General features: G+C 38.1%; 2 protein-coding genes across 2 annotated transcripts; one reads left to right on the forward strand and one right to left on the reverse strand.

Annotated features, from left to right (window-relative positions):
- The first annotated feature begins 122,661 nt into the window (after positions 1-122,661).
- Positions 122,662-125,087, forward strand: LOC131086807 (beta-1,3-galactosyltransferase 2-like). The gene has a single exon (XM_058030028.1). It carries the CDS (start codon positions 122,662-122,664, stop codon positions 123,772-123,774), a length of 1,113 nt encoding a protein of 370 aa, XP_057886011.1. The 3' UTR covers positions 123,775-125,087.
- Positions 125,088-125,099: 12 nt separating this feature from the next.
- KCNT2 (potassium sodium-activated channel subfamily T member 2) lies at positions 125,100-242,561 on the reverse strand. Its single transcript, XM_058030027.1, has 30 exons — positions 242,399-242,561; positions 214,535-214,614; positions 209,514-209,613; positions 206,697-206,753; positions 205,976-206,024; positions 204,614-204,673; positions 201,309-201,383; positions 200,724-200,807; positions 200,052-200,146; positions 180,085-180,265; positions 177,871-178,035; positions 176,212-176,348; positions 174,314-174,377; positions 169,562-169,670; positions 164,208-164,316; positions 161,910-161,966; positions 160,683-160,832; positions 159,336-159,565; positions 158,409-158,625; positions 157,045-157,150; positions 156,639-156,811; positions 154,939-155,010; positions 152,070-152,204; positions 147,808-147,919; positions 144,000-144,101; positions 141,201-141,284; positions 139,894-140,022; positions 133,294-133,594; positions 131,358-131,442; positions 125,100-131,033 (listed from the first exon to the last, which is right to left on the reverse strand). Exons 1-30 carry the CDS (start codon positions 242,491-242,493, stop codon positions 130,922-130,924), a joined length of 3,525 nt encoding a protein of 1,174 aa, XP_057886010.1. The 5' UTR covers positions 242,494-242,561; the 3' UTR covers positions 125,100-130,921.
- Positions 242,562-249,305: the final 6,744 nt, after the last annotated feature.

Here is a 249,305-nt window from a genome sequence, read left to right on the forward strand (position 1 = left end):
AATGGCTGCACTCCTGGGCAATGCAAGGGAATTGTCCTCTGCAGAGGAATGTCTGAGCAATTTAACCAAGGGGAATGACCACTGTGCAGGCCAGTGAGAGAAAAGCTGGGGCTGAGATCTCTCACTGAATTTCTCACTGTAACCCCTGGCTGGGACCCAGGTTTCCCCAAATTCCCAATTCCATCTACATTCCTCACATTTCCTGTGAGGAATGGCTGGCAGGGCTGCCTCTGTGTGCTGTAGTGGATAAAGGTCCAGCGCTGCATTATTCTGGGAAGAGATGTCTGTGACAATGGCAGTGATTAGTCAAGGTTCTGTCGTACTTTTCTCTCCAAACCCCAGGCAGATTCCTGGCAGCCAGTGGCTGATTTCAGGGCTGTAGGGAACGCACAACTCTGTCTGTCAGACACCTGGGTCTGTCTCTGCCTCTGTCTTTAGATGCACCAGTTCCATCACATAATGCACCATTTCTGGGCAGAGCCTCCCTGTTGTCGTCTTTGGAAAGGACGTTGTCTCCAGCTATGTTATCAGGTCCTTTAAGGTGTGCTCTACAGATTTTTCACCATATCAGATACAAATTAACAGACTGCCTCATTTTTCAAGATTTCATTTACTAGATCAGAATGAATAGCATTGAGCTGGGTAAGTGCAGAAGACACAAAAGTAAGAGGAAGCTCCCCCCAGTATCACTATATGTGTATAATTTTAGTAGTGCTTGCCAAGAAATAGTCATTCAGAAGCTTGCTTTCTATAATTCATATAGTTTATAGGGAAAAGTATTGGGGTAGTAGAAGAATGTGTACACTTATTTTAGTAAATATTGATTCATCTAAAGATAGAATTACAACACAACCTGATTCATGACTGGAAATAAACTAAAAATAGTAAATATCCAAGTATATTAATATACTTGTCCTTTTCTATTTTAGAACAACAGCTCTATTTATTCTGTGACCTCCCATTCCCCTATTTCCTTTTCTGTTTCCTTTGAAGTTTTTGAAAGTATTCCCACTGGACTAAATTAAATATTACTATTTAAGAATCCTCTGAACCGAATTAAGCATTTACTCATCTAGATTTTTAAATTAGAGAGGAGTCACTCCTTTGAAATGCACCCATGTGAAATGGCATGGGATTATTGATATGGAGAGCTCTGTAGAATTCCCTTGTTTTCCTCCAGGGAAAAAATGATAAAATTATAGCTCTTATACGAATATATCCATTTCAGTAAATTTCACAGGCAGCTTGGAGAGAAAGTGCAGTGGGACTGCAGAAGTTGTTTAGGTGCTTCTGTGTCACTGACACAATTACTCTTTGGAGTTTCACCTCCTCTCTGAGGGGTTAAATTCTTGTTTTATGGATGCACTGGGACAGGGGCCTGCACTGCCTTTGTTCCACTGTTAGGAATGGAAAATCCAGTGATCTAGATTTAACTCTCTATTTTCCTGATAGAATGTGTTGGCTCAAATCTGCTGGCTGTTAACTGGTGGAAAAGATACATCATTCTTGCCTGTTGGTATAGGAATAAAAATTAACAATAGCCTCCATGTCCTCCATTTGTCTGCAAATGAACATTTCTGGTCCACACTTGTTATTTTTATAGAGCAAACTGCATTCTCCAGTAGGATATGAGGTAGAAAAGAGTCCTTGCTTTTCATGCTGGTATCATATATAAATTAATTTAGACTGAAATTATATATAAATAAATAATAGTAGGATAACTGTGCACTTTGTATATCTTTTCATCAGTCCTAGCACTTTAGGCATTGAAGAGGCTACAGAATTCAATGGACATACCTGGCCCAGGGGTGCAGCATGTGATAGTGATCCCTGAATCTCTGTTCATAAAAACCACAGCATTCAGAAGTGTCTGTATTACAAATGAGAACATGTTGTACAAGTGTAGTTGAATTGACCCAGTGAGATATCCTGGCTAATTAATAGTGCAGTAATTAATTTCTGTGACTGATTTGCCTCTGGTTCAGTGGAATTGTGCATCCAGGCTGTTGGAGTGCAGGCAGCCCCAGGAGCTGAGCTGGGCAGCGCTGCAGACCTTTGGGCCCTGGGGAAGATAAACCCAAGGTGAACAGAAGTGAGGACACCTTGTCTGGTCACTCTGACAAGGGGAGAGCTAGCAGGACTTGGCTGGTCAAAGAGATAACAAGGGCATCACCAGTGAAAGGAGAATAATCAGGAGGTTGTGTTTCTAAAGGGGACCAGGACAAAGGGGCTGGAGTGGGAAATCTTGCACCAGCACAGTGACCCATAAATACTGCCAAAATGGTGCAGTAAACTGGCTTTTCCTTGCTGGCACAGCAGAGTCTGTGTCAGTCAATCCTACAACAGCCCTGCTAGCTTCTGGCTGAAAGCAGGAAACCCAGCCTGATCTTATAACCTAGATAAGGCATTTGAAAGCTTCATCACTGTTAATTATCTACTAACCCTTTGTTCTAAGAGATAAGGAAATATTATTTTCCTTGCAGACATATGATTAAGTGAGATATAAAAAAATATTGTTATTCTTGTGGGGTCATGTAATAGATCAGGTACAGGCCAGAAACTTGAAAATGGGTTTCAAATTTATTAGCAAAAAATATTATATTTGTATCAGTTAATCTGAAAAGACTGTGTCCTGAAATGCAGCTTGCCTTTGAAATTACAGACCTGTCAAATTTAAACTTTTATTAACTACAACAGAATGGCTGGAAGGCAGGGAAACACAAATCTGCTGTGTAATGTGCTGGATAAACAAGATACCAAAAGAGCCTTTAAATTTAGGTTGGCTACAAAGATCCACAAAAGAACTGGATTTCTGACTTGCATATCAGCTCCTGTTAAATCGGCAGTCAATGAAAAGCTGACTTCATCACAAATCAACTTTTTTGTTGTTTTTTTTCTTCTTCTCAAAAAGAAAGCAATCTTTAGTGAGTTTTAGTGTTTTGGTTTGCTGTTTTGTTGGGTTTTTTTCCCATTTCCCCTAAAGACAAGAGAAATACAAGTTGTTACCTCTCACATGCACAGAACATGTGTGACTGCAGAAAAGGAGTGCTAGAGAAACTGTTAAAATGAAAGCTTGACTGCAAATGTTTTTATTGGTATTCCCTAATTTTTTTCTGTATCATTACTCTGTGGTTAAAAATAAATTAATTGTGGCTTTCTCCATTCTTAAAAAGCTACTATCTTTGTATTTGAGTTAATAATTATTTATGCTCACAGAATGCCTTTTAGTAAACAAAATTTCATACAGTACTTTTAAAGCTTTACTTCAGTATGTTTATAGAAAAGCTGTCCCTTGGTATATTATCAAAGTCTGATGTTTCTGAATGATGATGTAAGAAGTTCATGTATTGTGTAAAATTTCCTGAATTAACTGGTAATTTTGAGTTCATTCCAGTAAAAGTGTGTTTTTATTTTCCTGACTTTCAGGTGTCAGGCTATAAAAGGGATATAAATTTAGAAATAACTGTTGACTTCTAGTAGAGAACAGCAGGCTTTAATTAGGTGCTGCTGAGGATAATTGGGACATAAATGGTTCTGAAATATGAGATACCATGAGGGGTGTTTACAACTGTTGCTCTGAGCAGATAATCAAAATTGTGAGCAGAGCAAATCTTTGCTTCCATTTGTTTATGATTCCCTAAGCTATTACCTTCATAGAAGATGTTACACTCAAAATCTAGTTTAGAGGCCAAGGGAAATGTGCGTTATCTATGATATAATATAGATAGAAAGAGAAGTATGAGCAAAATTGGTGATAAACACTCAACTGGAGAAACTGCTGTTACAGCTGCAGCAAATGGAGCTCAGGCAGGGCACACCTGAGAAGCAGATGTTGGGAGGCCTTGCAAGTCCCCACACTGAGCTTGCAGAAATGCTGGGGGCTGCACCTGGCAGCAGCCTGGGCTTCACGGGAGGCACTGAGCAGGAGCACTGAGAGGATCACATCAACAAAGCAGTGCTGTGGTGCCCATGAACAGGACTGGGATTTGAGCCATGATTTGATGTTGCATTCACAAGTTTAATGGAAAGTGAATTCATTTTGGTATTTTTGCATAGATTTCTTCACTTAAATTAAGGGTAGGATTTTTGTTGTTGGTGGGGTTTTTTTTTTGTTTTGTTTTTTGGTTTTGTTTTTTTTCTTTTTTGTTGGGTCTTTTAAGGATATGGTTGGTTGTTTCTTCTTTCATTTGCTTTGCATACAGTTTTAGTGTCCTAGGGGTATATCAGTGGGATTTTGCTGTCAGTGACTGCTCTCCCTCTTTTGGCTAAGAACACCTGTGATCTCTGCAGAGGAGAAATACAGCCATGTTCAGAGGCACGAGATCTGATCCCCCAGACCCATTTCTGTTGCAGCCTGCCTTTGTTTCTCCCCCAGGAGCTCTTAGCACTTGGTCACTAATGGGGATCTTGGGCAGACCCAAGCACCATGATCCTCCAGGGCCGCTTTGTGGTGGAGTTTATTCCCTGCCACAGGTGCAAGAGTTGCTGTCAGAGCCAGAATTGTGACCCTCCTTGAGCTTTGCCTTTTCACTCTGCCCTGGTTCTTTTGCTAAACTCTAAACTGAGCACTCACCTAAGTGCTCCATGGGTTTGTATGATGGCATTATTGCATTTCATCTCCTGGCTCTGCTTCTCTGTAAGCAGTGACAATGAATAGTGTTTGCTCTCTGAACATCACTGAGATCACTCTTTTTTCCCCAGTTAGGACTATGTATTTCAACTCCTCAGTCCCTTTTTGGAATGTTCATGTTCAGGCTTCATTGTGCTCAGGCATAAATTGCAGCTATCTTTTTCTTGCATGCATCACCTTAAAATGTTCAATTATGGTAAATTTTGATTACTGTTTTTATCACCAAATGATTTGTTATTGTGAAGACTCTGGTGGTTTTTACAAACTTTTGCATGTCCATTGTGTTCCAAATCAAGAAACTGAGCCAGGAACAAAACACAGGGATATGAGCAAATAGCATTATCTCTTCTTGCCTTGAAGTTTCCATGTGTAAAGTGAGCCAGTCATGATTTGCCTTCCAGCATAACCTGCTCTGTATCTCAGTGAACTCCCCTCAGTCCTGTTACAGCAGGGGTAGCTACAGCTTGCCAAGGGGAATACTTGCATGAGCTTGCAGGGTGCACTTCTGAGCAGAGTGTCTTCCATCTCTCACCTAAAATGCCCAAAATCCAGAAGTACAATGTTTGTTACCGCATTGTACATTGCCCTTTTATTGCAAATCAGATTCTCAGATGTTGTAGTTTGCCCTAATAGCCAAATGCTAGCTGAATAAAAGTTGTGAGACAGTCTGAGATACGAAATTCTTCCCACTTGGCCATTAGTTTCATCATTTTTATTTTCATTTTATTCAGAATTGGTGCAAAATATCCATGTAAACAGAGATATCTTCAAGTATGGCTCTATCAGCATTCTGTAAATCCTGGAAATTTATAATAGGAAACATCAGCATGGGTAACTGTGTAAAGCACTTGACATCTGTCCATATTTATAAACACACTTTTCATTTGCTGCAGTTTATTTACTCTTGGCACACACAAATGAAATGTGACAGACACCCTGTGGCTTCTATTGATGAGAGGATTAATAAAGCTTGTACTTTGATTATGACATCCTAAGCCATCAAGCGTGAAGACTTCAGCAGTCATTATTGAACATTGACACATATTGCATCAGTAATCAGAAATGACAGAAGACAAGGAGCTGGCAGAAACAGGGCTTTCAGCTCTCTCTCAGGAATAGGATTTAATATGACTTTCATGTATAGCCATGCACTATTTCAGACTCATTTATAGCTATATATGTTGTTCTTTAAAGGCATGTTACAAAAAAAAAAAAATCTCTGCATACTCATTTTATTGAGAGGAAAGCAGTGCATAACACAATGTTGTTAGGTGGTAATGCAAACAATCATGGCATTGCATGCTGGGGGGTCTTCCGTGGGTTTATTCCAGTGTGGAGACTTCATTAAATACCCTTGGCAGGCCTGTATCTTTTCCTGGATATTAGCAAGGAAAAATATGGGAACTTCAGGCAAAGTCCTGTAGAGTCCCATTTGTCACTGTGGGAAAGAGCTCCCTGATTTCAGATGTGGAGGAGAGTGATGTAAAGCTGATGTGTCTCATATGGGGTCTGTGGAATAATTGAAATTATCTCTCTAGGTCATGTGGAGGGAAGGAGTGACCTGAAGCTGCAGAAGTGTTTTGGCATTGAGCCCAGGCATTGAATTTTCCTTGTCTGTTCTGCAGACCAAAGGGTTGGGCAGTATGCAGAGAGCTAAAATCCAGCTTTTTCCAGAGTACTCATCATGGTAGTATCAATAGACCTCCATCATGACTTTGGTGGCAGATATTACATCCCTTTGCAAGGGATATGTTGAGCAATTTTGAACTTTGGAAACAGGAATAGAGTTCTCGAAACTTCTGTTTTAAACTGCTCTACATTGTATTTCTCATCTACTGCTAGGTTAGTAGTTCATCCTGTCCAAACCAGTTCACCTCTCTGAGCAGCAAATCCATTCTGTTTTGAATAAACCTCTAAATTAACAGTTTTAAAGCAAATAAGCAAATCAATTAAAAAACTAAATAAAGTTTCAAGGGTCAGCTTTATTAGGAAAAAAAAGGCAGTCCTGACTCTGTTTAATTCTGTAGAACTTTTGCTGCTTTTGTCTATGATTTCTCCTAAAAGTTTTAGATAAAATCTTAATGAAATTGATATTATATCAGGGCTTCCTAATGGCTGTGCAGGGTATTATTTCCTACAACTGTTAAAAATGTCAAAAAGTTACTTTTAATTAATTTCTTCCTTTACACAAATTGATGTAGCTGTTCTGAAGTGCTGGCTTTTCATCTTGCAGCTATTTTTTCAGTTTCAAACCTGAGCAGGTTCTATTGCAAATAACTTTTGTTCTTGAACTTTTCTTTGTGCTGTGTCTTCTTGCCATAGAGAAACAGGCACAGGAATAAAATACCTTCAGCCTATCTTTGGTTTTTACACTTAGGTTTCTGTGGGCTTTTTTCCCCTTTGATTGGCATTTTTTTCCCTTGGAATATTGACTTTACACCTGAGAACAATGTCCATTCAGTTGTACTGCTTTGTTGGCATGGTAAGGTTCTCCACAGGAGTGGGAAGTAAAGCAGGCAGAGCAATCTCTCCTTGGTAGATACAGCTTAGATAAGGAAGTGTTGGAAAAGAATCACCTACAAATTCCAGCCACAATTTAACCTGGATTGAGAGTAGGAAAATGATGTGAGCCAGAGCAAGCTGACAGCCTTTTTCTGCCCTGTGAACCTGCAAACAGGTTGCAAAAGCTGGACACAGGTATGCACCTTCAAGTGATGGCCAAATACTGATCACAACAGACTAACACAATGAAGTGTTCTGCTGGAAAACTGGGGCTGCTTGCTCTGAGTGTTTGCTGAGAGATGAGCTGCCAAATTAGGGCTGGGTGAAATAGTCTGAGCCCTGGGCCCAACAGTGCTGTATTTATGCATGTCAGAGGTTTTTCTTTCTGAACTGAGGCCTCTTTCCTATGTGTAACTGCTCTGTTTACAAATGTTTAGTCCCTATGTGTCTAAGTTTTCTGAAGCAAATCCACAAGTGCTATTTTAAGAATAAATGTCTTTGTGCTGAATAGAGGGAGATGAGATTCACCTCCTCAGCAGGGAAGGAGGAAAAATAGTACAAGGAAGCTTTCTCTATCCCAAACACACACACACCAAAAAAAAAAAAAAAAAAAAAAAGCCAACAGCCAAAATGACTAAAATCTCTACTAAATTCTTGCTCAAAATTCATTGTATCCAAGTTCTTCACACTACCAGATGCTGAAATTTGTTGATTACCTACTTGCTAAGATAATAGATGCTTTCCATTTAGGTACAACCCACTTTTATAGGTGCTACACATCCCTGCAATGTGATAGTAGCCTCATTTCCTCCTAAATATCATTACAGAATGCTTCATAATCTGGAAGTTCCTCTGTGTGGGGTGAAGGATGTTCCAGTGAGGCTTTATCTAAGTTATCCCTTTGTTAGTGTTACATGTGTGACTCTCAGGATCTTTATGCAAGGTGCTGTCCCTTGTGTCTGTCTCTGCGATGATTTGCTCAGTGAAATAAATACAGATGTATGTGCACTCTAATCCTATTAATCTGGGTGCTTTTATTAAATATAATAAACATAATGAATTAAAAATATGGCCCTTTTTATTGACAATGTACAGTAAAATTTAGGAACCTCTCTGTTTCTCAACCCCTTCTTTCCCACCACACCTTTGGCCCTAGATTTTGAAAGACCTGACAGTATTTGTGTGAAGGGAAAGGAAGGCAAATGGGCTGAGAGACCAAGGGGTTGAGGAGGCTCCTTCTCTGCCTTCTGAGTAAACAGCACAGCTGGCATGGCTCTTGCCTGCTGTTACACAAATGTCTGTAGTATGGAAAACAAGAATTAAGCCTGTGTAAGGTAGCAGCTCTGAATCCCAGCTCAATTTCTAATCCTTGTTTAAATTCATGAATATCACTGATGTGCTAGGATAAAAAAGCTACTGTTTTGTATCAAGCTCTGGATGTTGGATAACTATGGATATGTCATCTTTCTTCAAATTGAGCTGAGCATCTGGGCTTGAGGAATAAAAGGAGCTGCTTGTGATACCTTAATATGTTAAAGTAACTAATTTCTATTGTTCTATTTCTCTTTTCTACATGTTTAGTGGTTTACATATTTATTTAATAGATAAATGTTATGAAAATTTATTCCTATTGTATCATTTGTTACCTCAGTCTGAAATTGGTTTTCAGTTTGTCAGTAGTGTCATGTTTTCCAAAAAATGTGTCCATGCACACAATTACAAATGTAGCTGTACTGAATTTTCCTTTTAATCACATGAACATGGCTTTTCTTCTCATCAATGACTGATCAAAGTGAGGTTTCTTTGTAGCTGGGTCAAGTTATCCTTCAGTATCTCATAAGTGTGTAAGGAGTTTTTTGTTGCAGTAATGTACCACAGAGAGTGAAGCCCCTTGCTTCCCTGCAGTTTAAAGTTATCAGAATTTTCCTTGAAGTTCAGTGGAATTTATATGCAGGGCTCTGATGAATGGCATATCTGGAAGATCTCCTTTTCTGCAGATTATGTTCATAAATCTCTATCTGTTCCTCATTTTCATGATTGTTTATTCAATATCTTCTGCAGGCTGTTGTCAGACAAGCACTGAACTTGACAAATGACACGAGGAGTCCCCACAGGGATCAGAGAGATTATTCCAGCATTCAAAACTGAATTAAGACCAAAATTCATATGAAAGGATAATACAGGGTGCTATCAGATGCACTTGTCTTTATCTCATTCTTCTTAATTAAGGCTGAATCAATTGAAAATGGGCAGATTTATTTGCTCTTGCCCTGGTTAATCTCTTCTTGAAGAGTGGAATAAATGCTCAGCTGATGTCAGTCATGGCCATTCTTGTTTAGGTTCACTGAAATCCTCTGGACTCTTGTCAGTGCTTTTGTTTTGCCTTCCTGAGCTGGGGTTGCAGAAGGTCAGCAGTAGGTCAAGTGATACCATTTATATATTTTTGTTGTCTTTTGTCCTCTTGCTTGGGCAAAAATGATTGTATTATCAAGCTTTACTTACAAATGTTGAAAATGAGGCAAACATCAGATGAAAATGGATGATCTGCATTTGTGGGTGCTTGCCTTGCACTCTGACACAAGGGAGAGAGGAAAAAAATATTTATTTGTTGGCGTGTACTGTTATTGTAGAGAATAAATTGCTTTGGTATATTGTAGCAAGAGATAAGCAAAGGTGTTTGATCATATAAGAGAATTGGGTTTTAAAGATCCTGCCCATTCCTAACTGCATCTCAGATTAGAATTCCAGAAACCGATCAGGCTGAGATTTTTTTTTTTTTTTCAATTTATCTTTTCTAATAGAACTATTTTCTGAAATAACAATAATTTGAAATGGAACCAAGGGAAATGTCATAAGATTTCAAAGTTGATGTGAAGGTACTTATATTACACTCAGGCCAGGTGTCTTCAAACAGAGCAAATCTGTTTACCCTTATGGGTAGGTTACTTACCAAGCAGTAAAAGTCTTGTTTGCAGGACAAAGTATCCCTGACAATGACTGGGGCAAAGGCTGTGACTGATCATATTCAGACACTGTTTATTAAATAAGGTTTAGGAGGTAAACTTGGGCTTCTGAGCTCAATCAAAGCTTTGCTGGGGTTCTTTTTTTGTTGTTTATGAAGCATTGATATGACCAATCTTGATCTTTTAGCAGTTGCCACTCTTGAAACAGTAATTTAGCACAAGTGTGATGGACTTTGTGTAGGAGAGTTGCATATGAAATAAACTATTCTGAGTTACAGTAATGTGACTGGCCTTACCAAGTATTGAAAGACTCTCTCTCTTGATCATAGCAGACTAACCCAGGCAAGCTATAGCTGGGCCAGAGTGTGACAGTGCCTTCCAGGGAGAGCAAGAGTGAAGCTGGCTGGTGGAACCTTGTGAAGCTGGCTGTTTCCTTGTGGAGGTAATTCCCAAAGAGAGTCTCAGACAGCTCTTGGCAATGTTTGTGTTTGTCTTGTGTTATTTCAGTGATATTATCAAATTATTTGGGTGGACATAGGTTGTTCAGAGGAGCACTAGAACTTTCAAGCTTCTTTTGTAAACAGTGGTCCTGCTGAACTTTTTTTTTTCCGAAATATACTTGTAAATAGAATCAACAATAAATAATATAAATGAATATTTCTTTACAATGTGGGTAGCTAAAGTGTTAGTCTGTGCCTTGGGGAAAAAGTTTAGGGTGTGGCAATTGCCACAGTTAGCCCTTAAACATTTGCCTTTAGCTTACCTGTTGAAATCAAATGTGCAGAACAAAAGTTGTCAGCTGCACAGTCAATATATACATTCTACATTAGAACCATTAATTTCTGTTTATTTTTAGCCAAAAAAGAACACTTTAGTTATAGCCTGTGACATCTGTGGCTCACTTTTATTTTTCAAAGATGTTCCATATTCTGTAGCCCTCTGTATTCCTTAGCCTTTGCTTCTTCAGGGTTCAGATTTTTGAAATACCAACCTGATATGAATGAGATCAGTTGTCCCCTAATATAGTTCTGTTTTGAATAGAAGTGGATGATGATGATACAGGTTATCAATATTTGATAAACAGTGCTATCCTGATATGTCAACAAATGAGTGTTTTGGCAAACACTCACTGAATGATCCTGAGAATAACCTTTAGACTTGAATGACTTGAATTGATTTTATGCTGCTGCAATGCAATCTTTCCAGAATCACCTGCTGAATTATTCTGAGTTCTCTTGTCTCTAGTTCTTGTTCACTTGGATTGTTATGGTCTTTGGATTAGTGTTTCAGTAGTGCTCAAAATTTTGGTCGAACATTTAAGTGTGTAGGGGTAGCTGAGGTCATAAATGCTTGCAGAACAGTCTGTGACCTACTCTCTAATCTGAGAGAAGCATCTCCTCAGCTAATGGCAAGTGCAACTCTGAATGGGGCCATTTCATTTCATGAGGAGCCTGGATGGTCCCTTTTCTGTGCAGCTGTCCATGAAGGATGTGACACAAGTGCCACAGCCAGCCCTGAATTAGCAATGCAGTGCTTTGCCAGCCTTAATGAACCCGAGATGTTCACAGCAGCACCACTCGAGTCCCAAGGCTGCATTTACGGTGCTTAGGCAGTACAGATTGTTAAAGAGGAAGGTTTTGCTTCAGTCCATTGCCAATCCTCCTGTTGCAGAAGGACTGCACTGCAGCAGGGCCTTCTTGCTGACAGGGGAGGAAATTCAGTTTTCAGTCATGCTCTGTGTATGTTTCATACAATATGTGGGGTATTTAAAAACAACCTTTAATGAGGTGACATCAAATGACAGGTCTAGAGATTAGAAATAGCTTTATTGCTGACTGTCTGCTTGGAATTGTGGTGCTAAAACAGAGACCCTGGGTTGCAGTGAGCATTAAAAATGGGATAATTCAAAGGCCTTGCCTGCTGCTCCCATAGGGTTACTGCTGTGACAGCAGAGCCAAGTAAAATGTCTGCATCTGAGCTTCCCTGAACTCACTGGCATTGGTGGCACTTATAGGGAAATATAATGTCATCTACAGCTGTAGAATAAGGAAAAAACGAGTCCTAATGTGTATATTTGATAATACAATAAAGAGGGATCAAGAATACCTTACAAAGTATGTTTAGGTCTGTGAATGCAAGGGGGCTGCAGAAGTTTTGTTGCTATAGAAAACAAAATGGCAAAAAACCGAGGAATTTGATAGATGTCTGAGCATCATTGCAAGAAAAGAAGATGAATACTGGAGAACAGTACAGGCATGAAAAAGATTGAGCTTAGGGGACAAAAATGTGCACTAGCTGAGTGAAGAAAATAGTTCAAATTAGAGGAAGAGGGATTGGTAAATCATTACATGAAGATAGCGCTGAAGTGAGTAGTTATAATTTCTCAGTACACAGACAAGTAGTGACCTTTACAATAATTTTAATTTTCATGTTAAGCATCAAAACAAATTCCTAAAGATTTAATAATATTTCATAAATGCACAATAGATATCTAGCATCTTAATTAGGAAACCAGTTATTTGCCCAGTTTCCTTTTAAAACTCAAGTTCTTGTCTCTTCCAAAATACAATCCAAAAATATCTGAAGGCTGAGAGACAATACCATTTTGGGGGGGACTTGTAAGGTGATGAAACCCCTGAGGGTGTGATCTCTGATGGAAGTTAAATGCCTTGAAGTACTTTTTCAGCCAGTAGTGTGCTAAATACAGAATTATATCTTTGGAAGGCACAGTAAATTTATCTGAAATGCCAACCCCCCCAAAATCTTCTGGGAGTATATTGTTGGGCTTGCATATATATTTGTGTTCTCCACTCTGGGTGGAGAGAGTAATGAATACATGATTCTCTTTTTACCTTATTAACATCTGCATTCAGTGAAAATATATGTTAGCTTGAACTATGTTTCAAACCCCCCAAAAGTAATACAAATAATAGCACTTGTCTTTTGAAAGGTATAATTTCAGTGTCTGTAGGACTGAGGCTCACCTTTACATTGTGCCAGTGAGACACAGAAGTGAAAGCTGGGACTGAATAAGAAAGTAGATGAGTAGAGGACTAAAAGGAAAATCTGATGTACAGTATGAAAAATGACCAGTTGAAAAAGATGGCTTAAAAAAATCTGTACTGTTTAGTCTGTCTTTTACAAATACACATAGGAAACAGTGATACAGCAAAGAAATTAAGACATCTGAACACTTATAGACTGAAAATGCATAGAAAGGTAGAAAAAGGTAGTTTTAGTTTTAAATTATTTCAAACTCAAGCAGAAAACTCTATAATCTGAACAATTTTTTTTTATTATGAAATTTGTAAAAGCACCATAAAAATAGCAGAACAGGCTGCAGAGTAAGAGTAGACAGCTGCAGTTTTTCAGTTACCAGACTTCCCCTCAAACTTGTCTGCCTGTTGTGCACAGTCTACATGCTGCACAAATTCATTTTTGTCTCTTAATTTATTCTAACTTTCCTATTATCTAGCCTGTCCTTGCAACACTTTTGAGAAATTGCTAAACCCTGTGAAGCACAGACTAGACTCCTAGATCAGGTTATTTTATATCTTTATTAGACAATCCCATTAGAAGCTCACCAGTGGCAAAGGAGGGAAGTATAATGCCATCAGCACCAATATAGTGCTGCACTCTCCCAAAGTCACTGGCATTCCTAAACTCATCTTACTGTCAAAACCTTTTAAAACAGTCTGCAAGCTAATTTCATTGACTTATAAAACTATTTGTACTGAGCAATTCATTTTATGTTCTGCACTGAGGAACAACCTTAGGTTTGAGTTGACTGTGTTGCTGAGATACCACCCTGAGCTAACTTTGTATTTTTATGCCCCTGAGGGATTTCATTAAGGTAGTAGAGCAATCTCTATCAAATATTCATAACCTCTAGTAAATGAAGTAATATCTTTCTTTTCATTGCAGTTTGACACAGACATGTTCGTAGCTGACAGTACTTGCACAAATTGAGTTTTTGCCAGTTGGAGCTCTGCTTCATGATATTTTACATGTTGCTATTGTTTTCTAAATTTTTGAAAAATGCAAAGATTCTGCCTTGTTAAAAGGTCTGCATCCTTCCAGACCAGAAGCATCTGATAATTCATATTCATGTATAATTTTTGCATTTAACTGGTTTGGGGGCTTTTTCTCATGCCAAGATCATTGTGGGAATGTAAGATTAGACCACCTCTAACTCAGGCTGACTCATTACTCAAGTGGGAGCCTATGATCTTCTGAGAGGTCCAGAACTGTGCAAATGAAGTGGTTATAAGAAATAATACTAAATAACCTTGCCTGGAGATGAAGTATGAGGCAGTAACTTCCTAGGATTTCACATGGCCATACAGTGTGTGTAATTCTGTTCTGAACCCAGCTGGTTTCAGAGTACACTTTCAGGAGAGGCTCTTTGAAGTAGATGTATCTGATTCTCATTTGCATTTTTATATAAAGGTGCCATAATGTAAATAAATTGAGCTGGCCTACTTAGATGTTTGAAGTTAGGCATGTATTCCTGCATCTTGCTGAATAAGATCCTGACTCTGCACTTCATTGACTTCAAAGCCTTTTATTTTTTGAATCATTGAGTTTTTCAGCTTTTGCACTGTTTTCAGCCAGAGCTGTCAGATACTCTTTTTTAACTGACCACCAGTTGTGAATAACAATAGGCTTTTGGCTTTTGTTTTCTCTTACGTGTGAGATATTGTCTGTAATGTTACTTCATTGCCATTTTATGTCTTTAATTTATCTCTGTTACACCAAATGCACAAAGTGGGAAAAACGGAATTTTCTGGCTCTTACAGGAGGTGGAACAGAACTTTCTACAGAGTTAGACCTTTTGTGCTATTGCACCACGGCAGCGATCCCATAAAACAGTGAAAGGGATGGTTGAAAATGGCCTGAAATGAAAAAAAATGCAATGTAGCATTGTCTCCTCAGGTGTGTTGGTTATGCTGTACAAGTGGGTGAAATAGGCAAGAAAAGAAATATTTGAGAATTATGCAGCTGTGAGAGAACACAGCCTCTTTAAATATCTTGTGAGCAACATGGGAGTGAACAATTATTTTGAACAAATAATACTGAACCCGTTAAGCTTTAGTTGTGTGAATCCATGTAAGACATCCACTGCATCTTGCTGTGTCCTACTGGAATGGCAGGCACTGGGTATTGCCCTTGGGCTCAGGATGCTGGGATGGACACATGTCACCAGCCATGGGAACTGCTGCCTGAGGGGCTTACAAGGAGGACTGGCTCATGAGCAGTGATTCCAAAATTCCTGATGGACCATCACATCCAGACAGACCTGACCTGGTATTTATGGAGAGAGGTCAGCCCTCAGGGGCCTCCAGTTGTAAGCACACAGTGTGTGGTGACTGGGAGTGGGGCTGGCCCAGCCCCATCCCCAGTGGGTGCAGCTGTGGCAGCAGGTGAGCAGCACTGACAGCAATGAGCCAGGGAGTGCCCAGGGGCACTGAGCAGCCACCAAAGGGAACAGAGGGCACACAGGGGCAGGGCATCGACAGGAGGGGATAAAAGGCTGGGCTGGAGAACAAGAAGGGCAGAGTTTGCAGCCTTCTGGAGTGCCAGGCTGTTACTCTGTGTGGGTGAATGCTTGAAGCCCTCTGATATTGTATGATGATACTTTGTGCATTGTGGCTGTCTCAACTGTGCCATGTGCTGTGACATCCAGTGGACATAAAATCCATTCTCACTGGACCCTGAGGAGCAGGTCTGGCTGGTGATGGATACTCACAGCAGTGGTGTGATGGCAGCTGCAGGCTCCTTCTGAATTGGGGCTCTTCAGGTGCCTGGGGCCGGGCTGAACTTCTGTGTGATGGTGAGGAGTTCTGGGGACACGCAGCTCTGCAAACTCTGGGTAAGTTACAATGAGTAACTTCATGTTTTAGTTTCACAGTTCTTCAGTTTATCTTTGCATACGTTATATATTGTGATTTTTGGCTGTTGGATGGTGTTTCAGTTAATTCATGTAAATGCAAACCCCTAAGGCAGTTGTAGAATCTGGTGCTGTTTCCAGAAGACTTCCAGTGAAACCATAACAGGTCTTAAAGCAGCATGCTGGCCTCACAGTTGCATGCAGACATTTATCTTAGGTAACTATGAAACCACTGCCAAGCACCTTTCAGAGAAATAAACCATGCTGCCCTCTGTGATGCTGAGGTCCTCCCTGGGGGCTGATTTAAGAGCAGACCTAGTGCAAAAGAGCTGCTAATCCCACTTATAGGAGAAAATCCCTTATGGAAGGAGTTGGGAGGGCAGTGGCCGGGGTGGCTGTGAGCTTTTGCTGGTGTATGCCACACATTTCAGTTTAACTTCCTCCTGATTGAGTGTTTTCTTTCAAATCTTTCCATTGATGTCTTCCTTGTGCACTTTCAGCAGCATAAGTCACACAGGGTGTTTCATCACCACATTTCCAGGCTAGGTGTAATACCTGTACAGAGGTTTTTTTTTTACAAATATGTTAAATAGGTGTATGAGAATTCCTTGACTGCTGTCTTGAGACATGTTTTACTCTGGGGAGTAATGCCAGAAATTAATCTTGTAATGAGTAAACTTAATAAGATTATGGCTCTTGTCCTGTTCTGTGGAGGGATAGAATGTAAGAGAATAGTGCAGAAGGCAATCTCACCCCTGAGGAGTTGCAGCTGCACGAATCACCAAAGATCAGGAACAGCCCTGCCCTTAACAGGCCACAGCTGTGTCCAATAAGGATGAGTGCTGTAAAAGAGTGGCTTAGCTGGGTAAGAGTTGGTTGTGCTGAGAAGAAGAAGTCAGTGCTGTGAGATGTCCGTGAGACATCACCAAGAAGGTATGGAAGCTTTGCAATAAGATGACAACACTGTTCTAACTTCAAAGCAGCTACACGTGTATCAGTTAGTCGATGTGAGTGTAGGGAAAAATCTATTCAACTGTTACAAGATTGGCACAGATAACTTCTCTGAAAATGCATAGGGTGTTGCAGGATTGGACATTTTCTGAGCTACAGAAAATTTAATTTCATTCTGTGAGAGGCAGGAGAGGGAGATGGATCCATTTGATGTGATTTTGAAGCACTAGAAATTACTTACAAATGTGTGACCAGCTGAACAAACAACTGTTGTATTTGAAAAACGCATTCACATTCTGATTTCAATTACTGTGATGTGAACTCACAAAAATTGCAGTGAGTGTGTTAGAATTGCTCAGGATTAAAAAAGTAGTAGGAAAATAATTATCTGGCTTGCTGTGTATTTGTGGGGTGTCCTTTTTAAAGGTAAATGTTATTTTGAAAACTTCTGGAGAAAACCCAATTTGTTTGTCAGCTGGATGTTATGTGCATCAAAATACTTTACTCAGTGGCTAATAGTTCTATTATAAATAATAAGTAGTTGTTAGCTTATAGATGGAGAATGCTTCTGGAGGGAAAGGTGAATTCAACTAACCATCAACAAGCAAACAAAATGTAATTTAGTTCATAATTTCTAAGAATACAAAATCCTATTCTCTTTATGTGGCTAATAAATGCAGTCAGAAAGTCTTTCAAAAACTGACAGTACTGCAAATGCCACTGTCCTTATGTTGCCATATTCCTAAATTAGAATGAATACATTTTTCTGATTTGAATACAAATTATATTTGCCAGATATAGTCTGAATTGTTGTTATATTCTATCAGGCTGATGTTGTGACTGAGCTGAACTCCAAATCATGCGAGCACAAGAGGTTGAATGAGAAGGATGAGTGTAGACTATAGATTGTATAGAGAGCTGCTCTGAAATTTTTCAGTGTTTTCTATACCATAACATGCATATCAGAAATTTATGATATTGCAGTTCATATGCACTGATATTTCCTAATAGCCTTTGGGCTTTTCAAAATTAAGAGTAATGGTTTCTTAAATGAGAACCGTGTTGCACCTCAGGCCAGAATCTCAGCTTGGTTTTCTTTGTTGAAGAGATTTTTGTAGGTGAATGATAGGATAACTAGCACCAAGAGAATTTTTTTTCCAAAGGATTAATGAAGTATTTTTTGTTGTTAATAATTCTTAGGTCTCTCTATAACTAATTTACTATATCTGTTCAAAGCCCTGGAGTTGAAAAGTAACTCCGGAAACAATCCAGTTGCCTCCTTCAAGTTGCCCAGGAGACCAGTTGTAAAACGGAAAAAAATTCACGGAGGAGGAAGGATTCCATTCATCCTAAATCATACCAAGCACTGCAGTATCCAAAAACCCTTGGTGCCTTCTAATAGAGGTGTACTTTCAAGTTGTGCTTGTCTTGAGGCCAAGCTGTCAGCATGGAGACTAAATGCAGGGGATGTTAGAACACTCTAATGTCAGGCACAACAAATGAAATAACTTCCCTGCTGTGCAAGAGAGGTGATGTGCTCTGGGAGGAAGGTCCAGTGGGTCAGCACAGTGGTTCCAGCTGTGCTGCACAGAGAAGGATGCTCCAGGGCTGTGGGGTTCATTCTGTTCCTGCTCAGGGTCTCTCCCAGTTACTCCTGACCACACTTGTTGTAGGATTAGAATTTAATTGATTAGAATTGAATTTGAATTGAATTAGAATTGAATTTTGACTTCTTCATTCTGAAACTCCCCAAATCTGACTCAAAACCTTTGGCTTGGAGACCTGAGACATCACTGATGGAGATGGAGATAGCATTGATTGGTTAGGTGTCTGACACATCTCTGCTAGAAAAAACCCCTCAAACCAACCAATAAACCCCCAAAACTGAGGCAGCATAAGTGAATTGATCTGGGTGATTTCTTGCTCTCACAGGGTCTGTTTCCTTATTTCCTGCCTTGTCCTACACATTTGCCCAAATCCAAACCACTTTAAACCAGCACAGAATTCATAGTTCTGAGTAAACAGTGGAGCTGTTTTCAGAGTGCAGTTTTCTGTTTTATGCTGAATTATGAGGTGCTTACCTGAGAAAATGTCTTTTATTTCTCTCAGAAATCAATACTTGGGGATCTTTGCAGAGGACAATGCTGTCCCTGTTGGGAGGCACAGCAGTCAGGCAATGACAGCTGGCACAGTGCTTTGGTGGGTTCTGTCCATTCATCAGCAAACTTCCCATCATATAGTTCTTTTCACAAGCTAAAGTAGCTAAATAGCTATTTTTCCTACTAGCTGTCATGTATTTCAAAATGTATTTTTATTATTATTATTAGAATATTTTTCCTCATTTCCACCTTTTTTCCTCCTACTTGATTTATATGCTCTGATCTTGATTTATATACTTTGTTGCATAGCTCTCCCTGTGCTCCACAGGTTTTGTTCCATGTATTTCTATTCCATCATTTCACTTCCCCGGATGAATATTTTTCCCTTTTCACTTAAGTTCATTACTCTCAATTCTGTTTACTTTTGTTTTCCTCAGGAGCTCATCTGTCTTTATTACTTTTTGGGGAGGAATTCACAGTTTGTGTTGCTGAAATACTTGTAAATGTACTGAAATGATTTTTTTTTTTTAAAGGATTATGTAGTATATTTGCAAGAGGGAGTTATGCTACTAAAAATATGAATACATTAGGCCAGGGAGATCTTTTTTTCTTGGAACTCGCTTTGAGTGGTCTCTGTCACCACTGGTTTTTAGAGCCACAAAATGGAATTAGCAAGGTCTTCTGAGTCTGAGCACTGCTAGGAGCTCATTAGATGGTTTAAACACCAAGCCCATATGTTATATTTGAAATTTAGCATACAATTTCCTCAAGTATCCTCATAATTTTCTCCTTTTAAAATCACGGTTATTTGGAATATCTCTTGCCTTAATTGTGGTCATTATGATGTCTCCTGATGTTTATTAAACACATTGTGTGTGTAAACACGACCTAACTGCCCAGGAAATTAGAAAATGCTCTGTGGCTTGGCAGCACAGCTTTATCTGAAGGTGGAAGATGTACTCTGGTCTTCAGACTCCCTACATTAACAATAAATCACATTATATATGTAGGGGGATAGAATATAAGAAAATAAAGATAGTGTAGAGAGTAATCTCACCCCTAAGGAGTTGCAGCTGGGCCAATTATCAAAGATTAGGAGCAGGCCTGACTTTAACAGGCCACAGCTGTAACCAGTGAGAAGATGATGCTGTAAAAGAGTGGGGTGGCTGGGTGAGAGGGAAACTGGGGTCAGTGGCTGATTTGTGAAGAAGAGAGTCAGTGCTCTGCTCTGAGGAGCTGCCCACGAGAAACACCAAGGTATGGAGCTTTTGTGATAAGGAGACAGCAGTATGGAACCCCTGCAATAAGATGACAACAATATGTACATTTATGTATGAAATACAGAGCAGCTTAGTAGGCCTTCCATAATATCTTCATTTCACACTGGCATGGGGAGAATGAGAAGCACGTAGCAGTAGCAGTGGATTTCTTCAGTCAAGAGGTTTACTGGTTTAAGTTATATTGCTATACTGTATAAATCAAATAAGCAGGCTCACCGTCTCCCCATATATTAAATATTTTATGTAATTTCCTTCTCTAGATCAACTAAGCAAGAATAGGAAGCCCATTATTAAGTGACTTAAATACTCATAGAAGTTTAATTAGAATACTCAGAGTTTCGTATTAGAAACTTCTTTCCGAAAGAAGTTCTTATTACTTTCCACCTCTATTATTCCTTAACATTTCTTCCTGTTTGAGACAGGAATAAGGTTACTGCTGCATTGTTACACACATTGCTTGCTCAGGTTCTTTTATACTTAAGAGGATTCTTTTTGCCAAATATTGTTTATAGGGAAATTTCAGATCCATTCTAATGCCTTACAAATGAAAACAGTTTTTTCTGTAACACTTCCCCATTTAATTGCTTTTAAGAGATTGCTAAATCCATTAGTGAGGGTACTAATGGAGAGGAATTGCAGGAGGAATGGCAGGATTTTTTTTTAAGTACAGTTCAAATTAAAACAATATTTTTTATTTAATAGTTGGATTGGGGAAGCATAAATATAAATTCTCATGTTTTGCCATATTTGTAAGGTAAGAAGATTAATATAACAATTATTTTTCATGTCTAGTATACACATTACTGCACTACTGTTTATGAAGCTACAAATTTAGCTCTCTGTTAATCAACATATTGAAAAAAATGCAGGTAAATAAATTATTACTGGTATGAATCATGAAATTTCAATAAGGATATTATATTGAGTGTTATAAAGGTTTTTACATTTAGAATATTTCTAAATTGGCTGCATCTATGACATTTAATAATGTTTAGAAACAGGAGAGTTTTATTAGAGTGCTGTGGGAAAAAAATTAAACCATAAAATCATACATTTTAACATTGAAATTACTAAGTAGTAGGAATTAAATATGAGAAGATAATTGTTGCTGTCTCTAATAAAATTATAAATACGACTATTCTAGTAAATATTCTCCTATTCGAGTAAATGTGAGTATTCCATTCCAGTAGATTTGTCCAGTTCTAATAAATGTTGTAGCCCCAGAAAGCCCTGAGCTGGTGGAGCTGCTGCCTCACCCCTGTGTCTGACCTCTAGACTGGAATGGTGAATAAGGGAATTCACGTGTTAGACCAGTCTGGACCAAACTCTGAGCCCCAGAGTGTCAGATTTGTTTGTTGTATTCATTAAAAACCTTTAAATCACAGACTACATTGTCATGTGAATCTGAGATATGCAAATGGACCGTGACAGCTTTTCCTGGAAAACAAACAAAAAAAGGGTACTTTTTGGCAGGTTGTCCTTATTGTCAGATTTATAAGAAGGCATAATTAAACTCAGTAGGATTCACATTCTAATTAAAATAAGGCATTAATTTATTCTGTTATGCCATGACACTTTCATGAAATTACCTTCTGGTTTCATAAAATTTTTCATTAAAAAAAACAAACCAAGAAAAAAAAGGCAACTGAAGGAAATGTAAAGATGCCAAAATTTGAGAGCCTCAGATGAGATGGGGACATGGGATTGTACCCTTGCAAGGGGTTATGGAATGAGTTGTTCTGACCCACCTTGGTTTTTGGTTTTCTTTATACTGAAGAGAGGACAAAAAAGGCAGCTTGTAATGTAGGAATGAATATAGGTGTGGTATCAGCAGCCAGGAGCTCTTTGTCATATTTTGTACCAAACAAGTTTGGAGAGACTTAGAGTTTGAATAAAACCTGGTCTCCAGGATAAGGATGCAAAAGGTAATGCAGAAAATTAAGAGATAAGAAGCTAAATCTATGGCACATTTATTTGTTTATGCCATGCTTTGTCTGATTTTCACAGGCTTGAACTTTGTTTATGAAACATTCCCATCTATCTATGACATGAAAGGCTCTGAATCTTGGATTCAGGCAAGAAGTGAGAAGGGAGTAAACATGCATTTTCCTTGCTATATAAAAATTCAGGTATAGAAATAGGTGTTGGTTGAGGATAGCATTGTGCAATGCTGCACACACATCTCCTCCCCAAACTCAGCATGCATAGAGTGACTCAGAAGAGAGTTTAGAGTTTACCTGCATTTCCTAGCTGCATTGAGTAAAGCAGACTGGGGGGGTAGAGCAGGAGTTTGTAATTCCTGTATAAAGGAGAAGGAATTGAGCAGCACAGCTGAACTGCTCTGCTGTGGGAGGCAGGCACTGGTTTGTAGGCAATGAAAAACAAGAAGGGTGTAAGGAGGGCACACTTCCTTTTTTTTTTTCTCTTTTGCATTTCCTCTCTTCTGTCACAGGCTTCCTAAGGAAGAATAAGGAATAATATCTCAATCTTTCTGTAGGAAAAGGACTGTGGTGGAAAGGCTGCCATCATTAGCACATGGCAGAAGATACCTATGATTGCCTGGAGAAACTGTTTAATTATGGTCAAGTTTCTTTCCTGCTCAGTTGAGAGGGCAATCACGTCTTCTCTCAGCAATTTTACATACCTAGAACTGTATGTATTTAAATTTCTGGAAGATGGGCAAAAAATGAGTGGACTTGGTAATCTTAAAAGTCTTTTCCAGCCAAAATGCTTCTCTCCTTTGGTAACTAATTGTTGTTCAGTGAGCTGTAAGATTGCACACAGGGGCTGAAATGCAGAGGAAGAAGTCCAGTTCTGGTGTGAGTGAAGCAGCAAGAGCAGAGCTGTGTACTCACCTTGGGACTTATGTTACTGATAGGTGTCCTCTCTATCCCCATGTACCTCAGCAATATAACAGCTTTGAGTGTTGTGTGTGAGAGGTGACAGCAGTGACACAGATGTGACTTGAGCAGGACTGAGTGGCTACCAGAAATAACACATCCTTTGGAAATGAAGGCAATAAAGGTGTCTGTCTGTATTTCAGAAGGTGTAAGTCGGTCAGGAGATAAAGCAGTGCAGGCTGAACTCTCCAGAGTTTCAGCACATTAAACACTCACCTGCTTATGCACAGCAGTGCTAGTGGGAGAAGGAAGGGTGCCTTCATTGCATCTTGATAATTGCTTTTGCATTCATTAATTCAATTTAAATTTTTCCCTGGTGTCTTCTGTGTCTGTTCCTGCAGCACCAAATAACACTGACACTATAGTTACTTTTAAGACCATCTTGGAAATCAGATTTGTGAAAGCAATTTCATAAAAACATGAGTCACTTTTGCAAGAAAATTCCTTCCAGATTAGTTTTCAAGAGCTGCTGGAGCAATTTGGCAGTTCCCAAACAAGAATTGTACTTCCCATTCTCTTTGCCCCTATCTTCCCTGCCATATCTCCCAGGGGCTCTTTGGGTTCTTTGGGAAGGTGGAGTAGGAGCTCTACATATTCTGTTTCCAGTGCAGACTCTTATTACTGATTCAATTTCACTGCAAGGAGCTGTAAAACCAACAGCTTATTATTTCTCCTCTCCATCAGCATCCTCCTGTGGAAAAATGAGACAGGAAGGGAGCAAAGGCAGCAGCATGAGACCATGTGTCAGTTGTACTTAACAAGTTCCACACGTGAAAGCCACCAGCTGGGAGGGGGGCTTGAGGTCTCTGGTGCTTTTTCCCCCATGTTTTAACAGCACTTTTCCATTCATAGCTACAAGTTTACCCAAATGTTGTTTCAAAAGGCTGTTACTGGTTATGTAGACTGAGTATGAGCATTTGGGTTTAAAAATGCTAGAAATATCTTTTTCCATTCAGAACTTTGTGTTATGAATTTCAAAATTATCCAGGACAGCCACAGTGTATTCCTTTTGAGTAGATTGGCTTCAGCACAATCCTATGGAGCCTCCAGAAACCCTGGCTTGCCCCAGATCAGCTTTAGCATCTGCGGTGCTCAGGTGTTAACCCCAGTGGTGAGATGCAGCTGTTGTTTTGTTAGCAAACCTCCTGCCCCATACCTTGAGGAACCACAGCTCCCAAGCACAGGAAGCCCTGTGCAGCCTCATGGAAGAGCTCATCAAAATTAAGTGATGCAGCTCTTGCAATTGCTTTCGTCTTAACCCTGTTTCAGGAAAGTGCAAGCAGATTTGTTGCCTGTGAGGAAAAGAGACAAGCAGATTGTTAATATGCTGTGCTGCCACCTAAAGACCCCAGGAGGTTGTAAAGTATGTTGGCACCTTAGAGATTGCCTCTGGAAAGTCGAAATCTATAATTTGATAATTCCTATTCTATAGCATGCTCTGATCCCTTCAGGAGCAATCACCAGCATATGAATTCCTATGGCTTAAAGAAAGAAAGAAGTACAAACCCCTCAATTCTCTTCGTCTTTTACAAGGTGCTCAGGACTTAATTTAGCAAATTGTTCTTCCTGGACCTGCAAGTCTCCCAAAACTATCATCAGCTCTAGTTATTGCCATGTATTTTCCCCATATTTTCATTAAAATGGCCTTTTCTACAGCTGTTATGGTTGCAGCATACATAGCTGCAGGATTATGGTACTTCTCCCTGTCCCTGGACCAGGCAATTGTCCCTTGAGCAGGTCCCAGGGACACCTGGGAGTGCCCCAGCCACCCACAGGGTCCTGGGGCTTTGTCCTTGGGAGCTCAGGGCTGATCTGCAGTGGGGATTCACTCTGTAATTCACCTCATTATTGCATGTATGCTCTTATCCATGCACAAAGACTTCAATATTGTTTTTCTCGTGTACTAGTCACAGAATACCCAGGTGTTTTATAGGGATACACACAAGGTAATGACAATGATAACATTAGTGGTAATCCCTTTAATTAGAGTGTTCTGTCAGTGTGCTGGCTCTGTTCTGAAGGGGTGGGACAGTCCTCTAGGAAAGACTTGCCAAGTTCTCTGTGTGTGCAGAAACATCATAGGCGACTCAGAAAAAAAATTAAAAACTTATTATTTTCCTTTATGCATAACCTCTGGCTTCTGACTCACAGGATTTTAGTGTACTTTTTTCCAATTTTTTGGGAAAACTCAAAAAGGGAACAAAAATCCTCAACATAAATAATTCATGGGAGTGTATATTATGGTATAGTTGGTTAAAAATAAAACCAATTTTATTTTTAGTTTATGGGCAGGAATGCTATGTCAGGAAAGTGAAATGTTGAAGAGATTCAGTCAACTCAAATTTGGCTTGGCTGCTTTAAAATTATATGTGCATTTGTTTATTAAAGGATGGTTTCTCAGGCAAGCTATTCAAGCCTTTATTCTAGTTTATAGTATTTTTTCCTACTATGAAATACAATTTTATAGTGATTTACATGCTGTTTTCTGAGGAACATTTGAATACCTGCAAGAGAGCCCTTATTAAATTGGTAAAATAAATGTCATTAAATACACAGCTTGTTGCCTGACATGCCCAAAGTGTTTCACATTAATGGATTAGAGCTATATTTATAGGAGCATTAAAATATGTCACTTTTATAAAATTAAAGTTTATTTAAAATCTCACAATTTTTTTCCTCAAACCACGGGCAGACTCATTGGATATTTTATTTTAATAGGTCTTCCATGGGCTCGGGAAATAAAGTTCTGTTCTTTCTTTTACTTTAAAATCTAAATGTGGATGTAGTTAAAAGCTTGATACATTCAAAAGCATCGGAGAATTTTCATGTGTGGGAGATGGCTGGAAGTACAAGGATAAATATTAGAGATAAATACAATGCAAGTTCTAATTTGGGTAAATTATTCTTAAATGAGACTTTAGCTAAAACAACTCAGATGCATGTAAATATACAATGTACTAGAGAGATTAATCAAAGAGAGGGCCAAGATTTATAGATTGTGTCTTGACTATTGTGCCTTTATGCTGTATTTATAGCCAGCCCTCTGCTTTACTTGCCAAAATCATTGCAGGAGATTGTCACAATATTTCATTTTAAGATATACAGGCATGACTTGTGATGTTTTCAAAAATACACTCCCTACAGTTCAAGCAGGGTTCTTTCATTTTTTCATCTCAGTCTGATTGTGCTTTCAGTTTGTTGGACACGTTTGAGCTGGTCTGTTTTCACATGGGGCATTGCAGAACAAAACCAGAAAAAAGCATAGAGTTTTGTGAACATTCCCTGTCTATTTAATTTGCAAACCCCACTATGGAAGTTTTTACAAACCTTTTTCAGAAGTGGTCTGATTTCCCCCCTTTTAAGAAAGCTGGGAGGTGCAGAAGCTGTGCTATTGAGCATGTCACAGTATTCTGCAGCAGCACAGAAACAATCTGTCATACACACTGTCCATATTCCCAGCTCTGAAGGAGCTGATTATACATTCCCTGTTTGTGACTTTATTGATCTTTTGTCATTCCCACCGAGTGAAACTGATATTTTCTAACAAAATGTAATTTGCTGGAACAAACAAGCAGTCAAGTACTGATGAAAAGGATTCAAGGCAGTGGCCACTGTGCCACTCCACAGGAGTTATGGGGGCCAGCTCTGCTCTGTTCATGTCTGCTTTGCATGCACTTTGTGATGCTCGTGGTCCTTATTAGCACTGTGCCTTTTAATTAAAAATAACTGCATTTTCACTTATTAGCCTCCATGTTCCCAAGCTCATTAATTGGAATTTTCCAGAGTTCTGATAGGAATTAGTCATCTAACTGCTGCTGAATTTTAATGCCATTTTGATGCATGCTTGCAGCAATTAAATATTTCCTGAAAGAGCCTGTTGGCTGAGGCAGCTCTGTGTGTGCAAGTTTGGTGCTGTGTTAAGGAATTTCACAACTGAGAGTGAGCTCTTAGTCCCAAGAATTTGTGGATTCCTGGGTAGTAGAAAAATTGAGATATTTATTCTAATAACTGAGACTCAGCCTCTTCCTAAGAGCCTTGTGAGAGACACAAAACCCACAGTGGTTGTTTTGGGTGAAAAAGCTGGCACAGAGGATGCAAAATATTTTGTTTGCATCCTTCTTTTTGCTTTCTTCTTTTTCCTTCTGAGAACACAACTCTGAGAGAAGGAGGGAATGTCCAGGCCAAGTTTTAGACAAAGCTTTTTTTTTTTCCTCTAATTCATACATATTTCATAAACAAAATTCAAATTACATCTCATACAAACTACCCTGAGCGAGCCTCTATTCCTCAAAATTTACTACTTGCTTCTTCAGAGTGGTCAATAGGAGTATTGCTGCTGTAGTAAAAATGCTTTGCCTGACATGTGGAAAGGTTTAGTTATATTTGATCCTCCTTAGGAACAAGGTTTAGTTATGTTTGATGCTGGTTAGGAACAAAATTGTTCCTGAAAAACTTCTTCTGCTGAAGGGATGTTAAGGAAACAAGAAATAAGAAAACAGTAAGGAGTGAGTTACTTGTTTCTTCTCCTGAAATAAGAAGAAATGGAAGATGGCTTGTATTTCTTGGCAGTGGTACAACTACAATAGTATTTTAAAACTGAAAAAAAAAGAAGTAAAAGTAATTAAAATGTTTATTCATTGCATAGCTGTAATTTGATGACTCAGGTGCTGAAGAATTCTCTAAGAACTAGAGAAAAAAATACTTTGATTCATTAACCATTGAGAATTGAGTTAAATGAAAAAAAAATGGAAATAATTCCACAGCTTTCTGTAAAGCACTAGAGTGTGTTAATTCCTCTTCATTTATGTGCAGAATAGTGTCCACATTTTTTCATTTGCCCTCAAGACAAAACCTAAACAAATACAAGAGAAGAACATTAATATTATTTTTGGTCCTTTGAGGTGTTTCAGTTAATCATATTACTGTGTTTTATTTCACCATTACTTCTTCAGTCTTTTTGAGGCATCTTTGGCATTACTGGTTTTGTTTGCGGTGACTCTTGCTTTACATTATGTTCATATTGCATTTTTGGTATTTAGTAGGAAACAACTGGAATTTTTTGAAATGGCAACGGAGTGGTTCCTCTACTATGTTTTTGGTTTTCTTTTGTTCTCTTTCAAATCTAACAATGTTCTTGTCACTCTTAAAGAAGTTGAATGTCTGACAGCAGAAATAAGGCCATTAAGCCTGCTCTGTTTGTAACTGCTAGGAAGCTGCTGCCATTGATTGCAAGCCTTGACTTCATGTTAGTTACTCATTAATCTAAGATTAAAGAAACCATTTAGCACAGGCAAATTCGAGGCTCAGTCTACTCAGTGAATTCACAACCTACTGCTGTCTTCATTTATCTCTCTAAGAACTATCTGCACTGTTAGAAGCAATCTTACCATCATCTTTTCCTTGGGACATCTCAGGGAGGTCATTTAGGCTCTTGTTTAAGCCTGGTCTGTACCCATTTCTTCCTTCCTGTAGCCATTGCTCCTAACTCTGTAAGGGTATGGAGCTAATTAAGACCAATTTCTAGGATTTCTCTGTCTGATGTCTTTGACCCAAGTCCTCCACTGTGGTGCTTTGTGTTTACAAAACAATGCAAAACACAGACCTGTTGCTTGCACCACCCTAAACTGGAAATTCATATGATGGTATTATCCCACATGAAATAAAAACTAAACAGAAAAGTCTGTATTTTTCTATTATCTCCCTTCTTCAGTAAATATTTATATTTATGTACTTACCCAAGTACTCCAGCAAATAAGGATACAGGGTGTGTGGGAAGGGCAATGGAATGAGCTTGTGTTCTTTTCTTATAAATAAATGCACCAGTTTAGAAGTAGGAGACAAACTCCTGACAAAAACCACCTTACTATTTTGTGAGAACAAGGGCTATGAAACACTTTTTTACCTGATCTTAAGTATTTAGATGCTTTCTTACTTCACTGCATGTACATGTACCATTTCATCTCATGCAGTCTGGGAATGTGGGCATCATTTAGGCTTCTCTGGGACTCCAGATATCAATGGGGACATTAAGAAAATGAAGTAATGAAAATGAAATGAAGCTCATTTGTCTTAGGTAATGTCTTCCCAAATTTCCTTAGTTAATATGTGAATATTGTTCCAAAGCAGATTGTGAGTTTTATTGTATATTCTGGTAAATTTCTGCAGATTTCTGTATTTGACATGTGAGTTAAGCACTACCACTTCCAATAAACAAACATGCAGTCAGGCAAACTGCAGCAAGGAAATTGTCAGCTATGACTTGATTAGTTTTTGGTTTAAGCTACAAGCTGAAATTTGATTGGCTCACAGCAGAGCCAACTCAAATCACACATGTAAGGAAAATGTAAAGATTTGGTCAGGCTTTTAAATGTTATTCATGCAGAAGTGATTTTAATAATCCTCCTTCTCAGAGGTTAAAAGAGTTTTCATTATGCACACACCAAGTGCTCAGAAATAATCTATGAATGTTTACTGTAAAACCTAATTACGTTCTGTGTGTCAAGGGTGGCTTGTCCAGCCACAAATATTGTCCTCAGTGGATTCTGCATTAAAGGTGTAGTGATGTCACCATGGCATCCTGTCCCTTTCTAAATTTTCTATCTTGTCTTTGCTTCTTAGTGGTGTTTTTTGTAGAATCCAGCCCTATTGTAGTCTGAACTAACATATAGTATTGTTGCATTTACTTTGCATTTACTCAGAACTGAATTTCAGAATAGTAATAATTAAAAAACAAAACCAAAAAACCAAACCAAACATCTCGACAATTAAATCTAAATCCAGTTTAGGATTTCTATCTGTGTTATAATTAAGAATTTCAGGAAACAGGACAACACTTTGGTCTGATTTAACAAACAAAGGCAGCAATTTGCCATAGTGATTGCATTGTGAAATTAAGTAAAACTGAAGAATAACACCCAAGAATATTGCCAAAACACGGATATGCAGGTTTTTGGTGTAAATCAGAGGAAATCAACCACAGTGCCTGCTTAATTGCATTTTTAGTGGTGTTTTCGGTTAGGATTGTGATTCTGATTTTGAAATAATTGAAAGATGAGTAACAGATGAAAAATAATCCAAACCCACCAAACAGAAAACCCCAAAGTACCACAGACTTTCAGTAAAGCCAGACTTGAGGAAACTGATTCAGTTGGAGTTTCCTTTAGATTTCTGTGAAGCCATCAGTGCATCTTTAACCTCTTTCTAGGGAGAACTCTGCAAATGTTCTCAAGTAAACTCTCTGCCTGGGTTTGTCTCTTGTCCCTAGCTGAGGTGTGGAGAAGTCTGAAGAAAGCAGAGTGAGGGCACACAGAATGGCTCAGGGACCTGAGGAAGTGTTCAACAGAAGCCGTCTGAGTTTTCTGTTGTTGCAGCTTTCCTTGCCCAGAGAGGTTGTTGATCCAGTGAAGGACTTTCTGATAGTATGCTACAAGCCCATTACATTCTTTGCAGGAATTATATCTGTGTATTAGATAGGGAGCTCTGTAGTCAGTTTTGTTTGTTTGGTGGGGGGTTTTTTGTTTGTTTTTTTTTTAAGGGTTTGTTTGTTTTCTTTTGGAGGTTTTTTGTGATAACTCCAGGTTCAAGCTTAGTTTTGTACAACGTCACTTTATTAGGCTCTTCAGCCATCTGCTGTAGGACAGTAATGTCTAAAAACTGTCAGCAGAAAGAGCAGGATATTGAGTTTGGCATGTTTATGAATTGCAAACACGTGTTCAAAGTGGTCAGAAGTCATCTTTTGCAAAGTTAATTAAAAAAAAAAAAGCATGCTCCCTAATGAATCTGACACAAACCATTAAAGCATTAAATTAAATTTGCATACTTTGTCACAGCTGGCATTCTCCAGACAAGAAGGTGAAGACCAGCATGTGTCTGGAAAGATCCTGAAGGATCTGTCAGCCTGAGCAGGAGCAGTTTGTGCACTGCAGCTTCTGCTGTTCCTGTGTGCAGCAGCAGCAAACACAGAGAAATGAAGCTGTTTGCATCCAGAGTAGCTGGAATTAAATCCAGGGTAGTCAGCTCAGCTCTCCTCTTGAGGAAGGACACAGGGCACCCTTGGAGCACAGTCCCTGCTGGAACTGTGATAGCCTGGAGACACTGGAAAGGTCATCAAAATAGGATTTTCCCTCTTGCCCTGAGAGAAGGAGCACCCTTGCTAAAAGCCTACACTGCTAATGTGAAAAGAAAAGAACAAAGTTTTATTCAAATGTAGTAAACAACAGGATCAAAACAGGACTTTTGTGGGGGAAAAAATCATTATGCATTACTTTACCATCAACCTCCAGTACAGATCTGATTAGCTGCATAATAATACAGCTTTGAATGCAATAGGTATTAATTTTAGGAAATATCTCCAAGTCTGACCCTCTGCATCATTCTGCATATCGCTTTTTATTGATGGTCTTTTTTGCAGGGCAATATTGTGTCTAATATTTTTTGGTAGAATAATTTTTTCAACAGTTCAGCACTTACTGTATGAACCATTATCTGTTCAGAGCTTAATCTATTTCACTTGGAATACAAAAAAATATTTTTTAAAAGACTGAAAATTCAGGCTTGTCTTATCAGTACAGTTTTACAGCCAGAGGAAGGACTAAATCTCCTTAATAAAAATTCTGGTAGTTAATGCTTGAAATGGTTCCTTTTATAAAGGCTGTAGGTAATTTGATTGTATGAGAATGCTTTCTGTTTGTACACGTATACTCAGTGATATTTAACAAAAAAAAAAAAAAAAAAAAAAGAGAAAAGCAACATAGAAGAAGACAAGGTAAACAGAAGAAATTTGTGAGCAGGTTTGCCTTAATGTGCATCAAGTTTGCCCCCTATGGAAGTGTTGGATACAGCTGAATAGAAAAGGTTTTGAATACTGAGGATTCTGATCCAAGAGGTGTTTCTGTGTTTTGTGTTGGAACTCGCAGCAGCAGCACAGGGGTCTCTTTGGAAGAGGCTGGATGGTTTCAAATGCTGCAAAGAACACAGAAGTGCAGGGATGGTGTTGCTGTTGGCAATGTCAGATGAGCAGGAGCAGTGCCCTGTTTGCAGCACCTTGCTCTCCAGGGTGTGCCCACATCGCTCAGGACAGTACAGAGTCCTTCAGCAGAACTTTGCAAAGTCTGAGCAGTCCCAGTGAAGGTTTATTTTGATTAAAAAGAGGTTATTGTTCCATGTAATACATTTAAACCTATGTTTAAACAATACAAACTATAGTTTCTACTTAAATATAATATAGGGTATTGTCTATAGTTTAAAACTTGTAACTTTGTACCCCATAGACAGGGGTCACTCATTTGCAAAAGTTAATTGTCTATTGTTGACTTTTTTGCTGAAGTTGGAATTCTATTTGCTTCTTTAAAAAATGCTAATTTTTAGCATTCTTAATGTTGATTTGTCAGATGGCATTTTTACTGGGGCTGGATTTTAAAGCACATGTCAGTGTATTTGTCAGCTTAATCACTGATCCTTTGATATTCTTCATTGAGGTGTAAGACATTGAATATCCTTCTCAGAATTTGAATTATAGTAATGATATTAGAAATCTGAGTCTAGGTGTCTTAATTATCAAGGCGTGTCATTTACATTCTATTTGTGACTGCAAAAACTCCACTCCAAGAGCTTGCAGAATAATTTTCTTCACATTGTAGAAAGAGCTTCTAATGATTGGGCACCTTACAATGAGAGATTTAATTACAAAAACCTGATGAAATAATACACTTTTACAGTTTTTATAAAAAGGATGCCATAAAAAGAACCCTTTCTTTGAATAGGAAAGATTTAGGTAAACCTTTTAATCATCTATTGTCAAGCCTTTAATATTCCCTTTTGTTATCTGACTGGAAGAAATTTTCCATTTTTCTTTTCTCTTTGTGAGATGCATGAGCCTTACTAAATGTTGGGTCACCCAGGGCAGAACCTTTTTCTGCACTTTGAAACAAGAATATGAATGGTTTTTTCACTTGTAATCTAGGTAATGATAAAGAGAGGGATGAACACCCACACCTGCAACCCTGTCTTCATAAAAGAAGTATACATTTATTACAAAGCTGTGACTTTGAGCAAGTTCCTGAGTTGAAACCCATAAAAATGTTCTACTGTTCCAGGGATTTTCAATCAACAAGAAAGTGCTGTCCTGTAAAAGGTTTCAATTCATGACATTAATGCAAAGAGTGTCATAATGGTGTACACTGTATTTTTTTTCTAGAAAAAAACCCTAGGCTGTATAAAAATAAGTATTTGTATTTATTGACTACAAAATAATGAAAAAAGCCTCAGTGTTTGTAAGAAATCCCCACTGACCTTTGCATGACTGTTGTGGTACATCACATGAATGCACATGAAGTGACACTCAGGGCAATTGGATAATGGAGCTGTGGAAGTTACTTAGCAAATCCATAGCAATTATATTTGATTTACATATTGTGCTTGGTATATCAAGATATTAGGGTGTGGATTCATTTGTAACTTAAGCAGGAAGGGTTTTGGTCCTAAAAAATAAGAAATATTGTGACTTTGACATTATTTTGACATCTGAAAATGAAATTTCAGTATTGAAATACCATTTTAAAGGGAAATTTTCAGCAACAGTGAAACAATATTCTGAATTCATAGGTGAAAATGCCCCAAGGCCTCTAATTTCTATGGCACAAGTAAATAGAAAGCCATAGTTTAAATTTACTCTTTCCTCATTAGTTCTAACAGAAATTATTAAAGACTCTAGGCTTCTTTTTGGTTTAGCATTTCATTAAGCACAGGAGTAAGTTCATTGCAGGATGAGCTTCAGAGCCAGCAACCCATCCTTTAGCCTGCTCTTGATACTTTTCATTTGAGGAGGGCTAAAATCTATTGGTTATCCTACAGACTTTAAAGGGTCTGGAAACACAGATGTCATCTAAAAAATTTGGCTTTGCAGCAGAATTTTAAACACATGTGTAGCTCTTTATGCAATGGGTTTGACTGTATTAGTATTATTAAAGTAATTAATATTATGAGTAATTATTATGAAAAAAGGCTATTATTAATCTGATGTAGTGGAACTATGTTACATTAAACTAAAAGCGTTAATTAATTTCTGCTTTTAAATTATTACCTGAGTTATACATTTGTTATCATTTTATTCAGTGATTCAGTCCTCTCAAAAAATGGCTTTAATTTGTTTTTCCATTGATGACTTGGGTTTCAAATCATCAGTCTCGTTTAAGATTTTTCTTATGCCATCAGCTCAGCTTCTGAGATCCTTTCAAACACTTATGAGGAAATATTAACTTAGTTCTCTTTCCATTTTAGTAGGAGCTTTGATTGACCAGTACAGAGTGTTTATTAGTATGCCCATACAGCTTCTCAAGGGAAAGCCAAGCTCAAGAAATGCCTTGTCTGCATTTGATGATTTCTGTAGTCACTCCTATGGCTTATGAAACTAGGACCGTGTTAGTTTTGTCTATTTTTAATCTCTTTGTGTTTCCTATGATTATTCCATCAAAAAGAAGCAGTTTGATAAGACCCATGGGGTTACCAACACCTACCAGGATCTCCTGCTCACACAAAGAGGGAGTATGTAGTCCTGCTTAACCCTTTCTAGGAATCTACTTGAGAAGGAGATTTGGACAGAATGACCTTTAGAGGTTCCTTCCAACCTCAACTCTTCTGATTTTGTCGTTTTCTATAGAATCCTATAATGGTTTGGGTTGGAAGGGACCTTTAAAAGTCTTGAAGTTCAACCCCCATGCAGTCAACAGGGACATCCTCAACCAGATCAGGTTGCTCAGAGCCCAGTGTCTGCCCTGACCTTTAATATTCTCAGGGGTGAGACATCTACCACCTCTCTGGGAAATCTCTCAATGTTTCACCCCTCTATGTGTAAAAAATGTCCTTTTTCCATCCAGTCTGAATCTACCCCGTGTCCTATTGCCACAGGCCCTACTAAATAGCCTGTCCCACCCCTGTTGCAAGCCCCGTTTGAGCATGGAAAGGGTTAAGGTCTCTCCAGAGGCACTCATCTCCAGGCTGGACAAGCCCAGCTCTTTCAGCGTGTCCTCACAGCAGAGATGCTGCAGCCTTTGGGCACCTTCGTGGTCCTGCTCTGCATCCCCCTGACAGATCCACATCTGTCCCACACCAAGGGCTCCAGAGCTGGGCTCCAGACGGGCTCTCACCAGAGTGGAGGGAGGGGAGTAGCTGAAGAGGCTTTGGGACAATTTCTGGGGTTTCCTCTCCATCAGACAGAGCCCACACTGGAGAAGGAGCAGCCCAGTGCTTCTCCAGGGTGCTTGGCTGCCTGATGTGTCGTGATGAAACAAATGGCTGCAGTGGAAGAGCTGAGATAAGCAGCCCCATCCTTCTGTGAGCACAAAGATTATGTTCTTCTGGTAATGGGGCTTGCACAGGGATTATAGTGAGAGCTCTCTTTAGCCCAGCTTCTCAGCATAGAAAATGCTCTGTCCCCACAATCTATTCCTGTGTTTCATGGCTTTGTTTACCCCAATAAGACCAGGAAGCTTTGAGAGTGTGCACCATCTGTTTCACACTGTGGAACACATTGGTGCCAGCAGAAGACAGTATGGATATAGCCAGAGATAATTATCCCTCCCTGAAGGATAACCAGTTCTTTCCAAGCCATTTGGTACAGATTGTTGACTTCCCCTCATTTTTAAATCTCCCTTCCTAAATCTCCTTTTCGAAATCATAGGATAGGATGTGAAGATTTACAGCACATGCCTTCTTAGCAATGATTTACTATCTTTCTCTTTAATGATGATCCTTGTTGTCTAAAGAGAAAAGCAGTTAAATACCTGTTTCATAGTCTGTTTCCTTTACTTCTTGTATCATTGTCAGCTGAGTGTGCTTCACTTGTCTTTTGTCAATTTGTCTTCAGGGGAAAAAAAAGAGAAAAAGCTTAGCTCTGTTCCATTAAAAGGATTTTTTTCCTCTATGTGCCATTTATAAACTATGGCTTTCATTGATAAAATCACAAAGCAAATTACCAGGTATCAAATAACAGATTTGAAATAGCAAAAGACCAAAGTATAGATAAGTGATGCTTATCTAGTGCATAAATTTATGAAAGCCTTGTTTATCTGTTGTATTAATGGATCTTTTCAAAACCACAATCATTGTTTTTAGAACACTGGGGGGGGGGGGGGGCAGAGAGAGGTTCTTCCCCTGATGTCCAACTCATAATGCTCTTACCAAATAACTTTTCATGGTTTTGGATAGTGTTTTGTGACACACTGAAATTACACAATGCAAGTTGTTTGTTTTTGTTTAACTGTCTCAGGAAAAATCCTGAATAACCCCCTCTCACAGTAAAGGAGTCACTTTCTGCTCCATTCTACTATTCAGCCTGCTCCTGTCTTACTAACTCTCCCTGTTTTACATCTTAGTAGGAGGCTCAAATGAGCTGCTTTTCTTCCTTAGACACTGGAATAACAAAGTCTCTCATTCAATAATCGTGCTTAGATTCTGATTCACTTTACAGTTACTCTTTTTTTTCCTGACATGCTTCTGCAGTGAGGCACACATTTTATTTGAAGAAAATCAAATATGAATATTTTTAAAAAATTAAGCTGTACTTACAACTTCAAGTTTGGAACTTACAGTTTTTACAACAGTTTACTTACAAGTTACAGTTGTAAGTAAAAATGCAATACATTACAATGCATTTTTTTGATCCTTATAATAATGTGAGTTCAATAGTATTTATGTGTTCTTAGCTTTTAATGTCTGGAGTAAAAGGTTGTGTGGGGGCTACCAAGAGTTGAGCTAGTTGAGAGTAAAGTTAGATCATGAATCTTGTTTATTTTGAGTAAGGTCAGCACTAAAGAAAACATGGAGAATTGCAATTTTCCATTTCTGTGTTTTGACTTTTGGGAGACTGTGGGATATTTTCTATACAGAAATTATACAAAGTCACAGCTATTACTGTCTCCAGAATGGAATACCTGAATGAGAGTTAGGCCATGAGTATTTTGGAAGTGGCAGACAAAATCCTCAGCTGCCCAAGTGCTGTGTGCAGTGCACAGCTTGCTCACTAAATAACTGTAAGCAGTGGAAAAGGAGCAGAGCCCTGAAGCCTGGAAAGCAAACAATTTGGAATATAAATGGTTTTGGATTTTGCAAGTAGGAATATGCTTTTTGGTTTTTTTTTTTTTTTTTTGGTTGTGTTTGTTTGTTTTTTGTTTTGAGTATGAGGTTAATTGGACAATTGAGATTTATCAGGTAGTCTAAAAACTATAGAACTCTCTAAGTCTTCCCTCCCAATTATACCTAATGACTATAACTGATGTCATTAAGGGAGTGCTCTCAAAAATACTGACAATCACCATTTAAAATTCTGATCTTTGAACGTGGATTGCACTAGTGAAAAACAGAAGATACTGAATTTTGAGCCATGAAAGAAAATTCGATTTTTCTAGTTTGTCTTATTTTTGGCAGTCAGGTTTTACAGTTTTTTTTTTCCTACAGGCTTTATTAATACTAATTGAACTTGATGAATGTTTATGAAGATCCCCACTCCTAAATATTTGGTGCTTACATAACTTCAATTAAAGAACATACCCTCCCACCCACTAAACAGGCACTATCATAACATAGCTTTGAAGTCTAAACATTTGTGAAATGAAAAACAAGGTGTAAACTGTCCCCCACTTCTCCTCCTCCTCTTCTCCAAACCATTATATCTCAAAACTTTTGCAGTGTAAAATACTTGCAGGCACTTTTCAAGCATCACAGAGAATATTACTTTGAAAAGAGAATCCTTCTCTCACCTTAGTCTATAATAGTTTCTGCTTTTGCAATTCACCTTGAAATAAATATAATGGGTTTTTCTTTGTTTAATTTTGTTTTTATAGACCTGTCCCCAGCTTTTGTAGGCTTATGTCCATATCACAATGTCACAGCTTAACTTACTCTTTCTTGGTTTTATTAGAGAGGCTGGCATTGACTTTGGGCTGGAAACCAACCATTTTCTGCTTCTCAAGTGTTTGTTCCCATGGCATGGTGTAATGCTCTTGTGCACCCTGTTTTTCTCACCTTCAGGCTTCCACCCTCCAGCTTTATATAGCATCAGCTTTAAATAACTCTATCTTGTTAGTAAAACCTATGAAAACTGTATCCTATAGTTGTCCAGAAAGTTCTCTCAACTAACTCATTTTGTTCCACTGTGAATAATTACTTTTCAGACTCCCATATACATTGACATACCTAGATTTTTGTGCATAATAACAAATTATGTGTTTGTATTGTGTATTTTATCCAATTCTCCATCAAGGAATTGAATCATTTAGTGAGGAATAAGTCACCTGATGTTTACAACTAACTTGGGCCAAAAAAATATAAAAGAGTTTCAAGATTCTCAGGAGAACCTGAAACTTCTCAAGGGGTGATTGTATTGAACTCACAGAGTGGGAACTCATTAAAATGAGAAGCTTATTTAGATAATCTTATGATCCTGGCATGGTGACTTGATGGACTGAGCCAAGACTCCCTGGACAGTTTTGCTGTTCTGCTGAATTCTTGTATCCAGCTGGCCTGGGGTTCTGCCTGATGGCTCCAATTTATGTGTGATGTTTCCTTCAATTATTTGAAGTTCTGTGCAAAACATCACCAGGAGAGAGCCATCTGGGACAATTCTTTCATCTGTAGGAGGTCTCTTCTCACAAAGTGTCTTCTCTACTGAAAAAGGGTAGAATTTGCTCCTAAACCAGGAGCTACCTGGGGAAGCTGCTGAGACACCCCTGTGCCTCTCTCCATGTTATTGAAGCATTGGGGGATCAGGAGTGCCTGTCAGGTTGCAAATGCTTGGCACAGGCTGCCTGGGGGAATCTCTGGGACTGGCTGAAGGTCTCACCTGAGAATTCCTGTAGCAGTCGTGCTGTGCTAAGTCAATTAGGGTTTCAGCTAATCACCTCCTCCCAAGCTGCTCCATTTCCTCCCATGGAGGGGGGCTGCTAAACTTCCTAGGTAATATCCTTAATTCCCATGTGTTTCCTGGCAGCATTCTCTGGTGCTAGCTCCAGTATTACCTAGTATTTTCTGGAGCTTTCAAAAACAAACCCCAAACTAGAAAGAGTAATTTGTTTAGTGTGTTGGGATTGCATGTTTCTCTGTGCTTGGACCCCATTCTTCTCGCACATACATGCAATGTTGCCATCTGTCACTGTATTTTAAGGGGTGATTGATGTCCTCTAAATGAAACAGCTTTTTATTCCTCAGCTCACAAAATTGCAGGAAAAAGTAGTAATATTTAATAGCATGCTACTCTATTCATTTCTGCTTAGCTGTCCTAAATGAGAAAAAGGTGGTGTAGAATACAAATTCTGAGGTTTGCCTGCCTATAGGATTTGGATTTGCTTAATGTGAAAACTGACATTTTGTACTCCATAATCTGTTTTTCATCTAACGTGAACTAAAAAACCCCTACATAATTATGTATTCCAGGTAAAAATTGTTTTTAATAATGCATTGAAAGTTTCAGAAGAATCAAACAAAAGTGAGCTGAAAGGAATTGCACTAGCAGAAAAACCTTCAAAGCAAACCCAACAAGGAGATAAAAAATATTCTCAGAAATCTAAGTCGCAGTGTTTTGGGTTTTTTCTATTAGCAATTGACTTAAGATTTAATGCTTAAAAAAATTAGCTGAATCATGTGAAGAGAAAATGAAACTTTGCATGTAGTCAAAACAAAAATTTTCATATGAATTCAAGACTTATCAGCGTAAGAGATGTTTCAGAACAGACTGTTTAGGTAAACAGCTGTCATGTTTATGATCAATATCTGTAAGGAGCCATGATGTCATGGTGTATTCTAAACTGTTTCCAGTAAATGTTTCTGTTTAAGTAAATTTCATTAGTAGATATTTATCAGGCTGCTGTGCCAAGCACTTGAGCTGTGCAGTGCAGCCCTTCCAGCACAGCCCCCAGGCAGGGTGTGCAGTGTGTTTCACAGCTCCCAGCAGGATGCAGTGTGTTTCACAGCTCCCAGCAGGATGCAGTGTGTTTCACAGCTCCCAGGCAGGGAGTGCAGTGTGTTTCACAGCTCCCAGGCAGGATGCAGTGTGTTTCACAGCTCCCAGCAGGATGCAGTGTGTTTCACAGCCCCCAGGCAGGATGCAGTGTGTTTCACAGCTCCCAGGCAGGATGCAGTGTGTTTCACAGCTCCCAGCAGGATGCAGTGTGTTTCACAGCCCCCAGGCAGGGTGTGCAGTGTGTTTCACAGCTCCCAGGCAGGGTGTGCAGTGTGTTTCACAGCTCCCAGGCAGGATGTGCAGTGTGTTTCACAGCTCCCAGGCAGGATGCAGTGTGTTTCACGGCTCCCAGGCAGGGTGTGCAGTGTGTTTCACAGCTCCCAGGCAGGGTGTGCAGTGTGTTTCACAGCTCCCAGGCAGGATGCAGTGTGTTTCACAGCTCCCAGGCAGGGTGTGCAGTGTGTTTCACAGCTCCCAGGCAGGGTGTGCAGTGTGTTTCACAGCTCCCCAGGCAGGGTGTGCAGTGTGTTTCACGGCCCCCAGGCAGGGAGTGCAGTGTGTTTCACAGCTCCCAGGCAGGGTGTGCAGTGTGTTTCACGGCTCCCAGCAGGATGCAGTGTGTTTCACCGCCCCACAGAGTGCTGGAGAGTCACTTTTGGAACTGCTTGCCTGTGCATTTCCTCTGTATGGGGAGGATGCCTGCAAGAGCAGGCCAATGGAACGTATTTCCTTCTCACAGCTGTGTTTGGAGTTGTTTAGATGTGAATCAGAGCATGCCAAGTTGCTGGGATTTTAGTTTTAATTTTTCCAGCTCTGATTGTAAGTTCATGATTTTAATTAACTACTTCTCTTTTCCTCGTAATTAATTCTTTCTTTTGCTTTTATGATCCCTCAGTCTCATCCTCTATTTTTGGGTTGCTGTAATGCATGTATCATTGTATTTTCAGCCTGCATACGCAGTTTGTAATTTTGGTGCTGGTCCAAACCCTCAATTAGGTAAGCCATATGTTCAGAAAGCAGTTTCAGAGCACAACACATTGAGAAATCAGAGCCCTGAACTAACGTTCAGCTGACGCAGTGGTTGCTGCCCACCTCCCTGATTTGAGTTTGGTCACGTGCAGAGCATTTGGGGTGCCTGATAAAGTTTTTGGGCTGCAAAGAGCAGTTTAACCTCTCACGCCAGTAAAACTGGTCACTGAGCCAATAAGGATTTGTTGTTATGCGAATTGTTGTGTTTCTGTTGCAATCCTGAGCCACTGCTGCTTGCAGCCCCCCACTTTTCCATGATGCTTTAATATGAAACCAGGAGAGTGAATAGAGACCTGGCTTTAGCCCATAAGAAAGCCAAATGTCTCTGGCAGGGATGTGCAGCTGTGGGAGGTAATGCAGGTCTTGATTCTAGGAAGAATTTAATGCTTTGTTCCTGGTTGGTAGGGTGGGCTGAAGGCAACTCATACTACCTAAAGAAAAGGTATTTTTTTATTTTCCCACTGACCTCCAGATCTGAAAAGTGAAATTAATCCATTGCTGCTTCTGTGTGAATGAAGTACAATAATGATCAACTGCACATATGCTAAAAGCTGTTTGGTGGCTACACCTACTTGAGCAACATTGCTAAAATCAGGTTCAGTCTCTCTTTAAAAAAATCAGTAAAGAAAAATTGGGTTCCTCAATGAAAATCTAGATAATGGGAGATTTGTTAAATCTCAGTTATATAATTGCAGTTCTGGCATAAAGGCACAGAGAAGTGCAAGAATCAGCTCTCTGGGGATAACAGTGGAGTAATTTTTAAACTAAAGGGTACTTGATTAGCATTCTTAAGTAGACAAAGGGGATCAATAAAGGCCATACGAAATATTACAGGACATTTAATTAATAAGGAAATTAAGAGATCATTAAAGGATCTTTCTTTGATGAATTGAAGTAGAGCAGAAAACCTCAGGAAAAGGAACAGAAGTGGACTCCCTCAAGAGGCAATACTTAATTTGCTCCCTGGAGTATTGTGGCTGATGATTGCTCTGGGAAATTTCTGAATTATGACAAGAACAAGAAATTAATTTCATTGCAAATATTTTTCTTTTATAAATTTTTTCCAGCTTTGTAATAAAGGACTCCAGCTACTCTTGGCTAGAATATGGTTAATTTGTGAGAGATTAAGATGATTGTGCAGTGTTTGCTATGGTTATGTATCTGCTTCTCTAGAAAATGTGACTAAAGGAAAACTTGGGCAGTCTAAAGCCCGTGCGTGGCACTCTTGGAAATCTTATGGAGGCAAAAATGAGTGAAAAAGGACAATATTTATCTGCAAAGATTATTTTGGGAAGTAGTGTCATGAAGTGCCCTGACATAGAAGTATTCTGGTATTATTTGTCAGTTTTATATCGGGTATTAGGAGAAATATCTTCACCAGAAGGGTGATGTAGCACTGGAGCAGGTTTTCCCAGAAAGAGGTTGAGTCACCACTCCTAGAGGCTTTTCCACGAGGTTCAGGTGTGGCAGTTAGGGACAGGGCTCAGTGGTAGCTTGGCTGTGTGTTACGAAGGGTGGAATGGATAAGTCCTTGCCTTTTGCCAGGGCTCTGGCAGCAGGCAGGGGCTTTATTGAGGCAGCCAGTGCCCCAAAACCTCCTCTCTTTCCCAAGTTCTGCAATAATGGCTGATTCAGTCTATTATAGAGTGAATTATTTATTTAATAGGCACAAAATTAACAGACATGAGACTTATGCTACACAGGAATAAGGAAAAAAGAATCTACTAGTCAACAAATACAGCGCTAGGTTAAAGGTGCCTGTTGATGTTACAGCTAGCAAAGAAATAATGTAATTTAGCATTTAATGTACCTTACCTTCCAGTGATTGGTGGGGCACACACCAAGATCCTCACCCTCAATCCCCAGGGAGAAGTCTCAAACCCTTGTTAGGGTGTAAGAGGCCTCTGTGATAACTCGTGTGTCTTTTCTAGTTTGTGAAACAGCATCTCTCAGTCAAGAATACTTCTTGTATCTCTTCCCACATCTGCTACCCAGACTAAGATGTTGATTCTGAGCCCTTTTGGGGCCAGAGCTGCCCCCTTGCTGGGCCTTTGAGCCCAGGTTGTCTCCTTATGGACCAGCTGTCTGTGGTAGGATTGGGGTAGTGGATGTGCTGCCTTACCACTTGGAGGTTGAGCTCAATGATCATAAGGGGTTTTACAAGCCAAATTTGTGATTCCGTGATTTCCTTCTGCAGGGTCACAATCACTGAGCCAGCCCAGGATTTGTATTACTTGTTGTAATTTGACTTCTGGAGAATATCCTGCACTTAGCTTGCAATCTGCGTGAATATAACATTTATGATTGAAGATTCAAGAAAGAGATTTGAGGTTTTTCCCAGTACAACTGGATAGGGGAGGTTATAAATGATCTTCTTTGTCCAAACATATAAGTTTTATTTTCCCAGGGAGAGTGGGGAAAAAAGGTTAAAAAGAAGAAATTTTCTCAAAGTTCAGTTCATATAAGCAAGCCAGAAAAGCTGGAAAGGCAGGAGGTTAACTCCTTTATCACATAGAACATTTCATATTAACATCCTTTAAATCTCTATAAATTAGGAGCCATAAATGATCTATCAAATGATTTATTTTCAGAAACAATATTTTATATGTCTGTTATAATTTGTACCTCTTTTAACCTCATTAAAATCCAAGGAGATCTATTTTTTATGGCCAAGGGAATAGTGAAGGACAAAGTAGTGTCTGTCATTTTAATATAGGAAAGCAAAAGGGTTCTGCAAGTCATTTCTACTGAGAGACATAATTGGTGTGCTGTAAGTCTCATGAATTATCATTGTTATGAGAACTAAAGGATGCTGGATCAGCTAATTAGGACTTTATAAAAGTCTCACATATAGCAACCCCAAAAATTAATTGGAAAAATATCTATGTGATAATGTTATGCCAGTATATTCACAGTATATTCCAATTACTTCCTTCATTTCATTGGTTTCACTTTTTCTATTTGCTTTCTCAGCAAAACTGCCAATTTCCATTTGTTCACACACATACTGTTGTAGGCATGTGTGCTGTATTCAAGAAGGGTATATTTTATTGTTGAATTTACCAAATGTTAACTTTTATTGTGAAATTATATCCGTTGTTAGAGAGGGATTATCATTAAGTCACCTGAAGTTCCTTCTGTTCTGGTTCCTGTAAAAATGTTTTTTAGTGAGCAATATATTTAAATTAATGCAGAAGAAAGATAAAAAGAAAGGATTTACTTTATCTGTAGGAAATAGCCAAGTTTTGGAGGGAACATATTTTAAATCTTAGTTTTAGAAATCAGTTTGGTTTGACATCATGATAAATGCTTGATGTGTTATCATCTTAAAACCCTCTAATGACAAAGTTGCTGCATGCAGAACTTAGTGGTTTTGTCCACTAAGATTAGAATTTTGAAGACATTTGGAAATAGGGAGCAGAGCTCATAATGTTTAAAGGATCCTTTGAAAACTCAGTGCTTAATATATACCCAGAGTAAAAGTGAGTATTTTGAGGGTTGGGTTTTTTCTAAACTTTTGATGTTGATCTGATGGTCCTTAGGGGACAGGTAAGGACCATCAGGTTTTCCCTGATGGTCCTTACCTGTCTCCAGTCTCAAATCTATTTTCCTGCTGTTGTCCCCAAAGGTATCAAGTAATCCCTGGTGTGCACTGTAGGTTTGAAGAAATCTGTGAGCAAGTTAAACTCAGGCATTTTACAGCCTCCAAGAAAAGCTTTGGGGTAAGGCAGATAGTGCAGCAGTGATGGCAGCAGTTGTTGACACTGAGACAGGAACTCTTGAAATAAATGGGAGCAGCTGATGGGAGCAATAAAATGCAAGTGTGTGCAGTGTGCTCTGCTCTGACTTGCTGTCATCACCACGTTCCTGAAGCAGCTCTAGCTTATTCACTTCTATGTCAATGGCAACAGGGAGTTCTTGGTTTGATTTGTTTCCAGGGGTTTTTCCACTCTGCTCTCCAAGCCCATGGCTGGCTGGTCTGCAGGCTGGGAGGTACTGCAGGATTGTCCTCCCTGGGTGACCCTGGACACTGTGGAGCTGCTGGAAGGCCCAGAGGGATGGGTGAGTGAGGGCAGGGGAGAGGGGAGCTCTGTGTGAGGGGCAGCATCTGTCAGAAGGGCAGAGAAACCCCGGGACATCTCAGATGTGGCTAAACAAGGACTGTCCCAGGTCCTTGGACATGCTGCAGGCTTGGGTCAGAGCAGAAATCTGAAGGGAAGGTTCTGTTCTGTGCTTGCAGCAGGCTGGGGATAAGTGTTCCCCTTCCCACTTTTGTTTCAAGTCATTTCTCTAGTTCATGGTTCGTGCCTCTTGTCTGTCATGATGAAACTTAAGCTTTAGATTTTCAGCTTTGGAGGTCTGATGTCCGTAAAGAAAAAAAGTAAGGCACAGGTACATCAAAGCTCAGGGTTGCTGAAAGGAGCATCAGAGAGAATTTCTTCCACGTTTGAAGTAGCCTGTGTGACAATCCGGCAGATAGGGAGGACTGGAAGCTCTTTCTTTGCATAGCTCTGCATATCAGCAAACTGAAATGTTTGAAAATTGATTGTGTCCACATGGAAAATATTTGAATTCACTTAAAACTTCCAGTAGCTTTATTTGGTAGATATAAGGTAATTGAGGTTTAGTTTTTCTGGAATATTTGTTCAGTATCAAACCCAGATTCCAATTCTTTATAGAGCTATAACTGGAGAAAATATCTGGAGTCCTGAACAGGAACTGAACTGTAGTCAAGTTTTGTCCATATGACAGACAAGTAAATGACTTCTGCCATTCCCTTCAGTATCTGTGGCAAATTAAATGAGCTGCAATGTAACTTTGTCCATCTGTGAGAAGGAAAATAGGTCTACAGCTATTTTTAAAAGTTTGTGTGAGTACTAAGGTAAATGGACTAAATTAGTTTTAGGATATAAATGAATTCTAAGCATTTGCACAACAGATTAAAATGCACTTTTGCTGTCAAGCATTCTGGTGATAACTGATAAGGAAATAAATGTCAGTATGACTGATTCAGAATAAGCTGTTTGCAAGACAATAAAGAAGCGAGAATTGCTTTTTAAAGGTAAGTTGCTCAGTTTCCTGCTACATTATTCTCATGTTAATGCCAAAGCAAAGTTACTGGGTATTGCCACACAAACTTTTACCTTGTCAAACTGTTTGTTGGGTCACCTTGTAAAATCAACTATTATTCTATCAGTTGCACCTGCCTACTCCAAAATGAGTCACCTTTCAGGGGCCTTATCAGTGCTTTCAGCAGCTCCTTTTCTGCCACCAGGCAGGTTCTGTGTTACAGCATGCGGATGCAGTCTGTGGAGAAAGGTTGTGTTTAGAATTAAGGACACTTTTTTTCTCCACTTTGCAACTTCTATAATTTCATTGAAAAATCTCTATTTGTTCTAGAATGACATTTTCATAGTGTTTGAAAAGATGGAGAATTCATGGTTCAGTTTTGACTGGAAACAAAGACCATTAGTAAATCACTATTTTCACCTCTCCATCTACCAGAACTATTTTCCTGGAATACTCATAAGACTTGTATTAGGGTGAGTAGCAGCATAGAGGAGGAACATGTGGTTTTGATTATGCAACAAATAAGAATTTCTGTTGTTATTAGTGCATATGAAAGGTCTTATGAGCTGCTATATTAAATAAATTAACTTTCTTTTGATGTAGTCCCAGCAGGCTTTATTATGATTCCAGAACAGTCCTTGTCACTTGCCACTTGCCAGTTGCTCTACCGTTATTTTTAAAGAATATTTTCAGGTGATTAAGCTTTCTCCTAATTAGTGATCTGCTTGCTCATACATTTAATTATTATTTTATAACTGGGTTAATCTTCCTGCAAAGTTACCCAGAGTTGGTTTTTTTCTTCCTTCCCTTGAAGAAAGGTTTCATTTGGTACTGTTTTCAATGTGTAGATTTACAGAATCAATCTTAGGGTGTTGAACTGTGACCTCAGTCCAAAAGTGGAGTCATGCATTTAATTGTAACTGTGTAAGTACATTTTTAGACTTCAGGGCAATGAATAGCTGTTTAAAGCCTGCAACAGGGAATAATTGATATGGTGTGGTATGGGGTTTAAATCTGAGTCAGAAGCACATAAATATTATGGGTCTTGAATAAGCAGAAGTTAATTTAACAAAAAGTCGTAGCAGGGAAATTGATTTTGGGGCGTGCTTTATTGACATGTTAAGGTTGATATCAGGGAACCTTACAAATTATAAGGACTTATATAGTCCAGAAACATGGAGTGAATGAGTTTGGGAAGTAGGAGAAAGAAGAGAAAAAAACAGAAAAATACACTCTTGGTATTAAATACATTAAGCAGACTTAATGCCTGCACCTTTCTCACTGGCTCCTTTATTCCAGTTTATTTATTTACTTACTTACTATTGATCTCCCAGCCTGTGCTATGGGATTAGTGTCTCTTTCAAAAAAAAGTTTACAGGCCAGTCTCTGTCCTGTCTCTTTGAACGTTCCCTGCACTTGGATCTTTCATTCCAAGCTGTTGGTTTGTATTCCAGAGAACACTTTTTCCTTTAGATGCACAGCTTTGTTTTGAACATTCTCACTAAACATTGGTCTGTCCCTTTGCACCAGGCATCTGTCCCAGCCCTTTGCCAGGTCTTGCTGCAGCCATGGTGTCCCCCTCTTTGTGACAGTGTGGCCCTGAGTCAAGCTGCAAGCCTGTCCTTGTCCCAACACTGCTGTCTTGAGCAGCAGTGACACCCCAAATTTTCTTTGGGTATTGTTTATCTGTCCTTATCGGGCTGTTTGTTCTAACATTGCTTCCTGTTGTTTTAAAAATTAAAATAATTTAAGGAATTTCTTGGAGTCCAGCATTCCTGCCTTCCCTTTGAGAGGCAGTTATTCACTAAGAATCATGCAGGGATTTGATTTTGCACAGGACAAAAGGAGTCAATGGTCATCTTGTTTAATGGTTGAAGAAATACGGAGCACGACAGCCTCTGAGACCTGGACAAGCCCCGTATCAGAGAAGGAACAGCAGGTTTTTCAGTTGCTGTTTTTCAGTTGTTAGGTTGCAGGCATAAAACTTGTTTTGTTTGCTGTTTTTTACATGCCCATGTGTTTGGTTGGCTTCTGCTGGAGAAGCCACTGGTGTGTTCTGAAGGGCACAGCAGCTCATGCAAGGCACTACAATGCCATGGATGGGGTGTTTGCTGTATCATGCATAAAAGGATTCCGGGATGTTCTGCGCAGTGCGTGCGGGCTGCCCGTGTTCACAGAATGCTCTGAGCAATCCCAACATCTGCTCTCCTGGGAGTACCCTGCTCTGTCACTTGCTGTGAGCTCAGGAGCCACGTTGGGCACTTTGTGACAATTCCATCTGCAATGCCTGGCTCGGCAGGAAGCCTTGCTGGGCCACGCTGATTCCCTCGTGTGTCACCTTGTCATCTCACAGCCCCACATCATAATGTAGATAGTTCTCTATGTGCTTTTCCCCTGACAGCAGCTGAAAGTGCCTTTCATCTGGAACACGACTTCTGCAGCACAAAGGGCCATCTTAGTAAACAAAACAATCTGCCTTTCCTGCAACACTTACTTTGTTTCCTACTGATCTAAAAATTATTTTGTGTCTTGACTGGGAGACATGTCCTGAGTAACACTGACTGGTGAAAGGTTTAAACAGTTTCTACTGGAGAACCGTATTTTAAGTAAATTCACCAGTTTACATTTCACTGTGCTAAAGCAGTCTTGTTCAGTAATACAAGATATTATGCACTGCTTGCAAAACAAAACGTGGGTTCTCTAAAGTTTGGAAGCACCTCCAGCTATCTGTGTAGAGCCTATGGAATGTGCTTCTGGACCTCAGAAGGGAGGGAGAACCGTCAAGACTAATCTGAGTTTTTCTCAATCCTAAATATGTTAATATGTGATAGTTTGGGGCTGGATTCTTTTGGTTTGGGGGTTTTTTTAATAATCTTTTTTGGTGTCAACAAGTAAAGATGCCAGTGCATAATTTGCAAGTAATACTTAACAGATGGTCATGATCTTTTAAATTGCTTGAGGTTGGAACAGCATAGTATTCTTATATATGGATTAGTACCTAGGGAGAAAGGAGGCTCATTTGGTCAGCAAATGTATCTTCAGATAAAACCAAATTACACTTAAAGTTACTGGCTTGAATGCCAATAACATATGCAACAAAAGACAACAATAATTAATAAGTTTTTATGCATATATTTTTGGTGGAGAAATGAGAAGGTGACAAACTTGGAATTGTTTTTCATTTGCAGGGTTTCTTTAGCTCAATGAAAAGTAAAATGAGATATGGTTTTAAGACAATCTTTGTACTTACTTGTAAAAGATTTATTCAAGATAATCAGACAGAAAGTGCTCATCAAGATATGCAGTTTTGAAGAGAGACCAACTATGCCATGTTTGTATAATGAGGAGTAGTGAAGTACATTTTTTTTTTTGCCTATTCCATAAATAAATGTGAATCCCAGGTACCAATAACCCTCTTTACTACACTACCCTTCTCTGTCCTAGATACAGGTTCTAGCAAAGAAATTTTTGTCATTTCCCAACTAAGAATTAGGATACAGTGAGGAAAATGAACAGTGGCTTTTCTTCCCTCCCCTGCTGCAATCAGAAAGAAATCACTGAGTGTTTTCCGCTCTCATATGTGAATCTACTGAGACACAGAAGATAATGAATGGCACAATGACATTGGAATTTTTCAAGGCTTAGTTAAAATCTCATGGAGATTCCTTGAGTTGAACACCAAATTCTCACACATTACAGCCTGATTGACCAAACAGATCATAATAACCTTGACTGGTTCCCTGGATTGTGCCAATTAGATCTTAAAATCCCTGAATACTCCTTAGAGCTGATACAGATGTGATTTATTGAATGCCTAAATAGAGTTGCGGGTTTACATGAAAGACTGTATGAGAGCTGAAGGAGACCTTATAGAAACATCATTTTTTAAGATTGGTAAATAATAATTTCCTCTATAATGGAATGGCTGACTGTGGTACAGAAAAAGCCAATGTCCCCTGCATATAAAACCTGAAACAAAACCTGGGGAAATTCAAGAACCCATGGGCCTTCAGGTTCTTCCTTTTTGCTCTGAAACAATGTACAGAACATTCTGGATGCAGTTATTTCCCAAAATAAACCGTGTCCGTGCCTGCTCAGCCTTGGGCTCAGTTGGGTTTATAAGAAGTGGCTGCTGTGATGAGCAGAGTTATCCCTTCCCCAGAGTGCAGAGAGAAAGCAGCCTGGTGGAGCACGTGCCTTCCTCAAATCCACATGTAATGAACCCTGGGGGAGGAAGGAAATCCAAGCAGATACTCAGGGGTTAGGAATGCCCATAACAGAGCAGCAATTCTGTCAGATTGTGCACTAGTTCCACTCCCTGCATTGCTGTGTACTTGACATTGAGAGGAGATAAAGCATCATTTACTTCTTGCCTCAGGCAAACTCATCTAAGCACCATATCAAGTAAATATTCAGTACAATATTGCTGTTCATGTGTTTGAAATATAATGAAATATATTCACCCCTCAGAGTTCCTGTGTGACAGACAAAGTCAACTCAACGTTTTCTGTGAAGCTGATGATGCACTGCAAGCATCCATTTTTATTGTATACCACAATTCTCAACAAGTGAGAATTATGATATACAATATTTCCCCATATTGTTGAGGCATCTCATTTAATATTTACCTATATTCAGTGTATCGATTTTCCATGATTGGGCCCAGGAAGGGGAAAATATTTTTACAGTGAATAATGGTTTCTGGTTTTTGTAATTCTAGTCAAATTGATGTTTTCTCAGACTGAAGGAACAAGAAGGATAGGTATTGACAATAGATACTGGAAAGTAGGACTATGAAAAAGGCAAAAATATGAAGAGAAATAACAGCACTGATCAAATGAGATCAGCTGTTTCTTTCAGTTTTAATCATAACTCCGAGCTAGATTCTAGGGAGTAATGAAAGATGTTCTGTTAAGAATATTGGGTTTGCCCGAGAAGACTCAGCAAACAGGGAGGCAGATGAACTGGTCTGGTTTGGGGAAATAAGCCCTCTGCAGCTCTGGAATTTGGAGGGGGGGACATGGAATATTGTGAACATTGAGGTAAATCTGAGTTTATAAATGATTTTATGGTTAGAAAATAATTTTCTCATTATAGCATTTGTCAAGGTTAGGACATGTTTCCCTACTAATGAAAAACATGGTTGCAACCAAAAGGGTAATTTTCACTTTCTTAACCTCTGTTGAAATGCTCAACCTCAATTTTCTTAATATGTCTCAACATAAAATGACAAACCAATGTAAGGTTGTATAGTCACCTTGAAGTTGGCTGCTCCTGATGTTCTGAGCTTCTCAACTTTCCTTTGGGCTTCACCACTCTGGGCCAATTCATTTAGATCACCAAATCCATTATCCTGCTCTCTTCCTTCTTGTGCCATAGCAGTTTCCAGCCTAATTAAACAAAAGATTAATGAGGGGATAGCTGTTCTAGCTGTCTGAGGCCTGAATTGAGAGGCATCCAGTTTGAAGGCAGCAGCTGAAAAGCTGAATTGGATTTAACAAAGATGCAGAGAGTTAAAAGTGCTGTGCCTTAGCTCCTGACAAAGCCTGACTGCTGATTAAACATTGCAGTCCCTACGCTGGGAAGCTCTGAGCCAGGCTGGAATGAAGAATAGCAGCCAGAACTTCAGAGCTGTGCTTCACAAATGGGAGGTGCTGGTTTGAAATCCGAGGATGGATCCATGAGAGAGATTCCAGATCAGCTTCAGCCCAGGAGGCAACTTTGGCAGGCAAGGGATGCTCTCTCACTGACCCCTTGGGGACATGTGGCTTCTGCCATGCCCCAAGGAGCCCTGGGGTTTCCTACCTGGTGACAAAGAGCCTTGGAAGGGAGTTGGTCCACTTAGGTGTCGTTTAGGCAAGGAACTGCTTATTTAACTTACGTTAAACAAACAGGAAAGGAGAGTTCTCTTTCCTACTTGCAGTGTCCAGTGTGTTTTTCACTGAGACTTAGTGAGGTGCAAGAAAACAATACAGAAACCAAGGAAAAGCGCATCTTTCTCTAGCTTACACTGATGAATGCTTTTAAATGGTGAAAAGATGAGTAAGTGAAGGACAAAAGTACTTAGTGGTATTTCTAGAGTAAGGGCAAGGGTGTCAGCAATGTCATGAAGTCATTGGACTTGCTGCCTTTAACATGAGGGTGTGGGGAAATATGTAAATGTAGGACTCCAGAATATGATCAGAACCATTAGATTGATAATTCATTTTTTATTCACCAAAGAAAATTCATTTCTCTTTTGCAAGGGAAAACAAGACCTGTGAGTATTGGAAAAACACTAGGGATTATTGAAATAATGAGATAAAAATCCTCCTTTTAATCAGAAAATCCTTGTTCCTCTAAGAAAAATCTTTAATGCTGCACAGGCCATAATACCTTATCTCTCTTATCTGCAGGGCTGGCTTAGATGGAACTTTCTGTGGTCATTGCCAGAAAAAGGTCTTCCAACACATTTTTATGTTAAAATTAGTGTGCCTCAGATCAATTTGCATACAACCAGCACTGATTCACACTCTCTTTCCCAGCCTGCCTGATTTTTGTGGCTAATTAGATCAACTTCCTGTTGCTGCTCAGCTTAGGGCTTGTACCTTTTTGTCTTTAAATAACTCATTTTTTTCAAAAGGTGAACTGTGATTCCAAGGCCCAAAGCTCAGGGATTGTTCATACCTTGCAGGAGCAGATTTAAAGAAGTTTTCTTTGTGACCCATGGACCCTGAATCGAGCTAGAGTATAATGAGATCTAAATGAAAAAAAGCAGAAGGTAAATAAACATACCTTTGAAATGGAATATACTAATGTGATTACAGTAAATGTCATTTCTAAAGATGTACTTGCAGCAGCCTGAAGATGATCTCTTTCAAAGGGAACTGGCTACTTTGTGTTTGAATTTTTTTCAAAATTAATACTAAAATTAACTTCAAAAGTAGTTTTGTTATATTGAGGATATTTTTGCTATGAAAACAAATATATATATTTTGAGGAAATGTGTGATAATACTGTATCTTGAAGACTTTTATCTTTAACAGACTAAAGCTCAGGGTGGTTATACCTGATCAGCTTTTATATTTTGTTTGTAGACATGGTTTGAATGAGCTCTTTTTTTTAAATAGAAGCAAACCTTAACAAATACAAAAGGAGAAAAAGTACTTTCTTTTCTTGCATTTTAGTCTTGTGAGCCAGTTGTTGAAATGCATTTGTGATCTACAGCATTTGCTGTGGTGGGATTTTATGTGAAATGCAAAACACAAAAGTATTGCTATTTTTTAAGCAGTCTCAGGGCAGTTCTTAAAGAAGAGCCATGGAGTCATAAAGATTTTCTTTACATCAAGGTCACTGCAGCTGTGTGAAGGGAAACTTTAGAGGGTCTGTTGACACTGGGAACCTGCTAAGGATATGGTCCAGGAAAGAGGGCAATGACAAAAATTGATTTGAAGGCTAAAAAGCAATGAAAGAGAACTGGGATGTGAGGAGCAAAGGATAAAATACAATTGAACTTACAGTAAAGAATAGAACAGGGACAGGAGCTGCATAGAAAATTGGGATGAAAGTAGGATGAGAGAGATTCTTTGTCAAGATACAGCAGAAAAACAGGAGTATTTTTGGAGCCTGGAGTCTTTTTGGAGTCAAGACAGAAGGAAAATTGTGATTTGGGGGCTTTGGATAATCAGCAGGTGATGGGGATTTTGGTTGGTTTGCTTTGAAATATAAAGCTGGAAGAAAATTTCCGTGTTGCTCAGTTGTTGATCCTTGTATCTTAGGCAACAATTTAATGTCATTCCTTTTCTAATCTGTCTTCAGATATGTTCAGTCATTCTACTCCAAAAAGAGACTGCTAAAATTTTATTTTTCTCATGGTTTCCAATTGTGTAATATTCAAAGTAAATATACTCCTGACAGGTACACTCATTTTGTAGCTAAGTTGAAATCAGTTGATGTGCCACAGATTATTTCAACTGAATGCCTCAGGAGGAAATGAGCAAGGCAAATAAAAGGAGATATTGATGAGAAAAGTGACAGTTTAACTGCAAGGAAAAAAGTGAGAAGGGTATATTTGCTTTTAATATCTGAAAACCAAGTTTGTAATTTACCCGTTTAATATTCTTGGGATTCTTTTGGCCTTATTTAATGTTTCAGGATTTCAGAAGGGCAACTTTCAGAGCATCCTTAAATAAACAAGGCACTGTACTTAGGTTTGGTTCATAAATCTCTGATAGAGAAATATTCTTCAAATGATTAGGAACAAAAAAGGAGGTGGAATCGGGGGTTTGGGGGTTTTTCTCCTTAGAAAATAATTATAAATAATTAATGCTGAAAAATATTAATTTTTTAATTGTTTCTATGTAGTTCTGGTCAAGTCATGGAAATATTTTTATTTGGTTTTCCTATTTTGTAAATTCTTTATATTCCTCATGATTTTAAAATTCCAGGGTATTCCTGAGGAGCAAATGACAAGGTCTTAATAAACAAAGAGCATCTGTGACCCAGAAATGAGGATGGTAAAGAATCTCTGAAATAATCTTTCTTTAAATTATTCATTGTACAATGAGTATTTTATTAATATTTTCTTAATCTGTGAGTATTCAGTATATAACTCCTGGTTTCTATAAATATATTCATTAATTCATGAGGCAAATTGGATAAACATGAGTATAAAATACACCTGTTTTCATTTTCCTCAGCCATGCATTACCTGTGATGCAAAACTGGGCAGCTGAATCGGGACATTTTTCATATAAGCTCAGTAAAGGGCTGATTACATTTTTAAGGGGGGGGAACCCCCAGGAATTACATTTAGCAGAGAATTTCCAGATTATGTCATTCATTTGGATAACTGAAAATATTTAAGATAGGAAAATATTTTCAGCTACTAAACAAGCCAATACTTTTAGAGTAAATGCTCTGCTCCCACAATGTTATGCAGATCTGTCTGCTGAAGATACAGGTAAATTTTTGTGCTACTTTTCACTAAGGAAATCAAAAGTTTAAAGATATCCTGCAACCAATCTCTGCTATCAGCTGAGTAAGGTTAAAAGGTTTTTCATTGGTTTTTTGTTGCCAAGTTTTTCATGCAATTATCTGTGAATGTTATTTCACAATCACTCAGATGCTGCTCCCTCTACAGTGGATAATGGTGGATTGTCCAATTTTCTGCTAAGTTTTCAAGGCAGAGGCAGGAGCAGGGTTGGACTTGCCGCATGTCTTGCTGAAAATAGAATATTTTACATTGTAACAAGTACCCTCAAAACAGAGTACCTTGCATGAAGCTGGAGGTGGAAGAGAGATTTCCAGTAGGCGTCTCTTAAAGAAAAGGGGATTTTGTAAATGTGAAATTTTAATAAATTTTTATATATTTGGGATTGAAACCATTAGTACAAAGACATCTGATCAGGAAACAATGATAAAATATCTCAGATTCCATCACAGTGCAGGATTCTTTTTCACTCCAAAGCAAACCTGTGTTTATCATCATTCAGTTTGCTGCTATTTTATTCATGAAACATAGTAGTGTTTTATGATGAGTGTCAAGATTTTGCAGGCTGCTCTGTGTGTCAGCATAATGAGGCAGAATAGTTACTGAGTGTGCCTAAACAGGTGGAACATTAAAATAATTGTGACATTTAGTTGTACATGATTCTGGAAAAAAGGACTCAAATGGACAGATGTGGCTGTAGAGTGTTCTATGTGGGACTGAACTTCTTTCTTGGGCTGTTATCTCTGGAATCCTTTAGATGATTGTGAGTGATATAGTCAGTACTTTGGGAGCTTAAAAATAGTTTTATTCCTTTTTTCTTTTCTGATAGACTGATTTTGTCAAAGGATGAATCTATCCCCATTTTTTAGTAGCTTTCTGTTCCATTCTAATGCTTGCCTTCTGTCAGTTCTCTCAAAATATATTCTATTTAAAAACTTATCCTGCAGTTTTGTCTAAACTGTGGACGCTGCTATTGGTGCAAGTTCTCTGCAGCCTGTCTGACCACAGGTGGTTCATTTTTGTTCTCCTGTCTTGCTTGCTTGTGATACCTGTGGCTATTATACAGATATGTTATGGCCGTGTGTTCTGAAGCACTTCTGAAGAGAGAGAAATTCAACAACTTTTCCTCCTCTTACAAATCACCAGCACACCCACTGTATAAACAGATCATCATTTCTGCAAGTAGGATAACCTGAAAACAGATTTAAGTCTGAGTTCAAAGAAGCAAAAGTTCGCTAGAATATAAAAAGAACAAGCTCAAAAGAATGTATCTTTATCCACTTCTTTTTTGTGGAATCATCTGGAAAGGACTCACTCTTGTTGAAAATACAGATTGTCAAGAATTTTCTGTACTGCTTAGTTCATGATCCAGAGCTGAGTAACACTAAGTGCACCATCTGGACAGCTAAAGATTATGATATTTTCTGAGTTCTCTCACATGCTTCCCAGAGTGCATTTTTCTCATTTATGCACCTTTGTCAGTCAGTGTTAAAGCTGACCAGTCATCTGGTTATTTAGGATTTCATTCTGGTGAGGAAGATTGTAGATAATGCTGCTTGCACGCAGCAAATTTGTGAGGCAGTGTTTGTTCCATGCACTGTTAACATTTCAGTTTATGACACTCTAGGTTTTTCTAAGGTATTCCAAAAAGTATTGAAAAATTGAGAAAATAGCTGGGCACTGTCTGAATCTCTTGTTGAAAGCTGTGGAGATGAGCCATGAGGGTTCTGGTGCTGGCTTATGATCCGGTGTGCTGTGTTCACTTAGTTCACTTGCAGTGATCTCTCTCTAATTCTCCAGGAGAAGGACAGGGTTTGTAAATGAGTGAGCACTGCCTGCAGAGCATGATGAGCTCTGACAGATTTTCCTTGGCTGGGGGCAGGTTAAAATTGATCTCTCAGCAATGGAAACAATGCAGGCAGGGTGAGTGCCACCCTGAGCAGGTGGGGAAGGTGTAAAGCACAGGTGGAGGAGGAAAAGGTGCCGCCTTTACCAGTGGCAATGTCTTTTTGCACTTTATGTGTAACAGCTTAAAATAGATCTGGAAGATGAGGTCCACGGCTTCTGGGTGCTGCATCCTTGGTTTTGTCATTCACAGTTTAAAGTTCCCTAGAAAATCAACCAGAGTGTGCAGAGGAATTGAGTTGATTGGAACCACAGGTAGAAATTAGTGTGAGGACTGAGGTTCAAGGACTGTCCCAGAGTCAGTTCACATTTAAAGACTTCCCAAAAATGGATTTCTGAAAGCAGGGGTTTAATTTTATTTATTTTGCATGGAGAATTTTGTTCTAAGCTGACCTGAGTAAGCCACCAACAGAATTATTTGGGCAGTCTCTTTTAACTTTCCCTGATGTTTCCTTGAAGACTATTTGTGATCTGTTTGTGAGGCATTTGGGCTGCTGTCCAGACATGAAGAATTTCTCATATACAGACCATTATTGCACATTACATGCACATGTGGGATTCTGTTGGTCTTTGCTGGTTTCTTGTTTGTGCATGTTGCAAATGAAATCTTTCTTCAATCTCTGCAATACTTTTTTACTGTTGTGGTGGATCAGTCTCATAATTCAGGGATTTATGCACCTGAGGATTAAAGAGAAATTAATAGAGAGAAAGGTCTGAGTCTGTAATTTTAGCTGGTAGGAAAGTAGCTTGCTGTGTTATTTCAGATTATTCTGTCATTAATTAGTTGAGATGCTCCCTCCTTAGACACTCAGATGGTTGTTTGGATCTGAAAGACTGTGAAAAAATAAAGGAGTCCCTCTGCCTACCAGCTGTAATTTGCTTAGTCCCCACTAAGCCAACTTTGTACAAAATTTGAGCTCACTTTTTGTTGTGTGGAAAGAATCACACATACAGTGATGGATTATCACAGTGTAAAAAAAGTAATTCCTTAGCCACCAATCCTTTTACTAAATGAATACCCTGAATTAGAAACATCAAAGGTACCTAGTGCCTTCAGCTGTTGTTATAATCTACAAGTCAATATTTTCAAGAAGTCATTATTTTTCAGCAGTAATGTCTGAAATTGGTAAATATTTATTTCGTCTCCTGTTTCTTTGAACATCGTTAAAAAATGTGTAAGATCATAAAACATTGAGGGTGAAGGAGAGCCTCTCATTATGTGCTAGGCTGTAAATATGTGTACACATATTCTGAAGCATGCCACACGACAGTGAAAATTCAGGTTTACTTTATGAAAGCCTGAAATGAGGTAGCACTTTAGAGGTTGAAATAGAATTAAATATTATCAGATGTGATCCCCTTAGTTCTGACAGCTAAAATTGAGATTGTTGGTTAACTGAACAAAACAGATGCTGATTAAAAGTGTCAGCCTTATGTGAGATCTAAACTATTTAGTCATTTTTGTAGCTTGTGTAGTTGGCCTTGCAGGTCTTTGAGGAGATTAGCCAAATCAAAGCCAGGCTGAATGAAGTCTCTGGAAATATTCTTGTATTTCTGCCATCCCAGGCTTGTGTAACAAATAGTTTTACAGGCAAGCTGTTTCCCCCCCTCTGAAGAGAGAGACGTTGTCCAAACCTGTGTGGATAAACTTGCTTTTCCATTTAAAACTGGCTGCCTTTATGCTTGCTCCAGACCATTTGACAGCCAGCCTGAGACATCCCCTGCTTTGAATGATTTTTATCCGAGTTCCCCTTTGCCTTTCATGTGAAAAGACCTGTCAAAGTCTTTCAGAATAGTAAGTGCTCTTAGAGTTACTGATAAAGATTTCTCTCCACCTACTGGCGTGTGTTGTACAGGCCTAAGCTTGTGAGTGAGGAGATTGCACAGTGCCATGAAATGCTGAAAACAGAATCCAGGAGCAGGGAGGAGGGAGCCTGTCAGCAGGCAGGACAATGTTTGTTATGTGGCAGACAAGGAGGGATGTGCTTTCATGTGGATGTCTACACACATACATTATATATATGAAAGACTATGAGATCTCAATTTTTTTGCTTCCATGCTCCTGTGTTCCTCCTTTCCCTCTCAGGAACCTCTCCTCCTGGCTAGGTGGCCTTACATAAGTTCAGGATTGAAAACTATCCCAGCCACCATACAGCTGTACCCAGGGGTGGCCTCATTCTTTAGCTTTTCATTTATATTCATAGTTACACAGATAATTCCTCTGTCAAATCTGTACTTAACTATTAACAGGTCTATTTCTCAACCCTTTTGATTAACAGATCAAATATCTGTCAGTGATGATGTCATAATCTGTACTTCACCTTGCACTTAATAATAATCCTAACTAGTAGCTAAGTAGTTTAAATGAATGGATATATAGCATTTTGTTTACTGTTCTTTTTCCCTCACCATTTGTATGTAGCTTTCCTGTGAAGCCGATCATTCTTACCTCTGAGCACACTTACACCTCCTTTATTTTTACCAGAGTTAAATTTTCTGTGCTCACATTTCTGCAGACACTGAAATCCAAACAGAGGCAAAAGAAATCAAGCTTGGTGTGGTGCAGATGCCCTAGATTTGGAAAGGCTTCTTGGGGTGCCAAGGCCTGTGGACAGAGGGTAACGTGAGATAGGACTTCACTCCTGACCAAGTCTTGGTCAGATTACTCCAAGAGTCTCAGCAGCCTGATTTCAGTGAAATGTGAACCATCTGAAATGCCTCCACAAAGTAAATAATGGATTCAGTTGGTTGCACACTTAGTGAATAGTGGAGCAACTTGGAGTTGCTGTTTCCTGCTGGATGTCTTGGAATGGTCTATGGAGTAAGGACAAACTGAAACACTAACAAGTGGTCTAGAGCAGGTCTTAATTAAATAAGCAGAATTTAGTAAATGGAAAAGTTCTGCTATTTGATAAAACTGACAGTTATTGGAATCACATAGTAAAACTATTCAGTTGGAAAAAAATCAAATAGTCCACAGTTGCCTCCAGCATTTTTTGCACTGAATTGAAATGGTTCCTCAGAAAATTGTAAAATAAATTAATGCATAGAAATCACCACACATAGAACTGTTTTCCTTGGCATGCTGTTTATAGCCTGAGAAAAAAGGAGAAAATAATGAGTTTGGTGAGTTAAGTGACATCTATATTTTAAATATTGCTGATTTTGTAACTTTTTTTTCCTTTTGCCATGTTCCTTTGTCACTTAAGAGAAAACAGAAATGAATACAAATTAGGGGGCCAGTGAATATTTCATGTGTACTATTCTTTTCCTTTTAAATCAGCTTCATAGTTTTTTTCTTTCAGATGTAGTACTTTCTCAGAGTGGCTTCTATTGCTCATTATGACTAAATAAATATAGATTTTTTTGATAGTACCTGGCTTAAAAACATGTATTGTCCTAATGAGCCTCATAAGCCTTCTTCATTTTATTGGAAGATATTCTATCCTATGCTGAATCATTTAAGAATCATCTTAAAGCTAAACAAAAAACCCCAAACCAACATCAATAAAAAACCAAACAAGATTCCAAATCTGTCTGGAAAACTCATAAGAAATTCAGTAGTGACAAATGAAGGGCAGCACAATTGGATGAGATTCATCACCTTCATAGACATAGGGTGGGGAATAACAACCCAGATAGTTCTGTGGGGGTTTTAGACTCCTTTCAGTGAGAAAAGCCAAAAACAGCATAGCATCTATCACAATGAAAAGGAGGATAACTGTTTTCATGGCAGTGTGATAGCTAAATTTCGTGTTAATGTTTTCATTATAAAACCTTTTTTTTTCGAGATCTATTCAGCCATGAAAATGTCTTCTACATGCTCTCAGCCTAGTAGTATTTCAATTAAAAATACTAAAAATATCTGTTTAGCGTGTTACTGTTTTCTATAGAGGAACAACAATCATCAGAAGCTCCATTGTAGTGTGGACTCAGTGATCTCCCAGCATCACCATGTTAAGAGATTTAATGGCCTGTGAAATAATATTGTGCTTGGAAAAATGGGGTTTATAGAATTATCCATTTCTGTGCTTTGCCATAGAAAAGTGGATTTTTTTTGTGCACACTGGCTGCTGCATGAGACTCTTGCAGTGTGGCAGTGGGAAGGAAGCTGCTGACAGACACCCTGAGGTGCAAAAATGAACTGCTGGGGGTCTTGTTCTCTTTAACCTGGTCAGGGGTGGGGAAATGGAAGAATACCAACACAGGTTGGAAAGGGCCTAAAACTGCTTTGAGCATTTGGGCCTTTCCATTTTGGTAGTTATGAACTTTGATTTCCTTGCTCTGGTTTGTGATATATGCTTGAGATGCACAGGTCATGTTCTGGTGGATTCACTCAGTGCATTCTTTAGGAATAAAAGGGGAATTTATTAGGTGCTAAAAGGGGAATTTATTATGTGCTGTAATATCTTATTGTGACAAAAATAATTAAATTCTACTGTAAAAAAAATAGGACAGGAAATGTAAGTGAATGGTCCTAGTGATAAGATTAAACTGACAAAGTTAGAAATGTTATAATTAAAGTAGATGGTTTAAGGACTATTCACAAACTAAATAATATAATGTTGTCCTCTAAAGTACACGATGAATCCTACAAAAACCTAGGAATACTCCCTGGAAGAAAGCAATGATTCTTGAATGATAGTCCAGGAAATCATTTAAGATTTGGGATGCTTTGGGCTGAGGTTTAAAGGTGTTACAGTTATAGGTATTTCCTATTGCATTTTTCTGTATTTTTTCCACAGACAGACAGCCAGGTTTGAGTAAAGCTGTTGGAATATGTTTTTAACTCATTAAAGCAGCATTAAAAGTCACTATGAAGAACTAAATAGATATAATTTTTCTGGTGCATATATGAATAGAAGCTTTGATGTTGATCAAATCTGAACCTCAAGCCCTTGCACCGCAGTGTCTGTAGGGGTTTGTAGGGTCCAGGGTGTAAATTCCTGACATCTTTGGCAGAGGCAAGAGGATGTGTGGGGAAATGTGAGCACAGAGCAGCCTTTGGGCCTGCTGTGGGTCCCTGCTCTATTACAGCCCCCAGAGATGGAGCCCCCCTGGTTGTTAGGATGTGTTGTGGTTTTTCTGTTTTGTTGTCACACCCTGGGTCACTGTCACTCTCCAGTGAGACTGGTTTGTGCTGGAGCCCTGCAGTTTGAAAGGTCTCACCCATGAGTTGCCCATCCCTGAAGGACAGCAGCACAGAGCGAGAGCACAATGTTCCAAAGCTGACTTTAAACCAAACAGGAGCAGCCTTATGTGAGGCTGTTGTTCACGTGGAGACCATGTGGATTTCAGGGTGGAATCAGCCCTTCTTCAGGGCAAACTCCCAAGCTTTTTCTTTCATTGGGTGGGTTTGGTTTGTTTTTGTGGTATTTATTGCTAATGCTGCTGTAGTGCAATACTTATCTCCTTAACACCATTTTCCTCAGTCTGTCTTGGTAGTTTAGTTCATCTTATTTTTTCAATAACAAATTTATGTATGCCCACTGAGATGCAGTCCTCCCCAGTGAATTCTTACAAACTCTCACCCCACACATAACAGTCTTATTTTTCTCTTTGCTTATGCCAATAAACCTTATCTTATTTTTTCACTGCAGGGAAAAATCTGTATCAATTTTTGTTATCTTTTCCCTCAGAAGCTCTTTCATGCCAATTAAGACCTTGAGATTTTAAACTGTGATGCATTTTTTCGTGATGAAGAAGTGTATATTCTGTGCTGATCACCTTCTTTCTTTGCTGGCCCTTATCAGTTTCTGTGGGCTGTTCCTGTGAGACAGGGAGGATTTAGGCTGATTAGAAAAACTGATGCTGTAATACTTGCTTAGCTCTTGAAAAGAAATGAAGAAAAATTTCAATCATTTTTATGCTGAGGAGATTCTGAATTTATCTCTATTAATAAAATTGAAAATAAAGAAAAAAAGCTAAAGCTACAAGCTTTTGTTTTCAGGGTAGGAAAAAAATAACACTTAAAATTGTATTAGTAGCTTCTCAAATCTGAAAGTTTCTTCAGAATGGTGAACTAATGTTAATATTTCTAGAATGTACAACAAATTCTGTGGAGAGAAGTAATACATTCACTTTCCTGACCAACCAAAAGACTGTTTGGTCACAGTCACTCTTGAGAGGGGCAGTTGCAAGGTTATCCATCCCTTATCCTCGGCAGTGTCACTTTACCTCAGCCCCAGCTCTCTGCACCACAGTGACCCCACAATGATGGAGTTCCACTCTGAGGATGGTGATGGCAGGAATTATGAGCCAGGGTTCATTCCTGTAGCCCTTTGAACATATGGAGCTTTAATTGCTTCGGGATGACTCTCCAGGCTGGGCTCAGTGCAGTTCTCAGGGGAGAGGTGTCTGCAGCCTGCAAATAGCAATGATAGGGCTTAATAGGCCACAACAATAAATAAAGTGTTCTTCTTCAGCAAGAAGACCTTATTTCAGACATGATGTGTTGATCAGTTCATAGAACCTCAGATGCAATCATATGATCATGCTTGATTTGTCCTTTAGATTTTCTAGTTTCCATTTGGGTTTTTCTCATACTGCTGCAATAATTTTCAGTTTAACCTTTTAATTGGCAGCTGCTTTGCATTTTCAGGACTTAAAAACTTTAGATTACATAGTGTATGAAGCTTTCAGGTTCTTGTTTTCATGTCGCGTCTCTTGCAAGCATGTCTTTCCTTGAAATGAAATTGATTATGAATATACTCCTTCCCCTACATACACCAACTCTAAAATGCACCATAAATGATTATTCATATAATCATTGTTCAATGCTTTCAACACATTGATGGAGGAAAAAAGCACAGGCACAATAATTTTAAAGGTTTTGTTCATAAACTTCTCCCCATTTCAGTGATGTGATTCAGTGGAGTCTCCACAATAGTTGCTGGATGTGTACAATGCTTTTTGTGCATCCTTTTGTGTGTTTGTGTTCAGAAGTGCATCAGTCTGTGACAGATGTCCTCTACAAAAAAACCACAGTTTTCTGATCTTAAAGGCCATCTCAAATTCATCTGTGAAATATTCTTGATTATTGCTATTATTGTTTAGCACTCTCAATTTAGTTCTGTAGTTTTCCTACTTCAAAAACTGAGATTAATGGTACCTTTACATTAGTGTTCTTATTAAAATCAGTGGGTCTTTGAAGATCAAGCTTTTAATGTCTAATGTGTAATCAGGTGTATGAATAAATGTTTGGAAGATGAATATTGCAATGTAAAAATTTGTCTTGAAAGGGGCTGAAAGTATGAGTTTTCCAGATAATAGACATAATTTTAAAATCCTTTATTTCATCCCCAAAAGCAGAATTCTTCCCTAAAACCATTGTGTAGAATCATGTAGAGTTTTGGTGTTAGGTATTGGCTTTTAAGCAATGCTTTGAAAGTTTGTCCCCTTAGAGTGAAAGTGGAATAAAACCCAGTCTTTGTACTGATCAGAAAACCACTGAGGAAGTCTTCATAATTTTGTTCTTTCATTCTGAAATGCACTCTAAACCCAGCAGGGTGGCATCTGTCTCCAGCCAAATTTTCAGAGGCACACAGTGTCACCTGAAGCTGACACCTAAAAGCAAGTTTGTTCTTTGAAGGGACTGTAGAAAAGTTACTCTCTTAAGCAATGCGTTTGAAACTTCTCTATGAAGTATGGGAGATAGATTGAACTGCACTTTTCATCTCTTATGGCTGCACACCTTTGAAAAGGGGAAAAAAACCTTCTTTGAGATGGAGAGGAAGGAAATGTACAGTCACAGGTTTAAATTTAAACCTCGTGTTTAAAACCATCCCCTGAGGGATTGCAGGGCTCTGTCCCTACCCCACTTCATGGGATGTTTTATGTAGTGATTGTCTGATAGAAAATACATGTGAAAAATTGTCACCAGAGGAACCAAATCACAATGTCCTCTTCTAGAGGTGGGATCTCTGGTGCAAAAGAGTCATGAGTGTTCATTCATGAAACTTCTCACCCACTGTCACTGCTGCTGTTGCAGCTGACAGAAAATGGAGAATATTTAGGATACACTCATTAATCCTTGGAGATGTGTGATTTTTCTACACTTTTACATTGGAGTATATGCATGGATTAAAGATACTCTGAGTCGTATTTATTTTGTAGAGCAGATGTGTAAAACAAACAACTTGTGCCTTGTTTTTTTTACCTTTCCTTCCTAACCCTACACCATGTAATTCTGAGAAAGATTTGAGCACAAGAAAATGCTTGAGAAATTGAGTAGATCTAGAGCAGTTCACTATGACAGGTTGATGGAATCTTGACTGATCTTAAGCACTGAGTTATTTGCCCTTGTCAACATTTGAAGGTTTGCAAAAAATGCTATGAGGTTTAGGTGCCAGCAGATATTTAAGGCACATTTCTCAACGAACTAATTTAGGTATCTCTATGGCTTAAACAGGAACTTGAAATTTTGTATTTAAGAGTTTAGATTCCATTTTTAAGTGCTAAAATCCCATTATTGCTTTTAGCACAATATCTAGATAAGGGTTTCTGTAATGTCTAGTTCTCCCATTTATGCATTAACTGTAAAAGCACTAAAGCAGTAATGACAGCATCCCATTCTACTGGTTGGATGATTTGTCCTTGAGCTGGAAACTATTGGTTTCTTGCTCTAGTAGAAAAAATAATTTGCTTCATTTTATGGCCCTTTTATTTTTTTCACCAAACTGTGTTCCATTTGTGGAAGCAGAAATCTTGATAATACAGAAATTTATATTCAGTATGTAGGATTTAAAATCCAGGGAGGGGAGTTTTCATTTGACTTCTGCTGATGACTTTTGATCTGGTGCCACTCTTAGAAAACACTAACATTAATCAGGATTACATATTGGCAGCATTGAATTTGATAGGATTAGACTGGTAATCCTAAAACATAAACTGCCTGTTAGGAGATACAGTGTAATGTACAAATTCTCAGCTGAGGGTGACTGTATCAGGCTAACTGCAGCAGCACAGAGCTCAGCAATATAAATTAGCTCATAATGAGTTTCAGGTTGCCCTGACCAGTTTATTGTCAGTGCCTGAAGTAAATAATTGAAAATGTGCTTTCAGTTAAAGCTTCTCTGTGGTTTGCCTTGGTCCCACTGATAATATCTAGCACAAATTAACTTGAATTTTTTGAAAAATACATTTTAAAATACTCTCCCCCAAAATGCTCTGAGTGTGCAGTGTTCAATTCTGGGCCATCTATGGGAGTTTTGAGGCTCAGCAGTGTCATTTCAGTAGCTGGCACATAACTGGCTATGGCAATTAATTGTGGTTAGAATACTCTGACTTCCTCTTCTGCTCTCTTCACACCCAAACTTCTTTAAGTCTTTATAATTATGAAATAGTTCCTTTAATTCTTTTTATTTTTTGTTTCACTTTTTATGTGATAGTTGATGTATTTTTGTTGTTGTTGTTTTACTCCTATGATGCCATTTTTGGGAGGACAAAAAAAGCATTTCTTGAACTGAATTATTTACACCATTAGCCCTGTTTCTTACCCCCTCTGGTTTTTTTGCCCCTGCTGGTTACTCTCAGTCTCAGTGACAAAACAAATGCTGCCTTGACAGCAAGGAGAAAGCATATTCTCTGTTGCCACCACTGAAAAGTAATTACACAGCTAAATCAGCAGAGATGAAAACCACAATGTAAAGAATTCTGAAAAATAAGTAGGACATTAACTCTTTGGAACATTAATTATGTGGAAATGCCAGTTGTTGGCTGGCTGAGGCAGACCCAGGCTGTGATTGCAGTTTGATTTATGGCAGTGTAAATCAGGAGTAGCTGTGACGCCCGAGTCGGTGGCGTTGCAGGAGTGTAAAACAAATGGAACTCACATATGCACTTTGGATTATTCCCAGTTTTACCATCAGTCAAACACGAGCATGAGCCACACCAGTAAAAACCAGGGCTCTGCAGCTGAGCCTTACAGCCCTGTGGAAAGCAGCCCTGGCTGCCACAGCTGCAGTCTCTGTTGTGTCCTGATGCTGAGGGTGGGAGTTGAAGTGCACCCAAATTTTAGTAAGACCAAGAGTAAAGATGTAAAATTGAAGATACCAGAAAATTATAATTTTGAAAGAAAACCTCATTATATCTGGAGGAATAAACAATAAGGTGTTAAAATATCAGTTTGAAAAGGCAGTTATTTAGAGCTTATGGGCTTTTAAGATTTAGGGGCTTACAATGAGAGTCAAGCACAGAAAATTGTGAGGGGACATGGATTTAATTGCTATTCCCATGAGTACTTGTACCAGGCTGAGTAACATCACCTACAGGAGAAGAATAAAGGGTAAAAGTAACAAATGCACACACATTTTCAAGTACATAGAAAAATAGTTATTCAAATCCTAGGGAGTTTTCCTTTTTTTTTTTTTTTTTTCCTTTATAATTACTGGGTTTCAGTCTGGAGCTTTTGGAGTGCTGAAACAGTGCTTTTTCTCACAATTCTCACCCTGCCCAGAGTCAGAGTTTCTTGTCTTGGCAGGCATTTCTGTATTGTGCTGGTTATTATGTGTACCATGAATCTCTGGTGGCGTGCAAGAGAGTCCAGCTTGAACCAAGTGATTATGAGCTCTCACTGAATTTAGATGTCCATACACCCTCTCTAGCTTTGGAAGTAGAAGTACTTGGTTTATGGCAGTGATGAGATTTTGAACTTCCTGCTTGGTTAAGTATTTTTCAGTCAGAGAAGCTTCTCTTGGCTCATCTGTGTGGATTCACTGAGCACATAAACTGTACATAACTGTGCATTATCACCACCACCAAAATACAAAAGATGTGGGCAATAAAGCTCTAAGAAACTGTGATATGCTTTGTTTTGAAAGTACATACAGCTGTATTTTTGTGATTAACTGCAAATTTGTTCTCACCAAAATCAGTAGCAATATTGAACTAATAATTAGCTTTCATTGCATGCAGTATGTGCACATGCATGCTCAGTTATAAAGATCACAAGCTGTTTTTACCACAGTTTATGACCTGAAGCATTTACATCAATTGACTGTTGAGGGCTCTGTTGGACAGCATTCCCTGTCCCAGTATAGTTAAACTTTAATGCTTCACTGGATCAAATGCAGCAAGAGTTGTTTCATCAGCTGTGTAGAAGCAGATGATTAATTTCTGTTCTAAATCTTTCTGGTGGTTTGTTTTTTTTTTTTTCTTTTTTTCCCTGAGGTTATTTTCAATATCATTCCATATAAACAACTTACAGCCTTGACCTTTCACATTTTCTGTTTGCATTTGTTGAAGAGGTGGAAAGGTTAGTTCAAACCTGAGGATTGGAATTTGGTTTAGAAATTGTTCAAACACATTACACTATAACTGCAATTAAAGTTATAGCCTGGATTCCATTAAATGCAACAAAAGCCATTCATTTAACCTCAGCCTACCAGCAAAACTTCTCTTCAGGCTGAACCAATTCCCAGCAGGGCTTATGCTGCTAATTTATGAAAAGTGTCCTTTTGAAAAAGGAGTAAAATTTTTGTGCTCATTCAGTCATGTCCAGTTCTGTAGGAGTCAGGCATTGAAAAGCTTAAACTAATGAAATTCATGTTATCAATTTAAAAGCAGAAAAATGTAATAAAAGTGGGAAAATGGAATAATCTTGAGGTATAACTGGCTCTTCTAGTATTTGTCTTTTGCAATATGAACAGGGATAAAGAACCTACCTGTATTAAGGTTTCCTTTAACTTCTTATCCTCCTGTATCTATCAGACTCATTTAAGGAAGAAAATTAACTAATTCATGCCATAAAATGCCATAGAAGCATGAATAGTCATAGCACCCAATTCATTATCTTCATAAACAATATTGTATGAGATATGCAATATTCAGGATACAGTGAAAGTATATATAATATGCCTGTCTTTGAATACTCTCAATTTCTTTTAGTTTTCAAAAAGTTGGAGCAATATGGGTTTCATCTAAAGCTAGTATTTTCACTTAAAAGCTGGTATTAAAATTCTGATTAATCTGTCATGGAGAGAAGGGAGGCAGAATAAAAGGTTTTACAAAAGTGCTGGAATTTTGAAGCTGCTCAGGCTTCTGAGGTCATTTTATAAGTGTAGTCATTCCCCTTTTACATAGTCTTTCACACATGTGAAATAATTTTTAGATATTTTTGCTTCTTTTCATGTAACTTTGATCTCTATGAATGTTTTGTACGTCTTCTCAGTGGTAAGAATTACCAATAATTTTAGACACCGCCGCTTAATCTAAAATATTATCACGCTCAATTTCATTTGGCACTGCACTTGTAAAATGCTTTATTTTACTTTAGATAATAGCCTAGAATATTTGATTTTTATTGGAAGGTTACAGTATTTGATGGTTGTTTTAATGTAGGCTTTGGAAGTCATCTGTAACGTACTTGTGGATTTATCCAGTAAGGAACTTGTAAACAGTGAGAATTTTCTTCCTGATGTTTGGAGTGGTTCCAGAACAAATCAGTGCAGTTCACGAGTCAGAAAATTTTATTTTAACTGCAGGCTCTGTAAAGATGTCTTGTATATGAAAATGGAGCCAAATTCTCCACTTGCTATGTGAAGAATTCAGAAAATTCTTGCTACCTGAAATTACTGTGCATTTTCCCTTAAGATGCACAGTGGAAGTTCATCTGCCCAGTAGAAAATTGCAATTTTGCACAATCCTCAAGATACATCTTGAGGATATCTTGACAGGTCTTGTTGTGAATGAAATGAAGAAAGGAACAAACATAAAAAGAAAATTCTGTTTAACATGCCTTTTAAAAAGGAAAACTATGAGATGGAGGCTACAGCTGCAAATCCTTGTTGCTTGGTGGCATGGTCCTGCTTGTCTAAACCTGGAAGTTCTCAATCTGTAACAATATCAGGTTGCCAAGCAAACTTTGTTCTTGCCTTTCATTCTTTCGGTGTGTGAAAATTGTGAAATTCTGGGGGGAATTTTCCCAGTTTAAAAAACTTGTTTATTTTGAGAAGCCTTCTGCAGAGTCTCTCTTGCCCTCTCATTTCGTGGGATGTGCTATAATGCTGCCTGCTGTTCCAAGGGATACATTAAGGCTTTTCTTTCACTTTGTTTTCATCTTTGCCAAGGAACTAAATGTTTAGTCTCTGTAAGAAGTAAGTGAGATTTTGGCCTGTTTACAAGAATGCAATAAAGAAAGTGTGACAAGATGCATTTTCCACTATTCCATCTTCTTTATAAGTGGATCAAGAGAAATTTAAACTGCAGTGAGAAAAAAGAAATGCCTGGAGCTTTCCACGTGACATGCACAGGAGTCAAACTGTTTTCAGGTTTTTAAGAGATGCTGGGAATCCAGTAACAGAGCTGTAGATATTGATCATCATTAGGAACTGATTTCTTCAGATGTAAACACTTAACTAAATTCTTATTTATTTCAGCAACAGTGTTGGTCAAGTTCTTCACCTGGCACTTAGATTGCAGTTGACAGAGGCTGGTGTGGGAAAGGTAGAAACACTGGAATAAACCACTTACCCAGAGACACAGCTGCAGAGATGTAATTTATTTGAGAAGTCCAATAGGACAAACAGAAGGCAGTTTTTAGTGTTCAGCTGTCCTGTTTGTGCCAGCTCTCCCTGTTTCACAGCCAGGGAGCTCCAGGCAGCCCCATCCTGGTGTGTCTGGCCAGGAAATGCCTCCACAGGAGGGGATTCACCCGCACCACTGGGGGAAGCAGGACCTGTGGGCAGCTGTACAGAGACTCTGAACTTTGTGCAAAGAATTTTGTGGCAGAGTCTCCCTGAAGCTCTCTCCTTTTCCTGTGGGTGCTGGTAGTTTGGTTTCCATACAGTAACAGACTTTTCTGGAGTGTGTCTTGACTGGCTATGGAGCTTCTATTAGGAGGCAGGTGCTTGTGATTGAAAGTACTGCTGCTAGCTGCTATTGGGAAGATATTGGGGTGATAATTTTGGAATAAGAATGTGATTTGATTGTGATTTCTATGTCTGCAGAGCTTTAAACAGAAAATTCAGTAACATCATACATTATTTTTAATTCCCGTTTTTGGCAATGGTGGCAATAGAGGTAAAAGTGAGCAATGAGTCCCTTATGTACAAATACTGAGCTTTTGAGGTCAGTTTTGTAGACAACAGCACTGCGTTTTGACTTTTGCCTGTTCACTTTTGGATCCCATCAATTTACCTAATTTTGGAAACAAATTTTAACTTTGAGTTATTTTTTACTTGCTGATGTTTTCAGTTATTCGTTTTCTCCTTCTCCGCTTTCCTTCACGTGGTGTTTACATGAGAAAGCATTTTCAAGGAGTCATGTTTTTAAACCCTTTCACTTTCTACAGTGTGGGATGCTGTGGCTTTTGTCTCCATAGTCTTGAAAATCCTGCATGCTTGCATCCTTCCATTTCCCTGCAGGAACAGAGGAAATGTCTGCTAAGCTCTTTATGAAGCTACTGATCAAGGGAAGAAAGCCCTGGGTCCCCCAGCCTCTTCTTCACACAGGTTGTTGTTTGTTTGATTTTTAAAATTTTTTAAATGTATAATTCAGTTTTTAAAATGGAAGAGGGTGGAATGAAGAGCAGTCATCAGAGTAACATGAGTCCTTTGGCTAAAAGGCAGCTAAGATCTCAATTTTTGTTTCTTTTAAGATAACAGCTGTCAGAGTTCCTAGAAAAATGAGATCTGATCTCAGAGCAGCCAGTTTTATCATTGTTAGAATGACAGATGTGCCAGAATCTATATTAGATCTGAGACTTGGAAGCTGAAAGTCGATTTTTTTTTTTCTATGAGACAGTTAAAGTTAGACACAACATGTACAATTCCTAGAACCTGAGGAAGGTAGATCACACTGAAACAAAAATGTTGCCGTTTTTAGACCTCGCTAAACCCTCAAAGTTCAACCTCAATCTATTTTTAGCTAAGTGACTATTGCTTCCACATTGCTCATCTCCTAGAATCTCAGGTTTGGTTTTGCCATGATGGGGTGATATGGATAATTATGGTCAGATACTGATTTTGCTATTAGTCATCAGCTCTGTCAGTCTTCCTGAACACATACACACACACAAATACTTCAAAGACAGTTTTTCAGTGTTTTAATCCCTTCAGAAAAATGTTGGGCTCTCATCTTAGTGCCTGATGCCAGAAAACCTAGAAAGTAATTTGAAGTATTGAAATTTATGAAAAGTATATAAATTCAAATTAAATGGTGAGAAAAGATTGCCATTAATCATGTATCAATATCTATACATTGCTTTTTAGGATTTGTAGAATAATATTATTATAATGAATATAAAGTAATGACAGTAATTGTGCTGCTGGTTTTGTAGTACGAAATTAATATTTGTGGTTAGCTCATTATTTCACATCTCTGGTACAGCAATATGTTTGCTTGTATACCATCAGAAGAAACCTGCAAGGGACAAAATGAGAAAGCTGAATAAACACTGATTGTGCTGACCAGTTTTAAATGCCTTCAACAGTTGTATGTTCTGTGGTGAAATGTTTCACAGAATTAAATGTTTCAGTAATGTTTCATTTTATGGAAAAGTTGTGTGCAAGAAGCAATTCCTGGCTGTGATGGTCTCCTGGTTCCTGATGAGTGCATTGCTCTCCAGTACTGAGCTGTGCAGATTTCTGCCAGAAATTCCTCTTTGTTTTGGAACCTGGGTGCTGCTCAGTGCTGAGCAGCAGGTGCTGATAGGTGTGAGAGGCTGGATGCACCAAGCTTGGTTCTCTTTGCTGTTCCTCTGATGGGTGCCTTGGAGAGAGCTGTGCCCTGCGAGGGGCAGGCTGATGCAATGGCAGATCTCTTTTTTTGCTGCTGAAACAGCAGGAAATGGACTTGTGAGTGGATGGCAAGCTCTGACTTTGCCTGGGCCTTCAACTCACTGTTCTTTTGTGCTGCTGATTTGGCCCCTGTCTCGTGTGTGTTAAGTGTATTTTAGCCAATCCCATCCTGCTGCTCTCAAGTGTGTCTGCATTGGCAGCAGGACCCAAACTGCTTTGGAACTCTTTGGAGCTTCTTTTTGAGATTTAAGAGACTTTCTCTTTTTTTTGTTTTGTTTTTTTAATTTAGCATGCTGACATTGATAAATATTTTTAAAATGTTACCTCAAATTTGCGTGCATTAATTTCAGTGCTTACACTTTTTTTTTTTTGGTAGCTCAAAATCATAGTTTACTTGCTATTTTGTGGTAGGTTTTGTATTCATTTAACCTAGGAACATTGTATTTAAGCAAAACCAATCAATTTTGTACACAACATGCCCAATCTAAGATTATCTTGTCCTTGGTAAAGATAGTATAGATCTTAGAGTGGCTCATTTCTGTAGGGCATTCCAATGTCATGTAATTTAAGATTCTTTTGATTAACCTATTGATTTGGGAGGAAAAGGGTAAGCTATTTTTCATTTTCTTGTCCTTTTTTTCTGTGAGCTTGTGTTCTTCTTACAAATAAAAGTACAAAAAGAAATTTTCAACGTAATTTTTTTGCCACTGCTGTTAATAGTTGCATGGAGATTTTACTCACCAGCTAAAAATCTTTAGGTAGTAACAAATTAGTGAATCTTTAAAAAGCCAGCTAATGAATTCAGTAGAAACATTTTTCATAAATAGTGAGAATATACAAGCATTATGCTATATCATATATTTTAATGAACTATTGCCAGAAATTATGGATGTTCCTCAGAAAGAGCAGAGTGTTACAGAATTAAAGGTTTTTAGCACTGCTGAAAAGCCCCTAATGAAAAGAATTATGGTATTCTTTTAATTTCCATGGAGAGTACCTCAGTAGGTGGCATTACTGAAAACCAATGGAGCACTTGAAGGACTGGAGGAAACTTGGCTCAGGATGCCAGGATGTAAAATTAAATTTAATCTGTATTAAAATTAATTTTGTAGGGTCCATATTCCTAGAAAATCTGACCTATAATGGTAGCTCTGTGCTTTAAACACCATCCTCACAGTTTCTGGATATTGAAACTCTGCTGTAGAGCAGATAAATTGCATTAATTTAACATCTGCATGGAACTTTGAGCAATGCAATACAATAACGTTTCATTGTAATTTTTTAATCTAAAGATTGTTTCCAGGTGGTTTTCCCCATATAAAAATTATAATGCAGAATACACTCAGAGTACATCCCAACCAAAACACAGTTACAGTAGAATATATATCCATAATGATTAGTAAGAAGCAGAATTAATATTTTTCAAAGGTTACACCTATGAAATTTTTCATGATCCTCAACATACAACTGTGTACTTCAACTAGCTGTAACCATAAAAAAAACATGGCATAAATGAATATGGAAAACTAAGTAATTAGACAGTAACAAAATAAAAAGGATTGTTTGGGGGGATTATTTTTTGTTTTAGGTAGAACAGAAACACAAAATAATTTGTGTAAGGGAAATGGGAGCAGATGTAGGAATGGGCAGCAGTCATTTGTCACCACAAGACAGCCATAATGGCAGCATCAAGAAGGAAATTATGCTAATAAAAAAGTCATGCCTCATGATACCATTATTAGCTGCCTGTGATACATGAATGATAATGAGAATTACATCACTTCTTGAATTTCTAAATTGCTCTGCAACCTGTTTATGTTACATTCTGCTTCACAGTTGGCTGATTTTAGCATTTTCTCAAGATTTTAGATGGTAAATGCCTTAATTATAAATGCAGATATTGTTTCACATTTCCATAAAACTTATGAATCTTTTCCCTGAGATGTATTCCCATTTATTCAGCCACAGGGACTAGGAATCCCACCATTTCTGTGCTTCAGTTTGAAAACATTCCCAGGGCATTCCTCTGGGAGCCCAGAAATGGAATTTTCTTTCATTTGGGTCACAGCAGAAGCAGTGATAAGAGACATGTTTCAAAAACAACCTTGCAGTTCCGAAGCTGCACACAAATTATTTAATTAATCTGGCCCGAATCTGAAAATTCCCCACAGAAATTTCTCTATATTGTATCACTGGATCCAAATGTTTTTGAAGATGAGCTGAGAAAAAAATAAAATTTTGAAGGTTGACAGATCCCAAATAAGGATCTATTTTCCTAAATACTATAATAATAAACCCTCAAGTTTGTTCCATGACCAAATACCTCGATTAGACTACTTGACTAAAGCTTTTCTAGATTTAGTTTTAAAATATTTTTCTCATTTTAGTTAATCTGCTCCTTAACGCTTCCAATACATACATAACTTGCATAATTCCACTGAGGCAATTTTAATAATTCCCTGAAAAATTAGAGTAGCTGAAGTTCATTTCTAGCCTATCATATGGCATTCCTGGTAATTCCAGAATGAGAGATTTGAGGTAATTGACTCTTTTTGTCAGAAATTAGGGGATTTAGGGGGGGATAGGTTATTTGGTTGGGTTTTGTTTGTTTCTTTGTTTAGAGTTCTCTTTGTTTCCTTCCCAAGCTGTTGTTCCCACCTGGTGGGTGTAGTGCCCCTTGTTCTTCTCCCACCCCAGATGATTCTGATTTTAAGCTATTCCATAGCCAGAGCTCCACATGGCTGTTTTGCTGTTTTGTTCTGTTAGTGCTGTCTCTGAAATACAACATAATTTCAAACTGAATCCATGTCTGTTTCTGGATTACTGGGGCTGCATCTTGGGGATACTTGATTTTCGTCTTGTGTTGCTTCAGAATTTGGCCACCTGTCTTTTTCCTTTTTCATCATTTGGAATTATTTGACAGTCAGTTTTAGTGAGGCAAAACCACTTCAGCTACTAAAAATTATAAATTATAATGGAGGACCTGTCAAGAGCATTCACTGGTTTTGCTCAGCTTCTGGAGAAGCTCACAATGGAAAGTGGCAGAAGACCCTGAATATTTGGCAAGAAAGAAAGGAGTTCTGGAAAATTAAACTACTTGGATAAGCTATACTTATCCTTCTAAAATTTCTAAAATAAAAATACTGAAAGATTATTGACCAATAATCTGTTAGTACAAGGAAGTTTAAAGCTAGGCTTTAGCACTTCCTTTCCCTATGTGTAATTTATAAATTAAATTATCTGTGATTTAAGAGGCATGGAAAGCTTTCTTAGTCAAAGCAATCTGTTCTCAAATTTTGACAAAATTAAAAACTTTTCACACTGAATCCAATCAAATGGCTAATTTCAATTGAAATAGCTCATCTTAAATGTGTTTAACATGCAAACCCTGCCTTAAAACAGGTAAAATATTTAATAAACCAAAAGCATTAAAATGGTCCTCATATGGCTGAGAGATGATAGTAACAGATAAAGAGGTGACGAGGGAGATTGCTTCCCTGTGGGAATTGGCTCAGGTCCATTCAGAGTCAGCACAAACTGACTGAAGGTGTCTCATTACCCACATTTGGAAAGCCCTGGAGTGATTTCCTGACAGGCAGGAAAATACATCCATGCTAGGTGGATATATTCAGCTGCAATGAAAAAGTATCTTAATTACGAATATTCTTTTCCTTATGTTTTTCAAATTAGGACACATTCTTGCTAGGACATGCTGCAGATCACAAGGTGATGCCTTTGTTTTCTGTTCTGGTGCACAAATTCAAAGAGGAATTTTCTGAGCAATTAGAGTAACTTTGGAACTGCAGATCCAGTGGAGAGTTGGTTGTGAGCTGTACAATTGGCTGCACAGAGCCAGCTGTGAATTTGGTATTCACTGTGTGCTTCTCAGGGGTCCCTAGCAAACGCTTTGAGTTCTCACCAGGAGTGATTCCTGTGCTGAAATAAATTCACTGCATGAGTGATATTGGTCATTGTGCTCCTAATCCACAGCCTGGCTGGTCATGTCCTGTCTTGCTATGGATAAGTCCATTTTTATTTTTTCTTTAAAGAATTTTCATCAGTTTGAATAGAGAAGTCAAATTACTGGACTCTGTTCTTGAACATTTTGTGATCACCAATATTTTTACTATCCTGATTTATGAATTTTTCTTGTTCACCCCTGTACAGTTAAGATGGTCCCATAAAACACAAATATAAAAGATTTCTTCTGAGTCACCCTCATGTTAATTGTAGGCCAAAGCCATATTCAGAAAAAGGTTGGTGTTGGAAGAGCTCACCTGTCTTTACAGTGCCTGTGAAGAGCACATACAACTGTTCAGTTTAATTTAAATTATGAACAGCAAATTTGTCATTACAGCTTTATAAATCTGCAATATCCTATTAATTATGTTTTACCACTCTCTGAGGTATTTCATAATCCCTGCTGCAGCACAATATATTTTTCCTTTATTACAATATGTTGCCTAGTAATGCACAAATCTGTCTTAAAGTGCAGCTGCTGGTGATTGTAATGGGTCTGTGTGTGTGCCTGGAGGATGGCAGTAGGGATTGCCTGCCCCTCTCCCCGTCATGCACTGAGGGCCCTGGTTTCATGTCCTGCCTGTCAGAGCTGCTGCCATTAAAAGGATGATTGCCCTCATTATGTGTCTTTTCAGACACTGGAAATTATTAATTTAAAAAGCCCGTACACACAGAGAGGGAGAGGGGGGGCACTCACATTATTTAGGGAGCTACAGGGGTAAAAAGGAGCAGAGGGCAGTCTGCATTTGTGTTTAATGATCTGCACGTGGTTCAGGCACCCTTGCAGGCCAAGCTCTGCCATTCCAGGCTGCAGTTTCACAGCTCTGTGTCCCAGCAGGCCAAACCCATGAGGCTTGTTTGTTCCACGTCCTATAGCTTTTTTATGAAAATGTCTGTTTTCATGTAGTATGACAAACTACCTCAAATTCCTGTTTGGGCTAAAATGTTAGTTAAAACCAATTACATGCACTGATTGGAATGTGTGCTAGCTGCCATATTTACTTTCAACCCCATTAAAATTATAGGTGGTTGTTAATAATTAAAATAACCAGTAGAAAAGCATTGGATTTGAAGGCTGAAAAAGCATTTTGTCTGCAAATCTCTTTGTGTTCCACTTTGAAATTATCTCCTGATGTAAGAAAGAAGAAAATTAAATCCATCTCTTTTCTCTCCTTTAAAATTCAGAATAAAAATAATGCAAAATACATTTAAATCATGTTTAGAAAATTCACTTGTAGTTCAGTGCAGGCTACAGGCTAAATTACTAGAACTACATCAAGTTAAATGCTATTGAATGAAAGCTCATTACCTGATCTCAAAGCCTTTGCATTTACAGTTTCAATTTGTGCAACTCAACTTAAATTGGAAAAATACATTATTGTAATTATGAAAAATATTTTCATTTTTAAAGAACATTTTTTAAAAGCAGTTATATCCCTGGAATTCAGTAACTGTCCAAATGTATGTAATGAAAATTGTTTCTCCTCCTTCTTCATTTCATAGTATATGGAAACTGCTAATAGTTTGAGGAACAGATTCTGTCCTTTTCTGCCCTAAATGAATGTTTTCTTTATCTGTTTGACTTTTGTAAACCAAAATTTGTTATGAACCTATGCATGCAGTTAATGGATGTGGGTCACTGTCAATGCAGTGATCGGGTGAAAACATAAGAAATACATCCAATGAAAATTACACTTTTTCCTCCTCAACTATAAGGATTTTCTGCTATCTACAAAGAGATTTGCTCAAATTGTTGACTTTTGTTGTGGAGGTGGTGTTGGGGTTTTTTAGCTGCCTAAAATCTCTCTAAATGACAATTTCTGTCTTGCTCTTCACCACAACCCCTCCTGCATCACCTGAGCACAGTGGTGAGCTGAAAGCACAGCTGGGTGAGAGAACATCATCCAGATAATTGACCATGCTGAGATAACTGACTTCACTGTTGGAAAGACACCTTGGGTAAATTGCTACCCAAGTCCTCCTTCCACTCTTCAGTACTTTCTTCATGTTGCTCTCTGTTTGTTTGTGAAGTGATGACTGAAAAGTGTCTGGCATAAAACCACACTGATGCTAGGGAAGGCAGCTTGAATTAAGATAATGAGGGAAAAGTATCACATTTTCACACAGTTAGAAGTGCTTGTCACCAAAAATACATATAAAGAGAAGTGATCTTTCTCTCTCTATTCTCTGAGCAAATCACCATCTGACTCTTTTCAAGCAGGGCCGTCTATACTTTACCTTTAAAATTTGAGAGAAATGCTACATTAGTGTGCAAGTTGGCCATGGTTTGTTTGTGCTCCTCTTACTGTGCATATTATGCTCTTTCTTAAATGCATATTGTTTTCTTCTGTTTATGTTTTAAAATTTCTATTCATATCAAAAGACAACCTTTTAAAGATGTCTTTCAAATTCTGGAAATAACTCTTTCTGTTAGTGACCTGTAATGAAAGTATTCACAGTGGTGCAAATGGTGATTGGTCACTGTATGGTGAATAGCAATAAATTATCAAAAGAGATTTATTATGGGAACAAAGATCTCTTCTGATGCCCCAAAATCTCTAGCTTGCTCTTGGTTGATAGCTCATGCTGAGTAGTCCAAAGGATAGAAAACTGACATGAACAGTTATATTTCTTACACAAATGTCAATCTGTAATAAAATGAGAATCTTTTTTCTAATTATAGATACTTTGTCTGGGTTTTTCGCATGTCTTGCTGGAGCCAAACTTGTTTGGATTTAGATACAGCTGTTTAGATTTAGATATAGCTGATGTAAATTAAAATCTTGACACTGAGTAGAACTAAACAAATTTATAGCAGGTGAAACTTTGCTCTTCTGCTGGGCACACCACAATACACAACTTTTCCTGTTAAAAATACCTTTGTGCTGCTGAGCACTACAGCTATTTAGAAGAACGAATTTTTCAGCTGTTGAGAGAGGAACAAGGCAATTTTATTTTTTAAAAAAGCAATTATGAAGGGAAGGTTCCTGATTTCAGATTTCATCACCTTTATTTTCATCTGTTCAAGAAGTTTAAGATACCTGTCACTGCAGGTACCTCCCCAAAGGGACAGTTCATCTTGGTGGCTTTCTACCTGTAAAAAAGACAATGTGTTTTTTGTATTTGGATCTGGCAGCTTCTTCACAGTGATATAAAGCTGTTCCTTTCTGATCCCACATTGTCAGGGAGCAGTGCTGTCATGAGGAATTGTTCTGCTCATGGGCCAAGCTCCTGTTTTTGTTTAAGTCCATAGGAACTTTGCTACTTGGGAGAAGTCTTATCTAAAGAGTGGGATAGGGAAAAGATAATCCTTGAGCATTTGAAAGATACAGGTACAGCCCCACTGTATCTGGCTGGCTTTGACATGGTTTTTTTTGTTCTGATTGAACTGTTGAAAATTGCTTCTAATGAACTGTGGAGAAAGATAAGTAAAAGGAATGACACATTCATTGGTTGCTTCCCCTTCCATGACATTCTCTGTTACCCAATTTTTTTAGATTTTTAAAAAAATATTCAAAGTAAACCTGAGATCTTTTACATTACCCTTTGGGGAAAAGTTATTTGTTTTTAGCAGGATTCAATATTTCTTATAATTTATTACTAATTTCTTTTGGCGAGCGTAACTTTTCAAAGTAGCCATAGAGAAATAATTTCAGAAGATGTTGAAACTACTAAGATTACATTAGAAGAAGGGAGTAAATGGCTGTTAGCCTTTTGTCCTCTTACCCAGAGTGTTACCCTGACTGTACTGCATCAGATGAACAAAAATATAATTGTTTTCTGTTAAAAAAGATTTATTTTCTTTACAGAATTGTGATCTAGGGTAATTTTTCATAAAAACATTATTTTAAATGCTGCTCAACTCTTGTTTTTCAAAGCTCCAAACTATGAACCTTGGACATGTGCTCTCTATTGCCATCTCAATAAATAAAATGCTTTGGGTACATGGGAGAGTTTCTGAGGTGTTTGACTAGAAAGACTCAGGGTTTTCTCCAAAACTGACTGGAATGTGGTGGGTAGTTTTTTTAAAATTTATATTTATTCTTTTTTATTTATCAGTAGAAAGCAGAAAAGAGCAAAGTTTCTCAAAAGCTTTTAGATTTTAGCTTTTAGATTTTCTTTCCATCATTCCTTGACAATAAACTGTTGCTTTACCCAAGGTGACTGAACTTAGGTTAATATGTCAATATTTGGCATATTTTAGTTCCAGGATTGTCTCTCAGTTCATAATGGGAGTTGAACAACCAATGTGTTTTTAAAAAGTTTTGGCATGGGTGTATCCAACAATAATGCTTAAATTTCAGCTTCAATAGAATTTTCTAAAATATTTGTAAAATATAATTATTCTGTTTTGATGCAGTGCTAAACCACCATAAATTCTTTGGACACAGGAAAAAAGTATGAATTTTATTACTTCTCCACTGATTTTGAAGTAGAGTTTGTATTTACAATGAAGTCCTGCTACCTAAAATACTGATTTTATAAAGTGTATATATTAGAATGCTAATTTCCTAATTTAACATTTTTATATATTGGAACTGTGCTCTACAAGAGCTCTCATTTTTCTAAATAACAGAAAGCCTCTGCTTGCTACCATGTGAATTAGTTCACAATAAATAATGCTGGTAAGAATTGTGTGCTCTGTTAAGTTATTCTGTCTCCCAGCAAGTGAGAGATGGGTTTCAGGCCAGTTTCTAGGCCAAACCCCACCACATGGGCTGATGAGATACTAAAAACCATCAATAACAAGTTTCTTGTGTATTTTCTGAGATTCTACATCAATTAAGTAGAGGGATTTTAACAGTTCAATCCAGATCTGAGGTATTAATTAGTGTATGCAGCATTTACAAGGAATTGAGATGTGACGTATTAGTTAAAGTCTGAGATTACAGGATTAAGGGGAATGAAAGATCAAGTTATGGAAAACTCAGTCACCTCTAAAGCAAACATCTTATTTGTTTCAGTGGCTAAAACAGGATAACATTTTAATGTCATTTCGTGTAGACTGAGGATGTTGGGTGATTTTTTGGGTTGGGTTGGGTGATGTTGGGTGACCTGCTATTTGCTGGGAAATGCATATGTGAGCAGTTTTTTGTGATTGTTCATGAAGCTTTCAGGCAGATACCCCCTCAAGAACTGTGAATTTTGGTAGAGTGTGTGATGATATTGTTTATTCAGGTTACATATCAGCATTCTTTACAGCACTACTTCTTTAGGCACCTGGGTCTGTGTGTAATTGCATCTGTAAATTTATTTCACTTCTCAGTAAATTTATTTCACGTTCTGTGTGGAAATGGTTCTCCTTAATCTATTGCCGCATCTCCCTATGAACCAAAGCAGTTGTACAATGCCAGTTTCCTGTAGTTTACAAAATTTTACCTTTGCATTGCAGGCATGGCAAGTCAGCAGGAAATTCACAGTGCCAGGTGCGAAGTCCAGACTTGTTTTGCAGAGGAAGATTCTGCTGTGAAAAGTCCTGTGCATGTCTCAGTGGTTTCACCTTGCACTCAGGTTTGAACATACCCAACTTTATCTTTTCACGTGTTGTAAGAAAATATTCTAGTGGTCAGGAGTGATTGCTCATCTTTTATAAAGGTTGATGCTACCAAGTTACTTGTCACCTGTCTTGTGACCAGCTCTTTTTCTTTTGAAGGAATAAGTTTGGGGTTTTCCTTAAAAGCAGTTCAAACTACTCAGAGTTTTTGACCTCTGCAAAGAAATTCACGGCTCACAGGCTGTTTATGAAGGACCTCTCATCCCACGCAGTAACCCACAAGGAAAAAAAAGTTGACAGGTTTCTCTAGATTCAGAAAGTGTCAATTTTAACTTTGAGCATTGTATTTTGAGTAAAACTAAATATGGCACCAACTGGCATGATTATCATGAGGTAACTGGACCCAAGGGATTAGAAACATTTGGCTGCATGTACCTGTAAGAACCCAGAATGTAAATTATAATAATTACTTCACAATAAAAGTCTGCAGAGCTGCACCTTATTTCCCAAGTAGCTTGAGGTTAACAAAATGCTTTTGGATATTTCAGCAATTAAATTTCCTTCATACCCTGAGGTTACTTCTATTAACATCAGTCTGATGAAGGTGTGAAATGAACAAATGCAAATATAACTGAATTTGGTTCTACAGATTCAGTGCTCATTTGTAAAGAAAATATTTATGCCCAGTATTGTTTAAATATTTCTAATTTTTTCAAATCCAGTTCTGCAGAGGCCTTCCGCAATCATTCAGTTGTTATTATCTGTAAAGTCACATTTCACTGACAATTTTAAGCAAGTCAAAGAATTTTGATAAATTATGGTTAGAAGATGAAGAGGATACAAGGAATCTGCAAGATAGCTTTAAACACTTCAGCCTTTTTGCTGAGCTTTCCATATCTTGGATATTTTTCTGTGGTTGATATTCCTCTGCTTGTCATATCAACATAGCCTCCAGTGCTGGCAGTGACATTTTCTGTGCTGGAAACTCCTCACACCACTCAGACTGCCAAATGTGTGGTAGCCTGACAAGGGAAAGGGAGAAACCTCCAGGACCATAAAAATGAGAAGGGTGGCTAATAGCTGATGTGGTGGAGCAGGCAGTTCTAGCACTGCTTACGTGATACAGCAGAGAAAATAGCACGTGAAAAGTTCACATCTGTTCTCTTCCATATATAAGAAGAGTAGTGAGATAAGGAGCAAGTGTCTTTAACCTGTGTTCAGCTCATAATTGGTAAGGACTCTGTGTATGTTCTCTGCATCTTTGGGGCCTGAAATTTTCATTTATTTTCTGTTAACAAGAAAACTTTTAACTCTTTGGGTACGCTGAGCCAAAATGAAGAGGCTGCTGTCTCATGGCGTATGAATTTGTTAACTGCCTCTTAGAGCTGCCTTGCCTTTTACCCCATGTGTCCCAAGCTTAGTTTATGTGCAAGTCCCAAGCTCTGTTATCTGCAAGTTGCTTGGTTTTTTTCTGTGAATTATCAATTGAAGTATTTCACTTGTAAAATCGTTGCAAAGTTAGATGCCTGCATTCATACTTTCCTTAGATTTAAGGCTTTAGTGGAGCAAATTATGCTGCTGCTAATGGGGAGGGGAGAATGGGGGAAGGAAGAGGGGGGGGGGGGAACCTCCAAACCTTTGATCATGGTGTTTTCTCTTCCTTTTGGGACTTAAGAACAGCTTCATCCAGTTAACCTCCTTCACAGGGTGCTGTTCAGCTCAGTAGGTGATGGCACAGTTCTGCTGTAGTAGTGAGTGAAGGTGCTTCTCCACCTTCATCTTTGCTCAGGAATTAAATACTTCTCTGGCTGCACTTCTTTATGACTAAAGAAGTAGCTGAACCTAATTTTTAAACAGATCTGAAGAGTAAAACTTTTTTTTTCTGCCCAGGTATAAAGCCTGTGTATATGCAGGAACTGGAGATAAGTTTTCTTTGCTTCTTTCTGAAAATGGAGGTTGAATTTGACTTACTCTAAAACAAACCTATGTGTAAGAGTACAGCTGAACAGTGTTTGTCAGTGCAGTGCTGGCCAAAGTTTGCACAGTCATTAATTATTTCCACCACAGAAATATATCATGCTATTAGAACAAAAGCAGGCTTTCTTTGTAACTCCAGGAAATCAAACATCAGCCACCCAAAAGTAATAGCCTGTCATTACATTCCTGTTTATCAGAGAACAAAATTTTGCTCTTGCTGACTTGAAAAAGATCCCTGGAGTCAGTGCTTCCATAACATACATAAATCATGTTCTCCATCAAGTAACCTAATGATATTTTGGGGGTGGCATCATTAGCTTTCTACACAGTATTATGCCTGACAGGAGATGAAAACTCTGTTCTAATTATTCAGGAACTGAATAACAGGAAGAGATAAATAATATTTAATTAATTTTTTTATTATCTTTTCAGGAAAAAAACAAGCAAAAAAAACCCCAAACACCTTTCTGGGATCTGATTTTAGTCTCAAGGACCATGCTCTTGAAATGAAAAAATTTCCTTTTTTGCTTGTCATTGTTTATTCTTATAGAAAGGGTGGATAAAATACTTGGGATATTGTCATTGTGGTAGGTTACTGATTTGATTTAATGCTTCTTGACAAACTGTTCAGGATGTTGATCAAAATCTAAGTGATTTTGTGTTTACACAATCAATATTTTTTCCCCAAAAACACTTCTTGTCTAGGTGGGTTTGCAGTGTCTTTTCCTTCCAGAAATCCAAGACATATTCTTTCCATATATTACTTTGTTAAATCAAAACACAAAAACTTACATGCTTTTAAAACTGCTAATCTGTATGAAGTGTATTAATCACATTTATAGTAACCAATTGGCATGTAAGCACTACTATGAGAGAACATAAACTGAATTTTGGATGTCACAGAACGTGGTACTGTAATTTGTGCCACAAAATTATGGTTCCCAGTCTTTCTATTTCAGCTCTAGCAAAAAGGAGCAGTTCAATGTCCCTTGATCACTTGAAGCTGCCCCATTGCATTGGGGAGGGAATATTTCCTTGTGACAAGGATGACTGTGACTTTTGTATCCTTTAATTCTGATCTCCATAGACTGGAGATTCCAACTGGAATCCCATGTCCTCTGAAAACAAGGACCAAAATGTTCATCTTAAGGAAGAAAATTCTGAACCAGTGTATGGCACTATTTTTCTGACACCACTCTGTATAGGCAGACTGACTCCCTCACATGGAGAAAGTGGGGTGCAGGAAAGATGGAAAATTTGGACTACTGATAGGAATTTTGTGTCTGAATTATTCATCTCTAAAGTTAATGAATTTGTTTGTCATTTATAGTCTTCCAAGTTGCCCCTAACCTTTCCATTGCTGAAGCAAGTTTCTGCTTAACCATAGTTCCTTTGTGAATTTTTAACTCATCCTTTCAATGCCTTGAAATGCACTCCATGGTTTGCACAAACTGAGCATTCTTATTCTCTCAAGTAGATTTTGGATTAAAGTCCTGCTAAAAGCACATGAGGCACCTGCATTGTCATGATAAATCTTTGTGTCCTGTCCATAAACCACAGAGTTGAGGCAGTAGAGTCAATAATCACAATATCATGAATCATTTTCTACAGTGGGCCTGACTGGGATGATTTGAGGATGTTGGTAACTGTTTGTTTGTACACAGCAATGGTAACACATTGCTGTGTTTGTGCATGTAGCTCGAAACCAACCTGTTTTACAGAATTTTACAGAACCAGAACCCCCCTAACATTCTATTAGCCCCTAATGACAGCCATTCATGCTTTGTTGCCCTCTGCTCTGCCATCTCTCAGTCTTCTGTTCTAAAATTAATGAAAATGTTGACATTTAAATGTCTTCTCATCCATACTACAGATAATTACCTGTATATTCTTTAATGATTTCCCCACACACTTCATGCAATTAAAGACATAAGCAATTTGTCTTTCTTCTATAACATTTTGAGGAAGCATAGATCTTAGGGCTATTTGTGTCAAAACATTATTGTCCCCTCTAATTTGCAAAGATTCCTAATTTCTTTAAAATATCAGGGACTAATTTAGCTATTTAAAGAACCCAAATGGCTTAAATTTGCCTAAGGTTTTTTTTTTTTTGAATGCTGATTTTCCTTGAAACTGCTCATCTAGATCAACATAGTGCATATCTTTGCAAGCTTAGAAGGTGAGTTTTTGATGGTTGTTGAGAGAAAGTGATTTTATGGATTTTTAGATACTTTCAAGTAGATTCTAGTATTAAATAGAAGGTATTTAGCTCTTTTGAGGACTTCAGCTGTGAGTGACTGTTCTGCCAGAGGGATATTTTCATATATTTCATGTGTGAAGAACATTTTCATACTTTTCTTGTGTGTGGCTTTCTGAGCCTTCTGGGCTGACAGACTGCCTTGGTATCATTTTATAATTTTCTCCATTGAGTATCCAGGTTTCATTCATTGCATAGCTTATCCTATTTGTGCTTTTTGTCTTGGTTGTTTCTTGCCCTCCTCTCCTGCCATGCAGGAGTGGCCACGCTGAAGCAATTCTCATCACAGATGACCACGTGGTTAAACTGGGCCCAAAGTCAGGACCAAGTTAGGATCGAGTCTGACTGCCTGTGGTGCTGTTTGTCCTTAATGCCTAATTGGCACTGCAGTACTTGGGAATATCATTTCTGTAATAACACTATCTGGTTTTCATTTCTTTTAGAGAGATGGAAAATACAGTATCTAAGCCATTAAGTCAGAGATACATTATTTCATAGCATTTCTACTTTTGATGGACCATTGTGACTAGGCAAGAAGCCAAGTAGATCACTTTTTTTTTTTTTGCTTTCATTACAGAATCATTCTTTTTCTACAACATAAGGCTAATGGCTGATAGTCACAATTTTTAGAATTATTTTTTTTCTGGTGAATGCTGTGCAGTAAATTTTTTCCAGTACTGCAAATAGAAGCTAGGATATCTTATTTTACAATTTCTGTTGCATTTTCAAATCTTATAAATGGAACTATTGCACATCATTGTACACATTTTTTAAATTTCAAGTTTAAATCTCTTTTAACTTGTGTCAATTCTATTAAAATTCAGAACAGGACAAGTGGCAACCAGGTTGTGATATTTGGTAGTGAGAACTGCCTGTTTTCCATCATAAATTAATAGCTAACAGCTATTCATTTCACACAGTCCATCAAAGAGCCCCTGCATGACTGTAATGTTTTTCCCTGTGAATTTTAAGCAGTGAACTGGACATTTTACATTCAAAATACCTTTGCCAGTCCCAGCTTCCTTATACAAAACAAGTTTTAGGGTCATCCTGTGTTTTGTTACTTGTGTTTGAGTGTCAACTGACAAACTTCTGAGGCTGGTCAGTTTTCTCACTCCTTCAGATGGAAAAGGAAATGTTGAAGGGAATTATGTTCAGATGTTGGCAGATATCACAGCAAACCCACGATACTGGCTCACGTAGTGAATTCTGCCAATGCTTCTAAAGTGCTTTGGAGTTAGAAATGTTCTCCAAGTGTGTTGGAGCAGGTGTCAGACAGCAGCTGTTCCATGCTGAGGACGGGCTGGAAGGATGGGCCAAGGTGAGCTCTGCCAAGCGCAGCAAGGCCCAGTGCCAGGTGCTGCCCCTGAGTCACTACAGCCCCACGGGTTGGTCCCTCCCCCAGGTTTCTGGGAGCCCCAGAAGGGCTGTCAGCCCTGGAGCCCAGGGATGTGCTGGGCTCCCCATCCTGGAGGAGTTTGGATGGAAGAGGCGCAGCTGTGGCTCTGAGGGCCGTGGTGAGGTGGGGAACAGGGCAGTGCTGGGATGATTATTGGCCTCAATGATCTTAAAGTTCTTTTCTGACTCAATTTCTGTGATAGTCTGAGTGAGTACCACACTAGAGACAACAGCACAGCTTTCACTCAGTGAACAGCAAAGTCAACATTACAGGATTCCACATCAAAAATCTTCCCATTAATTTGGGAACCAGCAGACCCACACAGTGCTGTGCAGCTGGAGCTGCAGCATTTCCTAGCCTGGAGATGTAATGAGCCATCAGCATCCCACACTGACTGGAAATTGCCTTTATACTTCAAATGGAAAATGGAGATGAAAAAGCACAGAGATGAAACACAAGTTTTCCCTATTCCTCAGTTGTTGAAAATACAAAAGGTCACAATTGAAAGCTAAACTTAGGTTGATTCCTGGTGAAGAAAGGCTGTTTCATCTCTTCTGGTTTAGAGAAGCTTAGATATTTAGGAAAACATTCTGGTACCATCTGCAGCACCAAGTGGGTGAGTAGCAAGCTGTTAAGAAGGATGTGGATTTCTGTTTTGATGTATGTTCATCACTGTTGAAATTCAGAGAGCCATGCCAAAAGTATTTTGATATAAACATAACGTATTTTTTAAACATTAAATCCTCACTTATTTAAAAAGCAATTTTCCTAGTAATTTGTATAATGAGCTTTATTTCTGAGTTTAAATCTAAACCTTTAAACAGAGTTTCCTTTTACTTTACAGGTTTTAGGAACATTTGCTGTCCTAAATGACTACCTTATGTCAGAAATTTCCACAGACACATCACTCTGAGGTAACATTTTATTCTGTGAAAGTAGATGTCTGTTAGGTATAATTGGGAGACTGCATCAAAGTTCAAAGGCAGAAATCCTCACTTTTCCAGATTAAATCCATCTGGCATTCCAGGTTTTGTTCTGGTTCTGTTCATTGCAGTTTTTGGAGACCACATGACAAGAAAGTTTAGGTGCATGTTCTAAATACATCTGGTTATTTATTGAGACTTAAATATTTAATTTTGTCTTTACCTTGCTTAATTGTTGTATATGTATGGCTCTGACTTGGGTATTTCACAGATATGCAGATGAGAATTTCTGAGACAGCATGTGAGATAAGAACCTACCCTTGGAAATAGAGAATATCTGCAAGGAAATGGAATTTTTGAATGGTCTCATTATCCTTAGGATTTTTCCTTACACAGGCCTGTGGGAATATGCACAATGTAAATGAAGACACTTATTTTTCATAACCCTATGGCTACACGATAAATGCAAAATGTTGCTGTCCACTTAGAATAAAAAAATCCAGTTTACCTCTCAGTAGTTTGCAGGAAACCATTTCATGTTTTGGCAGTGAGATGTTAGGAGGGGTTTCCTACAACACCTGAGCCTTTGGCTGCTGCCTCTCTGAGGCTTTGGCATCCACAGTGTGCAAGTTCTCAGGCCTAACTGCGTAACACTGTCCTTAGGTCAGACCCTGGATGCTGTTAGGGGCAAAAGGTTTTAATGCTGAATTTCAGGTCCCCAGAGCTTCTGATTTTAGGGGGGATTTACTCCCCCCTCACAGCAGCCAGTAATGCTTTAGACACATCTTCTGTAGCCCCCTAAGTGATGATCAGAAATGTGTTAATACTTAAATATTTTATTATTTGGTGAGTATATGAAGCATGACAAAGCCTGACCCTTCACCTCCAGTCAGTTAGAAAAAACCAACATTCTTACAAAACAAGCTAAAATACCAGAAGGATGACATTTGGGAGCTGTGTAATTAACTGCTTCTTGCTCATCCTGGTAAAGCAGTGTATGGGTTTGCTTTTAGCATGTTGTTCTCAGAATTACTTCTAGCGTTGGCCTGAGTTATAAAATTATCTCATTCAGGAAACAGTTGGGTGAGATGAGCTTAGGTGAAGACTGCTGCAGAGATCCCAAAGCCTTCAGCAGGCTTACAAGGGTAGAGGCTTACAGGGTTGGTGCTTTATCTTCTGTAGAGCACATGAGATTGAAAATGAAACCTGCTCCAGGTGGCCCTGTGTGAGCAGGGGGTTCTTCCAACCTCACCCATTCTCCATTTCTGTGTCCTCTTATTGTATTGAGCTTTCTTTTCTTGCCTTAAAAAAAAAAAATAATTCTGCGTAGAGAACAGGCAGTACCAGCCTTGGTTATCTACATTTCTTTATTACATTTCTTCAGAATTCTTCCTGGGTTCTGAGGATGACTTTCCTAATCCGTGTCCAGCCACAGCATTGGCTTAAGTCCTTAGAGGTGACAAATGCTAAAGCAGAGTTGCTGCTTTCATTCTGTGTCCTTTGTGCTATGCAGAAAAACCTGATTTCCTACAGGGGCTTTTCAGCTGTGCTGCTGGGAGTGTCTGGCTGGAGAGCCTTATATGATCCCTTGGAAAGTGATGGATTAACTGGAGAGTGGTTAAAGAGCTCTGAAATGGCAAATGCTGTCATTTGACAGACCCTGTCCTTTAACAACTGCAGGCCATGTGAGGGAGGGCAAAAAGCTTCCTTAAAACTCAAGTTACTGAGGAAAATATGCTTCACCTCTTAGCAGCCAAGTAGAAAATCCCAGAGTATCCCAAACAAAGCATTTGCAGGCAAATTAGGAGCCTGCAGAATTCAAGTGTAAGTGCACGATGCCATAAATACTAAGTGCTATCACTTAACTCAGCTATTAGGTCTAATTAACTTGATGTAGACTATTTGGTAATAATAACTTAATGGTATATTCCTTGGAACTGGAACATGACAGCATTACACCCCTGTTGATAAAAATGACAGAATTATGTTCAATTACCTGTGAGGAGATACAGTTGCTATTAAATCCTGCTATCTGTGCAATGCAAACTCACATGTGTCCTTAGAAATAAATTGCTTCTCCAACAGCAGCCCCTGTTACAGCAAGGCTGCTGTGTGTGCTGATGGGCTGGAGCTCTGCCTTGCTTTGTTTTGAACAGAGCAGATGTGCTGCTTCATCTCACTGTGCACAGAGCAAATCCAAAACCACTTGATTTTCCTGCTGATGCCTGATTTCCACGCTCCTCCAATTTCAAATGGACTGCTGGAAAGTCCTCCCTTTTTCCAAACCAGATGAGATCAAGTCCATAGCAAGTATTTGAAGGGAAAGCATTCTTAGAAAATGCTGTGCTCAGACTGTGGATTTGGTTGTGTTGGATGCAGTGACACAGGCAGAATTACACTGCCTGCTACTAATAAAGTAACAAAATAAATTTGGCAAAATGCAAAGGTTTTAATTGTCTTCCAAATTGTGAGCCTGCATGTAGTTTACCTTCCCACTGGTAGCAGCTTTATTGTACACAGCAGAAACTGCAATGGAAATCACATCTCACAAAATTATTGCCAACTGAGACCTAAATTTAGAAATCCATTCATTTTTCCTGTTAATCAACTATGCTTGATAAAATGGACAGTAGTAAATTAAAATTACATATTAGTGAAGTTGCAGTTATCAATTGCTGTATAAAGATAGCACTGGTAAAAATCAATTTTTTGCCATCTTTAATTAGCCTTGTTCTATATTATAAATGGAATTAAAATGCCATTAGTGGCATGTTTCTAAAGAAATCAATTCTATTCATAAAATATTTCTTACAGCAAGAAACAAAACAAAACCCCAAGCTAAAACAACAAACCAAAAAATAACTGCATGAGGTGGGTTTTAGGAAGCTATGCTTTAAGATACAATCATGTTGCTCCCATCTTTATTATTTTTGCTGTTAGTTTAGAAATGTCAGAAGGCCATCAGAGCTGTCTGAATGCCTAATCAAAGTAGAGCTGAATTTCTACATTAAAACCAAGATGCAGATTTTCATGCTATCCTTTGTCTTTCTCTCTGGGATCTTGCTCAATTAGAGTTTTATTGGCTAGCTGGACCTAATCTTTCAGGCTTTTAATGTAGAAATTTTTTTTATTATATTTTACTGGGAGGATTTCATACCTAGAAAAACAGACTCTAATCAGCTGATCTGAATTACAGCCACCTATGCATGTAGAATTCCAATAATGCTTCTGGAACTGCTCTGAGAAAGGCTGTCATGGGGCAGCTGGGAACACCAGCCTGTGTTTTGTGGGGAGATTAAAAATATCACTTTGTCAGAATTGCTTAGCATGTAAAACACGTTATGCAAACCCCAGTGCTCCGGGGAAGAGCACACATTCTGCTTTTATATTCCCATTATGCCAGGAGCTTTGTGAACTCATAAGCAAAAATGCTATTTTCTATGTTCTTTGAATGTAAAACAGACAGCAGGCTTGAAAAAAATAATCTCTAGAGTTGTGTGACCTATTAAGGTTGGGTGTTTAATTAATGAAAGAATTTGTGGAAGGCAAAAGAATCCTCCATTCCTGCTAAGGCTGGGGGTCTTTACCAGGACCTGGCATGTCTGAGATTTCTTTTGCATTCAGAACTGGTGATTTATTTAGTTTTCCCTAACTGAATCCATTCCAGATCTGTGATGCTGTATTCAGAGATAAAACCTCATTGGTGAAAAATAAGGTGATATTTTCACAGTCAGATCACTGAGAACTGATTAGCAAGAGAGAGGAAATGAATCCACAAAGTAGCATTTCCCACCTCTTTCATCTTCTGAATGTATTAAAATACAGATTAAAAAGATGCATATCTGTGGAAATACATATAAAGGAGTTTATTATCCATAAATATACACAAGCCTGATTTACAGTGTGTTGAAACTGATGAGAATTTTTTTCAATTATCTGTAGATCATTGTTAGATTTATTGTTCTGTATCCAGATTTATGGACTTTGGGTTTTCTATCACCACTTTAAAACATTCTTTAGATAAAGATATGAAAATTAAGGTTCTCATTGTTTAATACTGATAAGTTTCCTTTTACATGAATCTCATGTTTTTTTCAACCTTAAATTTTGTGGCACAGAATGAATAATTCGCAGTGGATTGTGAAGGATCCAAAGAAACTGCACTTGTTTTATTTCATGTGAGGTTTTGTAACAGTCTGCAAGTGCACAACTGGACAGTTACGTGGGTCTAAAACCCCAATATTCATTAACAGCCAATCTAATGTTTTCTTGCACTCCAGAATGAAAGTAGCAATTTCTACATTGTGGTACTCCCTTATCAAAGATTTTTTACTATTAACATCAGTCTTTCTTTTGTATCTGACCAGTTTCTTTCTGGAGCTGTTTGGGGTGTTGGTTTGTTTGTTTTGTGAGTTTGGGTATTTGTTTGTTTGGGTTGCGGGTTTTGATTTGGTTTGGTTTTTCCCCCCCTAAGGGCTTTTTGTGTTTTGGGTGGGGTTTTTGTTGTTTGTTTTTAAAGCAATTCAAAGATGCAGTTGTGATTGTGTGAAACCAGCACTTTCATCTCAGGGTTGTCAGATGTGACAATTAACCAGTGTTTGGATGCTGAGGGACACAGCACTTGTGGAATTCTCACACTGTATTTGGTGTTAACCTGACTAAATATGATTTGAGGGCAGTCAGTGATCACCTCCCTGCAGCAGGGGGCTGTCAGCGCTAGGCTTGGCCCATCAGGAGCACAGAGCAGGTTTTGGTGGCATCACCACTTTAAACTCTGGTCTCCACTCAATAGATCCCTTCCCACACTGGTGTAGTTCTGTTTGTATCTCTGAGGGTGTTAGTAGGGGTTAGGAACCTGTCCCATGAATCATGGACAGAGTCATTACTGACAAATATCCAACACTAATACCCATATTTTCAAAATGGGCCTCACAGTTCCTTTTGTGGTCCAAGATTTTGGGTTTTGCTTTAATGTTTGGGGACAGGCAAATTGTCACTCCTTGTTCTATATTGATTTTAATTTCTTCTAAGTGTGCTATGTCTTAATAAAAAACGAATATCAGCATTGCCCTGTATAAAACCAGCTGGTGGCAGTGCTGGAGCTTGGTCTGAGGCAAGGGCAGTTGTGCATGGGGCTCCTTTCTCAGCTTTCAGCCATTCCCTGTTTCCAGCTCCCTCCCTTTGGTGGTGCTCAGTTTTTCATCCCCCCCTGTCAGAGCTGCTCATGCTGGGGGGACTGGGGTGCTCTCCCTGCTGCAGCTTTGCTGCTCAGGTGGGAGATGAAGTGCCTGTCCTGGAGGCAGCAGTGCCTGTGAAACACTCCCTGCTCAGTGGGGCAGCTGGGCATCTCCACCAGGAGTGCCAGTGCTGCCTGAGACTTCACCTCCCTGGGCTTTCTGTTCAGCTCCTCTCCTCACTGTTTTGTCTGAAATTTGTATGGGGGGGATTTATGACAGTGGCTCATCTTGTGCAAACCCTTGGCTCTGATGTTCCAAGTGCTGAACCCTTTCTGCTTTGTGCATTGGAATATTTATAATGCAAACAAAGTCCCTATCTGGAAACAAAGGGGGTTCATTCATGCCTTGGAAGCTCAGACCATGAACTGTTGACAGGATTCTTTTACTGTTTTTTATGTCTGTTCACATTTTCTCTGCTTCTGGACATGAACGATGCTACATGGCTACACATTCGCCTCAGTTCAGAGAGAGAAAGAAAATCTGAGCCTAACTCAGATACTCCTGTGTACCAAATTATATTACTAAATAACAAAGTCATCTTGCTGCTGTAATTTATCCTCTGTGCTTCCCAGGGCTACCAGGCCCTTCTCTGCATTACACACTTCTATTTTCACTTTTAAAAGCTCTCTCTACTCTAATGTACAGAAGTACTTCAGTCTCTTGCTTGCTGGGATTTGAAGAGGATTGCAGGCTCTGAAGCTCTTGCCTGTTTGGATGATGCAGTCTCAGTGATGCCTTTGACTTGTAGATGTAAGCTGCTACTTTGTGGTGTTTCCTTCTCAGCTGCTTTTCTTCCTATGGGTGTTTTTTTCAGGGTACTGTTTCCATTCATCTGTCTTTTAAAACAAAATCACACAGTTAATTACCAGAGCACCCCATCCACCACGTCAGCTAAAGGATCGTGAAGCAATGGCATATTTTCCCTTGAGTGTCTCATTGATGGTTTCCAATACTGCATTATATAATTACAGAAATAATAACTAAATACTGCATGATCCAGTATGGGGAAAAATCCTTATGTTATAACACTTCTCATGGAAGGATCCTCAAATATTATTTGCATCTCAGAAGTGTTAAGATGGCTCAGCTGGGACAGAGCTGACCTACCTCAATCAGGAAGAACAAAATTCTTTCACTTCTGTAGTTTCTAATTATATATGATGTTTGAATCACTTATATGGAAACATAACTAGGGATGTGACACTAGTTTGCAGATTTCACATTAACTATGTCCAATGCACATTAGGAGAAAAAAAATGTTAAAAAAGGCTTTATTGAACACAGTTTTACATAATGCAGTAGTCATCGTGAATTTTTTTGTGGAAGTGGTGATCAGGAAAGGAAACAGCAAAATCATCTCCACTGCTATAAACAATTAACACTGTGCCCTCATGATGTGCTAAGTATATCACACAGCTTTAGCTGTGGAGAGTCTTTTTATACTAATGAGCTGGTTTGACAGAAAGTTTTGGGCTTGATTTCAAAGTGAAAAGAGAGAGTGCACACAATTTCTAAAGTGCTGCTCTTGCTAGTATCTGGTATTAGAGGAAATAGGGAGGAGAGAGGCTGTTTAATATGCTGTGATGTTAGGCACTGGTTAGTGTTCAAAAAGTACTTCTAAGAGGCTGCTGCAAGTTTTGCATTTGTTTTCCAAACCTTTCTGTCCTTTTTCAAGTTCTTGTTTGATAATAGAAGTGAACTATGGCTTCTCTGCTGCGTGGGCTCAGCAAAGCCAGTTCAACTGGGAAAAAAGGGAACTGGAGTCTCCTTCAGCCTGAAAGAATCAAAGGCTTTCCAGTGTGAGGTGTACTTCTGAAGTTCTGGTCAAGGTCATTATCTTTGATGTGATTTAACCTGGATATTCTTCAGTTTTGTAGGCACTTGTATGACATTAGACATGATTACAGTGATAACTCGTGAGCATAGCCTGCTTGAGGCCAAATTCATCTGTAGGGCACAGATAAGGTCTCTGCTTGCTGAATGAGGAATACTGCATGTAAAAGGGGGACTAAAGTATTCAAATTTGAATTTTAAACTTGCAAAGCCCAGAATTTTTATGACAGCAGCTAGTTTTAGCTATTTTTCTTTTAAGTCACTAGTTAGGTAAAGTTCCATGACTCTTCAGCAAAGTGGAAGAATACATTTTTCTCTATAACTGCATATTTGTAGGAAGTAGGAGACAAAAATCCTAAAAGATACAGGAAGTGTCTTTCTGTTGGAACCTGCCTTGAATAGTCAGCAATTAATAATGCTGCATCATTCAGACATAACCTTTCCACATCCTGTCTGGACATGCTCTCCAATTTTAGAACACATTACTCATTATATGTAGTAGGTCAGAGAATAATGTTACACTCTAAATCAGCTTCTTCTCTAATCTTTCTAAACCTTTAATGTCTTCTTTCACACAGAAATGCAGTTGTCAGCCCTTCAGTGTCACAATTTGCAGCAACAGGAGGAGCAGTAAGTATATTTTCACCCTTTTTTCTTGTAATCATGAAAGAAGAAAAACCTGTTACCATTCTTTTTCCAATCCAAATGGGTTATTATAGCCAGTGAGAAGTGAGGGATGTATGTTGGGACCTCATTAGAACTGCTTGCAACTACTGCACATTTCTTAGCACCTGCTTCTTAAGGACAGAGTTTCATTAGCAGCTTTCATCTGTGGATCTTTAAGAGGTTTAATTACTTAGTAATAGTTGTGCATTAAATTAATTAGTTAACCTTTATTAGATACCTTTGTGAAAGACCCAAAGCATTTTTCATCTTAGATAGGGAGAAACACTGTCACAGAGATTAGCATTATCTCACAAGGCATGTGTGATAAACTGGGATAGGGGCACTGCAGATGACTGACCTGATTTTCATGGATGTTGCATATGTGAAATCTAAATTGGCTGTCTGATTCAATGGCTTGGGGAAGGCTGCTCTAAATGATCTGCCCACAGCTGCTCGATGACCCTGATCATTTAACTCTCAGTCCTTGCTTTAATGATACTGCATGCTTTGCCCTAATGGGAAAAAAATACATTTTTCATTGCCATTAGGACATTTCTGTCACATAGAAAAGAAGCCAGTGGGTCTCTTCATGGAAGAAACTCCAGCAATATTTGGATGGAAAATCCAGTGTACCATGCTTCATTGGTGAAAATTAATAAAAATCGGGAATAAATATAATGTAAATTTTTAAAAGTATGACTTTTAAACACCAGAAAACACATTGTTGGACAAGAATGAGCCAAATGAGAGGAAAAGGAACTGCTTTTACAGTATTTCTCAGTTAAAATAGAAGTGAATTTGGCAGTTCTTCCAGTAAAATCTGCTTTAGCATAAAAGCCCTGCCACTGAAGCTAATGAAAAAACCCTCATATTTTTACCAAGCTAATGAAAAACCCTTTTACTTAAGTCAGTGTGCTCTCTTATATTATCTGCAGCTTTTGCACAGTGTTTTTCACTACTTTATCTGTAGTTTTCCCACTTAATTTTTTTCTTTTTTCTGTAAAACAAGGGCAGACAAAAGGCTGCACCTGTAAGATCTTGAGTATGTAGTAGATGACACAGGGGAGCATGGTTGATACTGGTGGTACTATCAACCAAGGGCAGTCCACTCGTAATTATTGGGCCTGGCTTACAGGAGAAAATCTCTTACCATGTCTTGTGAGAGGCCTTTTCAGTAATAGATAATGAATTAACTACAGGTAGGTTAACAAAACAGTACACATCAGCACATAAACCTCTTCCATTAAGCACTAACTGCATGAATTGCCCCCCTCTCTTTTTCTTTTAGAGATAAGAATAGATTCATTAAAGTAGTTCTAAATATTTTATCACCTTTAATGTACTCGTGCAGACAAGACTTTGCAATGCAGCCTCAGACATAATTCCTAAATGAGCTCTCTCCTTCATAAAACCTCTCATTAATCTGTCTAAAAGAAGATGTGTGTCTGTCTGCTCAATACAACCACTGTCAAACCTGTGATGTGTTGGTTTATGTGCAATAAAATAAAGCAGCCTAAACTCTGTAGATAAAAAAAAACATTAATGACAGGATTATAGTTCCTGAAGCTAATAGAATACTTGCCGTGTTTTCTGTGGAGAAATAAGATTCTTGGGTTTTGAAGCAATGAGTGCCTCTCATAATTAAGATGAGTGGTCATGGAGTGCACTCATTGTCCTGAAATAGAGGGAAATTCTCCTCCCAAGCAGTGGAAAACTGGACCTTTTTAAAACCACCCTGCTTAATTTGCTTCTAACTCCAAGGGTGTAAGTGATGAGCCATCCTCTTTGGAGTGCCTAATCACTATTTGGATTGCAGGTGTTGGCCTGATAGCTGAAAATGATCTTCACTGACAGGACTTGTCTTGTGGAACAAATCATCCCTGGTTCAGTTGGGTACATCTTGTACCCAGCAAATGGATTCTGCTCTGTGGCAGACACGACGAGGCCACACAGCCAGACCTGTTCCAAAGCTCCTCTCATTCCTCTGGGACCGTGCTGTGGTACCAAAACTCATCCTCATGGCATAACAGAACACTTTGCAAAAATCCAGGACATTTTAGGCAGAATGGAGAACATTCCCAAAGTGCAGTACAGCAGCCAAATGAAAAAGCAGCTTGTATTTCTGGAGAAGGGCTAGGCAGGCATGTGAAGAAAGCTATATGGAGAGATGGAAGTGTGCTAGGTAGAAGTAGGTATTTTAATGGGAAAAAAACCCAAGAACATTGTCTCAGAAGAGTGGAAGTAGACAATGTGAGCCTGGGACTAAAATGTCCATGGAAACATAGCATCCCCTATCGCCAGGTTGTTGTGGATAAAGAAGTAAACATTTGAAATCTGCTGTGAGAAGCTCTACCTTTATAGACTGTTCACACTCTCTTTAGTGAACCATTATAAATCTTTATTTTTTTGAAAGTTAGTGAAGGAAGGAAAGGTTTTCCTGATTTATGGTAGAATCTACAAGTATTTATAATGTTTCAAGGATGGATCTTATCCTTATCTTCTCTTGGTGTAAAGATTTTGTCCCGAGAGGCAGAAAAAGTGATACTAGCAAAGTTCCAATGGCTTAAGAAAAGCCAAGGCAATAAAATAATTACGCTGGATGGATTTCCTGCTGGCACTCCTTGCATGGCCAGCTTTAGATGGACCTGAAGGAGGACACCCAGGTTACTGCTGCAGTAAGATTGGTGTATGGCCCTGGGACAACTGGGATCTTTGGGATATTCCCATGAGCAGCTCCTGGAAGAAGGAGGATGCTTAATCATCACTTGAAAAAAAAGAAAAAGTTGTTGCTTTATTCCTAATGTGTAACTTTGCATAATTCCCTTCTCATGTATAAGGGGAAAAGGTGAGTGTGTTATTACACAGAACATGCATTTTATTTCCCTGTGTTGTTGGGTAAGGGCAGAACCTGGTGCTTTTGTTTAGAACCAAACTGTTTCATACAGTCCTTTATTCTGGACTTAGTTTGCACAAGGTTTGCAAATAAATATAAAGTGTTGCACACTTGAATGCAGTGGTGATGGAGCACAGTAAATATAAGTGTATGCACATCAGTGCCTGATGCTCCCTCAATAATAGTCAAAGAATCCAAGTGGATTTTGAAAGGGTAGGTATAGATATTTTTAAAATTTCTAGTTTATACATAAATATTGATAAATTCAACTAAACAAACCATTAAAAATGCTTTAAATGCATTAAGATATCTTACTGAAAAGCCATTCCCACTCTCAATATCTTGGTGCTGGTTATGCTTTTGTACTAAGTCAAACAGGGAATGTTGTGAGGGAGGTGGACTTGCCACTCAGAGGAGCATGGAGTGTGATGTTTGAAACATGAAGGACTTTAAGTGATTTCCGTAACAGAGGAAATTGGGGGAAAAAAATCAATGTAATAACAGCATTGTGTGGAATAGACAAACATTTTTCTTGTTGCACTTTGCTTTGACATTCACACAGCAATATGTGCAGAATATTTAAGAATCACTGGAAAGAACTAACAGTGACTTTGTCCTCATGAAACTTGTCAGGCTGGTTCTGTGCCTTGCTCTCAGTGAAATCCTCTCAGGGATCCCATACCTGGGAATTCCTGCAGGATATCTGAATTCAGACAGCGTTTAGGCACCAGAGAATGGGATATTTTTTAAGGGTACACCTAAATTTCCCACAGGAAATCTGGAAATCAGCCCAAACTAGCAGTGTCTGTACAGGACACGCTAAAGTGGACGCTTCCCTGCACCAACCCCACCATGGCAAGAGTTCCTCACTGAGCCAGGTAGGAAATGCATCACAGCTATTTCTGTGAGGCTCAAATTAAATCAAAATCCTTAATTAAAAGCAGAGATTTCTTCTTAGAAATGTGTTTCCAAAAAAAAAAAAATAGGAAAAGGGCCTGCAAACCTTCATTATTCTATGTTAAAACATGTTACAAACAGTATAACTTTTTTTAGCTTATAATACCAATATTATATATTTCCTATATATTTTATATATATATAGTATAATATTGTATAGGATATATCTGATGTTATAATACCAAATATAAAGTTAAAAAAAATATCTGCTTGGAGCAAAACAAATTGTCTTCATTTAAATGTATTGCCTTTATGAAGTATAATGTTTTCTTTTAGAACAGAGCAAACCCATGTTTTAAATTCTGAGAATCTTAGTCAAGTGAAATTCTTGTTCTGCAAACAGCTGAGGAAGAATCTGGAAATATGAATATCATTTGGAGAGGAAGATGGGATACAGCTCTTAAGGTAATCGTGAGAAGGACAAAGATGCTTCTCCAGAAAAAAAAAAGTTTGCTGCTGCCAGCAATTGAAAACTCTTAACCAAAGACTGAGGCTTTCTAAAAATCTTTATATTGATTTGGGACTTTTATATTTTTTTGGTTTATCTCTAAATGCCATTCAAAAAATAATTGTTGCAAATGTTTAGCAGAAATGGCTGTTTCAGTGGTGCATTTGAGACTGAGTAATTTCACTGTTTCAGACAAAATGATGCGCACTGAAGTGGCTGCTGCATTTGGGAGACAGTGAAAGCTCTTTTCTTCATAAATTATGACTAAGCTGAGAATGAAGTTAGGTGCCAGGAGAATGTCTGCTCCCTGAATACCTTTTTTCCATAGGTTTGTATTGATGAGTGTATTGAGCTGAATGCACAGGTATTTTTATCCTGGTTGGAGGAAAATGGGAAGAAATGCAAAATAACTTTTTTCATCTCCTAAAACTTTTAATTTAAATTTAATTTATGTCAGTTACTTATGATATTTTTATAATAAGGTGGTTTGAAAACCTTTCAATTTTACAAAAAGATACTTTATTTTGAGCAGATAGCTTAGGTGGTTGTTTTTTAGTTTCCTTCAATTTTGTATCTGAACAAGTGCATGGTACCAAGTAGAAGCCAGTCTGAACTGCTTTGGATTGTTTAATGTAGCAAAAAAGAAAAATAATTTGGTTAAAAACATTCCCTTGCACCTGGACAGGACAGCAGCACACATTTCCCTTCTTAGGATTACTCTTTCCTTCTAAACATTTACATGCCTTGTGCAGAAATCAGTAACTCCCAGGAGAACTAACCTTATTGCATCTCCACCATGGGGCTGGAGGAGCTGATGCAAACCTGTGATTTGGTGCAGGGACAGTTTGGAGGGCAAAGGCAGCCCCAGCTCTGAGGAGGTGTCAGATTTGTGACTGGAGCCATCAGTGATGCGGCATTTATGGAGTGATCCCTTCCCCAGGTTTGCCAAATGGGAACCAGGTGTCCCTATCAGCCAGGTAGGCTGAAGTCTGTTTTAAAATCCAGGCCACAGAGGACATCTTTTTTTAGAGGATTTCTCGAGGAAGGAGTCCAAAGTGCATCCTTTCTTCCTTGGTTGTGTTTCCTACAGCCAGAGCCAGAAATGTCACTGGAGTGACTTCCAGGGACATTCCCCTGCAGGATCCCATAGCAGCTGGCTTCTGCCTCACTTGCAATAAACCCCAAACCTCTGATGCACTGGGGAATCAAAGCCATTGACTCCTACAAACCACAGGAACTTTTTGAAGTTACCCTCAAAGATGATCTGTGAACCAGTGAAGGATTTAATGGATCAGTGAGGAGATAAGCAGAGATTTCCACTTCCATCCACAGCCTCCTGCAACAGGAGCCCTCGTAGGAGCTGTGTTATCAGACCTCCATCTCCCCACCTTAAGACCTCTCAACAGCTCACAGGAAAAATTCAGATCTCCCTGATGCTGCTTCAGAGCTCTGCTTTGCTGTTGCAGCAAATCTTTGCAAGATTTCCTCAAGAATGAGAACAAGGTATATTTTCCCCCTCATTCTTGCCAAAGTTATAATGAAATACCTTGAACAGATTCTCTTACTAGTGAATCTTGAATAGAGAATTCCAGTTTCCTGACCCCTGCCCTTTACAAAGCTAATTTCCTTCAGGGACAAATGGGTTTGTATAGGAATTCATAATTTTCTCTCTTCACAAAAAAAAAAAAAAAAAAAAAAAAAAAATTCCAACACAGAAGAAAACTCAATCTCTGAGAATTTTTGAAGAACACAATTCTTTCTGCTTGAAATCTTTATCAGACCACCTCATTAGATGGCTCAATCTACGGCAGAAGGATCTTTAGCCAGCTGCTGCACAGACTGAGGAGCTCATGGCAGGATTTCCAACACCTCCCTTAATCATGTCTCCTAATGAGTGCTTAATGATGGAAGGGAGAAGCAGAGAGGCATTCATATTCCATTTCCTCTTTGAAATGGTTTCACCTGACCTTTCCTAAATGACCTTCTGATTAGGTTCCTAATAACTTCTAATTAATACTTTCCCCATGCTGCTCTACATAGGAAATCTGTTTCTTACTCCTTTCATGTGCCCAGCAATTATTGCATTCAGTCGCAACTGGGACACAACACTGGTGCTATCTGTGAGGCCGCCCCAAATTTATTATTTTTATGATGTGCAATACAAGCGCAAAATACAGCTCTAGAAAAATGAATTGATAAATTTGTGTTAGATGTGCAAAGTGTATTTAAAATATTCATTTTTATGACAATAATTTTTAGCAGATTTTTGTTGGAGAGTATTAAAGGTTATTATGAATGAGTCACGCTGCAAAATCTGTAGAGATAAAGCTCATACTGTCTTTCATAATCATTGCATGTTGAGTTTAAAGAAATGCATTTTTTACATCGGCAAAGCCTTTATTATTTATCAATAATAATGTTGTTTATTGTGCAATGATAATCATAATTTTGTGTGGATTTTACAGCTAAAAGTAGGCAACTGGAATAGAAAATTTCTTTTTCAAGATTTAAGGAAGAGATAGTTATATCTGGGTATAAAACAGGCTTTTCCCTAAAATTATTCTGTGTGAGTGCAAGAGTTCCCTTATTAAAAGGCAAATCTATGATCTCATCTACTCTTTTTCTGATGAATCTTTTATTCTAAAATCCATTATATATGTAGGTAGTGGAGGACTGAGATGTAATGATAGATCATTTTCCTGAGGTCCAAGCAGCAATGATATGCAAAAGCCTTCTAAGCACAAACTGTGGCTCTGGACAAAAAAAAAATGCATGTAGACTTAATAAATTTGAAAGTGTGAGCTGCAAAAAAGTGACATCCATAAAATGTGAATGGAGAAGGACTTAGAAGAGGAATTTGTAGCATAGTGAGAAATTTTACAGGAATTTCTTTCTACAATTCAGGCTTTAGGAGATTATAGTGCATGATACAAGAAGTTGGTAAGTTTGATGGCTTTGTGATATTTTTAAATAAATGTTACAAAATGGCACCTCTACAATTCAGAGAGTTATAGTGAGGCAGTGCTTACCCTTTTTTTGCATTAATTCACCAAAACACTAAAATTTCTCTATGGAATTACCAAGTGACCTACTACTGAGATGTTTCTACATGTGCTAAAAATACTTTCGAATATCTTTTAATATTTATTTTAGAACTGGCTTCGCAGTTCTTACCTAAAAGCAGCGTGACTTGGAGAGTTCAGAGACCCCCATTGCTCATACCACCATTAACATTTATAGCTTATTGGGGTTATAAATGGTAAACTGCTCAAATGCTCCCTTCCTCTTACAAAATTATCAATATTATAGCAGTGCTCCTAAGGGTGTGTGTGCCAGCAGTGTCACAATTCACACCATTCCAGCAGCAAGCTGGTGTGTTCCTTGCATGGCAGTAATGAACAGATGGCCGACTCTGCAACAAAGTGCTGACTTCAGACTTTGATCTAACAACTCATTTCGCCGCTTGTCAATTGTTGGGATTTTTTGAATTGTGATCAAGATGCTTTAGGAGCTGATTGAAGTCATTTAAACCTGAGGCTAAGGCAAGTGTGAATTACTTTCTTGTTCTATGTTCTCTATTGGCACTTTTTTCTGAAAGTGAGGAATTAATCTATTGGAAGTCATGATTGGAGTAGGAAGGAGCTGTGAACCAGGCAGGAAAATCTCTCTTTTTATATGTGTATGCAGAAACTGCATGCTCAAACCACAGCTCTCACGTGAGCTCACACTGAAGTCATTGTCCAGGACAAGTTCTGAGTGTATTTCAGACTTCCTGTTCTATCCCAAAGATATAACTTATGTTTTCTCATCCCAGGAGTATTAAAGCACAAGTTGTGGGTTTAAGAGCATTTGAACAAAATGAAAACTGTCCTGTAGCAGTGACCTGACATTCACTTTTTCCAATGTCACCAATCTCTATGAAATTTTATGTCATTGCAAAAAAATGTGTTTCATTTACATGGATCTCCTATCTGTTCTGGGGTTAGCAGTGCTTCATTTTGGAGGAAGTTGTCCAGTGTCTCTTGTGCTGCCTATAGTAAAGTTTCCATCCCTGCAGCTTCCCAGAGGATGGCTGGTTCTTCCTGCTTTTATTCCAAATGCAGCACACAGAAAAGCTGTGACTGTTCTGTGACTATTCCTGCCTTTGTGGCACTGTCACTGCAGTTATTTTAAATCTGCGCTGCCCTGACTTACTTTATCAAGTACCTACATACAATATGCTTATTTTTATTTCTCTTTTTTTAACCATAGTGATTTTTTTGCTAAGTATTAATTGTTTAGCTTTTGAGGTTTTTAGTTCTACTGCTTCTGGTTATTGTAGCTTTATGTTAATGCAGCTTTAGATGGAGCTGTTTTAGTGGTGAGAAGTGGTTTAATGTCTGTCCTATTAGAAAATCTAAAGAGCTTGACTCTTTCTAGGCAGTATAAACTAAACTGGTGTACTCTCCTCAGCTCTTGAAGTCTGGGGATTAAAAATCTGTGTAATTCTGCTGGGATCCACATGCCTAGGCTCATGGGAAGAACAGATATTCTCTCTAGAGGAGGATCCTTCCTCAAATTTCATGACAGATAAGTTATGGTAACACCTTCAAATGTCAAAACATCTATTGAAGTTATGACAGAATTCAAATTTCTTAAAGTGATTCTGAATATTTTTAAAATATCAGCAAAATCCATTTTTCTCTTACAGGATTTTGGGAATGGTTCATTAAATGCCAACATGTACCTGTTAAGAGGATCTACCAGAAATGCTGTTGTGAGAATATTCACAAAATCTACTTCCTAGGCAAAAATCCTAATACTGGGAATGCCTTTAGGTTTGACTGGAGTGGTCACTATAAACAAATTCACTTCCAAATAATAATGAAAATTTTCACATTTTCAGTTAAAGCTGTTTATCATTTGTTGCTAAAGTAGGTCATTAGCAAAATCAAATTCCAAACATCAGGTTAGAAAAAAAAAGATATTTCTGAGTATGACTCACAGACAGAAAATCTGTGACCTTTGAAGTCTTCAATTACTTCCTAGAACCTGAATTTTCACCTCCAAATTTCTTTACTGAGCTTACTAAGGAACTTAGAGCAATCCCTCAGCTAAAGGTCATGGTGTTGTGTGGTGTTACCTGGGGTTTTATTATTTCCTCATAAACTATGACATTTATAAAATGTCAGCAGCTGAAGAAATCAGGGCTATATGAACATGGGGGAAGAGTAAAAAAAACCAACTTGTTTACTTTGGCAATTCCATCAGTAGTGGTTCAGAGTTATGAATGTAATCAAAACAAATAATATTGTTTACAGATATTTTTAATTACTGTCCTGGCTTGCCGGACGTTCATGTTGGTACACTTGGGAATAAAAATTAATTCAAATCATACTTTATTTAGTAGAGTGCTTGTGCCATTTGCAGTGACCACAGAAAGCTCTCTCCTGACAGAACTAACAGTACATTCCACTTTCTGATCCAGCCAGGGCTGATCCACACCCAGGTGACTCATCAGGAGAAAAACAGATCTTCCTCATATTCTATTCAGGTGAGGCAGGGCTTATTTTGGGGTAAGAGAGCGACAGTCCCAGTGACAGATGCAGATACCTGGCAGGAGGCAGAGTGTGAGATGACACAGCAGGGACAGAGAGGGGCAGTAGAGCAGCCCTGGCTGCAGCAAGGAGCTGCTTTCTGTCCTCCCTGCTGCTGCCACCTGTCCCTGGTGCTCTCCTCACCCTGCTGCCCTGCAGCTTGAGTGCCCATTGACCCTCCATCCCACATGCCAATTTGTGTTCCTGTCAGGTGAAACAAACCCCTCTGCTTGCTAATCTCTATGCACAGGCATGAGGTGATCACACTGTGCTACCAGTGAGGCACTGAGTGCTTGAGACCAAATCCACCAGTGCAGAGCAATGGAAATCCTCTCTCTTCAGTTGTATTTACTTTTTGTTTGTTTGTTTTGATTTACAGCAAGATTGGGATCAGCTCAGGTGACCACCCTGTAACTGGTTTTCCTACTTCAACCTGGTTAATTTACATTAATGCTTGATTGAGCATCCACTAACCCCTGAAACACCTGAAATGAGAGGGATAGAGAACATAAAATCTCTGTATTTTTAAAATTTTTATAATCCATGTTTAGTCCCTGCAGTGAGTCAGGGAAAGGAACAGCAGCTTTACATCCATACTCCTTAATTTGGGATTTTAGATAGATGCACTGTGTGCATGCCTAGAGCAAGGCAGGAGGATAAAAGGCTTTGGTTAGAAGCAGGCAGAGACCTGGGCAGAGCTGAGGGGAGATCCTAAAAGGAAGATTTACATCTCCTTGAAACTGTTGATTTTGGTGTTACTCTGTTAGACAAGGGCAATGTGGCAGCCCCCTGTGGGAGCAGGCACACGCCTTCCCTCAGGTGAGCTCCCAGCCAGGCAGGAGGAGACACAACCCTGGGGTATCTGGTTGGGATCTTGGAAAGGGATTTGTAATCTGATGGAGAATCAAGAGTTTCCAGTGGCCTTACCAGAGGCAGAAGCTGATTGGAAATTAGGAGACAGGGTGGATAAATAGGTGGAAAGGGAGCAAAAAGGAAGCTGGTAGTAGGGATGGGGAAGTAAACTGAAAAGTAGAGAAGTGAAAATAGGGGGTTAGACAAGTGAAAATAGGGTATCCTGCAGGGACTGCCTGCTAAGGATTCAGCTGGCAGAGATGGAAGTCAAACCAACAGCCAGGATCAGGCTGGCTGGAGCATCTGGACTCGTGTTGGCACAGGGACTTTTAGGGGACTGGGGGATATCTAGCCAGGTGAAAATCTAGCTGAATATCTAGCTGAAAATCCCAAGGACTTGTGATGCATTTTCAAACAAAAATTTTACTTAATGCATAGGATTCTTTTGTCACCTACAAAGTAATAACTAATTACTATTACAAGTAATAACTAATAATAACTAGAAAAAATCCAACCTTAGGCTTATCCTTCTGTGAGGTTTTGATTACAGGTTTGTTACTTGAATTCCAAAGAATTTTTCTGATCACATATGTTTATTGTGCAAAATATATGTGCAGCTTCCTTCTGCTCTCCCCCTCCCGCCACAAATTCTCATATTGATAAACAAAGCTCCCCTGTAACTTATCTATTTTCAATTAACATCAGACCTGTGCCTTACACCCAGCAATGTAACTGATACTTCAGTTCTATTAATGCAAATTAACATCTCTCTGGACATTCTCATTTATTTCTGGGTATCACTATGTTATATGGAATCAAAGTGTTATTTGACATTAAATAAAAGGTGGAAAATATATTTTAACATTTTGGAGCATTTATGTTTATACCTAAATGCAGACTTTCTGTTACAGTACAAATAATAAGCATTAATTATGTGATCACAATGGAAGAGAATGCTGACCATAACAAGAGGAAGGAGCATGAGTAAGTAATCAGTGAAGACAGGGCTGGGAAGGGATGGGATCTATTTCAGAAAATATCATAAATACATTTATTCACATCCAGACTTGTTCTCTTGTCTCCTCTTACTGCCAGTGGTGAGAAACATGGCAGAGGTTTACTCTTTTTTCTGAAATTGGGATCTAAACTAGTATGCTCTTTGTCTTTTTAAAATATATTTGTTCATTACTTTGTTGTTTTTTGGTTCTTTTTTTAGGAAGTGAGAGTCTGATCTTATTATCAGTGTAAAATCCTTGGAGATAGAGTTGCACAAGTAAGGAAATGGGGTGTGAGCAGTGAGTATTGGCTTTGAACAATTGGATTGATAACAGGATTGTGCTCTCCCTGCTCTGATGTCATTGTAATGAGGTATTGAGACAAACGTGGGTTTTGCTAAGGTACCGATGAGTATGGAGTTGTTTTGCACCTTTTCCCAAACATATCTTGTTTTTTTCTTGTTTAAGGCAGTGTGCTGCCTGTGTTTTTGCCCAGTCTCCCATGGTTTCTGCTAAGTGCACTAATTCCGTTATTCATTCCAGCATTCTCATTTGTTATCCTTGAACTGGCAAGGCACCTTCACCTGCAGAGGAAGCAGGTCCTGTAGAGATAATGTGGCCTTGAAAGGAGAGTTGATTGTCAGCCATTTCTTTACATAAGTAGGTGTGTATGGGTGAGGAAATAGTTCATCATTTCCAATACAACAGCAAAGTTCAGAAGTGTTTCAAATAGACAAAATATGATCATTAAATATGATGGAAATATTCCGTATTTATTGCTAATATCTATGATCACACTCAGCCCTTTTTATTAATCTGGTTGCTCTATTCTTAGATTTGGAGTTTACAGATCCTCTTTACTTGGGGCTCAAAGTCCCCTGTAACCTATAGGATCAGTGCTGATTTTGTGTTGTGTAATTGATGGCAATCACCATACAGTGCTGGTTTTGCTCTCTGCTTCAGAACTTTTAAAACTGGAAAATAATATAATATTCAGCAATTCATGATACTTTGAAGAGACCATTTATATCACCAGGTTTAAAGATTCATGACTTGATTCTATAAATCACGCTAAAAAGTTTGGTTCACCAAGTCAGCCCTTGTGAAATGTTCTTTGAACTGAGAATAAAGGGTTAGAAAAATAAAACCTTCATGGCCTCACAAAGAAAAAAATGAACTAACATCAGTTCTGTGCCTCCAGCTCTACTGTCCCTTCATACCTGGGAAGTTGTACAGCTGCCTCTGTCAGCACTTTTCCATCTGGGCCCCATTATTGCTCACACTGCTTCACCTGTGAGCTGAATACTCATGAGCACAGTGGTACAGCACTGCTCTGCTGCAAAGGCAGAAACTTTTTCAAATCTGTTTTTCCAGCTTCTTAATAATATTCAAATATGTATTAGCTTTTTTCAAACTTTGTGAAATTTCACTGAAATAATTCACTCTTTGATTCATCTAGATGCTGCTAAGAATTTGGTAAAATATAGAAAGAAAATCATCCCAGATAAATGCAATGTCAGGGAGTGACCAGGAAATTACAAAAAAAAAAAAAAAAATAGATTGAAGTCGAAAGTTCTGGAGCATAAACTATGTTGTGGGTACAGCCCTTTTCTCAAGACAAGAAACACATCCTGTAAAGTAAGAATAATATGAAAGTCATTAAAATAACATAGTCCCATGAAAAAAGAATTAAATACCATTTGACTGAATCTAAAAGAGGCTGCAGCTAAGAAGATGAAGCAGAGTTTGTATAAGGCAAATCTCCATAGAGCTAGAAGATCTAGCCAAGATGCAGCTTCATAATGAAGTGGGACTTTGGAAAGGGAAGGAATAGTAGGCAGCCAGCTGAACTCTTTCACTCAGACTCACTTTCTCCCACAACATAAAAGCTTGGTATGATTAAAGAAAATGACAGCTCAAGTTTGGCTTTCAACAATGTGCAAAAGGAGGACATGTATGAAGTTGTCTGAATTAATTACTGCTGTGCTGTTTGAAACCTTTTACACAGCCTTGGACTTCCCTCTGCCCTCTACAAAGGTAAATAGGCAATGTTTTTTTATGATCTCCATTAATGAAAGACACAACCCCTCATACACCTGTTTGCCTCCCTTCCAGGATGGTACTTGAATCATGCTGTCTGCCCTGCAGCTACAAAATACTGCTCAGAAAAATGCAGAGGAGATCAGCCCAGATCAAGGTAGTCATGGACTTGAATTCTCTTTCTCTCCCCTCTCCTGCCTCATCACTCCTTGTGGCTTACCCCAAACCTGTGTTGCTGTTCTTTGGGCATTGCCTGTGTGACAACAGCTCAGATATAAAACACTGTTTTCAGCCTCCTCTTGGCTGCTTCATCAATTAATTAATTATTATATTATTCATATTATGTCAATGCTGTTACAGCAGTCATTGGTGTTATTATATAAATTATTTCAAACATGTATTTTTTCTTTTCCAAACTTGAGCAATACAGACAAATCCAGATAAGGAATGATGTCAAGAAGGCCTCTCTAAAGGCAGAGGAGGCCCTTTTGACATCATTCCTTATCTGTAACCCCCTGCTGACCCCCAGCACACTTAAGCCTGTACAGAACAAATAACAGCATAATGCTGACCATTGTCCCCACAGCAAGGGAAAAATAAACAGCAGCAGCAAAACCTCAAACCCAGCCACCTACTGTGAATCCAAGTGAAACTGTTTTGGAACATATGATCCCTCTGTCCTTAGGTGTTTGGAGAGGGATGCCTTTGATATATAGCACTGATAAGAGGCTTATTCCATTAAGCTACAGTGATTCTCACTTTCATGCATCATTTGACAGAGAAAATGAGAATTTGCAGAAGTAATAGCTAATGTAAAGTATATCATGTTGCAGTGCAGTTAGACAGGTAGGAAATAAAGTTTATGTATTATTTCATAGGGTGGTTTGCACATTTTATTGTATGTGCACAGAAGAGATCCTATAGGGTTGTTTTTTGCTCCATACCAAACTTAAAACTGCTAAGAACATTGGGTTTGGATCAGGATGTATCCTCTTAAGAGAGGGTACGGTTTCTGTTTCACATAAATATTCTTACACAAGTCACAAAGGTTAAATTAAAACTGGATGAAGAAAAGGAAAGCTGGAAACAGAAGCATGAGGAAAATGAAATGGTAGTTGACTTAAATAACAGCTTCACATAGTTCCACACCCTACCTTACATCTTCTGACACACACAGGCACCACCCTAAAGCTGAAGGAATGCTTCTGTGACATTTTTTAGGGCTATTTCCAAAGCTTCTCCAACTGGTTCTCACCCTGCTAGCTGAAGTTCACCCTGAAGAGGGATTTCTTCTCCATGCATTTCTGCTTATGGGAGGATGGCATTGCAAATATCAAGGAAGTGCATTTTAATTCATGCCTTTGATTCCCAAGAACAGACTGGCAATGGTTAAATCATTTGTTGCACAGTGAATTGTGAAAGTCACTTGCAGTGGCAAAATATATCACAGCCTATTAGAATTTCCAAGATTTTTGGACACATCACAAGCTCTAAGGTGGTGGGTAGTTTATTTCTGCTGCCTTTTAGTGCATCCATAACTTGATGGCCCTTGTGAGCAGTAATGTGAATTGTCTAGCAGAAGAACCATTTACTATTATTTACAAAATGGTTTCTACAAGGAGATAAAGTGACTGTGGCAGCCTCTGTAAGGAAGGAAATCATAAGCACTGTTTTAAATTGTAGTATTTGCATATTTTTGCATAAGAAATTAGGGGGGTGATGTAAGGAATTTGATGATTTCCCACACTTCAGAACAAGATACGAAAGAAAGGAGGGACAAAAGCTGAATTCCAACACACCATGGTATTAAAGGAAGGAAATTTAGCTTAAGGAAAGTTAGTTTTTCATGAACACACCTCAAGTATTTTTACTAATGCTGAGAGTTTCCTGGAAACTTCTCCTATATTAAGAATGTTTCAGCTGCACCGAAAACCAATCAAAACCTTTTAAATTTATTTGAAAATTGATGGGTTTCCCCTCTGCAGCCCTTAAGCAGAAGATACAAAGGAGAAAATAGTAGGAGTGTGTGTGTATTGGTTCAGTAAGTGAAGCAGTATCCTGGGATGTGTGAAACCCAGGTTCATTTCCCTGGTCAGTGTGGTTTGAAGGGAAAAGTTTTTTCTAAGCCCATTTTGGTGGAGATAGCACCAAAACAGGTGAATTAAGGGACTCTGCTACATGCCAGGCAAAGTGAACAGCCAGCTTGTAAAAGGGACATGCATTTTTTTATCAAAATTTAGTTGGAAACTTTCAATTATTTTTATTTTTGCCATAGGTAGAACAATAGAATACTTTATTACTTCCATAAGGTTTTCTTTACTTCAATCCTAACCATAAAAGTTTATATTAAAATATTGTCAGATTTTCCAAAGGTCTTGCTGCTTTGTTTATAGTGACCTGCTTATCTCTGAATTTAGCACACATTAGTGTTGTTACAGCTCTCAATGCTCTGTTCTCCTTTCTCATACCACACAATTGTATTTCAGTCATGCAAAGGCTGAAAATACCTCATTGCTTTAACAGTAAGGAATAAATTTGCAAGTGGTCACAGAGTTCTAGTTGCAGCCTTTGCTTTTTTACATCACTTGATCCTCTGAGGACAGCAGGGAGCAGTTGCTCTTTCTTCCTTTGGAATCATTGGTTATGAGAGAAATACCCAACAAAGAGGGAAATCTGTGAACTGGGAAGGTCTGTGCAGCATCACTAATTTTGCTTTCCTCTGCTTTCTTTGCTGAGTGTGGCTTCTCTTTTTCTGCTACTTCCATGTTATGACAAATAACTCCTACATTTCAAAACTATGGAAACTATGGTTCTTACTATATGTGACAGTGATCTGCAGTACAAAACTGATTTATAGACCATGTAAACAAAATAGAGGAGCTCAGGGTGTGGTAGAAAATGGAAGAACATTAGAACTCAGGAAAAAAAATATGCATGTCTAAATGCTTCTTTCTGTACTTGCCTTGAGGCAATTTTTAACTACATTTATTTTCAGCTACTACATTACTTGGTGTAGCAGAAACCACTAAGAGAAATAGAGAGAGCATAACTGAAGAATAATGCAAGTCATCAAAATAGTCATAGGTTTTTACCACTTTGTGTACTAATTTTAGAACATGGCAGACATCGTTGCTTTCCTAGGCCAGCCATATGCATCAAATATGCTGTAATCAATTTTTCATAACTTCCAATTCTGTTGCTCACATAACTTCCTAGTAGCCATCATAATCTTGTCTTTAAAACATAGCAGTATAATCCAGAACCATGAGGAAAATATTCTGAGTCTTTGATAAGGAAGTAACGGTTTAGCTTCCTGTTTGGAAGCTAAATATTTTTAGTGGCTGATGTGATCTTTTTGTACAGTGTTTGAGAAAACTGTAGATTAAACCCTCTCCATTGTTCACAAATTATGTGAACTAACCATGCTTGTAGAAACAAGTTCACGCAACTCCTCTGATGTGAATTCCAACCCAGTCAAGAGGATCCCACAAACTGTGCTAGGGTCCTACTGCAGTGTAAATCCATGACATAAGGAAAAGGGTATCTTATTCTTCATTTCAGAATGCAGCCTGAGATGTGACCAAAGAACTCAAAGGTACCTCCTTATGGTAAGTACAATGGACTGAGTGCAGTGTCTTGATTAAGGTTCACTCTATTCCTGTGCTCTCCTTAATGACCAGGAAAGTACACTTTCTGCAAGCTTTGTAAAAGGGATTTTGAAAAGTGAGTTTTCAAACTCAGGAACTCTGTCCACAGGAAGTGAAGCTTCTTTTGAACCAAAAATACATATGAAATAATTTCAGTGCAATCAGCTCAGTCATCACAATCCATTGTTTAATATGGAAGACACGTGCATTTTCTCTTGGTACAGTTTATGCATAAATTCATTCTGAACTGATGAAATTTATTGGTAAATACTCCAATTTACTTTCTTGTTTCTGCTTTTGATGTTTTAAGTACTCAAAAGTATGTACTGTAAAGACTGCATGATACATTCTAAGAATTTGTAGCTACTTTTTTAAAGACTGCTGACATAAAAGTGATGTTTGTTTAGGTACCAGACTAAAATGACAATTTAAATATCATTTTTCTGCAGGAGTATAAAAAAAATCTTTTATTTTATTACAGTGGAGTATTTTCAGAGGAATCTGTTGTAGGAAATAATGATTTGGCTGTCGTGGACAATAAGAAGGCAAACTCAGATGCTGTAAACCAGACATTCTTCCAATAAAGCTGAACTGGTACTTGCAGCTGGTTTTATGGAAACTGATAACATGGATTTTATGACTGATCTGTAACGTGAGCTGGGTACTGGCCTCAAAGGGATACAAAGGGAATATCCTCATGGTCCACTGCTATTATCAGTGATGTTACAGCACCATCTACAGGCCCAGCCAAGACTGAGGCCAGATAAAGGAATGCCAGTTACACCCACAGAATAATTATTAGTTCCTCTTTGAACTAATGTATACAAATACTTTAAACCAGTTATGTATAACCAAAGTAGAGGCTCTCATCCCAATGAAAACTCCTCTGTCTGCTGTATAACCTGAACATTTGTGGGAGTGCCAGAAAAGTGAGTCCTGTTTGTATTCATCCTTCAGTCCAGTATGATTCATATGATCATTTCAGTGCATGCTTATTTTTAACCTAATGTGGGATTTAAGACATGATACAAAACCTTATTTCCCCTTGTAATGCAAAGTCATAATATGAGAAAAATCTTCCTTCCCAGAATTTCTTTTTAAAAAATCAGCTCAGAAGGTATTTTGGGTTTAAGAATACTTGTAAGAAGTTCCTGTTTTGAAGTACCTTTTGCATACCAAAATTTTGCCCTTTTATGACCCATTTTGCTGAAAGCTGTCCAAATGAGACAGTGCAACTGCCTGCCTGTGGCAAATATATGACAATTTGCTAAATATCTCCTAAATTAATCCTTCTTGACTGTCAAGACTGAGAGTAAATCCCTTGGGGTTCCAGCAGATTTGTCAGGAAGAGTATAGTTTAGATATCCTGACTCAGGGAAGTAAAAGTGATTTTAAATTTTATTTAGCCCTGCTCTTTGCATCTTCTCATTATTTTAGGAATGAAATGTGAGGATGTGGTTTTGAAACAGTTATGCCAGAGGACCAGACACCTTTGCATCTGGATTTGCAGATGCCTTTGGCCAAGTTAGATGATGAGAGGTAAGTGGATCACTATGCTAGTATTTCTTTGGAATAGTCTAAAAATAAGGATTTAATCTGTGTGGAATTCATGGCATATTTTCCTCAGTAAGATATAATTCTTTACATATTTTTCATTACAAGCCCTGAATGAAGATGATTTCCCCCCTCATTTATGGCAGCCTATCTTTAAAGGTTTAGAAAAGAAGCACAAACCTAAAAATACAGATGGTGAAAGCTGTGCCTGGATCAGGTACTCTCAGCAACCCTGGGAGCTCCAGTGGTCAGCATCACCTTGTGTGTCCTTGTGTAGCTTTAGATAGTGAAATTATTTACCAAATACAGCAGCACATGGACTGGAATTGAGATGTACACAGTTACAGCTGAGAGTCTCAGCTAATCTCCAGTCTGTCCTCACAGCACCCAAAAATCCAGTGGTGCCTGTGTTTCTCAGGGTCTCTGTGTAGTGCCTCTGCCCATGCTCACAGCAGCTGCTGTGTGGGAAAGGCAGCCAGCTTCTCCCCATCTCCCCTAATCTCACCTCTGAGTCACAAGGTGACATTTTGATTTCATCTCTGGAGAGCTGAGGAGCATTCATTGCTCATGCCTGATGTGTAAGAGTGACATTCAAACACGTGGCAGCACCCACAGGAGATGAAGGCAGCACTCCATCCAGGAGAGGACAGGGCTGGTTCAGTGCCTCTCCCAGCCAAGGGGGTTCTGCTTTTCTTGGTCCTGTGTTCTGGCATCCTGTGGTGAGTCCATGCCCTGAAGAACATGGGGAACACACATGGTCCCGCTGGTGCAGGAACGTTCCCAGCCCCTGCAGGGAATGAGCCCCTTGAATCTGCCCCAGTGGCAGATGAACAGAAACACTCAGGACTTCCCATGTGCACATCCCCCTGTGCAGACAAAGCTAGAAGCTGTGTTCTAGCAAATACTGAAGCTTTATAAATGTCATTTTCAGCTGAATTAAATTACAGAAGTTCATGATTAACCAAGAGATGAGGCAAGAAAGACTTCAGCATCCTGCAGCTTTTATAGGGCTCCACATAAGGCATTAGGAGACACTAATCCTGCAGATGAGTTGTTTATGAACTAGCCACACATAAACATCCATAATTAAATTTATGTTAATTTTTGTTGTAACTGATCTAAGTAACTCCTTATTGTCAGAACTTTTAATTATAAAATATAAATTAGCTAAACATCTCTGATACAAATAGCTATTCTAATTTATTCCAATTCCAATAAAAACCTAGCCGAGTACTAAAGTTAATAAAGAAAAGTGATGCAGTTCTCGTTCTAGTGCCCATGATAAATTTAGTTAAGAATCCAGACACAGCTGCAGCAAACAAATATTGAATCTCATGTTTCCAACCTCTGTCTAAGCTACCTTTTCTTTGTTTGTGTTAAATATAAACTCTCTCCTTGCTGACTCCAAATCTTGAACTGATTTTTTCACACTGCCCTATCTACAGGCTAATAACAGTTAATTACAGTAAAGATAAGCGAGATAGCAAATTGCTGTAGTATAATTAGATTATTCTGTGTACTGTGCTCCCAAGCACATAGTTATATATGTACTAAATAACTACTGTTAATAGCTATAGATAGTTTATAGTTCACATGGATACTGAGTGATCAGGTCAGTTAACAGGATAGAGGGTCGAGTTTTGCTCTAGCTCTTTCAAACTGGAACAGCAAATTGTGTAGTGAATTATTTCTGTTACTCAATTCCTTTCCACGACCATGTGTCCCAACACCTGCTAGTTACCTGTCTTTATTTCTGCAGTAAATAGCTGTTCTGTTTTGAGTATGTTTTTATGGCCCTGAAATAGAAGTATAGAGAAATGTAGATATGGGATGATAACCAAGGAAAAGTGTGACCAATAGCTGATTACTCACTGCAATGAGAATAGCTGCACAGTTGGCAGTGCATAAAGCTGGATTCAGTCATAGTCATTTAGTCAAAGAACACAAGGAGGACATACCCAATGTCAACACAGCATGTGTAATAAAATCAGGCTTCATGTGCAACTGAGAACCTAGAAAGAAAAAGTGTTGTCTTGCCAAACATGTGGAAATTATCACTCCTGGGTTCTTGGGTAGCAAAGGCACTGCCATCAACAGCAGGATGTTCTTTCTGGTAGAGACTGTGGGGCACTGGCAGTTTGCCACAGACCCCTCTCCTTGTCCATCTCCTTGAGAAAAGCTAGTGCCACTGACTCAGAAGGGGCATGGAAGAAGGTGAATGTGACATGAGAGGGAGGTACCAGGGAGTGCATGCAGAACTATTTTCCTTTCTTCACTCCCCCCTTTGCTGATTAAAAATTAAACTAGTAGCTGTTTTCTGATAGGACAATTTTGTTAGACTAACAAGAAATTCTTGGCTTCTTGCAGACAGTGTGCTTCCCTTTTGTCCCATGACAAGCTTTGTTGCACTTCACTTCCATAAAAGCAGAGAAGGAATTGTGCTGTTTATGTCTGATTAATTATATGGCAGCCATATTTCTGTATGTACTTTAAGAAAAAAATATATAGCAGATAACTAGGGACAAGCAAATTCTAGGATAGCTGTTGCTGTTCACTTCTCTTTGGAGACTATTTTTAAATCCAATGTGCACTTATGCAAAGAAAAAAAGAACCTAAAATTCTTCTTTAGTTTTTCACATATTTGTTTTTTAAAAAAAAAAAAAAGTATTAATACTCCAATGGGGGGGGGGGGGAAAGGTGCTATTCCTCTATAAAATTAGCATTTTGATGAGATTGCTTCAGTCTATGTGTAATTCAAACCACAAAAGGACATATACAAAGATTTTACACTACCCTAGCAGAAAAATACTTTATGCTTTTCTTAAATTAATTCCATATGCTCCTTAAATATGTGCAATTGTTATTAATATACTTCAGTGCTTTATGCAAAGTGCTTGATTCTCTTCACAGTTAATTAAGCCCTCTGCTGTTCAAATTGCTGTAATCATTGTAACAGGCAGTGGTTTTAAGGATCACGGACCATGTCTTTTACTCATAAAAATCTTATTTTAAACTTTGAAAAACTGAGGTCTTTCCAAGAATACATATCAAGATAATTTTATTTCCTCACTCTCTCTTGTCTCCAGCACAGATCCATGTCACACCTCAGCAGCACATGTTTAGGTGAGTTTCTGCGTGTAACCACAGAAGGGTTGCCTGGTTTCTCTGGGAAGCCAAATGGTGCAGATAAGAGGGAGCACAAGCAGCTCTCTGCTCCTTGTGTGGTTTCAAGACAGCTTTTTTCCACCCATAACCCAATAACAAAATAGTACAGACAGAAACTGCAACATCTCTGATGCTTGTCTTTGGAACCACTGAGATCAAGTGCCACTGCGATGCCCAACTTCATCCTCCAAATACTGAGGCATGGGGGATTGAAATTCAACAGAGGATTCCGAAAAGAGGGGTGGAACAGTTACAGGTTCATCTCACAGACTCCAGGGCTGTCCCTGGGAGCCCCTAGACAGCCTGCAGGAGGTGGGGCCAGGGCTTTGCGCAGCCTGCTCTTCCCAAAGGAATGGTGAGCCTGTGCTGAGCCAAAGGGCTGCGGAACACTGGCAGAGCTCCTCTCCAGGAGTCACTGCCTTCCGTCCAGGTGGGTGCATCTCCTGCTCCTCCCCAGTGCCCATCTGCTCTTCCCCCACTCGCCACCTCCTGCACCTCCCCACTCCCCAGCTTAGTCTTTTATGGACATTTCACCTAAAAGCTGGCTTAACTAAGCCAAGGCCAAGTAGCAGAGATGCTGTGATTTGTTTGCCAGCTGACAGTTTGGGATTAAATCAGCTCTACCTCATGCTTTCTGGCAGCCTTGAAACACACCTAGCATTTCCTCAAAAGATTACTTAGAAATTTGCGATTTGTGGGAGCACCTTCAATGGCCTGCACTTCAGCTCCTTACTTCAAGAATTTGGGAAAATATCAAAGCATTGCTACGATGGGAGGGGTTGGTATTCTCAATTTCATATCCTTCCAAAATCTGTGATGGGACAGGGTAGAATTAGAACCTTGTGAGGTAGATTTTCACTCATGAGCTCTCAAATCTATCTTTTCTAATAAAGACAAAGATAACATAAACAGGAGTGACAAGAAAACAGTACCATATTAATTTTACCTTTTTTCCCTATGCCTTTCCTGTTTTCTCTACTCCTTTTCAGTCATCTTCTTCCTTTTTATTATTTTAATAAGGCCTAATTATGGGGAGGCGGGGAGTTTAGCACATATGAAGTAATTTTAAAATCTGAATGTAGTTAAATGTGTGTGGATCTGAATAATCAGTGTATCCCAAGGCAACCTAATATGCACTGCATTTTGCTACACAATTGGTTTTAGAAAAATAATTTTCATCATTACAATTGGTTTGGTTTAATGGTATGGGTAATTCTTGTGGGTAAGCATTTATTTCTAAAGTATTTTTCTTTTTTCTGTGAAAAAATTTAGTAGAAAAGGAGTATTGTATTTTGAGAGCTTCTTGGCATTTTAAAAAGTCATAACCAAGATAAACAACAACTAATTTTGAAGACATAGATACTCTTTAGCAACATGAATTTTCTACTAATCTTGTAATAACTCAATCAAATTTAAACAATAAATATTCTAGCTACCTCTTAGAAAAGTCTTCTCTGAAGTTTCTGTTCTTTCCACAGTGGAACTAGGATTTCATCTAATGGAATTGCACTGTCAAAATAAACAAAAGTCAAACACTTTGACAAAATATTTTTAGCTTTTTCAAGAAAACTGCAGTACAGAAGTACACTTAGAACATTGAAAATTATCTTCTGCTCTTTTATTTTGAAGTGCTGCAATTAATTGTATTTCAAATAACAGTAAAGCAGTTAATTGGAACAGAAATGCCTCTCGACTTCTGATGTCATAGTGACCATTTTCTTTCTTACATTACTTTGTTTTTTGGATCCTGGATGTTTAATATGTTATGATGCCAAAACATACTGTTTCTAAACAGCTAAAAACATAAGAAAGATTGCTAGAGCCATGCTATTGCTTGCTGTGTTCTTAATGTTATGTAGATGTGTGGTACATGTGAGCTGCATTAAACTACTGACCAGTTTATCACAGTTTATTCCCCACACACATTTATTTGTGCCCTTTTTCTCTCAACCTCTGGACATTCCTTGCAGGTACTGTGGCCCTTGGAGAGCTCTCACTGGAGCAGATTTGTTTGAACACGAGGAGGAATAGGGAGAGACCTTGACCCCCAACCCTGTTCTGCTGCTGAAGGGGCAGGAAAAGAAGTTGAGTTGAGCCCAGCAAAAGATGGGGAGGAGCTATTGGGTTTTATTTTTGTTTCTGTTTCTCACTCACGATTTAAAATATAGAAGGTATTTTAAATAGCAATACATTTAAATTCATCTTGGCCAGCTTTGTTCTGTCCTAGATGGTGCCCACTAAGTGATCGTCCTGCCCCTTATCCTGGCCCATGAACTCTTTCATCCTATTTTCACCCCTTGTCCTCCTGAGGGGAAGTGGGCTGAGCATGTGGGTGGCCAAAGGTTATCCACCATACAATATTTACATTTCTATTAAACAAGATCTATTTTACTCAGATTAAATTATAGTTGAGCATAAATTGATTTTTTACTTTGCATTTCTGTTGCATAATTCTAAAATTATTAAATCTCTTTTTATAGGCTGTCTCTTCATTGCTACAAGTGACAGTATTTTTAAACTTATCAAATAGAAAGATGAATGTCCTGCTGCATTTTCCTTTGTGTTGATACACAATTCCTCTGGAAAAGACTTTAAACAGCAAGTCAAGGACCTTTGAGCTTGTCCTCTGATTCTCCATGGGAACAGAGGTAGGATCTCTGATTATTTCAGTCCTCCTAAATCTGTAATTTCTTTGTGGACCAGCAACAAACTACTAAAGAATCTACCAAAAAACCCCACATGGTTGTATGACTGGGATGAATCTACAGTTTCAAAGATGATGGTAAAAACTGTTTTAATTTTGCTGTTTGATTGTGAGCTACACATTGCATCTGTTAAAAAGTTTTGGTACAAAAAAATCTGAAAAAAACATGATTTACTATACTTTTCATGTCCCTTTTAAATACATGTAGAGACCAGAAAAGCACTTAAACACAGTTAACTTGCCCTTCTCTCCAGGTGGCATTCTTGGGTGACATTCTTGGTGTGAGGGATACATGTGATTATATTCTTCTCCCTGTAAACTGTGGAGCATCTCCAAGGCTTACATAATTTTCTGTATTGTTTCATTGAAGGAAGCCAAAATTTCAAATTGGCTATTATAGAAATCACAAAGAACTACCCAAAGTTCTGAATGTGCACAGATCCAATATTTATAATTTACCGGTCTGCAGTCTGGGAGGATGGGATCCCTCAGCTGAAGCCAATTGAAATGTATGGATCTAGATTAAGAGAGTTGTTTCAGGCATTCTTTACAGAGATAGTTGCTGGCAGGGGGCACTTCATCTCCAAGTCTGTCTGCATTAATGTGTTATAGAGACCAGACAATCACTTTCAGCCATGCTTTAAATTTTTGATTTATCATAATAGCCTCCAATGCTATGAATCCATAATCAATCACAATATTTCATTAACTCTGGATGATTCAATTATGTGATAACTTTTTGTAAAGCCTACAGGAACTTAAAATGTCCTTATATTTTAAAATTATTTCAATATTTAATATAGATCTGAATAATTTCTGTTCTATCTGATGAAATTATTACTTTTAATAGTGTATTTATTTAGTTTCTTTTATTTCTTATTGTTTCTATCACACTGTATTTCTCTTAGGAAGAAAAGCCTGAAAATTTAATACAGAAATTTTAATTTTTTTTGTCTTTGATAAAAAGTTTTGCAATTTATTCTAAACTGAAATAATAGGATTCTTTTAATAATAAGAAACTGAAAGGAATCCTGAGGAATTAGAAGCCTGAAGGCAGGTTTTATCTTTGTGTCACGGAGGAAAACAATTAGCTGCTATTCTAACAAAATATCTGCATTTATTGTGCATCCTGTCACAGCTACCAACATGAGCTGTTGGAGTGGGTTCTTCTGTCCCATGGAATGCATCAAGAGAAGTCTTTTCCTAGTTTTCACCATCTCTTTTACAATATATTTGATTTCCTATTTTTATACTTCTCCTCACCTTGCTGCTCAACCTAAAAGTAATGATCTTCACATGGAAAGTGAAAAGAGTTTATTTAGAAAATTATCTATAAATTTCAAACAAATCTTAGGGAAACAAAATGGAGAACTACCACCTGAAAATGAGAAATCTGGGAATAAAGCCACGCCCACTCCAACACAGCTATTTGCATTCATTATTAACGAAGAAGAGAAGTGTAAAGATAGAACACCTTTCTTGGTATTGCTGATATCAACAACAGCAGCCGAGCTGCAGCACAGAAAAGCCATCCGGGAGAGCTGGGCGAGCGAAGCCGCGGTTCCCGGCGCGGACATTGTTCGGCTGTTCATGCTGGGCAGCGACCCCAGGGGTGACAAAGGGGACGTTCTGCTGAGAGAAAGTGAGCAGTATCATGACATCATCCAGCAGGACTTCCTGGACACTTACAACAACTTAACTCTTAAAACTCTGATGGGCATGAGCTGGGTGGCCACCTACTGCAGTGGCACGAGGTTTGCTATGAAGACAGACAGTGATGTTTTTGTCAACACGATGCACTTGATTGAAAAGCTCCTCAGGCCTCTCCCACCTCCCACACAGAATTATTTCACAGGCCATTTAATGATAGGGCACAGGCCTATTCGGAATAAAGCCAGTAAATGGTACATATCAGAAGAAGAATTCCCAGAAAACAAATACCACCCTTTCTGTTCAGGAACTGGCTACGTGTTTTCTGGAGACCTGGCTGGAAAAATTGTAGATGCTTCTTTAATGATTAAATTTATACATTTGGAAGATGTTTACGTAGGGTTTTGTCTTAATGAAAAGGGAGTAGAAATAGCACCATCTCCTAAATCGCTGTTTAACATACACAAGGTTCCATTTTCTCCTTGTGTGTACAATGAGTTAATTACATCTCATCACATTGAGCCACATGAGCACATACTCTATTGGGAAACACTGCAAGAGAAGAAACACACATGTCAGGAAAGAAAGGTCCATCCTGGAGCATCCTAGGAACTTGCTTTGACAATGGGCAAAGCAGCGGATGTTTTCTTAGTAGCAACAGTACACCTGTGTAATGATAACTTTCAAGGTCCACGGACATCCTGAATCAGGTGCCTAGGTTTTGTATTAGGTTGAATTCAAATGATTTTTCCTCCATAAAGAAGCCTTTCTCTGTTGAGTGAATTCTGATTTACCTTATTTAGTTTTGGATGAAGCATCAATTAATTTTTAAAGCCAGCAAGAGACCATATCAACCCTACTGAAGAAAAAGCAGACAATGCAATAAAACTTGTTCTTTCATTAAAAATGAATAAGTTAATGTGTTAATTTCATACTGCTCGATGTAATTTGCCTATGTACCATTAAATGTACTCATGTGGCATTCCAGTGTGACCGAAGAAGGAAGCATACAAGATATCCTGTGCTGGGGAATTAGTGCCAGAAATGTGGGCAGAAACTGCATCTTCAGAAAATCTAACATTAGCATTTCCCAGATCTCAGTGCCCAGAGTGGCTACTACTCTCTGTGGTTATGTATACATAGAAAACCTCACACACAAGATACCACTTATTTGTTATCATGGAGATGTAATAAAAAGAGGGAAATTAAATGCAGAAAGACTGTCCTGTTAGTGATATATTAAATTGCATTTTAGGGCATTTGGCTGTGTACAAAATATCGTCATAGTTAAGTAAAAAATAAGATGGTGCTTGCTAACCTCAGAAGATAAAAGTTTCAGTCCAAATCCCTATCAGATGCACATGGAAATCAAAATGTCAATCACATGAATACCAAACACTTCAGCTGGAAGTGAAAAGTGAGTATACATTATATGCATCCCCAATGACATTTTGTAAATGTACATGATGGTGTTTCATGAAGAAGCCCCTGAATTCTGCAGTGCAATCTTTGTGTGCTCTGTGCAGCTCCATTCCACTGACAGACAGTGGGAACCTGTGGTGCAGCCACTGAACACAATGCATTTCTCCCTTACAGGAATTTGGTCTTAGATCTTTTTATTAAGGAATATTATTGCTCAGCTAATACCTACACAGGACAAATTTTCTATCTCAAATGGGCACCTATTCATCTGGACTTTCAAGACCTTTTTGCATTTACCTCGGGAAAGACACAGCTAGCAAGGACAACACTCCCTCAGGGCTTTCCTGGCCCTGAGGTCTCTCCATAATTTCTAAAATGCTAGAAGTTTTACAGGAAGTTGTGTTAAAAAAATGAGTCTTTTTGGACATAATATGTTGATTACTAATAGAAACCATGACATCATGTGATGCCTAGATAGGCTGAACCTGGAACAGAGACTAGACAGAACTAAAGGAATAAAGTAGGTATTTATTAAAAGGTCTCAATGGATACACCTTGGGCAGTACAAGAGCCTGCCCAAGGCTACACCCAAAATGGACCCAAAATGGTCACAAAAATGGATGACTGGTCTCGAGGCCTCTCCCTTTTATACGTCTTGGTCCATTGCATATTGGGGTTGTCCAATTACAGCTTCAGGTTATGAAGTTCCATCCTCCTTGTCGCTCTCTTCAGTTATCCATTGTTTATACTTTTGGGCCTGAAAATTGTAATGGTTGTCCTTGATCTCAAGCTGGAATAGGATTGTTTTGTCTACCTACCTTGTGAAGAGAACTTACTGACACTTCATATGAAGCTCAGAGCTACACCCCTAGGCAGCGCAGAATCTGAAAAACATGAAAGCTAAAACTTAAGGCATCACTTGTATAGCTGACAACTTTATCTTACATTAAACAATGCAATGAGCTTGACTCTGCAGTCTGTTCCCTTTACCTGGGTGGGGAGCACCATGTCATGCACGGTTGTGGAGAAACAACCCACAAAGGTGAGCAAAACCCAACAAACTCAACCCTCACATGTTCTCCTATTGCCTGGATGGCAATAAAGTTCTCCAGGTCATTCAGTAATTCCTGAAGATGGGGCCCAGCAGAAAAGGACTTTGAGATGCTGGCTGAGAGCAGCTGACCAAGAGCCAGCTGTGCCAAGGTAGCCAAGGATGCCAAGGATATCCTGGCTTTTATCAGGGATAGTATGGCCAGCAGGACCAGGGAAGGGACTGTCCCTCTGTTCCCAGTACTGGTGAGGCCTTACCTCAAATCCTGAGCCTCCCAGTCCAAGGAAGACTTTGAGATGCTGCACTGAGTCCAGAGAAGGACAACTGAGCCTGGAAGGGCCTGGAGCACAGGTCTGAGGAGGAGCCTGGAGGGGAAAGGAGGCTCAGGGGAGACCTTATCCCATTCTACAACTGCCTGAAAGGAGGTCATAGAAAGGTGGTTGGTTTCTTCTGCCAGCAACCAGAGACAGGATGAGAAGAAATGGCCTCAAGCTGCAGGGGAGATTCAGGTTGGCCATCAGCAATAATATCCTCATGGAAAGGAGCTGTCAAGCATTTGAACAGGTTGCCCAAGGAAGTCGTGGAGTCAACATTTCTGGAGGTGTCCCAAGAAATGACAGGACATGGCATGTGGCATTCAGTGGTGTGGTTTAGTTGGCATGGAGGTGCTTGGTGAAAGGCTGGACTAAATGATCTTGGAGGCATTTTCCAACCCTAATGATTCCATGATTGTATAAGATAAGGTAATGGAGGCTTCACCACAACCTAAAGCTGAGTGCACAAGCAGCATAATCACTAATAAGCATTAACAAAGACTTGCCAGCTGTACAAATAAAAGGCTATAAAGATACTAATTCATTGCTTTTGCTTGGAGTCTATGAAGTCTGCCACACCACTGTACATTTATGGAAACAGTGACAGTTTATAAATCCTAGAAGGAATAAATACCAAACCTAAAACTATTAAAAGCTATAGACTTGCCAGCAAAATGAACCAGTTCATCAGCCAGCCCATACTGGTGAAAGGATACAAGAAATAGAAGTGATCAGTAGGATCAGTAATTGGTGTGCACATGAAGTAGTACTTACTCTTTCATTTCCATGCTTTGCCTCCCAGTCTCTCTGCTGGTTGGCATGGGGCAGTTCCAAATCATAACAGTTTAAAGTCTAGATTTTGTAGAAAATTTAGTTCACAGGAATGTCAAATGCTTGCTTTTTTACTTAATGAAATAGAAATATTTGCCTGTTTAAGTTTCTTAGGAGTTTGTGTTGAATTACCATTATTGACATCCTTGCATTGGCAGTGGAGGCAATAATTAAGTATATAACAATATTATCATTAATATTTTCAATTAGCTTCAGAAAATGAAAAGAATCATAGTCTGGGTCATCTCTCGTAACTTAATATGAATTATTAACTCATTTCCTGTATCACTGCAATGCATATTCCATACAAGCACAAGGAACAGTGGCTGAAATTTTGAAGTGCTGCTCTTTAGACATTTATTCATTGTACATCTGTTTCAAGGTGGATAGGGTTGTTTCTAATAGAATATCAAGAATATGCAACCATATTTCATGCATATTTCTTAGTTTTATAAATTCTGCATTTATAGCACTGCCTTGAAGAAGTATTTTTATAACCTTGAGGTACAAATTGATGTACCTGCATAGAACTGCTTTATGTTATTAATTCATTTCCAGATTTTAGTGGCTGGTTTCCATTGGATATCAAGCAGAATTCAATGCTGCAAAATCTCATGTCAGTGTTCCAAAATTACAGAATGATTACTTACAGCCCTAACTCTCCAGAGAAACCAGAGAATTGTGTGTTACCTCTGCTGCACTTGATGTCATTTCAGTTTTCCTCTTTGCTGAAGCCTAACATTTATTTGTTCTTTAGCTTTTTTTGGTGCATGGGTAAATAAAGCAGTGTAATATTCAGTAATTTGCATTTGTATACTTGGAAGTTGTTCAAGTGTAGTTGTGGTATAAAGTTGTTTGTGAGAGAGAAAATATCTATGCTGGGAAATAACTGATCTTAATTACTGAGACAAAATGTCACAACTTCAATTATTCATTTCCATTGCAAGTTTCAAAAACTCAAGAACTTTATGCTTTTTACTTTGTACCTGAATTCATTGTGTTGTGGAATTGGAGTGAAACAGTTAATGAAACACACTGCATGCCAGTGAAAGAGTTCTTGAGACTTTTTTTATTGCAGACTAGGTAACACATTTTCATAGGTTCCGGCTTTGCTGGAAATTCCCTTGAGAATGAAGCAGTTATTATCAGTTAGCACTTTCCTGTCTGGGTCTGTGACTCTGGGTGCCAAACTGCTTGGGCTGTGCTAAGGCAGTGCTGGGGAAGAGGGCCATCTTTGGGTTGTTGACAGAAGTGAGCCAGGAGGAAAAATACATACAGTTAATACAGAAAGAAATAATCTTTTTTTCGCAGCTCCACATTTCTCCCTCTACTGAGTGCACTGTTGCCTGCTCACACCCCTCTGTTCAACAGAAGCCTGCCCATTCTAGAACTTCATCATCCCTTCTCCAGCACTGAGCCTTGAGACTCCTGTTCCTCAGTCTGGTCTCCAGTCCAGTTAGGCTTGTGTTACATTTCTGATAATCATGATGAGAAAAAAGTTTGTGAACATAAGATTGCCTGCAGGATGACCATTAAAGAATCACCTCCCTGGCCACTGAGGGACCGTGCATACTGTCTCATTCAGGGAAAATGTAGTGGTGCTTAGGCTGGTCTTGGAAGATGAAAATCCCACTAGAATGCAGTCTGTCTGTGAAGATACTCCAGAGGAAGCAAACCTGTTCTGCTTTCAACATGAAAGACAGCATTATTCTGAACAGCTGAACTTTGTGATACTTTATTCATGGGTTATTAGAACTTCTGCTTCATCAGAAGCTGTTGTTAGTTTTTACTACCTTGCTTGTCTTCCAGCAGATTTTGAAGAGAACTAAGTGGTTGGTTCACAAAGATTGCCTTGCATTCATTTTAGGGACTCCAAGTGTCTCCAGCTGTCTTTGTGTTTGCTTTAGCAAATCTTCTGAGGCTAATGAGCAATTAGAAATTCATTAAGCCTGGAGAAATACCAGGTCACATTAAATGCCACTATTCTAATCTAGCCAAGCAGCAATTCTGCTGAGTTAAGTGGGCAAATGGACACAGCTGGCTGCTTATTTCTGCTGCTTTGTGGGCTGTTAAATGGGAGGGCTCAAGCCCTCACTATGGATCCTTTTGGCAGAGAGTCCTTAAATCAGTGGTGTGTGCTGTACACACACACAGGAATTCCTGTGAACTGTGACTCAGGCTAAAAGCAGAGTGTCCAGCTTGCCTGCTGGAGGATAGCCATGGTTCTGGAAGCCTCTCTGCCTCCTTGAGGCTCCTTGGAGAAGCCTTCCGTATGCAACAACAGATCCGTCTAATATTTTGGAATGAACCTTTTTAAGAAACTTGTATTTTTTAAAAAAAATATTCAACTGGAATAGAGTCTTCTCCCTGAAGGTATTAAAAATAGAAAAGTTATTCACACTGCCCATGCAAACTCTTCTGGGTAACTTCTATGGCAGGTCTTGGACAGGATCCTGTACCATATACTGTTTCTTTTTCTTTCTGAAAAAATGTAGACTTCAGTCTGTGCAGCTGTTTCAATTGTTTGTTTCCCACAGTGCCCATTTGAAATACTTTATCTGTGAATAAACTAGTGAATGACTCCAGTGTGGAAAAGCACTGAGCAATAATGGACTCTAAGCAGAACCACTGAATTGTTAAACCTTGCAATCATTAAAAGGAAGGCAAGAAGTAAAAGCAGATTTGCTGTCATTCCTAATATGAACGTGACTTGATTTCAGTATCCGTACAACGCTGATAAACAGGCTCACATTCAAGAGCTGCTTGCTGGGCAATCTGGTTGTAGTTTCTGTTTTAGAAATAGAATGTACTTCCACCAATTAATATAGAAGAGAATACAAGCAGTTTTGACTGATTTTTTTTTTTTTTTTTTTTTACAAATAGGACATCAAGAGAGTTCAGAGAATAATAATTTTTCCCATATTAGACTACCTGCAAAATTACTTGGGTCTATATGGACACTTGTAACAGAAGGGAGTTTAAAACCTCAAGTATGTTCTTCCCTATTTGTGACAATGATTTTGGAAGATCACGGACAGACATGCTTAATTCTGTAGAAAGCTTGACCAATTTTAGTTGCTTCTTACACAAGCAGATGCTTTTGTGTGTACCTCATGCCAAAGCAGAGTTTTTAGATCCATAATGCTTTTTCAAACTATGTGGAATTACATTCATTTTGTGAATGGGTTATAAATTTCTTTAATCTTCAATGAGATACGTAATTTCATGTAAAAAGGTATCTGGATGACTAGGCATGAAATGCTATGGACAAACTGTAGTTCTGGCATAATCATGAAAATGTTAAGGGCTTGTTGTAGGAGTCATTCCCTAGAGGGATGCTCTCACTTCTGTGTTATAATCTACTCAGGTTTCTATAGAAAAACCCACCAAGGTTCAAAGGATTGTTTCACCTGAGCTACCCCTGTATGCAGCTTCACACAGTAACTCCCCAGTTTTTTGCCAGTGTTGGGAGAGCTGCCTGTGTGAAATGGGAGGGACTTTCCTGCAGCTGGGCTCTTCTGTCACTGATGTGTCTCAATCTCAGCCTCTGCAGCGTGACCAGGTTGTGTCATTCAGCCTGGTCTGTGTAAACCCAGGGAACAAAAACCCAGGTCCTGGAGGCTAAAATGGGACTGAAACTAATCTGTGCTAATAAAAAATGGGAGATAGGCTGAGACTGAAAATAATTTCAAAGACTGAATTCTTGACACACAAAGCCTTGTTGGCAGCTTTAGGTCTTAACATATTTGCTACTACAAATCAGGCATTGTCTCCCTATGGGCATCAGATAATCTGATACTGGTCAGAAGCTCAGTCACTGACATGCTGCCACCTAAATATGCTTAGGAGCATCTAAGCAAAACGTGGTAGAATCTGACATTTGTTCATGTGGGTTAAATAGCAACAGGTTGTCATCATTCTGCTAGGCTGACAAAGTTCAACTTCCATACTGAACAGGCCACAGACCTGACAATCCCTGAAATCAGAGTTTCTAGGCACCGCATTTCTGCATTTGGTCACTTACCCACTGTCATTTTGTTTCCAAAATCTGAATAAAATATACCATTCAGTTTGCAAAATGGTTAGTGGAAACAACATGTGTACAAAACTGTCTCTGAATGTTGTGGTGAGTTCCATATCAAAGTTGTGTCTCCTCCCTGTTGTCCTGTCCCACTGTATTGCAGAAGCTGTTCTTTCGGCTGGATCCAGCATTTGGAACATAAGTCAATGGGTCAGGTCGGATCAAGTATCTACAAAAAGAAACCACAGCTGTAACTAAAACAACATGCTGCACACCAGGGTAAGTGCATACAGTTGTAATGTTGAAAAGATCTGAGCAGGACTTAGACTTTGAAGGAGCTTGGTTTGGTTCCTGTGGTAGCATTGGTTAGATTTTTTCAATTTAAAATGCAGAGTAAGAGGAGGATAACAAGTTAACAACATTATAAATATATGTATTATATATTTATATGTGTATTTAAAGTATATACAGATGTATAATTAGATGTTTCTTTAAATAGAAATCTACTTTTTTTTTTTGCAGGTCTTGTGACTGTTTATGTGCTTTAACTTACACTATATCATTCAGCTCTAATCTTGTATCTGGAGAAGGGTTGATCAGGATGTAGGAAAGGGTGTTCTGATGATCATTCATTTCATCTAGAGGACAGGGGGAAAAAAGTACCAAGTAAATTACATTTACAAATGAATTGTGAGAAGCATTATTTCTGACTTATTAATTTGATGAAAGTTCATAGACCTTCAGAAAAGTGTCTGGTGTCAGAGTGATTTCAAATAAGTTTAGCAATTTCTTTTCAACTGTACTCACAATGAAACTCCCTGACATTATCGGATTATCTTTTGAGTTATCAGCTGTAAAAACATCCTGTTTTCTAATGTTTTAAAAGTCTTGGTTTTTTTTTTCAGTCATAGAATTTGAATGTAACCCAATTTCAGTGTGATTTACCAATCTGTCCAGCAGCTTAGGTAAGTTTCTGGTGGGCAGGGACTCCTGTGCTTGGCTGGTATCAAGTTCAAATGATGACCAAGGTTAAATGCAGGTGTATGGCATCCTCATCCATATCCAGATATGGTCAACATAAACCTTTTTTTCCCTTTTTTCTATTTATCTAGGAAGCACTTCCCTTTTATCACCTGTGCCAAGGGCTTGAAATGTGAAGGCTGCATAAAGGGAAAGTGGTATGTCTCTTGCATTTTTAACTGTTCTCCTAATCATGGGCTGAAATGAAGACTGACAATTTTTATTTTTAAGGTCTAACCTACACTTTTGTAGCTGACATTGCAATTTATTTTGTATCATTTTCTGTTGGCACACTCCTTGGGCTGCTGCAGTGAGACTGGTTTTAATCTTATCAGACTAAAGAGGAGAGGCAAAAGGAGAGGCAGAGCTTCGGTGTTAAATCCTCTGCAGCTTCTTAGGAAAACGTATAACTCAGATTCAGATAAATGTTATCAGGTAAAGCATTTAACTATGAAGATTTTAATGCTTTGTAGATGGTATCGAATAGTCCTAAATTTGAGTAATGAAATGAATATTTACTTTTGGCTTTTAACTAGGATTTGAAAAGAAAAGTAGGAATACAACAAAGTTTTCTTGTTATAAATGTTAATTAAATTTACAAAACATTTTTCTGTTTGATGAAATGTTATTGTGGTCTGTGAAAATAGTCAGGCCTGAATCTTTCTGCAGGGAGTTGTATAGAAACATGTTGTAAGAAAGCAGGCATAGAAATTATTCAGATGGGATGTGGAATAAAGAGCCTCTATTTACAGATATAGAAATTCCTGGTGTTTCTAGGAAATCAGAACCCATAGTCCTGGGGTTTCCACCCAACATGCTACAGGGCCAAGGTTGGGAAAGGCAACCTTGGCAGCTGGGGTGCATGTGTTAAAAAGTATTACAGGGCTCTTGTCCATAGCTTAAAAAACCCCAAAACAATCCTACAGACTAAAAAGCAACCTGAACCAGTCTTGCTGGAGAATGTTTTGATGGATAAAAATGGCATCTAAAGACCTAGGGAAACATGCTTGCTAAAAATGACTTTCATATGATAATCTGGCATTATTTTTGAAAATTGTGGAGAAAAGGAAACATCCCTCACGTATAAACAACTCCCCACCCTGACATATGAGTGAACTTCACAACAGCCCTGTCGTCATCTTTATTTCAAGAGCTTTGTGGAAATATGGTGCAGCTGTTCAATGACTGGGGAATGTTTATAAATTCAGCATGCATATATCATCTACTAAATATAAATGTGACTGACATGCTACCTTTTGAGCCCTCCATCTCAGCATAGGAATGGGTGAGAATTAAAAAGATTCCAAGTTACTCTTGGTAAATTAAAAAAGCAAACAACCCAAACCTAAACCAACAAAACAAAAAGCACTATCATAAATTTAGTATTTTGGTTTTGGCTCCACCATTTCTTACAAACAGTTCACCTTGCACCATGCAAATGTTGCTACTGAAATACTGTATAGCGGTACCGTATCCTGCTGGAGAAAGGCCCAGGTGCTTCATTCTGTTCTTCACAAGTTCAGCGAGCTCCTGCCTTTCTGACCTCCTGTAGAGGTTCATTCTCTGCTGGTTGATCTTCTCAGCAGTTTTGGCAGAGTGCCTGGGCGCCCTCCTGCTCAGGCGCCGTGCCCACTGCATGCTCTTCCTCCGCAGCAGCGGGTGGTCGGACTGGTCGCTGGAGGTGGAGTTGCGGTGGTTGCCGCGGCAGCTGAACTGCTCCTTGGTGTCTTTGGTGTCCTCCCAATCCTCCACGCTGATGGAGATTTGAGACTTGAAAGGAAAAGCACAAGAGAGATGAAGGGCTGTATTAGATGGAAGCAGATTAGATGTCCTCTTCCCAACACTGCAGTTGGACATGGGGTTTGGCTGCAAAGGAGCTGAGGGGATTCAGCTCTTTGTACTTGGCAAGTGTTCCTGAACTGGGCACTCTTTACTAGACTTTGACTTTTCACGTACAAAGCTCATTTATAACATAAATACTTTCATCAAGTGCAAAAGCAGGTTAGCAAAAGTGTTACTTTCTGGCCAGCTGCACTGTGATTCTGAGAAGAGCAAATTTAGCCTTCTAATATTGCTCTTCCCGAATCTAGGAATCAGTTCTGAATGACTTTCTTCCCAGTCTGCATGTTTTCAGAAATCCAAGTTGTGTAACTGCTTTTTAAATATGTGTTGTGCCTTCATTAAGTAATGGTTCAACTTTGGCTGCATTGTTTTCAGTACTCTCTTATGACCACAGGCAGAACATGCCTGTTAACTGTGTCTCACATTCCCAGGTCATCCTGACCTTCCAGCACACATGAAAATAGGATGCATAACCTTCAGTGTGATTCAGGGCACCCCTTGTGAAAGCAGTAATTGATTCCTACCATAAGGAATGGTGATAGTACCCATGTAGAGACAAATCCTCCCCATAATTAAGAGCCAAAAACTGTTGCTCTATTACTGTGTTTTCCTTATGCCACCCAAATAAGACCAGTGGTATGTGCATGTACAAGTACTGAAATAACACAGGTGGATGGACTACAGGTGTATTTCTAACAAAGAAAAGTTCCTAGAGAACATAAGAGGAAACATTTCAAAAGATAACTTTCGTTAAGATAAATTGTTTCAATGTGTATTTTAAATTTAATGAGTAGTTTAATTTCTAATTTCAAAACCACTTCCTTAACAATCCTGAGTTCCTCTTCTGCTATTTGTATGTCTTTTATTGATGCTGGAATAGCAAAGTCCTTGATGGTGTCAGTAAAAGCACATTACTAAGTTACTGGTCACAGATTTCAATGTGGTGAGTGTTTAAAATGAATACATGAAGTATAAAACAAAGATGATATAAATGAACAGTGTGAGTTTGTGTGAATCCCCTCAGACAGAATATGCTGGTAGCAATCAGTGAATAAAGGAACTTTAACAGAGGAGCTACTCAATGTCCTTTGTCCACTAACATGAAATCTGAAAGCAAGATTCTGCTGACCTAATCAGTGCTGAATACAACCTATCTGTAAGAGGCTCACCACAGATCTGTGAGGTTTCTGGGGTCCATAAAATAGTATTGATATGAGTAAGCTGAATACAGTGTGAAAGATACTTGTATTTTTAACTTTTGAACAAACTAGCTTTTATCTGTGTAAAAGAAAAAAACAACAAGCAAACCCAATCAAACAGCAAAACAACCAAACCCCATAATTAAAAAGAACACTATAGATGTTGATCTTGTAGCACTTCAAGTAAAATCAGATTTTTAATATTCTAGACTAGGATCTTGCAATAAGCCTCAAATAAAGACCAGCTAATTTATTGAGGCTCTTCAGCTTAGTCTGCAATAGAAAAGGGATTTCTAGTTGGATTTTTTTTTAAACAACCTGATTTTTTGAAGTTTTTTTACTGACTCCACTGAGGTTAGGGAAGAAGAGAGAACCTGGATCCCTTTGAACAGGAATGTAATTTGATTTTGGTGTTTGTCAGACTGTCATTTTGGGTTTGTGGGCATTTTACAGTAAGGACTAAGGTAGACAGAGTATATTCCATAGGAAAAGGAGCTACTTATGGGTAGGAAGGACTATTTGATATGAACAAATTGATATTGGTATGAACTGAGTGTAGAGGATGGTCTTGTTTTGCCTTTCTTCCTGCCTGCATTGGCAGCTTTCCTTGTCAAGCTCTTGGCTAAACAAATAACCAGACTTGTTGGCAGCAGTAAAGGCAGAGACCAATCATCATCACTACAGGAGGGTAAGTCACTTCTTGAGTCAGAGATTAAATGGGTGAGGCCAAATGAAAGAATAAATATTTTGTTTTTGTGAAATCTGTAAATCCTTAGCTTGAAGTTCTGAAACACTGGCATAGGTGAACTGAAAGCACAAAGGAAGGTGATAAAGCTAAATATTTACTTCAGCAATGGTGAAGGTTTTATCCTGCCTGTTGAGAACGTGCAGAATGGCTCTTTGCTGTATGCAAGAGGAAGAAATTCAACTTAAAGCAAAATCAAAGCCCAAACTCTCTTTCAAAAGCAGCACAAAAGTGTGTCTGCCAGTGGCAGCTGTTAAACACACAGAAGATAAAACTCCAATGCAAAGTACTTCTGTGTGTCCCCCTCTGATTTAACCAGTCTTGAACTTCATTTAAAAATACTTTCATAATTATCATTACTTTGAGGTTTGATTGTTTTCACTGAATTTCATTTTCTTGTTCCATAACAGGTAAATCTGTTGCATGAGAAGCATAACTGATGCCACGGTGTTACTCCTGTGCCACACAGAGAAGAAATACTTGCCTTTAAACCCTTGGGTTTGTTTGCTTTTTGTTTTTAAGGGCAGGTTCCTGTCTCACACATGTCTCCTGTCTCACTGCGTGTCCTGAAGGGTGTGATTGTTCACTTGTGCTGCCAGACAGCTGTGACCTACTCAGGCATGATGCTCTAATAGAATGTTTCATGCCCTAAAATCTAAACATTAGGCTGGTCAACACATGGGCAGGAATGGGAATGTAATCACAGGCACACCTGTGTACATATTTGAGGTGATGGTGATTGAGATATCTGTGCTGATAACATCGAACATTGATTCACTTCAGATTTTTGCTCCCTGGGAGCTGTGTGTAAGATGTGAAATATTTGAAGGTGTAGTTTCATCTGTTCCAGCCTGAAGCAGTCACTTAGTTTTTACCTTACTGCAAGTGCTATACTAACTAAATTTTACTGCTCTGCCTACCAAGAGTGCTACTTGCATCCAGGGCTCTAGAAATGCTTTTCTGCTCCAAAAGCTGTCTAAACCATTGCTAAGTACAGCCACATTTTCCTTCTGTGATAAACTTGGGGATTTTGCTCCACTAGCATTTAATGCGTGTAAGTTTAAGGCTTTCACCACATGATCTTTTCACTGTAAAGATGATTTGTTGCCTTCAGAATTCAGCAGGAGCAGGCCCAACAGGAACCAAAATTCCACAGGACACCTTTGAAATTCCCAGTCTGTCAGCTTTCAGATTTTAGCAAGCTGTTTGTGTCCAAAACAATGGACTAACTTTAAGATCCATTTACTCAAGGATGATCCATTGCACAGTTCCATTTTCTCTGAGGATTTCACTCCCACAATTGAACCAATTGTACAATTTCTGGCTGGGATTAAGTTACATTTCTTCATAGCAGCCTGTATGGGACTGTGTTTTGGATATGTGATGATAATGTGTTATTAATGGGGATGTTTTCCCCTCTGCTGAGTGGTGTTTACACTGAGCCAAGGTTTTTTCTGCTTCTCACCCACCCCAGCAGCAAGTGGGCTGGGGAAAGCACAAGAACTTGGGAGGGGACACAGCCAGGACACCTGATCCCAAATGACCAAAGTGATATCCCTTATCCAGGCTGCTTTGCTCTGCAGGAACAGCTGCAAGAAGATGAAGGAATGAAATGCTTGATGGAGCTCTGCTTTCCTGGAGATGGCCAAACACCCCCTGCCCATCAGAAGCGTGAGCAAACTCTTTGCTTTGTTTTGCTTTTACTTAAGTTATCAAACTGCCTTTACCTGAGCCCAAGAGATTTCTCCCTTTCAGCCTCCCAGTTTTCTCCCCATTCCACCTGGGGGGAAGCAAGCAAGCCAGCAGCTGTGTGAGGCTTGCCTCAACCAGGACACCCAGAAACAGGCAGACAATAAGCAAATACTTACTTGTGAAGACATTTCTCGTGACTGACAAAGGAAGGGGGAAAAGAAGACAAAGGAAGGGGAAAAAGAAAACAAAAGACAATTTAAACAGAAGTGAATCTAAAGAAACAAATATGGACTGTTAAACAGGAGCCACAGAAAAGCAGCCATACAGGTAATGAAAAAGATTTCATATCTCTTTTTTAGATTTTTTTAGTGTAGTGGAAATGGTTTGGGTCATAGGCATGATAGTCATTGAGAGGCTGGCTAGATTCTCTTCTTATTTAGTTACCGGGTCACTAAAAACTTGCTTTATTTTTAAAGAAGTTATGAGTGTCTTTCAGTGAAGTGAGAGCTTCTCATTTGCACAGTGAAAAAGGGAGTGCCAAAGGATAAACTGTATGTATTAAATATTAATATTGGCATATTTTGTCCTCATGACTCGAGTTACCCATGTTATTATGAGACAGCAGCCTCATAATAATAATGTGCAGTACAAATTTAGTTTCTTATTTCTGTTTAAACTCAAATTGATAATCACGTTGAAGGTTCTCTGAGTTATAAACCTTCAACTTTATGGCTATAAGTTCATAGTTCCTGAGTAAAAAGAGTGAAGTACTTTTCTCTTTTTTCCATTTTAAAGATCTTACCCAATGATTTTCTTCTGGCTTAATGTACTGAAAAGCTAAAATGATAACCCATGCTAATATTTCATTAGTGAAATAAGTAAAAAAAATCCTTTAACTTAAAAAAAAAATACTTTGCAGAAAGATTAGGGCTTTCAGCATCTCTGTGTCTGTAGGTCTCTATCCATAAAGGCCACAGATGCAGAGCAAGATGTTGCTCTTTTGTATTCTGGGGAATAGGTAGGTGAGGGGAGATTTCCCTGCCCCTCTCTAGAGGGGGGAAAGGTTGTACAAATTCTGATTCACTAAACAAGAAACTGCACAAGTATTTGTGTGAAAATTCCACTAAAGGTCTGCATTCAAAGACTTCAGCTTAGAAAGACCAACAACTGCCATTTTCTTCACTTAAAAAAGGAGGAGCGCCATTCTTCCACATTTGTCCAACACCTGACAATTTGAAAATTTAACTAGGAGGTTTCTCCAACCTCCCTTCCTTAATCTTCTACCTGATTTAACTCAAATGCTTTGTGAGATTACTTGTGAAAGTTGATAGGAAGTAATAGCAGAACTACTAATTCTCTTTTTGTGGACCTGAAGTTAAAGAGCCAGCCCTGAACGTGACAATAAAGCATTGCCATGAATTTTATCTTATCCTTATTTAATGAATTCTTAAAATCTAGTATGTCCTCTGTTTTGTGGAAGGCTGTTACAGACCTTTTTTCATATTAGCAGTGAGGCTGACTACATTCTTCTCCAAGGAATGATTTTGATGGATTATGTTAAGGCTGCTATAGTTCAAAAGAGATCATTGCAGTGACAGAGTCCACTGGCTAAGATGTAAAAGCCACCTGCAGGGAAAGTGATGGTCCACAAAGAGATATTCCCATGAGCTGGGTGGGATCTTGCACAGCTTTTTTATCATCCTTTTATAAAACTAACTTCAGCTGAATGTACTTCCTCAGGAGCAAATCTTGCCATTAAGCATTATATGCCTGAATGTTTTCTAATATTTTTCTGAAATATGGAAAAGAAAATATAAATTATCTATCTTGGAAATTAGTTTAAACTATGTCTGAGTATTTCAGAAGAAAGGAGAGACTTGTTGCTCACTGTTGCCTTTGAAAGCCATGGCTTAATGAGATGGCAGTACTAATGTAAACATATGGATAATATATGACAGAAATCAAAGCTGCCCAAACAAAAAAAGTATGTTAAATAGTCAGGAAAAAGTATTTTTGCTGTTTTTTATAAACAGAGAGATAGAGAAATGTATACATTTATGTGGCAAACACAGAAATATATACATAAAATATTATCACTGTTCAGCAGCTAAATTTAGAGAGATCCCACAGTACTTTAAATAGCACTAACTAGAAATGAGCAACAAGAGAGTGAATTAGAAGGTCACATGAGCAGTGAAATGCCACCTGTTTTGAGACATGGACACATTGTTGGCACAAGGGCCAGAGGGCCTGGTGAAGGGTTTGGTACAAACCCTGCTGTTAGTGAGCACAGTGAGGTCAGAGCAGAGCTCGCTCCTGAGCCGTGCCCAGCTGCCCCTTGGCTCCCATCCATCCATCCATCCATCCATCCATCCATCCATCCATCCATCTATCTATCCATCCATCCCTCCCTCCCTACCTCCCTCCCTCCCCAGGAGGGGAGCACAGGAACCAAAGGCCAGGTGTGCCCTGGCTGAGGGCACTGCTGGAGCCTGGGCTCAGCCTGGGTTGGGTGACCAGCCAGGTGCCAGCAGAGGCCTTGTGCACTCTGCAGTCAGACACAATGGAAAGCAGGGTGGTGAGTGACCCACCTCAGATGTTGTGAGCTTCTGGGATTCTGTCCTGTAGACTCCAATTGGAATGTCTCCTGTAGAAGAACAAAGCTTCTGGTACAGTCTGGCATATGTCCTAATCCATAGATCCTCTTCTGTGATTTTCATCTGAGCAAATAATAACAGGAGGGAGGAATTTTAACTCTTGAGGGTTTATCATTTGTTCACTTTGCAGCTCATGCAAAAAAAAAAAAAAAACAAAACTAAACACTAGCTGGTAATTATCCCATTGTAGTGTTGCACCTTTGCCCTACAACAAATCTGTAACTTCTATTGAGTTTGTCAGACAGGTTCTTTTGCTTTCTCCCTGTTTAGTAGACATTGTAGTGGAAGCAGTTTCACATTATGAACTTCTGGTCTTGGTTTAAGATTATTTAAAATTTACAGGGCAGCCTTCACCCAGTGTCTATTTTTGACTAAAATATAAATGAATAAACTGAATATTGTCAGCAGTAGGAAACTGGTGTGGACAGACTGAAGTACATGAGCATTTTGAATTTTGTCCACCAGACTGCAGGCTGAAGGGAGGGGAGGAAGTAATAAACTAAGCATAAGTGGCATAGAAGTCTTACATGAAGCTCACTTACTTAATTACAAGCTTTGTTTTGAGATGTATGAGTTTGTTTTTAGAGATTCAATTGTACTTTCAAGTATTCTTACATTCACTGTAATGAAGCTTAATGATTAGCCAAAAAATATGTTATTTTTATTTAAACAACTTTTTTAAGCCATCATTGATACCTTCCTGCCATTCTTTATAGATGGCCACAAAGCAACTTGTAAATAACTCAACTTGTAATGATCTGACACATATAATAACTAGATGACTTTTGAATTCCAACTCCTAGTCATTTAATATAGCTGATCTTTATTTAAAAATTACTCATGGCCTTCATTGCCCATAGGAATGGAGATTGGGAGATAGTCATGGTCAGGCTGCACAATACAGGTTCCTGGCTTTTATACACTTAATTTTTACACTGGTTGCTAAACTGCCATTGCTATTTCATATAAAATGCACTATTTCTGTGTTTTCCTGACTTTCCAATTTTCTGCTGAATAAAATGCATTGTGTTTTCTCAGGGAGATGTTTTTTGCTATGGAACTAAAAATGAGTATGTTTTCTGTTTAATTTCCTTGTCTTCTCCCTGATGAAAAAGGAAACAGATGGCCTTCCTTGAACTTTCACAAAAGGAAATGCCATACAAAGAAAGTTGAAGTATTTTGCAGACAGTACAGAATCTTCTCTGGTACTCTGTACTGATTGGGTTTTTTTAATAACTTACAGAACAAAGAAACCCAGATCCTGGTGTGGTGTCAAGTCCCAGCAGAAGTCTTGTGATAGAAATCATATAATCTTTCACAAATGACTGCAAGATATTTTAACAGGAGAGACAGAAAAGAAAGAAAAAAAGCTTTAATGAACAGAGGAGTAGGCAACCATTAGCACTATGTATGACTTTCAAAGGAATTATACATCTGTGTTTACAGTCCATCTCTTTAAGTATCTTAATCACTGTAGGAATACCAATCGCTTTCTTTTGGCTGAATTTACTTATATAGAGGAAGTTTTCCTAAATTTCCTAAAGGAATGCTCAAGATTCAGCAGACTAAGGCATAACAAGGCACAGGAAAAGCAAAGATGGATGTGTCAGTGGAGTGAGGTGTTAGCCCTATGAGGTGTGAAATTATAATGAACTCTTCTGTGCAAAAGAAACGCTGGCAGATGTTAGATGGCTCTACAGTCCTCAGTGGGTCCCTCTGAGGTGACACTGCTGTTATTTTATTCAAATTAATAATCTGAAGGATTTTTAAGTGTTGATATGCCTTGTTGCTCTGCTAAAAAGTGTTGCTATTGGTCAAAAGGTAGAAATTAAGTTTAGTGTAGAAGTATAGACTAAGACCAGAAATGGACCTTACAGCAGCTAAAATCACAAATATTTCTCCTCCTGGGTTGGGCTGCTGGAATAAGAAGGGTCCATGGGGATGCTCTTGTAGCTGTGGCTGAGCTGTTCTTTGCCACCTGTACTCACTCAGGTGTAGCAGGGCAGCATTGCAGCCCTTGGAACGCAGCACACACCGTAGCTCTGCTGGCCTCATGCAAATACATAGCTAACCAAGAGGTTTTCACAAAGAAACACCCCACAAAGGTATTACAGAAATCCTTTAGAGCTGTAGAATCTGGATTTGTTCAAAATCAGAAAATAGATGGATTTCATTTGATACATAGTGATTCAACTATTTTAATTTTTGCACTGGTAGTCTCCCAGTTGTGACGGGCTAAATGCCAAGGAGCATCTCAAATAAAATTTGTTTGCAAATTAAACATATTTGTTATCTTGGCAGCATCATTTCTGCCATGGAATTTTCATTAGATTAACAAGTTTATTCACCAGCACTTGCAAGACCAAGTTTTTCATTTTTCAGTCACTGTCCTAAAGATAATTCAAATGCTTTTCTTTCAGTCTGTAATGGGAAGAACCCTGACGTTCCCCCTGTCATTTGCTCTGTTTCTTGCAGAAAAAGAGACAGAAAATGGGACTATGAAAAAGAAGAAAGAGCTGCAGTGAATTTCTAACCTAGAGTAAGAAAGATAATTCTAGAAAAATGACAAATGACTTATGAGCAGTAGCAGTTCAAAGGAAGGACAAATGGAATTAAAGTGACAATGAGCATGTGAGGCTTTTTGTTTTAAACACTTTGTGGTGAGTGGTGTTACTCTGTCAAGTCAATGCATGATTATTCATGTCTAGAAGCAAATATAAAATATTGAAGTCACTTATGTGCTGGCGGGAGCTGTTGATGATTACCAGATCAGTTTCTATAAATATGTCTTTGGTATATTTACTATATTATTTACTATATTTTACTATATTTCTTTTTTAATATTGTGGTATGTGATCCTGATATTCTGGGACATGATTGTGAAGATGTTTTATATGCAAATACATTTATTTCTAGAACCTTAAATATGTATGCCCATGTACATGACTGGTTTTTATATTAATGGCTTCTTGAGAAAAGTTTAGCTCCAGGAATTTTTATATTTATGTTGGATTTGCCTTCAGGACATTGATTTGGAAGTAGAATTGCGATGAAAGAGCACCTTTCATGCACCAAATTACCAAGTAAATTCATTTCCCTGCAAGGATGTTTTCCACCTGAGAACTAAAGCTCCACAGGCTATCCCCAGGTAGAGGCAAGGCAGGAGGCTGCTCGGGTGAGCAGATGATGTGGGCCATGGTGGTGTTCCTGCTGGTGCTGTGTGCCTTGATCCTTGCAGGGTAGTGCTGGGGGCTGCTGCTTGGGCATCCTGGTGTGTCACAGGGTGCAGAAGTGTGGGCACAGCTGAAGAGTGAGCAATACTGGCCTATTTTCCACCCTGAAACTAGCAACTACTGCCTCCATTTGCCCTGACTGTATTTTCTGATGTTTTTATCTTCAACTTTCTGAAGCTGTGCTCTTTCCTGATTCTCACTGTCATCACTCCTTCCTGGATTCTGAGCCACAAGGTTGCATTGCTGCCTTTTCTTCCCCAAAGTGGTCTCTTTGTAACCACTGAATGCATTCCTTGCAAGGGCAAGCATGGCTTACTTTACAGCGTAATGACAGGGCCTCTGCAGCTCTAGTCAACATGAGTAAGAGGAAAGGACACTATGAAGTAATTGAAGCCTTTATCAGCAAATGCGGGAGACTAATAAATTACATATTAAAGTAATTCTGTTCCTTTCTGTTAGGGACATGATGTGTGGGAATGGGCACTGCATTTTTTATTGCAGAGTACAAGCCTTATTACTCTATATAATCTGTAATTTATGTAGGCCTTATCAAAGCTATATGACTGTGGAGAGATACAATAACAGTATCAAATTATCTAACATCAGATTTTGTGCAGTCACAGGGTGATTTTGGGATTGAAAACTGAACTAACACATCAAGCATGCTCCGTTGTCTTTTGCCATTAATTGCTCCCAGTATAGACACATTTTAATGGATCCTATGGCAGAAAATAGGGTCATCTAGCAATTAAGCACAATAAAATGGATGGCAGTACTTGTGTTAAGTCACATTACTGTTCATAGTACCTGATAAAGCAGTGTGTCCAACATGCTGATGCTGAAAACCCTGCCAGCAGCAAAGGGCAGTCGAAACATAAATGCCAGATTAGATCCCTTCTCCCGCTCTTTCTGTTAAGGAATTAAAACACAGAAAACATTTTTAATGCTGGTTTTGGAAGGACTGTAACAAAAACATGAAATAGATATTATCCTGAAAGAAGTCAAAAGTGTAAAAGCCTTTTATTCTCAACATAGTTTCTTCCAACAAGTATGCAGCATCTTTGTTCAACAGGTGCAGTTTTTCAGGTTGAAAGACATTGATCAGTGTATATGTTTCAGTCATCACATCTCAAACTGCATGGGCATATTCCACCCATTCAGTTTGAAAAAGATGGAGGGATATCAGCTGTGCTTAGCTCCTGTTAACCCGCTCCAATTCCTTGGTGCTGACAGTGGACTGGAAGTCTCTGGAGGTGGTCCAGGAAGTCTCCCAGGAACAGGAAACAGGGACAGGATCTGGTACAGAAGGGCAGGAATGGCACGGGGGTCAATTAGTGCCCTGGTGCTGCTGGCCACACCTTTTCTGGTACTGACCAGGATGCCATTTGCCTTGTGGCCACCTGGACACAGCCTGGCTCAGGCTGTCAACCAGCACCCCCATCCTTGAGCAGCTTTCCAGCCACTCTGCCCCATCCTGCAGTGCTGCAGGATGATAGTGACCCAAGGGCAGGACCTGGCCCTTGGCCTTGCTGACCCTCATACAACTGGACCAGGCTAGTTTAGTTTTCTTCCATCTCTTCTACAGCCTTGCTTTTCCTTTATTCTTGCTTCAAAGAGATCTGTGAGAAATATAATCCTATTTTCTAGGAAAGAACAAATAAATTTTCTGGTGTTGATAAGGAACAACTTCCTAAAAACCTGTCAGTTCAACAGTCAAATTTGTGTGCTAATTGCTAGCACAATTTTAGAATTTATGTAAATTGTTAGAAATCTATGTGAAATAAGACAGGAATAATAAGAGGTACCAATCTCTTTTTGTAACTCATATGTCATTATTTTTTTTATTACTTAATGTTAATTAAGATCTGCTTAATACCTGAATTATATTAAAGAAAAGAAAATGGAGATAGGAAACAGGAGGCCCCATCCTGAAGTTAAAAAAGCAGCCTGGCTGTGAGCAAATGACTGCAAATATACTGGGCCATCCCAGATAGATTTCTGCTCCCCTAATATCTGTGTGCTTATCCCTGTGAAAGATACAAAATCACAGGATTGGGTTTGATCAAAAGATATAGGAACTTCTCATTATTTCAAAATGATCACTTACAGCTTCAGAATTTTTATCAGTAACACCTGCAATGTTTACTTGGAAAAAAACCACAGCAAACTGAAATGTGAATCCTATCCAAAACACTACAAACCCTTTCTTTCAAGAAAGAGGGAGTGGTTACCTCAGTTTTCTCCTTATGCAAGACAAATGGAGAAGACACATGTCAAGTTTAGAGTGTGGGTGTTTTGTTTTTCCTTTCCTCTGTTGTATAAAGGCCACTGCTTTCTCCTGTGTCAGTGCTGAGTTTACTGTCAGATTTATTTATCTCTAAAATAAGAAAAGTTGCAGCTGCAACAGCAGATGGACATCTGATTTGTGTATCTGTCTTCTGCAGCCCATTAGGTTGAAAAGCCAATTTTGCAAATGTGTTTCACTGCTACCTCAAGGCAACTTGCCTGATATTCTCAGTCTTTCTGAAAATGAGGCGCTTAATGCAGAAATAAAAAGCAACTGTATGTCTGACTGCTTTAGGTAATTTTTACTGGAGTTTTTAATTGCCTTTCATCTTGCATGAGGGAGTTCTGAAAGATCAAATGAACTACAGCACCACCTGTGAAGTTCTCTCTGCAAATGTTAAGATGAAGTGACTGGGAAATATTAACACCAGGCAACTGCAAGAGCAATGAAGAAAATGTTCTTTCTTTAAGATAATTTATCTACCTCCGTTTCAGCAGAGCATAGTTTGGATAGGAAGTTTATTAAATGTTCAGCTTCCAACCTATCCTCACAACTTTTGCACAATAAATTAATAAGATAGTCAAGAAGGTAAAATATTTTTAAGTATTTCCAGAATATTTCCTTGAAAAATTAAGGAGTCGATGTAAAGAAAGAAAGAACAGAGATAAAAATCCTGGTTTCACTGCATTGAAGTAGACAGCCCACAGAGAATTCCAGAATCCAACTGGAATCGGATTAAGGGAATATGTTAACAAATAATTTCAAATTATCCATTGTCAGTCATAGTACACAAGACATTAAGCTTGGTTGAACACAGGGTTGAAGGCCCCAGCCAGCTGCTGGCCCTTGTTGCACTGAGAGAACTGGCAATGCAGATTCCAGCCAGTTGTAGCTTATCCTTCATGGATTTACCACAGAGGGAGGAACTGCAGGAGCCACAGGGGCAAAAACCTTAAAGGAAAGCTGAGCCTCCTTCCTCAAACAGCTCCTCTCTAACTTTTGTCTGGTTTCCTCCAGAGCTCTCCACGTCTCTGTCAGGACACCACCTAAACACAAGATCAAGCCTTCATGCTGCTACAGGTAAAGATAACAAGTCACTAAAGGCCACTCAGATATTTACCTCTTGTGTAAATATGTACATATAAGTGTGATATTCAACCAAGCAAAATATTTACTTCCCATCCTTCTCCTGTCATCCACACAGGCTGAATTTTGGCAGCATTCAAGAAACTGGACTGGGAAGGTAAGTTTCTTTGGAAAGGCTCTTTTCATGAAGCATATATTAAAATTACCAACATAAATCTTGTACAGTAAATAGTGAACTCTGAATTCCCCAAAATTTAGGAAATTTATGGCACACCTAGAAAATGGAAATTATAGGTTAAATCTGTATGATGGTAATGATTTTGGCATGAATTCAAATTCACCAAGATATGTAAGATATCTGAGGTGCACCAGCTGGGAGAGTACATATGGAAATCCAGCAATCATAGTGATTGATGGACTGATAGGGAAAAAGAAAATAATGCAGTGAAGGATTTCTGCCCTTGAAGACTGTCACAGTGATATTATTTGTCTCTCACAAACTCAGAATATGGTGGGTAGGTCAGATCACCAGGGAAGATCTGTGAGAAAGAGGATTGTGCTTGAGCTTAGAGAGTTAAACAGATGCACAATATTACTTCCTATGCTCCACCTGTTTTAAGTAACAGTATTTTGAACAAGCAGATTAGATTTATCTCCATACAGCCACAGCTCCACAATTTGAAAATGTCAAATATACATATAGACTATGAAGGTTTTAGCTAACATTTAAGTAGTGTCACTGTCCCTCTCATCCTGACAGAGAACAATTACTGTTCTCAAACTGTCCCATTAATGCGAATATCTCCCACAGATACACAGAAATGTGTAGAGAAGACACAATTACAGTGCCTTTAAAATGAAGAGGAATTAAAAAATACATTATAATAAAAGCTGTATGTTTTAAGCATTTAGTCAGTTAAAAGATGTTCCATGTTAATTGCCTGTGTCAGCCTCTTGGACAACAACATTAGCTCTAAATATTTAATTATCCAAAAATATTTCATTTTCCTTGAGCAAATTCCACCAGAGAGTTGGTTGATTAATATTACGTTGTAAAATGATTAAATCAAATCAAACTTTATTATTAAATGAGGGTAGAAATTTGAAAAAAAAATCTTTTGCAGTTGTTCTACAACCATAAATCACTGTTTCTACTTATTTTGAAATCTTTGTTACAAAATCAGAAAAAGTAATAAAAACATAACATTTAAACTGAGGGTAGGGGTAGGCAAATCTTCTTACCTTTTCCAATTTGGACAGAGCAAGAGAATAGCAGTCTTTGGCTCTGAACTGCATGAATCTCATGTTGGCTGGGTGAGTTAGCTCTGTGATAATGCTCAGGCTGGAGAACAACCTGCATTTTAAAATAATGTCATGGTTATACTTCTAATTATAACAGTTCACAAATGTAAGGCTCTACACAAAGCTTCAGCTTGTGCTTGTGCCCATGTTTTAAATGAAATCCCTGAACCTGTGGTGGGTCTGGGCCCAGTGAATTGCTGGTCCAACAACACATTCTCTGTAGAATTCACCAAGAAGCACACACTGAGCTGACAAAACACTTAAATGCTAGAAAAAAAAAAACTTAATTTCATTATTTTTTATTTCGTAGTTGGTACAATATCACAAATCTGAAGGAAACAACAAAAAATGCAAAACTTTAAAGCTTGTACTTAGTACCTGGTTGCATGTAAAGTATGACTGATTTATGTACCCTTTCCAGTTGATTTTTCTTTCTTGAGGTCTGTTTGTACGCTGTGACTACAGTCTGAGCAATATAGATGAAAATTGACACTTGTGGGAGTTGCTGAGAAAATGTATGTTTATGTATACTTATGTTCTCACTTTGAAATATTTACATATAAAAAGTATTTATAACTTAACACCAATTCAGCCTTCTAGTAACTAAAAGCAGTGAAGAGAGCTCTACTGTGAACTGGCTCAGTTACACAGATCTTCAAGCAGCAGACTCAAGAGCCCCTCCCCAGCACTCAGGGCTCCAAGAAACAGCTAGAAAATCATAGTTTACACTATTTATATACTAAACAAGTTGGAATAGAACAATATATTATTATTTAACTCTTTCCTCTACAGATTGTGTCAGAAAATGAGATATACATTTGTAGCCTCTTTTGCTGACCCTGGGGCTACTTATCTACACTTAGCAATAGGTAACTGTAATACTAATTACATCATTGATGTGGTTTCTGTCTCACTTTCCATGGAAGCAGCATTTGGTGAGTTAGTGTCAAATGGAATTCAGTGCACCCTTTTGCCAGTCTTGTCCTTTTCCCTCACTTTTGCAGGGAGAAACATCCCTGAAATGGCAATTCAAGCAAAGCCTGAATGTGGGGAAATGTATATCCAGACTGTCTGCCAATATGTGTTAATTCCACATTGTATTTGAAAACTAACACCACAGAATTCAGAGTTAGGAGTAACAGGAAATTAAAAGCTGATCTCCTGATAAAATATACACAGCAGGAAAAAATGCAGGCAGCTATGTTTCTCTTAAAGATGATTTCATGTCTTTCACTGAGATATGAAAACTGATTTATATTACGAAATCAGTTTAAAAATGGGCATTGGTAAAATATTTTACTTACAAGTGCCTTTTAGCTGAATTAGGGGAAGTTGCTCTCTAGGAAGTCAGGGACAGATTGCTTTCAGCCTTTTAGCTGAATTAGGGGAAGTTGCTCTCTAGGAAGTCAGGGACAGATTGCATCTTGCTCTGGGTGTAAGGCACACTGCCTGTCAGCTTTTAGCACTGGAGCAGGCTCCTTCTGGGCAAAGATACATCTCCTCTACCCCATTCTAGTAAGAAAGGACTGATGGGGAAGAGAAAGCCCCCCCAGCCTGATGGGAGGCATGGCTTGCTACTGAACTCGTATTTGGAAATCAGACAAGCAAGGGAGACATGTAGTTCTTTCCCAAACCACAATGACAAACCCAGAAAACCATGCAATGCCATCATAGCACCTCATTTGGTTTATCTCTAAATTGGTGATGACAGCTAGATACCAGCCAAAACACTGACCTGTGATGTGTACTGCTGGCAAATGGCTTCCTGCAGGATTTGAAACAGCCTTGAAGAGGTTAACCATAAAACTTTATAGTGGTACAGACCTACTGCCTGGGGAAATGCGCTGTTTTTCTGAGGAGGGCTCACACCTGTCTACAGGTGCTTGGCTTCCTGTTTAATTTTCAAAAGTGAAAAGCACCTTAAGGTGTAGTCCAAGACTATTAATTTCTCCTTTTATTTTTGAGCTGCGGTAACTGTTCTTGGTCAGTGTGCCCATTTGAGTCACACTTCTGCACTCCAATGGCAGGTAAGTCAGTGCTGTGTGGGATGGCACAGCTTGTAGCCCTAAAGGTGCTAATAATCCTGTCCTTATAAACAATGCCTCTGCCTTCCAGGGTGGGGAGCACACTCTCCTGGCAAAGCAGGATTGCTGATTTATATCAGTCAGGGAATAATGACACAACTGGTGTGTGAGAACTGCCAGCTGGGGCTGAAGAGCCTGGGTTACTGCAGCTCTCTGACATGGCTTTTTCAGGCCTGAGTAACTCACACCAGGGGTGTTTAGATCAGCCTGAACCCTCTGAATGGTCTCACCTGCTGAGACCAAAGTGGAACCTTTGTCAATGCTGTGATATCATTGAAAACAGCATATTAAATTCAGGGGTTAAAATCCCCCTTTAACACTGCAGTTGGTGTCAAGTGCTCCTGCTCTCTACCATGTCCAGTCTTTTCTTCATTACTTTCTGACGTTATTAGCTAGTCAATATATTTTTAAAGGTCATTTAGAAAAGTATTTACCTTCATGCAATGAATATAGTTTATTCTATAGAACAGGTAAATGCCACTTTTTTATGCCTCTTCCCAAAGCTTACTTATTTCTACAACTTCCACATAATATAAAAATGCAGTGACATTATTATATGTCTCCTAGGGAAAAAAACCAAACTAATTTATGCAATACACTATTTGTGAAAGTTTGCAAAATTTTATGAAAAAGTGTTGCTAAGTCTTAAACCAAGGTATTTTAACTTACTTTGATTGTAACTATGCAGTGTTAAAGTAATACTGACCCAGACATAGAGTTTATACACAAGTTAAAGCTGCCATCTAGTTGCAAACAATGTGCAAGACAACTGAAGGAGTGTACAGAAGCATCTAATGGCATACATATCATATGTAATTTCTCTTTTACAAAGTAGAACACAGCTAGGGGAAAATTTTACACGTTTACTTTTGATACAACTCCTTTTTCCATTTGGGAGTAAACTGTATTTCAGAAAAACCGATATATATGAAAAACCTTGGTGAGTGCCCTAGCACTGTATGGTTAGGAGCAGATCTGATGATGCCCGGATAAAGTTCAATTATAGCTTCAACCCAAATTTCATAGGTCTGAGTATGAATCACACACCTGTGCAAGTATATCAGGTACCAATTCAGAAACTGAAATGTTAGAAAAAGACAGAATTAACGTTTCTTGTGCAATGCAGATTTTGCTTCCTTTGAGCACATGCAGAAATGCAAAGAGCATTTAACTGCATTCTCACAGAGCTGCATTTACAAGCTCCCTTGTATTTTAATGAGCTCAATTTTCTAAACCACTGGATTCAAACCACTTTACTATGCATCTCTCTATGGTCTTTTGTGGAAGGTTTGACACAGAAAACAGGTAACTGCAATAAAACCAATATTGAATCATATTCAATTTCCTTCCAGGTCTTATTAGAATGAACACCAGGAAGTGCTAGGCTTAAACCCCAAATCAGGGAGGCATTTCATAGCTGACTCTGTTTTGTTTTGTGTGAGATTTTTTGGGGTGTTTTTATTAAGAAAATAATATTTTTCTCAGCTCAAAGTGACATATTTTCTTCATACTCACTGAACCAAGATATTGAACACAAAGGCTTTAATTAGGAGAGTTGTCAAAAGGAACAGCAAATCTCATTTTCATCAAAGACTCAGCCTGTTTACTAGACTGATCATATACTCTCATGACTCTTGCCGTGTTGCTGTCATATGTAATGTTGCATATCTGTGCCTAAAATCCTAACTTTTGTGCAAAAGTAAATGTGAACACTTACTACTAACTTCACAGTGATGCAGTACTTACCTTTCAGCATTAGAAGGATCTGCTTTTCATATGGGCTTTAGTATTATTGTGAGTTTTTTTCCTCAACTATCTTTCATCCTATGTCTTCAAGAGTAACTTTATTTTCATTCCTGTAAATCTGATAGCTAACTTGCAAAATGATTATCTGGTTTTGAGATGCACAGCATTTCATCTGAGCTTTCAGGAGAATACCTCAGGATTCTAAGTGAATTACTAAGCAGGGTGGGAAAAAGTTTGTCCATGTAAGACACAAATTCATGCAAGGGAAAACTTAAGTAGAATAAAAAAAAAAAAAAAAAGCTCTTGGCACAGGAAGCATCAAGTATTTCGCAGTTAATGAGGATGTGTAGACAGATTGCAAAAACGCTTTACCTGAAGAGGGTTTGAACATTCACAATAGTCTTGGCATCTGCCATGTAGTCTTCCTCAGCACTCATCGTGCTTTCCTTGTCCACCACCACCATGTTAGCTGCAAAGGTGACCCCACACCTTAATAAGTCATCTAGGCTTTTGTGAAGAGAAAGAGGGAGAAAGAAACAAACAACTTAAATATGGAACACCTGAAAGATTAGCCATGGGTTGGCATCTGCAGATCAGCTATGTAACAGATTCTAATATAATCAAGGATAACTTCTCAATTAATTGGTGGAATAGAATATAGAATCTACTTCAGTAGGTTGTTACAGTCCCTCTCTTTTGTTAATTATAAATTTATTTCAGTTTTTTAAAAAAAATAAGCCTTTAACAGTTACTTGGGAACACTTTGGCCCTACCCACTGCAACAACTTGCTCCATTGCAGTTACATCTGACAATAGAAAAACCCAAATAAATGCACCTGATTGCTCGTTCCCACAGTTTTATTTTGGTTTCAAAATGTTAATTAATTAGCTGGAGTGTTCTCAGGATGCTTTTAGGAGCAGCTGCAGAGCAGCAGAACTTTGTGCACAGCTGGACAATGTGTGAAGCCCAACCACAGAAAACACTCACAGACAGCTGAGTTACAGTTCTCATCATGCCTTGTAGTTTTGTCTCCAAAATGAAGCATGTTTCAGCTGTTTTAACAACATTTTCCACAGATCCTAAGCAACTTTTGACAAGTGTGGTGGGTTTTTTTAACAATTTATTTTGGAAGAATTTATACCATTGTTTTTGAAACTGCAATATCACTGATGGTTGACTACAACAAAAGAAAAACTGATTTTATGTGATCTATGAACAACTGCAGTGCATAAGTCCAAACTTTTTTTCTAAGTAATTTGTATTTCTGATTTTTCAGACTCTCAGTTGATCCCTGAAAATAGCAGCATATTCTTAAATACCCAGATTTTCTGCATTTCAATGTTTTATAAGCTCAAAAGCTGTTCTTATTTTAGCAGTTGCATGTGGCTGGCTTGTGGAGAATTTGAAAAATGCTAATGTGGAAGTATTATAACTCTACTTCTCAGGTACCTCTAGCTAAAGGTTTTTCAAGATTGACTAGAGTTCTACACAACTATGAGATCTGTTCAGTTACAGATCTCAAATCCTACCCAAGGACTAGGGGAAAGGTACCTACTGCTTGACATATTTTGATGAAGTGAACTCTGCTATGAATTTTGGTAAAGATGTTTTTTTTGTGAGCCATCTACTTCTAACAAAAAAAGAATGGTAAATGAAAGTAATTTCTTTGGTGGTTTTCTCTCTGAGATGATGATACTTCATTGCTGGTTAACAAATGATAAATATTTGAGATACTTATAGATAGTAGGTGGTACTTTGAGAATGTATTTTATATTCCTTAATTAAGAAAGGAAAATATGCATATTTTACAATGTATTTCTTATCTACAGATGGTCAGATCTATTAATTGTACAAGATTTAAAAACATGGTGAGGAAAACACAAGGAATATGTACGAACTATATTTTTAGAAGTATTCTTATTAATGATAACAGATGTCAAAAAAACCCTCAACAAACTATACAGTTGCTTTTTGCACCCAGAATTAAAGTGATTTTTGCATCAGAAAAGATGCAGAAGTTCATGCTGGTATTACTGTGAACTTCTGAATTCTGAATAATCACTTATTCCAAAGACTACATGCTTCATTTTTTTAAAAATGCGTTTAATTCTGAAAGAACAACAAAACACCATTAGGGAGGGATTTGGCAATTTCCATTTTGAAATAAACTCAGTAAATTTAAACAGAGTTTAATTTTCTACATTAGTAGAACAGGTTAACATCTGAGTTATTAATTACTTTAAATACCTCAAGTATTCCCTCTTGAGTACACATTTTGATGCCATTTGAGTTTTGTCTTTTTTCTCTTATATCACCTCCTTACTAAAACTATCTCATGTTTCATTTCCACGTTGGGAAAAAAGACAACAATTTAATTATTCTGCCATTGTGAGTTCTTTTTATAACTATTACATAATTAATACTTAATAAAGTAGTAGATATTAATAACCTTTTTGACACTTTTTGCTTTATAGGAAAAAATGTAAAGTAAGTAACAATTCTGTGGCCTCTTTCTGAACCTCACAAGGACCCGGTATCACCAAGGTAAATCTCTAACTGTGTCACTGTTATAAGCAGGAAATAAGCTTTTTGATTTCTACAGGGGGAAATTAGCATTATGGGCTTGTAGCCTCAATTCAGTATGCACTATGTAGTGAAGCAGTTTTCTTTAAATTTACAATCTACACTAAGGAGTTTACTAAAATATTCATGAGTCCTTGCTCTTCTCTTGTTTCTGCCTGATTTTCACATTAAAGTTCTGTTGCTAAACCTATATCCATAAACATATATTAGCAGAGGTGAAGACAGAAATGTAGGAGTAAGTGATAATTCAAGTAGTGTAAGATGAAGACTTTTGGACACATTCAAGACTGTTTACATTCTGTAGCTGTCTTTACAAAACCTGAGTCAATGAATTCCAAGAAATTTTAACTCGGTACAGACTGACACTAGAATCAGGACTATGATCTGTTCATTTGTAGAAACATATGAACTCACCTAAATAAGTGTTAATCTTATGTTTTTGAACATGTTAACTTGTGCTCCCTGTCATGCTTTTCCCTAATGAGCTCCTTTATAAATCAGAAATGTGAAATCCCAAATTACAGCAGACAGACACAGACTATGCATGCAGAAAGCTCATCTCCAACTACACCACACACAGCAGAACATGCAATGACAATACACACACCAAACCACTGAGACTACAAAGGTAAGTTTGCTAACAGTTATTTCACCTACTTGTCGATAGAGCCCACCATGTAGTAAACCATTGGAAACCAACAGATTGCATCCAGAAAATGCATATCTGGCCTAAGCAGCAGATGGAATTACAAAATGAAACACAGTATCACAACAGCAGCATCTCTTCCAAAATATTTTCATCAACTGGTAGTTTGGGGTTTTTAAAAAAAAAAACTTTCTTAAACTTTGGCATTATGATGTCAGTTAAAGCAGGAAATAGGTTTTCAGAAAGCTGTGAATCAACACTTTGTGATCATAAAGAATGATCAGAATTAACATGCTTATATTAGTAAATGCACCTCTAAAATCAGAAATGTTATGGCACAGGACAATTCCAAATGTAAGAACAAATGAGTAACGTCAAAGACACACTACCAAGTTATACTCTAATCGGTGTCTTAGGAGGACTTAAAATAAGCATCAACAATTCTTAATTAAAATGTAACGCGGAAATCAAATCATCATTTGGGTTTTGTGACACCTACTGCTTTCAAGCCTACTCCCTTTCAGAGGAGTCACTGCAAACGCTGCATAGAGAGAGACAACAGTAAGGGTGCTGGTTTAATTAGCAAGCAGAGCTTTTACTTCACATTAATCAATCAAAAGTGTGTTCAGCTATTAAGTGTCAGAACAGCACTGAAGTGTGTGAAGTTGGGCACTGAGCTGGCACTAGAGGGCCCCCTGTGCCCATGGCTTTGCTCTCACACTGTCAGTGGAAGTGATTTAGCCTCATTTAGGCTTCTCGATTTGTGTAATTCACTGTATGCCATAGCACCTACATAAAAACCTTCTGTTTTGCCAACACAGGTGACTAAGGAGCTTCCTGAGGGAAAGTGGGACACTTCACAGCAGGCCTTTGTAGAAAAAAATCACTTAAACTGCAACAGATCTACACAAATGGAAGTGTCAGCCTTGGAATCACAACCTACAAAACATTTTTGCTTTCTTAGCTTGTTCTACTATTCTGTGTACAGGTAACCTCCATTTCTGTGTCTTTCAAACTGTGATTTTAAGTAGCTGAGCTGTACCAAAGTGTTGCAAAAAAAACCCCCAAAAAGCTAATTATTTATCAGATTATAAATTAACCAGTCTTGACATAAGCAAATTTCTCTGAAATATTAAAATCAAGCAACGAGAAAAATTCCAGCAGTCACCAAGAGATATAAAACTAACAATAATACTGCAGGTTTAAATTTTCATCCATGGCTTTAAATAATTTTAGATAAAATGTGTCTGTGGGTGTCCTTTTGGCTTAAAGAACTGTTTATCTTTGAGAGTAGAGTTATTAAAAATATACCTAACTGGTCCAGGCCACTAAGTGCATTGTGTTAAGTAGGTTAGTGCTGTCATGTAGCTGTGAAACTGTTATACAGCTTGCTTTTTACAGTGTTTATTAAGCTATTTAATTTTAGCAGTAACATTCACATTTTTGGGGATAATTTTTAGAAAAACTTAGCTGAAATATTGGCCATGAAGAATAAGAACATTTAAGTTTACTATGGCCATTAACAGCCAATAAAAGTTCAGTTTTGTATATGACAGTGAACATGCAGCATGATTTTTGTCACTAACTTTTCTCAAAGTGTGCCATAATGTTTTTGATTTTCAGCTGGCCATGTGAAAAGGGGTCATCTATTGAATAATGGTAAAATGAGTTTAAAACTTATCAGAAAGGGGAAAAAAACCATTTTCCTTACGGGTTATCCAGCAGTAATACAATGGGGTTTAGTTCTTTCTTTGGTCGGTAATAAGCTCTCAGTGGGACAATGAAGTTGTATAAGCCATTTCCAGCAGTTTCTGCTGCAACTATAATCAATTTGTTTTTGAATCCATAGGCTTTGGCATCTTCATAGTAGTTATGTTGGCACCCCTAAAATCAGAGTAAAAAACAAGTTCAGTGGATGTGAATATTGTATCAGATGACCCAACAGAGACCTCGTTAGACATAAAACTTGGAGATGCAAAGGAATATAAGAAAGAATATAGTATTGTAGAAAATACTGCACAAACTTCATCTCTAAGGAGAAATCAGAATTTGGCTCTGCTCAGATGCAAGAGACAAATGAGAGTGCAGGATTATCCAGCAGCAGAATCCCCCTTTACCTTATCTAGTCTTAGACAACAGAAGGGTACTTTTTCATGCAGAAGATGACAAAAAGTGGGAGAACTTCCAATATAAGGAGAGTAAGGAGGATAGCCTTTGGCATACCTAAAATAGAAAAAAAACCATTTTTCAGTATAGCAAATTACCAAAACACAGCTGCCTACACAAGTGTTTTGTGGGACGTTTATACATACGTCCAAGTTTTAGATCAAGCACACAAAATGAACTATGCTTAACAGAGGTCAAAAGAATGTATTTTGCAGCCAGTTCAACAGAACTTAGTAAAAGCTGCCATGCTTTTGGGGACTGAAGGAATTTTGCTTGGGTTTTTGAAAATAATTTGTTGTATTACAGTGTGCTGCCATAGTGTTTTGAACTGGAAAGTTTTAAGTTAAAAAATGAAGGAAAGAAAGCAGAAGTAACTGTACTTCTGCTCTTCCTTCTCCATTTTTTTTCCAAACATTTACCAAGAATGAGTGAAGTCATTACCTTTTAGCTTTAATAATGTACTTTCAAAATGGCTGAAATAAATTCTAAATGGCAAACCCTTTTCCCGATGAGGTGAAATTTCTAATTGGCCTTAGTTCATTTTTTATGAGAGACCTTTTAAATCCTGCTGTTTCAATCTGCACATTTAAGATGACTTGTTCTATTAATTTTTTCTCTGGAGCTTGATAATCTTCCCTGGGGCTACCCATGCTTGCCATTGGTGGAAATGGGAAACTCTGCTGGTTGAGGCACTGGTTTAAATTGTGTATTTCACTTTTAACACCCCTGTCAGCAATCCTAATAAACATAATTGCTCATCTGCACAGCAAGATTGAATCTTCTGGGTTTATCTGAGTAATGCATCATTACTTTCAGTAACACACTAACAAGCATTTGGAATTAGATGTGATAATTTTGTCCCATACTGCTTTTTTGTCATTCCTGCATTTTGAAGTCGCACACCCAGCTCCAGAATTCCAAAGCCTGTTAGATGATCTGTTTATCACTGGATTTGCATGGCAGGAATACTTATCTGTTTACAAATTTGTTGAGTGCTCACGTAATAATTATAGAAATAAAATAAAAAGCCCTAGAATACGCTATGAATGCACTGCAATACATGACTACAGCTTTTAGAACTGCAAAGAGAAAATCTCCTGCAAACGGAAGAGTTTATCTGCGGGGTGTTCTTGTATTTCAAAGTAGGCTTATGGCATTCTGCTAACATTTCCTCTATGGGAATAATTCCATAACTGCACTTCATGGAACTTCCTTCCTAGAAGTGCTCAGATTGATCTGCATTCCAAAAAGGATTATCGATGCTTTTTACATATGGAGTTAACTTTTCACCTTATTTGACATTTAGCATACGTACTCAAAGCCTGCAGAGCCTTCCTCGTCGGAGGGGGTGGTTTCATCCTCGGACTGGTCGCTGAGCAGGTCGCAGGTGGGCAGGGAGGAGGAGTCAGCCACCTCGAGCACGGGGGCGATGCTGGGCCTCCTGCCCTCCCTGCCCCCCTGGGCGGGCAGCGCCAGGGTGGCACCGCTGGCCCCGCGGCACCCCGTGTCCTGCAGATCGATGGCCACGGTCCCTGGGCAGGGAAAACAGGGAAAACGTCTCCTCACTGCTGCTCAGAACTTGGGAACGGCATTCCCGGATTTACTGGGGACTGCCTGGCAAAGGACTGGCAGCAGCACTGCCCTGGGTGTGTTTATTCCATTAAAGTAAAACAAATATTTCAACTGTACTCAAGGAAAGCAACGCTCTTCCTGACAATTAGTCTGTGTCTTCTTGTTAACTGCCTCTTTAAAATCATACCTTATATAACCAGTCCATATTACCATGCATCAACAACCTGCAGATTTTACTTAAGGTGTTTGTTGAATTAAAGAAGCTCATGAAAACTTCTTAGAAACAATCAGGTATGAATGACAAACAAGTACTCGTATGATTTACCCACTGGTTTTGCTTTGCATTCACTTCATTATTACTTTTTTATACCACAGTCTTAAGTTTACTTCCACTTTGTCAAGTAAAAGAGAATCAAATTCCATTTGTTTGTTTGGGGGTTTTGGTTTGTCTGCTTGTTTGTTTTTGTCTGGGTTTTTCTTTGGTTTGGTTTGGGTTTTGTCGTTTGTCTGTGGGTTTTTTTTAAATATGAGGGTAAATGTTTTAAGTTTTTCTAGTCATTCTCTCTATTCATAATTACAGTTTCTTAAAAGCTTAGGAAGATGCTTTAAAATGTGCTACTCATTAAATAAGAATATGTTGTGATGTAATTTTTTTTTTTTTTTTACTTACCCATGCTGGCTATTATACTGTGTACTGGTAACCTAGAAGCTCCATGATAAGATAATTTTGATTCATGATTTTTTCTATGCTTTTCTTGCTTCTTAAAAGCAGAATTCTCTTCTTTGGTGATATTTATATAAAAGCATATATCAGTAGAACTCATGATATATCGAGGACCTGGATTCAGCAAAATGTTTTTGTTATCTTCCTTTCTAACACCAATCAGACAGACTCCAAACCTTAATTAGAAAAGGAAAGGCATGGTTCATTTTGCATAGTCCTGCAAACACCAGAATTTTCATTGTCAAAAATGAACCTCAGGTATATTTTTATTCTTTGCACATTATGAACATTTGCAGCTTTCTGGATGATAAGGATGTTTGAAAAATGTGTCCTGCTAAATAGGCCACATCAAATCAAGCAGATTTTATGAGCTCATGAATTCCCAGGCAGTTGAGTGTTTTTTGTAATGCCCATAATATTCTCCTAATGTTGTTCTAGTTGATTTTTTCTGTCAGATGAATAGTCCTTTCTGGGAAAATATTGGTAGAAAAATGGATACATGATATGAAAAATTATTAATATGTTAAATTGTTCCATTATTTGTAAGTAATGGAGACCATTTTCATAATTCATTTTTCCAATTCACTTATAAAATGTATTTGATTAGTGATAGAAAAGAAGGAATTACAGAAAAAAACCCTCTTTTTCTCCTTGATTAAGTATGAGAATAAACCCAGCATTTAGGGTTTGATAAATGCTTATTTCATCAAATATATAAACATACATGATTTGTGTTTACTTTGCATGCTCATCTCACAGAGCAGCACTGGAAAAGTGATGCATCATCTGGACCTTAAAGCAGGTATGTTATCATCTAACAGAAAAAAGAGTTTTATGTTTGAACAATTACCAGAATGTACCATGTGACACCTTTAAATTGAACATTTTCCTTAATATGAACAAGCGACAAAGGAAGCCAGATTTCCAGCTGAGTCCTAAATAAATTTTAAAAACCCCACACCCTCCCACCCATTCATTTCTAGATTGTTTTGGACTTGGAAAAGGATTGTGGTTCTTGAAAAACCTCCAAAAAGTGCCTTTTTTTGCTGGTTGTCCAGCTTATCCTTTATAGAACACTATTCTCAGACTGAGATGGGCTATTCAGGATGAACATAAGCTTCTACCTGACCAGCTCCAAGTCACAGAAATAAACCCATATTAGTGGCCAGCAGCTTAAACCCAGAAACAGATCAATGTGCAGTACTGTGCCTTTAGTGCAGAGCCACTAGTTGCAGGCAAAACAAGTAATTATTTCTTTGAACTTCTGATACTTGATAAGAAAAATAAACATACTTTTTATGTGCATGGAAAGAAGCATATGTGAAGCTCTTCCCCTCATACTCTGCAAAAAATGTACTTTCTTCCAGGTTGATGTGATACACTTCATTACCAGAGCATCTGCCATACATTTTCTGCCATTGTTCTGGTGATTGCTGACTCTCTCTGAAACATAAAGAGAATAATTTAACACTTAATGCAAAATTCTTATTAATCAGAATCATATTTCCTGTCAACAGAAACTACAAATGTCTACTGAAAAGGTCCCATAGGCTAATCTGAAAGAAGTATTTGAGATCAAATCTTGGTTATACTTTAAGTACAGAGATTATCTTGGTGTATTAAAGAGCATTTTCTGCTAAGTAATAGATATATGAGAGTATGTACTTTAACACCAGGAGAGAGATGGCTCAATTATTTTAAAATCACACCATAATAAGTAGATCCATGGCAGCTTGAAGTGACAGGTAAAACCAGCAGCATTCTCATGACATTCAGAAAGACAGTTTCTTCACATGCTTTGTGGCAGACTCTTTGGTTCCTGTCTGAGTATTATTAATACCAACTTATGCAGGAAAGAGTCATTTGTCTTTGGTCATTTGATTTGTGAGAGAGATTTTTCTGCATTTGCTTATCAGTGATCTTTATACTCGCTGGGTATTTTTTGGTTCCTGTGTCTTGTAGACTATTACAAGTACATAGCTTCTTTTCTTTGGTGCAAGAAAATAAGTTAAAAAGCAGATCACCCTTTACTCCATGCATTATACTTAATGCAAACAGTTCAGTGAAAATTTCCAAACCTCAGCAACCCCAACACTTTTAGACCTGGAGCTCCTGGGAACTTCTTGATTAAGTTTGGAATGTGGAAACAAGGTTCTGCCTGCATGATTTTCACTGGAGGGAACTGATGCATATACACACAGATATGTGCAGATAGGTCATGAATCTGCCAAGTGTGTCCTGTGTTTTCCCACTTGGAGCGAAGATCCCAAGGTCCCAGGACATGCTCCTTTAATGCTCATTTATACATTCTCAATACCTTAACACAATTTGTATTTTTCTCCCATTTACCATGTTTCTTCACTCTCATCATGAAAACATTTTGTTTCAAGATGAAAATAAGTAAACCACTTTTGTCGCAACACTATAAATAGTGCAGTAGGTATAGAACAGCACAAATAGCCATGTAATTTCAGAACACTTTCCCTTATTTCACTTTTCCCCCTAAAATAAAATGGTCACCTGTTTGATGTCTGCTTGGTTCCAGTGAGTTGTCTGAAAGCTTCCCATGGGGCTGTACTGTAAAGATCACATTAACTCCAAGTCAGAAAGGTTATTTTCTTCCAGTATCTTGTATCATCAAACAAACCCTAATAGAGTTGTATTACTAGTTTAGATAACCAGGTAACACTTAAAGATAAATGTTAAGATTATTAATTAAGATTGATAATGAAATTATAAATAAGATTCAAGGTAGAATTTTGGTGTCTCACAGACTAAAGTTTTGAATTCCACAAACAGTTGAGAAGACAACAGGATTATTTGCACCTTAACAGACAATAGGATTATTTGTACCTTAACAGGTATTCAAAATCTGAGTCCTACATAAGGTTTCATGCAGGTACTAATAGCAATCATGATAATAAAAGGATAATTAAACAGGAACTAATGTAAAGGAAAGCAGTTCACTATTAACATTGGAAATCCATTTAACAAATTATTTTCATTATGTAGATCCAATTTAGTGTTTGGCTTATAAATACATGTATATAAAATTTTTATTTGCAATTTAAATAATCTACTTTCACCTGATATTTTAACTTAGCCAAACCCAACTGCTCATCTGACTTCATCTTTCATATGCATAAATAATGGTAATTTCACCTACTTTAACAACTAGCAGTTAATTTACCTCTTGTTCAACAACAGAATACATCTGGAAAAGCAAAGAAACAACCCTCTCTGAACTATAAATTGGTCAAATCCAAAGCAGTTTATGTCTGCAGTACAATGACTAACGTCCTTATTTTGGAGTCTGAGAATCAATGCTCTGAAGAGTGCTGACTGCAGTAGATAAATAATAACTAGACATTTTCACTTTTTCAGTCTTTCTGTATAAATACAGGAGAGTATTCTTACAATAACATAAAGTGTACATTCCTTCTGAAACACACATTATTTTAATTCTTCTGGATTCAAAGTAATGCTACAACTATTTGTGCAAAAACCTTTTTCTTTTTGCTCCTAGTATACAATGACCAGACTAGAAACCAGTTATTTTTATTATGCTGGTTACATCTATTAATTCTGATTGCAAAAGAAATCTTAGGCACTTTTGAATTCTCAGACAGTTACTTTGTATCTCAGTTGGGAATCTGTAAATGATCAATGTATTAAACAATGAAATGCTGAAGTATTAAGTACAGCAGAAATCATTTCCCTTTTCTGTGTTTGGTTTTGTGCTGAAGGAAAATTCCCTGACAGCTGTTAGGAACACTGCTCTTCTTTTAGGTGCATGTAATATGAAATAACTGGAACAGGCTCTGGATTCTGTGCATGTCACAGAATTACAAGGTAGGCAGATAAAAAAAAAAGTATAAAGAATGTGTTTCACCACAGGGCTCAGCAGGTATCCAAACAATGTTTTGTTTTCCTCCTACTAGGAGATTTTAGTGCACACTGCCATTAAAATCTTGACATTTGTTGTTCTCAGTAGTAACAGTTCCAGGAAGAATTTGTTTTCCCCATTCTGGGCAAAGGGGAATACTAGAAATGTCATATAGAAGGTTAAATAACTCTGCTTATAAATAGATATATACTGGGTTCATGATTACTTGAAAAAGAAGTTAGCCTGTTACAAGACTTATATAGTGTATACGCAGCTATTCCATTTCTACAAATGTATTTAGAGATTCACTCTTTATTGCATCTGTCTGCCCACAACATTTCAATCAAAAATACCTTATTATTCCAAGAATACAGCATAAAAGAGATACACCAGATATCTGGTAAAATTATTTTAGTGAATTCAGAGAAGCTCTACCGTGACTATGCAGTCTGCAGAGACACCATAATTCTGCACCCCTTCCAGCAGTGTGGTCATGTTAAAATTAAAAATCATGGATGTTTGTTTGCCTCTTAACATACAGGCATAGAAGAGTAAATATCATATGTCATCAAAAAAACATTTTATTTTTTTTTAGTTCATTGAAACAGACCTTGAAATTAACCTATGAGAATAGATATTCTTAGGATTTGTTAGTGTTCATAAGTAGAACTTTGTGATAGAAACACTTCAATTTACTAAACCAGAAATTCAATTTTTTCGTATTTTATATTGTGAAGTGGCACAACAGCATGCAACAAACTCTTAAATACTGGGGGAGGATGTCTTCTCTTCAAAACTATACTGCCTTGAGTAAGGCATTTTGATGCTTTTATTGTGCAGAAAGTTCCATTTTCTTTTTTAAAACTGTAATTATTTGAGAACCCAGGGTAAGCTGTTTTCTAGATATCAGCTATGACTTTTTCTATACTTACTGTCCCCTAGATGTATGAACCAGCAGAGTGATTAATGTAGAAGTAGCTGGACATATGCAATTTAGAGCTAGCATAGCATATTTGAATTCCTCTTCACATACAACATGATCTGTAGGGAAAAAAAGAAGGATACAAATTGTTTTATAAAATTAACAGAACAGAATTATCACTTCCTTGTCTAGGAAAGTGGTGAAGATGGATCAATCAAAAGTTGGCCCAACATCTTAACTTTCTGCTTGAACCTTGGAAATCAGCTGTGTATGATTTTCCCTGTCTGTGCTGTCTAACATGGATGGCTACTGTTCTAAACCCAGATCACAGTTAAATGCTCTCCAGGGCTTGCTGATAGCATGAAAAAGAAATAGAAATTATTCTTTAATGTAATTCCCATATAGCTGTGACAGTATTGAAATAGTATTGACAATATTGAAAGGGACAAGCACAAAACTTGTAACTGCTTGTCAGTCTAGAAACATCAATTCAGAGAGGTTTTGTAAAACCATGAAGGCATTTAATACCAAGTCAATTTTTCCCCTCTGAATATGGGCTTTGGTTCTTTTGATGGGATCAGAATTTGCTCCTAATCAGAAAGAATATTACAAGTATTCTTGTAATGATCAAAACATAGGCACATGAAAATTGCTGAGTAAAGGCAGGCAAACAACCTCCCCAGCCAGACCTGAACTCTGCACATCTGCTTCTGGTTTCACCAATGTGACACTGAAATCCTTAGAACCTCCTTGCCTCTCTAAGCTGCTTTCCTGACAGAATTTATTGTATAGCTATAAGCATGACACTTCCTGAAAATAAAAGTGAAGGCATATTGTGCCTTCTCTGTTCCTTTTATTTTGAAATATCTAGAGGCTTTTCAGTAACAGAATAATTTACTACTGAATTGAGTAATTAATTCTCCTATTTTCTGAAGATCAGGGCCTATTTAAATGTCATAGGGAAGGGATGAATTTAGTTATATAAAGACACTGTCAAATATAGGACAAAATGAGATTTTTCTTCCTGTAAATATATTTCAGCTGTAGCAATTAAATATTTTCTGCAGAAAATGTTTCAGATAGAAATATGTTCTTTTAGTTGACCATATGCCATTAATAAACCTACTTGAATTTCAGACTAGAGAGGGTAAGGCATAGTTGGCGGCTTGAACAGAGTATCTGCAGTCCATTACCATTAGTGAGATGACAGAGATATATGGAAGTGAATACCACCTTCCTGACACTGAAAGATAGAGAATTCTTGCTAATTTTTAATTTGTTTAGGATTTTGCCAAATAACCTCCCCTTATTTTTTTGTTTGGAATGTTGTCATATTATAGCTAAACATTTTGAAAATAAAAGAAAAAATACACAGGGTAATGATTTCATCCTCTGTTATTTCAGATCTTGTATTTGAACCCAACCGTACACGCTGGCCTAAATATATACAAATGGAAGTTAATAAATCACAGATGGCACAATGAAGACGAAAACTGTAGCTTCAATCCTCCAGATGCACTCTACTCTCTAACATCTATGGTGAACTTTCTTGGCAGATCTTTATGTAAAATATAATGCTACCAAAGAATACAGCATACAGCAGAGATTGCTGTCCTACAACAGCCTCTTAATCATGTCTGTAAGAGATTCACCTGGTGTTGTCAAGTGTTTTTACATCAGGAGCCTTGGAGTTGGACTTTTGGACTATTTTTGCACCTGTTTGAGACTCTGACCTTCTGCAGGTAAGTTCTTGTATTAGACACAGACCAGGTCAAAAATACCTTGTTCATTTCTCCAATTATTTGACAGTTTCCAGCCTTCCTATAACGTTAACTGTGTGTTCTGTGTATGCTCAGGCCTTGTCTTGAGGAGGATTACAGAGAACTTTGACTGCTGCCTCTTTCAGAGGTGAGCAGGGAGGAAGCTGGATGACAGCTTTCCCCCTCCTCAGGTCTGGGACATCACTTGTGGCCCCTGACAGCAGGTACCAGAATCAGCAAATTACTCATGCAGTGTGACAGTGAGGCAGCCCAGGAAATTGCAGTTTGTCTTGAAGTGAATATTAAATATGTCATATCAGCTTGCCAGAGAAAGAAGTATTTTGATTGAGTTTATACTAAAGAAATATTACATGTAGAATTTCCGTAAGTTGCTGTTTCTGTTGAAAATCTATTTTGACAGCAGTTTTGTTGCTAAGTCTGTCTCAAATGGATGTAGTAATGCAGTGGGGTGAGTTATGGTGTCTGTGATGTTACTGAGGATAAAACAGACTCAAAATACTGATTTATGCCTGCAGCAGCAGCCATGTGCTAATAATGACCTAGACCTGGCACAATTATTCTGAGAAACCTTACTTTTGTCAATCTGATAAGTTAACATGACCACTACCAGATCTGATAGAGAAACATGCCCATCCATTACCTCTAGACTATTTTTATCTGTAATCGGACAGATTAATCATCTGCTGCATTTAATATCCATTTAGGTGAATCTGGACTATGTTTCTTTGAAATAAACTACTGAAGCTTTGATGTCAGGCTTCAATAATCTGTGCTAATTCATGGATGCATTTTGAATAAATAGATAATGTCAAAATGTATCCCCATTTCCTGGAATTATAATTATATTTAATTTCCAAATATTCAAAGTAAAGGATATATATACACACACATACACATACAGACATACACAAAAATTATAAAAGTTTTAATTCCAGCTCAGAAAATATTGAATTTAGTAGTCTCTGAATTGCATAAATATATTGCTCTGCTGTGGAAAATCATCATTTTATTTCCCTTTTGTGCTGAAATGCAGGGCCAGGAGGTTGCACCAAGGGTACATGGCCTTTTGTAGCCTTGTGTGTTTGAAAGAAAAGTGGGAAGATTAGGAATCTAACTGCCAGCATTACTGAAAGAAAAACTGGGCATATCAAGGCATTTTTATATTGGAAATTACTAGGGAGAAATCAAAGTATTTCAGCTCAAGAAATAAGATAGCTCCCCATCTGATGACTGTGATGTTAACAGTGACTATGTATTTAAAGTGTTCACACCTTAAACTTGCAAAGGTTTTGCTGAGACAAACATTTATGCCACTGTAGCAATGTAAGCAGGTTAATATTGTAAACAAAATAGTTAAAATTCACTGTTAAAAATATCAGAAGGCACAGAATGCAAGGATGTGTGTGCGGCACCAGGTGGAAAGTCAAGAAACCTGACTTTCTGACAGGTCATATGAGCCTGGCCAAAGTGCCTCCATTCTCTTGCTTTGAGGACAAAAATAAATTCTCATTCTCTCATTAAAGACAGGGAGGATGTTTAAGTCTTGTTTACAGGATGGGAATACATTATAACAATTACTTTTCCCACATACTGTTCCCTACTCCTATAGGAACATGCAGTCAGTATCTGAATTTCAGGACTGCCTCATGCAATCTAGGACTGGTCAACCTAATATAAGCTGCTGAGAAAATGGGCTGCTAGTGCTTTATACATTTTTAATGTTATTAAAAGTTAAACTTTAGTTAGGAGGCCTATTTGGTTGTATTTCTTCTAAATTCAAAAAGTTCATTTTTGACAGCTATAGTCTCTAAACCAGTGTGTAAAGAAAAAAAAAGAAGAATAAATGCTATTACTAAGTACGTCAGGTTTATAAAAATGCCCACTATTGTTCTGGGAAGCCTCGGGAAGAAAATAGTCATTTTTTCAAGGAATATCGGATTTAAAAGAAGCTTTTACATTAAGGCAGTAATAAAGCAGCCCTGAATCATAACAGGAAAAGCACTTAGAAAAATGTTCCAGGTGGTTGTGACAAATTTCATTTGTAAACACTCTGGACAGGTCTGCAGTCTGCAGCCCCCACTGGGTACATGTTTCAGGATGATGAAGTGTTGGGTGACATCAATACCAAAGGGAGATCCTCTCAGCAAAATGTATGCCAACTAATATTGTTCTCGTGGCTCCAGCAGTGCCTAAACATTTGCAGTAGGTGAGCATCCAGTGATGATGCTGAAGTTCAACTGAAGGAAATTTTACCAAAATAGGTTTTTTTAGTTGTTGTTTTTTAGTTTGGTTTTTCTTTTTTTTTTTTTTTTTAATATGGTCCAAATTCTATAACACTTCAAACAGACATGAAAAATTACCTCTGTTTTAAAAGTCCAGTTGTATATAAGCTCCTACAGAGACAAGCCATTAGGAATAATGAAACTCTCTTAAAAGCTCAATTTGGAACAACAAATTAACACAGTTACTGATAAAGGAAAGTGGCCATGGCTAAGGGAGCAGGGATTATGTTTGTGCTGGCTGGTTTTAAGGGGGAGATGAAAAAGTACCATCATTCTCATCACAGCATGAGCCTTATTGCCCTCTGTGCCATTTCATACTTGAGATTACACTTTTATAACTTCAGAACTGCTACTGATGGGTTTTCTTCTTCTTTCTAACCCAGTGGTAAATTCCACAGCTTTTAAAATTACAGCTTTAACTGTTGCTCTGGAGCAGTTCTGCTGGAATTTACTTTTTCATCACATTCTGGGATGATGGAGGAGACTAATATTTTTCCAAAGAGTTGTTTTTATTTTTGTATGAATCAGCAATCTTTTCTTCCTTGGAATATAATTCAAGAAAACTGAATTTTCAAAATTGCAGCTGAAAAGGAAAGCTTCTCTTTTACCTCAGAGCTATTTCTCCAAAAGCATTTGTGTGTTTTTGCACGTGAGCATTTGTACATCTATGTACTTGCATAAGTGACTGATAAAGACAGAAAGAAAGAGAAATATATAATGCAGAGAAATAGTTTGTCAGATAAAAGGTGGTTACAAGAGTGATTTTCTCAGATTTCTTAACATCATTTTGCATTTTATGCCATGGTTTCTAAGGCATGCGTTTTACTAGATATAGAATTAAATTATATATCTCTTTCCAAAATATTTGCAAGCAATTAAAATCACATTTTCCATACCACTTGGTAAAAAAAAGTCCAATGAGAAGATTTTTCCCTCTATCATTTGTTGGACGAAATCTGAATAGATCTTCTTATACAGCCCTTAGTAACTATGTTTTAGTAGACAGAAATGAATTACAGACATGGGTACAGTAAGCTGGAGACTTACCTGGATCTGGACTAAAGGAGTAGTTACACATCAAATAATCATACTCTCTATATTATGTAGCATAAAACTGTTAATTCTTAAAATGCTTGTAAGTAAGTCTTTGCCATGGCTAGGATGTGTATTATTTTACAAAACTGCACATTTAATCAGTTTCTAAGTAGTAAATACGCCCAGGGATTCTCAGTTTGTTGTGTTCGTGAAACAAACTGCCAAACACTGACAAGTGCTTCAAATGCCAGCAATCTTCCACTTACCTGCAAACTTGATGTGGAATTTATTCTCAGGCTTCAGTATCTGAACATACAAAGGACAATTTGGAGCAAAGTCTTTAACTGCCCAAGCTCTTAAAATAGTTTGGTGATCCTAGAAGAAAGAGTAGGAGGGGGTGCCAATGAAATAAAAATAACCATGTCAGATTAGAAAAGGAATCTATTTGCTCCATTGAAGAAAACTCATTTTAAGACGATGTGGCACCAGCTGGTATGGATGTTTATGTGCAAGTTATATAATTGCTTTACTTATTAATTTCCAGCAATCTTCCACTAATAAGGTATTTTGAACCTCTCCTATTTTTCTGCAAATGCTAATGATTGTGTTATTTGGAAAGGGGTAGCATTTGGATATGAAATGATTGTGTGAAAACTTAAGATGGCAGCGATTAGTCATGTCTAATTAATCAAGAATTATGTAGCATAGATGTCCTTACAAAGAGACTCATAATTAAAATAGCATTAAATTATGACATCAAGAACTGAGAGTTTAAAATTGTGGGTGACTCTAAAACTATCAGTTTAATTAAAAGCAGATCTGAATTTTTGTGGAACTAAAACATTTGCACAACTGATGTCAGGATTTAGCCAGCTATTAACCAAAGATTCCAAGAGATTTTTCAGGCTGTTAAGTTTTTGTTCTTGTTACCACATGGCAAGAATGAGTTAACTGCAGGGTGAACACTGCTAATTATAAAAGTCATCTATGTGGTAGTGCATTCATATTTTGAATTTTGTGACATAAGACTAATTCCAGTGTATCATCCATCAGATTTTTATTTATTTCAAAACAAACATTTCAGAGCAGTATCTAGGAATCCATTCCTGGATTGAAATGCCTTACCTAGTCATGAAATTGGTGGTATTTAAAGATAAAATGTAAAGAATGATTCATTATATTTGCAGCATCAGCAGTAAGAAAAGGTTTCAGACTTGTGAACACAAGGGAAAATCTCTGCCTGGAACAGAGTGTAATTGACATTTTCAAACCATAATATTTTATTATCAATTGAGATGTTAGCAAGTTTTTCTACTAGAAAAACTAAAATGGAGTAATAAGAGGATGGCAAAATATCTTATTTCACATTTTTCTTATTAGTCATTTTATAGATGTAGGATTGCTCTGCCATTTAGGAGATTTAAAAGCATGGGTGTGACCTGCTGTAGGTTTTCCTTGAATGTAGCTGCTTTTTTTTTTTTTTTTACTTTTCTATAACATATGGCAAGCTACCCTCCTCAGAATTTTGTGTTTGTGTGTGCTGTTGGATTTTCTTGTTTTTCTTAAGGTAATGACACACCAACACAGCTAGAAGCAGCAAGTGACTAGGTAATGTGCTAGATGGCTGTCACACAGATATGCTACATGCCTAGAAATATAGTTATCTCTATGTTAGATATTTTCTTGGATTTTTTTAATTATAGTTTTTTTAAAGCCCAGTTTTATCAGAATGTGCAATGATTGTTAAATATAAGAATAAAGATTTCAATATAGAATTATTCAAATTACACTTTAAAAACTCAAACCTAGACCCATAGATCAACTCAGTGAGTATGCACTGTTAATCCAATAACCTTACATTAATGTTTCTTTTTTTCTCTTTCCAGTTGGTATACCCATGTGTTTGTGTACAATAGCTACGTATTTGGTTCCCAAGTTTTTTGCTCAGTTATTCTCCCAAATTCCACTCTGAAGAAGGACTCCAGGGGAGAGAAAGAAAAATACAGGTAGGCACCTTAAGCGATTTCTTAGATTCAGTCTCTTCATACAGTATTGTGGCTCTCTGTTTTAAAATGTAGCAATTTCTATGCTATATTGCAGTCACTTTAAAAAATGTTCACCTTTCTCCCAATATATGGTATATATGTACCCACAACTAATAGAGGTAAGTGAAACAAAATTATACTTCTGTTCCTATTATTAAATATATGTTTCTTTGGAAGGTGAGTGAAAAAATATGATCACTCTTCTGTGTGATTTCCACACAATGACCTGCAGTCAGTGATCAAAAATTACCACAGATACAAACAGTGATGATTATAGAGGTGATATTTAAGTTCATGTATGAAAAGCTGCAAGTTTTAAAGTGGGTGTATTTCAATCATAAGAACTCAAGGAAATGCATTTAATATGTATTTTAAAGTAGTTCTGTTAATTGAACCTCTTTTTTGTCACACATAACTGGATAAATTAGTTATACCCTGCTATGTTTGCATCCATATTGTGGTGCCATTAAGGCACTGTAATTTAGATTACCAGTACAGCAGAGTCACACAATTTGATTAATGAAACAGAAAAAAAAAAGATGCAAGCTTGAATTGCACCATCTCTGAATTTTCAGAAAGCATTAGAACAAAGCTGTCAGCAACAGCGGAAGTGTTGTCACTAGAAGTTATTAACTAACAAAATAGCAAGCAATGAACAGCCAGGGGTATCCATGGCAAATGAGTAAATCCTCTGCTTGAGCATTGTAGCTGGGGGGATAAAAACCCTCAGAAAATCACTTGAGTAACAACAGCTCTTCTGGTCAGGAATCTCCTCCTTCTATTTTGACAGCTGTCATGCATAGAAGAGGGTCCAAGGCTCTTTTAGCAGTTTGTCAGCTTCTCAACAACAGCAGGGTGGAAAATCAGTGGTACTCATAAAGATTGTTACTGGGATGACAGCTGAACTTCCTTCAGCCCTGTGACAAACAAACCTCTATACTAGCATGAGGCTGGAGCAGTGTAGGAAATACAATAAATTTCATTTCACAGCCCTAGGGGGCAGTAAGATAAAATAGTTTTTTTTTAAAATTAAGAATTTTCCACTTGCAGTATAAATAATTGCATTCTCTGTGAAAATGTAATCTGACAGCAAAAGGGAGAACAAGGCAGAGACGTGACACCTTGTTTCAAAGCTTCAGAACCCACTGACCCTGAGATATCACTGTGGCCCAGGGGAAGGGACCAGGAGATAGTGTTTGGTGAGATGTGCCTGTTTCTGTGCTCCAGGTACAAAGAGAAATGAGATTTAATAGAAGTCTGCAGTGGCAGCTGAAGTGTGCCAGGTCCCATTCTGGTGTTTCCTGAGGGCAGGAAGGAAGAGCTGCAGTGGGCCATGGCTCCAGAGCCAAAGCTGCACCATGCTGGCCACAACGGATGGGAGCTCTGGGAGCTCCATGCAGAGCCCACTGCCTGCCCTACAGCAGAGTCCAGCAGAGCTGAAAATTGGCTTTTCTCTGCATAAATTCTGAAGCAGTTACGAGCAGAGATGAGCAGCTGACTGGTGGTATTGCTGTCCTTAATGCTGCGTAAACCTTCCCAGTGCAGTATAAATCACACTGATTTTATGGGATTTCTCATCTGTAGCCACTGTGCAACTCTCAAGTACATTATGTGAAATGAGATGTTGTAGCTGAATTATTCTGAATTATGAAATCGTGACTGATTTAGATAAGACACCTGGGCTATTTTGAAATTTTTCAGTCTCCTAGAAGTTACAGGTATTTTTCCAGGTATTTGCAAGAACTCCTGCTTGTTCTTACCTTTAAATACCCAGACACTCTGTCACTTCCAAGCAGTAGTTCTGCCTTGCTTGACTACTCTGGGATTACTCACTGCCAGTTCAGTGGCTATCACTGCTATATTTTCAGGAGTCTACTGCTGATGAATCAAGTTCAAAGTCCTTAGGTCAGTAAGTTTAAATGTTATAGCAGGAGCACAGATTTATGTCTCAGGGAACTCAGTGAATTTCTGCAAGGGATGGGTCCAGAACAGGATCTTTAGCTAAGATCTTTCAACTAAGTTCTGATGCCAGATGAAGTAATAAGTGGTTGAAAATATATTAAGTAATGTTACAGATATCATCCAAAGCTCTCATTTCCAATTTTTTGCTATATCTGTTTTCAACATTTAGAAAAATTATTGCTGTTTCTTACAATGTAGCACTGAAACAGTATTTTTAGTTGAGATCACTTAAAATATAATTACTGAATTTTAAATATTGGTTGTGTCTTGTTAGCCAATTTACAAGCATCTTCAGGGATATTCAGACTAATACTGAACCCTTTTGGAGTTCAAGATTGAACAGAATGAGGCAAGACTGCAATAATTTATTGTAGTTCACATAGTGAAAAACTTCAACTTATGTTCATAAATCCATCCTCAGTGGAATTTTTATCTGGATATCTGTGATCAGTAGATAATTTCACAAGCTGGAGGAGTTCTAGTTCATACAGTTTTATTATTTTATCACAGATGCACTGCACAGAAGTTGGTATTAGCAGTGTTCCCTTGTGGACAGTAACTTACCTGACTGCAAATAACAACCAGCATGAGTAAACCCACAGAATCTTATTTAAAGAATCTTGCAGTTTTTCATTTTTAAAAATGACCAATATGAAAAATGGTCAAATAGTGTCATATATATTGGTTACTTGTATTACTTACAAATTTATTTATGAAGTTGAATTCAGGCTTTACTTCATTAGTTCTGAATATACCAGTCAGTTGATACCTGTGTCTTTTCTGATTTAATAAATACAACTGATTAAATTGAATATCTAGAGCAGTTCAGGTACTTTGAATATTGACAGAGCAGCATTCTTGGAAGTGATTAATGAGCAGTTATCAATGTATCCATGTATCTACTATGACAGTACATTTATGCTGTTCTGCCCTTGTTGCACAATAAAGAGCTGAGAAGGGGGTAAGGGCAGTAAATCCTGCCCATCCTATCATTCCTCCCTCCCCACTTACTGCTGCTGTCCTGTCCACCTCACAGCGGCTGCTCAGGATGAAGCAGGCTTCAGCATTGTCCATCCTGGAAGAGAGGAGACAAACCTGTCACAGCCCAAGCAGGCACCCATGGACTTGTGTCACACAGTCAGATCTTGCACAGGGACACAGAACACAGACAAAGCTGAGTCTGTTCTCATTTCTTACCCTGGTGACAGTAAAATCTGTGCAAAAGTAGTAAAAGCAGAGTGGCCTTAAACTTAATTTGTAAAGTTTTTATCTGCCATGATAAAAGCTTTATGTCTGGCAGGTGAATAACGAGCACCAGCCTGCCTGGTGTGTAAGAGTGCAATATGCAGAAGTTATTACTGGTGAGAATGAACTAGAGGGGCAGGTAACAGACTTGTCTTGCCTAGTGAGAGCAGAAAGTTGGGTAGATGTACAAGAGTAATGTGTTTGGGATAAATAACAGACATTTCTGTCTATATATGCATTAAATGAACTCTTTCAGTTCACAGTGTCTCTGATTAGAAGAAATCATGGGATCTCTATGAGTAATTTTAGCTAAGCATAGAAGTAGTACTGGGAAGACAGGAAAGAAGTTATAGGAAAGAAAATTCAGTAAAATTAGATGAGATTTTTTCTGCAAAAATGCAGTCTTTTGTAATTGGCTATTCATTGCTGATGCCGTCACCCAGCTGTTGGTATTCCTTTACTTTTTGGTGTTATCTTTATCATGTTATTTTGACATTGGTTCACATATAATGTACGGATACATTTTGATAATGAGACCCTTCTTGATTAATTTTTTGTTGTTGGTAAATATTACTTTATTTATTAGAAGAATTTTATCATGTGCCTTATTAGCTCCTCAGTACATTATGTTCTCATTAAAAAGAAATGCACAAACATCTTGGGTACTGGGTTATATTTCATATCCAATGTTCTATTAAATTCCCACTATGCTTCTTCCCTCAGGAGAGGTTGAAAATTATTCTGTGACAGGTACATTCAATTACATGTTCTGCAGGAAAAAGCACAGTTCCACAGCTGACTACCTCCAGGTTATTATAAGTGAAATTCAAGATTATATTTAGGGAACAGCCTAATTTTAATTCTTGTAATGTGTAGAACAAATGTCAGCTAAATCCACATATGAATTCCTTCTTGAAATCAGCAAGAAAGCAAAAAGAAAAAAAAAAAAAAGAAAGAAGGATCTCTCCAAAAGAAAATTTCTAATCTTGAACAAAGCTCTCTTGTCTTGTCAAATTTTAAACACTGTTTTTTCAGTGGCAGAAGTCTGAGAAGGTAACACTGCTCATGAAGCTTCTCAATGATGAGATTCTTAGAAATAACTCCCCTCAGGTAAAGAATGTCACAAATAGCCAGACAGGTAATAGCTTAATTTTAGTTATCTAAAGCACAGAGCAATGCAGATGAGTTAAATCAGTTGTTTGCTAAGAATCACCTTTCCCTCTCTTTGGAGAGTTTAAAGAGATGACCCTTCTGCATGAATTTCACTGTGAATTCCTTTGCAGCTCAACTGATTGAGCACTGGAGGGAGGTGTGTGTGAGGAACTTTGCTTGACTGATGTGTTTTGATAAATGTCACTCACTATTAATTGGCAGAGAGCATCTCTTAGCAGTGGTGGAAGTATGTGGTAAAAGGAGGGCCCTGAAGAGTTCACGTATGTATAGCAGAACAGCTGCTTAATGTTACCACCCCCAACTTAAAAAAACCAAAACTGTACATTGGGTTCAAAATTTCAGATATTAAGAAAAGCAAGTTCTATCAAAGAGCTTTGCTTCACCTTCTAAATAAACATGGTTTCCTTCTAGCACAGCTTTCTTTGCTTGTTAAACTTATTTATCAAACAGTATGAATGAAAAATAAAAAAGAATGGTCAATATTTGCCTACTTAGCTCTCAATAGGTCTTGATCTTTTAGGGCTGAGCCTTGCAGGTAGATAACTCTTTGGGACCACATTGGGATTTGTAACACCCTTCGGACCTGAGCATCCATCTCCGTAGGACACAAAATAACCACATAATAGTCCTGTCAAAACAGAAGAAAAAGGGGAAATAGTCATGGTTAATGTTGCTGGAGAATGAGTCACCAGTAACTTGAGATGTCAAAAATGTCTCAGATAAGACGCTGACAGGCAGAATTTATTTCCTCAAAATTTCTCCTTCACATTAATGGGCCAATCCAAACTGCTTCCTGTGCTACTTGGAAAAGCAAGGATGGTTTGAAGAATCCATAAGTGCACAAATGAAAAGGAGGGAAAAGTGGAACACGGGAGAAGAGAGCTTAGGCCAGGCTGGTGATAGAAATCTCCCTTTCTGCAACACAGAGATTTCTTAAGAAAGCAAAATGTTATTGGATGCAGTGCACCATCTGTATCCTTCAGCTTCTTGGTACACAGAATCATTAAGGTTGGAAAAGATCTCCAAGATCATTGAGCCCAACTCAATTTCAGCTGTGAAGGGAATGTACATGAGCCCTTTTAAATTACCTGTGTAGTACTGGGGCTTTTCTTCTTTGTTTCCAGTGTATCACAGAGCTTGACTCATTCTTCGGCTTAGTTAACAAAATGTTGTGTTTCAATTTGTGTTTGTATCTATAAAGAACTGGATTTCTTTGTGCAATTGCTTATGCCTCTTACTAGCTAATTGTTCTGGGGAATATATTGGATGTGGGATTTGGCAAATTGCTGCTCAGCCATTTGAAGGTTGTATTTGTGTGATTCTTGCAGTGGTTAATGAAGCATGATACCACAGGTAACTTAGCAAAAGACATAGAAAAGGTTTACTAAAAGGGAGAGTCTGTGGCAAAGACAATGATAACAAATCCAAATTGATATCTCATAGAAATAAGCTTCTAGATGTTCCATAAGCCATTTGACAAGTTTGCATTACCTAGGGAATATGTGTGCACTAACAAAATCTGTGTATTCTGTCAACATCTTTGTCCTTTGAAGTACATGTATTTATTTCTTAATTTCCACAATTCCAAGAGGATCTTATCTCTGCAAGGCTGTACAATGTGCTCTAGGATGACCCTGCCTGAGCAGGGAGGTTGGACCAGATGATTCCCAGTGGTGCCTTCCAACCTGACCCACACTGTGATTCCTAGCACTGGCAAAAAAACAAAGCAAAATGTGAAAACCAAAAGATGTTTTTAATTGTGAGGATTTTTGGATCCAGTCCCGAAACAATGGGGAAAAATTAAATTGAGTAGCTTTCATTTATTTTCTGTTTTTTGGGTAGAATCTAAGGAATTTACATGGAAATATCTGTTTCTAAAAAGACTGACACAATTCAACAAGACACTATTTCTACCTATTTAATCTTTTCCCCTCAATACCTCAAATTAAAATGCCTCCAAAATCTGAATCTCAGCTTCTTACTACAGGTTCCCAATTCAACTATCTATTCCCAAAATCAGTTTTACAAATTAAAAACATTTTCAGATACTTTTCTTAAAACAAACAAAAAACCAAGCAAAAACCAAAACAACAATCAAACAGTGGTTTTGGGCGGGGGGTTTGGGGGATTTATTTTTCCATTCTCAGTACCTGCAGTCTGGGGTGGGCATAGAATTCATTTAAGAAATCCATGAGTAAGTCAATCTTCAGAGAGCTCACACACAGCACAACGTGTTTTTCTGTCTGAGCTCTGTATCTGCTGTAGTTTCCTCCAGACTTTTGCCTCTCCATCCACAAATATGCCAACTGTTCAAACTGCAAGAGATGCTGACTGTCAGTGAAATAGAGACCAGTAGGTGAGGGCTACAACTCTAGAATGACTTAGCAATGTTGCATTGTTCATCTCACCCCCCCAATGAAAAGCTGCCTTTAGCCCCAGTATCTTTTTCTTTGTAAAATGTTCTCTAAGTAAGGTGATCACAAACCACAGCAATAGAGCCAGAATCTATTGCATACAAACAGCAATGAAAATTCATTAAAATACCATAGGAATACACTAAATCACAGGAGTTTAGAAAAGAATGAAGGCTGGTACCTTATTCCTTTAAGTATTTTATGCCTCTGAGCTCTCTTTTTCCAGTATTGTTACATAATTGCTTCCCTTGTATGAAAAGTTAAGTTTTCACACACATACTGTGAATAGACTTGGAAAGAGGCACCATTTTCTCTTAGTTTGGGCAGTAAATGTTCCCAGAGATTTTATAATGTTCTGAAGGTGATGTTCTGTAAACTCTCTTAACTGCCTTATAATTTTAGATACAACTTAAATACACAGCAGCTGCTGATACAGAAATATTGCCTTTGTCAGCTGAACAATATATGCAGGTAAGAGAATAACAGTCTGTAAAGAAACATACAAATACCAGTTAAAGCTTCTTGTAAGTAACACATGCTTAATACTGAGATCAATCTAACTGTATGGCTGTGTGATAGCATCTTTTTCTCCTCCACCTTCCACTGATGGAGAGGCCGGATCATGAATAATAACTGATTTCATTTCATTGCAGGGCTCAGGAGAGAATGCCTCCCACTCCATTATGTGTATGGAAAACTATATGAAGCCCCATTATCGCTACAAAGGTATAAAATAAAGCAGCTAATAATAGGTAAATTTATGTGAAATTCCAGTAGATTCTAGGTTATGTGCTGCTCCTGTGGGAGCCTAAAGTATATATCAGAACCACCTTAAGGATGAAATTTCTATGTCCTAGAAAATACCAAATTTCTTAAAGAGAGCACATTTTAGTTTTCAATAGAATCTATATTTTACTAATTTTTCACTGGGTGAGAATATAATTGTGTTGGTGCATATGGCTATGAATACATACATTCAATATTTAATTAGAGTGTTAAATAACTTCAAGAAAATTAATGCTGAAAGCTTAAGCTTCCACCCTCCCAGGGCTTGCGTGTTGTCTGCCCACACTGAGCTTTAGTTCTCTGCCAAAGAAGCAGAGACTGGAAACTATGGCTGTGTGAGAAACTCTGGAGCTTCATGGTCTAGCAGGTCTGCTGTAAGCTTTGATAAAAATGCAGAGTGTCTCCCCACATCCTCTTTTGCTGGCACAAGGGTGGGTGATCACCCTGTGTGGAACAGTGAACATCCTGGCAGGGTTTCCCACGTAACCTCAGGGTTTCTGTCATCCAGCCTCACCTAATGAGCTGGAAAACGCTTGGTACAAATTGAACAAAGCTGACTGACTCCTTGAAATACTTGGATTTTCATAAATTGCTCTTTCCCTGTTGAAACTGTTAGAAGTCCTAAACTTAGGCAGGCATGAAAAATTCCTAACTGTGCTGCTGGCTCTGTGTGCATGTGTTCCATACACAGCTGTGAACCCAATTTGCTTGAGTTGCAGATTTAATGAGATTTTTTTTCAAGTTAGCACTGAGCTGTAAGAGTAAGAGAGGAAGTGGAGAGAACCAAGATTAGAAACAGGGAGAGCCTGCAGAGGAAAAGCTGTACTCATAAAGAAAGTGCTGGCTACTGTTGTGGAGTTTTTTGGTAATTGCTCCATTAATAACAAATCCATATCTCAGGATAAAGGAAGGCCTCTGTGGTACATGACTGGTGCAAAAAACTTTCATCAGCACTTGAAAACTGTTATCAATGCCCTGTTTTTTAGTATAAATCTAGAGTATATAGGAGAACATACAGGAACAAGGGAAAAAACCCACAATAGGAGAGATAGATGGTTCTTTTTTCTGACATTTTCTGTGCAATAATAGCAGTAACGATAAATTATTTCAGTTCCTTTGTTTCAAAAACAATTCTAAAGAGAAAAAAAAATAATCCGCATTTACCTGTATGGGCAACACCACAAGAGCAACACAGATCATAATGACAACAAGCAGCTTTGAAGGCCATATCTTGGGTGTAACATCCCCAAAGCCCACAGTAGAAAATGTCACTATGCAGAAATAAAGGGAGTCAAAGAGAGTCAACCTGTTTCCTGCTCGTTCCAGATGCTGAATTCCACAAATACTACGTAGAAAAGAATGAATAAAGACATGAAAAATAAAAACTGTTCAAGCTTGATGATTATACGTGCAGAAAACTATTTTCAGAATTTATAAATTGCTTAGCAAAGACATTTTTTTCAAAGAAAAGTAAAAATTAGTATCAAACCAGAAGTGCTATATCGTTACAACTTTCAAGAGTCATTTGTAATAAAAAACACATTTTTGATTATTCTAATATGATAGGCACAACTGTTGCTAGGTTCTGCTTAGTGGCTGTTGTGAAGGAGAGGTGGTATATAGAACATCATGGATTGATGCAATTCCTTTCTAAACCAGAACAAAACAGATGGTATAGAGCTGCCACCATTCAACATTTTTTATAGATATGTTTCAACTTTTTCAGGGAGGTTTGCTTGCTGCCATGGCCAAGAAAACTGCACATACAGCTTTCTGTAAATCTGTCTCTCTTTGTGCTAGGCTCTGGCCCTTTCTGTGGCAGAGTTACTGATGTGAACCAGTTCTGAGAGCACAGTTGAATATTGGGAGGTTTCTTGTGGTACAAATGGGTACTGACTGTCTGGAACAAAGTGAATGTGAGAACTGCAGTGTACTGAATTATCAGAGGAAAGAGCATCCAGGGTCAGCCTTCAGGTAGAAGTGGGAGGTGAGAAGTGGCGAGATTCTGCTCACAGAAAGTACAGAGTAGAAATACGGGGCTGGCTGGGTCTGTAATAGCAGAGCAAGTGGAGTTCATCCCTTCCAGTCACACATTCCTGAGAAGAAGTAAACAGCAGCCCAAGTTAACTGGTAATTACTTTTCTTGGAATCAGCATGATGTGCTTTTGGTTTTGAGACGCTGTAACAGAATCTCTCCAGAGGTCATCCTGCTATTTCAAACATTGCAAATTTCAAAAATATTTCACTTTGTAAATATGTATCACGGCAAAGAGCTTCCCAAGCTTAAAATATGATCTTCTCTGATACAGTGGAATTACTTAGTTCACTTCAGGCTTCACTTAAATTATATTCATCTACATTAAAAAAAAACCCCAAAAAACCTCAATGTGTGAACAATCCTGAACAGCACTTTTCCCCCTTGGAGCTAGCAGGATGATTTCTCCTCAGAGAATTAGATAAATAATTAATAAATCATATCATATTCCTCAGTAATTAATCTAGAACACACTAAATATTATTTCTTCATGTATGGTATCCAGATGGTAAGAGTCCCTCATTAATATCTGCCATGGGAAGACCTTTGCATCACCAGGGAGACCCTGTGTTTATAACAGTGTTATCAGTTGTTCTTCTTTTCTCTGTTCTGTTCTCCAAATATAATTTAGCTGTGGCAGTGGCATTTCCAGAACATATGGATCAAATTCCCTGTTTCCTTTTCACAGTTCTAGCATTTGTAGTTTTCACACATCTCAAAATGTTCTAAAAAGGGTGGGCTTTTTTCCCTGTTGTTTGCCTAAGTTTCATACTTCAGTCAGAACTGATATTTATATTCCTATCCAGTTCATCCCACATTTTTCACTGGAGTTGTAATCCAGATCTTCCATTATTTCACTATGTTCACAGTTTTGCTGGAGTTTTTTTTTTTTTTGGTTTTTTTTTAGTAAAAGGATAATTATATTTTTGTCCCTGAAAATACTAACAGAAGGACTGTAAGTAATTATGTTAATGAAGATTTCTTTTGGTCTCAGACAAGGAAGTTTCTCAGCTAAAGCCTTTTCTAGTTTTAATATGAAATAATGAAGTATATTGTAAAGGCACTGAAGCATGGAAAAATGAGCTATTTTAATATCAATATTCACATACATTATGTTTAGTTTTAAAAGCAGAATGGAAATGAATTTTTAATTCTTTGTTTTTATTATTCCTATTCACCTGTGTGCATTTTCTTCTCTATAGTTGCCTTTTGTGGATATATCCCTAAATACATAACCTTCACTTCAGGAATTAAGCTCATAAGGGCCAGGAAAGCAACAGTTGCACTGAGCCAGGGATATGGTTCCCCTCCAACAGGACTATTACACCACTGCCCTCAGCAGATTAAATATCTGTAGATGTGGTTGTATTGAACCATAATGCATAAGCCTATCATTGGTGGAAATGTAATTTTTCTGGTGCTCATACCTGTGAAATTGCTTGATGTTTGTAAATGCAAAAGGTCAGCTTTACCACCTGTATCTGACAGGATGGATTAAAATATAAAACTTTGGTATCATCAGGCTGTTTTTTTCTAATTTTCAAGGAATTAGTAATGTCTATTTCTTGCTTTTTTTGTAAAATCTTAACATTTTTAATAGCTTAATGATAGAAAAATCCAGATCTTGAATTATTGTTGTTGTTGTTGTTGTTATTATTAAGATTTCCACAGCCAGCTGAATTGAAATAAGGTAATATACCATGAACCATTTCAGCTTTTTCTAAATGAACAACAGAATTCCCATTGAATTTGGTGAGATCAAGATTTCATTTGATCAGGTCTATCCCCTTACAGTTCTATGTATTCCTATTCCTTGAAGCCATCAAAATAATGTGTCTGATCCAAAATGTGTATTCAAGATGTTTTTCATTGAACTTAGTGGGCATGAGCCAGAGCTTCCCACGCTTAGTTGACAATTGAAGTCAGCAAGATGAGGGAGCTGCTTCTTTGTGGAAGAAGAAATTCAGCTCTTTTAACAACTTGTTGATCAAATTTATTTCCCTCCTCAAAATTATTTGCGCCTCATTTGCAGTTGTACCAAACTGTACTTGAAGCCCTCACCCTGTATACAAGGGAATGATAAATCCAAAATCAGGATACCAAGTCTGGGTGTTTTGGTGCTCTGCTGTTTGTCTTTACTGGAGCCAGAGAGTACCAAACTGCAGAAAAAAATGATTTTCAAAGAGACAGTCTAATTAAAAATTAAAATATTACCTCTGTGACTACTCTCCCAAGAACATTACACTTTCAGCTCACCAACTATGCCTTTAGAGAAATGTTACTTAGCATTGATAGCACATTCCCACCTGTCTGGGAATTACCTGATTACACTGCAGAGAGTGCAGTGGAACATCAGTGGATACCCAAGAAGCCAAGTCCACATGGATTAGTTATTCCATTCCCCACAGCTCATTGACATCTTTTAATACATCCCAATTCCTAGATAAGTAGTAGTATCAGCTTTCTTTTTCAGAAATGAAGTGTTAATCATTACTTTCAGCATAAATTGTGCATGTAGAAGTACACTTATTTCTTATGTTTCCTGACATAATGAAATGTGCAGTAATTCAGGCTTCATATTTTGGCTGGTTTGATATTTTTTGTGATATTTTTACCTCCTTGTTTGCTTCCTCTTCCTCTTTCATCTCTTGAAGCTAAGTAATTTATTTAGTCATCCTTGGATAAACAAAATTATTTCAAGCAGGAAAGGAATGTACAGTAAAGGCAATGCTAACACCTACTTGTTTTTGTGGGGAAAATAAACCACTGTAATAATCAGTACACAGGGAGTCCCTAGTCAAACACAAGGCCAATTCAGCACCTTCTATGCCAATTTTAGGACTCCTGTGAATTCAGGAAGGTTGTCTTTTCACAATGGATCTAAGAGAGGCACTCACAACAAAACAAAATTGCTTCAATGCAGAGATTTAGTATTTTTAAAAAACCCCATAGAAAGCCAAACTAGTGTCTGCTGAAGCAAAAGTACCATCAGAAAATGTATTACAAAGATCCAGGGGATAGAAGTATCTTTCCAAACACTCTGCTACCACTGCACTTTGAAAACAAAAAGAGAATAACATGTAATCTCTGAAGACTGGTAATGTTTATTTTGGGTATTATTTGAACTTTTGAGAGTTCAGTCTCTGTTTTACTGGAAGCTTTCTTTTTAGTTCCAGGAATCTTTGTTTGCTTGAGTATCTTATGTGCCAAAACCAACTCCTGTTTGTAAATAAGCTGTCTCTACATGCTTATATATAAATAAAATAAATACTGCAGAGTAAAATAATTCCTGAGACAGTCAGTTTTTTATCATGCTGCAGAAGCATGTCACAGAAATGGATGTAACAAGAACCATTTGGATAGTATTTTGCAAACACTGTACATTAACTACCCTTATTTATAACCAATTGTTTAGAGTCTATTTGATATCAGTTTATATTTTCATTTGTCAGCATTGACAAATTAATCTGATTTCTACATTTTCACTTTTAGAGAAAATTATTGTTTACACATGCAGCTTCTTGAGGTCTAGAATAATGCACCAGAGGCTGAGCCAAAAGTCAGAGCTGCTTCTGTGTGCTGAGGATTAGGCAGCAATTGCAAGCACTTCCCTTTGGACCTGCACCTTTGAGCTCCACCTTGTGTAATGACTTTGCCATGTTTGCAGCAGCTGGCTGAAGGGCCTGGCTAATGAATGTGTTGAAATCCACATGGATCCATTTTAGCAGATTCAGTGTGACTCTGGGGCAGAGGCTCAGTGCTTCTGTACCACACAAGCTACACCTCAACTCGCTCACGAGAGTAGCAATCCTGCTTAAGCAAATGCCCTCAGCAGTTTCTCACATCTAAAACTCTGAACAATTTCCTCATATCTGACCAGAGAATTGTGATGCTAGAAAAAATTAGAAATCAAACTCTCATTATTTGATTGTCCTGAACTGCCAATTGTTGTTAATGTTATTTTAACAATTTATGAGCTTACTATCACAGATTTTTTCTTTTTTCTCTATGAGAAAAATTGGAATTAACTATCAGTCAACAAAACTGTTAACAGACGACTAGCAAATATTCATGGGTAAAGTACAAATACAGTGAAATACTGAAGAAAAGGACCCTGTTGACTTTCCAGGAAATACAGAGAAGAATTTGAGACATATTTTACCATATTAGTGACTGTAACTGCTTATGGAAACTTCCTCAATCTCTACACCAAAATAAAATGTACCTATAGAACATTTCATTCTTCAGTCTCACTCTAGAAGATCTAATATCTCATAAAAGTCTGATAAATGTATAGAGGTCTTGCTTAAAAAACTGGCAAAAGGTGCTCCCTACTTGCCAAAGATGTTAATATTAAACTGGTGCCCACCTTAAATCCTTGAAATGAAATTGGTGTTGGGACCAATGCTGTATGTGGAGAATGCCCTGCTTTTTACAGAGGAAAACAGTTTTTCATACTAGAAATTGTCTCTGTGGGGTGTTCAGTCTTCTCTAGAACATCATGTAGAGCCAGATGCAGTTTTGTCCCATATTTTAAAATTAGACATTATGGAACAGCAATTCTCAGTGTGGAGATTTAGTATTCATGTGATCATTAGACATGCAATTTTCACAAACTCTGGGTTGAATACTAATATAACTGGAGTGACATTAAAGTGCATTTTTTTCATTCCCTGTATCAGATACATATGGAAATACTGTCTGTTGACTTCTGAGTGACAATACATGCAGAATGTGAAGGTGTTGGTAATCACCCTACCAGGGACCTAAGAACCTGATGCTTTCTGACAGAAACCCTGACTCTTGTGTAAATAATGAAGAGGCAAACAAAAAGAACAAGGGATATGCAGAAAATGCAGCAAGTAAAAGAGTGAAGCAACAATCACAAAATACTCTGACCAGTAACAAAATGCTAATCCCATCCAAAAGCCCTGAAGATGAGGTTTTGACTTGCTAAAAACCAAATGCTTTTATTTTTTCCAAGCTTGTGCCTCTTCTCAGGTCTTTTCTAAAATCTGTGAGTTTTTTCTAATTTATTTTCTGAAAGCAATTTTCCATAAACAATATTAAAATAGGAAAAAACCCACTAGTTTAAGTAGATGTACAACTTTCATAAAGCTAATATGACAATTTGGTAAAATAAATCATGTAGGATATATCAAATTTAAGCATTACAATGAGAAGTTGCTATTTTCACTTTTCATTCCACATAAAAGGCTTTAAAGCTGTAGGAATTACTGAATTTCAAGACAAAAAAATATTAATTGCATATAAGACAGTAAAAGAAATGAGGGAACTGCTGACTGGAAAGACGAAGGTTGTCATGCTGCCTTTAAAGTAAATAGGTAGAGAAATTCCCACGCTGTTCTTAGCTGGTAACAACTGATCTAACAAATGCAGCAGATCAGCTGCAAGGTATTGCCTGACAGGACAAAACAGACACTGGACATTGTGGTTTCTTAATATTAATGGACAAAAGCTGTAACAATCTCAGATATTTTTGAAACTCTAATGTCACTTCATCTGACAGTTCAACATAAATCTTTCTATTTTTCCGGATATATTTTTTCAGAGACCAGGATTTAGTTTCATACAACACTGTCCCTTTTCTTTTTTTTTTTTTTTTTCAGAATCACAATAGGGAAGGGGAAGAGTTGGATTAATTCAACAGGCCTTGAATCAAACCTTTCAGTTCTGTGGGACTTGGAACACAAGAGGTAAGGACGATGAATTTACTTTCACTACACAACAATGCCACCATGTCAGAAATTAATTCAGACTTTCTCTTCAGATGGAAAGGTAATTTTTGTTTGTATTCCAATTTTATCTTTATCCCAAATGATGATGTTTGGTGATATGATTATTACTTACCCATGGTGTCCTTTATAAGCATTTTCCTTCCCCAAAGATCAGAACATTATATGCAGCTAATGGTTGCAAAAGCTCAACTTATAAAAATAAACTCTCCTCCTAGGAACTCATGTGACTTCCAGCAACTGCAGAACATCTTGTTAAGCAGAATTGGGTATTATGAAATGACCAAGTGTATATAAATATTTGTTGAATCTGAGTGAGAACCCTTCTACTCCTGCTGCTGCCTGTGGTGGGATAAGAAGTGGAGCAGCAATTAAGGAGCTCTGGTCGCTGAGGCTGCACTGGCAGGGTGCCTCTGTGGGCAGCCTTCAGCTCAGTGTGTTTCCACAGGCAGGTCTGGCCACACTGCAGCCTCTAAGCTCAAAGGAGCACTTGTATTTGTGTGTGCTTTCAGTCTGCCCCTGAGCTTTGATGGTAAACAAAGTAAAACTTGGCAGCCCAGCTTCAGTGTGTCAACACTGGCACCCAAGAGCCTGCTGGAGCCTGAGGCTCTGGTCTGCTCACACAAGGAGTCAGAAACTACTCAGGGAACAGAATCATGCACTCACTCCTTAACCACCAGATACTCCTCACCTGCAGAGTGCTACAGAATCAGGTGACATTCTATACCTATCCTTCCTTGGGAAGAATAATTAAGTAATCTATTTATAATATTCAAAAATTATATGTGCTGTGCTGGAAAATTCAAATTCAAACCTCTAATTTAATACACCCGATATGTTATGCTTTAGAACATCATGTTTAATGTTTCTTGCAATAGTTTTGAAACACTCTTATGGTGTAACAGTTGTTATGCAAACCACCCACACTCCCTCAATCAAACTGAACTAACAATTGAAAGATTCATTATCTGAGTATTTGTTAAATGTGCGTAAGAAAAAGCTAACCCAGCATGTAAAATATTCTGTTAGCTACTGACAGAAACCTTTTGTTAATTTTCAACCTAACTCAAGTCATGGCATATTTTAATGTCAAGTGGATTTAATTTTATTGTTAAATCAAAATTTTCTTCTTATCAGATTTTGAATTTTCATTTGATTTTTAAGGATATTTGTGGATCGTCCTTACACTGACATCCATTTTCACATCTCCTTGACAGCCCTTCATCTGTCTGCACTTTGAGTGCAACTTCTTTTTGCTGCTCTCATTGCTGCTATTGAAACAACTGCTTCAGGACAAGCTGAGTTACCTTACTCCAGCTGCAACACTTTATGGTTGCTAGCACCATAAAAAAAAAGAACTTAGAAAATAACAGATAAGTAATATTCAGGAAGAATGGACTTTCTTGTAGTGCTTATCTTGCTGTGAAACTCAGACCAATAACAAATACAGGCTGGAGTGGTGTAAAACTAGCAAGTGACTCAAATCAAATGCCTCTTGTCTTATCCCCTTTAACCACAGCCATGAGGCATGCAGCCCTTTGGAAAGCTCTCAAGTGGAATTTCCCTTTCCAGCTTAAATTTCCCGAGACCTGGGGTAATGGGAAACTTTCTGTTGGCCTCCCTTCTGGAAACTAAATATAGAGAGATTGTTTAAGATAAAAGGCTGTAGTCAGATCATGTGAGGACAGTGGTGTACATTTCTTGCATTTCAAGATGCCCTGTGAAAACACTGACTCATCAATGGTCATTATTCTCATGGTGAGTGTTTCCCTTCAATATTTTGGCTGTTACATGCACAATTTTGGCATCATTTAAGCTTCTTTCATATGCCTAGGTATTCTAAGTGTTGGTACCTCTGTCAGTGAGGTCACCTCTACAGTAAAGAACAAAGGCCACCAGTTACTGTCAGATCTGTAACCTCCCTGTCAACATTAGAAGTAGAAAATTTGGCCAATAATTACAGAGAGAGCTCTGCAGCTTGCCAGCAACGTTTGCTGGATCTGGGCTACAAAAGTAAATGCTCTGTATGTGTGTTCAGTTTGTCCTCAGTGTAGCTGCTAGATTCCATGGCAGTCTTAAGGCAAAGACAGCTCAAACAGGCAGTGAGCTGAATGGAAGCATTTGCTGTGCTGCTGCTTTGCAAGGGGAGTGTCCACACAGATGCTTAGAGGGGTGGCTGTACGGGCAGACCCAAGAAAAGTGCACTGATATACCCACTCTGTTCCACTTAGAACACTGTCTGCAGATTCCTGATGAGCAGAGTGCAAGATATAAAGGGGTGTATGGAAATGCAGTGCCATCTAAAATATAGCCTGGGTTTTTTTTAAATACTCATATGGTATGCTTTGGCTCTTTTAATTCATAACAATTGTTATTATAAAAACAGCAGCACACATGAAAATGTGTGCCACATAAATAAATTTTCCTTATTTGTGTTCCTTATGGAAAGGTATTTTTACTTCAGTCACCTCCTTGTTGACCTACAGTCTTAGCTGGAGACAACCCTTTGGACAGTGACCAAGGAAACAACTGGCCTGTGAAAAGATATAATTAAGCACCAGACCTAATGCTTAGGTTTGCTAAAACACCAGAAAGGGGGGAAGTGTTAAATAGAGGTTGTGTAATGGGGTGAAAATTACAGGAGGTAATCTGTGAGGAGATAAAAACAATATATTCTGTCATGCATTACAAGGTAGACTCCTCTGTGGTTGGAGTTCCTGCTTGGAAACCCAGCAATTCTTTTAGCCATGAGCCAGAGAGCTTGTACACCTTGAACTTTCTCACTGTGTATTGTTCACTTTGATCAGCAAGCTCTGGGATTTCACCATCATCATTTTCCTCCTCACTACTGTTAACACTGGTTTCCATTGAAATCCAGTGATTTCAATGACATGTTTTAGTTGAGTGAAAAATCCTGAACTTATTATCCTTAAAGAGTTTGCTGAAAGTCAGAAATTTGTTTTGGGACACCTGCTTTGACAATGTACTTGCTTGAAGAAAAACTTCCAAGTCTAATAATTTCTTTGGCTGAAATTCAAATGGATCTATACATATTATTCTTTTTAAAAATCATTGAAATCCAAAACCTCACAAGACTCTTGAAATGTGAGGTCTAATTGTTTAACAAACACAAGCATGTTTAGGAAAAAAAATAATGTATATGATTAATACTCATCATCTAAAACAAGGGCACAGAGCAAAAAAGAGGAGACAAGTGAGTGAGAAGGGAACTTCATCCAGCAGTCAGGAAAATAGGATTAATGATCACAACACCACAGAGGTGAAGGCAGGGAGGAAGAAGAAGGAAGATCACTGTGCCTACCGGGACTGACAGCATATTCTATAATCTCTGGTGTGTTTTGTCTGGCATGTTTTCCCCTTGATTGCTTATCCCATGGAGAATATTCAGTAAGATTTTATTCTTACCACAAACACACGCACTACAACTTGTAAAATTAGATTTTCACTCTGAATATTCAAGAAGAATATTTCAATATGAAATTTAAGACAAATTTCATATTTGTCTTAAAGTTGGCTGAATATTTTGTGCTTTTTTTTTCTTTTATAGTTTTAGAATACTAGTGAAGTGAACAAAAAGAGATGAAGTGAAGGAGTACAGTTAAAAGATGACCCTTTTGCCACAGGGAGAGGCATAACAGAAGTAAATTTCTTTACTGAGAGGGCGTTTGGGCACTGCAAGAGGCTCCCCTGGGCAGTGGTCCTGTCACCAAGCCTGTTAGAGTTCAAGAACCATCTGGACAAAGCTTTTAGTCATATGATTTAGTTTTAGGTAAACCTGTAGGAGCAGGGAGTTAGACTTGATGATGGGTTCCTTCCAACTTGAAATATTCAGTGATTTATCCAATTTTAGTAAATGCAAGTACATGCCCATATGTAGCTGTGCCCTCTCATCAGTAACTTTATTTTTAACTCCTTTGCGTAAGATATTTGCATTTACTTGTTTTTCCTCTGCTCAGCTCTAATGAAAAGAAACTTGCAAAATATTTAAACTGTATTTAAACCAAAAAGCAGATTAAGTGCTCATTCTCAGCAGTTGACTAAGGCAGTTGACAAAAGCCAATGGTAATAATGACCTAAAATATAAAAAAAAGTAACTGAAAGGGAACGCCACAAAGAGTTTAGTTCTGAACAAAGCCTGCAGTCCCGGCAGACTGCAATGCATTGGGTTCCTTTAACAGCCCTGTCTCTGCTGTGATCCCCTTCAGCAGGAGGGAATGCCCTGCTTGCTCCGCAGGGTCATCACAGTGCTCTGTGCCCAGAGGAACTGACAGTCACCTTACATGCCTGCTGTTAAGTTTGGAGTCTACAAAGTCAAGCTATGGCCTGGTCTTCAGTTTTTACGAATGAACACTGATTATTTTCAGTCACAGCCTTATCACTGTAACTCAGGCACTTCCACTCTAATATACACTTCTGTATGGCAGAAATGCACAACTTCCAGAAATGTGAAAAAAATACAGCTGTGTTTGTGCAAAGAATGGGGGCATATGTACAGCTTTTGGGATATATCTGAATTCCTTTATAAGTACAGTTAGCTGTTTGACTGAGGTTGAGATAACACAATTCGACTAATTTACTAACTTTTTAAACATATTTTTAGAAGGTTTTAATTGCTAGTGGAAGTACAGAACTCACTAATCAGAGTGCTGTTTATTTGGATTATACACTAAAAAGTCTATACCTCAAACTACTGGTATATGTGTATTTATCACCTAAGTGTGATACACTGTGGCTGACTGTGCCTCTTCACTTCTGTGAAAAACATCTGTCTAAACATTATAGTAATTTCTAATGGAATATCAACTATACAGAATAGATTTTTTTTGTGCATTCTAGATGTGATTTTTTTCCTTTTAAAAACCATGGTAAGTGCATTAAAATCCTTCTTTTTAGATGATCTTGTATCACAACCTGATCTCTGCCAAAGCCTCTGAGATGTGCTTTCAACATGCCAAAAAGTTATGCTGAATACAGACACAGAGTGAGGGAATGGTGGCTGGTGTCATGTTATGTTTGCATGGCCAAAGGTACATCAAACAACTTTTTTAACCCTTCTCTTTCTAATTTGAGAAATATGAACTTGGCTAAATTTCACACCCTTAAAACATAGTTGGAATGTGAAACAGACAACAAAAGTCAACAAAGCACTGAAGAGTTATGCTGATCCCAAATCAGTATAATGCCCACTGGAGAACCAGAATAACTGATGGCATCTGATAACACAGTTACATGTGTTAGCATAAACCACTGCAAACACCAAATCTTTGTAAAGTAAAATAAATGGCTTATCAGCCTAATAAATCAGTCAATGAAAGATACATTTATTTTTTTAAGTCTGCATGCTAATGACAACTTTATTTTTGAGCCAGGAATTGTGAGTGACGATGGTTTGATGCCAGCTACTGAATGGTGAAGTATTTACCATGAACATTCTCAACATAAGTACTCACCATTATTACACCTGGCATTCTATTTGCTACTGTCTACAATGATAGAATAGTTTCAAAGACAGCATGTGAGTATCAAGTTTTTCTTTTTACTGCAAAGAAAAAATGAAGCTTATGAAATGTAATGCCTTCTTGTAAGGAAAAAGATGGAAGACTGAGGGTTCTAACACTTGGTTTGTATATCAAATTGACCCTTTAAGGGGAACTTTACCTGTTTTTATTTAAATCTTCCCAAAGCCAAACCAAAACCTAAGATTTATTTTGCCAGTGTGATCATGCAGTATTTCACATCCTGCAGTCTCTGTTACACTCCAGATCAACTTTCATTCCAGCATTTTATTTTCCAGAAGTTATTCTTGTCACTGTTGTTCTGAAGGTAACAAACATCTCTTGCATATCTAACATTTATATTCTCACACAAGGGATCTATTTACAAGCTTGTGTGTTTATAAACCAATGGAAAGCAATTAGAAAACTTACATCCTAATAATCTGCATGCCTGCTTAGTTCACCTCCCTGGCTCCCTCTGTCAAATCCTTTCATCTAACTGCATTTTTCCTCTGAATCTTTGTCAAGTGTTGATAATTTTGAAGACATGCACATCTCAAATGCATATTGCACATATTAAAATACAGTCATTGTCTGGGGTTTTTTAATGGAATACAGCATTCTATTTTTCTTTGTTATTCCTTATTTAACCTTGCTCTTTGGATAATCACTTCTAGATTTTCTCCAAACCCCATTTTATGACATATATTGCTGTGTTTAATTTTTTTATTTTACTGAGGCATTACAGATTCCTCACAGTCACTATTTTATGCTTTGTTCCTGCAAAGGAACAAGAACAGGAATGCATTTAGACCAACTTTGAGGAATTTTGCATGTTGCTTTGCATGTGTTGGCAAGCCATAATTAGTTAATATTCGCAATAAGCTTGATTTTATTATCTCTCACAGAATTCAAAATACGATTGCTGGAGAAAGGACACCATAGAGATGCAGTCTTAGAACTGTATTTCTAACAGTCCAAATGTTATATGACTCAAAATCATTTGCTGTTTTTTCCTCCATTTGTAATGGTAATTGGTCTCTGCTGCCAGAACAAGCTCTGCTTGTCATGGTATCTGGTAATACTATTACTCTATTGCAAGATGTCATGATAATAAAAGCTGAAATTCTCCCAATTGCATATTCAGAGTCCATAATGTTTTCCAAAATATTGTGACTCCCTAATATTCTCAATGCATCTTTAATTAAATGTAGTCAAGATTATTGATGTAAATATCAGCAGCACTTTCTATTTGAGAGAGATTTTTACATCCCATGGAAGTTATTGGGGAAAATATTGGGAAGGAGCCTGAGTGACATTTTATCTCCTTCTTGGGCAGGGGCTTAGTTTTGAATACATGATTTGCACTCTCCTTAAATACGCATATTCTGATTACTGAAGTTTCAATACTTCACATGGCATTAAAAAATTATTAGAAGAGAAAGATAAAAATGCTTCAGAGGATAGAGGCTGCAACTTTCAGAAAGGTAAGTAAGTACTCGATGTCTGACTTCCACCAAGAGAAAAGGCCTTGCAAGAGAGGCTGAAAATTCTTCCCAGTGTCAATTTAAAATACTGGTTTATAGAATATACTATACACAGAACAGACTGTGAAATTGCAATTACATTAATTGTCAAAGGATGATTCACCTGACCTATAATGTAAAGGTACATACGGTATTGTACCGAAATACTGAGATACTGTATGCTACAACAGAGAACAAAAAATGTGGTTAAGTTAATTTTGCTTTTCAAATTTATACAAATTTAACTTTGCCCACCTTTATCTACATTTAGTTTGGAACTACTGATTTTCAGATTAACAAATGACCTGCAACCTGGTCAAATTAGCAAAGTTTGTAGCTTAAAAAGATCACAAGTACATGAAGCTGACTCATTTTCCAGGGTGAAATAAAAGAAGATAATCACACTGTTGAATTGCTTAATTTAATATTTATATATATATTCCAAATAGGAGAATTTGCTTATAAATAATGCTGTTGATGCTCCATTTCAGAGAGGCTTTGTGAAGGCAGCTTTCTGAGCTATCATTTAGTCTGATTATTTTTTATTTTAAGCAAACAAGATGACTATAAATGTATCTCTCACACTAGGAAGATAATTGAGATTGAACCTTCTAACCTTTATGACTTTTTTCCACAGATCACAGTAAATAGACTACTTAAATTGTTATTAATTTTGCTGGTGTCTGTGTCTAGTTTTAAATATTCCATTACATCAGTGGCACAGAGAATTCCCTGCATGAGCCATGGGAAAGATGCTGACCTAATTATTTTAGAAATAACTATGTAGAAACATCTAAAAAGATTAACAAAGGAAATATTATGTCACTACCAAATTAATAACTAAAATAGCATGAAAATCACTGCATAATTATCTAGGTTTCCATAGAAACTGTCTTTGATGGGTAGCCAAAAAGACTTCTGATTGAGCTTCAATACTTCTGCTCTCCCTGTAATACATGATTTCTGATCTGCCTTTCACAAGCAGCCAACCAGCACCCATCCTTATCCTACAATCTTCAGCAGCACTCCTCAAAAGCACTAATCACCCACATGCTTTTTTCAGATTTGAACTCTTGAACTTAAATAGGCAAAAATATTTTTGAAGTGTATTATTACAAATACAGAGCTAGCAAAAAAGAAAATTGTATATGGTAATATTTGTTTTGTCACAATACAATAGTTGCATAAAAATATGAAAAGGCATTCATCAAAGAAACAATTGTGGGTTTTATTTCATTCTTTCATGGTAATTTTCTATTACATTTGGTCACCTTTTGAAAAGCCTTGGCCATTTCAGTACTAATCATAGGCATGTAAGCAGATGGATCCCAGTGCTAGCAATGCTGAAAGAAGTGTGGCTATCCCATGAATTCCAAGAGAAACTCTTAAGAGTTTTTTCTGAATTTCTTTCATTTAAATAATCAAAATTAGCAACTATTTTTGGCAACACTCTTTTTGCATGTGTCTCATACAGCAGATTTCAGCAAAGCCAACTTAGAAGTTTCTGTACCTAAAAGAGATAAACTCTGTATTCAATATGTGTTTTTCGTACCAAAGCTCACAAGAATGTTGGCCTTGATTTCAGGCACACAGTTTCTCCCAGAAGGCAGTATTTCACATAAACTCTAGCTGAATTTGTAGATTATTTGCTCACAAATAGCAAGTGGATATTTTAGGAAATGCTTTGCTGTTGACCTCCCAGGAGCTGCACAGCCTTTTCACCGTCCCCTCACTTAAGGAAGTGTTAAAGCAGTGTCTGAACTCGACCTCAATTTTCCTTGCACACATGCCCAGAGAAAGCACCCACCCAGGCTGCCCTGGTTCCAGGAACTGAGCAGCAGGACAGGGGGAGGGTGGGATTGCTCCAGTGCATGTGGAAGGTACTGCATGTGCCACTGCCCTACTTCCAGATCTACTTGCTGATGTTTGGAGAGCGCTGCACTGGGATACTTCAGAAAAAAGAACAGAGACCCCGTGTTTGAAACAAATACGTTCCTGACAGATCTGCTTGGTTTCAGAGAAAGAAAAGTACCACTGCTATTACTTCAGCGCTTTGTGGGATTCTTGTAATAGCTGAACAATTCATTTTGTATTATTTACAGTTACTTTGAACTTTCAATTAGTGTTTTATAATATTCCGGGATTTAAATTCTGAAACTCTTGTTTATTCTGTTAGCTCCTGAAATTTCACATGCTTTAATACTTTAGAATAATTGGATTCTAAAAGACAGAAAGCCAGTCTTATCTTGTGCTGTCCTGATATACAGAAAATCTCTCTCAATCAAACTGAGACTGGTCCTGAACACTGAGACTGGTCCTGAACACTGAGACTGATGTAAAACAAAACATAACATCACAGAAAGAACTGCAGATCCAAAAATCCACATTTTATCTTACATTACATAATACACCAACACTTTTCATCCTACTTAAGGTTAGACATCTTTCTCAGATAACTGCCATTATGCTCCAGTCACAATTAACACAGAAAGGTAAGTCAAGACCTCCTTGGGGTGATTTAGCTCCCTTCATATCACCTTCTGAGGTGTTTATATCTACTTATTGAAAATAAAGGGAACTGGAGCATTGAGATACCTTTTCCTCTCTAAAATCTTCTGTGATTAATCCTTTCTTGGTTGGGTGGCTTTTCTTCTCTGGACACATTTGGAATTTGGACACTGTTCCAAATCATAAGGCCTTGACTTGTCTTGTTAGGACTAGATCATTGTTGGGATTTGTCTTCATCCCTTCAAGCAACTCACTCCTACTGCTCCCTCTGGATGAGAACTGTGAGTGGGTAACTGCCATTGAGGCTACAGCACTGGCATTCTACAGGTATTCTGTAAGTTACTGAGTGAAAACATCCTTATTTTCTTATGATGAAAGCACTGAGGTGTAAAAACATGTTAAGACTGACCTCAGTGAGCTTTCCATGAAAGCATAAGCAAAGTTTGGGCAGGTTTGAGTATGAAAAATTAATTGTCCATCTCAAAGAATTTGTAGCCACTTCCTTCACAAGCTAATCACTCTACACTGGTGATATATGACTAACACTGCTTTAAAATTCAAAATAACTCTTAATAGATGATTCACTGTGTCACAGAAAGATGCCTGAAATACTCATTCACTGTTATTTGTCTTCTTGTACAGTTTACAGAAATAATTAGTATTCCATTTGACAAACAAGTGCAAACATCCATTAGCTTAATGACACAACACATATTATGACTAGGTCTATAACTCTCACTAGAACACTCTCAATAGTAACTGCTGAACAGTCTGTCATATTGGAGCACACATATTTTAGTAGATGTAAAATTGCTCTGGTTACAAGGCCACTGAGATGTTTAAAGAAAGAAAATCATTGGACAGCCTAATCTATCTTTGAAGTCAGGAAATAAGAGAGAGAAAAAAAACCCTTGTATGTAATCTATAAATTACAGATACCTGAAAATGGTCTTATAGATTTACTGACCTGCAAATGAGTTCCACCCCCACATCCATAAACAATTATCGCCAAAGAGCAAAGAGTGGAGTAGAGCATAAATTTTGTTGTGATTACTGTTTGTTCTGTAATAACATTGAAAATTGTCAGCTCTATACAAAAACACAGAAGAAGCCTTTTTCTACTATACTCTGAGTGCAAAGGACAACCTGAACAACGGTATCTAAAAACTGTGAGATTAGCCAATCAGTTGTAACCTCAGATAACTTATTTTTTTTAGTTTTCATTGGAAAGCTTCCACCTGAGTTGTAAGACATAAACTGGCATGTGCCTATCTTTGTAACCACCACTTACAAGATTCTGATGTGGAAATGTAAATGAGGGCTTTACAAATGATGTACGAGGTGAAAATCATTTTCTGTGGGTTTCCTGCTAGTTATGGTAAAGTTATTTTGAAAATTCTTATTATATGCAGACAGGAACAAAGCCGTGAGGAATCTTTCTGGGCTTCATACCATCTTATAAAATCATGTAATTCCCATAAAAAGCTCCATTCCATCTCTGTCTATGTGTCTGCCAAAAAAAGGTGGCTTTGAACAGAAAACCCTGTGTTTTAAAGCTATATTGGCTTCACAAGTGCTGATGTGATGTTGCTCTTGCAGCAGATGGCACAAGCCTGGCAGGCAGGAGCTAAGGGGGCTGTGGGGTTTCAGTTGAATCCACCCAGGCCCTGAGTGTCAGCAGGGAGGCTCGATGAGGGCAGGTACCAGTGGTGCCAAAAGCACACCAGGAGCATGTCCCTCATCCTCTGAGGGGAAAGTGCCCTGCTACTGGAGGCACTGTACTAATCCAGGCTTAGTCATTTTGCTTTACTGAGCCATGGCACTACATGGAGCAGGGCAGTGTTTCTAAATGGAACCAAAGCATGCTAATGAGAACAGACTGGTGAGGACTGAAAAGTTTTGTGTGTTGTGCCAGTGCTGGCTCCCAAACATGTTTGGGGCTAGTAACCTGGGTACTGCCTGCCTTTGCAGAAACATGAAAGATGAGTCTGGTGAAAGGCACCCTTAAGAGCACAGATTCCAGCAGTGGACTTGGGTCCTCCTTCAGCTAGAAGGAACTCATATCAGCTCTATATGATGTCTATAAAATTAAACACTCTCTCAAATTCACCATAAATTAACATAATCAGACTATAAGTTAATTGATTTGGACTGTTTATAGAGGTTCTTTTGGGTATTTTAAATATTTAATCAGTAGTATAAAGAAAGAATGTGTAAAAATGCCATTATGTGTGTTCACATAGACAAGAGTAACAATCACTTGAACATGACTCCAGTCTTAGAGAAGCTGCAGATGTTTGAACTACTATTCTCAGTCAAAAAGTGCTTTGTTTCCTTAGTTACTGCTTTACTGGGTGTTTCATCTCATTTAGCTTCTTTTCAAGTCTAGCAGGGTCAGTCCTAGGTCAGTAAATAATGAACTATAATGAAGCAGTATCTGCAGCTGTTGAGCCCAGCCATAATTACAGGTGAGCTTGCCACTTCCTGCATGTTTTACTGTCAGTTACCGCAGACCCTGCTGGTCAGCAGCATTTTGCTGCTGTGCAGCATTTCAGTAAAATATTGAAGTGGGTAGGTAAAAAAGGTGAAGGAATATTTACTCAATAGCACCTTGTACTGTAAAAAACTAAAAAGCAATATTAAAAATGTCCAAGTCCTTATGCATATAAAATTACATCAGGTTCAACAGGAGTTTAAATATCACAAAAATTCATTACTGTCTGGAACAGGCAGCATTTGTTATTAAGCGTGTGTGTGGCCCTAAGACAAAGGGTAAAATTGGACCATTCATTTAGCCTGGCTAGAGCAAACTTCTCCTCTAAAAAGCCATGTGCTATGATACACTTATTACCAAAAGGGTTAGGCAGCACATAACAGTGACTATCAGAAAAGCAAGCTAGAGAAATAAAGTAAGAGAAAATCTAATTACTGTCTCCAAAATGACACACCAAACTTTATCAATGTGCTGACCTAAAGGCATCTTGTCTGGCAAAACAAATACAGGTGATTTAGCCTTTCCACACAGAACCATCTTCTCTCTTCACTGTCCTTTAGTGCACCAGCTTGTATCACACTGTACCACAGCCCTGTATTGCCCCTGAGTATGATTCTCAATTCTCAGGCACCACTCATGAGAAAGTTCTTTATGTTAAGTAAGCTACAGAGCTACTGGATAGCCAGACTAATCATGCAGCCTCCTTCATGTGCCTCCAGCCCTGGCTAACACCATATCTCTCTGGCACAATATAAACATGGGGCAATGGAGTAGTGTTTCCTGTGGATGTCAATTCAAGTTTTTCAGGTCTTGCAGCAAAACATTCTTCAGAGTAATACATTTTGGTTGTTTGAACCTACCATCCAGTGCCATCAGAACTCTAGATCAATGCATTCTACACTGTCTGTAATCTGGATTATAAACAGCTATGCCCTGTAATCCTTAGGAGAACCTGACTCGGTCAAAGCCTTACGGCTGAGACATTGCACATACTTCTCTGTCCCAGCAGACAGAGGAAGGAGACCTTGGTGTGGGTCAATATACTTCTGTTGGTACTCTTCACATGTGAGTGACTTCTCTGCTGAGGTTGGTATATATGTAAAGCCCCCCTGCTTTATCCTGTGTTTTTGCATCATCTCTATTTCCTTCCTTAGAGTGAGAAGGACTCCACACCCCAGCAGTACAGGTGCTAGTTAACACTTTCACTGAAGTGTTTCACCCTTCTTATGTCACTGCATGCTTTCCACCAGGCAAGCCAACATGTATAACAAAAACAGAGGGGATTTGGCCACTTACCAAGTGAAGATGAGACATAGTAAGGTAGATATTAAAATGAGCACTTGGTTAAACATTGCGGACTGTGTGCGTTGGATGGCTCGGTGAAGATCATTCTGTAGTAATGGAAAATAGGTGTTATTTTTGGGTTTGAACCAGTAAGTCGGGATCTGATTCTGTAGAGGAAATATGAAGTACCCTGATAGCAATGCAGTCACCCAAATGAATTTATGAGTTTGCTGATAATACAGAAGGTGCAGAAGGGCCAGCTGTGATTCTGTGATTATTTAAGTAGTTCTTTGTTCGTCCCAGCACAATTCTGATCCTATTGCAAGCTGCCTTGAGGTCTGCTCATGTCTAGTTTACAAATTACAGGCTGCAAGGCCCAATTATGGCCTAACAGTTGAGTTCCCTGCAATTGTGTATGAATGGCAGAGTAGCAAAAGAACCATACACTGCCATTTCCTGCATTGGCACAGTAACAATTTATACTAATTGAGATTTCATTTCATGTCTTACTTTTTTCTCATTTTGATGCAGAAAGTAGCTTAGTAATGCTTGACCATTTGGAGAATCTAAATACAGATCTGGTTAGCTTCCTATTACGGTTAGACTGTACTGCCAAAATCCCCCTAAAGACAATATACAAAAAACCTCACAACTCTAGAATATTTATTTCCTTTGCATACTTACAATCATATTTTCTAAAGCATGCTTTGCCAGCCAGCAATTTAAAAATACAGGAATAAACAGGTTTCTTAGGACTGGCCAGAAAATCTGCAAGAAGAATTAACAAATTCATTAGGAGCTTTTCTGATGAGGAATAGAGCTTTACTATTCAAGCAGCAATGAAACACTTGGGAAAAACACTTACTATTAATGTGTTTCTAGCGTGAGATTTGGCTTTAAATAACATTTTTGTCTTCCTTTGTGATTAACCACATGCAAGATAATTAGATAAAATAGGAACACAGTTTTCACTGCAGACATGAGTGATTCTTCCATTTCTACAACCATCTGGTTTATTTTATTGATTGTGCTGTAGTTGGAGTTAGAGGGTTTTGGTTTTGATTGTGCCCATGGAAGAAGTGGAAAGTTATCTGTATGGCTTTACTCCAGCAGCAAATTATTTTCTTCTTGTTGGCAAATTTCTGTTCCCATAGGCACAAACTCATCATCCACATTAGAATAAAATTTAAATAAAATCTTTTAAAAGTAAGAGTATTTGTGCAGCTATAGAAGTGCAATGTGCAAATGTATTAATTCAAATATGTTTACCGTGATGATGAAAGGGACAGCATTAATTATTTCCAGGAGAAAGGGTATTCTCAGAATTTGTTCCCAGATATTTCCCTTCAAAGAAAAGGAAAAAAAACCCACAATGTCAGTCAGCTTACAAGCAAATTTCTGAAGAGAAATACATGTGATGACCTAATGAAGCACAGGGAGTCTCTCCCACACCTGAAATTAAGGAATGTCATTCATCTCAGATTTAAACACATGTGAATACGGAATACAGATCACTGTGGAACCTTTTTTCCTACAGGTTATCATAATGTACTTCCCAAGTAAAAGATATGCACTTTTAAATCTCCTTCCTTTCATCCTTTGCATTTATCATTTACCTTACTTTGTATCTTTTCTTTCCCAACTGTTTTGGCAAGGGAAGTAAGGAACAAATCAAGTGTTTAATATTTGAATTAGGACTAAAATATCAAGTTCTCTGTTTCTGCCGCCAACACTTCAGAACAGTGTTGTTCTGTACACTTCGGGGCTTTTTGGAACTTGATCTTGCTTCCATGAAATGAGAGGTCTTCCCACATATTTCAGTGGAGCGGCATTGATCTTTTAATTTACTTACTGCTAGCAACAGGATGGGGATAATTCTACTTTTTTTCCAAATCTGTGCAGTGGCTGTGACTGATTAAATGTTGAGAAGAAAATCCACATATTACAAAAGGAAGGTAGTTGAACTTCAGTGACTCACAGCTTTACTAATGCTGTGTAGCAGGGCTCCATCATAGGTAATGCAATAATAGTGTAGCACATACCATGGCAGTATTACAAGAATTTGCAGTAGAGCATTATATTTTCAGTTGCAATAACATGTTCATCTTTGCTAAAAAAATAACCACCTGATACAGCCACTGAAAATTAAATACAACCTCCCTATCATATATAATTCTTTCTCCATTTTTAACTCTCCACATCTGGAAGCCACTATACCTCAGGGACAGGGATTGTTGTCTTCCATGTAATTGCAATTGGTTGGAGTCAGACATACAAGTGAAATCATGAGGCTGCAAACTGAGAGGGTTTTGTATGAATAGTAAAATCAAAATCAAATCTGATTTTTCAAACGTAACCATTTTGTGATTTCACAAATTTCCTCATTTTTAACATTAGGAGTTTCCTCCTCTGCATTACAGAGAAGAAATGTCACATAATTTAACTGTGCAGGCAAAGTGCCAGTATGGATGGGCTCCAGGTAATTAGGGATGTGTGCAGCTGTAGGATTCTGGCTTCCACATGGAAATGCATAAATGCATCAAGAGTTCTGCAAAACTGCCTTTTGCAGTGAGAATGTATGGTGCTGCTCAAAGCCCTGAGAGGACCTGAGCACCAGGCATAAGCAGCATTGCCAGATGTCTGTGGTAATTTTTGAGGTTTGGGACGTAGACATCTTTCAGAATTCTGGCCAAGGACAAACCTTCCTGTAATACTTTAGGCTGTGAGAATGCAGATTGTAAACCTTCAATTCCTGGATCCAAGTGATGAGCATCACAATGCTGTGCTACATCCTTTGCATTCCTATCCACTTAAAAGCTATAAAAAATGCAAATTCACTGTGTCACAGTAGCATGATATGCTACTCTGCCCTCACTACTCTGCATGTTGAACCATTTCTCATATGTCATGGGCCAGGTATCAGAAAGGTCAATCTCTCAGAGTATTCTCTCAAATGACTGCTTTATTCATTTTAAAGGTTATTTGTGAAATTCTAGTAACGTGCACTCCAATGCAAACACAATCATCTTTTTCTTGTTTTCTCACTTGTTAATTCTCTGGCTTGTAGAAGTTAGTCACCTAAATGGTGAAAGCTTTGAAAATGTTTCCACAAAATAAGTAATCTGCCACAGATTTACATAATCCAAGGCACCTTTGGTCACCTTGGCTGTGCAGAAAAGCCTTACAGTGGAAGAAATAACACCATTCTTATCTTCAAAAAAATGGTGAAAATAAAACTAGGAAAACAGGACCAGAGGAAAGGAGGTGTTTGCATTAAGTGGATTGATGTGACTGAGAAATTTTGTTGTTCCTTAGATTAATCCCTTAGTTCTTTCTCTTAAAGGAAGTGGAACTACAAAATTGCCTCAACTTCTGTGACAGGTGTATGCAGCAAATCAGGGTAGTGGAGCTTTCCATCCATCACACACTGATGAGTAATTTCTCATGGAAGCAGATTTGCCAAGCATTCATCTTTTGTACCCACTGAAACTGAAACAAATTACAAGCAGAATGGATGAGGATAAAATGCTGCCCAATAAAGTCAGGAACAGCACAAAATGTGATTGCCCTTTACTGTTTAGACACCAGGATATAAATTTTGGACTATTTCTGCTCATAATTGTTTTGCACTTATAACCCCAACCTTTAAATAATATATGCTCCAAGGATTAAGAAGAATAATTTTTAGACAGCAGACAACTGCAAGCCTCTTAGCATTATTGGGCACTAAGGAAAACATTTATGCCACGATCACTTGGCAAGCACACTGAAATACAAGTCTCTAAATTCAGCAGTGGCTCTGATAGCTACTGAGTGTCAGTAATACAAAGTATAATACCAAAAAAATTATCCCCCAAGATATTTTCAGCTTTAGTAACCAAGTATTTTCATATTTTCTTTGGTAAATGATTTCAAATGCTTTTGGTGTTTTTCTCCTAAAGATACTAAAAATGCAGAGATATAGCAGAACAAAATAGAATGAAGAAAACTGAATAATTATATTTTAAAAATTAACTTTTAAAGGAGAATGCAAATACAAAAATACATTGTATTCACATCAAATGACTTCAAGACATTTTGAAATGTTATTCCAATAGCATCACACAGATGAACATAAGTATGTAGATATCTGATTTTTTTTTTTTAAGTACTGTCTTGGCCTAGTTGTTCTGGGCACAGTTTTAGAGGGCTAAACCTTGAACTGTATATATTGAACAGCTACAGATTTAAAATCAATGACAATTGTGTCCAATACATTATGGACAGACAAATAAAACTGCACAACTTAAAATCAGTGTCAAAAAATCAAGGTCACCCTTGAGAATGTGTTTTCAAATTACAATGGAAAACAATGAGCATTTAATTATTGACTTCCCCTCTTTAGATATTAGAGTTTGCTCATAAATTTGGGAAACAGGGCTGCCTGTGTCTTTTATGCCATCCTCAAAAATTGTGTTTTTCTCAACTCCCTGCTTTGTACACCAGCATGGGCACAGGTACATAAACTTTAGATTGAAATATTTAACTCATTAGTTTTTAATTAATTCTGCCTAAAAGTAACAAAGAGTACTTACCTTGTAGCTTAGATAACTTAGCAACAGAGTTTCAAAGAGACTTATTACAGCCACAGACACCTTAAGTGAAGTGAAAAAAATAAGTATTAATACCAGCTTCTAGAGAATAGATATTAACATTACAATGAAAATAAAAGATTATATAAAATAGCTCTTCCATGAAACTTCTGAAACTCTCTCAGCTAAGAGCATTTCGCTTGAAGCTTAGATATTGTTATTTTTCTGAGTTTCATTTATTCCTAAGCAGTACCAAAATCTTCCCACATGACAGAGAGAGAGAGAAAGAAGCTGTAAATAAGCAAACTCAGTCAGCTCTTTACTTTCTTGTGAAGATGTTGTGAATGTGTGGAATAGCAACTGTTTTTCTTACTGTGTATAATACAGAAAGTTGAAAGCAGAAAAAAATTATACAGATGAACAACTATTGATATTAAGATTTAAATGCAGTAGAGCTCATTTTACCAGCTTCCAATTAGATTATGTAGTTAGTGGGTGTATTAAATAGCTTAAAATACTTAAATATTAAAATATCAAAACAGTAAAACAAAATACCTAATACTTATCTTACTTTATAGATACTAATAATTTGCTGATGTTCTTTGCACAGAAAGTATTTGTATTTTAATGTGTATCATGGGGATATTCCATCAAGATGGATTCTACCAGGCTGGAGCCTGAGGTCAAGCCTCAGGATTTTAAATCTTAAATTAATGCTCCCTACAGCTGAAAACTCTGAAGGGTGCACAGTGTCTCTATCTAGAAGTTTAAAAAGAATGCTATGACTTGGAAAAGAATTAAAATATACAAAATTATTAAAATAGGCAATCAAAATATATCAGCTTCTCCAAAGCTGATATATTAATAATTTTAGATAAACTCAGGCTTTATTTTCAAATAAATTCTTACCCTTACCAAAGAGACATATTAGAAAAGTACTGCATGCATAGACAAATAAATCTCTCAATATTTTTAAATTAAATTTTATAATCTGAACACTAGGTCAAAAATTATTCAAACTGTGCATATTCTACAGTGTTTTCAAGGGCTTCTTCCCTTAGACAATTGTGTATTACATAGAGGTACAATCATTGCATTGGTATTGCACCAGTCATGGTGAGAGAATATAATGGTATAACCTATCTGGAAGCTAAAGTAGTAAGTTTTTCTCAGTGAAAAACCACATTTCACAGACAGAATCAGAACAGATCAGCTGATCTTTATGCTTTTGCTGTACTTGGTGTTCAAGATTTCCTTGCTGACATCAACATTTCCAAGTATCCTTCAACACTGCTACAGCTCTGTAAATCAATATCATCTGCAGTTGTTACATGGAAATAACTGAATTTGTCATTCACATATTACCTGTAATCCCCATAAAGGTAAGCTTCGATTCACCCAAATAATGGGAGACCTGTTCATTACAGTAAGGAAATAAATATGAAATTAATCACAATCTGGTGTTTCAGACCAAAAAAAATGTTGTACATGTGAATGGAAATTAGAGCAGACTTATTGAAAAAAAAATCCTAGTAATAAAAACTTTAAATCAGTAGTTACCTACTGAGTATTGACATATCTTGTATTTCTAATCCACAGCAAATCATTAGGTTCCTGTGGAAAACTGACAATCCTTTTGTGTGAACAATTTGCTATCTATACAACGATATAAATGGTTAGGGGCTGTGATATATTGGAAGAATCCTATCAATGCTAATAGGCACTTGACACAGCACCACTGGAATGGGACAATGGCACAATAAATTCCTGTTAATAATACTGCTACTCAGAACTGGTTTTTTTAAGTTAAGGGCATTCTTTTTTATTTCTGCAAGGTATCAGCATTGATGAAACCCAGATTTCACACCAGCATCCAGTCCAGCAGTTCACTTTGCAATCAAGAGAAATAATTAAAATATTAAATGTAGTTTGAACATTCAGAAATATAAGTAATGGGTAGAGATTTATAGAAATCCCTACTATATGTTAAAATGCCACCACTCCAGACGGAAATGCATTTGTCTTCCTGTGTCCCTTCCCACCATACTGTGGACTTTTGGGTTGCAGTTTTAACTTAGGAACTCACCAATCAATTGTTCCAGGTGTGTAGTTTTGATTGGAACAACTCCGGTTTAATTCCTTACTGATAGTTGCCACACCATCCATGCAAAGTCCATTTCCATTAGCAAATGTATATGGGAACACAGTCATAACATATGGGAGGAAAGGCATATTAATTACATCATTAATTGGTCTATGAAATACATGCAATAGTTTGAAACCCAAGGCAATCAATACAGACATTTTTAAAAGTAAAGTAACTTTTAGGAAGTACTGCTCTACGTGTTCCATATCTGTAGATAAAGGAGTGTGAAGCATTCCAGTTACATTTTTTGAAGATTTCTTTTCAAATTTAAGAACAAGACAACTGAAATGATACTTTGTAAAGATGAACTAAGTACACAATATATACTGAAGATCAAGAAACCCTAGAAATCCTATCCCATGGACAGGCTGTGATACAAAGAGCCCATTCTCAACAAGAAAGACTGCAGCAAACTACACTTGCTAACCTGTTTTGAGGATGTGAGGAGGGCTGGAGATATATGCAGCAATATTTCAAGTACAAAACTGATACCCAAGTAAAAATATTGGCCATTATACACATCATGTTATCTTGCCTTTAATTGCTGGCACAAATCTTCCTTTTACATGGTCATATAAGGATGTGGGAATATATCATTTGTAAATGATGACAAATATCCTTGCTCATCCTTGGCAAGCAAGGTCAGCAGAAAATAAAGGGATCTGCAGCCCACAGATTAGCAACAACTGTACATGGACCAGCTTTGAGTGGGACAGTGTTAAACTGTACCCATTAATTAATAAGGATGCTTTATTCCTGAACTCTTTCCTGTACACCCACTGTGCCTGAAGGAGTAAATGAAAGACACCAACTTGTGCAGGCATTTCTGAAAAACAGGAAATAATCTGATGAAAAGAATTCCTCCCAGATTTTTCACTTTAAGACCAACCAGATGAAAACATTTTCTGTGGCCACACTCTCAGGATGCTGAGTAGTTTCTTTCATTGGGCTGTGACAGAGTACCTAGAAATTATTTTTTCTTTCACATCACCACATCCTTAGAATGCATTCAAGCAGGAGTTTTGGTATCAGGCCCTCAGGATCTCTAGGGCATTAATGGGGTGCCATTTGTTTGTCTGGCACAGCTTCTAAGATTAGGGCCTTAGTAAGCAGGCAGGACTCACCTGAATCTTCTCGGGCAGACAAATGTTATTCAGAGACAGAACACACCAACTAGTCTCTTAGATGTACCACAACACCATGTAAGGGAATAACATGTATAGAAAATATAAATACACTCTCTGGTGAATTGTAAAACACTTGGATTGAAGGACATGCCAGGAGAAGTGTGAGGCATTCAGCAGTCTGCAGATGTATATGAATATGCATCCTGGCTCATAAATACAGAAGTATATTTGGCACAAGGTCTGATATTCTAACCTGTCCTGCACACCCAGACAGAACCATGCAGTACAATATACTCATCTGCGCTCACCAGAGGTCTCATATTTAAAGAATTGCAGGTTGCCAGAAACCATGATTAGACGGAAAATGTTAAATCCCTTAGCCTAAACTTCTAAGGATGGATTTCCTCTTCTCCACAACTTCTTTTGCAAACTTTACTGTTTGTTTCATCTGATATCCTAAGGTATAAATAGAGTCAAAAGTAATTTTTTATGGGTCTTGTTTTTCAGGGAAATCTCTTCATGGCCCTTTTCCAGAACTTACAATTTCTCACAATAAATTTTGCCCCCAAAAAAATCTCAAATGTATCTTCTGTACTTCCTATTCACATATCCTTCTCTCATGCACTGCTGAATAAAGCAAATATTCTTAACTTCTCTTTCTTTTGGATTTCATTCTTGCAAAATAGAGTATTTCTCCTGCATTAGATTTTTTGGTGTTACCCTTACTAGATATAACTGATATCCAAATATTAAAATTAGAAATCAAACTCTATGTAAAAATTGTGTGGAGTATGTGTGTCTATGTAAAATTGTGTGAAGGCTGCTGGTTCTATCATCCTAAGCTGAGTATTTCTTATGTGCTTTGTTTCTTTCAGCATTTAAAGACAATCAAATCAAGTGAAAGAAAGTATGTTAATAAAATGTGATCCTTATTAGCATTAAAAATTGAAGAAATTCAATATTCCCAGGATATAAATACAACAGAAGTACAGGATTAAATAAATCACAATTTCTTCTACATTTGGTGATTAATTGTGTAACACATTTTAAAAAAAAAGGGCTATATAGAATACCGTACTGGCAATTCAGGGTGTGCTACATCATTCCAGAAATCATTGTGCTAAATGATATCCATAAATCATTGTGAGTATAGAAAGTACCTTTGGTCTCACTCTTCTGAAGAGTTTAGAGAAAGCAGAAGGCTAGAAAATGATCATCAATATCATCTGCATGAAAGCTCATTTTCATATATTTGACTGTCCATTTCTGGGATCTGGGGTTTTAAGTGATTTAAGCAAAATCCGAAAAGAATTGTTGCATAAACTGGGAATCAGACATTTGCAATTTTACATAGAAATGTCATGTAATAACACATCTCAAATATATGTTTGCACAATTACATCTGATGCACAGTATCTAAGGAGAGAGACAGGATTATTTTAGTGGTAAAGGGAAAAATATTACTGTTATTTTAGTTCTTATTTCCATTCACAATGTAAGAGCAGCTTTGTAATTCTTTCAAAATATCTGGAAGACATAAAACAAACCCTTCGTGTATTTAATAATTTATTTCTTATAGCTTAAATAATGCTTTGAGAGCAGAAATGAGGAAAAAACCCTCAAACATTACCATCCAAGTCCTTGTGTAGGATCATCCAGGAGCACACGAATTATGTATAGGAAACAGCTTAGGAGCTTGAGAGAGAAATTGAATAATCGTATTCTCAGACCTAGAGGGAAGGGAAGGGAAGGGAAGGGAAGGGAAGGGAAGGGAAGGGAAGGGAAGGGAAGGGAAGGGAAGGGAAGGGAAGGGAAGGGAAGGGAAGGGAAGGGAAGGGAAGGGAAGGGAAGGGAAGGGAAGGGAAGGGAAGGGAAGGGAAGGGAAGGGAAGGGAAGGGAAGGGAAGGGAAGGGAAGGGAAGGGAAGGGAAGGGAAGGGAAGGGAAGGGAAGAAGAAGAAAAGAAGAAGAAAAGAAGAAGAAAAGGAGAAAATAAGTTCAGAGGTTTTAAAATTTCACTGACCTTCAAGGTAAAAATAAAAGGAACCAATGTAAATGTAAAGGACTATGCAGTCACTTGTTTGAAAGCTATTCTATGCTGTTAATCCTTCACTGATGCCATTCTTTGGGTCTTTGGTAGTTTGAAAAATTTGCTTTCTTGGGAGGGGAACCAGAACTATGTAATGCTTTTTGAGAAACAGGATAGACCAACATGAAAAGACAAACTTTCAGCCATAGGCAGGGGGTATGCAGTGGCAAGCAGTTAAATATTAATATCTAAAAAAGTCTTCATGCAGTAGCTGCACATACAGAATATATAACTCTATTCCAACTTATAAAATATTAAACTGGAGTTATTTAATGCTGAAGTTGAATAACTATGCGTTCAAGAATCAGGACATCTAAAAGTCATGCTGAATGCACAACTGAACTGAATCAACAGCTTGTACTACAGACCATGTAAATATTCTAGCTGAATAGATAGGCCACAAATACTATCACAAAATGTGACACAAACATAGGTTTAATGCACAGACAGGATTCCTTCAAAGGGAACCACATGGACACTTACTGCTATCACACAGGTTATTTATTTCACTGCCAACTGGAGCTACTACCTACTGAAATGGAACTTTTTTATATTTTTATGTGATTTTGCAGTCATTGGAGGATTAAGGTTTAAATTTTTAGTACTGCTATTGAATTCAGCAGACTTTTTTGCTAGTGTGAATATTTTCATCTGACTCTTAGAGGTAAACATTCATTTACTAATCAATTTAAAACTGTTAGTTGACTAATGTTAGGGGATTGGAGGTCACTTAAGCAATATATTTTTTTTAGTCTTGCAAACTGAGAGTCCAGGTCTGTGTGGCTGAGCCCTTCTGTCCAAAGCAGAATTCTCTGAGTCTTACCCAAATGTGACTTCCCTTGCCCCAGTCACAGCAAGGACATTGTGCTTTATTGTTGTGTTGCAAATACTTCAGCAGGTCTGTTGAACTCAATGTAAATACTTCTGTGGTTTAGCAACTACCCAAATAATGCATACCCAAAGCTGTGTGCGTACATACCCTTCTAAGGAGAGAATCACAATCATTTTATGGTAATATTGCTTTTTTTTCTTTTTAACGTTACTCAGTCCTAAGTTCAAAATCAGGTAAAACTGATAAATCAGTTTTTATGTCTTCTAGTTCCTTTCCCATTAAAACTCCATCTACTACAAACACAGAAAAAAAAACCCTAAACAAACAAAAAAAAAAACTACTAATTTTGTACTCTGTAACTTTCTTGGGCAAGTAGAGAAGTCTGTTGTTTTTCTCCTGCTTTTTAGCTCTGTAGATGTTATTCTTGGTGTGAAGCACTTGTTTTCTGCATTGATAATGGCCTGGTTTCTAATCATGCTTTGAAATTATATGTTGGTTTAAATGGCAAGAGAAAATGGTTCTTTTCTGATTAAACATCAATACAGCAGACTGATGGTTCAGCCTGCTGCCTCAAACCCTTAACTCAAATCTTAGTTCTGATAGCTCTGGAACTCAGGCTCTCGATATCTTCATAGGAATGGCTGTTTCCTACAGAATGGGAGGCAGGGTTTTCAAACCACTCATGTTTTTATCTAAGGGTTTCAATAGAGAGCACATTTTGTGGCTGGGGTTGTTTATAAAACAAGGCAAAATATGGGTTCTGTAGTGTAGGTGATTGGGTCAGTTACTGAAATATAAATAGGAAAAACAGGCTTCAAGTCTGTCCTGGGTCACTTCTCCTTGCCCTGTATGCCTCAGCCATTAGTGACATATGCAACCAGCCTTGCTGAAGTTTGGGTAATTAATGCAGGCCTAAAAAATGTGGTTTTTCTCTGGTAGAAAGATTCTGCAGCCTCATAGCTGGGGATTCTCATGTGAGTTGGAAGCAATGCATGTGTTCCACTATCATGGAGATGTAAGATTTCAAATGTGGGAAGGAAGTGCACAAACACTACAGAAGGCATTTAAAACAGGTTTTCAATCATTATTCTGCTACAAAGGAAGCATTTCATATTTGTTTGCTTCCTGTCTATTTCTGTTCTGTTTTCACATGCTGTCAATGGATCAACATCGTCTGCTTGACTTAATTTCTTTTCCTCCATTCAGAGCCAGATTGCTTAAGTAGCAGGGTCATTGGCACAGAATATCTCTATGTTTTGAATATGAGTGGTGTCTGAAACTTGTGTTCAGCTCCACCCTTCATGCTCTGTTATGCAGTTATATATTGTTTAATGGGAATGCAATTTCACTGTGTCTATGTAACAAAGTTGTTACATACTCTTGTCTTATTTAAAAGAAGAATTGATAATAACATTTCAAATTCTACTTGTTTTGTGTACTAAATATAACTATGTCCAATCTTAACGTTTTCTTCTCAGTTTAAACAAGTACTTGCTATTTTTGCAAGCATTTTTAAGTATAGAGTGATACACTATGTTTTACCAATTCTGTGACTTTCCCTTTTATTATAATTTCTTCGTGCTCTCCTTGCAAGCATTTTTGTAGATCAAATGTCAGATTTAGAGAGTTGGTCTAAACAGAGTGAGAGATATCAGGTGACAATTTTAGAATTGCCTCCCATTATTCCTTTCTCATAAGTCATTAATATATTGCTGATTTTCAGCAAAATTATTTCAGTGGCAGCTGGCTCTAGGAGCTGGGCCAAAATATGCTCTTAATAGCTCATATCCTAGTGATAGTTATTCTTTATTCCCTCTTCACTGACTTGAAACTTCACTTATCTTTTCCCTTTGAGACTTATTGTTGGCTGTGATAATCTAGTGTGTGGTCTTGGCAGGTTACAAGCAAGTCATGCTTGTATGACTATGCTATTTTCTCGTTCTCTTTTTTTGTGAGGGTGCTGAGTGACACCTTTGTAAGATTTTTTTTTAATACATTGTTTGAATTTGATTAGACATCTGCTTGCAGAAGATGGAGTGGAAGCTAGGTTGACATGAGACACAGATTAACACTTGTTTTATCAGTTTACACAAGGATAATAACTAATAAAAAACTTGATATTTCAAGTTACTGGCCCATATGTGATTTAGAGCAGGACAGTATTCTGTAGAAAATGCTTATAAATTCTAGACCTGACTGCTCTGGTTGGCAAAACCGTGTGATATTATCAAAAACTGTTTGGTGAACAGGTTTGACTTAGTTACACTATCCAAAACGTTTTCTGATCCTACTGACAAATTTTTTCTCAATGACAGCAAGTCCATCTTTAATATGGGAAGGAAGGTTTTTAGTGCTCTCACTGAACACTGTCTAAAATCTATTATCTTTGTTCATCAGCTCCCTGGTACCTTTGGGCAAGAGACTCCTCCTGTTTCAGTGCAGGACTCAATGAGTCCACTGAACTGTACTGAGAGGCAGGTTACAGTGTCAGCAACAGCTCTTTGGAGGCTTTCCTTGAGGAGATTCTGGTTCTGAGTATTTGGACAAGAACCAAGATCTGCATAAGCAGAAAGAGTGTTTGCACTTATTAATACTGACTACTTTGGCTTGGGGATTTTTCTTGTTACTCATGGTGCCTTTTTTTCTTTTTTCTTTCCTTCTAGAGGAATATTCTTCTTCCTACACTTGGAAAGTAAAAGCAGCTTAGCCAATAAAATTATCAAGGTCTCTGATATAAAGCTAGTATGTATTTATTGCTAGCTCTTACAGATAGAAGATTTTTTGCTATGTCTTATTTCTGAAAGCTTGATCTAGTCTCCTTAGTTTTGTTTGTCTGGATATTTTCAGACTGGGACATCAAATTTCTTTTATTTTTTTCTGTCTTTTTCCAGACACAAAACCATGAAACAATTTTAACTGTACAAAGGAAAAACATCTTCTTTGTAGTCTAAAAGCTTTATGTATAAAGCTATTGTAATTTTAGTTCTTTACATGTGAAAGGCAAAGAGAGGTAACTTCAGTCCTGCTACACAGAAGAAAATTGAGGTCAGTTACTGATCTTCTGACCTATGAGCTCCACTGTTCTAACCAAGATTGGATAATATTCCATGTTTCCACCCACTTGGACCAGCTGCATGGATACATTTAAAAAGATGAATATTTTATTTCCTCCCCATTATTTTATTCCATGATGGCCGCTGACGTTAAGCACATAAATCAATGAAGATATATTTAGGTTAGACTATATTGTTGAGACTAAAAGTTCAGTTAGACTATAAGCTAATGACAGGGACTACATTTCTGAAATACCACATCCCCAATAGTCTCCTTTCCAAAATTTTTTTTTTCAGTGCAGATAAAGTTTGAAATTTTAGGAATACTTAATTCTTCAAAAAGCTGGGCACTTTTGCAGCTTTTTTCCTTTACCATCCTAGGTGTCTTTGCTTTCCTAGTTACAAGGTCACAACTTAGCAATGAGCATTGCTGGCAGATCATTGCAAATTAGTCAACTTGATCACGACACAGAAATAAAATCATGATGTTATTTAATAGTTCGTGACATCACTAATTGCTTGATCCTGCATGAGCACATTATTTTCAAGTTTAAATATTTAAGCTCAGAAAAAAATTAATAACTTCACTGTGGCCTTCAACTGAATTTGATTTTACTTTAAAGTATCATAAATGCTTAAAAGTACCATAAATTTAACAGAAATTAATCCAACTGCTTACTTGATCTTTGGTTTTTGATGAAGAAGAGCTTTAGTCTCTCTTTAAATGTATTTTCATTCATATAGAATTCAACTTGCACCCTGAAATAATAAAAAAAAGAAAGTATTAGGATTGGCTATGAAAGATAATAAATCAATATTTCATAATAACTTGTTTCTCTAATCAGCTATTCATGATATAAAACTGGAGGGACTTATAGTGAGTGTTCAGCCAAAAGCTCACTTGGCTTTGAATGACTAATGTTGAAAGTTTTTAAAAAAGCCCAAACCAAATAAAAAAAAAACCTCGCCACCACCAGGCAGAAGACCTTTCATTTATCCCCTTTACATGCAGAATAATTTTCATATTACTCAAACAGTGTACACTGGAAAATAAGAAGGCTCTATGCTTTTGGGACTTTCATTGATGACCATTCTCCTATTTGCATATTAGTAGGGAAGATTTCCTGGATGTCCAGTTTAAGCCGCCCATCTCAGTTTAACTCCTTTCCTGTAAAAGTGACGTTCTAATGATCCTTCTTTTTTCTATCTTGTTCATATTTCTGTTCAATGTTCATGTTTCAGTCCATTTGTTTGTACTCACCTATCATCACTTGTGTACCAAACAAAACCACCCTCTCTGAACTTGTTTTTGTCACCATGAAACAGTGAGAGCTGAAAGCAAAATTACATTGCACTCACACAATATTGTACAGAAAATAACCTTCCTCCTGATTATATTAAAGCAACAGGGGCATCTTTCCTCCATTCCCTGAGATCTGCCTGGATATACTTCATCTGTCTGTCCCTCAGTTCACCTAAGTACCACTCATGCAATAGTTACACAGACTAGAAGAGAGAACTGTTGCAGGGACTGGCCAGGGAGGAAGGTGGGTTCCAGTTCTGTAGAAAACCTCGCGCTGTTTGGAGCTGTGGAGCTGCAGTGCTTGCTGGAAGATGAGAGCAGCATTACTCTCATTCTCACTGAAGTCCCTGCTCTACCCAAATTACTGACTCTCCCTCCCCAAGCCAGTTGTCCCCCAGCAATGAATCTCTACCCAGCACATCTGTGCCTTCCTGAGCACTCAGAGCTCAGCTGGGGAAGGTCTATTATTGCTCAAGAATAAAGTAACACCACACGAGTGAGTTAATTCTCTACATCTCCCTTTCTCTGTAGCTCATCATGTTTTGCACAGCTGCATGTACTTTTTCTGTTCATAAGCATGTCTGAACTTTATTACAGAATTTCTTCTCAGCAGTCTTTCATCACATAACTGTACGTCAACTACTTGGTTTTATAGGTAGTCATATTCTTCTAGCAGAACCCTCACTTTAGTTTTTCCCTTCTTGCATGTGAAGCCTTTTGCTGAAACTATTTTTGTACAATATATTGTTACGTGTACTGTCTCTCAAACAGTTGTCTATACCAGATATTTCCATACATTTATGGAATTGATGGGTTATTTACTCATGGACTTAGAGTGGGTGACATCTCAGGCAATGTGACTTTTCATGCCTGCCTACTACCAGAAGTTTAGGCATGTCACTTTGTAGGACAGGGTCATAAAAAGAAGGCTCTGTGATTCACTCAGTGAAGTCAGGTAATTTTAACTAGCCATTGCCTTTGGTGTGTTTTGTTGTAGTGTTCCTTACAAGATGGGTAATTACACTACCTCCTATTCAAAGGAAGCACAAGCACAACCTTATTTTTAAGAATCTATTTTCCAAGGAACTTACTGTCATTAATGCAGTGACAGTTTTAGTGGGAAACATCTCCCATGATTTGGCAGCTGCCACATGCTAAGTGTACATACTTAATCTTCAAGGATATATTTCAAGAGGTAAACAAAGAGGCACAAGCTATTGAAGTAAGGGATGTTATTGAAAAGATGCATGGTGGGGTTTTTTTAACACATTCTGAATTAATCTATCAGCATTCTGGTAAGAAAATTTCAGTAATCACCCGGAAAAAACAACATGCGTTAGTGAGCCATGATTTAATGATAAAGAGGGAAGAGGCTATGGGAGCTAATCACCCTCCTATCACCAGCACTATGAATTGCTCTGATGGCCTTCTAACAGCTGTCCACTTGGCTTTTCTTAGAAACCTGTGCTCACAGGAAACTGGGATTCCACAGTGCTGCAGTTTCCATGGCAAAATGGATTACAAATGCTGCTAATGCCACTTCTGTGGCTCCTTCTCTATCGCCTGACTTCTTTAAACTTTAGTAAAAACTGTAGTGGCCTTCTACACTTGCAGAAATACATTATCACACATCTATAATCAATGCACTCTCCTGATACTCTAGGTACCAGAGAATATTTCACTTTGTTTCCTGAAGGTTGCTATTTACTTAGTAAAGTATGACTGGCTGAAGGAGTCTCTGGCAAGGGCAGAAATCTCTTAATACTGATCTTTCCCAAGACTACTTTTTATTTCTAAGGAGAACCCTCATTCTACTTGAATGTTCCTTACAATCTTTAAATGGTTAATGTTTTACCTCAAGTATTTGCTCTTTTCTGAATTTTTCCCACTATGAAGGGTAGCCTAGAAAAGGAGGTTTTTGGGAACCTACAAAAAATAAATTTTGACCCCCCCATTGAAATATTGAGAACATTTTGTAGCAGCAGTGGTAAAGGGCTTTAACAAGATTTTCCTGGACTAAATTAGTAAAGGTTATTAAGGATATTTCAAGTGAGGGAGTGAAATTCTTGAGATACACTTATATAACACTTGATTACTCTGTTGCAGGATATTTGAAATTTGATTCCAAGCAAATGGCCCACCACACAGATCAGGGTGACAGTACAAGTACATGCAGATCACCTGGTCTACAGAATACATTGGGGTTTAATCTGTACTTATAGTGTAACTTGAAAATTTAGTTTCAACAATTTGTGCTTCATATTTATCTTCCTGTAAAAGACAGTCCACCCAAACCAGAAGGAAGTCAAGCTGAAGGATAAATATGGGAGAGAAATGGTTGATGAATCTAAAGATTTTGTTTTTGTAGTCAGTTAATAGCTTCAGAATTTTTCAGTGCATGTAGCTGGTATTGAATATTACATGTAAAGCTGCTTTTGGATGTTAAAAGAACAAGTCTTATGTTTAGTCTTATGTTTACTGACTCTTTCTTCAGCTGTGTTGAAAATGCACAAATACATGATGCACCTCTAGCAAAAACCACTTAAGTTCTATTATTGTCCTGAAAACACAGAGTGGTGTGTTAAAACTCAATACCATTGGTAGTGGCCATCACTAGTTTAAACCCAAAGAACAGAGATGTCACTGAAATCATTTCAAATCTTTCAAACTGCAACAATCATCCTGAAGTACCCCAAGTCCTCACAGCATTATTATAATTCAGTTAAGATGTAATTTGAGAAGTACATTTAAATGTAATACAAAGTATAGCAGGAAAATCCTAATTCCTGTCAAGGACACTAATGCAGAGGATTGCTGATGGCTGTAAAACATTGGGACCAATCTCTCTGTGCTCTGCATTTTTCCTGCATTTCCCATTACTATTTACAATGTCATTCTAACCCCATAGCCACACTTTACTATAGTAGCAGTATTATCTTCCACCCTCAAAGCTACAAATTGTCTTCCTTTTATGTTAAAAACCAGATTTGGCAGAAATAATCACTTCACAAATGAAAGTATGAGCTGGATTTCTCACTACGTGCATGCCAAGAGCTGTAAATGCTTATGTTTACTATTTATTGATGTTGGAATCAAGAAAAGGTATTAAGTGTATAAACAGAGCCAATCTGAAGTAAAATACTTACATTTATTTAAATCTGTCATTTTGGAAAAGGACATCTCATATTTTTCCTACAAAGAAAGCCTCAAAATGGGAAAGGAATATGGAGGTTTTTTATTTGGATTTGGCAATTCAATATATGTGAAATCCTGTTAGATTTCAGACCTGAAAGCTTATTATATAGGCTATAGATGGGTGCTTAAAAATGAAGCACCTGAACTGCTGAAGTGAACTGCTATTATCAGATCTTACTTTACTGCAATAAAAAAGGAAATAGGTATTTTTTTCTTGTAGCTTGAAAAGGATTAGTGTGTTTTAAGGATGACTGTCATGGGTAACACTTCTATTTGAAGTTTTGCAAGTTCTGGAGCACTCAGAACTCTCTTTTAAAAGCACAGTAAGCACACTTACTGAAGGTGTTTGCCATGCACTGTGCTGGTGAAATCTAACTTTTGCAATATGGTCCTGCACTTTCTTAAATATGGTTCTAACAAGTGCAGAGTACTTAACACTGACAGGTATAAGGGCATTTTCTGATGGGGATTTTCATCAGTTTAATAGGAACAAACCAATAAATATTTTCAAGAACTCCGCAGAACTGTGTTTGTGCAGTATTGTCTTGTAGATTCTTTATGATATCTGACACTGGGAAACTACATGACAGAACACAGGTTCCACAGGGATTTTTTAGTTAGAAGCTCCCTTTCATATCAGTGAATCTGAGTTAAGCTCTTTAGTGATGTTTTTTCAGGCATATCTATATTCACTGGATGATGTAATTGGATGTTAACATAACTAACAGATTTATAGATACCAGGTGTTACCAGTGTCACTGTAAATAATTCTCTGCTTTAATGAAACAGAAATAGCATAAGCTGAGTTAATAACAAGCTATAAAATAAAGGATTAGGGGTGCAAAAATAATCTTAGAGATCAGAAATGCATCTTATGCTCAAATTCTTTTTAGTGTCTCCCTTCCATAAGTGCTGCTTTGATTGAAACAAAGCTAAGAGAGCATGAAAAAACTGGCCAAACCAACTTTTTCAGGTTGCACACAAGTAAAAATTTGTATCTGCAACCACAAAAAAAACACTTTCTATGTCAAGGCAAACTTTTCCTTTACTTAACTGTTCAGACATCAAAATGCTAAAATATTCAGCCCTTAATTTTAATTATCTTCCTTACAATTTAAATGGTACATGTGTCCCTTTTTATGGATATAAATAGATTTTTATGGATATAAATAGAAATGTATCTTGAAATCTGAATGTAGCCAGCTTCATGCTCCTTTTTGCAATCAGTTACATAAAACTGTCTTTGTGAAACCGATACAGGTCTATGGCAGCAATTTAATATTACAGCAACAGAAAGAGGAAATGACATTATCAAACATTTCTGTGGAAAAGATCTCCATTTTTTCATTCCTTTGAGGGAAAGATTTTTAAGACAAAGACTAACAGCAAGAGATGAGACTCAGCAGCAGGTAGTATGCATGCTTTTCAATCAATTAATAATACTTTTGTGTTAATCCCTTATTCACAGACTTGCACACTCAAAAAAGGAAATTATCTCAGTCCTGCATTCATGAAAATCCATCAAGAATTCACCATTCTAGTAATGGTGTAGTGATAAAAAGAATGAGCTTGCCATCTGTAATAATTGTCATTAGAAAATTTGTTAAAGGAGAAAATACTATGATGCTTTACTACGGGAAAAGAAATCTTTAAGTAGTTTCCCTCACACTCTTGACTTTTTACTGTAAATATACTTTTCTGTTGCAAACCTATTAGCTGATGTGAGAAAGTTAATAAAACAAATGTGAATGATGCATTAAGAAATAGTGCACTTTGAAGCTCAAGTTTCAAAGAAAACTACTGAAGGAAGATGCTTAGTAGATTTTATAAGGCTTTTTTTTTTTTCCCATACAAGGTGAGGAAATGGATATTTTAAAATATTTTTATTGCATGTAAAAATAGCTCTTTTTAACTTCTGGGCAAAAATACTTCACATGTAGGATACATCCAGCACAGAGCTGCTGCAATGAAAATCCATTATGCAAGGCTTTTTTACTGGCTAAGTCTGAGTAACAGGATGTGCTCCATGAGTTTGATTCCAGGCACTGCTCAGTTTTATGGAGTTGTGCCAATTAACCAAACCTGAAGAGCAGGATAGTTAATTTGTTGCCTTTTTTTCTTTTTTTCTTTTTATAATAGTGGCAACTATTTGTCAAAAAGAGACTTGAAAGGAACTTGTTGAAATCAGGTGTTCTGTGATAACTCCTTTCTGCCAGCCTGGGTTTAACTGCATTACAGCATTAGGATCAAAATACAAAGTAACCCATTGCAAGCTATTTTTTGTACTCTATTGCTCTGTATCACAGCTGCTCATCTCTCATCAGTGGTTGATCTAAAACAAAGATCCTTCCCCTGCAACCCCAGCACCCTCCCTGTCCCCTCTGTGATGGGTGAGGCACACACAGGGTCAGGCAGTGTGCACAAACATCTCACACACACAAATTACTGTTCTTAGAGTAACAACATGTCTCAAGTTGTGCATTTAAAATTTAACAGTACTTTCTACTACAGGATTTTAATGCTGAGCGCTGCACACCTTTCATTTGGAGCTGTTTATTTTTGCTTACAAAATTTCTGTGTGTATGTAATGTTACCAATTAATTGCTACCTCAGTAAGACTCTTGTTCTCTCAAAAAAAACCCCTTAATTATTTTCCCAAGCAGACACAGCTGTGTCTATCCTGAAGAAAGTCTGCAGGGTCAGGGGTGTTTTAAGGAGTTTGGTAGCCCTCCATCTATTTGCCTTCTCGCCCCCAGTCTCTTTCTTTGGTCATCTGAAACCTTTTCCCTGCCACTTCATCCATGCTCAGAGTCCCCAGTTCACTGTCCACAGTCCTCTCATCCCACCTCTTCCTTCTTCCTGTTCATCCATCCAAATTTAAGAAAACTTCCAGTCCCTTTGTCAACAGTTCCTTTTCTCTAGTTCCTTGCAGATTTCTCCCTTTCTTTCTTCCTCTGTGGACTACACAGTTTGACTTGAAAACACCGAGGAAATGGCACACTGTCCCACCCAGGGGGTTTTTTCTTTGCTCTAATTCCCTGCATGGACCTTTGCTTTCAACATATCTTTCTTCTTTACACTCTCACCATCTGGAATTGTGACTTGGACTCTGTAACTTCACTATTCCTGAAGTTATCATTTCATGACTTTGAGAAATCTGTCTTTTGAGATGTTTAACTTTTCTCTCCTCTTGAACTATTCTCTCAACTTTAAATCTACTTCTACTATTGCACATTAGGATACCCAACAGATATCAAGGCTTTAATAAATAAACTCTGCAGCACTACCTAAACGCCATGTGGGCATCTCGTGGTGCTATGGCCCTTAAAAATCCTTCTTCCTCAAGCTCAACAGAAACTTAATGGTGACCACTTGTAAAAATATTCACTCTATGTCCAAAATAGATGGATGGTAGTGATGGAATTGAGTCACTCCTACCCAAACATGTGATGTTATTTCTCTGTAGATTTTATTTTAATAAGTTTTGATTCAATTTGCCCCCTATTTAACACTTTTCTCTTAGAAAACAAGCAGTAAACATGATGAGGGACATTGTCATGGAGATTATCCAGATAAAGATAGAAACAGGTGTTCAGAGAAATAACAGCCTCAAACTGTTCTGGTAGATTTTGTTATGCCTGAAGAATTACATGAACAAAAATCTTAGAGACTCATTGCTTACTTTAGATATGGCAGTTTACAGGTCCATACACCTTTCTTACACAAAAGGAATACCTGGAAATGAAATGTGCCATCTTTGCCTTTTTTTTTTTTTGTTTGGTTGGTTTGGGGGTTTTTGGTGTAGGTGTAATAGTCCAGAGCTTAAACCAGCAGGAGACACTGTGAACTCTGGTCTCCTGCTAACAAGAGAAAGGATAAACCCATGTCTTAACATTAGGGAAATGCTGAGCAAGCTCTTCTCACTTTGGTCCCTTGCAAGTGACTCCAGTTAGCCTCTGATTACCACAGAAATTCAAATCACTATTTACTTAAACTCTGCTGCTCATCTCTAAGTCTCTGACTGTTCTGCTACTCCTTTTCAGTAAGTTATCTTTTACTTCTCATTTTTCAGGATGTTTTAGTTCTCATTTTTTATCTTTTCAAAACCAGCAAGTAGAACAAGGCTGACCACCTTGGCATCCCCACAGATTAGATGGCTAATCCCAGTTTTATTTTTACTTTGAAATAAGGAGATTAAATTTTCTGAAATCAAAGCAGAATTAAAGCAGAAGGAAGTAAAAAAGCAGATGGATTATAAAATTTTTTTAAAAGGAACAAAAAAAAACTTTGTGGGTGAATCCCAATCTGTCATTTTTAAGTATCACATGACCAAGTGTAAAATATTATATTAAATAAGACTTGTTAATATGTTACCTGAAATGAGAACTCTCTTCCTAGCAGATTTGATCCAATCACTGAGATTGAATGTTCCACTGAGATGGAACATTCTATTCACTTAAAGCTGAGTAAAATAATCAAATAGTCAACATATTCAAACTAGGTATTTTCCTATTACATAAAGCATTTAATTAGTATTTTTCACCCAAAATAAAGGTAAATTTCTTTCTATGTCAACTGTACAATGTATTTTACATTGTGTATTTTACATTTAACTGGGAGGTCAATGTGATATTCAATAGAGCATATCTATATATTGACTCTAATATAATTCCACAGCTTTTTATTGTCACCATCTTGTTCTATTATTACTTCTGTTTGCTAGCTTTTGTTCTTTTGTTCTTTTTTACTGTATTATGCTAGTTATACTTGGCAGTCTTCAATTATAGCCAACAATTTATTCAGTGTTTCCTGAAACAAATGCACAGTACAATTATATCAAGTCAGAAAAATGTATTTCAAAGGCTCTGGGTTTTTTTCCAAACTCAAATATTGGGATTTAGTAATTTAATCTACACTTTTACCTTATAGGAGGATTATAGGGGAAAATTATAGGGGAATATTAGCCGTACCTACCCAAAAGGAAATGGATCTTTATGAAAAATGGTCTTTAACTACAGCATTCAGTGTGAATTTACACAATCTTATATGGAGTCTTTCCCACTGATTAACATTTCATAAGGAGAGAAATTTCAGAAATGCAATGTTCTAAGATAGAAATGTCAACATGTCATGTCAAAAACATGTCCTTTTTTTCCCTCTGAAGATTTTGTTCAATGAGGTAATTGTATTTTATATTTTCTTTACAGTTCTTTAAGTAGAAAGTAGACTCAGTTTTTCCAAGGGAAATGCGTTCATCAGCCAAAGTATTGTTTTGTTTTCATTTCAATTTTAACACTACCTGGGATTTTTGACCCAATTAAAACAGAATGTCCCTTCTATATTTCCTGTGATGTGATAGTAAGATGATGCCTCCAAACCTGACTCACATAATTCCCTCAAAAACTATTTAATCTGCTGCAGAAAAAAATCTTGCAGGTAAAATCCATCTCCAGTGAAAGTTTGGTACTCAGTCTACAACTCACCCATGCCCATTTTTCTGCAAAGGCAATCCAGGTGCGAGCTACATTTTCAAATACCAGTGGACTTACTGCCACGTCACAGGAAAGTAGGCAGTGAAATTCCTAAGACAAAAGAACCTTCACATATTTAAATCTGACTTAACCAGAATGAAGTTTTAGTCTTCAGTGCTCTTATCTGCAGTCTGTGTGTGCAGTCTCCACACCTGTGATGCATCTTTGATTCTGATTATTTGACCTCTTGGCTGTTTCCTTCAGCTCAGGAAAGACAAGTGCTCAGTTTCACTCCCTGTTATCACCTTTGCTACTTACTCCCTTCTTCCCATCCCTAATCCTCACAACTTCCTCTTGCCACCCCCTAGCTGTCAGCACAGTTTGCTTTGTCACCTCCTCATCCCCTCGGAGAGGGATGTGATGCGTGTGGAATAGGTGCCAAAGCTGCTCTCCAGGGCCCTCTGCAGCAGAGCGGCTCAGAGCAGCTCATACAGCACAAACAAGGCTGGCTGAGATGTGCTGTGTGCAAGGTAAATCCTTGTACATATCTCCGGTGCGGTGTAAACATGTTTATTTATATAGGACTGGCAAGTTAAGATTATTGTACTTCCACAGAAATTGCCTGAAAACTGTGCTTGACAGGTGCCTTGTAGTGCAACAGGGTGTAAATAGAAGTCTGACAGTCCAAATCACTATTGCAGCAGAAATTCACAAAGGCCAAAACGATAGCACTTATTATTTCTCCAGCTGTGTCTTTAAAAACACCCCACAACTAGAAGATAAACAAACAGAAACATAAAAGTACCAGAAAAAATGTTACAAAGGAGTCATAGTGAGCAACCACCACAAAAAGGCTTAGGCACAGGTTGGTGGAAACAGTAGCAAAGCCTTATGATGTAGCAAATAAAAGCAGCTGCCCATGATTTCAGTGTCTGTAGCAGCAAGCACACGGTGTCATCAGGCTCAGGCTGCTGGACAGAGGGCACAAAGTTCCCTTTCTCCTGCAGCCTGCAGAGCAGCAAAGAGCAGCCCTGACAGGAGGACAGGACCAAGCCTTGGGCTTTGGGTTGAGCCTGCTATTAGAGAGCTGCTGCCAGAGCCTGGCAATGCAGAGGGGTGCAGAACACCAGGGGTATGACTGATAAACTTGTAGGCAAGGACATACATAGCTTGGGAAATGTCTGTGCTTGTGTGTGTGTGTGTGTGTATGTGTGTGTGTGAGTGTGTGTGTGTTCAGCATACACTCTTTTATAAGTATATATTTAGGATCTCTGCAAAAGCAGCAAAATCATTAAGGAATAGTCAGCTGTATGCTTTCATTTAATCATCTGTGGGATGTTTATCAGGCTTTCAGGAGAGTCATCTAGGCAGTTTTTAGTTTACAGAGACAGTAGCTGTTTGATTTACATTTGGAACTAGACAGGTGATTATTTATGAACATGTAGTTCACTGCTCTCAACAATGCAATTCCTTGGCAGCTATCACGAAATCTATCAGTAGTGACCAACCAACACTTGATTTGCTCATTACCAGATAAAGCACCAGTACAGATTCACGTACAAACCAGACACAGACTCCACATCACCCAAGTGCTGACTGCTGGCAGACAGCAGTAGGCACATTGTCTGTCAAGTGAGGATGCTGTTTTATGACCAGTGGAAGAAGCTGCCATCTGTACAAGTGAGGGAGAGTGCCTCTGCTCACACCCCTACAAACGGGTGACTTCTAGATTAGTCTGACTGGGACTTTGCTCTAACTGGACACTGTCCATGTTCTTTCCTTTGGAGAATTTCAATCAGATCAGTTTGGTGATCAGACTTATTTTCATCATTGTGATTCTTACGCCTATGCAAAGGTAGGGCAGGAGTAAGCACTGTGGGACAGTGGGAAAGGCAGACCCCTAGGGCACTTGCAGTGTTTGACTTACATTGATTGCAGTCTCTTCATACTGGTGTAAAAGAAAACAGAAATTTGCTGCCACAATGGACAAATTCTTAGATGTCCAAGTAAAAAAAATAAGGGGAAGAAAGGATGGGTGGGAAGGCAACAACCAAAAGCTCTGCTCTAGGATTGTACAGGGTGATGTTCGTGGAAGTGCATTCCTAACTGTGATCACAGAGGTAGTTTTTGCAGAACACATCACATTGTTACTTGACCATGCTAACAATCATCCATTCAAAGCCCTTTTCAAAAACACAAGTTACTCCTCTCTAAGATGCTACAAATGCTTCTCTGCAACCTTTTCTTAATCACACTGCCTATAAATGTTAACTAACAGAAGAGCTCCAGAGCACATTTTAGCACTTCAGAACACAGCATGTAGATCACTTGGGTATCACTGGGACAATGCTGATGACTTGTTTCAATAATAACTATACTGATGGTAAGAACAAAATTAAGATAATATGAACATTTGTGGAAATGACATGTGTTGATGGAGGGAAATGTTCAGAATGGAAGTAAACCAGAATGAGGCTATATTAAAATCAGCAACAGTGTGTTACTTGCTCTGCTCTTACAGTATTTCCTTTTACCACTTACCACTGTCTGCTAAATAAATGACCAAACAGACCAGTTTATTCTGCTAAGTAACAGACTAAGTCTGCCTTTGCGCAGACTCCCTTCAGTTTTTAAAAGAAGCCTAATTGAGGAAAGACAAATATGGCTGGCAAAAAAAAAATATTGTAAGAGCTTTCCCCCTTTTAACAATGGCATTTAGAAAACGCAGAATCTTGAATTTCAGCTGTGTAAATTTTCAGCATCAACTGAAACAGCATTCTACACTGCTAGGTTACTAAAATAAAGCATTCTGTAGTTCCCTATTTCAATTTGCAGTGTTTATAAAATCAAAATTGATCCTTTTACAGGCATAGTCAGCAGTGCAATTCAGACGTACAAGTAAGAAGGTGCACAAACAGTGCCCCCAAAAGGAGGCTGTCACAGGTCATATTTTTGTGCTAAACTGATTCTGGAGGAGCTGCAGATAGCCAGAGTCAATAGCTAAATCCCCTGTCCCACACTAGTACACAAACACAAATCTACACCTGAAGGCTATCGAGCCACTGCTCTGCCCAGGGGACGGCTGGGTTCCATTTATTGCTGTAATCTTGGCCCTTTTTCCTGCATTCATTCTTCCACTTTCATGTTTGCTGTCTTCAAATGTCTTTAGAAAACCAAGCCAACCTCAAAACCCTCTAACAGTGTCTCTCAAGTGTCATTTATCTTCCAGATTAAGGGCTGCTCACTACCCTGAATTTTTCATTGTTCAATTCATATTTGATCCATAGATCCTGGTCCTGTGCCCCATCTACTCACTGCACACGGCTTGACTTCTGCCCCACTCTTTTTGAGAGGGGAATCCTGTGCTGCTCTGTTTCTCTACAGTGTCTAGGCTCCAATGCCAGACACTGGGTTGACATATTTTGTAACCACAGCATTACAGATAAGAGTAAAGTTAAAAATAGCAGGTAAACAAAACCACGGCAAAAGACGAACCAAAATATTCTCATAATGTGCATCAAGATGACATAAAAATATAAGTACTGATTAGCATGTCAACAAGAGGTGAAAAAAAAATAAATGGCCCCCATGCCAAGATCTACAAGTTGGATTAGCCTGGGAACAAACTAAGAATGAAGCAAATGACAGATATAAATAGACTATGAGCTGTAGCACTCTGCTCCATTATGAGATAATTGGAAGAGATAGATAAGGGGGAAGTCTAAAGTGAACATCATGTACTAAAATTTTTATAAGGCATTTCAAAAGGTTCTCTAGAGGTTGATACTGAAGGTAAAAAATCACATGCTCATACAAAGGAAAAGAAGTAAACAAGACAAAAATTAAACATGTTCTCATATATCATAAAGTGAGTGCCTATGATCAGTAAAAATACTGTAGAAACATGCCATTTTTTGTATTTTTAATATAATAAATCAGCTTAAAAGTCACAGAGGAAAAGAACATACTGAATAAGAAGGTAACAACTTGAAAAAAAAATATAGCACAAACCCCTGTTTCATAAAGGAATGTACACATAGAACAGAGAGCCTTCTAGTAGAATAAAACAGGTAACTTATTGACATAGCAAAGCAGAGGCTGGCTGCAGCTATAAAGCAGAAATAAAGCAAAGCAAAATTAATCTTTATTTGCCTTGAAACCAGACAATAAGAACACTAAAGCAACAGCATTTAATAAATATTTTTCAAATTGTATACATCTACTTGGTTGAACTCAAAGGAATTGTAAGTCAATATACTTTACTCTCTTCTATGGTGTGGATATATTAATTGTTTAGGTAAAAATGTGTTCATCAATATTTATTAACCAGACTCTGACCTCTGTGCATCTGGTCACAGAGATGCTAAAAAGACTATACACAATTGCCCCCTAAGCAGACATATATTCTGCTACATTAAATGAGATTTTTGCTGTTTGTCTCACCACAGGCTAAGAATTCATCTTCATATCTCATAAAGCAGGAGCAGACGTAAGAACTTGGATTTTTGTGCTCACTTTTCAATCTTCATCTCTTTGTTATAAGGAAATTAGTCTACTTCAGTAGCTTTTCAAGCTCAGGTTTCCTGATATTCTACTGCATGCACCCTTTCCTAGGATTTTATCTTGCAATGCAAGTGGAGGGTATATATTTTTAACAAGGGAAAAGAAGTATGAACAATTTCCAGGATTGTGCAACTTGGAAAATCAAACAGTTCCAAGGCCTTTAATAATTTTTCTTCCCTTCCTAATAGCTCTATGAATCTTTTTCTCCTGGTACCTCTGTGACTGAACTAAGGGTCTGAAATTGCGTTGTTACAGCTGGAAGGCTGAAAAATTACCTGAAAGGCAATGCAAAGCTTAGGACTTGTAGTTTACCAACTTCACTGGAAGAGCAGGAAAACAATGGTTCTGTTGCTACCTGCATTTTACACATCCAATCCACTCATTTTATCACAGGCACTAAGAGCAAACATGCCCTTCTCTTGCATGTCTTTGATTCTAACCCCTGCTGTAGCCTGGGCTTCTCATGTTGCATGTGGTCTCTTGCTTATTTCAGCACTCTACTCTTCAACTCTAAAAGGTTTCCACAAAAAACTACAAATAGATAAAAGTTATAAAATCGGGCTCTCATACCTCAGAGTGCTGTGAAATGTACATCATAATCAGTAAAATGTGAATGAAACAGTCTCAGTTAAAATGATGGAGTGTAAAATGCCTTGTCTTCAAAATGCTCCAGATTCTTATCACTAATGAAGCTGTGCAATAACGGCTGACTTGGGGGAATTTGATGGGAAAGCTGCAGCCAATTCAGTCTAGACTCAGAGATTAAATAAAGTAGTCTACCTGGATTTTTGGTTTTGTTTTCCTCAGAATCTTTTTTTTTTTTCCCAATTCTGCACAGTTGAAAAGGAAATTAGTATAATTCATCAACAGACTAATTTTATTCCAGTTGACGGTATTGAACTATTTTTCCTCTGGAAACGGAAAAATGTGTCTCAGATATATTCAAATATACTGTTAAATAGCATTCCTACTGTATTTATTGAGTCTATCTACGCCAGTATTTCAGCATTTATCCAGCAATCCCACTTATGCTGCCATATAATGGGTGAGATGATCAAATACCAATGAGAAATTTTCTATACCACTCTGGCTTTTCTCTGTCGTGCCTTTAAAAATCACCAAATTTTCAGTTAAGCTACTGAATTAACTTTAAACACATATGACTACATTTTTTTTATTCTGAAGACCAACTTGACATGTAATTTTTTTTTAATGCTTATCTTTGTAACATTCTATCAAAATCTCAGCAGGACTTCAGAGTAAGATTTAAGTCTATGGTTAAAGAGCTATGTAGTAATTTATGAGAGACTTCTTTGTAAGGTTAATGAGAGCAGAACTTCCTCTTGGCTACCTAAATGCCACCTGCTTTAATCCTAGCTTATTTCTGATTATAAATTACATTTTAAAGTAAAGTTTTACACACAAAAGAATATTTCAGTTTATTATTTGGCGCTGTAAACTTCAGCCTGGGGTACTTTCCAAATTAAAATAAGTGAAATTAAAGTAAACACTGGTCATACTTTGGTTCTTAATTAGTTCCCCAGACTCCTGATCCTCCAAATTAGCCAGTTTATATTCTCTTGAAATAATACTTGAAATGGGATCTGGTGCTAAGGTTTGTAAGAAAACCAAGTGCTGTAATATGCAGTTATTATTTTTGTATCTGCTTGTTGTTTAGCATTGGACTTGTAGAGAGGTTGTATTTACAGAAGCACCCAAAGCACCTCCATCCTCAGAATACTGAATAACAACAAGTTTGCATATTCTTTTCAACATTTTGACTGATACATGTCTTATCTGTGAACCTCTCAATCTCCTAGAATATTTTTAGATTGTCAAACACTGGTGGCTAAGCTGTCACCTGAAATATTCTATTTAGGAACTGACAGTGTGCATTGCCATTTAAAATATAGAAAATAAGAGGGGTACACTGGCAGAATGCCCCATGAATCTCAATATATGGTAGCACAGGATGGTTTCCAATTATACATGGAATGCATATATTCCAATTCCAACTACTTATACATGCATCCTAACTCTGTAGGGGCTGAAAATGTAGTCATTCATTTATCATGACTCATTTATCCAACTGAGACTTAGAGTAATAAACTATTATTTACATTTGATAGTGAAAAATTCAGCACAAAATTTACTGGACTTTTGTTTCAATTGTGTTTCTATTTTACCTATTATGTCTACATTTATTCTAGTGATAAAGGCAATTGAAGCCAGCTTTGAGGTTTCCATATATTGGGAAATCTCTGCAGTTAGAGCTGCTGCCTTAATAAGTTACACTGGATCGAGGTGCAGTAAATGAAGTTGATCAGAAGTCATGATACTGTATTGCCTGGTACTTCAATGGAAAAAAAACAAACCCCTTCTACTAACACTGAGACCCGTGAGATGAACTGCTCTTTAGGAGAAGGTGGTAGTCAACGTGAAAAGATGAAAATCTCTCTGCAAATTACTTTAAAAGCAGTTTATATGTGCCCCAATCCTTCATAACTGTCAGGACACTTTCTGGCTAACTTTCTTCATGTAGATTTAGTAGGTGTACAGTATTTCAGTGCCACATAGGGAATACAATTCTGGCCAAAACAATAATATACACTAGTGATGGACAATTAGTACAAATGCACTTTATGTGGCATGGCAATCTCACAGGTAAAACACTGGTGTTTGGCTTTCACAGTTTCATAGTTTCAACTATAGATCTGTTGGAGGTGGAGTGACTAGGAAAAGAGGAGAGCATGGCAAATAAGGAACAGGGTTTTTGGGCTTTTTATTTTTCTGTAAGCAAAAAGACCCAAAACAATACACAATGAAGTTTCATTTTTAGAGCTCTTTCTTAATTCCAGTCATAGCCAGCAGTATTCCCAAAGGAGAAATATCACTAGCTAATAACAGCACTCTTAAAGGTAATGATATTATATTTTTACTATTTTTAGATTTTTTAGTAACTAAAAATATTACACCATTATCTTTTGGATCATATTCCAAAATTATGTACTGACCATTGTCACAAGACACGCAGGAGTATGGAATAACATTACATGAGGTCATCTAATTTTTCCTTGTGTGTTTATTTCTTCTCCAAGCTCCATTTTTCCTTCTAGCTGGAAAGGATTAGGTAGGATGCAAGTTAATGACATCACAGGCAATACATAAAGTTAGTTTAAAAACTTAAGTCTTTTTTTTCTGTACTCTGCTCAATTCCCCACCTGTCCACAGGTTTACTTAGATTAAAAATATTTGTTTATTACAGGGCAAGAAATTATGGGAGCCATGCCTGATCTGGAAGGGAAAAAGTCATAAGAAGTCAAATGAAATTTGTCAGGAACTTCCCACAGACACCTTAACAAGCCTAGAAAGAACTTTTCCGAGATTCCATTTTTAGCTGAAGTGTTAAAAAGTGAAAAAGAAAAAAAAATTATACCACATATGCTTTTTACACATGCCCAGGAGCAGGGTAACTTTATAAAAAGGAGTGTCTTTTTAAAGTTACATATTGAGACAGTCCACATATGCAATCTGGAAACACTTAGACAACACCCCAAAATATGCCATTAGAATGCCAACAACTCTGAGAAGTAATACAGGGCTGAATATCAGATTATAGCAATTTTCCTGAAGTGATGGGAGCTGTGCACAAGGACACGTACACAACAGGAGTGTATTTAACAGATAAATACAAAGAGAAGGAGCATTCAGCAGACTCGGGAAAAGACATAAACCAAAAGCCCAGTGTTTGACAGGAGGTGTCTCTCCTGATGCATCCCACAGAGACAGTGTCTGCTCTCTTCCACAGATGAAGGTTGTGGAGACTCCACTTCCTCTACCAAATCATCAGGAAAAGAGTGCTGATGACATTTCCTGTGATGACTCCTTCCAAAAGAATTGAACCTTGATACATATCTGTCTTTATTCTCTAGTATTTAAAGCTGCTTTGGCTCCAATGATGACATCCAGATGGAGGATAAAATATGTAGGATTTCTGAATACTTGCAGCTTCACATACATATACAGTGCAACATACCTAACAGTGGATGGGAATTGATTCCTTCCTTTCAAATGCAGCCTGATGCACAGATATTATTATTGTTTTACATGGAAAAAATTACAAAATTTTCATATAAATTATAAATGTCTCATTAAGGAGTGGCAATGATTCAAGAACTCTGAACGCTTAATTGAACAAGTGCTTTAGAAGTCATTATTATCTCTAAAATGTCACCTGTCTGATACTGCTCTCTCCACAGCTAACAGGGTACACATAATTACTTACTTCATATAAATCTCAGTCTCCTTATTCAGAGTGAGCTATTACACTTCCTGATTAATCATAAGGCATGGTTTTAATTATCTCTTCATTAGTTTTAGAAAAATATAAAATATCAAATTTCACAATATTTTAAAAGTTTAATTCTGTCATCTTTATTCATATTAAATAACACTTAGTACTCTCTGAAGTAAAATGCTGTTCATCCGTTTTATGGCTGGCAGAACAGTTTGCCCAGTATTTAATTTTTCAGAATAATGACGTCAGGCTTTCAAAATGTGCCTTGTGTGTGCTTAGAAAATCATTTAGCAAGTGCCTTCAGAATACTGGCATAGTCAATGTAAACACTATTTTTTTTTCCCTTAAATATAACTTCCAAAATGAATGCATAAATTTCAGATTTTGCTGGCTTTTTTGACAGGTTATTTAAAATCTCTTTAGCTAACTGTATCAGTGAGGTGGGTCAGGACAGCTGTTGTTCTGTCATCTTGTTTGCAAGTCTGACCTGCCTTAGCGCTGATCAGATTTAGGTGGGATATGTGGGGACAATGAGGAGAGAACAGGGTGTATGGATGCCAGGAGGTCTGACAGCCAATTCTCCAATGTCTAGGGTGACACAAGAAAGCACAGTAATATTCCCAGTATTCCCAGCTCTCTCCATCTGGCCACTTTTGTCACTGTAAAGTGGCTCTGCCATCCCAGAAAGGGAAAGAATTTCTAAATGCTCAGTTCAGCTAAGCCTGAAGTCAAGTAGCAGCAGGGTGCTACACAGCTCTGTGTCCCACTCATCTGCCTTAGAAGACATCCATCTTGTAATCTTGATAACAGTGATCTTCTAACAGCTTGTTCTTATCTGAAATTAGGAGCAAAACCGGAGGTATTGCACAACACTCTCAGACCAGCCCATGCTATATCCCAGCAGAGTGCCTTGTAGAGGCTCCTGAAATTCTCTTCTCTCCTACACAGTCAGAGGTACTTCCTCCATAATCTGAAACATTCCCAGCAGCCAGCCTTGTTCTTCCTACATGAAATGCTCTGGCTACATCACACTGAAATCCCAACATTCTGAATCATCAGCTGAGCTGGTCACAGTGACTGCCACAATTAATTGTCTCAAACGGATTCATAATGTTGCATGAATCTAACTCACTTTGTTGTTCTTTTCTGAACTCAAACTGTGATTTGTGAACTGCCAAAAAATAGGAAAAAATGAAGGGAAAACTAATCAAGACTTTAAAATTAACTCAGTGCATTTTGAATGTTGTTTGTACCATTTTAGCTAAATTGTAGTTTTCTTGCAATCTGTGGTCAGTGCTGGTACAAAGATAAATGATCATGTGGGTCACTGAATGCAGTCCTCAGTGTCAGTGAGATACAGGATATCTGCAATGGCTCTGGTGAGATTAGTTTCTCTCTGATGAGAATTTTAGGTGGGTGAAAAATCTACTTAGATTTTGATAGTCTTAATAAAATGAGGTTGACTAATCAACATCTGCCCATTACAGAGTAGGTTGCTCTACTTTTTGTGTTTGTATTATGTTCTTTGAATTACTACTGAGAGAGCAAAACAGTAATTAAATGTTTTGGATAGGACATTATCTACAAAAATTGCTTTTCAAAAGGTATTTGTTGAACTGAAACCCCTTTGAACAATGATCAAATTCTAGATTGCTGTACACAGTGAAAACATGGCTTGCTCACTTCTCAAAAGGGTACATTCAGCTAAATATAGAGCTTAGCCTTCAGTCCCTCTGTTACAGCTGTCTCTGCTCCATGGTGAGAACTACAGGGCAACAGTGATATGTGACCAGTGCCCTCAGCTCCCTTTGAATTTGGTGTGAAGATGAAAAACTAAATCCCATTCCAGGGTCAGGGAATGTTGTGTATCAACAGCTTTAATTCAAAAGTGACAAACATAACCACAGTTTTCCATTTGCAGTGCAGCTTGTTGGGGTTTTTTCCCATGGGCATTTGGTTCAGGTTGGGTTTGGTAACCCTGGTTCTGTCTGCATTGCAGTTTTCTTGAGCCACAAGGGCAAGAGAAAACAAAGTGAGAAAAACATAAAACCTCTAGAACATTTTTGGTTATTCGGAACAAATAATTAGCAAGGCCATTTTTCAATGTTTACTCCTTATTACATATTTTAACAATCACTGCACTGTGAAGGAGCTCTGTAAGTTATAAACACAGCAAATGCCATTAACTTTAACATCACAGAAAGCTAAAGGGCAAAACACTTTTCTTTACAAAATGACAAAGGGGTTTGACTCAGGGTACAGAATCCAGACTTTCCTGGCAGAGCTACACCAAGTGAGGACTGCTGCTCAAGCTGTGTCATTGTCCCTGCCAGGCACATGACCCTTGTGCTGGTGGCTGCTGGAGATGCAGTTATTAATGGCTAAATCTGGGAGGAGAATTGTCACACCCAGGCACAAGGGTAGGCACCCTTCTCTCTTTTGCTACCTCAGTAGATAACTGGCACTGATCACAACCTAATTCCTTCCTGCCACAACTTCCATAGCTTGGTACTTGGCAAGGCAGGCACAGAAATGACAGACTTGGCAACATGCTTTCCACCACAAAAATATTGCACTTCCCAACAGGTATCTCCCTAAGTGGAGACAGGATTTGTCCCTCAAGATACCTCTGAGTAAATAATAATATCACTGTTTTTATCTGTGAGGATAAACACTGGGTTTTGTCTCCTAATGACTGTTTCTGTTTTATTGCTACTTCCCACCAGGAAGTTGACTGCTAACATAATTAGCAGATGATTGCACGGGGGAGGCTGAAATCTTTAACAGCTGTTTCAAAGCATTCTGCACCAAATCTTCTGTGCTGCAGAGCACTTCCAGCTCTTGAATGGCATTCTCTCCAATGACACAGATTATGGGACCATGGAGTGGAGGCCTCCAGGAAGGACTTAACTTGTTCATTTACTTGGAAAAAAGGTGAAGAAACCACATTTCAAGCATTACGTGGATTAGTATAAGTATTTGGGCATACTGTGTCAGAATTTAGATAAGATCAAGATCACCTTTGACTGTGAAGTCTAGAAACTGAACGTATAGCACAGAAATGGTTAGCAGATTTACAACTTTACTCTTTCTATAAAAGAAAGTGCAGACATTTCTGATGCTCCAAGTGATCTATTTCTTTGTTACAGGATAAAGGGAAGACAATATGAATCAATGCTACCATTTGGTATAGAAGAGTCACTATGAAAGAAAGGCAGAGCGCAGCACAGAACTTACTATTATAAAAGAAATACTCTTAATAGTTGGGTGTGATGGAATAATAATCATAAAATTAGGAAGGAAAGAACTGCTTTAGCTCCCTATGGAGTATTATAGAGTCTGCCAGATGTAAAGTAGTATGTGTCAAGTTGCAGATGGAAAAATAAGAGCTTTAGCAATAAATCTATAATTAAGTAATGACTGAAGTACCAAGTTCATTTACAAACTGCGCATCACGTTGTCCCAGAGGAGCAAAACTACTTGGTCTGGGAGAGTGTTCAAGATGAGACACTTAAATGGTTTGTGCAGTACAAAACTTCTGCTGGGATGTGCTACCAACAGCTTCTTTGGATGGATTCGGTCATAGCAGCACTGAAATTAAGCTTTCCATGTCCTTTCCCAGTTCCACAGTGTGTGCTGGTTTAAGTGAAACACAGGAACACAGAAACAATCCTGCACTTTGGCCTCTGTTGTTGTTGCAAGCACTATGGTAAAACACAAATTAGAATGGGGCTAGTGGCACTGCCTGCTACAAAGCATTACTTCCTCTCTCAGGTGTCTGACCTGTAATAGGGACCCAGTCAAGATCAATTTAGAAGGATGGTGAGTATGGAAATATATTAACAGTTTACATTCCTGGGCCTGCGCTCCTAAACCTCCCACAAGAGTGTAAACTCAGGCCTTTCTTTTGCTTTGGTAAATGCAGCAGTTTCATCAATATCAATATTTTTCTTTTTTTTTTTTTTTTTAAGCAGTGAGAAATGGCTTGGCCAGTGCACACAGCAAGCTTTTTCAGGGTTTAGGGAAACCCAAACTTTTCAACTACTACTAGTCTGATTGCAAGGTATGAAAGCACTTGCTCTCTTAGAGAATTAGACTGTTAAGATCTTGAGCAATTTCTATCAAAATCAAGTGTTTACATTAGAGTTTATGCTTCTAAATCTCTTTATGGGTTTTGAAAATTTAGTTACAAGGGCAAATCAAGATAAATTTGACAATATCTGCTCAAGTCCTTTTATTTGTAGCCTCTGTTAAATGAAAGAATTCCTGTAAACTAATGTTTTCTAAAATGTGGATGCCAAATTGACTAAAGTATTTCTTGAAGGAAAGAGGAGGATTATTTTGAAGAAACTGTAATAGAATTTTCTTTTGAGGAAATTATAATAGAATTTTTTGTCAAGTTGAATCTAGACTCAGTTGTTTTAAATCACTTGAATCAGAAACGTGTGGGCTTTTTATCCCTTTTTAGTTTAACAATCTCAGGTGATTTCCAAAAGGAAAGGCACAGGGAAGGCTTCACTCACTAATTCACACCGTGACAATGACTGCTAAAGTGCCTTCTGAGATTTACAGTGGGGAGCTGTTCCTTGAAAGTCAGCAGCCAACGTGACAGCCAGCAGGATACAATTGTCCAAGTGATGTGTGGAGGTGTTCTGTATTATGTGAATCTCCTTCCTTTCCAGCTAGGTGGTAATGTGCATTTATGCAGAAAGCACACCAGAATGGAGGGCTGATTTTAATTTAATCCTATAAGGACTCAATGTAAGAACAGTTCTTTCACAAAGGTAAAATTTAGCTCTATAAGTTTAAAATTAAAGTATATACTGTAGCAAAATGACTCAAATTTTAATCTCAATACAGAAGCAGGATTTGAAATGAATTTCCAGTACCAGTTAATGTTCTTGTTATATCTGTACAGAATAGAAAAAAAATTTACAGAATTGGAAAATGTAAATTTTTGTTCCATGACTGAAACTGTAAAAATATCTTGCAGCAGCATATAGAAAAGTTATGAAATCGGATGCTTTGAAGGTGGGGGTTGAACTACCCACAAGTTATCTGTTCATATTGTTTCCTTGGACACTCCAGCTGCCAAACCATTCCTGCACAGTTCAAGACATTTTTGTCAGAGCAGGCAGAGGAGAATTTGAACAGTTCATCCGACTAAGCAGTCATGCTTCAGTGGTGGGAAACATTCCCGTCTTGCTAGAATTCACTAAACCAAATGCAGTTTTTATATCTTCAAGAGCTTCTAAAGAAAGGATTAAATGTCTGGGCATAAATGATTTAAGAAATGTGAGGTAAACTGTGCTCTGCAAGATACAAAAGGCCTTAATAAAAAGGTAGTGATACGGAGAGAATGTAAATGCTTTTAATTTTTAACTTGGAATTCTTTCTTTACACCTCTAGCATGCTGTGGGGTTTGGCTGTTTTGAAGCCCGTGGTAACTATTTATGTACAGAAAACCTCTTCATTGTAGCTTTCCCAAACTTACATGGGAACCTAAAAATAAACATTGTCTTTTATCCTCTCCTCTGCAGCAACTGACCAACTTTGAACATGTCACCTCTTCACCAGGTAGGATGTTTTCTAATTTTATTTGTGTAGCTTTTCCACACAGCTGGTAAGAATAAGGACTGATGATCAGTAGGGTTATGAAACATTTCATTGCATAGTTTAGTATTACAATCACAATTTAGTGAAATCTGGCTGAATTAACAGGTGAATAGTTGTGCTAATCACTGGGTTTGCCCTCTATTTCTGCTCATTTCCCAACAGCCCAACCGAAAGGTAAATTTCATGATGAAGGTCAATAAACATCTCAGAATATGCAGCAAATCAAAACAGTCTGTTTCATCTGCAAATACTTTAATAATGAAAGAAAAATGTAAGATTCACAAAGGGATATTAGCAATATTTACAGAAAAAGTGAAAAAGTCAAGGATCCAATCTTCTCTTTACCCTTAGCCCAGTGCCTGGGATATTTCCACGGCCAGAGGAAACCTGAGTCATTGCCCTACTTGCCACAGAATTCACCCACTTGACACACACACACACATGCTCTAGCTGAGCTGGTATTTTACACACTGCTTTGTAGAAGCGTTCTCCATATAAAATGAGTGGAGGGTAGCATCAAACATCATCTCCAGTTTTCAAAGGGAACCAGGTTCCTTTGAAAATCTAGATTTGCAAAAACCAAAACTGATTTTATCATCCTTTTTTTGGGAAAAGAAAACAAACCACTCAGCAGATTCAGGAATGCCAATAAATTATTCGAAGTAGCTTTCTTACTGAACAAAATCATTTGTCAAAGATTCAGCATGTTCTTCTGCACACAGCAACTTCTTTTATGAAAAATAATATACAATCCAATTTGGCGGTTTGTGGAAGATGACAGCCCAGAACCCATCTGTTACTGAAGCCAACTGCAAGGCTGCTATGAATCTAAGCTATGAAAGCAGAATTTCTGGGGGGAGGGAGCAGAAATGCAAAAGCAGTGAGATGGATGCTACTGTACTGAAGAAATACAGGAATGGCATCATTCAGGAATGGTATCGGGTAAGGAATGGATCATTAACTAGATAGCTAAAAAGAAAAAGAAAAGTCTGAGTGAAGCTCCACTATAGAAGTCCCCAGGAAGGAAAAAAAATGAAAAATAGAAAGCTGTCTTCAAAGAGGTAGAGATCTAAGAACAAAATTCCTGAATGAGAGTTCTATTACAATCACCTAAGCATTTTAGCACATGTGTATTTTATAAATTAACAGGAACAGTTAAAAGAAATAGGTGATGAAACTCTCGCCCTAAAGAATCATAACCATTGAGGCTCCAAAATTGAACTAGGATTATGTCAGAAATATATCTTTCAACAAAAAGAGGAGAGGTCACAGAATTTCAGTCTTATTTATTATTAAATACTACCATATGACATATAATGGCAAACCATGCTATTAAAACTGATTTGGCAACACAGGATCCTGAGTGGGAATAATTCCATCTCCTCTCCACTCTAAAAAACCAACAACCATCTGAAAACCAGGAGATGGACTCTATCAGCAAAAAGCAAGCATTATGCCAGAAAAGGCACATGGGAAGGAGAACAGAGATCCTCCAAGGATAAACAGACTGGGAAGATCAAAAAGAGAATGGAACTAAGACAAGACAGAGCTTGGCTGGTAAGAGACCAGAAGTTCACAGATCACACAGATGGAAAACCCTTAGCAAACATCACACTGCCGGAGCTGAGAGCAAGTGGAATTAAAAAGTTGCAGTGAACTGGAAGCAGGCAGAAAAATTTTTGCATCTCAGCCAAAGTCCAACAAACTAAAATGAACTATCCTTGATCACTTGCAGCCTATAGTAGCTATAAGGGTACTTTAACTGTGTTTCAGTATTCAGAAATTCCATTCATAGCTAACATCCATTCAACCGAAGGGTTACAAACCCCTCTATATTGCACACTGCTTAGAACAGAACACAAAGGATGTGCTTCACCAAAACCAACCCAGAACCATTCACCTAAGAGTGCACAGAAAAGACAATAAAGCAGACAAAGATAATATATATTTGTGTAACACCAATCTTGCAAACTAATAAGAAGCTGATCTCAGGGTCCCCATTAGTCTGCAATCTTTCTCATTCAGTATTTCCTGGAAGTATGTCTAACATTCTAAATATTCCACTTGGCACTATTTCTATGCAGAGCACGCATGCTTTTTCTATAATGGATACTAATACTCCAGCAAGATAGGAAGGAATGAATACTTCAATATCACACATGAAAGCCTCCAGTTCAGGAAAGTAAGAATCTGGACAGACAAACAACAGATAACACACAAGATCTTGGTAAGAATGGCTCTCCTTCAGTTACTGAAAAGCTGGTATCCAAAAACACTGCTATGGTAACTTGCAGAGCTGGAGGACAGCACGCTCCTGTCACAGCCTCATGTAAAACACAATCTTGCTTGCATTGTGGGGAATTCCCTGCACACCTTCCTACCACTGTGCAGCTGTGGCCAGCCTCAGCACAGACAGTGCATAAAAATCTAGAAGCAATTTACATTTTTGTATTTCAGATTGTGCCAGAGATCTCTCTTGTAATGTTTGTTGGAATATTAATGAAATATTTAAAATTGATTTTTAATTAATTTTTCACCGGTTCTTTGCAGGAGTTTTTAAAAGGTAAGCATGCTCTGGGAGACTTCTGTGCTATAATTCTGCTATCAAGATTGTTTTAAGGATTATTTACTTTGATTTTGTTAAGTGCACATAGACCTGAAATAGATAATAGCTAAAAGGAAGCTCTGGGTTGTGCAGTTACACTATTTGCTATTTGAGACCAGATGATGCTTCTGCCGTAGAAGGTAACTTCATGAAGTGCAAGTCAAACAATTGACATCTGGGAAGTGCTTGACAGAAGTTTAAATAGAGGTGGAAAAAACGTTAAGCCCCAGAATGATCCAAAAAGGTATACAAAGCATGTTTTGTAAATTTCAGCCATCAAAACCCAAACAAATAAGTTGTTAAAATAAGAATGACAGTGGAGTTTTTTCTTATTCCAGTAGGAAATAAGATGCAGGTGTAAAATGCTAAGATTACATTTTCTAAAATCTCAAAGAATCAGAAATAATGACTACATTACAGTACACTTATAATTTTTAAACAGTAAAAACATGGTTTGATGAGCATACTATTTAACTCTCCCTTACATAGTTACAATGCTGTCATTTCTAACCAACAGCATTCATTTTTGTGACTATATTAAGATGTCATTAACCATTTCATAACTGTCTGAATAAACAGCACTTGTTTAACTGCTTCAATGTAGAGCATATTCTCCTAAACAAGGGTAACATTTAGTTCATATTTCCATGATCTTGTGATTATCAATCAATAAGAATCCACATCTCCTTAGAAAAGTAGTGAAAATCTGACCAGTGTAGAACAGCATTAAAATCAAAAGTTTCTGACTGTCAAGTTAAAGACATACTCTGACAATTCAAATATATTGAATTAAAATCTATCCAATATGTTGCCGATTTTGCTTTTCTGACATTTGACTACAAGAGAGTGTTAGCAGAAACTGGATATGACACATAATTTTGCAAGATGGGATCTGTGTCTGTTGAGACACAAGGTTGTATGGTCCAGCAGAGTGGAATGATGCTGTTCACGAACGCTGTTCATTCAGCATTTGGAAACTGAACACATGCACACGGTTTGCTTGTTTCTTTCAATGTAAAGGGCTCTTTGTTTATGATTTTAAGGAAAACATTTGACTTGAAACAAACAAGTCTTTTTCTGTCGGGTGTGATTAAAGGCGCTGAGACACTTGAAGGAATTAATAAAGGAATAAAATCATGGTAGTTCCGTCCATGCCTAGGATCCCAGCATGGAAAGAAACTGCATGTGAAGAAGCCTGGGTATTGGACACCGAAAGCACACCGCAGTTAGCCTTTGGACAAACGGCCAAAGCCTGTTTTGTTTGGGACGCTTTCACAGGGACACGATCCTTACCTGCGCTGTTCGTGCGGTGCCGCGGGGCAGGCACGGCTCGGCCGCCGGCGGGAGCGCTCGGAGCCCGCGGGATGCCCCGGCTCGCCCCGGCTGCGGCACCGCAGCCCCGGCCGGCCCTCGCAGCCCCTGCCCGGCGAAGTTTCCCCCGGGGCCGCTGCCCGGCGCCGCCACCCCGCCGGGGACACCGCGCCCGCGCTCACCTGTCGTCGCTCTGCCAGCCCTGGTCGCCCAGCAGCAAGTCCCGAAAGCGGTACCGCGGCGGCAGCGGCGGCACCTCGCTGTCCAGGTCCACCATGCTGCCCGGAGCGGGGGGCAGGGGGCCGGCCGGAGAGAGGGGAAGCCCCGCCGCGGCGCCCGAGCAGCGGCCGGACCCGCCCGGCGTGTGGGGGGCAGGAGCGGCGCGGCGGCAGCGGCGCGGCGCGGGCTGGCCCCGCACAAAGGCGCGGCGGGGCTGGCCCCGCGGTCCCCGGCGGCTCGGCGGGAGCTCTCGGCCCCGGGAGCCAAGTCCCGCCCCGGGGGGAGGCAGGTGGCGGCGGGCGGCGGCCTCGGCGGCGGCGCGACCGCCCCCCGCCCACGCCCACCCTCACAGCGAGCGAGCGAGCGGCGAGCGCGCCGCCGCGGCCCACAACAAAGGGCCGTGCCACGGCCGGGCCGGCGGCCCCGCACCGGCCACTGCAGCCGCCTCGGCTCCCGAGCTGCTCCCTGCCTACTCCCCTCCTCCCGGGGCAGCCTCAGGGGTGCTTCTCTGTAGGCCCCGAAACGTGAGAAACGGGTGTCTTACCTCAGGTAGAACCCGCTGTGTTGGTGACGGTGCGGCCGTCTGGGCACGGCTGGGGCTGGCACAGCCTCGGCCGCTGCCCGCGGTAACCGGGCACACCTGGGCACAACCAGAGCTCCTCTGAACGCCGGGTGCAGCCCGCGGTAACCGGGCACACCTGGGCACAGCCAGAGCTCCTCTGAACGCCATTGCAGCCCGCGGTAACCGGGCACACCTGGACACAGCCAGAGCTCCTCTGAACGCCAGGTGCAGCCCAGCCCGCTCCGCGTTCCGTCAATTTCTGAGCCTGCTTAATGGCTCTTGGACTGGCAGGTGGTGCGGGCCCTGTAAAAAAGAAAAACCACAGAGAAGTTGAACTATTCCCATAGTTGAGATTTGCAGGTAATGTCTGTAAGTGTGAGACACTCTAAAAGTATTTTAGACACGCAGGATCAGCCCAAGTATGGCAGCCTGGCGTGTATCACACAGCAATGTGCCCTGCTGAGAATCCAGCTCTGAGCCCCATGCTGTGATGCACAGATTTCCTCAGGTAACCAACAGGTAGCTCAATGCAGGACTCACATTGCCTGTGCTGTTGTTACAGTCATTGCATCTTTCCTTGCTTCTTTAGCACAAAGCTCTTAAGCACAGCTTCGGTGATTGCTGTTTCTTTAGAGAGCTGCAGTATAGAGTCCCTGGCCCTGTAAAACGCTGGGATCACTGGAGTATGATGCTTACCCTTTTTCACAGCTTGCTGCACTCAGCATTTAGAATGTGCCTCTCGGAAAGCCTTGTCAGGTGAAGCAAAACAGATCTATGTGGCAAGAGTTCAAAGGTAACTAGTTCTGCTTTGGCTGATATAGGAAATAAATAAAATAGTGAATTTTTCTGCATCCATGTTCTTGACACTTTTACCATCCTGTGTTCTGAGGTCAGAGTTCTCTAAAAGTCTAATTTAAAAAAAGTCCAGGATCTTTCTTCAGAGTATTTGTTGTGGGCTGCCCACTTTATTATTTCTCAGCTGCTTCTCCAGTTAAAGGGGCTCACTCGTGTAAGAAAACATTGTTTCCTTTCTCTGCCTATCTTTCATCTTACCAAAACATGAGATGGTGTGAAGCCTGTATGTTATAATGTTTTGTTATAAAGGCAAAGCAGTTAAGCAGACTGAAGTCTATGAATCCTAGACTGGCTGGGAAATTAATGGTGTTTCTACTCTATCTTCTAGCAGCCTCATTAATTTTTCCACCTGAGTTGATTAATTTAACATGTGTTTTCATACTTGAGGAGCTAAGTAGCAGGAGAAGCTTTTGCTCTTTTTCTACCATGGAAATGCACTTCAGACAGGTAATAGCTGACTGGGAAATGAGCAACCTGGTGAGCAGTTGAGCAGAGCTAATAGAAAACAAACTCATTACTGAGGCTATAGTCATGCAATTTATACAGATGCTTAATTCTGTGCTCCCAAGTAATAGAAACTCTTTGCAATGTAAAATGTGTTTTTACATGTCTGACAGTCCGGTGCCTGATCCCTCTGAAAAGCTCTAAGTGTATAAAATTGGGCAGAAAGGGGGTTTTAGTCTGCTAAATCCAGTATTTTGATTAGTAACTCATAACACTTGGGCAACTTTTGTCTTCAAGCAGAGGAGACACTGAGTCATCTGCTTGGAGACAGGTGCTGCTTATTATGAGCCATTATACTGGGTCACCGTGCTCATGCCAGGTGTTCCTTGTTAGGTGTTTGTGTTAAAGAAAAGCTGTGAGCCATAGTCAGGAGCAAATGTAGGTTTGTGCTTTTGGGATGGTTCTGGCCCTGAGAAGTGTCAGGAGCATCTGTGACCCTGACTTAGGGACTGAAAATAGACTTTAATCAATCCGTTCTTTTTTGTGAGAGTGGGTATAGCTGGGTAGCTCTCAGTAGTTGACTGAAGTCTGAGAAAGAGAGGGCATTTAAGAACTGTGTATCTGAGTTTACTGCTAGTGACTGGATTTAAATCCTGGATCATACTTAGGAACAGAAAGAACAAAAAAAATTACTTGTTTTTTCTTTTTAAGTTACTGTATTTTTGATGGCATATAGGTAAAACAGACAGAAGCAATGCAAATGGCTTCTGGACTTTTTGAACTTTTTCAAGTGTATATGGAAGGAAACACGGGTTATTCTGACTGTTCTTAATTCAAGATGTTCTACCCTGCTATCTGAATTATGCAATCTTCTGTAATAAAGTAAATCAGATTATCAGGTTAGGTTTTGATATTTTGCTCAAAATGCTTGCAAGGCTCTCTTTAATCAGTTTGATTATTGACACTTACTGTGACATTCTTTAGTGATGGTATTGATACCTAAAATTATTCAAACTTTATTGAAGGGAGTTGGAAAAGCATCTTGGCCATGATAAGCTGCTCATTTTCAACTTGTGAATGTGTTGCTGGTCCTCACCATTGAGGTGCTGAAATAGTCCTGTCCTGCTACACATTTCTGTCCTGTTCCCTCCATTGATGCTCAAATGTCTACTGTGGCTCAGAGACTTGTCCTCCCCAGCTGATAAGCTTATCATCCCAACCATTGTTTTTGTTCTGCTAAATAATAGTCTGAGGTTGGGGGAAGAAACAACGCCAGTAAATACAAATTTTTTTGACAAAAGGGTGAAGAAGGATGAGGTGTTAATGCACAGTAACTTGTATTTAGTGTCCTTTCAAGGAAAATAGTCTGGTATTGTCTGGGTGGCATTCAGGTAACTCGTGCACAAGGCACTGTAAGGTGTAGTCTGGGCAGAAGTGGAAAATGGTCAGTGGAAAATCCCTCTCTGCAGAGTTTGTGTGGTTATTTTTGATTTGTCTGTTGGTATTACTAAAGGGTTAGGCAGGCTGAAAAATTGGTTGGCTAAAATAAAAATAAATCAAGCTCATTTTGAGTTTTTTTCCCAAGTCTCTTTTTTAAATTTTTTTTATTTTTCTTCCCCATAATTAAGAAGCATCTGATGTTTGTGTTGCTGTTGGGAACTTTGGAACTCTCACATTTCTTCCAGGTGATCAGTTCTCACTCAAGTATGTCTGTGTGGCTTTGTGTTTAAGGCTAGAACAGGGAACTAGAGTACTGACAGTTCTGGCAGTCCATGGAACAGTTCTGCACCTTTGGGAGCCGAATAGAATATTTAGGAACTCAGCATTCACAGTTCAAAAATTATTTGGGGTTTAGATTAGTAAACTGTACTTCATTAATCTTTTATTTACTTAGGCTGCAGTTTCATTTCCAAAATAGTCTGTAGGAAAAATCATCATGACTATATCTCTTAAAATGTACCTAGATAGAAGTCTGAAGAGTCCTTGCTGGTAAATACTCCTTACATCAGAAAACTGAATTTCAGCATTAAGAAAGGCATACTTCTCCGTTAAAAAACAACATTGTTTACTTTTTAAATAAATTTGTTACCATCTTTTCTCTTTCCTGGGGCTTTCAGACCATCAACTGCAAAAGCAATCTCAAATCTGAAGTACAGGTGCCTTATTGGACTAAAACTGGCAATGCTAGGCTGAGTCTCAGCATCCTGGAATCTGAATGGATCTGAGAGGTTAAACCAAATCAGGAGCAAAAACTGGTGAGAGCTATGTTTTGAGGACACTCCCTTTTTACCTACCTTGGTACAGGATTGTTATTTAATGATGTGGAGTGTAGGACTAAAGACTACATCAGTGAGTATCTGAATGGGTTTAAACTCATTGACTGCAATTTTGAATTTCTAAAATACTGCCCCCTGATAATCCTGGCTAATGGACCTTGGCCAGGATGCCAAAGAGGATTTTGAGTTGGAGGAGGGCACAATGACCTGGGAAGTTCTATAGCCTTTGGTTTATCTTCACCCAGTATTTGTGCTTCTTGAGGCTGATGGAAAGCTAAGGGGTGTTGCTGAGCACTGCAACATTTGTAGAGCTCACAGCACTTTGAGATTGTACTTTTAGATCCTTACCTCCACAGTATCTCATTCTTGCACATTTTCTTCATGTAATCTAAAATAAAATCTCTTAGGCCTATTTTCTGTGTCAGTTACTGCTGGATGAGGGCAGCCTGTTTTATCTTCTCCATTTTTGTGACCATAACACCAAACTGTTTATTTCCATTTCACCTCCAACTACTGCATGGACTCTGTCTTATTCTTTTGTGTCATTTCCTATTCAGATGATTACTTGTCTTACATCTTTTCCTAACAGCCTCTGTTCACACACATTATAATGTGAAAGCATCATCATTTTCTTACTTCTCCCTTGCTGCAAAGGAATTGTCACTGCAATCCCACTCTTCTCTTTCACATCTCTTTCTTTAAAAGGACTTCCTAGGGAGTTAGGGCAATGTTAGCTTATTGGGTTTGTCCTTTTTTTTTTTTTTGCTTTTACACAAATGGGATTTTTGGCTTTTGGGAATAAGGCCCATTTTTGCTTTATTCTCAATTTTACAGTACAGTCTGGGGGTGGGGTCTGAGTATTACCATAGCATAAAAATGACAGTGTAGCCCAGTAAGTTTCTGCAGAAAGAAATGCTTGTGTCACCCCCTTGCTGGGTAGCTGGGTCATATGCTGGGCTAGTAACAGGGAGAGTTGATGGTAACTTTAATTGTCCTTTAGGAAAGTGCAACCACTGGGGGAATATTACTGATATGTAATAAAACTTTGAAAAAAAAAATCATCATTTTTTGCAATCTCCAGAACTGCTCCATGCTGGTTTTTGTTGTTTGTTTTTTTTTAATGACTATTTATTTCTAAGCAAGTCTTGCTATTCTTATATACCTTTAAATCTTTATTTATACCATTTACTTTTTATTGACCATTTTGCACATCTCTTTATTTTATTGTGTGATATATCTTCCAGAGTGAAATGCTGCAATGTTTGGAATGGTTTAAACTTCAGGGGAAAAAATGTTCTTGGAGTCCTCCTATCTTTCCACTTGATGCCTGTTTTTTTAAATGGCTGTGCAGTAGCAGACTGTTCTGCTGGCATGAAAGGTTTGATAGTGATTCAGAAACAGTAACAGACTGAAATAGCCTAAAGTGAGAACAGAGTTTTAAGGTCACTGTAAAGCTCCAAAGCTAGGGCACAAAGTGAAATGAGGGATTTCAAATTTGATAATTCCTCTGAAAGCACTACCAAAAAAAAAAAAAAAAAAAAAAAAAAAAAAAAAAAAAGGAGGTGGTTTCATGTATCTAATTAAACTGCAGTGTTGGTAGGTAGAAGGCATGTTTTCCACAGCCCAGTGAGCAGGACTCTGCCCTGCAAGCACGATCTGTAGAGAGCTGTTTGAGACAGGGCATCCAATATGACCTGATCCTTTTAGTGTTCTGTGCTAAGGCATCAGAGAAGAGATCTGAAAGGGACAGTGCACACTTCAGGGCCACCTGGGGCCTGGTGCACTCCAGCCCTGTGGCATCTGTGTGACCTGGAAAGGAGATGCAGGACCACGAGAGCAGCACACTGCGTCACGGGAGAGCAGAGCAAGCTGCTGGGAAGTGGTGATAACCTGGGAATTGCCTTCCAGTCAATCCTCACTTGGCTGCGAGTAGGAGGACTAACTTCATTTCAAAGTAGGGTTACTGACAGCTGCTTTTATATAGGAGGAGAACTTCTTTTTTTTGCAAAGAACACCCTTTCAAGTAATTTTCACTTCACTTTTGAGTATAGAGCACCAAGGCAGGTAGTTAAACACAAGTAATCAGAAGTGGGTTTATATTACTTCTAGAATTGGACATGCTATATATATTAGACAGGAGTGTCTAAGCATGTGCTGTTATCTAATTTACCTTAGGAGAAGCTGAAGGAATATTCCTGAAGAATTCCTTATATTGTGTTTCTGTTTGCAAGGGTGCTCCCATGGCCCATTCTTGGTAAAATGGCCTGAAGAGCAACAGCTGTTAAGACAGGAATGCAAGTTCAAGCATCCAAATCTGTCTGAGAGTGCCTGTGGCACAGCTGATCCTGTTAAAGGGGATGAAGAACTGCTAGAGAGTTACCAAGTGAGTTCTGAAATAAGGGAAGGGCCAATTTGGAAAGAAATGTATGGGCCAAATTGTAACAGGAGGGAAAACAGTAGGAATGGAGCAAGTGGTCAAAAGCAGAGGAGGTGGGTTTGACACTGTTTGTTGTATGTTCAGCCCCTGCCCCCACAAACTCCGTGGGGACATGCCAGCAGCCTTTGTCCCGCTGGGGCAGTGACCGGGCAGCTGGCACAGGTCGGGACTGGCAGCTGGGGGTGTGGTGCCTCTCCCTGCTGCGTGCATCAGCAGCGGTGAGGAGCAGCCAAGTGCACAGCAGTAAGTGCCCACATCTCCTGCAGGGGTACCTGTGAGAGGGAAACTGTGTCTAT

This window comes from Melospiza georgiana, chromosome 9, assembly GCF_028018845.1.
Source record: "Melospiza georgiana isolate bMelGeo1 chromosome 9, bMelGeo1.pri, whole genome shotgun sequence".
Classification (NCBI taxonomy): Eukaryota; Metazoa; Chordata; class Aves; order Passeriformes; family Passerellidae; genus Melospiza; species Melospiza georgiana.

Bases quoted from the DNA above. Each gene is read 5' to 3' on its own strand.
- LOC131086807 (XM_058030028.1), top strand. From the start codon at position 122,662: ATGAGCTGTTGGAGTGGGTTCTTCTGTCCCATGGAATGCATCAAGAGA.
- KCNT2 (XM_058030027.1), bottom strand. From the start codon at position 242,493: ATGGTGGACCTGGACAGCGAGGTGCCGCCGCTGCCGCCGCGGTACCGC. The intron at 160,833-161,909 runs GTGACCATTTTA...TTTATGTTTCAG, and splicing joins ACCAAGCAGACATCAAACAG to AGAGAGTCAGCAATCACCAG. The intron at 152,205-154,938 runs GTAGGTGAAATA...TCTTCACAAAAG, and splicing joins ATGGTGGGCTCTATCGACAA to CCTAGATGACTTATTAAGGT.